The 271,903-nt window shown below is 38.7% G+C and overlaps 9 protein-coding genes across 9 annotated transcripts; 6 read left to right on the top strand and 3 right to left on the bottom strand.

Moving 5' to 3' along the window:
* The first annotated feature begins 45,879 nt into the window (after positions 1–45,879).
* LOC145774078 (nucleolar protein 58-like) lies at positions 45,880–69,038 on the top strand. The gene is made up of 20 exons (XM_082585227.1): positions 45,880–46,016; positions 56,689–56,765; positions 57,327–57,379; positions 61,737–61,861; positions 62,232–62,319; positions 62,397–62,510; positions 62,943–63,142; positions 63,591–63,671; positions 64,154–64,280; positions 64,850–65,007; positions 65,398–65,604; positions 65,879–65,969; positions 66,335–66,441; positions 66,773–66,820; positions 67,270–67,308; positions 67,647–67,706; positions 67,829–67,861; positions 68,004–68,063; positions 68,432–68,497; positions 68,861–69,038. Exons 1-20 carry the CDS (start codon positions 45,972–45,974, stop codon positions 68,897–68,899), a joined length of 1,818 nt encoding a protein of 605 aa, XP_082441353.1. The 5' UTR covers positions 45,880–45,971; the 3' UTR covers positions 68,900–69,038.
* Positions 69,039–72,185: 3,147 nt separating this feature from the next.
* On the top strand, positions 72,186–77,753 carry LOC145774731 (transcription regulator protein BACH1-like). Its single transcript, XM_082586029.1, has one exon. The coding sequence runs from the start codon at positions 73,588–73,590 to the stop codon at positions 75,511–75,513; it is 1,926 nt and encodes a 641-aa protein (XP_082442155.1). The 5' UTR covers positions 72,186–73,587; the 3' UTR covers positions 75,514–77,753.
* A 5,293-nt stretch (positions 77,754–83,046) lies between these two features.
* LOC145774096 (exportin-6-like) lies at positions 83,047–116,134 on the bottom strand. Its single transcript, XM_082585245.1, has 27 exons — positions 116,028–116,134; positions 111,757–111,847; positions 111,178–111,290; positions 109,918–110,010; positions 108,214–108,496; positions 103,882–104,101; positions 103,007–103,102; positions 102,464–102,565; positions 102,011–102,094; positions 101,533–101,659; positions 100,752–100,861; positions 99,695–99,803; positions 98,980–99,072; positions 98,196–98,324; positions 97,697–97,776; positions 89,961–90,053; positions 89,466–89,616; positions 89,042–89,188; positions 88,559–88,751; positions 87,795–87,950; positions 87,163–87,337; positions 86,776–86,887; positions 86,408–86,581; positions 86,014–86,112; positions 85,366–85,458; positions 84,015–84,161; positions 83,047–83,586 (listed from the first exon to the last, which is right to left on the bottom strand). The coding sequence occupies exons 1-27, from the start codon at positions 116,028–116,030 to the stop codon at positions 83,485–83,487; spliced, it is 3,375 nt and encodes a 1,124-aa protein (XP_082441371.1). The 5' UTR covers positions 116,031–116,134; the 3' UTR covers positions 83,047–83,484.
* A 4,680-nt stretch (positions 116,135–120,814) lies between these two features.
* LOC145774305 (rRNA N(6)-adenosine-methyltransferase ZCCHC4-like) lies at positions 120,815–129,115 on the top strand. Its single transcript, XM_082585516.1, has 10 exons — positions 120,815–121,023; positions 124,451–124,572; positions 125,250–125,360; positions 126,477–126,602; positions 126,870–127,043; positions 127,508–127,685; positions 127,906–128,182; positions 128,400–128,475; positions 128,820–128,871; positions 128,958–129,115. Exons 1-10 carry the CDS (start codon positions 120,915–120,917, stop codon positions 129,095–129,097), a joined length of 1,365 nt encoding a protein of 454 aa, XP_082441642.1. The 5' UTR covers positions 120,815–120,914; the 3' UTR covers positions 129,098–129,115.
* A 17,836-nt stretch (positions 129,116–146,951) lies between these two features.
* On the top strand, positions 146,952–154,521 carry LOC145774706 (rab11 family-interacting protein 4A-like). The gene is made up of 4 exons (XM_082585997.1): positions 146,952–147,523; positions 149,022–149,222; positions 149,835–150,004; positions 150,352–154,521. The coding sequence occupies exons 1-4, from the start codon at positions 146,972–146,974 to the stop codon at positions 150,797–150,799; spliced, it is 1,371 nt and encodes a 456-aa protein (XP_082442123.1). The 5' UTR covers positions 146,952–146,971; the 3' UTR covers positions 150,800–154,521.
* Positions 154,522–155,767: 1,246 nt separating this feature from the next.
* LOC145774303 (spermatogenesis-associated protein 24-like) lies at positions 155,768–160,112 on the bottom strand. Its single transcript, XM_082585512.1, has one exon. The coding sequence runs from the start codon at positions 158,674–158,676 to the stop codon at positions 158,056–158,058; it is 621 nt and encodes a 206-aa protein (XP_082441638.1). The 5' UTR covers positions 158,677–160,112; the 3' UTR covers positions 155,768–158,055.
* Positions 160,113–179,205: 19,093 nt separating this feature from the next.
* On the top strand, positions 179,206–189,956 carry LOC145774228 (cyclin-Y-like protein 1). The gene is made up of 10 exons (XM_082585409.1): positions 179,206–179,386; positions 179,790–179,864; positions 180,355–180,386; positions 180,730–180,833; positions 181,088–181,184; positions 181,521–181,640; positions 182,104–182,176; positions 184,369–184,462; positions 186,417–186,579; positions 187,485–189,956. Exons 1-10 carry the CDS (start codon positions 179,206–179,208, stop codon positions 187,593–187,595), a joined length of 1,050 nt encoding a protein of 349 aa, XP_082441535.1. The 3' UTR covers positions 187,596–189,956.
* Positions 189,957–192,025: 2,069 nt separating this feature from the next.
* LOC145774464 (growth hormone secretagogue receptor type 1-like) lies at positions 192,026–205,354 on the bottom strand. Its single transcript, XM_082585719.1, has 7 exons — positions 205,236–205,354; positions 197,949–198,077; positions 197,408–197,537; positions 196,877–197,011; positions 195,737–195,876; positions 195,277–195,515; positions 192,026–192,195 (listed from the first exon to the last, which is right to left on the bottom strand). Exons 1-7 carry the CDS (start codon positions 205,352–205,354, stop codon positions 192,026–192,028), a joined length of 1,062 nt encoding a protein of 353 aa, XP_082441845.1.
* A 32,549-nt stretch (positions 205,355–237,903) lies between these two features.
* Positions 237,904–245,527, top strand: LOC145774628 (carbonic anhydrase 6-like). Its single transcript, XM_082585915.1, has 10 exons — positions 237,904–238,035; positions 239,217–239,545; positions 240,367–240,526; positions 240,678–240,725; positions 240,833–241,018; positions 241,150–241,301; positions 242,120–242,185; positions 243,830–243,942; positions 244,143–244,299; positions 244,441–245,527. The coding sequence occupies exons 1-10, from the start codon at positions 237,975–237,977 to the stop codon at positions 244,579–244,581; spliced, it is 1,413 nt and encodes a 470-aa protein (XP_082442041.1). The 5' UTR covers positions 237,904–237,974; the 3' UTR covers positions 244,582–245,527.
* Positions 245,528–271,903: the final 26,376 nt, after the last annotated feature.

The following is a 271,903-nucleotide window of genomic DNA, read 5'->3' as shown; positions in this document are numbered from 1 at the left end:
CTGCGATCAGCGAGGGTTAGGGTTAGAGCATAGATTACTCTATGGTTAGGGTAAGCGGAAACTGCGGAAAAATGTTTGCGGAAACTGCGATCAGCGAGGGTTAGAGCATAGATTAGCCTACTCTATGGTTAGGGTAAAGGTTAGCGAAAATTGCGGAAAAATGTTTGCCAAAATTGCAATCAGCGAGGGTTAGGGTTAGAGCATAGATTACTCTATGGTTAGAATTAGGGTAAGGGTTAACGAAAACTGAGGAAAAATGTTTGCGGAAACTGCGATCAGCGAGGGTTAAAGTTAGAGCATAGATTTACTCTAGGGTTAGAGTTAGCGGAAACTGCGATCAGCGGACTTCGGTTTTGAGCTATTTTTTTCTCTCGATCTTTTCAGGGGAAAAATTTAAAAATGATTGCGGAAATTGCGATCAGCGACTTTGGCTTTTTTTAATTTTTTTTCTCGATCTTTTCAAGGTACGAACGGACGATCCGAACTGTTCATGGTACAAACTAGGTTGCATCCAATGAAACCATACATATAAATGCTATTTTACATTAATAAAATACATGTTAACAGAGAGACAGTAAAGATTGTTAATTGCTTTTCAATAGGCTATTGCAAGTCGAACACATAATAATACCTATTAGATTCTATTTGAATAAGACCTTCTGATGATCCGTAAGGTGAAACAATTTGTAAAGGCTTCAGATAGTAATAACTATAATTGATTTAATTCGCTCTGCTTTGCCTTTTTGCTTGGCATTGAGCACTTTTTGTAGTATTAATAGTTTTCATTGTTTTAATAATACCTATATATGGTAAAACATACATAGAGAGGAAGCATTAACAAATATTGGCTTTTGTAGACAAAGTACGGCTTGTATAAAAACACACAATTTTTTTAAATTGCGCATGAATGCTATAGCTACTGATGCGCCAAAGCACTTCGGTTGTGCATGAATGAGGACATGTGCATACCATATATATGCATTATTATGTGTTCGACTTACAATAATGAAAAGCAAATAACAATCTCTCTGTCCATGACGACTTCACAACAAACAAAATTCTTAATAACTATGCAAGGCTAATTTAAAACAAACACAAAACAAATGCACTGCGCCATAGATAGTGCAATGGTCATTTTAGGGCAAGGACGGGTCAAGCACCCAAACCGTAGGTTGCCCACACTTGTTCTAGGGTTAAAATGCAAACTATCAACTTATACTGGTGATGTTGACTACTATCAGATCGAGCACCGGTCAAATTTGAAGTTACACGATAACATGGCTAGTGTATAAAGGTCAGAGTTTAGCTGTAAGATTGACCACCGTCATTCTGGCAGAATAATTCTGCGCGATCCGCCTAAAAAAATGATCCGTAAAAATTTGCGCGATAAACAATGCGATGAAAGTAGCAACACTCGGAAGCTGATAAAATCACTTCTCGTTACCACATCAAAGCAAATCTTATATTTTTTCCATAGCCAAATGAACAGTGAACACAGAAATTTAAATAAAAAACTCGACTTGTCAAAGATAAAGCAACTGCAATTGCGAAAAGTTAGACAAAAATCGTATCTATTAAGACTGCTATATGTGATATGGCAAGAAAAGTAAGCATCACAAAAACAACTATCAAAATACTTTCCCGATATATTTTTCGGAATTTTATTTTTGAATCGTGTTCAGAATTAAATTTCCTTTCTAGGGGTGTCAATTTTGAGGTGGGGCAGACGAAGGAAACGCGAGCAGAATGGTTTAAAAATGGAAGAAATTTCTTACGTATTTAAAAATAAATAGAGATTTTAACGTTTATAGACGCCTTCAATTAGGCGTCTATAAAAATATTTTCCCGAAATATTTTTCGGAATTTTATTTTTGAATCGTGTTCAGAATTAAATTTCCTTTCCAGGGATGGCAAGCTCGTGGTGGGGCCAGTGCCGGTCTTAGGGTATTTCGGGCTCTGTGCGGAATATGATTTGTGGGCCCCAATGACAATGATTCAACTCAGTAGCGTAGCTGGGGAGGCCTATTTTGAAAGGGGAGGGGGTGGTTTGACGGTCTGACACCCAGCAGCGGGGGGTCTGGGGGGCCTCCCCCAGAAAATTTTGAAATATTACTTTGAATTTGGGGCATTTTGAGAGCATGTTCAAAATTTGGGTATGAATATTATCCTACTGTAAAATGGTGCTGTCCAGTGGCATAGCAAAAGAATAAGATCATGCATTCTTGGGCGTTTTTTGGAAATAAAGCTATGTTGAGTCTAGATGCAACCTATTTCGTTCCCTGAAAAATTCGTACCCCGATTTCGTACCCTGAAATCGGAGTTAACAAAATCAAATTTCGTCCCCTGAAAAGATCGAGAGAAATTTGAAATGTTTGCGGCAACTCCGATCAGCAACTTCGGCAATGTTGTTTTTTTTCTCGATCTTTTCAGGGGACGAAATAGGTTGCACCCATTCAGTCTTTCTTGTTGCTAATTCCTTTGTTGAATTCACTTGTTGAATTTTTCCATTGGAAATGACAAAATTACTGCATTTTCTGAGTAAATTGCGGGCCCCCAAATTTGCGGGCCCTGTGCGATCGCACGGTTTGCACACCCCAAAGACCGGCACTGGTGGGGCAGACAAAGGAAACGCGAGCAGAATGGTTTAAAAATGAGGGAAATGTCTTACGTATTTAAGAATAAATAGAGATTTTAACGTTTATAGACGCCTTCAATTAGGCGTCTATAAAAATATTTTCCCGAAATATTTTTCGAAATTTTATTTTTGAATCGTGTTCAGAATTAAATTTCCTTTCCAAGGGTGTCAATTTCGTGGTGGGGCAGACGAAGGAAACGCAAGCAGAATAGTTTAAAAATGGGGTAAATGTCTTACGTATTTAAAAATAAATAGAGATTTTAACGTTAATAAACGGCTTCAATTAGGCGTCTATAAAAATATTTTCCCGAAATATTTTTCGGAATTTTATTTTTGACTCGTGTTTTGAATTAAATTTCCTTTCCAGGGGTGGCAAGCTCGTGGTGGGGCAGACGAAGGAAACGCGAGCAGAATGGTTTAAAAATGGGGTAAATGTCTTACGTATTTAAAAACAAATAGAGATTTCAACGTTAAAAGACGCCTTCAATTAGGGGTCTATAAAAATATTTTCCCGAAATATTTTTCGGAATTTTATTTTTGAATCGTGTTCAGAATTAAATTTCCTTTCCAGGGATGGCAAGCTCGTGGTGGGGCAGACGAAGGAAACGCGAGCAGAATGGTTTAAAAATGGGGTAAATGTCTTACGTATTTAAAAACAAATAGAGATTTCAACGTTAAAAGACGCCTTCAATTAGGGGTCTATAAAAATATTTTCCCGAAATATTTTTCGGAATTTTATTTTTGAATCGTGTTCAGAATTAAATTTCCTTTCTAGGGGTGGCAAGCTCGTGGTGGGGTAGACGAAGGAAACGCGAGCAGAATGGTTTAAAAATAGGAGAAATGTCTTACGTATTTAAAAATAAATGGAGATTGTAACGCTTATAGACGCCTTCAATTAGGCGTCTATAAAAATATTTTCCCGAAATATTTTTCGGAATTTTATTTTTGAATAGTGTTCAGAATTAAATTTCCTTTCCAAGGGTGGCAAGCTCGTGGTGGGGCAGACAAAGGAAACGCGAGCAGAATGGTTTAAAAATGGGGGAAATGTCTTACGTATTTAAAAAGAAATAGAGATTTTAACGTTGATAGACGCCTTCAATTAGGAGTCTATAAAAATATTTTCCCGAAATATTTTTCGGAATTTTATTTTTGAACCGTGTTCAGAATTAAATTTCTTTTCTAGGGGTGGCAAGCTCGTGGTGGGGCAGACGAAGGAAACGCGAGCAGAATGGTTTAAAAATGGAGTAAATGTCTTACGTATTTAAAAACAAATAGAGATTTTAACGTTTATAGACGCCTTCAATTAGGAGTCTATAAAAATATTTTCCCGAAATATTTTTCGGAATTTTATTTTTGAATCGTGTTCAGAATTAAATTTCCTTTCCAAGGGTGGCAAGCTCGTGGTGGAGCAGACGAATGAAACGCGAGCAGAATGGTTTAAAAATGGGGGAAATGTCTTACGTATTTAAAAATAAATAGAGATTTTAACGTTTATAGACGCCTACAATTAGGCGTCTATAAAGCCGTGGCCGAGTGGTTAGCGCGTTGGGCTCGCAGTCGAGAGCCTGCATGTTCGACTCCAGCCACCCGCACTTGCTGTTGTTTCTCTGGGCAAGAAACTTAACGATAATTGCCTCTACCTAGTGATCGATTTCGAGTAATGGGTAGTACCAAATTTAAGTCATAAGTAAAGTAGACAACCGGAAAACAGACATTGCCGTCGGCTGCAGCGTGGGTCAGGTGTATGTCGGAAGGCGTACACCGATGAATAGCGCTCAAGTCCGCTTTCCCGCAATGCAGGATAAAGATAAACAAACAAACAAACAAAAGGCGTCTATAAAAATGTTTTTCCGATATATTTTTCGGAATTTTATTTTTGAATCGTGTTCAGAATTCAATTTCCTTTCCAGGGATGGCAAGCTCGTGGTAGGGCAGACGAAGGAAACGCGAGCAGAATGGTTTAAAAATGGGGGAAATGTCTTACGTATTTAAAAATAAATAGAGATTTTAACGTTTATAGACGCTTTCAATTAGGAGTCTATAAAAATATTTTCCCGAAATATTTTTCGGAATTTTATTTTTGAATCGTGTTCAGAATTAAATTTCTTTTCTAGCGGTGGCAAGCTCGTGGTGGGGCAGACAAAGGAAACGCGAGCAGAATGGTTTAAAAATGGGGGAAATGTCTTACGTATTTAAAAACAAATAGAGATTTTAACGTTTATAGACGCCTTCATTTAGGCGTCTATAAAAGTGTTTTCCCGAAATATTTTTCGGAATTTTATTTTTGAATCGTGTTCAGAATTAAATTTCCTTTCCAAGGGTGGGAAGCTCGTGGTGGGGCAGACGAAGGAAACGCGAGCAGAATGGTTTAAAAATGGGGTAAATGTCTTACGTATTTAAAAACAAATAGAGATTTTAACGTTGATAGACGCCTTCAATTAGGAGTCTATAAAAATATTTTCCCGAAATATTTTTCGGAATTTTATTTTTGACTCGTGTTTTGAATTAAATTTCCTTTCCAGGGATGGCAAGCTCGTGGTGGGGCAGACGAAGGAAACGCAAGCAGAATGGTTTAAAAATGGGGGAAATGTCTTACGTATTTAAAAATAAATAGAGATTTTAACGTTTATAGACGCCTTCAATTAGGGGTCTATAAAAATATTTTCCCGAAATATTTTTCGGAATTTTATTTTTGAATCGTGTTCAGAATTAAATTTCCTTTCCAGGGATGGCAAGCTCGTGGTGGGGCAGACGAAGGAAACTGGGGCAGAATGATTTAAAATTTGAGGAAATAAATCTTACGTATTTAATATTAAATAGGGATTTTGATATTTTGACAAGTTTTCAATTAAGCGTTTATAAAAAATAATTGAAAAATTGGAAATTACAGAAAATAATGGAAAAGACCTGTACAAAAATAAATTCCTTGTATTACATTTGTTTATTAAGTTCTGTATTGTTGTAAGGTTTTCCCACCGCACCTTTGAGGCAACCTTATACGGTCGTTAGGTTTTTTGTTAACGCAGGACCTGTCGCCAGTAGCCATATTACACCTGCTTATACAGCACATCTTGAGTAGTGCAAAAAAATTGTACAGAATAGTTAATGCTTTATCAATATTGAACTTTTCAGAATTTGACAAAATGATGTGTAAATTGAAGAGATCCTAATTTGAAAACTTAAGTTTCTCTAGAAAGCGATTATAGGCTATACATTTCGAATGGGTATTTTTTTAAGTTTTAATAGATTACTGCATCTACAATGATTTGATTTAGAAATCACTAGGTTTGTTTATCGTATCCAGACTTACACCTGGTGGTTGAAGATTTGGATTAAGTGGACACGAAAGCAATGAAGCCAATCTTCGTGTCCACTTTCAGGCATGCCTTTAAGTGTCCTGCCAAAGACACACCCGCATGCTCTTGAACGGTGTCGAACCCGGTGCTCTTTCGATTGCCTTTCCAAGTTCTCACCACTCGGCTATGCAGCCGACCTCACCACTCGGCTATGTAGTAGGTATCAGTTAATGAAGAATAATTTGTATTCTCTGAGCACAACATAAACTTCTAAACATTTTTTCAGCAAATCGAGTAGGATGCTGCGGATTCTTTTGCTATATTCAGTCTTTAGCTTTTACGTAGAAAAACAAGTATCCGCGATCCTGTATTACCTTTGTCATTTCGCAGAACGAAATACATCGAACTTTTTTGTCATTAAATTCCCAAACTACATTGGCTCCTTCTAGACAATAACAAATGTAATGGCCGTTTTCCTTCCCTTCACCAAAATGTGCAATGGCACTTACGAATTTGTAATTACATTCAACGCCATTTGCATCCTCAAGAGTAAAAGTTTCATCTGCTGTGACACATCTTTTGGATTTGATTACACCAGTATTTCTACCTAAAGACAGAACCAAAACTTTGGGGAAACTAAATATTTGTTTACTCGTAGTGCAGTTCACACTTGTACATTTACAACATGGTGACATTTCGTTGTCAACGAGCAAGTTCTTTAGATATAAGGATAAAAGATTATTTTCTGAAATCCAGTGGTACATTGGTAGAAATAATACTTTTTCGTTATTTCTATGAAGCTCACTTTTTGAACCGCATTCAATGCACTGATGATACGTGACGTATTCCAGTGCCAATGTTGTATCAGACCGCTCTAATAACAATGGCTATGACGATTCGCTAAAAAACTCGGCAGGGTCATGTTGCAAATCCAGTGGAAATTTACTTCTTATATCATTCAACGTGTTTTTAAGTAGTTTTTCTTCTACGTTTCTGTTAACAATAAGATTATGCATTATAAGTTACCTACATTTACTAAGCCAGGAGGAAGATTGCTATTAGGAGTTCCAGATAGCGTTTGCGTTTGTATAGCATTTGATAGCGTTTGTAACGATGTAATATATCATCCAATGTCGATAGGTTGTGAAAAAATCAACATCCAAATTTCTTTGGTTAAGCTTTTCATCGCTGTTGTTGCAAAGAATATCCGCTGTCATGTAAACGGCCACTCCACAAGTATTGTTGTCTGGTTGCATCAAGATGTGTTTAGTGTCTACGGCACAATCGTCCTTACATAGCCTTACATCAACCAAGATATTTAATAAACAATCTACGCCGTCACGAAAGAACTTTGAAACATCACTGGACATGCCATTGTTTAAAGGCATACTAAAGGAAAATTTCAAACCGGAATTAAGCATTAAAATGAGTAAACTGAACATTCAAGAATACATTTCAAAAACAATTACCCAAAAAAATTTGTTTTCAATGGCGCTGGCAAGGCCCAAAGTCCAGTGTTTCATTTATTTTCATTTTTTTCAAAATGACCAAAACGTGCAAACACAGCTCAAGAATACGTCATAAAGTCCAGCAATAACAAAAGCCACGTTACCAATCTGATGTTTTGAGCAAACTGTCTGCTGTTTTGATGTTAAAATGTGCTGTTTTGATGTAAATACATACATAGCCTACAGTCAAATCGCCCGCAGTAACAATTATTGCGTGATCGGTTGATTGCTAGACTTTATGACGTAGACTTTATGACGTTTTTTACAGTCGCACGCTTCGTTGCTCAAGCCAATCTCGTTTTGAAAGCTCTGACAAAAGCACGCGCACAATGGTGGTCAGACCGCAATGGGGCAAAATTTTATTGAAAATCGTTTTATGGTAGCATGTTAAACACAAAGAACGTGGAAAATCGCCAAGTCAGGTTTTTCCTTTAATACCCCTTTAATGAATCATAGCAATGTAACAACTCCTTTTGGATGGAAAAATGTAACAAGCAAAAATGACCATTGCACAAGAAAGGAAGAAGAACGACGGGTCGCAGTTTGTCCTCGTTTTCTATCATGGCCGTTTTGAAAAATTTTATTGACTTTACGGGTGTTCCTTGAAGAAGCTTGCTTGTGGAATCGCAGTCTAAAGCCCCTATGGCGTTAATGTTGCTCGGTTCATTGACTTTTAGCAAAATGTAAGCGTCTACCAGACGTTTGCTTAGCCAACCAACGGCCGATGGATTTGTATAGTGCTTTTCCAATTCGCTCTTGATTTTCCTACAGGGGTTATTACACGCCGTAAGTAAATCTAGCCAAGACACTTCGTGGTTTTTGTCTATTACGAGAGCGGTATCAGATAAACAGTTACGATTTATCATTTTCATATTGTGCCACAAAATTATCGATACTTACAACTCGCTTTCCTTTTAAATAAATTTGTTTCAAATCCCAAAAATGCTGCTCAATGATTCCTTGAGTTAAGTTATCCCGAGAAATATGTCTTAATTCGGAAGAAATAACATTTTTAAACCAAAAGGAATACCGAAATTAGACTTGATCATTTGGGCATTGATGATGAGACGAATGCCGGGATAAGTCTCCCAGAATTAGCTGCAAAGTTGTACTAATTCGACTTAAAACAATTCGAATGAGTTGGGAACAAAAGGTTTTGTCCATGTAAACATTTTTGTGCTTTAGCTTTGAATTGCAATGGTTAAGGTGATACGAAAAGTTATTAGAATCTAAAAAAGCGACAAGTCGGTTATGGTAGCGTAAGTAAAATGGAGATTTCAATTCTTGTTTTTGATCCTCACGCATGCTGGTATGAAAATGGTCAGTCAGGTCGTTTACATCGGTTTCTTCAATTTCATTTGTCACTTTTGATTTAGTTTCGTAAGGTTTAACGCCTTGATGCAGTCTGTTAAAATGATAGTCCACTTGAAAAGACGTTCGTTCGCAATTGGTTACCCATTGGCAGCAATGGCGAGTGGTTAGCGCGTTGGGCTCACAGTCAAAAGCCTGCATGTTCGACTCCAGCCACACGCACTTGCTGTTGTTTCTCTAGGCAAGAAACTTTACGATGATTGCCTCTACCCAGTGATCGATTTCGAGTAATGGGTAGTAGCCTACCAAATTTAAGTCATAAGTAAAGTAGACAACCGGAAACAGCTATTGCCGTCGGCTGCAGCGTGGGTCAGGTGTACGTCGGAAGGCGTAGGCTACACCGATGCATAGCGCTCAAGTCCACTTTCCCACAATGCAGGATAAAGATAAACAAACAAACAAACAAATAATGCTTTCCATTATTTTGTCCAGTTCACGCAGTACATGCAAATAACAACGAAATCCAATGCATTGCAGTCAATCTGTGTTGTTTATGTTTGTAATGTTTTTTTGCCATAACTTTAGCTGCACGCATGGCATGACTTAAACAATTGTGAACGAACGTTTTTTCTAAGTCGTACGTTATTGCCTCGCCTGTAACTACTCTCCAGCATCTGTTGTAATAATCTAACCTTGTTTCATTGCACATAGCACTTAATACAGCATTCCACATAGCCATGGAACCGTCAATCATCATCAATGCCGGCTTTTTTACTTTCCCGCTAATTTTTACAATGTCCATTAAAAATTTTCCCAGAAAACTCCGTATACTCTCAGAATTATGAGTTGTTGCGATGTTTGTTGCCACCGGGAGCGCTGGACCCCGGTGTATGGGCTTCTCACCATAGCATCTTTTCACATATAAACTAGGTGGGCAATTGCCCACCTAGTCCCTTTGCTTGCCCCCCTAGCCCTTTCTTTGCCCACCTAGTTTAAAACTAGGTGGGCAATTTTTAAGACTTAATTTTTGTTTAAGTTAGATCCAAATTTTATTCAAGTTAAAGAATGAACAGCTAAATGGAAAGCTTCAGCATACATGTAGAACTTATGAGCCTACCTTTGACCTTATACTTATAATATCCTTAATTTTCCATTCAAGCAAATTAATTAGCAATTTGTGTTGTGAGTAGGCCTCAGGGCCTCCGAGAGAAATCAGGACTGGTCAGGAAACAATACGAAAAATGGGCCTCGGAAAAATAATTTTCAGCAAAAATAAAAGCAACCACTTTGTAGGCCTATCGTGCGTTGCGTCATATGCTTTAAGCTGAACTTGGCTTTCCTCAGCGTACAATTGAATTCCTCTGAAATTCAAATTTAACTAGGCTACGTATCGTCAAGAAAAAAAAGTTTCAATGTGATTTAAGCTGAACTTGGCTTTCCTCAGCGTACAATTGAATTCCTCTGAAATTCAAATTTAACTAGGCTACGTATCGTCAAGAAAAACAACTTTCAATGTGAAAATCAACAAAATTCACTCGACTACACTTGCAGCAAAATTACTATTGTTGCTCACTATTTTGTCTAGAAAAACTTGTAGCCTGGTAGGCCTAAGATCGTATGGTGTGCACATCTCATGTGCGTTGCAACTAGTGTTTAAAAATATCGGATGTGCCACTGATTTGGTGGTTGAGTACTCCTTTCTTGACCAAGTGATCGATGTCCAGAATGTTGGATTCGCAGTGTGAACATCCAGGGTTGCTGAGAGTAGCCTACCCCACCTACCAGTATCTAATGTTTGGGCAGTGCGAGCTTGTTTGCTGATGATCTTGTTAGCTGTGACACATTCTTGTTTGTTTGTTTGCTGCGTGGAACAGAGCCGTTGTTGAGTCGGTGATAACGGCTTCCTCCCCTTGACAAATCTACGTGACAGGCCAGTAGCCTAGGCTATTGGTTTCGATCGTGATGCTAATCGAATTTGTTCTAACTGGTGATTTTAGTATAGAAATTGTATAAAAAATTGTAAACACACAATACAGGCATTGAAAATAGCTCAACAAATCATTCAATCCGTTTACGGATCACAGCAGTGGCGTACGCAGGGGGGGGGCATTGGGCCATGGCCCCCCCCCCCCCCCCCCCCCCCCCTTAAAATGTTTTAGTAGTTAACGACGTAGATTAAGGCATTTAATATGTTTTGCATTGCTCTGTCAAAGCAAGTACTGTAACAATGTTGTTTTATAGACTAAGCCAATACGAAATACATGGCCCAATCCACCTACACCACCCCAGGTATGCCGATGTGGCATAGTGTTCTGTAAGCCTATTATAGTGATTAGTGAGAGAGGATTGGATAAAGTCTAAACTAAAACTATACTGGGATATCATGAAGTAGTCTGAGATATCAATGACCAGTGACGTAGCCAAGGGGGGGGTTACAACCTCACTTTGGCACGCGTGTGGCGTCCCGATATTGAGAATGATGCTTTCAGTCTCTTTATGCTTGGGAATGATGCTTTCAGTCTAAACAAAACTTGCCTAATTTTAAACGAAACTGCATTACAAGAGCGAGTTTTGCCAATACCAAACATTTAAACATCTCAGTCAGGAATTAACAAGAAAACATAGAGACTTAGCTTTATTTCCGAAATATGCCCAAGAAAACATGATCTTATCCTTTTGCTATGCCACCTGACAGCACCATTTTACGGGAATATTCATACCCACATTTTTCTTGAAAATGCTCTCAGAATGCACCAAATTCAAAGTAATTTTTCAAAATTTTCTGGGGGAGGCCCCCCAGATCCCCCGCCGCTGGGTGTCGTCTTAAGTGAAAACGCCGTCGGGCTTCGCCCGCCGGTTGTCAAAACCCCCCCTTTAAAAATTTCTGGCTACGCTACTCTCAATGGCCCCCCCCCCTTGACAAAATCCTGCGTACGCCACTGGATCACAGCATCTTTGAGTAGAGATGATGTGGTGGTGCGTTCCGGTTTACAGCTAAGTTAAGTTTACTGTGTAACTTTCTTTCAAAAGTACCAACTTATCCAAAATTTGATTATTGTAGGGGATAACCTTTTAAAATTTGTTCCACATGCCCGCAACTACACATCAGACATACGATGATATTTCCATAAAACTTCAACCTTATCGGCAATATGTTTGAGTTTGTTGATACATTTGTTAATAAACTACCAACAGCTAGCGAATCCTTTGCAACAATGCAATATAGCACACGGTAGAATAAATATCATTTGTATGATTGAGCTGGTGAAGTGGAGTTGTTGGATAGTTCTGTCCCCAATAAAAGAAAATTCTTTTCATTTCATAGTTCCTACAACAACTTAAGCCTGCGAGTAGCCAAGTCCAGCCTACTCTTTCCAGCTTTCTCTAACGTTGAAATCTCTATTTGTTTTTAAATACGTAAGACATTTACCCCATTTTTAAACCATTCTGCTCGCGTTTCCTTTGTCTGCCCCACCACGAGCTTGCCACCCCTGGAAAGGAAATTTAATTCTGAACACTATTCAAAAATAAAGTTCCGAAAAATATATCGGGAAAATACTTTTATAGACGCCTAATTGAAGGCGTCTATAAACGTTAAAATCTCTATTTATTTTTAAATACGTAAGACATTTACCCCATTTTTAAACCATTCTGCTCGCGTTTCCTTCGTCTGCCCCACCACGAGCTTGCCACCCCTGGAAAGGAAATTTAATTTTGAACACTATTCAAAAATAAAGTTCCGAAAAATATTTCGGGAAAACACTTTTATAGACGCCTAATTGAAGGCGTCTATAAACGTTAAAATCTCCATTTATTTTTAAATACGTAAGACATTTCCCCCATTTTTAAACCATTCTGCTCGCGTTTCCTTCGTCTGCCCCACCACGAGCTTGCCATCTCTAAAAAGGAAATTTAATTCTGAACACGATTCAAAAATAAAATTCCGAAAAATATTTCGGGAAAATATTTTTATAGACCCCTAATTGAAGGCGTCTTTTAACGTTGAAATCTCTATTTGTTTTTAAATACGTAAGACATTTACCCCATTTTTAAACCATTCTGCTCGCGTTTCCTTCGTCTGCCCCACCACGAGCTTGCCACCCCTGGAAAGGAAATTGAATTCTGAACACGATTCAAAAATAAAATTCCGAAAAATATTTCGGGAAAATATTTTTATAGACTCCTAATTGAAGGCGTTTATCAACGTTAAAATCTCTATTTATTTTTAAATACGTAAGACATTTCTTCCATTTTTAAACTATTCTGCTTGCGTTTCCTTCGTCTGCCCCACCACGAAATTGACACCCTTGGAAAGGAAATTTAATTCTGAACACGATTCAAAAATAAAATTTCGAAAAATATTTCGGGAAAATATTTTTATAGACGCCTAATTGAAGACGTCTATAAACGTTAAAATCTCTATTTATTTTTAAATACGTAAGACATTTCCCTCATTTTTAAACCATTCTGCTCGCGTTTCCTTTGTCTGCCCCACCACGAGCTTGCCATCCCTGGAAAGGAAATTTAATTCTGAACACGATTCAAAAATAAAATTCCGAAAAATATTTCGGGAAAATATTTTTATGGACGCCTAATTGAAGGCGTTTTTTAACGTTGAAATCTCTATTTTGTAGGGACCCGAATGAAATTCCATTGTTTTTAGCTCTCTACAAAACGTAATTCTCACATAACATTTACGTTTCTTAAAAACTCACTGAACCCAACAGTGAGAATAAATAGGCTAGTTGCGTTTCTTAAGAAAACTCACTTGTTGTGCACTGGGATAATTTTGATGGATCATTTTTTACTCAAATAACCTACCACCCGCAGCTTTCTCAAGTGAGTCTGTTAAAATGGCCATTTATTGCTTATTCAGTATATCCGCGATTCACCTCTGCAATGGAATCTCACTAGCAGGAGTTCAACCTAGTCCGTAAACATTGCTGGAATTTGCCAATTTTAAATTACGAAACTGTTTCTTTTTCCTTTTTCTGAAAGTGCTTTATATACCTCTGCACAAAACAATTTTGACTTATAATATAAGATTTACTCATAAAATTCAATTTTTAACAGAGACTCATAATATTATTGAAAGTAGACTCAGACTCATAAGATAACTTTTCAAATTCAAAATTTAAATTCAATTCGAACTCACGAATAAAAGAACTTGAGACTTATCGTGCTACCTTTGTGCCATCAAAGCTTTGTTACGCCAGCAGCGGTTCTGCTGTTATCAGGGGTAAATAAACTATATAAATCAACAATAAAACCTAGAACCCCTGCATTGGTGCCTTCCGAGTGTTTCCTTGGCAAGAAAGAAGTAAGAAGAAAACAAGAAACTCATCCAAAGAGAAGAATTCAACCAAAAAGGAGTATTAGTTTATAGTCAACTTCAAGCCGAAAAAGATCGAAAATCAAAGACTTTCTGCTACCGAACTGACGAAATCAACTAACGGCGAGTGCTTGTTTTCATTTTGTTTTTTAATCTAGCTATCGCCTTTTATCAACCGCCCACTTTTAAAATGGAAGCGTTAATGTTTTATCTTATATTGGTAAATATTTTCTCATTTACAACACTATTAAACGTTGTAGAAAGTATGTTGATAATTAACTTGTACGCTTGTTTCTCATACATTCCTGCATATTGCATTTTAACGTTAAAGCAAAAAGCGCCTTTGCCTATTTCGCAAAAACAACGTCATTCCACATTCGATAGAGACAAATGCTTGTAATTCAAAAGCTACAGCGCCTAATTTTTGACGACGACTTTTGCCTTCTAATCACAATGGACTAACAAAATGGCTTGTTGGAATCAATGAATGACCACGTAGTATTTTTTGTCGCCAGCCTTTTCGAAAGTATTATTAATTGCAAATTGGTAGCCTACGTGTTAAACTTAAACTCTCTAGTATTTTCTCTCATTTATCTTTATTCTCTGTTCTACAAAATTTCGGCATAGTTCTTACTATAAATAAATCTCTATTTTTTCTAAATATATACAAACTTGCGCTGGCGCATTTTGTTGACGTGAGACAAAATTTCTGACGTAATAACGCCTTTTTTGATAGCACTGATTTTTACAAGCTACTATGCTTGAACATTTTTTGTTTATTGTCTGAGCAGCGTGGCTAATGGAGCAATCAAGCCCCCACGCAATCTTGTCTGAGCAACGTAGCTAATGGAGTCCAAACTTGGCCCCCACGTACCCTTTCAAAGCATGTGGCTAATGGTACCTAAATGTGGTCCCCACATAGCTAATTTTTACTTTTTATCGAGGTCAACCTGGCATGTTGAAGGGCATGTTTTGACATAGCCTGAGAAATAGCACAGTCTATTCTCATTTTTAAAACAACATTGCTTAGGCCCTCAATCGCATCGCGATACACTGCAACTATAGCAGTTTTTTTGCAGCTCAAGCTAAATCGCTGGCTGTATTTTTTGCCGAAGCTTTTTGCAACTTCATAAACGAAGTTCAACTTCAGCACAGTGCCATCGTTCAGTTGTGGTCAGATATTTTGGTTCTCGTCAATCAGTCGCGTTAGCCAAATGCGTGTGTGTTTTTTTTTCTCTCTTCGTTTCAATACTCTACCTCTACATTCTTTCAACGTTATCTTGCGACCTTTTCTATGTTTCTTTACCTTTTTCTACATCCCAGACGGTATTTCTAAATTATCTCTAATTCGCCACCAATTCGACTATTTGCTTTTTTTCGGGATAAGAAGTCCTGTAGTAAGTGCTGCTTTTATTGTTAATTGCTCTTGCGTGAATTCATTCGCTTTGCATTGTTTTGATGTCGTTTTTTATATACTGTTTTAGCTACAACACATTATTTCTGCACCTTGTATTTGTATTACTTTCAGGAGAAATCACCAGAGCAGATTTACTGGCAGTGACGCACAAAGCCTGGTTCGATTCGGAAAGCTCGAAACGCAACAGAACACTCTGATGAAGCGAGAAACGAGAAGCCTAATCATATCGAACTCTGAAGTATAAAGACATTATCCGAATCAAGCCAGAGACTTAAAGACGAACACACGCCATGCTCGCATGATTTCTCTTTAAAACAAAAAATATATACATAAAAAAACATAGCAGGTCAAGGCTTGCTTGCGCCAGACTTTCATCCCATGAAACTTGCGATTATTTTTAACACGCTTCTATAATTTTGTGCCTTTGTTTGCTCATCATTTAACGCCATTTCTTCATGCTTTTTAAAAGGACTTTTCAATCCGATTTTTATGACCTGCAAAACCACATTATTGCATCAATTATCGTGTTTATTTTTTAGTTTTACTTTCACCTTTTTGTTAATTTTAAGACGTGTGATCTTCGATCCCACGGTCTTAAAATTTGCAGGGAGTGATTGTAGGGACCCGAATGAAATTCCATTGTTTTTAGCTCTCTACAAAACGTAATTCTCACATAACATTTACGTTTCTTAAAAACTCACTGAACCCAACAGTGAGAATAAATAGGCTAGTTGCGTTTCTTAAGAAAACTCACTTGTTGTGCACTGGGATAATTTTGATGGATCATTTTTTACTCAAATAACCTACCACCCGCAGCTTTCTCAAGTGAGTCTGTTAAAATGGCCATTTATTGCTTATTCAGTATATCCGCGATTCACCTCTGCAATGGAATCTCACTAGCAGGAGTTCAACCTAGTCCGTAAACATTGCTGGAATTTGCCAATTTTAAATTACGAAACTGTTTCTTTTTCCTTTTTCTGAAAGTGCTTTATATACCTCTGCACAAAACAATTTTGACTTATAATATAAGATTTACTCATAAAATTCAATTTTTAACAGAGACTCATAATATTATTGAAAGTAGACTCAGACTCATAAGATAACTTTTCAAATTCAAAATTTAAATTCAATTCGAACTCACGAATAAAAGAACTTGAGACTTATCGTGCTACCTTTGTGCCATCAAAGCTTTGTTACGCCAGCAGCGGTTCTGCTGTTATCAGGGGTTATAAGCATTTAATATAAATAAAACCTCGAACCCCTGCATTTCATATAAATCAACAATAAACCTAGAACCCCTGCAATTTGTTTTTAAATACGTATGAAATTTCTTCCATTTTTAAACCATTCTGCTCGCGTTTCCTTCGTCTGCCCCACCACAAAATTGCCACCCCTGGAAAGGAAATTTAATTCTGAACACGATTCAAAAATAAAATTCCGAAAAATATTTCGGGAAAGTATTTTGATAGTTGTATTTGTGATGCTTACTTTTCTTGCCATATCACATATAGCAGTCTTAATAGATACGATTTTTTGTCTAACTTTTCGCAATTGCAGTTGTTTTATCTTTGACAAGTCGAGTTTTTTATTTAAATTTCTGTGTTCACTGTTCATTTGGCTATGGAAAAAATATAAGATTTGCTTTGATGTGGTAACGAGAAGTGATTTTATCAGCTTCCGAGTGTTGCTACTTTCATCGCATTGTTTATCGCGCAAATTTTTACGGATCATTTTTTTAGGCGGATCGCGCAGAATTATTCTGCCAGAATGACGGTGGTGTAAGATTGAAAATACAGGATAGCCTTAACAATTGATGTGTCAAAAATTAAGTTGTTACGGTACGGTACTAAATGACTAGGCTATTGACATCTCTCCCTCCTGAAATAGACAATAAAATTGCTTATTCAAAAAAAACTGCTTGAAATCTAACAAATTTGATTTTTTTCAGAAAGTTCAAAAATGACGTTTTAACGTCGCAGATTAGAATCGACTATTATAAAACAGTGAATGCGGGGTTAAAATGTCATGTCGCAAGTGGGCTATTCATTATTCAATGCTGTATAGCAGTGCTTCTCAAATCTCAACACCTGGGTCGTGACCCAAAACTGGGTCGCAGTTTCATTTTTCTGGGTCACTGTAAGATGTGGTAATAAAAAATAATGTCTCTTGAGCAAAGTTAAAACTGTCTACCACTAATTTAGTTTTCATAATTTCCACTACTCTCACTACGCCGCAGGTTTCACCCGACGATTTTGCCACACGTATTTTGCGGTGAAGTGTACACAACAGTCAAGTAGTTACACACTAGACTAGAGAATTGTAACAATTAATTGTAACAGTTAATTGCTTCAAAAACCACACCAAACAAATATAATTAATTGCTAAAATTGGACAGTTAATTGTTTTAAACCTTATCAAATAAAAAATTAATGTACCTTTTTTTTTCTTTTTTTTTTTTTTTGGTCGATGTATCTGAAAAACTGATTGCTTTTGCGAGAGAAGCTGAAGTTGTGAAAGAGGAAGATCGCGTCCCAGAAAACAGCATCATTTACTGTTTTGAATCAGTTACTGGAAGATACGGAGTTCGGCTTTGACGATGTCCAGCTTGTCATAGAAAGGCATTTGGGTTCATTGATACGAGAATTTGATTTGACTATCCCTAAAAATGCAAAGGATTTAGCATAGGTGCGCAATCCATTTGCTATTGATGTTGATACCCTGCCTGAAAACTACCAAAGCATTTTTGGGTTTCAAGAAGAGTTTTTTGACATTCAGTGTGACAGTGTAGGCTTTTGATGAACTGTTTTAAGCAGGGAGTCGAACCGTTTGATTTTTCCGGTTCGGGTCCGGTTCTGGTTCAAAAATTGTTTCAAAATTTGGTTCAGTTCCGGTTCGAAGAAACTTAAGAGTTTCGGTTTAGCTCCGGTTCAACAACAATGATTTGTGGTTCGGGTACGGTTCGGTTTCGACAAAAATAGTCTCAATAACACCGGTTTTATAAGTTCCGGTTCGGGTCCGATAAAATTAGGCCTAGGCCTACTATTGAAATCCAACACTGGTCAAAAAATGCCTCTCCAAAGCATCGATGATAGATAGATCGTGTGTTACGGAATAGGCTATAATTTATCCGTAGCCTACAATGTGGCCTCCAAGATAACAACATGCTACGTACAACTTCACTTACCACAATGCGAACAATGACGTAATGCTTGAGTGAACCGCTTTTTTCAACCGGTTCGGGTTCGGTTAGGGTTTAAGCTAACTGATTGATTGATTGATTGAATCTTTATCCTCGGACTGGGAAAGCTTCTTGAAGAGCTTAATCCTGGCAGTTTCGCATACTTGTAGAGGCTTTAAATCACTGACGCAGGCCCGGTCACCGAGATTGACAGAGTGAAGTTTCCGATTGTTGAAGTCTTGTTGTCTTGTTGCTCAAATTTTCGGTTCAGTTCCGGTTAAGGTTCAGACAAAATCGCACCAAAACCGGTTTACAAAAATCCGGTTCGGGTTCGGTTCGACTCCCTGATTTTAAGAAAGCAACCCTTGGTTAATTTTGGACAAAAGTCAAGAAGGAAAAGACTGTTGTTGGCACGCACGCAGTAAAAGCTCTCCTGCCATTTGTTACTACCTGCCTGTGCGAGAGCGGGTTTTCTGCGCTTACTCACATCAAAACAAAGGAGAGAAATTGTCTTCAGCCTGAAAATGACATGAGATTGACATTGAGCAACATAGCTCCAAACTTTGGAAAAGTTTTTGAAACAATACGATGTCAAAACTCACATTAATTAAATTCGACATTTCGTTGTTATGTTTAATCGTGTTATGTAATGAGTGTGACTCAACTTTTCGTGCTTACAAAACGTTGCGTGAAACGGAGTTTTGGAAATACGGTCGCCAAATCTTCGCTATTAATATAGGCCTAACCTTAATATTTGGGTCGCCACAAATAAAGGTAGAGAAGCACTGCCGTATAGCTCAGGGCTACTCAACTAATGTTAGCAAAGGTCCATTTTGACAAGTTGAATATTTTTGCGGTCCGGTGAATATTTCATATGCAACCACGAAAATTAAACAACCAGTACGAGCATCGAAACACTTTTCAGGCTGTATGTAGCACGACTTGGATTTTTGTCTGACACAAACAAAAAAAAATAAAAAAGGAAAAATGTAAGCTATTGTGTTTCTTTGTAGTGTAGCTGTGTGGATCGCACATCAGAGAAGACGGCAAAGCGTTGGGGGGTCTTGGGACGAAGCCCCCAGCTCCTTGAATAGTCACAAAAAACTGCTTTTCCCTAATGGAAATCTGTTTAAAGATGCCCTAAGGCTAAAATGTGACAATGAGGTTATTCTTCCAGAAGCCCGAGATCCACCTTCAACACCCAGAAGGTCCGGATTCGCACCGCGGTCCGCCAGTTGAGTAGCCCTGGTATAGTTGAACGGCAAGTCATTCAAAATTTTAACAATTTGATCATCGCATGGAAAACCTAAGTTTCAGTTAGCTCAGATTTCCAAAAGTTTACCACTTCTTTTGCTTTTTTTTACATAGGCTACAGCTTCGGTAGAGAGTTTGTCTTGTTGAACCATAGGCCTACGCATTAGGGTGGAGTGAAACATAGGTTAAAAATGAAAGTTGATAGAATCAATCTGTAATAGTTACTAAAAGTTGTGATGTGGTAAATGTATTCACATGCTGAAATATTTTTGATTTTGATCAACGTTTACGTCTGCCGCAAGTCCATTGAAGTTTTCACTGGTATTTTGGAGCTATGACGTCATCACAATTAGCAGATCGTCACTTTTATCTAACTTCTACCTTCGGTACTTCTATCTAACAATATCAGAGTTGTAAATTACACATAAATCGTTGCAATGCAGTGGAAAATACGTCTTTTAGAACGCTTGTTGCATGTATATGATCAACTGATAAGAAAAAACACGGATTTTAAGCTATTTTCTTCAAATTTCTGTTCCTTTCACAAGTTCATCACCACAGTTTAAGCAAGTATGTGCAATGAAGGTAAAGCAAACTACAGTAGAAAAGTGTTTTTCTTAATATGACAATATTGAGATTTCGGTTGCCTGTTTACTTTTGATCCCATATAAATATTGTAAACGCTTTTTAAATCATCAGCTTATACAGTACATGGGCGTTGGCAGAAATATTGCAGGGGGAGGGGGCAAACATCTTTTAAGCCAAATTTCATCTTGTGAGCTACAACGAGTGCAACGTAGCTAAGTGTATTGATGAAATGTAACGTAAATTTGGACGGCACGAGCGAAAACGTTACAATTAAAGATATTTCCAAGGCATACTTAGCGATAGTTTCCGAAAGCGCGAAAAAATAGTCCTGGAAAAATGTTGGTTTACTTCGAAGAAAATTGGATGAAAAAGATATTATCGCCCAAAGGTAAGAAACATTTTTGAAAGTATCGTTTTCATAAGGAAAGAAACGTTCATAAAACCCAAATCCAGGGGGACAAGTGCCCCTCTCTGCCGACTCCCATGAGTTTAAATCTCATTAAGCACTCCATTTGCCAAAAACTCTCGTTTTGTATTGAATACAGGCATTTCTAATTTTGACTGCAGTCTACTTCGAATAAATCCCTCCCGTTGTTTTTGCCCACACACCGCAGATGCTGCTTCAGTAACGAGGCGCACGGCCCCTTCCATGGCTTGCGTGTGACACGGATAGCTAGGAAATTCAAGCTCTGGAGCTGCAGCATCTTGAATGAAGGACATTAACTGACTGTCCGGTATGTCTCGAGTTAGCGGTAGTTCATATCTCTCTGTATGCTGCCAATCAATCAGTTCAAAGTATTCGTTTGCTTCAAAGATCAAGAGTGGAACTTTAAAGAGACGAATGGAATCTCCATGACCTTGTTTTCTGGAAAGTATCCTTCTCAGTGCTAATTTTCTGTTGTACAGACGTTCATCTACCAACATCCACAGCAATAGGTTCTCTTGGTGAGCAAAAAAGGCATTTCGGTTGATACCAGGGACAACTATTGCTTTTAGTTCAGCGCTAAGACAGCGCGACTTTTTAACTACGTGAAACAAAGTGTTTAGCTCCTTTACAGTAAGTAGTACAGGAAGGTTGCGTTTTCACTGCAAACCACGTTGGAGCGTATAACTTGGCAATGTAGGCTACTCCACCAAAAGTTTCCTTGCTTCAGTTGTCCCATTAGGTCATGACGATGTCGCCGCCAATGTGCGGGTTCAACTATGGCAGGAGAGACTGGCAGCCGGACCGACATTGGCCAATATGGAGCTCACACCCATGGAGAGCCTTCCTCCCAGAAAACGTGAACCGTGGAAGTATTGGCGATGCCTCAACCGCTTAAGAACTGGTATTGGCAGGTGTAAAACCTTGATGAGACACTGGGGGTATTCCATGGGGAGCACAAGTTGCAAATGCGGACAGGAGCAAACGATGCAACATCTACTCGAATGCCCTGACCTAAAAGCAAGGTGCTCTGCACAGGATTTGGCCGAGTTCAACGATAGAGCAAGAGCCTGCGTGATGCTCTGGGCTACGGCCGTGTGATACACGATGAAGAAGACCAACGCTCTCAGATTTTACAGGGATTGTTTCGTGAAACATAAAGCTTCAAAATGCGATTGGTTGTTGTCAGCCATCTGGAGTGATTCATCTTTCTTGGATTACAATAGGCAAGCTTGGCATCACAACGCCCTGAGCTAATTGCTTTACAGATGCCATACAAGTACAGTAGGCTACTGCTGGTCTGTGCTTAAGCTCACGTCAATTGAAGGCAGTTGAATATCAACAGCCTCAAACTCTGTGACTGGTAAACTGTCACAGTCTTCAAGTTTTTTACCAATGGAGCCAGAAAAACTTAGTGGACCAGATGTAACTCCATCAAGATAATGCATCAAGTGTCTCAGTGGTAATTCATTAAAATGCAACAGACCAAGGATGCCAGCGACAAATTTCCAATAAACTTAGATTGTGCGCTAAAAAAAACCCAGATGAGGCAAAAAAAACCCAGGTCCAGAAAATATGTAGTAAAGCGGTTAAAAAAACCTGCGTGCGCTTTCAGCACCATTTTTAAATCATTACACAGAAGCCTCAGAAAGCTACAAATAGTAACACGTAGCCTACGGTATATATATATAATTATACAATATATATACATGCTTATGTTGGTATGGTAGTTAATATATATGTAATATAACTATATACAAAAACAAGAGCTTGGTAGGCCTATATGGGCTCACAGCAAAGATTTTGGTTCAAAATTACCTTTATGGTAAAGCGTCTAGCTAGCAAGGTTCAGTGCGTGTTTAACCAAAATTTCTAAAATTGACTAGACAAAACCAATAAGGTTAGTTTTGACTTTTGAACTAAACTTTTTGCTGTGTGAGTTGTAGACTGCGGCTGAGGAGAATCATCATGCCTGCTTACTGCTTGGTGTACAACTACGATAACTTGGTTCTTAGCAATAAACCCTGCTTAGCCTTTTTCATTTGAACATAATGTTGAAAAGAATAACTCAAATTCACAATAAGTAAATGTTCAGTCACACAAATAGTTGTACTACTCCAATTTTTAGTCATCCACATTTTCATAAAGTTGGACCATTTCTTTAGCATCCTGTACCTCACTGACTGCAGTAGCTGATGCAAAAAAACATTACCAGTAGGCTACCTTATCATTTTTGTGTTGCAGTGGGGACCATTTATCGAAGATCCCAGTGCCTTAATACCGTGCAAGCTCTGTACAAAGTTAAAAACCAAAAAAACCTAGATTTACCTAAATTTGAAATAAAAAAACTTAAAACCCAGATTTGGTCAAAAAAACCCAGATCTAGGTGGAAAAACCAAGGTCTGGCATCCTTGCAACAGACATACAAACCGCTGCAATGGCTTTTTCAGGCCCTTTTTAAGAATTGCATATTTCCGATTATGTTGCTTAAATGGACTAATTGAATCGTAAGAAATATCCTCTATGACGTCACATGCGATGGTTTTGTTGCGGAAAAAAATCTGAAGCAAATTGTGATATTTAATCAGCACATCCCTTGTAATCTTGAACTTGCTTGCGGCAGACGAAAACTTTATTTTAAAACGCTGAAATTTTCAAAGCTTAATAGTCAAGCCACACTACAACTTTTAATCACTATTACAGAGCAAAAATCAAAATTTTCTTTTTTCACTCCACCCTACTACGCATACGAAGCCGAGTAACGTGATCAAGTTTACATCTTCAAATTTATTAGGCCTACATATAGAAACACAAAACTACGCAACAAATTAAGTACCGTATCGAACGTTTTCGACATCACAAGATGTCCTCTTCAGGAATAGGCTAATATAGGCTACGTATAACTTTTTTTACATCCAACCGGAAATTTTAAAATTTTACTGTTGGGCCTGTATGATTGATTAAATATTTATCCTCGGATTGAGAGCTTGAACCTGCTAGTTTCGCATACTTGTAGATGCTTGAACCGCTGACGTATAAGCCCAGCCATCGAGGCTGACAGAGAAAATTTTCCAATTGTTGAAGTGTTATTGTAGGCTATGCTGTGAGTTACGAGTGGTGCGGCTGTGTAGCCAGGGCCGTTGACAGGATTTCTCGGGCCCGGTACCAATTTATTTTCAGGCCCCTGCATCGACAATGTTATGAATATAAAGGTTGTGTACAAACTTTTATTGATGTCGTTAAAGCATGGTCATTTAACATATCTTGGGCAATCTTCAAATTTCTTGAACCGCAAAACTTACTAGCTTATCTATAGGCTACCTAGCGGTTGCTTTTTTTAACTTTTATTTCTCACACAGCGCTAGAGTATTATTTCTCGATTCCATTGATGCTTCACTGGTCATTCTAGGCTCACCAGAAGAGAATTTACAGCACTGCAGACAGTCAGAAAGTTTTGAATTTGATTTGGGAAAGGTGTTTGGGCCTAGGTCAAACATTTGCTGATTGCTGCAATCTGCAAAGCGGTTTTGGTCTAATTTTTAGTGCAAAAATAGGGATAGCAATCTTTTCACCTGTGCCATTTCAATTTTTGAGTTTGAACAAATATTAGCCTGTTTAGTGTTTATTTTGAAATTCGTGTTTCGGGTAATATTCGTGGTTAGGGAAATCACTATACTAGACTAAATTCTTATTTTACTGTTTGGTAGCTGAAGTGGCTATTTTACCACCAGAAAGCTGAAGGGGGCCCGGTACTTTACCATCTGACGGCTGAAATGGCTGTTTTAACCTCTGATGGTAATTCCTTTAGATCTGATTATGTTAAGATCTTGATAATGTTTGCAGTCGCGGGGAATTTTTTAAATCCGGGCCCCTTAAGTAATTCGGGCCCGGGTTCAAAAGTACCACCAAGACCCCCCTGTCAACGCCGCTGTGTGTAGCCGAGTAGTACAAACGTCTGCGCGACATTTGAAAGTAGGCTACGTGGGTACGACACTGCTCTAGAACAAGCGGCCGCGCCTCCACAAAAACGCTGTGTTCTTAGCTTGATCTTAAAGTTTCTCCGATCATAAAGGCAGGCGCTTAACCAAACTGAGAGCAGCCAATCTGCTCAAAAATTCCTTTCCCTTTTTTCACTTTCAAGTTTCGTTTTTTATCTTATTCAACATGGTTGTTCAAACCAGCCATTATATGAAGTTTTTGTCCATTAATCTACACTTTGATTGCAAACGGATAAAGTAATAGTCTACGATTGGCTCGGTGTGACCACGATAAATATAATAGCCTAACCTTATAGTCTTCGGTAATCTACCTATGCAGCACATTTTTTTGCCCTTGTTCATTTTTTGTTCAACATTTTTTTTTATCGCTTGAAAACAAAGCATAGGCTAGATTTGGCCAATCAAGTTTATTTCGAGTCTCAAAAGATTGCTATCTCCCTCTGGTGGTTATTAGTACCGTATCTGACTAAAAATCACTACAAAAACCACAAAGCTTGTCTTTGTTTTGCTGGCTGAGGGGCAAGCATATTCTGAACCGTTGTAGAGAGTAGCCTACACAATCGTTATAATGACTTTCGGCTTTGAAAAGCTTCTCTCAGCAAATATGCAAATTTCAATATAGTTCAAATATTTTCTAAAACTATTTGGCCTATAGCAGGGTTTCACAAACTTTTTTGGGCCACGGACCACTATTTGTGAATCTGTTTATTCGCGGATTAGTCATTAGTCATCAATCCTCGGAGTTGAAAGTCTGGACCTGTATTTTGTCTTCATGTTGATAAGAGCTGAAAATGCTGTTTCACACATGTAGGTCGTGGCAAAAAACAATAAAATTTTAGTTGCCTTTTGCGATAGAAATGGGTATTCCTCCACAGTTCACAACACTCAACCAGAAACAAGCAATAGCTGTTTGATTGAAACTAAGCATTAAGGTTCGATCAGATGATAATTTGGCTAATTCTTCTTCTTCGCGTCCTGACAGATCAGTCTTTGTAACAACAAAAGGGTTTAAAATCAAAATTCTAAAGTTTAAAGTCAAAATTCGCATATGTTTCTTTTAAAAAGTAGCCTACTTCTTGGAATGTGCAGAAAGCAATTCCAAATGTTGTGTAACGTCAGAGAAAACCAATTCTGTATTAATTAAGGGTTTGTTGGTAATGTAGTCACACAGAACAGGAAACATATCCACAACATTTTTTAACTTTTTTTTTTACTTTTTAACTGCAACGAAGGTGCAACAAGTAAGATTTACAATAGGCCTACTGGATAGCAAAAGCTTTCGAAATCATTTAAGTTGTAAAGAACTGCGGCAATTATCCTTGACAGGGTATGTACTGTACAACGTAGGCTATATGTGTGACTTTTTCATTTCTTGTCATATCGCCACGGACCAGATGTGCAGTTGTCGCGGACCATCAATGGTCCATGGACCACAGTTTGGGAAGCCCTGGCCTATAGGTCTCAAACAGGCTTCCCGAGAGGACGCTTCAGTGCGGCCTGCGATGCATTTTTGAACTTTCAATTAACAATTATATCAATTAAAATCCGATGTTAGGCTATTCACTTTTTAACTATAAGCTTATAGCCTAACGTAAAATAATATTCACTCTAAAATTGTTGAAAAGATTTGAAAATGCTCATCACACTTCATACCACTTTAATCTCTAGCCTACTATCAGAATGAACCAGGCCAGAGTGAACCGGCTTACCACGCCCACGGCGGTGATGATCCCTGAGGAAGGTCTATCAGCTTAGGTTAGGCTACAGGGGTCAGGCTTCTGGGAAGTCGAGATAGCCTACTTGTAGAAGGAGAGTAGCCTATGGATCGAAAACTCTGTAGGCTAGTAGTGTTGAGCGGAGTGTGATTTTTTTAGATTCCGACTCCACTTTTAGCCTACTCCATGAAACAAGATTCCAATCCTATCAGACTCCGAAGAGTTTCATCATTTTAGACTACGAATCCACTCCAAAATCTAATTTTTAGTTAACGTGATACGCTAATAGCCAATACGTACAACATGAAAAACCTCAGGAGTGGAAAAATCTTTGTTAACTTTAGTAGGGCGTAGGCTAAATGTTTTTGTGGAGCACACTTATAAGTATTTCACCACTGCGTCGAAAACGGGGGTAACAGTTTTTATTTTTTTCTTCTGCAAACAAAATCATACTGAGTTAAACCATTTGCTCTGAAACACAAGTTGCTGAACCAATTCCGAATCCACTCCACTCCGAAACTTTTCTGAAAAGTAAAACTCCGAATCTTCCATTTTCTGAAAATCGAGCAATTCCGGTTCCACTCCGACTCCACTCCATGATCAACTCTAGCCTACTCTGTAGAATCGTTACAACCGAGATGTTGTTTGACTGTTTTTTTTTTATTAATATTTGAAATGTATTACCGTTACGCTGAATGACAATAAGACTTTTGGCCGGTACGCTGTATTGAAAAGTTAGAGTAGCACTGGCCTTATCCACAAGAGCCAGAAACAATTTTGACTTACGTAAATACAGCCAACCATAATTTCACAACATGCCATCTCAAAAAACATACATTCTTCACACTGCAAACACATATCTACAAGTTGCACACGATTTAAAGCTTGACGTTGATGAACACATGTGCCGATCCAGTTCAGCTTCTTCATAAATTGACACATTAAAAAAAAAAAACTTGAAAAGAGGTTGTAAAGCATCCAAGTGTGGACAAAGTCTTTTCTTATAGAGTTGAGACATTTTAATAATTTTTATTAATAAGTATTATTTTAATCGTTTAAGTTATTTTGGCAGCCGATTGTAGCATCGAATAGACGGTGCGATACTGATGAGCCCAGCCTCATGGGCGAAACACGTGTCTATCGCTGTCTATTCGATGCTACAATCGGCTGCCAAAATAACTTAAACGTTTAATTGGAGGTCTCAATGGCTGGCGTGGAAGCTACACCGTTCTGGTTAGCGAAGCGTCACTGCAGCTCGCTGTGCTAGTGAGTAATCAGCCTTGTGCTGATAGCCGGGAAGAACGCCTTTCTTCACATTGACCTACCCCTGGCACCTGCTGGTTTTGTTGGCTCTTTCTTTCCACAAAGATAAGAGTTAAACTGACTGGTAAAGCGGCGGTCGATTACTCAAGTGGCAAGAATACGGTGCGATACTGATGAGCCCAGCCTCATGGGCGAAACACGTGTTTATCGCTGTCTATTCGATGCTACAATCGGCTGCCAAAATAACTTAAACGTTTAATTGGAGGTCTCAATGGCTGGCGTGGAAGCTACACCGTTCTGGTTAGCGAAGCGTCACTGCAGCTCGCTGTGCTAGTGAGTAATCAGCCTTGTGCTGATAGCCGGGAAGAACGCCTTTCTTCATATTATTTTAATAGTAATAATTTACTAATAACTTTAGTTATTGAATATGTAGCAGCCATAGGGAACTCAAAACTGGGTTCATGTAGTAAAAACCTGTTAACGGATCACTTAGTAAAGTTTTCAAAATGTAGTAACAAATTTTGAAGTTGGAAAAATTGTAACTTATTTAATCTTTAGGCTGCACGAAAAAAAATATATCAATTTTTTCCTTGCAAAATTTATCCCCGAAGTAGACTTAGCTAAATATATTTACCTTCAAGAGGTTTAATACACCGGGTAAGAATCTTCGCTTTACTTTGGTACAATGTAGGCAAAGCAACTCCATGAACCTTGTTGTTAAAAATTTTATGATAAATAATCATTAAATCCTGGTGCATTGAATCCCTAAATCATCATCATCATCATTATTCCTTCCTCTCGTCGAGGTTTCGAGGCAATGAAGTGCCAAGTTTCTTTGTTGTGAGCTTTTTCTTTTGCAGTTTTGTAATGAAGTCCTGATCAGTATTAATATCCTTAGTTCAAATTCTTGGTGGTCCTTGAATAAATCAAGGTAATCTCCTATCAAACTATTGTGATTCTCGTGATTTATTTGGGTTACCTACTTTTATTCTTGGAAAAACTTTTCATTTCAGAAAATTTTTACAATCTTTGCAAAGTTTCAAGTGATAGTAAATTAAACATTGAACAGGCCGCTCAAGTGATTACAAAAATTCAGGCAACAATTTTCTACTTTAAAACCAATGGTCTAATTAAATTTCCACAAAATATAAAAAAGGTATAATTATTTCGTTATTCTCTTTAATGAAACCCTGCGGCTGTAGGTTAGGCCCGGTCTGTTATTGAAAATTTGTAACATCGCTTAAAAACATTTGATAAACAAGAAGGGAAAGCAAATTGTAACAGAAAAACATTTTGTAAATGAGAGGATGAATTTGTAAAAATATTACAAGTTTAGTAAAAGATTTGAAATTTTTTTTAATATCACTGGTATTCACAAAGTTTATAGGCCTATTGGCTATAGTTTGGGGAGAGAACGCAGATCTTCAACAATTTAAAATGCCTTAATTTTTTTCACGCTTTTTTTTCATTATCTCAAATTAACTCGTCTTTATAAATTATTTTTCAGTAAGAAAATAACTAGATTTTATTTCTGATGTCAAATAAATTTTAAAAAGTACATTCACAGAACCTGCTGGTTTGAAAAAAAAAAATAAGCTATTAAGCTGTAAGGTCACCAGCATACCTTGAAAAAAAAAGTTAAGAGGCACCACAGTGAAGTTTTCATGTGATCTAGAGAAGACACGAACAAAGAATTAAAAAATAATAAGGTTGTTGGAGGTTTTTTAGACATTGACAAGTTTGTCTTATTTTGTTCAAACTATTTGGATTGTTGTCTGTTTTAATAGGAATAGTAGCCTACTTCGCCAAGTAGCCTACTATCTATCTTTTAAGCATTATTTGTAGAAGGAATTTGTAGGCTAATTTGAAATACAAACAAAAATAGATTTGTATTCAAATAAATACAACTCATAAGTTTATAACAAATATTGTTAATTTAAAAATAACTTAAAAAATGATTTCATTTCAAAACTAGTAAGTTACATTTAATTTAATCAGAAAACTATAGGAAATAAAGTAGAGGAACCAACTCAAGAATCAGTAAATACAGCGAAACCATATCAGCATTATGTTGTTTCTATTGAAGCTAAAATTTAATGATAGAAATTTCTGGAAAAGCTTCACCTTTTGCGTTTTGAAAGATATGCAGCTCACTTTAAAGGCAAAACAATTACACTTGAAAATAAATTTGGTAATTTTTTTTCTGATGAAGTAAAAGTTTCTATAACTCTCCCTCTAAGATGTGTTACAAAATAAGTTGTTTTTTCTCACTTTTAAAACAAAACAAGGTTTTAGAAAATGCCAGAAGTGAGAAATCACAAAATTTACGACAATTACAAAATAAGGTTTAAAAAAAAACGATTTGGACGGTCATTACACCACGAAATTGAAAAGACTTATAATGTAAGTCTACAACAGCAATAAAGCGAGAGAGAGAAGCCATTTGATTTGCCAATCAGATTTTATGATAGTACGATATACCATAAGCTTACATCACAATACATACAATTCACGAACATAGATAAACGCATATGTACGCTCAGTGTTGAATAATTCAATCTGATTAGTCAGGAGTAGCGAAAGACCATTTGCTCACCTATAGTCAGCTGCTCCCAATTGCTTACATTAATAAAACAAAACACAAAACAAAAATAAATTGAAGAAGCACTCCAAATGACTAGTGGCAATAAAACAATTACGATGTATCAGTGACACTTTTAGCAACGTAAATCTTTGTAGAGGTCGGCTAAGTTGTTTTTTATGGAGGGGATTTATACGTCATCGCTTTTAAGTACAGTAGTGTTTTTTTATTTTATCACTGAAGGTTTTGATGATGGAAAGTTTGCGTATTGCGTGTGGAATTTTATTTCCTACTGTTGGACCTTGAACTTGTTAGTTTGAGCTTGATTTCTTTGTTTCAACTCTTGGAAAAAGATAATTGTTCTGTTGAGAGGATCTTGTGTTGTGTATTTCACTTTGTGTTGAGAAGTATCCAGTAAAAATTGATGGCAGATGTTCACTTTTGTATGTAAACAAGATTTCATGTTTATAGATGAGGTGTACGGTAGTACATTTCTGATAGAGCAGAGCTGCTGTAGTTCTTCGTTCGCTAAATGTTATAGCTCGTGTAATTCTGTTTTGCAAAAGCAAAATTCGATTCAATTGTTGTTTTGAAGCTGAACCCCAACTGATGATTCCATAGCTAAAAATAGAACGGGCCATTGCTGCAGAGAGGCTGAGCAACGGTTTTCTGTTTAGATATTTTCTTATTTTGAAAGCAGTTCCAAAATATTTTGAAAGTCTTTGGAAAATGTCATCAATGTGCATTTTCCAATCTAAATTCTCATCAATGTTGATTCCGAGATAATTTGTCAAAGTTGTCCTACGAATATCGTTTGTGTTAGCTTGCATTTTAAGTTGTTGAAAATCAACGCTTTTTGTCTGATGTTCCTCTGGTAGTACGAATGATGACTTAGAATAATTTAAGTTAGCCTGTTTGCCAGTCATTGATATGTAACTTTGTTCTCGTCCTCTGGTACAACTTTTGAAATTTTATCTGAATAAAAAGAAGTAAAAAGTTCGCCCCGTTTGCTCAGTGGTTAAGCTCCTGGCTCAAGATATCGCTGCGCAAGTTCGACTCTCGGGGTGTGCGCTTGAACAACGCACTTTCAGGACTGCTCTCCATTCAGCGGCACCTAGTGAATGGAATAATTCCCCGGCAACAACACTTCAACAATCGGAAAACTTCACTCTGCCAATCTCGGTAACTGGCCCTGCATCAAAAGCCTCTATATACAAGTATGCGAAACTACCAGGAATAACCCATCAAGGCTTTGCCAGTCCGAGAATAAACATTCAAAACAAGCCAAACCAAACCAACTGTATTGTATCAATAAACAATCTTTTAGGTCACAAACGATTAATTGCCACAACTAACCAATTAAACAGTGCCACAACTAACAATGCCACAACTAGTCCAGCTTAACCTAACAACATTGTCTTACATATTGTCTTACATAAGCCTTACGTGAGTACGAATTCCATAAAGAAATTATTGCAGCGTAGTTTGTGGTCTTTGCAGTACACTTGGTATAAGCCGGGCGTCAGTAGCGTTGACAAAGAAATCCGGGAGTTATATTTGCTTCCGATCTCGGGACGATGTTAAGGACCGGAATCTTGATCAGAAAAGTTAACTTTACTAGCATTTTCCCTCCTTAGTTATTTCTTTACTGAAGAAGTGCCTTGTTTTTTGGATATTTCTTGTTTTGGGGCCTTCATTGGATCTCATTGGTTGTAAATTATTTATAAAAAAAGAAAAATACCGCACTCCAACAGCAATTTGCAGCCACTGTTGTCAGCAAAATTAAAAGCCTACTTTTAATAGTTGTAAATACAAGTTTATGTGCAATTATCACAGTTATTGGCCGCCTACGTGAGAAAAGATGTTGTGTAATAAGCTTAGCACATTCTTGTAAACCAAACGAAATTGGTGTGTCACAATTATTTTATTTTTTTCAGTCTTTGAATTATTCAAGCTGCTTATCAATGCAATTACGAATGGAATCTGTTTCAATGATTGATGTGAATACTTCTGACGTAATCGTCGCCAACATAACTGGCAATTATTCAATAGCTCCGCCTCCTGCATCACGATTGGTCGAAGAAATAATGATTGACGTCTTAATTGCTTTTAGTCTCTATCTCACAATCGCAGCCATAGTTTATCAACAAAAAGCGGACCATAAGAACATGAGGCTGACGAATTCATTGTGCACCGCGTCTGCCGCGTGCCTCCTCATCGGTTTTGTTTGGTTTGAATTAGAACTTCACTTGACAAAAGTATCAACCGAATTCTGCTACGTTATAAAACTGTCAATTCTGATTATCGCAACGGCTGAAAAAGTTTTTATTTATCTTGTGTTCTGGCTGAGGCAAAGGATCTTTACATTCAAATCTACTGAACCCGAAGAAAACGTAAGAAAACTACGCATCCTGAATAATGTGGTCTTAGTAGCAATGATTGTTCTGCCTATGGTACAGATTGTTGTTCTAATGCTGCAACCTATTTGCTCCACCAAAGCAGGGTGTGTAACCCAGGAGGCCAACCAGACCCTGAAAGTGGTGACCCCAACAATATATTTGCTTTATGCTTTTTTCCAACTGTGCCTGCTCGGTCTTGTATTGCGGCCCATTATCCTCCACTCAAAGGCGGTGAAGAGAGGTGAAAGAGCAACATTAGAGGTTGTTGTAATCCGACTGAGCGTTTGTGCGACTGTGTGTGTACTAACTGACATACTATTTGTATCCATTGCAGCTACAAAGTCAGAAGAAAAGTCATTTACGTACATTCCGCTTGTGTACAGCTTCAATTCACTTGCAAACATTATAGCATTGCAGTTTTCCTTTGCTGACTACGGTAAACGCCTGGTACCGTTTTGTTTTAATACACGAAGCAACTAAACTTATCGGAAATATACTGCATGGCAGCCTACCACCTCCTAATATTTTGAAAGCAAATGGACATTGAAGTTCAAAACACCACGATCTGATATCTTTAAGGGAAAACTACATTCTCAGATTGATATTCAAGGATTTTCAAAGAAGCAGCAAAAAAACAATCTAAGATCAAACTCGATAAGTGGTGAAGTAGATGTGAAAGCTTTTCAACTAATCAACTTGCTCCGACTCCTCTATGTTATTGAGGATGCAAGGATTCTTCGTTCACGATGCAATCGAAATATAACGGATTTAAGGTTAAAATATTGAAAGTTGTTGCTGTGTAGGCTATTAGCCTAAACTCCCCTGACGTCAGCCGTAATAAACCTAAAATTTGGCGGTAGCACAACATATGAGTCCAAATTTTTCAGAATACGAATTATGGTGACAGTTTGGTTTTCAAAACGAATACTTGGAGCAGTGGCGTTGAGGTCCAGGGGGTACTTTTGAATCCGAGCCCGTAACCTTTTCAATGGGTCTGGGATCATAAGGAAACTACCGCGCATTCTATGGATAATAAGCGTTTCTTTTTATAATGTGTCTGATATTTTTTTCGGTTTTCTGATATCTTCCGTAATGGACCCTGTGCAGCTTTGCAAACTGTTTTAAATTTTGTTGTTTTTAAATAATTTTTACAGTGCACATTTTCAAACTTGTTTTTACCGGTTACTTAATTTTTATGTTTTCATTTGCTTGTGTTTTTCCACATACTGAAAAAGCCGCTTTTACCGCGGCGAAAAACTTTATCAACAAATTATTATACAAGATGCTCAATTTACTGTATTTAGCCTTGGCCTACTTATTAAACATGTTTTCAAAGTTTTTTTTTTATCTAAACTAGAAAAACGTTGTTTCTTTATGTTAACGATTTATTGTTTATGTTTTCGTGTTATAAATCAATTGTTTTGTTGTAGGCTATGCAGCTTTAATTGTTTGTTTCTTTTAGGACTCATGGCTCCTCAGTCTAGTATGCACTGCTTATGTAATAGCCTACATAAAGATTTTGCTACAGGAACAATGAATGATTCAACAAGGAACTTTTCTGATGCAACAAAGAGCAATATGACGTCATATAAGTTCTGTTGCCATCTCTCTGATGAGATCATGATCGGAGTACTGGCTGCTTTTAGCTTCTACCTGACCGCAGCAGCCGTAATATATCAACTGCGATTAGGAAAACGCAACATGAGATTAACAAATTCCTTGTGTGCTATTTCTGGTGTCACCCTAGTTATTTCTAGCGCATGTTTAGAAATTAAATTGCACAAACTCAACATGTCAGCAAGGACCTGCTTTCTAATAAAAGCTGTTAGCGTTGTTTTTGGCACCTTGGAGAAAGTGATAATCTATGTTGTGATATGGGTGAGACAAAAAAAGCTTTCCCCTGGAAGATTTTCTTCAGAAAGCGCAAAACGAAAATTTGAAGTCATCAGCGGCATTGTTCTTGCAGGGATGATAATTCTTCCAGTCGTTCAGATTGTCTTCACTTTGCTTCCCGAAGTTTCTTCAACGCCGTCGGGTTGTTTGACCAATTACGGAATCCGCTTTTTAAAAATTTCCACTCCAATTGTTTACATCATATACACTTTGTTTCAATTTTCTTTGTTGGCTCTTGTTCTACGGCCCATAGTTGAACACTTGAAGTCGTTAAAGAGCGGCAAGCGGTCGAAACTAGAAGCTCTTGTGATACGATTAAGCATCTGCACTGCTGTCTGTGTCGTCACAGACATAGCGTTCGTTGCCATTGCTGCCTCCGATCGGGAAGTGATCCCAGCTTCTTACATTCCAGTAGCTGAAGGATTTAACTCGCTTATTGATGTCTTCGTCTTGTTTTGTTCCTTTTCCGATGGCTCTTACAGATTGTTTCCAAGAGCAGGGAGTTTTGGAGAATTTGTAGTGCATAACAGCGACATCGTGCGACATGAAAAAAGAAACTCTCTTCCTCCAGGGACTTAGAATCTTTCGACTTGACTGAAAGAATGATGCATCTCTGCGAAGCTACATGGGATAAAAAATCATGTCAGAAGATTTTAGGCAGTAGCCTATATGTTACATCAAATCTGATGTAGAAAATCTGACCTAACCAGCAATTATAAAAGTACTATGCATTATGCAATGTCAAACATTCAAGCTGCTGTCTTGACAAAGTGCTGACTGTATGAAACAACTCAAATATTATGATAATATTTGTTAGTGCTTGATAGGTAGAATTTTGTAACCAGGATTTTTTGATGCCGGCCATCAATATGACGATCATGTGGATTGCATGAATGAATAACTTGCTATGTGTATGGTGTGGTGTAGTCTGTATTGTACGCAGTGTAGTGTAGCCTACTGAACGCTGATAATTTCAATGGGGAAACGGTTGATTCCATCTTGTTACATTAGAATGCTTTAAATTGTCATTTGTGAAAACATTGATTTAAACCTTATTGTCACTGGCTTAAAATTTACCTCTGATATTTCTTCCAAAGGACACAATTGATGCTGAATTTTCGTAAATTATGAGTGTTCGAAACAAATTTTATTTGTACGAAACACGAAACACTTTTGGTATTCAAAGCCTATGGCCTGTGTTTTAAAGTGAATTCCACCTAAGTAGAATATTTGTTTGAAAATTATGAGGAAATGAAGTAATTGTTTTATATACAGCAGACAAGCCAGATACAATAGCACAACAGGGATGAGCATTTTAAAGGATGTACTTTACATATTTACAAATAATTTTAACAGTCGAACGTTTCCAGCTTAACTTTTCATCTCATCAGGAATCTGAAAACATTTGTAAGAAATGCAAATAGTTTTAACTTCTGGCTAAACGACTAAGCAATGATAATATGTAAAAATATATTTTTATAATGCTCAAACCCTGTTGTGTTGTTGTGCCTTGCCTGTCCGTGAGACAAAAAAGCGAACTCTCTCACGAAACCATAATTTGGGTTTCGAAATAAAATAGGCTTAGACGAAAATTGCTTAAAATTGAAACGAACAGAGCGCAACAGAAGGTTTTCCATTTTATTGCATTATGTGTTGTGACGTCATTCCTGCGTTAGATACTACGTCATTCATGAAGGATTGCAGATAAAGAAAGGTACAACCCAATCTCAATAAACAGTTATGTGGCTGGGGGAATTTTTTCGGTTTAGTTTATTTTGTTTGCATCTGCCTGTCGGTCTGTAACGTTGCTTCTATCAAATGCTTCCAGGCCGTGGAGAAATTGACACGTGTTTCGTCTATGAGGTTAGGTTCATCAGTATCGCACCTCTATTTCACGCACCATTTTTAGCCGGAATTAGTGGTGCGATACTGATGAGCCCAGAATCATAGGCGAGCCACGTGTCTACCAAGATAGCCATATCTATATTGATTCGATGTCTGCGGACGTTGAATCAATGTACAAATAAAGGATTTTTTGTCTAGGTATCACTATTAATTCTTGCCACACTACATTGCCGAGAAATATTTGGTTATGAAAAAGTCTTGATGTTTAAAAAACTCAATTATTCGATGTTGAAAAATGGGTGCTCAGCCTTGTACTGACGCTGGAAAGATCGCTCTTTCAATGCTGTCGTTTCCATCAATTGGTTGTTATTATCGTTCCGATAGCTCAGCTGGTAGAGCGTGACTTCTGGAACAAAGAAGCTTCTAGATCAAGCGGCACTGGTTCGACTCTCGGGGTGTGCGCTTGAACAACGCACGTTAAGGACTGCTCTCCATTCAGCGGCATCTAATGAATGGAATAATTCCCCGGCAACAACACTTCAACAATCGGAAACTTTATTCTGCAAATCTCGGTGACTGGGCCTGCGTCAGTGATTCAAAGCCTCTACAAGTATGGGAAACTGCCAGGATTAAGCTCTGCTAGAAGCTTTCCCAGTCCGAGTCCCCAGTCCATAAAGATTCAATCAATCAATCGCTCTTCATATAATTATGTGACATTGTTACTATGGCTATGCATTATATTTTGCAATATTTAGTGAATGAACCATTTTTGAAAGGTTTATTTGTCATAGCACATGACTAGGGAACATTGTGCAAATGATAGCTCGTGCAAACCGCTACCACTGCAGTGAACCAACAGCATGTCGCTCGTAGCCTATCTACATTTGCGTAGTAAAAATAAAATAAAAAGTGAATAAAGAAATATCAGTAACCTTTCAAGTACAAAAGTGAAATTACATTAGGTACGGTACATGACTTTTTGACTCTTTTTTTTTTATTTCTTTAAAGAAAATGTCTAAAAAGACATTGTTAACTGCGCACAGTGGCCAATGTTCCGACGTGACGGATCTCTTCAGAGCAGTGAAATGAAAGTAGAGAATTGTCTTGAATTGTCGGATGAGATGATGGTTTTTAAGAGTGATTAATAAACCAATGAGAATTGATTTAATTTTTAATTTCGAACTTCAAGAAAACGTAATTTTTCCGTCACTTAAAAGGTGTGATTTTTATTGAAAAAGTTGTGCTAAAAAATAATTTGAATTTGTTAAAAACAAAAACTTGAGAGTAAGACATGATTCTCTTAGCCTGCTAAGCTAGGACATCATATCAGTTTGTATCCTATGTGGAACCTTCTCTGGTATCATGGATCAATCCTATAGATGTTTGTTGGGAGCCTACATTTGCCCCGCCCCTGTCATTTTCTTCAAAAATGAAATGTTTGACAATATGAAGCGAATCATAGAATGAAAAACTTACCGGACTTCATCAACATCGGCCCTGCCTGAGTATTGAGTAAGATGTCGGCTACCGCCAGTGGCGTATTTAGAAAGTTTGTTAGGGGGGCGCCAAGACATTGCGTCAGTCAGCCGCGTAGCGGCTGACTCTGCGGCTGGAGGCCAATGTGGGTCTGGGGGTAGTACTAATAGGCCAACACACGGGGTAGTCTCAACGGTAGTACACAGGAAGCTCAAATTTGGTGAAAGGCTGTTAATTGGTTCAAATTTTTCTACTTAGGTTAAAATTAGACTTATTTGACCCTTTATAGTATAATCATTAAACTGTAAGTTAAATTGTTATTGCGAATCGCTGAGAATGTTCAAAAGGTATTCGAGGTTGGAAGAACTAACTTATTGTTTATGTTCTGAACTTTAATACGATGACTGCGCTTGGCAAATATATCAATGACTGCATCATATTCGAGTAGGCTACAATATCCTTGTTTAAATACATCTGAGCTAGACCATCCAAACGTGGCTTGGTCATGGACGTGCGGTAATAATTTTTCAGGTTCATTGGAGGCAATTGTAACTGGAAGCGTAGCAAAGATTCGAAGTAATTTATGGATAATCGCGATAAGTGCCGAGTTGTTCAGCAGCTTGACACGCATCCACAAGAGTCGCAGGTCGTTTATCCACAGAAACTGCAAGCCAATTCGCTCTCCATCTTCGCAATTCAATAGCTGCAAAGGAATTGCTTGGTTCAACATCCAGCATTTAATGGTGGAAGTCCAAAATCTCGTCGATCGGGCAGTCCTCTTCATGAATCAATGAAGGCAGAAATGTGCTGACTTTAAAAGCTAGCGATCAGTGCTCTTTGAATCTCTCGTGAATTTGTGCCATTCAATTGTCAAGAAAAGGAAGAAAAACTGTTCGTTTGAAATAGATTTCCGCAGTTTCAGTTGGAATGCTAGGTCGTTGTTGGTGTCTAGGTGCTCTCCGGGACATGATTTGTATTTTTTTTTATCTGATTATTAGGGGGAGGCCATCGCCCTTTATCTTCCCCCCTAAATACGCTACTGGCTACCGCGATTTTCCACAACGATCGATCGTCCGCTGTAATTATTAATTGCTCTTATTTCTTAGTTCTTGTTGTCGAAATTAGGCTATCAATAAAAACAAATGGCAGACAAACATGGAGGAAGATCATAAGGAAGGGCACAGCAGCTGATCAAACAATCAGTTTAAGTGAAAAAGTGTCAGCGTAGCCGCATAGCCTAGGCTATACAGAGTATAGGCTATAGCGTATAAGCGTAAGGCGTATAGCGTATAGGCTTATTTCAAGGTACTGTATAGTTGCACAGCACAACTATCCACCTGAATTATTTTTTGTAGCCTACTGAAATTCGTATCATCAAAACAACTTTACTTCTGTAGCTTTAATTTTTTGTACAAATTGTTACAGTGATAATCTTTTCTCCTTAATTTGCTTTTAAAATACCGTAGATATGTATATTTTGTAATAAAGAATGATTACCGTAGATATGTTTTCGCATTTTACCACTTTACCGACCTTTGTGGTGAAATAATAATTCCATTAGCATTAGTAGGCTACTATCAAAAATTTATTTCACTTGCAACCTTCGTAAAATCACTAGAAATTGAAACTGGAATTGATTGATCAAAATTTTATTTAAACAGAAGTAGGTTAGGCTAGCAATGTCTGTATTTGATTATATTTGAATATATCTGTATTTTTGTTTACTTTTTTTCTGAATCCGCATGGTCACACTGAGCTGGTTACCTGTAGTTTTTACTTTGCTGAGTCTTTTATGACATGTCAAATAAGTTTTTAAATGCGAGACGCTCTAAGTAAAAAATTCGGGAATCCTGTCACTTTTTGAATTTCTTTTGTGTGTTGTACAATTTAAATCGCCTTGTTGCGCTTACAAGTGTTAATTGCAGGCATATTGTTACAACCCACACAATAACACTTTCCTTTTTTCTTTCTCTTAATGTTTTCCAAACGCTGTTTTGTCGATGCATATTTTAAATCTTTTGGTTTTGTTCCCTTTGCTTTTTGTTGGAGCCCAATTTGTGAGTTTACTTTATCGCTTTCTACATGTTTGTGATAGCAATGAAAAATAAAATTAAATTGAATTAAATCTATCCCATTGTTAAGCAGCTTACCACTTTTTAATACATTTTTGATATGATCCGACAAGGTATCGAACCCATGACTGCCGGCTCACAGGCACATGCACTCACCACCATTCAGCTATACAAAGCAACCGGGTGAAGACGCATTTCCTGAAGCACAACTTGTCCTAAAAACTATTTGTGTAGTGGGAAATTGGTTGATTGTTTGTTGATTTTAAACGTTTTTCCTTAAACTGTCGACAAAACCTTCGATAAGCTATTCCTGGAAGTTTCGCATAGCCTACTTGTGGAGGCTTTGAACCACTGACGTCGGTCGGGTCAACGAGATTGACAGAGTGAAGTTGCAAATTACAACACAAAAGTGAACAATATAATATAATAATAATAATCATATAACCATGCTTTTATTTGCGCCCATTGCGATAACGTACTGTACAGTGTAGGCTACACTAGGGAGGGCCGTTGGAAACGGATCGCTTAGCAACTCGAGTTTCTAAGGAGGTTCGTCAAGTAAATGACGAAATCGAAAACCATTTTTTAATTAAACGCCAGGAAGACGGTGCACAACCAGGGGCGAGTTTAACTGATGGAGGCCTGGGGCACTCTTAGATCGGGGAGCCCGTGAAAAAAAGTTTTTTGCTCCGAGGGCGCGTAAAACTTGCAAGGTAACTTGAACGTCTAATGCCACCGTTGCTAATGCCTTTACGTCAAGCTCAGTCGCCACCTTGTGACTAAAAATTAATCTTGAAAGAAAAAGGAGGCATCTTGCAGAGATTTCAAAGGCTGAGAGAAAATAATTATAATAACACAAAATCACATTCTTTCTCGTCGGAGGGCCCTTCAAAAATGGGGTCAGGGGCAACTGCACCCTCTTCCCCCCCTAAATCCGGACCTGTGCACAACACGGTCCAACTAATCAATAAATCACCCCATTTCTTGGATATTACCCCCACCACTGGTGACGTTCTCCGAAATTGCGGCCTAGTGAAAGAAGAAAATCATGAAAAAGGAGAACACCGGAGACTACAAGAAGGAAATGGAGCTATCTACGAACTAGTATCTACGATTTCGCCACAGCGGCGATCATTACGAGTGAGGGAGTGATCAAGAAGATTCTAAAGGAATGGGCCATGGTTAAGATGAAGAATAAAATCATCACGGCGAGAAAGACAGTTGAATGGAAAACTTCATTGAAGGTCAGTCTTTGCCTCCACACTCTTTTCGACGTCGTTGACGACAAATTGCTGCACTCACGCGAGGTTGATTTCGTTAAGGAGTTAAGGACCAGTGCGGAGCACGCACTGGTTTCATTAGATTGGGAGGCGGTGAAATCTGAGTAGAAGAGAGACGAGTGGAAGGAGCAACTGATTTCAAGAGAGAAGCGAGAAAACGAGCGGAAGAACGCGAAGAATGTACTTACGACTCGGATCTTCTTCTTCTTTCGTTTGAGACTAGATCAAATTTCAGGGCAGGTGGTGGAGAGCCAGGTGAGTGTAGCTTCGTCCAGCGTTGCTATACCATGCGTTCCACTTGGTGCCTTGTAGATGGGACATTCGAGAACGACATGGTCAGCAGTTTGTTCCTCCGCGCCGCATTCGCAGGCCGATGAGGGAGCCAGACCCCACTTGTGCATGTTGGAATGGAAGCGACCGACTCCGGTTCGGATTCTGTTGAGCTTGACCTAAGTCGGCCGAGGAAGGTCCATACCAGGGGGGCGCGCCACCGGGTGGGGCATAAAACCATGTAGTTTGGTGTCGGTGGCGCACCATGCTGCATTCCAAGTGTCTTCCATGAAGTGTGCTGCGCTGATGGCACGATCGCTGAATGGTTGTAGTAATTCAACAGCAGCTGGCACAAAGGGGTGTCTTGACTTTAGTTGCCGGGGAGATTCCTGAGGTGGGATGTTGAGTTTTGCATGGAGCAAGTGGTCAGGATCCCCCGCCCGGCGAGCCAGGTGTATAATGGCTCCCTTTCGGCGAAGCTCAGCAGGTTGGATGCCTGCAAGGATTGGTAAATACTCTGTTGGAGTTGGGCGCAGGCATCCAGTCACAATTCGCAATGCGTCGTTGATTGGGCTGTCGATGAGGCGGGTGTGGGCACTGCGGCACCAGGCAGGGGCGCAGTATTCAGCAGTGGAGTGAACCAAAGCCAGGGTTGCAGTGCGCAAGGTGTCAGCACCTCCGCCCCAAGTTGTGCCTGCCAAACGTCTCAGCAGGGCGACGCGAGATGTCAGCTTTTTGCGTAGTGACTGTAAATGGTGACGGTATGTGAGTGACCTGTCAAGTGTAACCCCAAGGTATGTTGGTTCTGGGCAGGGCGGCAGAATTTTGCCGTTAACGGTCACTTTCAGATCACGTTTTGCCTCCCTGTTGTTGAGATGGAAGGCTGCCGTCACAGTTTTACTTTCGCTGAGCTTCAGTTTCCATTGATGGAGGTATCCAGATATGGTCGTCATGTCTTGGCTCAACGTCGTTTGTAATGATTGCCAGTCTTTCGCAGCGTGCAAGATGGCCAAGTCATCAGCATATGCATATTTGTGAGATGTTGTTGATGGTAGGTCATGCGTATAGACGTTGAAAAGGAGGGGAGCCAAGACTGATCCCTGTGGGACACCGTTTTTGAGTCGCCGCAGTCTACTTGGTTTTCCGTTTCCGGTGGTAAGGGTAAAACTCCTGTTGTGGATGAGTTCCGTGATCATTTTGATCATGTGCCTGTCAGGGAGTAGGCGGAGTAGCTTGTAGACTAGGCCACGGTGCCAAACAGTGTCATAGGCTGCTGTTAGGTCGATAAAAACAGCCCCCGCTTTCTTTTTTGCCGAGAAACTCTCCTCAATATCCTGAGTTAGTAGTGTGACTTGGTCTACAGTTGACCTCCCGTGTCGGAATCCAGCTTGTTCGTTGGGAAGCAGTGGGTCAATTATTGGTTCGACACGGGCGTATATCAGTCTCTCAAGGATCTTGAAAGGGATGCAGAGCAAGGAGATGGGGCGATAGCTCTTTGCATCGTCTAGTGGTTTGTTTACGACTCGGATGACGACAATACAGAAGAAACTCCCAGAAGGCGCTTCCTTTCAGAGTGCTCGATCGGAAGAGAAGAACTCGAAGAAGAGCAGGAGCGATGTAGCCTACTTTCGATCTGCATTAGGTTGCGCGTGAGACGGAAAGGTATGGAATTCCGAGTCTAGCAGCAGCTGCCCTCGCAACCGCAACATTACTGGACACAGAAGATGATTTCAATCCGACGATGATAGTCAACAAAAACAAGCTCGTTCGTGCACGAAAACGGCTCCGTTTAGACACGAGTCACTTTGCTTCCACAATAGTTGAAGGGCTTTACTTTGACGACAGAAAGGATAAAACCCTTACATTGAATGGCATAACTGGCTATCGTCAAAAATCAATCGAAAACCGCTACGTGATGCTGAAATACCTAGGATCTAAATATATCTACCACGTTTCAATTCAAGGGCGTTCAACTGGGAAAAATATTGCCAAAACGATCTTGGCTGCTCTTGAAGTCAAGGGAACTGACGTGAAAGGCATTCGGGTCGTTGGCTGCGACCGAACTGCTGTCAATGCAGGTAAGCATACAGGGCCTTCACTACCATTGAGAAATTCTGACGCGAACTGCTGCGCGCTCACAACGTTCACGTTTTGACTCAAAGAAAGATTACGTTCTGTGATTGTTTTTGACTGTTTTTGTCGTTTTGTGTATTTTCTATTTTTTAATTATTTAACAATTTATTTTTTAAAGTAAAAATGATTTTCATTTTATTTGGGTAATATTTACTTTTTTGTGCGGCGTTTTCCCGCGGCTCGATCGAGAAAAAAAAAGTTCAGATTATTTGTTTGTGACCTAAGCCTCCTATCTGAGCCGAGTTGCTAAGTGATTTGACAAAAAAAGTGCATTGACGGCCCTCCCTAGTGTACACTGCGATCACAGATGCGATACAAGAGACGACAGGAAGTAGCGAAGTGACATATAGTCTTCGAGTCAGCAGTTTGGCTTGCCGTTAAGTGTCTTTGCCGAGACACAGCCGCATGCTCTGGAGCGGTGTCGAACCTACGTCCTTTCGAACGTCGAGCACACCTTCTCACCACTCGGCTACGCAGCCGACTAACAAAGCTGTTGAGAAGAGCCATTGGTTCTGGTAGGCCTAACGGTGAGCTGCCAACGTTATCCTCTGGACCCCAACTGAAAACAACGCTACAAAAATTCGAATAAAACCTTCGACAAAAGGAATAGGCACGGTACCCTAAAGAAGTAGAAATTATCTCTAAAATAAAAAATTAAACACAGCGCGCCTAAAAATGTGATGTCGTTTCTTTAAGTTGCTGGGCCCGCTTATGGTAGGCCTATAAGGTTCTGGATTTAAAAATCAACCCAGCAGGCCTGAGTTCAAAGCTCTTTATGGACCACTCACGTCTTCACTACTGATGGTCACCAGCAAAAAATGTAAAACTATAGGAATCTCTTTATTTTCAAATTTATGGTGACGTTTATTTTTTATGACTGCCTAGCCTATTAGAGGCAGTTGAGCTGATAACCATTTCCAAGGGATTGATTTTGATGTTGTAAAGACATTATTCATTCTTAAAATAATGATGAAAATCTTTCACTCAAAGCCTGGCATAAATTGTGCAGCTTCGCCTGCGTAGCCGACGAGAACGTTGGTTCGACGCCGCTCAAAACCAATCGTTGTGACACAGTAAGCTAGGATAGCATGTCAAAATAATCGGAGCAGGTGACTCGCTGCAACTACACTAACTCATTTGTTATCATTGCTGCTTGCGTGGCCGAAGAGAACAATTGCCCGATCCTCGAAAGAACGTCTATTCGACACTATTCAAAAATTAAAAATTGTTCTTTTTTATTTTATTCTTCGAGTCAATGTAGCCTAGCTAGCCTATAATCTAAAGATTCAAAATCGATATTATATTAAATATTTTTATGACCTTTTTTACATTGGTGTGTTCAATAATTTATCAAAATGACGGGATGGAAAAAAATGCAAAAAAACGGAAAAGAAATGCAAAAACTGCACTGTCCTTACAAAACGATGTGCCTGGTAAAAAGGCTTAAGAAAATGACAGGGAATATCGATTTTTCAGGATTCCTATGTTTTGATAGATTTTTGAAACATAATCAGTTTGTATTTTGGGTTTTTTATGTTACTTTTCTATGCATTTGTTTTGTCTAATTATGCTTGGTCTCTCGGTTTAGTAACAAGCCTTCTCCCGGCCTTTTCCAGTTTCAGAATTAGATTCTATGGTAAATTCTTGTCTGGCAACTCTGTTGTATAAAGATTCCATTACTAATGCAATTTGCGAAGCACGTGTGTATTTTATCATGTATTGCACTGAGTGCAATCCCTGTCCAGAAATGTGTAACTGCATTCGCTATATTTTTATTTGTGTTTTGAATTTGTTGAAATCGGTGATACTTTTGAGCTTCAGTGTCAATTTAAAGTTTTATGAATTTTAAAAAACATGGTAGCCTATAAGGGCTAAAGGCATGCAGAACTCTATACAACATGGAAGCTACATTGAGTGGCGAAAACCAAGTTTTTATACAACCTGATAATTTTTCGTTATTTGTAAGATTATTGTAATTTAAAAAGTTTTTTAGTTTTTGACTTTTTGTTTCAGGAAATCACAAATTTCTTCTGGTGTTGACAGACAATAAAAAAGTGTCAAACTAATTTTAATTCTGGGGTAATTCACTGAAAGTTCAGCAAAATGTTGGTGTTATTTGAATCTCCGTCAGGATATGCAATATTCAAGGTGAATATTCAAGTTTTAAAAAGTATAATTTTATTGAACAATTCTATGCTTATGCGATGTTGTGTCCTTTTTGTCAATTCTTAATAAAACAGCTGCATACCAGCCTCAATTGTATTAATGACCTCATATCGATAACTATTGTGTCAGGGCTTTCAACTCAGCTACGCAGATAACAAAACTACATAAAATGTGCTGTTTCTTGCATCATGTGTGGTAGGCATAGTACTTAGTAGTCTGTGAAGACATTGACCCCTTGCCAATCGAGCATGAAGCTTGCCTTTTTCCTTATGTTTTTTTTGCCTTTTTCCTTATGGTTAGTTTTTAAAAGGCAGTGGCTATTTGACCGGCTCCGGTCTTTTGATCTGAAACACTATTTGACCGGTCATGACATCACTATATATAGGCACTTTTTTCCTTTTCTCTTTGAAAGCAAAAGACGAGAAGAAAAGAAAAAAGTGCCTATATAAATTCTAAATACAATTTAGCTTTATTCAACTGAATCAGCGGAGCGTACGATATTTCTCGACCGTGTATCCCCAATTCCCCAAGGGCAAGTCTTAAAGGGATGCAATCTAATTCATACCATGAACAATTTGTACGTTAGTTTGTACCTTGAAAAGATCGAAAGAAAAAATTAAAAAAAGCTGAAGTCGCTGATCGCAGTTTCCTCAAACAAAAACTTTTAGGATCATTACTGGGTAACACTAAAAGGCGAAAATGCGGAAACGCGGAATAAGCCGAAATAACTTTAGAATTAAAACAGTCATAGTATTTAATAATCTCACAATTGCTTCTAAATAATATCTTTCAATGATATTTCAACATAAGAAAATGTTCGGTATTGAGTTGTGTCTAAAAATCGCATTTCCGCCTTTTTCCTATTTCAATAAATTCCATTAAATTTCGAAATTTACTCCAATAACTGTGGAATTAAAACAGTCAAAGTATTTAATGACCTCACAATTGCTTCTAAACAATATCTTTCAATGATATTTCAACATAAAAGTAGGTTCGGTGATGAGTTGTTGTTAAAAATCGCTCTTCCGCCTTTTTCCATGTTGCAACATTTCATTCTTTCATGATGAAGTTATCGCTATGTTAAACAATATGGACGCCAAGATCGTACTTCCGCGTTTTCTACATCGGCATTAAATCGCTACTTCTGCGGACAATACGCCATTTCATGCCCGGCTTATTTCCGCCTTCCGCATTTCCGCCTTTTAGTGTTGCCCATCATTACTAGAAATTTTAAAAAGTTTGCGGAAACTCCGATCTACCCTAACCCTTTCAAAATGTTTGCGGAAACTCCGATCAACCCTAACCATTTTAAAATGTCATTTTTATGTTTTGTCATTTTTATGTCGATTTAATGTTGTTGGACTTTGAATCATTGTTCAAAAGGAGAACTACCCAGACAACAAAATTCGTCATTTTTACCTCGATTTAACGACTGCAAACATAGAATCAATATAAAAATGACGGATTTTGTTGTCTGGGTAGGTTAGTTGACATTCGAGGGGAAAACACGTGTCTTCATAGTTGAGAAATGTTACCGCTGTGGGTTAGTGACACCTTCAATGGTAACATCATAACGGTTTAAATGGTCAGGTTTTATGAAAGGCGGTACTATGCAGTTGAAACAATTTAGTGTCGTTAGATGGTCCCTGGGTTTTTTTTTCATTGAGACTTTTCGATCATTTGTCCGAAATGACTTGAAAAAATTCGGTCATTTTTTCTGATGAAAATATTTCCTTTTAACAGTTCTGCTGCTGGAAACGAGTTAGCTCAGTGCAATTGTGATGTAATTTAACATCACATGACGTCACAATGCCCCAAAAATCCTAATGTGTTGCCAGTCTGGGGGCCTGACCGGGGGTGTTCAATTTCGATTATTTGAATATTCGAAATTCAATTTATTTTCGATTTCCGAATTTCGATTTTGAATATCACAACTATTCACCACACTGCAAAATGTGATTTTATTGAAAGAAACGACATGAAAATTCGCTAGAAAAAGCGATAAAAAATTGCGAAAAAAGAACACAAAATAACGTCTACAGCTCCAGGCCCATGTTGGTGTTTATGAACACAAGCTGATCGACATGGTCACCCGCCAGTCGGGATCTCAGCTTCGTGACGGTCAGGCCAGCTTTTGAAAACGATTGCTCCGCTGGAGCCGAGGTCGCTGGGTTCCCAAACACTTCAAGTTCATTTTCACAGCTAGTGATTCTCTGCCGCGACATTTCACTGCAGAGTGCAGAGGTTTCGACTCGAAAGCGACATCGAGTATGTTTGCAAGCGCATAAAGCTAAACGCACGCTCCGTCTACGTAGCAAATTATGTTGTTTTTGGGTGCATTCAACATCTGATGACATTGAATCGACACAAAATGGTAGATTTTTGCTATGTCCCAGGCAGCAAAATCAGTCATTTTTATATTGATTCAACGTCTGCAGACATTAATTCAATGTAAATATGACAGATTTTGTTGTCTGGTGTTCGATTGTAGCATCGCAACTCGTTCTAGTGATTATCGTGAAGCTGAACTGCGGTTTACATTCAAAAAGTGTTTTCCTGCTGCCGATCGCTAGTTCATCTAATGTTTTATGTATCAATACAGCATAAAAAGTTGCCCCCACACAGAAATATGTGTGGGGGCCTGGCCCTCACGCAGGCCCGTAGCCAGGGGGGCCTCGCCCCCCTGAAAAAAAATTCGCCCCCCCCCCCCTTGGCAAAATCTCAGCATTCTCGAGCAACAGCTACAATTATAATGATTTTGCCCATTTAAATTTTTTCGGCCCCCCCTAAAAAAGTTGCCCCCCTTGTTCTGCGGTCTGGCTACGCCCTGCCCCCATGGCTTAGGCGCCTATGGATTCGGTAAAAAATGGATAAAACTGCGACAAAGCTCAGCCTACACTTTCTGCCATTGCACAACCTAGCTATCTTCATTCTTGAGAGAAATTTGGCATTAAAAATGCCAACCTGGCATCCCTGGTGCAGGACTGGCCGTTGGACCCGCGAGAGCGTGTGATAGTCACGTGATCGACGATGCGCATGCGTCAAAGTCTTTTTTCGCTTGCAAAATGCGACAAGACAGATTTCGCGCCACTCGCGTTACTTTCAGCACGTTCAGCCGAAAGGGCGGCTATAATTTCAAATATGTCCCATACGAAAAACGAATTTCGAATATCACCTTAATCGAAATTGAACACTCCTAGGCCTGACAGGTTGCTTCAATTTTAAACAAAAAAAAAAAAACGATTTTTGACCCATTTCCCCGCCAAATTCTTAAAATTAAATAAAAGTCAAAACACCAATCAGTGTGAACAAAGCTTGAAATTCAGCAATGACTTCGAGGTCTAGAGATTCTTAGACTGGGATCATGATGCCAGGCTACTACAGTAGAATTCGCCTATAACGGCTTCGTTTATAACGTCAATTCGCCTATTACGTCACTTTTCGTTCGGTCCCGACAGAATTCCTATCTTTTACGTACATTGTAGTTCGGCTACAACAGCATCGCCTATAACGTCAATTCGCATGTAACAGCACCCTTTATTGGTCCCCAGACGTCTTTTGTTCGTTTATAACGTCACTTTAAGCCATCACCTTCACCACGAACGGTCAGTCTTTTAATCCAGTTAGCGCTGCTGCTTGCAAAATGTCTTCCCTTTATTTTACTACGTCGTTTGCAGCAGGGACTTTAATTAACTGAATTAACTTTTTTCTTGCTTGAAAAACTATCGCATGTAAAAAGCAGCTCTACAGCTAACCTTTAAACAACTCAAAGCAATGAGCTGTGTTGCACAAATTTCCTATAGCCTACCTTTCGCTGTAGGTTATTTTTTTTTTAAACAATTTTTTTGTTTACTGTATTTTCTGCGTGACTTTTGTCAGTTTGGTGGTACACAGTAAACCTGACTGGATTATAGCCTACACCTCTTTCTTTAATCAAAAGACAGTTTTGGAATAGTTTGCGGTAGTTCGTCTAACGTCAATTCGGCTATAATGTCAGTTTTTGCAATCCCCTAGAGGTGCCGTTATAGGCGTAGTATATTGATCAATGCACATAGGTCATGTAAAAGAGCTTACTTTTTATGCAGCAAGGTAATTGAAATATTCTATTATTTTTTAAGGTTTAGACTAATTTGCCTATTCATTTAGAGTCACTAGACTGCTTACTGGTACTAGCTAGAAGTCCTGTAGCTGTAGGCTACCTAAACCTAGTCGCTAAAAAAATCCAAGCAAGCATTTTCTTATGAAGATAGGCCATGACTATGCTATGATGTCAACAAAACTTTTGAATGTAATGTAAAGGCAAACCAAACGTGGTAGCCTATAGGTTTCATCGAAAGGAAATATGTTTGCAATCGCCTAGTTGGTTAAGTTAAACTTCGGTACCGTACAGTAGCCTAGCTACCGGCCAGCAAAAATTGTCATTTTCACATCGTTTCAACGTCGCCAGACGTTGAAATCGTGTAAAAAAGGAACTTTTGCTGACCAGGTATAGGTTGCAACTGAGAAATATTTACAAAAGCCATTCGATTTGTTCAAAGAACCGAATTAGCCTAACAGTTTGTATTTACATTGATTCAATGTTTGAATACGTTGAATCACTCGGCCTATCGTTTTTCTTTACATTGATTTCACGTCTGAACAGGTTGATTCAATGCAAAAAAAACTGTTTTGCTGACTGGCGCGCTTGTAAATGCAACGGTCATTTCGACGATCAATTGCAATACCGATTTGCTCCAAAATTTCAAAGTGCGTTTCAATAGTTTGGCAACCTATTTTTTCATTACCATGGCAACAAGAGAAAGAGGAGAACTCCTCTCACTTTTTCAAAACGCTGGCAGCTAAAGTGTTGTAGCTGATACAAACCAAAATTTGCACTTCCTGACTAGCTACAACATTAAGTTTCGCTGAGAAACGTTTTTTTCAGACATTTTGACCGAATTGACTATATTTTTTTGGACATTTTGCTAAAAAATCGGTCAATGACCAATAAATGACCGAAAAAAAACAAAAACAGGGATGGTCACGCAATACCAGATTACAATCCCGACAAAGCAGTTATTGCGTGGTACAACGATTCTATTGCAGGACGTCAACCAGACTTCAACAACAAATTGGCATTGTTGCAAGTTTAATTCTATTTACTTGTGCTATCGGTATTTGTATTTTGGCCTCCAAGCACGCAGATTTGGCCCCCGAGAAGGAGCTCTCGGTAGACCATGATGGCTGCCGGAATAAAACATGGGTTTTAAGCAGGGTTGGTTGGGTAAAACCTCTGGGAGGTTTTTCCCAGTTTCCCCCGGGTAAAACTGGGGGAAACAGGGTAAAACTGGGGAAGCCCTTAAAACTTCTAAATGTGTTGTTTATGGAGTTTCTTATGCAATATAATGACTAGCCAGCTGTTTAGCTGTTATCTCATGATCTGAATTGCACCAATACTTAGATAAAATAGATGAAGCTCCGGATCATCACACAGTGATACTTCAGGTGTTTCTTTTGACACTTTCTCAATGCGTACTGACTCACTGTCTTCTGGCAGTACCAATAGTAATTTCTTATTGAATTCAGATGGTCTACCTCCAGCTCAAAGACCACGCCAGTCAGTGTTGTGCTGTTGTGACTTCAGGGCTTGAATCTTGAAATAACTTATTTTTGCGGCGGATGTGTATGTCCACCCAAGCGGAGTGTCCGGCAGACAAATTGATTTTCCAGTCGGGCATGTACGGTATCTAAAATGCCATCCCGCTGGCACAACGTCGACGCAATCATAATACAGTAGCGGCTAATATGCTTGCACTTTTACTAGGCATTTGTATCTCTGTAATATCCTCTGTTTACTCTTCTGCTGGTCTCTTTTTCTTAGACATTATTTCAAAGCCAAATAATTTTCGCTGCATACTATTTTGTTGGTTAACTAACTTCAACTGATCGTCGTGAAAACTGTAGTCTAGCTAGATCTGACTAAAGACTTCTGACTAGCTAGATCTGTTCAGTAGCATGGCTTTAATCCACACAAAGCAAATAAATAGACTGAGTAATGAGAGGGTTATCAAATGAGTGCATGTTTATATAGACACTTTGGATGGAAAGAATCTGAAACCCCAGATGCAGAGCTGTTCAATGTGGACAATCAAGACTGTTGTTATTAATGACTGAGATTATACCGGCTCTTAATCTTTTCTTTTTTTGGTTTTTGTTGTTCAATGTTTATGTACAATTTTATTCGCTGACTGCATGTTAGGCACAGGGGAGCATCTGACTTGACAACATAGCCTACTGGTATGTTTGTCTGTGAACTAATGATTAGACCTATCTATTAGATATTAGTAAATCGCAGTATTTTTTATTTTTTCGTAGGATGAGCACAGGAAAGCTTATAGGTTTATTCAAAATATGATGGTAATAAACATTAACTATGAGGAGTAATCATTATTTCATTCACATTTGCAAATTATAACAACTCAAGTTTTTCCTAGTTTCCCCCAAAAGGTTTTTCCCAGTTTCCCCCAGGGTTTTACCCGGGTAAAACTAAAGTGGGGGAAACCTCCTTGGCCAACCCTGGTTTTAAGGCCTGCCCAAGGGTATCGGTATGAGTTTGATACGAGTGCAACCTAACTCGTACCCTCATTTCATACCCTGAAAAGATCGAGAGAAAAAATAGCACAAAGCCAAAGTCGCTAATCAGAGTTTCCGCAAAAATTTAAAGCTAAGGTTGAGGTTAGAGTTAAGCGGAAACTCCGATCCGTGTGCTATTTTACTTGGATATCTACACAGGCCTCAAAATTCGGGTCTGCTACTATTCGGCGAGTCCGATTCGGCGAGTCCGATTCGACTAGTCCGATTCGGCGAGTTCCCTATTCGGCGAGAGCCCTTTTCGGCGAGTGCCCTATTCGGCGAGTTTTTGAAAGGAAATTATCGGGTACCTAGCCTAATTATAATTGCCGTTTTTACATCGTTTTAACGTTGCTAAACGTTGAAATCGTGCAGAAAGGAATAAAAAGAAAATGTTTGAACTGTTAAATTAAAATTCGTCATGTCAGTTCAGTTGTTTTTATTTCTGACCATCATACGAAAAACAATACACGTCGACATAGCAAAGGTAGAAGCGACAAAACGCGAACGTTAAAACGTGCATGGATGTTTCTCAGTTTCAACGTATCCTAGTCAGCAAAAGCACCCTTTTCTACACGATTTCATGTATGCGGCATTGATACATAAAATAATAGATGAACTAGCGATCGGCAGCAGGAAAACATTTTTAAATGCAAACCGCAACAGCTTTGCAGTAAATAATCACTAGAACGAGTAGCGATGCTACAATCCCACCCCAGACAAAAAGATCTGTCATATTTACGTTGATTTAACGTCTGCAGACGCTTGCAAACAGTCTTGCTGTCGCTTTCGAAAGTCGAAACCTCTGCAGAGAATTGTCGCGGCAGTGAATCGGTTGCTGTGAAAATGAAGTTGAAGTCTCGGCCCGAGGTTACCACTAACCAACGTAACAAGAGCTGGTACAAACCGCACTGCCCACAGTCGCACAAGCGGCATAATCAACACAACAACGGACTCGCGCAAACTGCATGGCGCACACACGTCCGTTGCCATAGAAACCCGATCAAAGACGGGAAATATGCGCATCTGTTGTTTCATCTGCAACACGAAAACGGGCGTATTACAGCGAATTGGAACTTGAAAGCTGGTCAGCGGCTCAGCCATAAGTTGCGATATTGTAGTGAAAAGGGAGCAATGTCAAGTCGAAAACTTAATCAAACGTCTCTCTGTAAATATTTTTCAAGGGCTGTTTACGGATGTCAGCAACTTTTAAATTTATTAAAGGTGACGTGCTGTTGAATTGATGTAAACATGAATGATTTTGCTTTCAACAGGTATATTTTCAAGCATATGATCAAGTTAGTATTTTCATTCCATTTACAGTATACCTTTTAGTAAACCTTTTCGTCTCTTGTTTCATGCTAATAAATCCAGTTCGTTGCTAAACTTTATGTGTGCTTAGCTTAAAGAGTCGCAGTCCATCAACCGCTAGCCAACGCAGACGCATAGCATGTGTTTTGGTCGAGCTTTGTTTATAATAATTAATTAACGGCAGGTCGAACGTAGCGATAACTCCGAGTGTGGCAATAAAAGCAATCCTAGTGTGACGACATAATTACGTCATCCATCTGCGTGACATTTCGCTGAATTTACATTGCTGCTGATGAAACACGCTTTCGCCCCCACGGCCAAAAAATAGTTAGGCGCCTATGATTTTAAACTATTCAAAAGTACTAACTTATAGACATAAACATTATATATTTTTTTTGTAACATTTTCTTTGTTTTATTTTTCCTTCATATCTTAAATTTTTCTGAAGTTGATGCAACCTTGCCAAATTTCTTTCAACTCAATAACTTACTTCGGTCACAAGCACGTTTTAACGTTCGCGTTTTGTCGCTTCTACCTTTTTTCTACATCTTTGCTATGTTGACGTGAATTGTTTTTGATATCATGATCAGAAATAAAAACAACTGAACTGACATGACGAATTCAAGCACGTTTTAACGTTCGCGTTTTGTCGCTTCTACCTCTGCTATGTTGACGGGTATTGTTTTTGATATGATGGTCAAAAATAAAAGTAACTGAACTGACATGACGAATTCAAGCACGTTTTAACGTTCGCGTTTTGTCGCTTCTACCTTTGCTATGTTGACGTGTATTGTTTTTGATATGATGGTCAAAAATAACTGAACTGACATGACGAATTTTAATTTAATAGTTCAAACATTTTCTTTTTATTCCTTTCTGCACGATTTCAACGTTTAGCGACGTTAAAACGATGTAAAAACGGCAATTGTAATTAGGCTACGGTACCCGATAATTTCCTTTTAAAAATTTCAAAAACTCGCCGAATAGGGCACTCGCCGAAAAATGCTCTCGCCGAATAGGGAACTCGCCGAATCGGACTCGCCGAAACGGGCCATTCCGTCAAAATTCATGGCGGTCACGTCTGCCGTCACAGCATGTGATGTCCGCGGGAAGTACCATCTAGATCGGTCATATTTGTCCGCCGAGAAATAACACAGGAACTAGTGATACAAATCGTCATTGCATAGTACTAACAATTGTCGCTAGAATATAATTTCCCACGCATTCTAGCGCGCATCTAGAAAATGTGAGTACTAATTCAATGTAGACGCAGACGTAGAATCAATGTAATTTGCCTGGGTAGCTTCCATTCAAGCAGGAAAACGTTCGATTTTTACGTTGCTTCAACAATTGATGACATTGAATCAGGGTAACAAAGGTGAATTCTTCGCTAAGAATCGATGGAAGTATGGGTATTTCCTACACTAATCAGCGCAACTTTGTTCAAGTTTTACGTCACAATGTCTGGCTTTAATCTAGAGTAATATTGATAAGGCAAGGTTGGTTACAAAATTAGATTATATACGAGTAGCCTATTACAGCAAGATGCAGCAAAATTTGTTAAGCTTTGGTATTACTGTAAGAAAAGGCCTAGGGAAAATTCACTTTCGCTCACATGACACGCAAAAATAAACTTAAAGAAAAAAGCCTAGTGAAACTTTGCACAACAGAAAATAAAATTGTACATTTCTAGTGGTCTTCAGTGCTTCGAATTTGTGTTTATTGTTGGAAGTTTTTACGTAATTTAACGTCGAAAGTAACCGCACATCATTAGCCAATCTTTAAAACATTGTGATCTATTTCTCTTGCCTTCAATCGCACTTTTTCTGTTGGTCGTCACCGCTTCGAATTTTTATGTCTATTGTTGGAAGTTTTTACGTAATTTAACGTGGAAAGTAACCGCTCACACATCATTGGCCAATTTTTTAAAATATTGCGTGTTTTATTTTTTCTTGCCTTCAATCGCACTGCAAAACCTGATGAAATTTTATTTTGTATGTTATTCGCTCTGAGGATGCGCATTGTCATGGTGCGCGAAACGTCAGTGAAGCAATAAACCATCTTGTATGTTGTTAATTTTACTTTCAATTTCATCAGATGAACGTAGCAACTAGTGCTAGAAACGATAATTGTCCTGATGAACACCCAAACTTTTCAGTATTCAGAAAATAATAGCGTTAGTGTAGAACTAGCGTTAGTTTTTCCAACTCGTGCCCAGAGCATTGTGACGCAAGAAGCCACACGACCTCGTTCGGTGGAAAATAATTAGTTATGCGGCGTTTTGAGCAGCTACACGGCGCGTTGACTCTTCAAGCGCACGTCTTTCAGAGTGACTTTGCTGAAAATTTAAAATGCATTCTAAACCGTAGCTATAGTTCTCAAATGGCAAAGAATTTTCAAGATAAAGTGATTAAGCATGACGTTCGACGCAAAAACCGGTGTGTTCGCCGAGACAGCTGCTCAGACCGGACTCGTGTCGTTTATCCGCCGTCAACAAAAACGAATTTCGAGGCCTGCTACATGGGGTCTGCTACTATTCGGTGAGTCCGATTCGGTGAGTTTCTAACCCTAAAACGGTAATGATAATTAGGCTACGGTACCCAATAATTTAAAAAAAAAATTGAAAAAATCACCGAATACCTCATAGGGATCGGACTCACCGAAACGGGCCATTCCGGCTACATGAGACTATTGAAGTTTAACTTATTTATCATTAATCCCTTTTCATTTGCAGGTGTTGGATGAATCAAAACTGGAAGCTGCTGATGACCTGTACAAACATTTTCAAACTGCGGAAAATGCATCAAACATGTACGTTTGTTGCTGCAAAATATTAGCATCAATTCTTGTGTAAATTATAAAAATCTATAAATTTGCTGTGTTAATATTAAAAAAATCAATCAAGTAGCAAATAGCATTTAATATACGTTCAGGACCAATGTTCTACACGGTCAGTTGACGGTTATGGGCATTTCTATTCTATCTCACTGGGACCCTCAAGTTACTTCTTCTGCTGTCTTGTGATGGTGTGACATCGCACGTCTAGTGTGATGGTCAATGCAAATTGGGCATGTTGTTAAAGTGGACGATATTGGTTAGGAGAAGAAATGTTGTAAAAACGTTAGATAAATGTCACTCTTAAGGCCACAATGTGGCTAGCACGAAGTTCTTCCAGGATTTTGTCCATTGCAGAGTTACTGGTCCAATTGGGTTTTTGTGTCACTCATTTCATGCATGTCAGAGATTGTAAAGTTAGTGGCCAATTTTGTCGTAAACTAAAAGTATTTTTAAACTAAAGTTAAATCTGTTCATGGGGATTATGTTCTGAATTTTACACACTTGCAATGTATGAAAACATGGTTTTTGTTTCAGGTTAAAACTAACACATTTTAAACGATTCGAAGACACAACCGAAGCTTTGGCTGGTAAGTTCAGTTTCAATCTCGCTTACAGAAATCGGAATTGTTCAAACGTGAAACTGTTGTAAAAACAAACTACTCCGACTCTGTCATGGCATCATGCGCTTGTCAAAGAATCGTAGTTGGTTAGGTAGTTAAAAGTGGATGCTGAAATAAATTATCAGAGAATCAAATGTGTGTTTGCACGTTGAGCTTGTCAGATTATTTTCAATCCTATTTTTGTACTTGCATGTGTGTATTGTTGAGCTTTGGGCTATGTAGCTATGCTTTGGGCACGATATAAAAATATTTATTTTTATAACACAGAAAGTTGTGTACATTGACAATGAAGTCAGCCCATCATCGATGAACAAATGTTGTTGGTTGTCGTTGATAAATAGTTATTAATTATGGTATATATACTTTTGGTACGGTATATGTTAGGGTGCACCATTTGCCCCAAAAATTTTAAAACTTCTGTCATTTCATCCTAACTTTTTTTTACTTGTGAGGTTAGCTTAGTAAAAGACAACTTCAAAATTTTGTGTCATTTAGATAAAGTTTGACCCCCCCAGCCGGCCATTATTTAAGGCCACTTACAACACTTTTTGATGATTTTTGCCACTAGAGCGCGCTGTGGATAATAATCAACTAACAGTTTAGTTTCGGCAGATGCCTTTCTTCTTACTCATTCATTAAAAAAAAAATTGGTCAAAATAGGATGAGAGGGTGCAGAAATATAGGGAATTTTATATAATTTTATGCTTAAGAGCGCCCCTAGTGGTGATAATACATTATCAAATAACTAGCTTGTTTGTTATCCAAATCAAATGAAACTGGTGTCTAACCCCCCATTTTCGAGGGTGGAGATTTCATTTGTGATGCTTGGTTTTAACAGATTTGGTACTGAATGACAAAAACATCATATTTTTTATTTTACACTACTGTATGCAAAAGATGAAATTGTGTTATTACGGAGAGTTGCGGTTTTTTATATTAGCTTACACAAAATGAGATGTTTAATGGAGAAGTAAAGCAATGGCTTATTGCAGGGGTTCTTAAACTGGGGTCCGTGTACCTCCAAGAGGTACGCGGACTAGTTTTAGGGGGTCCATGAAGGCAAATGGAAATCTTAGTGTATAATTTCAAAAATGAATTGTTGTTTTGTTGTCTTTGCCACATTGTTGTTTTTACCGCTATTTGAACATTGCAAAATTTTATCAGTTGCAGCTAAGCTAGACGTCAGCTAGGCTCGGTTAAGATTGTGAAAGGTTTTTGGTAAAGAGAGCCATGGCTGCTATAATCCCTTTTGCAACTACATATTTATGTGAGTCTGGATTTTCATCCTTGGTAACTATCAAAACAAAGAGTCGAAACCGATTGGATGCAAAGGATGACATGCTTGTTGCCCTATCAAAGACGAAGGCACAATTTCATGTTTTTGTTGAAGACGAACAGCAGCATCCTTCAAATTAAAGAAATTAAATCAAAGATATTGAAAAACAGTCTGCATTCGCTATTTTTTAAATTTAATGAAACATAAATTTTGTTACCTCAAATCAAAGATAGTTACTACTCTCTTCACCCTAAAAGGAGGATCATCAGAAGGTCCTAATTCAAATAGAAATAAATTTTGTTACCAATTCATTTCAATTTTATTTGGTTATGTCCAATTCATGCTGATCTAAAAAGTTTCTCGGACTAGGCCATAAAGGGGGTCCACGCAAACCAATTTTGTTTTAAGGCAAAGGGGTCCGCGTTAAAAAAAGTTTAAGAACCCCTGGTTATTGCAATAAACTATCAAATAATAAATATACAAATAATAAATATACAAAAGAATTTGCCTATATTATATCATTGTCACTTCAATTGAGGCAAATTACACTGGGAAACAACTTTGAAACAAATTTTTGTTGACTTTGATTTCACACTTGATTTAGGCTAATTCCGGTGTGCTGATTTCAAAATTGTGGCCAGTTTTTTTCTATCACGCCAAGTGTTTGCTCTACAGCATACATCCAAAGTATGCAACTTTTCACCACTTTAGCCATATAGCTTTTTTATACGTAATTAGGAATGCACAAGCAAAACATATAGTAAGTTATATACAAGAAGGGTCAACTCAATTATTAAGCAACAAAGGCATAGGCATCGATTTAGGTCGATGCTTTTTCCCACATTTTTGGTTGGAGGATGCAATCATCCAACGAAACTAGATTAGAATGGTAAAATTAAAGTTAGTTGCTTTCCACTTTCAACCATGTATGTAGGCCGTTTGTTTGTTAGAATACTATCATGTCTGCTACTGCGTCTGCTGTTTCTCGTCGTCAGTGTCTAAATAACCTGGTTTCCTTTTGCTATATATATTTGCGGCAGTTTTACTTTCCTAGCCAAAGAAAAGACGTCAGTGCATCTGTCAAATAAGCCTACTTTGCATATTTTAAAATAAAACTTGGTGATAAAGATAAGTCTTGAGCACCCCACAAGGTATGTAAGCAGTGTATCGAGAGTTTGCGGATGTGGACCAAGGGAACACGTGACAAATTGGTATTCGAAACACCTACGCTCGAAGATTTGGATCATGATGAGTGTCTTATTGATGGCAGGCCTAATGATGAAGATTTTGAAATTGAAGATGATTCAGAACTTGGAGTATTCCATCAGCATGAGTTGAATGATTTGAGATTAAGAAAAAAGCTTCGGAACTTAGCATCCAGACTAAATGAGAAAAACTTACTTGGAAAAGGAGCGAAGGTACCATATCGTACTTTCGATCGAGAGAAAGTGTGTTTTTACCGTACTTTCGAAGTGACAGTTGCATTGTGTATTTGTGGCTTTGTGTATTGCCATAATGTAAAAGGTTTACTAGAGGAGTTGGGAATTCCGATCTACAACTTAACTGAATGGCGAATGTTCATTGACAGCTCAAAGAGGAGCTTAGTACAACCTTCTCCATAATGTCAATTTATACGGTGTAGTACCAATTGCACATTCAGTTAGTCTTCGTTAAGAATACGGAAACATAAAAAGAGTTATGGAATCGTTGCAATATCACAAGCACAATTGGATCATATGTGTTGACTTTAAGATTGTATGTTTTCTTCTTGGTCAGCAACACAGATACACAAAGTACCCCCTCTATTTGTGTATGTGGAACAGCAGAGCCCAGATCAGCACTGGATGGAGAGGAATTGGCCTCCGAGATCTGACCTTAAACCTGGTGATCCCAATATTCTACATGAGCCCCTTGTTGACAAAGAGAAAATTATTTTCCCCACCTCTGTATATAAAGCTCGGCCTAATGAAGCAATTCGTTAAAGCATTGTCAACTGAAAGCAACTTTTTCAATCACCTCATTTTGGCTTTTCCTGGCCTGTCAATACAAAAAATTAAGGCTGGTGTATTTGATGGTCCACAAATTCGGCAACTCATCAAAGATGAACGATTCTGTGGTTCAATGTCAGAATTGAAAGAAAATGCGTGGTTATCATTTAAAAACCTTGTCAAGGGATTTCTTGGGAGTACACGGGCAGAGAATTATATTGAAATTGTTCAGAGGCTATTGGAAAGCTACAAAGAACTCGGCTGCAACATGAGCATCAAGATGCATTTTTTGCATTGCCATCTTGCTAATTTCCCGGAAAACATTGGTGTGGTCAGCGATGAGGAGAAAGATTCCACCAAGATCTGAAGGTGATGGAGGATATAGTGATATATGAGTGAATGAGGATATAGTGCCCTATAGTGTACAATTTGTAAAATAAGCATCAAAAATGAATTCTCCACCCTCGAAAATGGGGGGTTAGACACCAGTTTCATTTGATTTGGATAAGAAAGAAGCAAGATATCTGATAATGTATTATCACCACTAGAGGTGCTCTTAAGCATAAGAATGTATAAAGTTGCCTATATTTCTGCATCCTCTCATCCAATTTTGACCAACTTTTTTTTAAATGATTTAGTAAGAAGAGAGGCATCTATTGAAACTAAATTGTTAGTTGAGTATTTTACACATCGCCCTCTAGTGGTAAAAATCGCCAAAAAGTGTTGTAGGTGGCCTTAAATAATGGCCGGCTGGGGGGGTCAAACCTTGTCCGAGCAACTCAAAATTTTGGAATAGTTATTTTCTAAGCTAACCTCACAAGTAAAAAAAAGTTAGGCTTTCTTGTAAAAAGTTGGGGCAAATGGTGCACCCTAGTATATGTATTTTTTAATATGCATCTCGCACTCATCAGGTAAAAATGCACTTGAAAATATTAAATTTAAAGTGTCATATTTTTGCAATCCTCTCAACATCATCTTCTAGCTACCCAATGGTCTCAAATCATCCAAATTATATTTAACTTGTATAATAATATAAAAAACGCTTTTTGATTTTCTTCAGCTACAACTGCAGCTGTGGAAGGAAAGGTTAGCAAACCTTTGAAGAAGGTTTTAAAGAAACTGGTGGCAAAGCAGGCCCATGAGAAATTGGCTGTTGCTGATGCAAAGTTGGGGCAGGCCATAAAGGTGAATCTTTAACTGGATAAGAGTCAATCTATCTAGTTTCACTCCTACCACTGATTGTATTGTTCCGTTGTGTTGGCAGTTTCTATTTGGTTTGATACATCTACATTTTATTCGCTGAAAACAAAAACTTTTTTACAGAAGTGTATGTCCAAAACTTCGTTTCAAATTTAATTATTTCTAGCAGACAAGTTATAAGCTGTTGGAAGTTGGGAACCTAATTAATTTGATTCACTTTTGTAATTAGCGTGGAAATGTGGTTGATTTCCTGCAACATCGGTCGTTTTTTTTTCAATATATGTTAGATGTTTTAAATTGGACTTTTTATTTTCCTTAATTCTGTTTTGATTTAAACTGTTGAAATGACTTTCAGGAGAAGACAAACTTGTCGTGCATATACAGCCCAGCAGTGCAGGAGCTGATGCGAGGTATTCGGGCACACATTGACAGCTTAGTGACCGGTAAGCTTGCTATGAATTTGTAAATAGCATTTTGATTAATCTGAATTTCTCCATCTAACTCCATCCACGTTGTGAAGGTATTGAAGAAAAGGACATGACGGCGATGGCACTTGGGTTGGCCCACAGTTTGTCTCGTTACAAGTTGAAGTTTTCTCCGGACAAAGTCGACACAATGATCGTTCAAGCGATTTGTGAGTTGAGCATGGCGTATTTTGTGATATCCCACCATTTAGACTTTTCGCCTTACAGTATTTCTGGGTCCTGTTTTCCGCTTTGTTCTCTACAGTGCACAAAAACATAGGAAAAGTTATAACATTTATAGCTGATTTATGTTTATCACTTAAAGTGCTTAACTGCTTATTGCTTCCAATTTTCACACTGCGTTGTGTGAATTATATAATTTTGGTTGGGGTCACATAGTAATCGTCATAAAGCCAGTACCAGTATGCTAAGGTTCAGCTTGGTGGACGACTTTTTGAAAACCTTCAGTTGTACATAAATCTTCTTTGTACTTCCCAATTTTGTTTGTTTGGTATTGTTAAACAGTTTAAGGGATGAAAAAATGTAACCACAGTACCAATCCTTTCCTGTCACGGAGTCCAACAATTGTTAATCTTCTTCAGCCTTACTGGACGACCTGGACAAGGAACTGAACAATTATATAATGCGATGCCGAGAGTGGTTCGGTTGGCACTTCCCCGAGATGGGAAAGGTCGTCACAGATCACGTGGCTTTTGCTAAGACAATAAAAAAGATGGGCTTCCGAACCGAAGCTCTGACGACAGACTTTTCAGATATTTTGCCCGAAGAAGTAGAACAGCAGGTATATAGGGAGTTGTCATATAAGACGGCATCCAGTTAGAGGATTTTTTTTTTGTTTTAAACATGAAAACAATGCGGTCGTTTGTTGCGGTGAGGATATTTTGTGGTGTCGACAACTCGACATGCTGTTAGGAATGTCGAAGTTTGAGCTTAACCACTAGCAATTATTCACTATAGTGTGCTTGAAACCCTCGAGTCGTCACGAATTCCGTCTTACGTCTGTACATTCAAACCATGGCGGTTTGGGAGACTGTTAGATAAAAAAAATAGGCTAGTTTATGGAAATCCAGTGAGGTTTGCGCTCACGTCGTCTATTTCCACCCACCCCACATTTTGTGGCATCAAATCCGAACAAGTAGTTTTCACATGTTGTTGAGTTCTTGACACTGCCTTATGCATGCGATGACACAGATGTGATCCCACAACTTGATCTTATTTTCTGTTCTCAGGTCAAAGACCAGGCTCAGATTTCAATGGGAACAGAAATATCAATGGAAGATTTGCTAAACATTCAATTCCTTTGCGACCAGGTTAGTTGAAAGCTTCGTGTGGTTTCAAATGCTACGTTCCCGTGGCAATGTCTGGCTATGATTAATGAAGTAGTTGGGACTTTGGGGAACATATGCGAAACTACCTGGCAAAGGAATCTTCCAGCGGTGCGGCCAACACTGGCCACCGTGTTGGGACTGCAAACTACCTGATGTTCTTAATGGTTTAGTTAGACGCTGAACTTGCATAATATTTATCACAAGTTCAGACAGTTTTTATTCAACCAATCCTAAACGCCTTTGGTTGAGTGTATGATATCGTCTTTGAAGCTGGTTTACTGAGCATTTAAATATAAGATGGTGGTCTATGGTATGAGTGTTACGTTTTGCAAACTTGTAATCTGTCGCAACCATCATCTTATGTACGTCGACAAGATGATATTGCCTGACTAGTCACCACTGTCCTCAAGTGGGATGTTGTGAACTTTGCGTTAAACCACACGATTGACTCTTTGTTTCTTTAGATCATCGACCTGACCGATTACAGAGAGCAACTTTACGATTATTTGAAGAACCGCATGATGGCAATTGCCCCCAATCTTACCATACTGGCCGGGGAGATGGTGGGAGCGAGATTGATAGCACACGCAGGTGAGGCACGTGGGGCAACCCTGCAGTCGAAATGATGTTTATTTGGGTAGGATTAATTTCCACCAAGTGTTGTTGAGTTTTAAGAAACTTTTTTAGTTTTATTAAGTTTCATAATTTTCTTAAGAGGTACCGAGGACATTATTGATTCATTGCACATGGTTTGTTGAGCTACTGTTCCGTTGCTACAGATAATCTCAGGAGTGGCGTCAAGAGTTAGCTACTTAGTTTTGCTGAAGAGCTGTCAGTGAGTGACAGCATGAAGTTGTGATTTGTGTTCTGTTTTACGCCAGCAAAAAGTGTACACGCAAAGCGTAAACAATACCCCGTGTTGTTCATTTGTTGCGTTGCTGGTAAAGACAAAAGTAGGCTACTACAATAAATATTACGATTATTTCTGGCTTTATTTAACGAAATACTCATAGAGACGGGCAATCATGTTCAGCCTCAGCTAATGGGCTTCGGGCCCCCGAATAACTTGACGTCTTTTTGTTTGCACTTTCCCGGAATTTTAAGGATAAAAGATTTTCCCGAAGCTTGGCTCGGGGTTCATCACGTTTACTTGCTTCCAGGTTCATTGCTCAATCTTGCGAAACATCCAGCATCTACTGTTCAAATCCTTGGAGCGGAAAAGGCTTTGTTTCGCGCGCTGAAGACGCGCAAGGAGACACCCAAATACGGACTCATTTACCACGCCACAATGGTCGGACAGTCTAATGCCAAAAACAAGGTGAATAAATTGTTGTTTGTACCGTACAGGTTTCATTGTCCTAGTCAGGGGGGCTTGTATAGTATAGCCTTCCCGTTGATGACCAGCGTGTAGATATCAACAATATCAACAACAAATCTTATACGGCATCGTCAAAGTAAACGAAAGTCGGCTGCATAGCAGAGTGATGAGAGCACTGGAACGACACTCGAAGAGTCGCTGGTTCGACACCGCTCAAGAGCATGCGGCCTTGTCTTTGGCAGGACATTTTAAGGCATGCCTGAAGGTGGACACGAAGATTGGCTTCCTTGCCTTCCCGTCCACTTAATCTAAATCTTCATCTACTGGCCTTTGCGTCATTTAGTCGAGTGATATCATATGAACATATTAACCCACAATCCTTCCGTCTAGGGCAAAATCTCACGAATGCTTGCCGCAAAATGCGCGCTGGCAATCCGGTACGATGCTCTAGCTGAGGAGACCTCCACTAACATGGGAGTGGACAACAGGGCCAAGCTAGAACGCCGGCTGATGGCTCTAGAAAATGGCGGCTCTAAGCCCATCAGCAAAGCTGGAAAATCGTTTTCAAAATCTGACAATTGGAGTAACAAGGCGAATGTGAGTATGCGTGGAATTCTGAGGATTTGCCACTTGTTCAAAACGTCTTTGTTCAGTGCATCCATAATTAAGTTGTTGTGCCGATAACATGATACATATTATTATGACGTCATCTCGGTTCAAATAGAAGGCGTCTGTGGAAGATCTTTGATAGGCCAGACGTGTGTCCAAGTGGGCGTTGTTCACGGCTCTTAGATGAATGTGTCATCGTTCTTCGTGGACGTGTCCTTGACTGAATGATCCGCAAACGATTAAGATTTATCTTCGTTCCCAGATCCTAACTTACAACACCGCCCAAGACAACACCATCCCCGCTCCCAAGAAGCGCAAAGCGGAGGAGCTTGATACAAGCGTCAAGCAAGAAGGTGATTATTGCGCAATAATTGTGGATTGTTGGGTCAGCTTCCTCTGTACACCAAAAATTAATTTTGCTTTAATCCTCAGAAACAATCTTCAGTAAATGCTTTGTTATTGCCGTTTATTACACAAATATCCATTAAATATCTTTATGGGTAAATGCCACAGCAGCAGAAATAACAATAGTGCGATGTTTTATTAAAATAAACTAAACATTAAAAAAACTTGACAGTTTTGGAATCATTTCAATGCAAAATATGATTTTCCAAACCAAGTTGATTTATACTGTACTTGTAAAATCCCCTGAAAGGGTTGTCGTGTCGGAATTCTTGTCGGAATAACATTGTTACTCTCGGAAATAAACTTCTCGCAGATTCCGCGTCGGGCGATTCCGAGCAACCTGTTGTAAAGAAGCGGAAGAAGATCAAGTCAGAACCGGCTTCCAACGGAGACGACAGCCTTGTGACTCCATCCAAACCTGTGAGTGGGTATTTGTGGGCTGGTGCTGTATTCTCTTTGACCGCAATAAACGTTTTACATTCTACCATGGGAACTACGTTGGCGTTGGTCACTATCGTATGAGAGCGGGTTTAATCTGACAACACGAACATATGTGTCGACGAGTTGTTGAAGCCTTACGAGCCTACCGCGTTGGCTTCTCACAGTCATGCGCAGACCTTGGTTATAATTTTCATACCAGGCAACCCTGATACAGCATAGTAATGGTCAATAGTGTGCTTTAGTTTTTTAATTCGCTTTTCTGTTTACTTGTCCTGAAACGCTTTAAAATTTAAACCGCCATTTTGTTTAGAAAAAAAAGAAAAAGAAATCAATAGGTGAAGAAGTCGCCACCCCCGTTGTAAGTAGCGCCATCTTGTTTTCGATGTTATTGTTCAGTTGAAATGCTTAGCGCCGACTAGTCAACTTCAACCATTCCATGACGATTCTACAGACATCTAACACAACAACTCTGGCATTGTTGGTTTCGGCGCTAAGCATGTTATATCAATTACAGTTGCTACTTGCTTACGATTCTTAGCTTTTATACCATCGAACAAATCTTTGTTGTATATTGCGTTTCGATTACTACATACTCTGTGAATCGTCTAGTTAGTTGGAAGCAGCTATATGTGGGACGTGGGTACCTCCCATCAAACCAGGGTTTCCATCACGATCGTAAACATCTTTATTATGTTTGAACCGCTGTGTCGTTTATTGTTATCTCCAAGCAAATTCTGAGTTTACAGACACCCGGATGTCACGGGCATGTCAGGATGAGATTGTTCAAAGTTTGTTGGTTTCTTCCAGGTGAAAACGGAAACATCAGAGGTGGAAACTCCGAAATCGGTGAGTGGATGATTTGCTTGATGTAATTGCTCGTTCGGCTTGTGTTGATAAAGTCATTCATCTATTGAATAAGTTTCGTTTCGTAATATATTACTCCCGTAGATTTCTTATCTTGTTTTCAAGTTGCTGGTTTGCCCGTTCTTTATGCAAATTGAATGGTAACGACTTGATAAAACAGAGTTTCTTTTACCAACCTTTGCTTAGTAGCGGCAGTGAACCAAGTCCTATCACAATTTGCTGTACGTTGATCACTGTCTGCGACAAAAACCCTGAGGGGAACCTGCTCCAATTGTGGTGCACTCATGCAGTCAGTTCAATTCGTAATGATTTTGTTTTAGAAAAAAAAGAAAAAGAAATCCACGGAGGATGCCAGCCTGGTCGAGACCCCATCAGTAGCGGTGAGTTGGTTAATTTCGCAACTGTCTACGACTTTAGAATCTTGTTTAACAATAAATTCAATTCACCACATCAAAGGCAATTTTCTCAAAAGGTTGACCGTAATTTAATTTTTGGTTTTCAGATCAAACAAGAAGTCACTGAGGAAACCCCAAAGGTAGTGAGCAGATTCAAACTCTTTGCGTTCAAATCAAACTGAAAGGTTTGATGGTTTATGCAGATTTGTCGCCACAAACGTGTTTTTTTAGTTGTCGAGATAACGTCAAACAGTACTGCCACTAATGTTAGGATTTTTTTAGAAAAAAAAGAAAAAGAAGTCGACAGCTGACGAAAGCATAGTCGAGACCCCATCCTTGCCGGTAGGTGGTGTATTGCGTGTTTGATAAGGCACGATTGCTTGGGCGGGTTTGAGGACGCATCCATCTACTCGCCGCCCCCAGTTTTAGGCTCAGTTCTCATAACTAACCAGTTAAACGTGTGATTTAACTTTTTTATCGCTTTTAGTGTTTTACGGATGAATTTTGATCAAATCGATATGTTTTTCGCTCCCTCACTGGAGGCTTGCCATAATGAAAAATGGTTGTTTGAGTAAAGTTGATCTTGCCGCACTTGAATATGTCCTGGATGTTGAATTGGAGAACTTCCTCTGGTTTGTTGGTTTCATGTAATTGTAAATTGTTTGGTTATTTGAAATGATGATAATGTGAACAATGTTTTGTCATTTTAGAAGAAAAAGAAGAAATCTTTAGCTGCCGAAACAGAAATCTCCCAGGAGGAAGTGACAGCATCTCCGGTATATAGCATTGGACAACTGTAGCAATAATGTCACCCTAAATTTTGCTGTTGTGTTTTTGGTTTGAAGCGAACGACAGTAACTGTCTGGCTGTCTTGTCTCTGCTTAATATCTTCCCTAATGCTTGAATCGGTAACCACATAATCCAACTCTTGGTGTGTTGTGCACCCTGGTTGTGCACTTTCAATTTTTTTGTTCAAGGAAAGCTTTCAATTCACGACTCTAGCATTGACATCTACTGGTGTGCGTTCAATAAGTTTTAACTCTATGAGTGAATTCTGTTCGAGACCGTTTGACATCTTAACTAGCCCGGTCCTCAAGCAACTTATCTCATAAGACCATACTTGTTTTCGTGTGTTTCAGGTGAAAAAGAAGAAAAAGAAATCAAAATCTGCTAAATGAACTCGTAAATGACGTCATCCTGAACTGTTCGGTTACGTCATCGTGCAAACGTGGTTTGACGTAACAGCCACCAATCATGTGATTTGTGTGGTGTTTGGTTTGGTCGCTTTTAATATTAATAAACCATCGCTGCCTTGTATGGGTTCTGTTATCTGGGCTAAAGTGAAAACATGTTTATTAAGGGTGGAAGGTGGCTTGCAAGTGGAATCAGTCTCTAACTTGCAATTGAATTGTACAAATTGGCTGCATTGTTGTTGCTGTGTAGGCTAGGACTACCGTGTCTACCGCTAGGACTACAGGCTAGTACTACTGCTGTCCCAGTGTCCCAGCCTCAAACATCCTTGTTTCTTCCGTTAACTCGGAAAGGTTTTTACAACGAGAGCTGGCTCGTTTTTGTGCAGGTTGTCCTTGATTTTACCACCTGTAGAACCCCTAGACTGGCAATCTCCAGTACACAGTGACAGGTTTCTGACTTAAAAAGCGACCAGTCTGAGCTCAATTGTCCGAGGCAGAGACGCCAAATGATGATAGGCTACATTGTTATTGGTAGCCTATGTTCTATGTACGGCTGGCCTTGTTCAGTCATTGTGTGACATATGTTGCCAGCAGCACGATAACAATTTCTCATTTGTGATGGCATGGTCATTTGTTTTCCTGCCAAATGCGAGGAATCTGGCATCTTTTTCATCGCAATAACTGGTGAAAAGCGATTTTCAATCATTGTTTTTGAAGTTTGGCAACATATTTTGAGAGTGTTGATTTGAGGAAACAGTAATTAAAAAAGGTTGCAAAACGTCTCTGTACAGCAGTGGTTCTTAAACTGGGAGGCGCGCCTCCCAAGTGAGGCTCACAAGGGGGGTGCAACTCTGCATGAATTGTGACTAAACATGTCTTTACAACTACGCTGGACAGTCGATTGTTGAAGATAAAGCTTTGTGTTACAGTGTTCGTAGAGCGTGTTGTCACATCTCGCATTCTTTGCGCTGTTTTAGACGTTGCTAAATGTTTGCGCGACACCTTAATCCTTAACTCTCGTGACACAACGGCTTTGTGACACAGCAGCATCGAGCTTTGGTTGTAATAACAATGGCAACGATTGACCGACAAGTGACAGAGGCTAGAAGTAGGCTACAACAGTATCTCCAACTCTTCAATAGTACGCTACCATGTGCAAGCTATTTTTTTAATTTTAACATTGATTTAATTAGGTTTATTTTTAATTAATCAGTTTTATTGACATAAAATGAGTGGTGGGGAAAAAGAGAAAGTATGACAGACATTATCTGAAGTTTGGCTTTATAGATGAGATAGTAAATGACCAAGTTGTACCACAGTCCACAATGCGTCATGTGTTTTTAAAATCTGAGCAACAACAACAGAAGTTTTCTTAGAAAGGCACTAGATCTAAAGGTGGATGGGAAGAGGAAACGCGGTCGTCCAAGAAGAACGTGGAAACAACAAGTGAAGGATGAGTTTAAAAAAGTCGGACTGAAGGAGGAAGATGCAGGGGACAGGGTGAAATGGAGAAAAGGGATTAAGACAATTGCTGCGCGGAAACAATCGGCCACCCCCACTAGTGGGGAACAAACCGACGATGGATTATGATGATGATGATGACGGTTTAAGACCAACTCGTTCGCAGCGTCATCTTGAAAAAAATACACCTTGACCACCAAAGTAAACCTTTAGCTTTTTTCCAATGCAAGAGAGACGCTTTTAAAAAAAAATGAAGATTGCAAGTAGCGAGTGCTTTCGCCAATTGTCGTCGGCGGAAGTTATAGAAGCATCTTTCGGAATTTGGCATCGTCGAGTTGGCCTACCTCGTGGACATTTTCGAAGCCCTTGATAATTTAAATCTGCTTCTACAGGACAAGAATAGGCCTACTAATCGCATCAAAGACTATGATGCCATCCATGCTTTCATAGCAAAACTGGGGCTGTGGCATCGTCAAGTTCAAAAACGAAAAGCAGCTTCATTTTCCAACCTTGATACTGTCCTTGAGAAAGACCAAATTGAACTGAAGGGCGAGCTTAAGTTCGAAGTGGAGTGCCACCTTCAACTTAGGAAACAAGAATTTGAACGTTATTTTCCAGACTTGGGTGGCACCGAACTTCCAGAATGGCAGATGACAAGAAATCCCTTTCGTCTAAATGAGAAAATTCTTTCCGACAATTTTCAAGAGGAATTCTTGAATCTAAAACGAAATTCTACTGCAAGGGACAATCTTGAAGCAATGCCACTAACAAATTTCTGGGAGAAATATGTGTAGCCTACATTTACAAGAGTGTGGGTGCTGTGGCTATACGTAGCCTACACTTCTTCCACTTTCATCCACTTACTGGTGCGAAAATGGTTTTTCTACTCTCGTGAACATGAAGACAAATTCTAGAAACAAACTTGTGTGTGAAGCTGATCTGAGATATGCATTATCTGCTACAAATCCCCAAATTAAACATTTGGTATCCACAAAAAGTTACATCCTTCGCATTAATGCAACTTACTTGGAAATGAATTGCTGTTCTGCTTAATGTTTTTTGATTTTGAAACAAGGTGGGGCGCAAATTTTTTTTAAATTGTAAAAGGGAGGCATGTCTCAAAAAGCTTAAGAACCACTGCTGTACAGTGTTTTTTCAAAAACACATTTTGAAGTAAATTTATAACCGGAACCAAACTAAAAAGTGGAATAACTTTGCCTGGCAATTTATTTTTCAGAACGTTACGATTAGGCTACCCACAGGTAGCCTACCTCAGTTTTCCGGCTAACAAAATCAGAATAATGCACTCTCGATTGAATATCATACAAAAAATTATGGATGCCATGAGTATAAACGCAATAATCCATCTTTAATTCGGCAATTGTTGACTGTGCCTCACTTTTTTGCACGTTTTCGAATCATTTGGTTCACGTGCTTGTATCTTACACGCACACCTCATGTTGAGCTTACGGAAAATCTGATTCTTGCCGTTTTATTTGTTCTTGTTTGTTATTATTTTTGGGCTAGTTTTGGAGTTGATGCCATTCGTTTCAGAACTAGCGTTTGCAGTGATTAGACTCACACCACAGTCTCTATATTGTAATACAGAGACTGTGCTCACGCAGCCAAAATAGACAAAAAATAAAATCTCATTTTTTTTTCTTCTGGCAACTCTGATTTTTTTTGTCCCCCTGTGCTGTGGTTCCTGGTTCCTGCATAAATTCCAGAATCCAATTTGTGGTTGTGAAAAATTTCCAGTTTTTAGGGGAAGCGACGAAAAGGAGGAAGTTATAGAGATGCAGGAAAAAAAGGAGGAAGAAAATATAGATGCACCAAAGATGATGAAAATATTTTTAATTTTTATGTTGTGTTTTGTGTGAAGCTTACCACAGTAAGTTTTGTTTCCAAAATTTTTAATGTTACTTTCTATTCAACTGTTGTTGCCATTATTTAATACTGTAGTGTACTATTTATTGTTGTGATTGTGTAGCTTACTGTTATTACTGTACCAACGCTAGTGTTCAATTACACTGTTAGCATTCCAGTAGTCACTGCTTAATTGATGCATACCAATATTGCTTTAGTACAATAACAAAAATTTTGGTATTGTTTTTGTGTGTCTTTTTACTTAGTCACATTGATATTACATAGCTGTTTACTTTTGTATCACTGTTGATACCTCTGTTAATCTTAATATTGTTATTATCTTTATTAGTTGTTTACTGTACGGTGTACGTGATTGAAAGATGAATAAGCACTCTGCTTACAACATCTCATATATTATTACTGTAAAGAGGAATACAGGAAGTCTAAAATCAAACACTTTTCATTAAAAATTTCAACAGGAAAGAAAATATTTTATCAAATTTTTAGTAACTCAAGATTGTTATGTCACAGCAACTGCATGGCAAAGGAGCGTTTGGACTTGGAGTGATTGCTTTGATAGTTTAGGATTATCGATTTGTATTAATCTGCCCTGTTAGCTCAGTGGTTACGCGCCCGGCTCAAGATCATATCAAAGTCAGCTATAGACTAGGTGCATATCTCTATGGCTGTGGCTATATTTACACTATATAGTGTAAGAATAGCCTGAATAGTGTTGCCAGATAAGGAAATCTGCCCTAATTTGAGCAAAGTTTAAAGCTGTTGAAAACAAAAACTTGTATTTGGAAAATTTTTTAGTCTTGGGCAAAGATCAAAACCGTAAACTTATTCCTAACTCTAGCCCTTACCTTAACCCTTCCTAACTTTAATCCTAACTCTGGCAAAACCTCATTGTGTAAAAATAGCCACTTCCTATCTCTATACACAGAATTGGGAATTAACCAAACTCTCCGTTCTTTTGGTGTGTTATAACATGATTGAATATCCAAGCGGTATGAGTTAGAAAAAAAGTTGATAACCCTCGTCTAAATTTGATTTTAACTTATTAGGTATAATAGTTAGAACAAACTGTAACTTGCCTACCCTGTTTAAAGAAGTCTATCATGGTATGTAGGCTAGTGATATACAGTGTTAACAAAATTGGCTAAAACATGTTCAATTGTTCATGTTTATTATTTGTACATATAAACTTTGCATTATGAATTATTTTACACAATCCTTATTATGTTTTTAGTTATACCTTCTGTTATTGTATTATATTCCATAGAAAAAATAAATTTAATGTATTTATGATGCATTGGTTAGTTTGAAATATATTGTGCTTGTGAATGAAGAATACAATGCAGAAGTGTGACACCTCTTTGTTGTTGAAAGACTGTGATGTTCAGCCACAATATGTTTATGAATCGACGATCTATCCTCAAAACTTGCTGAACACCCTCAATGAACAACGCAGGTTTGGTTTATTATGTGACATGACTGTTATTGTGGAAGGGGTGCAATTGTTGGCACACAAAGCAGTGCTGGCCGCATGCAGTTCATATTTCAATGGAATTATTATGGACCCTGCAAATGTAAGTCACAATATTGTACTGGAATTAAGCAGTGTGACTAAAGTCGGAATGGAAAATTTGTTGGAGTTTGCTTATACTTCAAAATTGACAGTGTCCAAAGACAACATTGATCACGTTCTTTGTGCTGCTCGTTTGCTTGAAGTTAAAACTCTTGAATATTCTTGTTTAAATTTACTGAAGCAAAAACTGCTTTTAGACACAATTGGGTCAAGTTCTGCAACCACTTGCTTTGATAGTAAAAAAGTTTGTCGAAACAGCACAATATCTCGTAGACTTGTCCCTTCCCATCTTGAATCCTCTTCTATTGCACCTGAACAGTCGTCTGTCGGGATGCAACCAACAACTGCATTATTTGAAAATTCTTTACAAAACCAACAATCGATAGCGAGAAACAATTGTCCTCTTATGTCTCAACTTAGCTTGGAGCCCAAACCACAGGTCCCATTACAATGTGTTCCTAATTCTAGTGGTGACAAACTGCAACCCATTTCAGAAAACAGTGGTCAAAGTGCCCTGAAAGCATTAAAAAACCTTTGCTCATTAGAAAAAGCAGAACGAAAAGCTTCTGTTGCAAAGGTTTTGCCTCAAGTACAGGTTAACAATGACCCAGGATCTGTCCCTGATATCAATATGATGAATATTTGTTCATCAGAAAATAAACCGACAGCTGCAATTTCTTGCTCAATTGTTCAATCTGCATTCTCTAGACCTGCTTCTGACACATCAAGCAAAAGCAAGTATGCATTCTCTCCATCTATGAATTCTGATACTGATGAAGCGCTTTCAACTGATGATGATATTGAACGAAACTACAAATGTTTATTGTCTCTTGCTGACAGTGTGTGCAAAGGTAGAAAGCATTCTGACATTGAGCTGCCTTTATCTGTTGAGGAAATTACAAAGTTACCTCGCACTGAATTACAGGAACTGCTGAACAAGCATCCAAACCTCAGTGTACAACAAATCAGTGCCTTGCATGAGATTCGGCGAAGAGGAAAAAATAGAATAGCTGCACAGCGTTGCCGCAAGAGAAAAATGGACTGCATACGGGGTTTGCAGAATGAACTAGAAACCTTGCATCAAGAGCACAATGAACTGATGAACGAACGACGATCAGTTTGTGAAAATGCCGGAAAAATGTGTGAATTATTTCAGAAGCGTTATGCACAAGTATTCAGTGACATCTTAACGCCTTGTGAGAAAGCCTTAAGAGATAACAGTGGGTCTGAGTCAAAAAGGACTGAGAATGCTGTTGTTACAATGGCAAAATATTTTCAAAAAGAATCACATCAGGCCAAGGAAATGGTTGATCGTCTTCAAAAATTGCCATGTAACGATCTACCACCTTTAAACTGGGCTTGTCCAATGATGAATCAAGAGGTAGTCATAGTTTGTGATGAGGAAGAGCGTTGTTATAAACCTTGCAGTCCAAGTATGTGCTCAACAGCCTCATTTTCGTCCGACATTACTGAAGGATTCAATGCTGAATGTTCTGCAAGCCAAGATGCCACTTCCTTTCTAGTTCAACGTCATTCAACGTGTGAAGAGGATAATTCTATCACAAGCTCGAACTGTCCAAGAACTATGAGTGACAATACTGTGACTGTGTCTATTCCTGATGTCAATATTGAGGAAAAGCCCAACCACGATTTTACGAGTTCATCCGCAAATATTACTTAATGCCATGGTCACTTAGTTAATGCCCCAGTGCTAAGATTATTTGATTGATATTTGACAATGTCACTGCCACGCCCACCATGAGCACTTGGCTAATGATGGTATTTTGCCGACACGCTTAACAGAATGCATGTAGATAAACTGTGTCGACATTTGAACCTCTGTGGCCGAATATCTTACAACTCCATGTTGACAATGTGTCCTCGGACCATGTCGAGAAGCTACATAGAAGGCGGACACGATCCTTACCTTCTACTCTTTGTATATATACCAGTCGTAATCCTGGATAGGGCAGCCAATTTAAGATATATATAAGAGTCAATTTAAGAGCACTATGGTGTCCTTTTTTGACGTAGGTTGCATTGGCAATTGGCGTAGCCCAGAGCACCATTGTTAAATAGATTTTCTTGACCATAGATTCCTTTGCGTTTCTGCATTGTTCATCAATTTTTTCCTAATCCATCTTTTATGGCTATCAATATCAAAGGCTAGCACCCTAATCCAGAAAAGAACTTTAAAAGTAGTAAATGCCGTTTCGGTTCTTATAAAACCAATTTTATCGCATTCAATTATCAGCTAACTACAGCTAGCTGAAGGCTTTCTATTCTCTGTTTTTTATTTTCCATATCTACTGTTTGGAATTTGAAATGTTTGTACAGTTGTACGCTTGAAATGTAAACTGTATTTTCACGTACTGTGTATAGCGAGTAGTTTTACTTGGTTTTTATTTTTTATAATACTGTGTTTAAAGAAATGGAGTTTGTCAAAATATTTTAACTGAATATTGTAAAGTGGATTAAGCTCACACAGAGAAGAGTTGTCCGCATTTCGTTTGAACTATTTTTTGGAGAAGGTAAACTCCATAGCAGCTTGTGCCTTTTCCTTAACGTTAATTTTTTACATCAAAATTATGTAAACAGATGTGTAGTGAAGCCTTGTCATGAAATACGTTCTCAGAATACGATTTGCTTGTACTTTTCGATTTTTGATAAACCTTGGCTTCAATGACTGTTGGATACAAGCCATGCGCATTTTCTTTCTGTTTGTTGCAGGACCAAATGTTCACGATGTGGGTTTTAGACCACAAACTCTGCATCTTTGTCAAAATGATCAAGGTTATTGAATTGACGTTCTATGAAAACATGTTCTTTATATATTTTTGCTCGGTTTGAGATGTTGTCCACCTTGCCAGCCATTCCAGGCAAGAGCACTTATCGTTGTGTATCATTCTCGTGCTGGAGGTCTCCTGTGGCGTACGGTGATCATTTTTTGGATGTGTATCTAGGCTTTTTGATATTTGAGCTGTCTTTTGCTTATTGAGAAACTCTGAGTGTCTACCTACAAAAGGATAATTTAGGGTTCCTGTCTAGTGTCTAGGGGTATGATTGCCTACATTGAAGTGCGTTTGCAAATTGCAATTCTCAAAGGTTTCGGCCAGATGATCTCATAATTTAAATTTGTTAGTTAAAAACATGGTACATGTTACATTAACGTTTTTTTTTAAGTTTCAATCGCATGCTTGATTTACACAGTGGTTCTTTGTATCATATTACATGATCACTTTATTTTGATATGATCTGAACAGCCCTTGAGCAAACTGCAAACCTAGTGTGTGTTTAAGGCCTGGTGGAAAAGTGAACGCCCAATGGTCACCTATCTCCCCGTCCTCATGGATGGATCTATGGTACAGCTGTAGAGCTGAAGGTGCAATAACTTCATGGCTTGCATCTGTTCTCTTTGTAATGCGTTGTCTCACCTGAGTTGTGTCGTGTTTACTTTCCGTCACAATGTTTTGTTGTGTTTGTTTATTGAAGATAGGTGTGACAAAGCACAGATGAACTGCTCGTAGTCGAACTAATCTACTTCACATGTTAAAAAAACGCTAGTGTGAGACATTGCTTGAAAAATCACGTTGCGAAATGTTCAATTTTGCTTCTAACTCAATAAAAAAAACATTTTTGTCTTCATTTAGTACAAAAGTAGAAATTTACTTTGGCCAAGTAAGCTATCGATTATATTGTCTCTTTGAAATTTGATTTAAAATGTCATAAATTTGTTTTTATTTTTTTATTCATCCAATGGTTTGTTCATAAACGATTTGCTGATTGATTGCATTGGTTTGTAGCGACTGCGTCCATGCGGTAAATGTATTTCACCTGAACCGATTGTCTCTTATTGTGAAGTTCACTTCCTGCCATGTTTGTGTCGAGTGTGCCACAGTGGTTGCGATGTCTGTGGCAATGAACGAATGAAATATAGAGTTTGCAAACAAGATTGGCTGCATTGGTTTGTCATTGTTTCGGTCTACTCTATTGTGACGTGATTCCACCGCAATAACGCTGACAGGGGGCTACTTTTGGACCAAGGATCATTTTTGAAGCCCAGAAACTTTTCAGTAACGGAAAGAAACAAAGAAAAGTTGAAACGTTTTTCATGTCAGCGTGGATACTGTTTCGGAAAAGTTTGATAGCAAGGGCGAATTATAATTGAAACAACAGCAGAGCTTATTAGTAAAATTGAGAAAGAATGTCTCATATTTGCATACTCACCCTGTGTTAGCATAATGTACATTTTGTTAAAAATATCTTTTTTATGTAATTTCATTTCTATGTTCTTGCTTGGTAGGTGCAGGAGCTCACATTGTAGTTGTTACAAGCGACGTTTTCCTCAATTTGGTGAGGGAGTTGTTGGTCGGCTCTAACGTCGTTAAAGTATGATCAGAGTTTCTTCATGAGCCCGTGACGTAGCTAGAAAGAAAATTTTAGAGGGGCAACTGTTGTGGAGGGGGGTCAAACGTCATTGAACATGAATTACTATAAAACGTTGTGATTGTATTAGATAACGTTTATTGGGAGGTCGATTGCCCCCCGTGGCTACGTGCCTGTACCTACTAGTTGTGATCACCTGGCTAGATGATTATTATCAATAGAACATTTCTATTTACTTCAAGTCAACACAACAGTGCGTGATGCTGACTTGACGTTTTACTGACACTAACCACAGTTCTCCGTGATATTGAACCATCTGTGTATTTGAACAACACTTACGCGGCGTCACTGCTGCGTCTATTTTTGCCCAGGGCGTTGAATAGTTGCTCACACAGCAAGGTCATACTGGTCTACCTTTCCTCGTTAGTAGCATCACGGAAGTCATGATTCAACTTGTCATCGCGTGTGAATTGCTGCTATCAAGGCATTCTGCAGCGACAGACTAAATGACGGCGGACTTGTTAATTGTTACAGCTGCGGTCTGCTTTGCAACGTTTATGTCATTTGCCGGTAGCACCAATAAAGTTTCAGCCTGAAAAGGGTGAAAACTTCAAAAGTATTTCTGTCGGTGATCCAGGAGTATTTTGTTGATACAGTCATTTTTTAATACAGTAGCCAACATGAAAAACATCAAATAGACTTTATGTTCCAATTTATAGCCTCCTAAACGTAAAATTTGATATGCACTCAGGGTTCATACTTTGCTCGCCAATGCAAGTCAAGTTTGTCAGTTTCTGCGTAATTTCAACCCACCCAGAGTTATTTTGATTATTTGCTTTGAGTGCGGCTTTATCTGAATGTGATGACTACTGTTGTCATTGCACAAGCAGCCATGATTGACTCGCCTCTTCAACAATGCTGAGTGCTGACTCATTATGTGTCAGCAAGTAATTGTATTCACAGCACGGAATGCGTTCCTAGAATCCACTCATTGTTTGGTTAGTTTCGTTAATTTGCAGCTGTTGTAGAACAAGCAGTGTTCGCTTTGGTGATTTCTTACAAACTATGATTCACCTAAATCTTTCAAAAATAATTAAAATAGCTTGAAATCGTTGCAGAAGCATCCATTGTAAATTAGCAATAGTCTACACCTCTGGATGCCCTGACAACTTTATTAGGCTACCCTGATCCGTGCTCTCCATGATGGCATGCTTGGCCGAGTCTGTTACCAAAACACCCTCTCCGATCCATTCCCCGTCATAGGTGGTCTCAAACAAGGATGCGTTCTTGCACCTACATGTTTTTCACTGTATGTGGCTGCAATTCTTAACGAGGTCCCACAAACTACCCCTGGTATCAACAAGCGCTGTCGCATGGACGGAGGGTTCTTCAATCTTGCTCGCTTCCGTGCAAAGTCGAAAACCTCTGATAAAATTCATGAGTTAGTTTGCCGATGACAATGCCACATCTGCTTGGACTCCTGATGATCTCCAAACGATAGCCATCACTTACAACAACTCATGTGAGCATTTTGGTGTCGAAGTTAACATTGATAAAACTAGGATTCTCAACCAAACGCCACCTGATCACACCTCCCCAGAGATCAATATCAACGAAAGACCTCTAGGTGAAGTTAATTACTTTTCCTACCTTGGTAGCATACTTTCAACAGCACCAACATGTGCAAAGGATATTGAACGTCGTATAAAAGCAGCACATTATGCCTTTGGAAGACTTAACCATCGTGTTTTCAACAACCATGCTATATCTATCATAAAAATTATGGTCTTCCGGGCAGTCGCTCTCTCCACCCTTCTCTATGCTTGTTAAATCTGGACATTATACCGCTGTGACATCAAACGTCTTGAAAATTTCCAGCAGAGGAAACTGAGGCAAATGCTAGGCACTCGTTGGGAAGATTGTCTCACCAACGATGCAATCCTTGATCGCGCTAGGTTGCCCAGCTTAGAAGCCACCCTATTGCAATATATCGCTGGACATGTCGTACGAATGGTCCCCGGGATGGACCCAACGAGGCTAGACCAAAAATGAGATAGCCTACAGATGAAAGTCTGTACCGACTGCTGTCTCATATTCGTGCACCAGCGGCATATTCTGCAGTGCAGTCCATTAGCCTCACATTCAACTGTTTACTTTCAACTTTAATTTATCTTCATTGCGTCTGGCAGCGTTGGCGCAATGATACACATTCTGACGTCACATCGCATTTGATTCGCGTAGCATGAATTTCCCTTTTTAAATTAAAACAACTCAACAGACGTGTGCTTTGTCTTGGTAATCTGGGTACATCGCCACGTGTGCACTGTGCAGGGTAATCAGTAAAGAAATCCTTTTGAATAGCAACCATAGTGTCTGATCAATGTATTCATATAGCTAGGACGACCTCCAACTTTGTCATCCCCCTCTGCTCAAGTTATTTGCCCAACTTTGTTAGCCAGCAGAAGATAGCATCCTGTCAATTTCCTTCTTCTGCCTCGTGTTGACAGTTTGTTGGGAACCACCTCAACCACGTCTATTCCCTCATCTGTCACATGTCTCCCTCAACAATGCAAACATTTATCTGGATTCATGGGAACAACTTGCTATAGTGACAGATCACTCTGGAGAAAAAGAACTAGGGAAGGCAAGGAACTTTTCGAGAAAAAAAACAGGATATGCCCAAGAAAAATGTTACACTAAAGAAATAAAAGCTAAAACTACCACGTCTCCACGTGAATTTTGCCCACGTCTTTTCCATCATAGACTTGGCCTCCAAAGCCACATAGGCCTACGACACCACCATCCAAAGCTAAATTCAATTTGAAGACGAAAACAATGCTCGGACACGAGCAGCTGCTGGAGACGACATTTCTGCGCGGGTTAGTGTTGGGACCACACATCGTAGGCTAACACTAACAGATGAGAACAAAGTCAGATAGAACCGTTTCTTTTAACCCCCGTTCCAGACCTGTCTTTGCCAAGACAGGCACTGGTGCGCTTAAACTGTTTTCTCATCGGTGCCCGGATTTTCCACTTAATCGTGCATCAATGGGAAAAGGGAATTCTTGTTCTATGGGAATTCTTGTGTAAGTTATGTGGTAGGCTACTGGAGGAACAGATCACATTATCAACAACAGCATCGTCTTGGTTTGGCAATACTAAATGTGGCAAACTCTGCAACTGCTGGATGACAAGATCAAAGAGTGGATCCTCTCGGTAGGCTACAGGCCGAGACACCAGATCCAATGTGTGATTGTGGCTTAGACAATCAGACGGTGAAGCACATCCTCACCAACTGTCCCCTTAACCCTACTACCTGTGGCGACAACGACCTAAAAAACATTATACACAATGCTCTCACATGGTTCCGACACTGGTGAGCTATGCTATGGATGAAACGTCGTCATCCTGGCTTGGTAAAAGGACAAATCTTCGGAGTCCGAATTGAAATGCTAACCGACACTGAGTTCCGCGTCAATGGTTACGCGCTGGTAGCCGTAAATCTAAAGAAGAATGATCGCTTCGACAGATTCTAATTTTCGACTAAACTTCAACTTGGATAATAATTATTCTTTTGGATTTCTGGAGACAGAGCCTAAGTTGTGAACCTGAAGTTGTTTCATACTCCAACGGCCAAAGCAGTCATGCTAATCAACTTACAGCCTGTAATAACGAAATTATGCGAGTTTTGAAAATCCCTTAAGAGTTTGTCATGTAAACATTTCCTAAAGCATGGTGCCTGAATTTGTTACATGGGTGTGTCTCATTTTGCGTAATATTTCCCTGGCAACATACTGCCAGTGAGTGTTCTACACACATGGGATACTCAACTGGTGGTTTCTCCGCACTGAGTCATGATTGCCATGGTTCAACTTAAATCGTTACTGTTGTCTTCATTTAATCGGGTTGCAAACTTTGTCTTAGGCCTTCAAGTGAATGCTTTTCGGAAAGTGGGTGCGACATATTGCGGGTTTTTGTCTAGTCACAAAAGTGTTTGTTTAACTTGTTTGCAATTCACGATTCATTGAATGCAGTCCGCGCCAATAATGACGTCATGTTTAAATATAGATATGCTGATTCATGCCAACCAAAATTATCTGTGTTCCTGTGTCGAGGCGCCTTCAGCAGATTATCTGTGGGCTACACTGGAGGTGCACAAGTAGCCTACAATGCGTACGGATCCGGATCTTACTATTTTTCAATGGATTTGAATTTTCTTTTTTATAATCTTAAAGCGGGATCTGGATCAAATCTTAAATTTACGTAACTTTTTTAAATCATTATGCTTACAATTCCAAACCAGAAGAACGTTTCAATTTGTAGCGTTAGTGTGCGTTGCTGCGCAACCGTAAAGCAAATACAGCATGACTTGCATGCATCTTTTAACAAAAGTATAACACCGTATGCGACCTTGTCAAGTAGGCTATTGAAATAATTTATAATAAATTTTCAAAAGTAAACTTAATTCAACTTTGATATATCTAAAAATTGTCGGATCGGGATCTGAAAAAGCAAAAGCCGGGTCTGATCAGGATGCCCTTCGATATTCCGGTTGTCTGATTTAATGGATCGGAAATCGTCAGATGCATGGCCAAGTGGTGAGAGTCTGGTTCGACACCGCTCAAGAGCATGCGGCTGCATCTTTAGTGGGACACTTAATGACGTGTTCGAAGGCTTCCAGTTCACTTCAGCTAAGTTTTTAATACCGGTATACGCCTGAATATCACCAATAAACTGTAAACGCCAATCGTTGATACCTTGTTAGTTGTTACAAACACCGAAAGGTCGTGTTAAGTGATAACAATTCCAGCTGTAGCCCCACACCACGCAAGTTGCAACATTTATTTCATATGCGAACAAGCATACGTCATCAGCACAATAATATCTACGTCATCAAACGGGGAATGCCCGTAAAATATCTGATAGAAAAATACAAAAGCTGATTGTGCGCTCACTGCCGGCAGCAGCCAGGGCGGATTTATCGGAGCCGACTGCATGAAAGAGGTTTGCAACACGATTACGATAATTTGAATAAGTGAACATTGAACAAGTCTGTTGCGGGTTTGTGCCAAGCGTCAAAAGGTCCAACTCGGCCTCCGCGTGGGGTCAAGTGACATGCTTCCCTGTGGAGATGCTTCGAGGGGTTCCACAGTGCCCAAATCTCCCGACCGATGTCCACCTCCGAATATTGACATATATCCCCGATCTTCCTCTCGGCCTCTCTTGAAGCCTTCAACCAGGAGGCGCCACTTAGTGACGTCAGAGGCTAGAAATGTACAGTCCCCTCAGGAAGGCTGGAGTTACAAAGCCGATAGTACCGGAGGTCGTTTACTAGGCGGAGAAGGTTGGAGGAAAACGATGGAAGATCCTGCGGAACAAAATCCATTTTCAACCAAACAGCGAAGTTTGTATTTGTTTCAAGAAAACTGTTCTATCCACTAAATGACGTTGAGTGGAGAGCTGGATTTTAACTAAAACATTGTTAGGGAAGCAAGGGGAAAGTGAGCAAGCTGAGAACTTCTGCAGTGGAAAGCCCGATTTGATTTGAGCGCGCGCGTAAATTGTTGATTCTTCACAACCCGAGTCCATTCAACGACCAATGTCGATGCTTACAAGGTGAAAATAATTAGTTTAGTTAAGTTGTTTTTGTTTTTGACCACCACACCGAAAACAATATACAGTTGGCTAATGGCTACGTCAACATACCAAGGGTCTAGAAAAAGGTAGAAGCGACAAAACGCGAACGTTATATCGTGCTTGAGACCGAAATAAGTTATCTAAAACACGACAACTTACAGTAACAGTTCTGAAGGAATGCAAGAGCGACTTCTTTTGGTCTTGCGTCACTCCGACGCTGTTGTGCAGGAACTGTTGGATAAAGGTGCTGTGGAAGAACTCCATGTCTGCACTCGCCATGTGGTACACAGTGGTGCAGATCTCCTCCTGTGCGGAGGAATACAGTGCAGCTACGTCATGAATGGAAGCGGCGAGTGACGACAACATATAAACGACACAGTTGTGCAGGGGTGAGCGAGATATACCGAAACCGCTCGGCCAGCTTCAAGCTCGGCATGTACACGTGACCAAGTCATTTGACAACAAGGTTAAAGGTCAACCACACGTCAAAGTAAAAGTCTTCCATGAGAATTTACTTTCACCACGAATTCGTAAAATTGGCGACTATGCCACTAAATGGCCAGGATTGAAATAATGCAGACAGCTGTTATTTCATCAGTTAACCACGAAATGACATCACCGGCCTCCACTTTGCCTTCAATCGTGATGATTAAGTTTTAACACTCTCACGGACACCTTCAAACTCTCTACAGGCCCTCGATAGAAGCAGGGGACCTCATGTTTGATACCACAGGTCCTGACTGCTAAACTATTGACACAGTGATCTCGCGATGCATGTCGCACCTAAGATAAGATAATCAGCTGCCAGTTCAAACGAGGTCGTCACTTTGCAACTTCGCAATGATTTCAAGACACCTCCAGTCGCATCTCATTCTTGGCTTGCTGCTGTCATTACCAGGTTTAAAACAAATCAACAGCAACGCTTCAACAAACGGGTTATAATGGGGATGGGATAGAAATCTGTCCCAAGAGGCCAAGATGTGATATCAAATTATTTGCATTAAATTTATTCTCGTTTACTTAAAAAAGTGATGACATTTCGTGAAAATTGATTTATTTGGTGACTTCTGGACCGATGCACAGCTGAGGAAGTGCAGACGGATCAAAGACTCCCGGTGTCAGTGATGCTATTTTATACCAACGCTCTACAACCCTGTTGGTGCGCGGAAGTTTATGATTGAGGGGTTTCCACATAAACACTGATCCCAAATCAGACCCTTGACACCACAATCCCCCTACACCAGTGATTTTTAACCCTTTTCCTTGTTGGTACCACCTTAAAATTCCCGCACCCTGCCTCGTAAGCACCCGGTTCTCGCACCTCCTCTTAGAGTGGTAGAGAAGTAATAGTCGCCTACAGTTCAAAATTATTGTTGAAACCTGGTAAACAAACATAACTTCTTACCTAGTTCATTTTATAACTAATCCTAATGATTCATAATTCCCGCACCCCCCTAAGAACAGGTCTTGCACGCCTCAGTGGAGTGTGCATCCCTGCCCTGCATCGTACCTGCAGCAAGTCATGCGACTTATTGAGGAGAGCTTGGATGAGGACATTCACAAATTGGAAGAGAACGGTTTCTTCGGAGAGCATGCACTGGAGCTGGAAAGTTAAATATATTGCGTTGGTAAGCAGATGATGGACAACAGAGGAACTGGGATGTTTAAAATTATTCGAAATAGAAACAATTTTGAAATGACTTCACGGAAGCGACAACAGCTGCCTTGTTACCATAGAAATGTACAAACATCTTGCACAACATCGAGTTGAACATTCACTTCAAGATAGATTGCTAGTTGCTTCTTTCGGGTAACGTCGAACCGACGTGCCTTGGTGTGTTGGCCAGACACCCAGCCACGTGGACAGCAGGTGAGTGTGGCAAGCAGGTGCAGGTTGTTTCACACACACGCAGCCCATATACAATGTACCAGCTCACAGCCACTACATTTGTAGGTTGTTATCGACAACGCACTGTGAATGTTGGTGTGAGTATCCTATCCATAGATCAATATTACTACCGCTCTTGCATGTTTGCTGTAGCATATGGCAACACCAACACCGCTACTATGCTGTGAGATGAAACAAAGTGGCGAGGAAGCAAATCCCATAGTGACTATGTTGATACTGCATGTACCGGGTGCGAATGGAGCGTGGTACCTTGTCGTACATCTTTAACTTGGTGTTAAGATCCTCCAGCGCTGCCATGGTCTGTTTGAAGATAGCGATGTCCGGCTGGAGGAAGGAATTGCCGAAAGTCTGGGGAGAACATTTGGTTAGTTAGTACTTGGTTGTAACATCAAGCACTTAGAATGCAACAAAAATAACGCTCTTGCGCTATCCTACAGCAATGAACAAACTGGTGCGAGATCCCACCTGGGTCGTAGGTTCAACAGCTAACCTGACCGCGCTAAAAACGGTTGGCCCGAATAATGACGTCACAAAGCAATGAATACTTAACATCGACCACGTGATGACGCTGTGTCAGCTCGAATGTACTTGTGGAAACCTGACGTCATAAAATGACCGAGGCTTCTCATATGACGTCACTCACCGACATGATAGCGAGGAACTGGGTCTTGTGGGCAAGTGTGCCCCCTTTGTTGTTGTGGGGGGCATCGACGAGGAGAGAGGCGATCACAGGACTCGGGAAAAAGTAGCGATGCTTCCGGAGTAAGAGGTGGTGGAAGAGATCCAGAAGGGCTCCTTTGACATCCGGAGATGGCCGCTGAAAAGATGCAGGATGTGTTAAGTTGGTAGATGTTAATGAACTTGAAGATAACGAGTCAAACCATCTCCATGAAGATAGGATCCAACTCTGTGGAGGAGTTTCGATGCGGCGTTGTGTGGCCAGATCCAACAGAATGTGTTGATGCCTGCTACATAATGGCTTCGGCACTCTTAACAAACGATAGTACCAACCTGATTCACAATTGGACATATCTGCTTCACTGCAAAGTCGATGATGGACGGAGTGAATGATTTGAAGGAATGGCCTGGCTCATCGACGACCATTTCAAAGATCTTCAGCAACCTGTCAACCGTCAGTTGTAACTTAGTCGTTGGAATCCCGCTCACATTGCAAGAAATATTACCAGCAACATTAGCTGGACAGAGATGTGCTACCTACCGTGAGAGGAGAGCTCCCTCATCTGCATCTATGTAGTCACATCAGCTCTACGTCATCAGTTGCTAACAACCATTCAAAAGTCACGCCACAATTACATTTAAAAGATAAATTATAAAAATAAGTTCAACCACTTCTGCGTGTCAGTTTGGACATGCATGAAGGTAAAACATGCCGCTCACTTCTCCACGGCTCTCACGCCTGCCAGGTTCTCCTGGAGGATGCTGTGCTGCAGTTGCTCCGTGGAGAATTTCCCGATGAAGTTCTGAATGGTTTGCGCCACCATCTCTGCTCCCATCTGGCGCCGCAAGGATCGGAAGATCGTCAAAAAGAAGGAGAAGAATATTTCGGTGGTATCTAGAAATCAAACATCACGTGACGCAAGATCAATCACGTGAAGTCAAACTTCACCTCCATTGTGACGAATATTGTTGTCCTTCGATAGGAAGCATGGTCTTCCAGAGACAGATATCGTTCCGCAGCGGTTCTTCGTGTTCAATTTCAGGCATTGTGTTATGCTAATACAAAAAGCGGAAAGCTCTTGAGCGGTGTAGAACCACGGTCCTCATCACCATGTAGCAGGCCAAGTAAACGAAAGTTGATTATGAAACAAAGACACTTGGAGGAAGCTTGTGATGCTGCATACTTTGCTCAAATAATTGCTGGTGAAACCCATATGCATCGAAAACACACCAAAAGCGTCTTGTAGCTGCAGTGAGCGTCAAATAGGCGTCACATCCCAGACAGTACATCAGTCGTTTTTTACATTGATTTTAATGTAAAAAACGATTGATTTGCTGTCTGGGAACGTTACCTGTGTGGTCGAGATATACGGGAAAGAGCTGCAGCGACAATTCGATGGACCCCTGCAGAGATTGATGACATATCTGTTTCGTCTTCACGATCTCGTCCGATATTGCTTCGACAATCTCAGAACAAACCATCCAGGCTTGGTGGATGACAGGTTTTGCTGAATTGTAACGTTACAATAATGTCATTGTCATCGAAATTGACAATCAAGCTGAAGAGATTATTTCCGGTTCAAAACCATTGAAAACTCGACTGCACCGCTCAAACCCATCAACCTGGCCACTGCCGTGGTCCAACAATATCAATATGCGAAGCAAACACGTGTCTTTGCTTTTTTGTGTCCACCTTCAAGTGTGCCGTTGTGTCCAGTCGAAGCCGCATACACTTGAGCGGTGTCGAACCAGGAACCTTTCGAGTGTGATATCATGGCCCTGCGTGCGGCTTCGTCAGCCATGCTTGGCAGAGGTGTGCAGTAGCGCCGCTGTATTGTTGTAGCGGCAGCGTCATACGTGTTTACTAAAGGTAGCGGTAGTGAGTATGGCGATACATTTCCCTCAACCGCAATTTCGCTAACCACTACTTTCACGTTTAAAATAGAAAAAATGCGTCACAATAACGAGCCTAGCGGAAAGTGGCACTACACTGATCAAACGATTTAATATCACAAGTTGATAGTAAAGAAAATCTTGACCAGTCGGTCACAATATCTGGGTAATTAGAGCGGCATGGAAAACATAAATGATTGCGCTGAAGAAAACTTTGTTTTACCTCTTTCCTTCATGTCCTTGTTGCTTTGTAAGTGAGCTATGTTGGGTGAGAGGGATAGGAACTGCCCTAGAAGGGATTTGATAAAGTCTGCATGGCTCCTCTGTCTCGCATCCCACTTCTGCTCCTGCTCCGGTGTGTTTGGCCATGGAAGGAGGAGGATGTTGGAGAGAGCCTTGTAGATCAAATGCTGGGTCTGCACAAGACAATAGAGTGAGACATCTCATCGAAGGTGGAATTGTAGGGAGATGAGGAACTTTCAACAAGAACTCATTAACCAAGCACCGTAAATATTTTATATTTTCATTTATATAACTTAATTAAAGCGATATATTTGTAGCAAAAGAAGAGGCCATCACTGCTGTGATACTGCAACTAAGATTTCAAAAGGTGAGTAGATAATCAATGATGTCATAGAGTTGAGCGCTTTAAAAACGGAGTGACTTCATGTGATGACATCATACCGTTGATGACGTATGTGCTTACTTGAAGGCCCAACTTGTTGCATGAGCCGTTTGCTACGTCATGGAACAACTTCTCAATCACTGAGGATTGCGACAGGAACGTTGCACGAACCGTGTTGATCACGGAGAGCAAAGTGTGGGCTGCGGATCGGACAATCTTTTCCGGGGCCTGAAACCAGATCACAAAAAATGACGAGTTCCTAATAAGACCAGTTCTCCTAACGACTAGGCTTCATCTTGAAAATAAGCTGTTGTTATGGCCAATCTGGCAACCCTGATTTTTCACATGAAATGAAACAACATAAAACAGGCATTATGAAAAACACCACCATGCTATCAACATCAAGTAGAAACGGCATTGGAGATCGTGGGACTCCCATGTTCAAGTCAATTATTAAAATTAAAAAGAAAAAACAAATTGTTTGGAATCCTGAATAACCACCCACCTGCTTGCTGAGCATAGGAACAATGACAGCGGTGTAGTTGTCGAGTAGCTCGGCCAGCTGGGCCTGGGAGTGGCCCACTTGCTGGGCCTCGCTGTATAGCTGAGAGAGCCAGTGCGTGTAAGGTTGCAGAGCTGCTAGAACCTCAGAGTGGCTGGATAGAAAAGTGAAAAAGACATGAAAATGCAACAAAAACGTCACAAGCCACTGTGTGTCAGAGCAGAATCGAAAGTGGTCGCTTGTTATAGCGTATGCAATGAAGCAACAGAATATTGGAACACGGTTGGTTGGTGTCATCTCTGTGAACTGTCATCTTTAGAGTTTATATTTTCCTTTACTATGCCCAGTCGTTGGTTGAAAGTCTCAGCAAGTATGCGAAACTCTCAGGATGAAGCTTCTAAAAAGACATTCTCAAACCGAGATTGATGATTCTCACAATCAAAGTTGTTACTTTATGCTTTTCCACGACTAAATGTCAAGCAAGCCACCGGTACTTACACTTCAATGACGTCAGTTAGGACGATGGGAGGGAGTTGGTTGTGCTGCTGAAACAGCAGGGCCCTATTCCCAAATTGTGATATGCTCAGAAACCTGGGGAGTAACAACAGGATTTATGGGTAGAAAGAATCAGATTACGGCTCTTCAAGCAACGATATCTGATTACAATGAAAGCTAGAGAGCATTTCTGGTTGGGCTGCCTGGGCAATATGATTCTGCATCAACAACACAAATGTCAGTTCTAATGTCAACTTATTAATTAACTTGAACAGTGATCCCTAAAATGTCGATCGATCGTTGGGCAGCTACGTCTACCACAAGTACACGCAATCATAGGCGTCATTTCAGGGGTGCGAAGGGTGCTTGAGCACCCCAAAATGAAAATCTGAGGTAACAACATAAATGCGAGAGCACCCCTGGGCCCTGGTTTGCATACAAAATACACCGATTCAAATAGAAATTTGCATTCCTAAATATCGTTTTTTTTTCTTTCTTGAAAGTCCTTTCACCAAAGCGCAATATTTTCAGTGTTTTACATTTGCGTGTGGCACGTGCGCCACACATATCAAAGGCAGACATGATTGTACTATTGCGTAACAATTAAGCACAAACACGCGCACTGCGTCAAGAAGTGCCGTTCGAGAGAAAACAATTTGTCTGGCTCGAATAAAATTGCTGTTTTCTACTCAAACGTCTACAAAAACATTCGGCAAACGGCTTCAGATGCAATCGTTAGCCGTTTCCCTTCTTCATCATACCGAATGGCAGACTTGCTACGAGAGCTGCTAGAGCAGTGGTTCCCAACCTGGGGATTGCGGACCCCTTAGGGGTCCGTGAGAAAGCATTTGGGAGTCCGTTAGAGCTCGACCGATATATCGGTCAGCCGATATGTATCGGCCGATATCAGGTGTAGCCGATATATCGTATCGGCTATTTTTCGCCGATAAACATCGGCTAGCAAAAGCACACTTAAAACCAGCCATGCATGCCTTTAGAAGAAACACAAGTTTCTCAAACGTGCTTGCATAGCACAAACAATTGCTGTGAGAATATAATTTCCCGCCCATTCTAGTGCGAGCATCTAGAAAATGTTAATACTGTATCCCTTAGCTTCAATTCAAGCAGGAAAAATTTCGAGTTTTACGTTGCTTCAACGATTGATGACATTGAATCAGTGTAACAAAGGTGAATTTTTCGCTAAGAATCGATGGGAGTGGGGGTGTACTTCTACACTAACCACGCACAGCTTATTTCAAGTCTTACATCACAATGCCTGGCTTTGATCTCCGAGTGATATTGATAAGGCAAGATTCGTTACAAAATGAGATCATACGAGTAGGCTATCGCAGCAAGATGCAGCAAAATTTGTCAAGTTTTGGTATTACAGTAAGAAAGAAAAGGTCCAGGGAAAATTAACTTTTGTTCACATGACACGCAAAAATAACCCAAAGAAAAAATCCTAGTGAAACTTTGCACAGAAGAAAATAGTAGCGTCATTGCAGAAGTTGCAAAAATAAAGAAAAAATCCTGGTGAAACTTTGCACAGAAGAAAATAGTAGCGTCATTGTAGAAGTTGCAAAAATGAACCCAAAGAAAAAAGCCTAGTGAAACTTTGCACAGAAGAAAATAGTAGCGTCATTATAGAAGTTTTCCGATTCGTGCCCAGAGCATTGTGACGCAAGAAGCCACACGACCTCTTTCGGTGGAAGTTATGTGGCGTAATTAAGCAAGCAACCACCTGCGCCGAGTCCCGGGCGGGTGGGCCGCGCCGCCGGACATTTCAGGAATTAAAAAAAAAATTAATTCAATTTTAAGTCCAAAAATTTCTGTAACCATCTGCCACCTTCTAATACTAGCCTACTTACCTTATTCGCAAGGGTTTGTCGCCATATGATAGGCCCTAATAGACCTACTAATTAAGCGATTAGTTTTCGTCAATTATTGCCATGTTACATTCATGCAACGTTAAACAACGTTGATTCGCCGTTAAACGAGCAAAAGTGTCCAGCCGCGCCGTTTGTCTCCACTCTGCCACTCGTAAGCCCAGTGCTATAAATCAAGTAAATTGCGCAAACCTGTGAGGAACTTCATTCGCAGCAAAAGTCTGACCGCAATTTCCACTGCTGTTACATCGTTTTAACATCGCCAGATGTTAAATCGGTGTAAAAACTGTAGCATTGTTCTTCAAAGGAGTAATTTTCTCTCAAATGACGTCATCAATTAACTCTGCTGCTAAAATGCTCTATGTTGTCGTCTCAACCATCACAGTTGCGTCTGTTACGTCACTGATATTAAACTGTGCATTACTGAACAGTGCACACGTGTTGGTTTGGCCGGATGAAACCGTTGGTTGTCACTCATTAGTTGCAATTCAGCTCCTTCGTTAACTGTTCTATTGTAGATTCAATGTAAGCTCGGTTCAATAGCACAGTTTATCGCTAGATATTTGCAATTTATAGTAGTAGGAACTAGGAAGCCTAGATCTTGGACCTTGGTAGCAGGAAAACAACAGTGGAGTTATACATTATTATTATTGATCACGACGTGACGTGACAGTATGTGTTCGCCCGCCCAGCTATTTTGAAAACTCGGCGCCTATGACAGCAACCAATGCATAAACTTTCTTGGACTGGTTTGTTGCTTAATAACCTTGTTGGTAACAAATTTTTCGTAATTGATATATATCGGCCGATATATATATCGGTATCGGCCTGAAAAAGTGATATCGGTCGAGCTCTAGGGTCCGTGATTACCTTGATGAATTTTGGGAAAAAAAAACTTTGTTCTATATGCACGGATGGAGCACCAGCTATGCTCAGGAACAAATTCGGATTTGTTGTTTAGTAAAAAACGAAGCTCCTCGCGTGGTTGTTACCCATTGCTTCTTGCACAGGTACGCCTTAGCAAAGCATCAAAAACTTTACTAGCAAGTCTCAAAGAAATTCTGACGAATTGCGTGAAAATCGTTAATTTCATCAAAAGCAGAGCTGTAGACCACCGTACTTTTAAAGCGCTCTGTCAAGAAGTAGGGTCAGATTACGGAGTACTTTTGTATCATTCTGAGGTACGTTGGTTATCTAGAGAAGTTTTAAAACGACTGCAGCTAAAAAATGAGGCATCAACTCTTTTAAAAGCAAAAGGAAGTCCCCTCTCAAAATTGTTCGAGAGTAAAAGTTTTCTATACGGCATGGCCTACTTAGCCGATATTTTCGGTCATATTAACAATGTTAATCGTGGCATTCAAGGACCAGGTGTGACAATAATTGATGCAACTGAAAAAGCGTTTTTAGCCAAGTTGCCGATTTGGAAACGCAGATTGGAAGCAGGTAATTAGCCTACACTAACTTTCCAATGTTAGAAGATCTTATCTTGATGGATGAAACTCAAAGAGAATGCACTCTTTTGATCTCTATGAGAGAAACATTTTGCGCACACTTGAAACCCTGCAAATCTCATATCAACGTTATTTTAATTTAGAACACCTGCCGAACGAAGTTGAAACATGGATTCGAAATCCTTTTCTTTTTGACTTGAACAACATTAGCGATGACGATCTCAGTAAAGATGACCTAATGGATTTGAGATCAAAAGAGTTATTACGCATTGAGTTTCATTCAAAAACTGTGGAAGAATTTTGGTGCTCACAACTGCAAACCTACCCATTCTTGGCAAAGCAAGCGATTATTGTTTTGTTACCATTCAAAACCACTTAACATTTGCGAGGTAGGATTCTCAGCTCTTGTTACAATAAAAACAACATCAAAATCGCCTGGACAGTGGACGTTCAAGATGACATCATCATCATCATAATCCATCGTCGGTTTGTTCCCCACTAGTGGGGGTGGCCGATTGTTTCCGCGCAGCAATTGTTTTTATCCCTCTTCTCCATTTCACCCTCTCCCTTGCATCTTCCTCCTTCAGTCCGACTTTTTTAAATTCATCCTTCACTTGTTGTTTCCACGTTCTTCTTGGACGACCGCGTTTCCTCTTCCCATCCACCTTTAGATCTAGTGCCTTTCTAAGAAAACTTCCTTCCTTCCTCCTTATCACATGTCCATACCATCTTGCTCCATTTGCCCTTGCCATTTGGTTTATGGTCTCTCTCATCTCTAGCATATCCAACAATTCTTCAGTCCTTTTTTCCCTTCTTGTTTTCACCCCACACATTGCTCTCACCATTGACCTTTCCGTTCTCAGGATTGCCAGTTCACTCTCTCTCAATACCCATGTCTCGCTACCATATAGCATTGCAGGCCGCACACAGCTCCGATATACTTTTCCTTTCATCCTTAGTGAGAATTTTCTGCCATACAACATATCCCCACATTCCCTGAACTTTGCCCAGCCCAATCGTGCCCTTGTTGTCACCGCTGCTTCACATCCACCACTTCCATCTATCCGATCACCCAGATAACAGAAATCTGTCACTGTTTCGATGCCATGGCAGAACTCATCATCATGGCCTTCCACTTCATTCCTTCCTTTACTGCATTTCCCACACACAAAACACTTCGCCAATCTTGTTCCGGCTCTCTTGACATTAGCACATCTTGCATGTACCCACTTTTCACATTCCTTGCATTGCATTGAATTTCTCATCACTCTCTTGCCACATATTCCACAGGGATCTACTTTGCTCTCAACAACTGTTCCTTCTGCTCCACTCACCATCACTTTTGTTTTTTCAAGATTCACCTTCATACCCTTGGTTTCAAATGCTTCTTTCCATTTCTCAAACTTTCTCTCCAGTCCCTCCATACTATTACTTGTCAAGACCAGGTCGTCTGCATACAAAATTTCACTCAATAAGCCCTCCCTCACTCCTTCAGTTACAACGTCAACCACAATAGCAAATATCAGAGGTGACAAAACTGATCCTTGGTGTACACCAACCTTCACAAGACATGCGTGTTGCATTGTCAAAAACTCAACCGCAGTTCAGGAAAGGCAACAACAGCCCTCTCATTAAATTTGCTTACGTTGAAAGTTTCGGCATGGCACTTGATGATGATGATGGCGTATGAGCGATGTTTCCAGGCTAGATTGGAGGGCAGGAAATCTTCAGCCACTCAGCAGTCTCGTCGTCCAGGATTCTCAGACCATGCGCACCGTGTGGAGGCCGGTGGATTAGGCAGTGGTGGATGACATGGTCTGCGGTCTGTTCCGTAGCACCACACTCGCATTCTGATGAAGGAGCCAGGCCCCACTTGTGCATGTTCGAACGAAAGCGGCCGACGCCAGTTCGCAGGCGGTTAAGCCTGACCCACGCAAGCCTTGCGAGGGACATCCCTGGTGGACGGGGATCGGCGTCGGGTATGAAGTCACGGAGCGTGGAGGTGTGATTTTGCCACTCCGTGTTCCACATGTGGTTCGTCCAGTGTGCCGCACTTAAACCAAGTTCTTCTGCGTTCTTAAGGAGTTGTTGTGCGGCAGGCACAAAGGGGCGTCTTGATTTCAACCGCTGCTTTATAGGTGGTGGTCTCTTGAGTGTTGCATGGAGGAGATGGTCGGGGTCCAAAGCGCGGCGAGCGAGAGAAATCGTGGCTCCTTTACGGCGTAGCTCAGCGGGTTGGATGCCTGCTAGGATGGGTAGACAGTCCGTTGGAGTGGGACGCAGGCATCCAGTCACAGTACGCAGTGCATCGTTGATGGCGGTATCAATCTGGTGGGTGTGAGAACTACGACACCAGACCGGCGCGCAGTACTCAGCGGTGGAATGAACAAGGGCTAGGGTAGCTGTACGAAGAGTTTTAGCACCAGCTCCCCAGCCGGAACCCGCCAGTCGCCTCAAAAGTGCGACGCGTGTAGATAGTTTTTTGCGCAGTGACTTCAAGTGCCGGCGGTACGTGAGTGACCTGTCCAGGGTTATGCCGAGGTATGTAGGTTCGGCACAGTAGGGCAGGCGTTCCCCATCAATCTTGATGTTTATCTCACGCTGTGCCTCCCGGTTGTTAAGGTGGAAGGCCGCCGACACTGTCTTTGACTCGCTGAGCTGTAGCTTCCATTTCTGGAGGTACGCTGATAGTGTTTGCATGTCTTGGCTGAGGTTCCTCTCCACTGACTGCCAGTTTCCTGCTGAGTGCAAGAGTGCCAGGTCGTCTGCGTAAGCATATTTCCTGGAGATGGTGGGGGGCAAGTCGTAGGTGTATATGTTGAACAGGAGAGGAGCCAAGACTGAGCCCTGTGGGACGCCGTTTTTAAGTCGGCGTAGTCTGCTTCGACGACCGCTACCGGTTGTGAGGGTAAAACTGCGGTTTTGCACAAGTTCCATCATCATATGGACCATGTGTCTGTCAGGGAGCAGACGGAGTAACTTGCAGGTAAGGCCGCTATGCCATACGGTGTCATAGGCAGCCGTGAGATCAACAAACACGGCGCCAGCCTTCTTCTTAGCCGAGAAGCTGTCCTCAATGTCTTGGGTCATAAGTGTGACCTGATCTACGATTGATCGTCCGTGTCGGAAACCAGCTTGTTCACGGGGGAGCTGCGGATCTATTATTGGTTCGACACGGGCGTAGATGAGTCTCTCGAGGATCTTGAAGGGGATGCAGAGCAGTGAGATTGGACGGTAACTCTGGCACTTTAGGTCACCTTAATATTCAAATAGCCTACTGCTGACATTTTATGAACAATCCATTCATTTTCTTATTTAAGCAACTGTTTAACCTGATATTTGCCGCAGGAGTCACAGCGGCAATGCAATATGACACCGTCGCCTACAGTAGTTGAGTAGCATATTACAACAGTCAATAGTACTGTGATTGAACTGAGTCGCGTGAAAATAAATTTCTTTGCATTAGTCAATAGTATGTTAATTGAGTTTCAGGCAAAATTTAGGTAGGGGTCCGCAGAATTAATAATTTGTCTAAAGGGGTCCGTGACAACAAAAAGGTTGGGAACCACTGTGCTAGAGAATCCCACAATGAAAGAAGTCGATGTTACGAAAGTAAGCAAATTTTATGATGGTGACTGGGAACGCAAGGATTTGCTGCGTGAACGCAAACAATGGTTTGCTTGTTGCAAACGTGACGGTGATATTGTGACAGTGAATACGCTACGTCAGAAATTCATTGCACAGCCGTCAATGGTCGATATAATGCCAAATGTATATGCAGCTTTGGTAACTTACATTGTTATGCCGACTTCTTCCTGTGAAGCCGAACGTTCCTTTTCGTTATTACGACGCTTGAAGACCTACCTTCGCAGCACTTAAACGCAACAACAACTGAACAATTTGGCCGTTATAGGTAGTCATCACGAATTGGCGGAGAAATTAAACATGGAAGAACTTGTCACGGAGTTTGTTTCCAAGACAACAACCCGCAGAAACAAATTTGGATGTGATTAATTTATCGCAAGCCGCATTATAAAGCAGACGTGAACAAATTAAAGTCGAATATATTTCAATATTCAATGTAAGATCACTTTCGCCTCGCATGTAATACTTGTTTTCATTTCTATCTGATCGTTTGACATACCGCTGCAGTCTATTCCATTACACATACGACAAAATTATCTTTTATGTTGATTCGACGTTTCATGACGTAGATTAAACATGGTTGAATTTACTATTAGATTGAGTCATTTGTTTTAACATTTTCCATCGGTCAGGTTTTCAATTGATTAGCTTATATTGACAATTTTCATAAGATAACTTAGAGCACCCCTAATTTCGTCAAATTTTTTAAAAAAATTACGCCAATGCACGCAATGGATGACAAAATAAAATATCTTACTTCTTGACCAAAGCCAGCGTGTTGTCGAACCTCTCATGGAAGTGCTCCGTGATGAACAAGTCGGACACCCGCCCGAAGGTCTGGTGGGAAACATGAACAGGACTGTGACAAACAATTCCACACATGGCTAGTGGAAAGTGAGACACTCTACTTGTGTGGAAAAATACTCTGTGCAGGACTGCAGTAGTCTACGCTTATTGGGACGTTTCAACAGTGAGACACAATTGACTTCTTCAAGAACCGAGCATACAAACCAACGGTGGGTGGTTGCAGCAATAAACAACCAACTGCGCGTGGTTTGAGCATGTCTACACTTTCATTGGTTGAGCGTTGCGTGTTTGCGTCAACGCCGCACAACAACTAACATTTCAACGCTTGAGAGCGATGCAAATCATTGCTCTACGTTTTTGGTAATTTACAACAATTGTATAACGCGCACGTTGAATATGCCGTTGTGCTTCAACAACGTTTGAATGGAACAATATTTCAATTCCCCAACCTGAAGAATGATGGTGAGATCTTTGAGGGTGCAATGAAGTCTATTACAATCCTGTCCCCCCTCAGATGATGATATCCTCCCCCAGTCGGTGGCCATGTACACACCCGCACTCTCCTCCAGAACAGGATACTACGAAATAATAGGAGATTTGAAGGATAATAATAATTATTACTGTTTTATTTTGTGCTCATTGTGACAGCAGTGCACTGCGATTACATTGCAACACAACAGAAAGCAGCGAAGGAAAATAAGCTAGTCATCGATTCAAGTGTTTCCAATTATTTAATCATGACATTAAGCATCTTGCAACACAACCGCCTGCTCTGGAGCGGTGTCGAACTGATGTCCTTTCGCATCGCTACCATTAAACTACCATAAACAGTAAACACCCATCGCTACCATTTCCACTGCTTGGTTGGCCCCGAAAGTTCATGAGGACAACCGCGCAGAACTGTTCCACATCGAAGGGTAACGGATCGAAAGCCACCCAACCAGCATCCCAGCAAGGACCACTTGGAATATCACTCGGATTACTACCAGACAATTCCCCAGCAAAGCTTTCGGGAACCACTCAGCGTATAAGACGATCCCAAGCAATCCATCCGGGAGCTCATTGCTGCTCGTTATGCTGATGCCGTGTTTAGTTTCAGAGAGCTCTTAATGCGCTTTTGAAAGTTTGCCGTGAAATGACGTCACGTCTGGTGTTTGTCACAAATAAACGTCATACACGAATTATGACGCAACAACCTAAAGCCCCCAAGTGGGACAGCATCAACCAACTCACCAGAATCGACATCATGTCCACGGGGAACAGGCTGCACACTTTCGCCAGTATTTCCAAGTTTTCTATCAAATAGTTTTCCCACTCTGTGTGCCCCTGAAACGCATTTAATGTATTGACTGGTAACTTCACACCGATTGGAACATCTAAATGCAGTAAGCAATGGAGATTTTCCATCATTGTATTGCGTCGTTGTGTGGCGTGTAGTCATAGCCAATACGAGTGACGACATAATTGGACCACACAGGAAGTGACCGACCACCACTGCAACGCTTCAGAGTGAATGATCCACAAACTTATATAACACGTTTCGGTGAGCTGAAGCAGCAACTTCCTCAGAATAACACGACAGGATTAGGCTATGTATGTGTACAGGACTTTGCATACGACATTTATTCTTCACAATATTTTACTTCCAACAAATGCAATGAGCTTTAAAAGCTTAATGTTCGTTTGTCAGCCAAACTTCCCATAGCAACACGCTTGACGGCGCCATTCGATGGTGTCTACATGAAAGCAACAACGTCCATTCTCAATCCAACCATTTTCGGAGCAACATCTTGATGATCTTATTACGAATCTGCTACTCCAAGTAGGAAGTGGTTATGTAATTCAAACGTTTCACACTAAGTTGTAACTTAAACTAAACGTGCAAGATATTAAAGGTCATAATAAATTATTTTGCTGGTCTCAATAACAAACAATGAAACTTTCTTACATTTTCATCGCACGCAGTGGAGTCTATCTCGTCCAGCTGGGGCTGGTTGTAGCGGAATTGGACGTGCTGCAGTACCGCAGTGGCGAAGACTATAATTCCATCCTTGTACCTACCAAGACAAGTAGGTATTGCTTCGTGACATAACGACACAGGTTCGAATCCTTACGAGTGACATTTTCAACAAGTAAAGCGTTTCTCAGGAGCCGATTGCAGATGAAAACGAGCTAATGAGCTAATCGAAAACGATGGACACGTGCTTTGCCCATGCGGCTGAACTCATCAGTATCGCACCACCCATTTATGCGGCAGAGCCCTCGACCTCTGCTTTTACCAGTCAATTGAATTCTCACCGTTATGGAAAGAAAACAACCAAACCAGCAAATACAAAACCCCAAAGATGTAGAAGGAATCTACCGGACAGTCAGCACAAGGCTGTGCGGCGTGAGACTAGGGGCTACACCGTTATGGTTAGTGAATCACAATTACTCACTGGTCTATTGTGAGTACTCAGCCTTGTACGGACTACCAGGTAGATCGCTCTTTATCAAACCAAGCAAGATGGAACACTCGGGTATTACCCCAATTCTCCACCTCACTCGTGCAAACGCATACTGGTACATTGCACTACCTTCCAGAAACGTTGGTGAGGATAAACAGAGAAATAACAGATAAATGCAACCAATGAGATAAATACAAATCATCAAAACAGCATGTATATGATGACGTCATATAATTGACGTAACCTTTTGAAGAGTGTCATTAAGGAAAAAGAACCAAACACGTTATAACTACAAAACATGCATGACACATATACTTGCATTTTTTCATAAGATGTACATTGTAATTATAAAAGTACTTAACTACTGATTGGAATCGGATGTACTTGCATAAGCGCAATTCTATCCACCAATTCATAAATTTAACACATAACAGGAAAATGACGTCACGATGATTAATAATCTTTTGAATCGTGACAATAAAGTATGTCCGGTAGGTGGCAGCAAGTGCTTGGACGAAGCATCTTGAAGCAAAGGAAACAAAAGAAGCAGATTCCCACCTGTGGAGAGTGGCTTCAGAACCGCCTTTTGACTGCTCTGTCTTTGTGATGACGTAATCGATGAAGATCTCCCATATGTCCAAGCAATTGATGTAGTGCTCATGCGAGGTCTAACGGAGAAGCATTGATGTGGTCACAAAGCGTCATAGTCACAATATATCGACATTGTTTATTATCTCCACCAACATGTGGGGTGTGGGGTCCAAGTATTGAGGTTTTAATATAATCACCATGCGCCTTCACTCAGCGCTTTCAACTAGGCGAGATAAAGAGCTGTACAATAAGGCTCTCATACGCTTCTAGGGCTCAGGTATCGAATAGCTAGAAGCTCCGTATCTGCTTCCTCAGTGTTCTATTCCAGGTCGGGTCACACCAGGTTTAACAATAATGTTGGCAGGAACACTGCATTTCTAATGAAAAATCTGTTGATGAGTCGGTGTAGTAACTAACATCGCACAAATCACTATGGCAACGATGTAGATTCGATGATCAAAAAGTGACCCGCTGCTGTAAAAGCAACAAAAACATGTCACATTTTTGTGGGGGCAATTGCTTTAGGCTCCTCCAGAAGTGGGGAATTATATTATAGTGGAAGGTAATGTTATGATTGAAACAGCTTGACCCTCAGGGAACTAACAGAAAGCACCAGGGCTGGGGAGCCGGAGCTGGAGCGTTGGAGCCAAGCATTTTCTCCGGAGCCGGAGCCTTTTTAAACATTTCGTGTGTTATTTGACTAACGGTATCAACTAACGATGACCTGGCAACTCTGTTTGCAACGTACCTGGTTGAATGTGAACTTGAAGAGGAGCGTGAGAAATGGAAGGAGAGGGAAGCTAGCGTTGGCATCCACCCTGCTGAAATGCATGGCTACGAAGAGACGGAGGAACTCGATGAACTTCTCAAGATAACTGCAACGATGATGAAACTCCATCATTAGAAACACAGAAAGAAAGTAACTTTGCTATTCAACCCACTTGGGTTGTGAAACATAGGATGAATTTCGTTTCTGCTCTTCGAAACAAAATAAATATAGATTAAACATTACATTTTTGTGGCTACCACACACCAGAAAGCCTGATTAAGCGTGTTCTTGTGAAGAACTGCAGCCGCCATTTAACGATTTAGAAGCAGAAGACTGATTTAATACAATTCACAACCATCAGCATGACAAGTACGAAACAACACAGGGGCGAGTTCTAAATAAAACATTCCAATCAAATTTGTATCTTTCATTCCCAGAAAGCAGTGAAGGAACTTACTTTTCGTCGAGCCGTTCCAACAAGATACGGGGATTATCGTCTTTTGTCAGTTGCTGAAGAATATGAAACGTCTGACGAAAAATTCTGAAACGAAACAAGTTGTGGTGTAAATCCTAGATCCCAACACTTCCAACAAGTCCTTACACATCCACACTTCGAAAGTCCCCACAAAGTATACAATGTGCATGCAGCGGCCTGGAGAACAATCTTCCACCAACAAGGCAGAAAGCTCATCTCTTCGAGTGATAAACGTTAAAGGTAAACGTTATTGTAACGCTACAGTAAACTGTAGATCCAAAATATGAATTCAGAAACTTAAATTTGAAAGATGATGATGATGATGAAAGGTGATTGCGTAAACAATACCACCTGAGGGACGCAATACAATTTGAAATACAATTGGTTAATCGTGGACTCATCTTCCCACGCATACAATCACGATACCTCCCTTACCTTACTAAGTAGTCTTCAAAGTTTTGGGGAACACAATTCTTGGTGAGTAGTTCATTGATACACGTCATCGCATGGCTACCCAGCGACGACAGAGTGGAAGCGCTGTAGAAACATCAATGGTGAGCTCAGCAGTGGGCAAGCGAACACCACTGTGAGAAAACAAGGGGCGTTGCGGTGTTTCAGACATTTCGTTCAGCCCATTCATGTCACTTGTATTGTACTGAAGGAACACTGCTTGATTTCTACCAAACTCAAAGCTTTCAACGAGTGATACGTGGCACAGATGCTGAGGCCTAAGGGTGTAAAGACTTCACTTGCAGTCGGCAATGGAATGATGTTGCTTATGGTAATTTTGTGTCGTTCAACCGCACAAGTGGTGGCAGCATTCGCGTGGTGACGATAAAATTAAAATGAGAAAGAGTTTCTTCAGCAAAATCTACAATGAACATGATTTGCCAATAATAACGCAAAATAGCTGGAATCCGCGTTACTTGACCTATCTATGATGAGCAAGATTTATATAAAAGTTGAATCGCGACCAACCTTCCTTGGTGGGCGTTGAAGCAGCAGCCAAGGCGAGCGTACTGGAAGACAATGCTGAGGAGGTCCGATGACACGCAACTTGTTAGAGGAATCCAACTGGAAGAACAAAGCAAAGCAACTTCAATGGAAACACTGGACCAAGTGATCAATGCGACAAGTCTAGTTCATATCCGGCTAATCAGATATCCAATGACGCATTTAAACTCAGAATAGCTGAGTAAATATGACAGAACAAAGTAGGGCGGACATGATGAGGTGGAAAACGGGACTTTTGCAACAACCTTGCCGCCCACACAAGAGCTCTCTAATTGAAACTGGCCGACAGACAATCTGAAGGCGTTTTATTTGTATCACTGTGGGAGCGCTAGAATGGTACAACCCAAAGCCAATATCCGAGTTAGATGCAGCTGGCAACAAAATGTTAAAATGCAACAAATGTGGGTGCGGTAATGTTTAAACTTGAAAAGCCGCCTCGCAGTGCTCAGCAAAGTGCAAGAAGAATATTATCAGCGATAGATGCCAGTTTTTTGCCAACGGCTCATCAAAATAGCGCAAAAAAAAAAGCATGGCTCGCAGCTCTGGACACTGGACAGCCACAATTTACAAGTCAATTGAATTAATTATTATTTGAAGAGTTGGTTACAAAATATAGCCACAAGCGTCTTGGTACCATGAAAATGTGCAAAACTTAGCATGGACTTATCTATAAATATCTTGTGGGGCCTGTAGGCGTTCTCTTGCAAAATTCAAAACAGTTTGTTCTTACTATAATTCTCAGCTTCCACAACAAACTTAAAAATGCAAACCACCGTGTTGTTTAATTTAAAACACTACAAGTAAAACTACAATTCATAAATTGTGTTTCTGAACAATACCTGAACAAGTGACACAGGCACTCGAGGGCCTGTGTCATAATAGACAATGAGTTGTTGGATATCTGGACGTCAGATGTTGCCTTGGGAAGCATGTTCTCGTGAGTTGGGGAAAAGAAATCGAACAGAGTGGACTCCCCCGAGCTTGGAGAGGGAGGAGGTGTCGCCATGGACATCTGAGCAAACTGTTTGAAGCAATTTGACCATTCCTGCTCCAAGCTCTCTGTGGCGGAAATACCATCGGATTAGGTTATTGAAAACAGAAAATATTTTCTTCCTACTAAACACAAGGATGAGCACGCAAAGATTATAAATCTTTTGCACACACGAAAATAAATTCAACTTATCTTCTTCTTTCATATGCGAGACAAATTTTGACGCACGTTTAGGGCAGAAAGCCAATTCAGGGCAGTTTCGTCCATTGTTGCTACACCTTACATTCAGTTTAGTTGCTGATAGAAGAGCCACTTAAGCATAGCAAGGCCAGATGGTTGTTCCTCTGTGTTGCAATTCACAGACCACTGAGCAAGTTCGTTTGAATGAAAACTATTGCTCATACTCGATTGGACTTGGACTAAAGTAGCAACATCGAAGCAGCAACACCACAGCATTGGGTAGTAGCCTACACCTTTCTCAGTTCTAGGTATATTGTAACTACTGTGTTGCAATAGTAGTAGGCATCCTTCCATCTTTTCAGATGATGGTAGCACTCTGGGTACGGCAGCTTCTCATGTGGCTCTGAAGTCCAATCCTGGCGTGGCAGTCTCGTCCACAGTTTGGACATATGAAATCAGAGGAGTTCTGAGGCTGCTGTCTTTTTTCTTTGTCTTCTTTGCTCTAGTTGCTTCCTCCGCCTCGACTGACCCTTTACTAGACCCGCACTGACTTCGTAGCGCCATCTGTTGCGGTTTGCTGCGATCAGTTCCCAGCTGGCAGGGTCTATGTCAGTTCGGAATGGCCCGTTTCGGTGAGTCCGATTCGGTGAGATCCCTATTCGGTGAGAGCCTTTTTCGGTGAGAGCCCTATTCGGTGAATTTTTTTTTAAATTATGGAGTACCGTAGCCTAATTATCATTGCCGTTAAAGGGTTCGGAATGGCCCGTTTCGGTGAGTCCGATTCGGTGAGTCCGATCCCTTAACGGGGGATTTTTTTTTTTTAAATTATCGGGTACCGTAGCCTAATTATCATTGCCGTTTTAGGGTTAGGGGTTAGAAGTTAGGAACTCACCAAATCGGACTCACCGAATAGTAGCAGACCCAAAGGGTTAGGGGTTAAGGTTAGAGGTTAAGGGTTTAAGGGTTAGGGGTTTAGGGATGATGGATTATGGGTTAAGGGTAGGGGTACTGATTAGGGGTTAGGGTCTTATTTCAACGTTTAGCGACGTTAAAACGATGTAAAAGCGGCAATGATAATTAGGCTATGGTACCCGATAATTTTCAAAAAAAATTTCAAAAAAATCACCGAATAGGGCTCTCACCGAATCGGACTCACCGAATCGTAGCAGACCCATGTCAGTTAGCTTCAGGTCTCGTTTGCAAACGTCTCTGTAACGTCTCTGTAACGCAGTGCAGGTCGTCCTACTGGGCGTTTCCCTGTGGCAAGTTCACTGTACAGAATGTCCTTTGGAATGCGCCCATCCTTCATTCTGGATACATGCCCCAACCAGCGTAGACGTCGCTGGCAGAGGAGAAGGTGCATGCTCAGGGAGCAAGAACGTTCCAGAACAGTGGTGTTGGGTATTCTGTCCTTCCAGGAAATACCAAGAATGAGCCTCAAGCAACGAAGGTGAAAGCTTTCAAGGCGGTTTTCTTGTCTGACATAAGTGGTCCAGGACTCACTACCGTATAGCAGAGTACTAAGAACACATGCACGGTAGGGCGGTCCTTATTTGGGGCTAAAAAATTTTTTTATAATTTTTCAAGTCTCACCCCCCAAAAAGGTTCCATTTACCACAAAAAACCCTGTGTGAAAAATTTTTTGAAAAATATTAACGTTTAGAGGTTCCTCGAGGCCTCTGAAAATTTCACGTTTTTATGCATGTATGTCATACTTCTGTAAGCTTGGTTTTGCCATGCGGATTTGAAATGCACAAGTGTTATGGCTTGTTTTCACATCAGCATGGCATAAATAATAACCCAGTTTGGTATACCTAAGACAAAAGTTCTTTTTTGTGATCTTGATGATAAATATTATTAATAAAAAAAAATGATAATGTTCACATGTTTGAAAGTGATGAAGCAAATTTAATTGCTTCGAAATATTGCGCAACAAACAGTATAAAGCAAAGCAATAGCTATAAGTGAGCCTTTAGTTGCAATAAAAATAACAATACACGCTGAATAGATGTATATTGGATGTGTAACTTAGAAAAATTGGGATTCATGCGATATTGCGGTCCTGTTAAAACAAACTTGCTAAATGCAAATTAATAGTCATTGGTTAATGGTTATAATGGTCAACGCCTCAAAAATGGTAAAATGTCACATCAAAGCCTTTATAAGTGGTTCAGAAATGCATTTTTGATGTTGTGAAACTACTTGAAGAAAGTACTGCAACTGTTTCTCATCTTTAGTGAGTCGCCCAGAAAAGTTTTGGATAAGTGCTATAGCTCTTTCTGCATGATCATTGGTCACAGCTAGAGATTTACATGGTTCTCGAGCAGTCTGATAAGCACTGTTTTCTTCCCACTCTGACGCAGGAAGATGGAGAAAAGAATCTGGAAGGCTTAATTTTTTGAACAATAACTTTGTGTTTGTACTGGCAAATGAAGATATTGTCTTAGTTTTTAAGCTGTTTAGTGTCATGGTGACTCTTTTATTGGGTGCTTCCAAATTTTCTTCTCCGATTCTCATTACTTCCACTATTTCTTCTTTGATGTTTGCTGCAACATCATCATCAAACAGAGAAAGGGTAACAAGCTCTTCCGAAAGATACCACAGATCACCACCCATCTTTTCAGTTGTTGCTTCTGAGATACCTTTGTTAACAGTTTTATAAGCTTCCAATTCTTTATATAAGGACAAATCATTGTTGGGAGCTTTTATAGCCAAAGGAGCTGTTATCCACGCCTTGATATAGATACGTGTAAAAAACACACATAGGTCATGGAGATCGTTTGCTCACGGCCTGTCAGGTGAAACTGACTTCGAAATAACCACACCTTAAAGGTGTATATCACTTTCATCATCCACCGTGCATGATGGCTTGCACCAGGTGCTTTAAAATTAGCTTGCCCCAGTGTAGTATCTCCAAGAAAAAGCAACAAGATTTCCATTAGTTTACGATAATCATCTCGAGGTTGCTTTTCCTTGGCCAATACTACATGAATGAACTGAATAAGGTCATCCTTAATATCTTTAACACCCGCTGCAGCTTCTTCATCAGTGGAAGAATCTTCATAATTCTCTTGAGCTATGTACTCCTACTGCTCGTTGAATATGACCGATTTAGATGGTACTTCCTGCGGACATCACATGCTGTGACGGCGGACATGTCCGCCATGCATTTCGAGGCCTGCTATTGTGTTTTCTAATAATACAACTGTGTTTTGTGAGAATTGTGCAATACACAATTACACATTTATGTCGTAGAGTGGAACCATTATGTCTTTTGAGAATTAAGCAATACAAATTTGTGTCTTAGAGTGGAACAATTGTGTCTTGTGATTGCTGTTAAAATACTGTGATTAAGAGTGCTTTCAGGTGTTTTCATGTCTGCACAAAGTTGTTTAGAGGGGTATCAAAAAGTTTATTTCATACCGCATCACACCCCCTATACATAGTGTATGGGGAAATTTCTAGGGCCTTGAGGAACCTCTAAACATTAATATTTTTCAAAAATATTTCACACAGGGTGTTTTTATCCTAAATGGAACCTTTTGGGAGGGTGAGACCTAAAAATTTCAAAAGTCAAAAAATAAGGACCACCCTAATGCACGGTACACTTTGAGTTTTGTGTTAAGTGTCAAAAGATTATTGTCCCACACTCTCGCCCCGAGTTGAGTCATCACTCCTGCAGCCCTGGCTATCCGTCTGTCGATTTCCTTATCTAAGGACAGGTTGCTGGTGACCGTTGAACCAAGGTAGATGAAGTGGTCTGTCACTTCGAGCACTTCTGGTCCTATGGTGATGACAGGTGCCTTGGGGATATCTTGGCCCATGACTACTGTTTTCTTGATACTGATGGTCAGTGCGAATTCCCTACAGGCGTGTTGCAATAATTACTACGCTATCTGCGCCTGAGGGGTGGATCAAAATCGACCAATGGCAAGTGATATAACCGATAACAACCCCAACTTTCGTTACGTCATCACAAATATAATATAAAACTAATGACCTGTAATAACCCTCAAGATGTTAGGAACTTGCGCCGACAAGAGCTTTTTCAACTCTTCTTTTCGTTGACCGGATATATCTTCCCTGGGGGAAGCAAGCTCTTCTGAGGCAATTCTCAACGCTGCTAGGCCCAAAGATCTTGTGTCTCCAAACTGCCCTCCAGTTGAAGAACTGGCCAATTGTAGAAGACTTTGAAAAAAGTTTGGGTAGAACATCGGCCAGTCGACTCTCCCAATGTCCACGATCACTTTTATGAGTTTGTGAGAAATAAACAGGGGCATATCCTGAAAGAAAAACCGGATGTAAGTTGCCGCTTTCGTATTCATGACAATCCTTTTTTGTTGGGGAGCGAACACAATTGTTAGAATTACAATATTTAGAGGAATCTTAAGATTTCATAACAAAAACGATAAGTTTAAAAAATGCAAACATATTGTAAAATATCATAAATCATAGAGCATTATCATATTATCATAAATTATAAGCTGTTTTAGGACAATTTTGTGTCACTTTTGTTCGAGGATGGCTTGTCTCTCCAGTCTCCACAATCCCTTCCTGGCGTTCGTCACTGCGTTTTACTTAAACCTATGACTTAATTTCTTGGGTCTGCTACTATTCGGTGAGTCCGATTCGGTGAGTCCGATCCCTTAACGGGGAATTTTTTCAATTTTTTTTTTTAATTATTGGGTACCGTAGCCTAATTATCATTGCCGTTTTAGGGTTAGGGGTTTGGGGTTAGGGTTAGAGGTTAGAAACTCAACGAATCAGACTCACAGAATCAGACTGGGTCTGCTACTATTCGGTGAGTCCGATTCGGTGAGTCCGATTCGGTGAGAGCCCTATTCGGTGATTTTTTTGAATTTTTTTTTGAAAATTATCGGGTACCATAGCCTAATTAAAACCCCTAACCCCAAACCCCCTAACCCCAAAACCCAAACCCCCAAAAAAACCCAAAACTCCCAAAAAAAACTAAAACCCCCAAAAAAAAACAAAACCCCCAAAAAAACCCAAAACCCCCAAAAAAAACAAAACCCAAAACCCCAAAAACCCCCAAAAACTCCAAAAAAAACCCAAACCCCAAAAAAACCCCAAACCCCTAACCCTATAACGGCAATGATAATTAGGCTACGGCGCGCAATAATTTAAAAAAAAAACTCACCGAATAGGGCTCTCACTGAAAAAGGCTCTCACCGAATAGGGAACTCACCGAATCGGACTCACCGAATCGGACTCACCGAATCGGGCCATTCCGCCGAAACGGGCCATTCCGTAATTTCTTTCATGATTTACATAATACTGTTACTACTGCTCATAGACTAAACACATTTGTTTCTTAGCAACCGAAAAACACTATTGTTAATTTCTTTCTAAACTTAACTGCTGCATTCTTAAACTGACCTACTGAAGATTTTACTGTGCCTGTTATATTGCTATAAAGTTGTGCTGAAGAGAATTTAATATTCGAAATCGCGATACACAACATGATAACTGGATAGAACATTCTATTCGAATAAGCTGAACAATGAACATGCTACCATTATGACGAAATCAATTTGTTGATAAATTATAAGTGATTAGATTGTTGTGCTAATGCATGTGTTCAATGGATGCAAATTAGTAGTGCCGCTTTTCAATCTCACAGAAAAGTTGTCTTGTAATCGGACCTCACAGAAATCAGTTGCATTTCTGAAACCAAGTTCCTTACCTTATGCTGGGCCAGCAGAATTCGACTAAGACTTGTCCGGATTTCAGTTTTCGAATTGGAGTCGAACCCGATCCATAGTTTGTTGACAAGATTCTGGATGTATGAGCAAGATCAATTACTTGATTGCATCAAACAAATTCGTAAAACAAGATATATCCCTGCTCTCATGAAATGGTTTGAGGCTGTATTCACTATTCAGTGCCAACAATATTTTACTGCCTATCTGAACAACTGTTTGTTCACATTTGAACCCTTCAACAATTTACAAACTGTCTTTGTTTATTGATATGCCGATGCATCACTCATCGTAGTAAATAATTTTTTTTTACAGAGTCCAAGCAACGACATCAATGAGGCTAGCCTACTGCACAATCGATAAATGAAAACATTTAAAAATTGATTGGCTGTGTTTTATTTGTGTACGGTATTACAATGATTTTCAAATTGTGCGTCGCGACGATACATTTTTGTAATTTCAGGAGGTGTCGCGCCAGCCGCCAAGGTTCGGCTTGCCAACTCACCAAATTGGTATTTATAATTTATAAAGCTAAATCTTTTTATAAGGCTAGGTATGTTAACTTAATTCTTTAGGTAACAACAGAATTATTGATCAATGCTTAATTCAGAAATACAAAGGTTAGTCAACATCCTACCAGCCAAGGTTATGAGATTTTTTTTCAATTTCCAGCCCAATTGCTGCTTAAAAGGAGCCTCAAATTTCTCATGTATAATAAAGTTGTACTAGTACTCTTAGAAAAAGTCAATTGTGTACAATATTACAAAATTGGGATGAACTCTACCGGGTCCACATTGAGCATGTAAAAACGAAAAATAAGGTCTTTCTTACAACTCTCCTAGAGCTAGCACTGAATAAAATACTTTAGTCTTGTACTACTCAGCAACAGGCTGTAGGACGACCATAAAATGTTCACATGATCATTTAGATTAGAGCTCTAAACATAGGGGTCTTCTTCCTCTGTCGAGTCTTCTAAGTTTGGTTGATATACCACAGAGCGACACATTCTTGTGCGACGAACTGTACTTTTTGACCGCAAGTTGTGCAAATTCTTTCAAGCACGTCTCTACAGAATTTATGAAACATTTGTTTCCATTGTTGGAAAACACAAACTTCTGAAATTTTAGATAATTTTTAGGACGATTTAAAAGCACCAAAAGGGTTCCGCCAAGACAAAAGGTTGAGAACCACTGGTATAACACATCTTTTAACACTAATGCTAATAAAATAATAGTAGTGCTCACCTCTAACACAGAAAGACAATACATAAGTACATATTCATTCCTTGTGTGTGTGAAGATGTGAAGGCAGTGTTTCCAAGCCCCATTTTGATTTCCGAATCTATTCAATTGTTCTTCTGCAATAACAGTCCCAAAGTCATAAAATTAGCCAATTGAAATCCAAAGAGATTACTGAAACAAAACCACAACTAAACAAATACAGAACAATTATACTCTTCGTGTGAAGACTCTGTTGAATGCCTGCCATCAGGTTCCACTAGTTTTACTATGAGGTTGAGCAGCAACATGACATTCATGCGGTCTTTCAGTGTGATGTTCTTTGAGCTTCTAATATATTGAGTTGCGTTGAATTTCAAATGGATCAAGCAAAGTGTGGCCGCAATGACTTACACCGAAAGAAGTTTAGCATCATTGGAAAGTGAGGCTGGAAGTTGACAGCATTGATTCTGCTGTCTTTTGTTTCAACAAACATTAGCAATAGAAGCATTATTGCTGCAACCTGCAATACTATATACGGAGCATAAACGGCACACCTATCAATATTAACAATGACATCAAATTTATTGGTGAAACAATACTCACCTATGTCGCGCTTCCGTTGATTACTTGTAGAAGGATGAAAAAATTCTGTCAGGAATCTTTCAAGCCCTGCAAGGATTTCTTCATCGCTGGCCTAAACGTAAAACAATTAACATTGTAATCGCTTCTTTAAGCTATTAATCAGGAAACAATTTCACGGAGCATGTCTTTTAGGTGCAGACAGTTAGGTGCTTGCCAAATACGTGCTCACACTGTAAGCAATGTAGCATCAGGATATCTAGGTACGGCGCCTGGTCATTTAGGTGCTATTCCCAGTAAAGTCTATTTTGTTAGATGCTGGTAATACTGCAGATTATATCAGCTTGGCTGATAGGGCAATGCGTTTCACACAAAATGTTATGTTGAACAGAAAAATACATAGTTTTATTAATATGCAGGACTGCAGGTTCGGTATTTATTTGTTGTTAGTCCAGGTTTGCGTCGGCGTAGGCTTTATCAATAAATAATTCAAGGTTCCAAACATGACTGAGTTCACTTCTAGTTAAGTCAATTAATAACTACAATAAACGGGTCTGCTACTATTCGGTGAGTCCGATTCGGTGAGTTCCTAACCTCTAACCTTTAACGGCAATAATAATTAGGCTACGGTACCCGATAATTTAAAAAAAAAAATTGAAAAAATCCCCCGTTAAGGGATCGGACTCACCGAATCGGACTCACCGAAACAGGCCATTCCGACAATAAACATCAGTAAAAACATATATACCTAATAGTCAAGCAGGTGTCACATAATCAAGCATTTCTGGTAAAAGATTATGTGTGTAAATTGACACACCGAATAGCACCTAAAGTAAATGACTGGCATCCCAGTGTGTCGCACTTATTTGGCAGGCACTTAACTGTCTGCGCCTAAAAGACGTGGACTCCAATTCCAGTCAAACCTCACACAGCCACATCAGGCAAATGACACATGACAAAAGTTGACCTTAGTGATCAATAAAAACAAAAATTCATATCAATAATAGCAGTGGGCTATACTGGGGTGATTTTGACTTTTTTCAAGTAACACAACAGAACTAGAGTTTAAAAGGTGCCTATGGACATACCTATTACCTAAAAACGTGCAAAAAATTTTTTTTGATTTCGTTCAAATTCCGGATGAAGTCCGGACTATATGTGAAAAATACAAAATGGCCGCCATACAAATTGACAAATCTGCAATAAATCTGCTTCCAGTCAAGCTTTTGAGCTGATTTTGGTGTCAAAAGAAGCAGCAAATTGAGCCTGTTACTTTAAAAGAGCAACAAAACGCCCAGCATGCTTGACTGTTCTCTAAAACTTTGAAACTATTATATTTTGGTCAATATTTTTCATAATTTTTTCACGTTTGTTGGTGCAACTTGAGATTACTGGTTGCATCCAAGAATGATAATGACAATTTCAACACTATATACACATAACTTGTTACCGGTATATGAAATTCACATAAAAATGTCATGAAATACACTAGATGAAAAACTTTATTTGAGAAACATTTATACACTTTAGTAACGACACAATGGTCGTCACACCTTGGAACACCCATTCCGTCTCTACTGTGACAGGGATGATTTGAACAGGATTTACATCCTGAATGTCATCTCTTTTTGGTCTCTTCCACATGGTATTGTTCTTATCATTAACCCGCTGGTAGTGGTCACATTCTACAGTGCCATCATCGTTTAAATGGCAGACCCTTGCCAAAAACCACTGACGTTGATTGTTTTCTCCGTCCTACACCACAGCCACATTTGTTCCTATAGGGTGTTCTTTATGGAGTTCAGGAATTGATGCTGCAATACACATTTTCACTGGTTGACCTGTGTCACCAGAGGAAGTTGCAGCAGTAGAGGTTAAGATGGCATATACCTCATCTTCTGTCGGAAAGATGGTCCCAACATCCTCATCCTCAGTTCCAAGAATGACAGCTAGGTTCAGCAGCATGGTATCTACATTCAAGCTGTTTACTTTGTAGAGGCTGGGATTTGCCTGGCTGTCGTGTGGATGAATCATCCGTTGGTACTGGATCTCCATCCGGAGGATTTTTTTCAGCGTGGATGGTGATGCTGTTGGAAGAGCTCGGAGCTCTTCTACTTTTGTAATTGGCCCTCCATGTACCTTACATTGATCCACCAGGTGGTTGAGGAAATCTCCCTCCCTCCTGCTCTTTTTCATGCGTTCCTTCAGTTTAGTTTTCATCTATTCTTTCTGTGTCTCTGTCCATGCAATCTCCATTTCATCTAACTTTTTCATCACTTTGCGGGATGCAAGCTCACTGTTAATTGGTGCATCTTTAGCAAACATAAGATCATCTCTTATTCGTTTTGCTTTGAAGTATCAATTTGAATGTGCTGCTGACAGTCCTGCAAGGTTTCCGAATCGGGCTAAGTATCTTTCTGCAAGCAAGTTCTCTGTGGGGAGGTTTACCCTCATTTCTTCAGTTAGTGCATGGATTCTTGTACTCCTCTCACTATTCTCTGTCTCGTCTTCCCAATACTCTCTTCCGCATTGCATCTTGAGGCCAAGCGCACTCTGCTTGGCCATAGCAGTAATTAAGTAGTAGTCGAGGTCTGTTGTGGGGCTGTGTGATTCAGCATTCACATGCTTCCAGAGAACGTGGAACTCAGACAGGGTTTCAAGATTAGCCCTTTAAAGATCATTATGTAGTTTAGGAAGGATCCTGACGAGGTCGGATTGTTGGCAATGCTCTACCATGTTAAGGTAAGGCATTGTCACCTTGTGACAGAAGTGAGACAATGCTTTTAGTGATGCCACAATGAACTCATTCTCCAGGTAAAGGGAACAGGCTCTGACAAGGAGGTTATTCTTGCTAGTTCTGGATAGCATCTTCTTGAAATGGAGAACACAATCAACCAACGCACCAGCAGTGTGACCCAATCTTGTGAATCTACGGTCTTTATAGAGCGAGAAGGATTTGTGAGTACCACTCTCCTCCAACACCAGGCTAAACTCGTCTGCCATGGAAGTAGTCTTGCCATCACTACCCCTAGCCACAAGCTTCACTAGAGCCGGGACTACAACTGAGGCGACAATTGACTTGCCTACTCGAAGGTATGACTTCAGTCTCGACTCTCGTTTCTCTAACATCTGGCATAAACCGATCTGGTCTTCTGCTGATTTTAGGACATGCAGGCATGACTCATCCAATTTCTCACACACATGTGACTTGCACAGTATGTGTTTAGGAACATGTGTTGCTTGAAGCCTCTTCGAAACCTCACCTTCTACCATCAAATTCTTTGACGCGGCGTCCGTCATTACAGCATCGATCTTTGCCCAGAGCTCACCTGCAGTAGCCCTTTCACCAGTTGCTACTGCTAGACGCCGAAATGTCTCAACAAACAAGCTGATGATCTGCTGACGATCTTCGTAGGCAAAATGAACGGGTCGAAGAGGAATCATCTTGTTGTGGGAGGTACCATCAGAGAGGAAGTTTAAGATTAGACAGGGCCACTCACCCTCGACCTCGTTGTTGAGTCATAGTGGAGAGTCGCCTTTGTTATATCATCTTTAGCCAGAAGACTGGTGGCAGCATCCACTTCTTGTGACATTGCCATGGCATGCTTGTGTGTCGATACTACTTTTGGTGATGGGAGTACATATTTGTACCGTTCGTAGTCCACCTTAGTTCTAGGCTTTTTGCTGACTGGGGATGAGGCTTGCTCTGGAACTGATGGGGGTTCAATTTATTATTCATGTTATTATTCAAGCTAATAACATGCAATTTCTAATAACTCAAATCTAAAAGTCTGAAATGAAGTAAAATGTGAAAATTTTTGAAAAATTTGACAGAAAACAAGCTGAAAAAAGCTTCAAAAGGCACTTTTTTCCCCTTGTTTTGTAGTTCCCATACACACTAAGTGTTTATTGTTCTTTTACACTAACAGGCTCAACTTTCTGCTTCTTTTGACACCAAAATCAGCCCAAAAGCTTGACAGGAAGCAGATTTATTGCAGATTTGTCAATTTGTATGGCGGCCATTTTGTATTTTTCACATAAAGTCCGGACTCCAACCGGAATTTACACGAAATCAAAAAATTTTTTTTTAACATTCCTAGGTATGTCCATAGGCACCTTTTAAACTCTAGTTCTGTTGTTTTTGAAAAATCACCCCAGTATAGCCCACTGCTATCAATAAACAACAGAAAACATCAAATGCAATCACATCTTTCAACAGCTACAAATATTTACAAAACAACAGCTACAACAGCATAAATATGAAAGATGCCAAAATGGAGAAGTTGAGCACTTACCATGTCGTTAAAAGTAGATGCCAAACCTCAAACACACAGGGTAGTGTATTCTCTTTACATGGAGAAGGTCACCTTGCAACAACTAAGATTTAAAGATAAAAAACTTCTCTGGAAAAAATCACATTAACGTTAAACCACTTGAATAAACACAAGCTGCTTGTAGTCAAAAATCACTACAAAAATAGTTTCATTTTGATCTTTTAACTTTAATAAATAAATAAGGACCAACAGGTTCGTCTTAAACAACTTTGGGTGTCTTGATAATGCAATCCTAACCCAGTAAAAGTTAATCACATCAGTACCATACTGTTGGCCTAGAAGTTTATTGTAAGTTGAAAATGTATCACATATATACAAGAACTGCTGTTGAAAATGTACCATAAGTAGCTGTTAACTGGGCAAGCACAGAAATTGGAAGGCGAATAACTATTGCAAAAACATTTGTGACCTCTGTTACAGTGAAATGGAAAACAGAAGTCTATTGGTAAAAACACAAAATTAAGATTGTTGAGAACTCTCATATTCCCAATTAGCCACATATGGATGTGAATTGTGAAATTTGAAAATATGCAAAAATCATGATAATAAAAAGTTTTGAAATGTGGTGGCACAGAAAACTATTAGGCAAAAGATGAATGGAAAAAAAAAGAAGTGAATTTGTCACTCAACAAATACGGTAGACGATAACTAGAGTCAGATTAACTTCATCAACCTCAGAAAATTAAGATATTTTGGACACATTAGCAGAAAGCCACTTATTGGAGAATTTATGTGGACTAAGATGGTACAAAGCAAACAAACTTGAACGACAAAAAAAGAAATATTTTAATTTAATATTAATATCATATTGATTTTATTTAATATTGCTACATAAGTTTATGAAGGTGAAAAGGCACTTCTGTGCTTGCAACACCATTATTATTATTAACAACATTAAAGGCCTACTAAATGAAAGTTTCAAATCGGAATTAAGCATTAAAATGAGTAAACTGAACATTCAAGAATACATTTCAAAAACAATTACCCAAAAAAAATCGTTTTCAATGGCGCTGGCAAGGCCCAAAGTCCAGTGTTTCATTTATTTTCATTTTTTTCAAAATGACCAAAACGTGCAAACACTGCTCGAGAATACGTAATAAAAGACAGCAATAACAAAAGCCACGTTACCACATCTGATGTTTTGAGCAAACTGTCTGCTGTTTTGATGTTGAAATGTGCTGTTTTGATGTACATACATAGTTACATACATAGCCTTAGGGATGGGCAAAATAGAATAATTAGCTATTCTAGAATACTGAAACCGAATATAGAATACAGATATCTATTCTAGAATAATTGACAGTTTTTACCATTGACACATTTTAATGATTTTTATGACTTTACAAAAACAATGAACATCACAAAAATTGCTTATCGCAGTGTAACAAATTTAGGCTTTCTAAATTTTCACCAGTCAAACGAGATCTTAACTTGGTGGCAGTTAAACCTGCACTTGAAAAACATCTCTCTGAAGAAGCAGATGTAGTAGGTACACAAAAATATTTTGAAACTAACTGATAGAAACAAGAAAATTGGTTTTTGTTTTGCTTTCCATCAAACAAGGGCGTTTTGAAGAGATGTAGTGGATGCTTCAACAACGCGAGATATAGGCTATAGGTATCAATTTCTGAAGCAGGGGAAGCCAAATTTGCTGATTCATTTTCACTACTGCAAGCAGCATCTTCAAGAAGAATCAACAAGTCGTCCATGCCACTGTACTGGCATAACGGTAGTACAGGCCCGAAGCCAGCCGGGGGCCTCGCCCCCCCCCCCTAAAAAATGTTGCCCCCCTGGCAAAATCCCAACATTCTCGAGCAACAGCTACAATTATAATGATTTTGCCCAATGAAATGCTTTCGGCCCACCCTAAAAAAAGTTGCCCCTCCCTTGCTCTGCGGTAGTACAGTAAAAGCTAAGAAAACAAAGCCAACTACCCGTACGTACTTCTACGGGGAGGGTCGCTTATTCACACACCCTGTGGTCGACGTTGCCCTGCATATGAGAGTGGGAGCTCACGATGCTGGGTGGCCCAGCGAAGGCAAGTCGACCGTTCTATTCTACCAGAAACAACTTAGGTTTGTGGTATCGAAATAGAGAAAAATCTTGAAAGCGGATTAAGCTGTTTCGTGCCACACTTCCGCAAGACTGTGAGGACTACAAAGCGCTTGACAAGAAAGATCTCTTTAATGCGAACAATAAAACTTGTGCGTTTCCGCATCGCACTGAATCGATAAACAATTCTACTTTCGCTGCAGCGAATTCGTTGCGATCAAACAAACTAGTACGAAGTAGATCGTTAAAGCGGTTTCAATTATCCGATTTCATATGCATTTTGAAACCGGTTAGACTCTACAATCGGTTATTCTATATTCGGTATTCTATTTTGCCCATCCCTACATAGCCTACAGTCTAACGCGCCCGCAGTAACAATTATTGCGTGATCAGCAGATTGCGAGTCTTTTGTTACGTAGACTGTACAGTCGCACGCTTCAATGCTCAAGCTCAATCTCGTTTTGAAAGCTCTGACAAAAGCACGCGCACAATGGTGGTCAGACCGCAATGGGGCAAAATTTTATTGAAAATCGTTTTATGGTAGCATGTTAAATACAAAGAACGTGGAAAATCGCCAAGTCAGGTTTTTCCTTTAGTACCCCTTTAGGCCTTAGGAAATTACAGGAATGAAAAGCATGCTAGAAGTACTAAGCTACTAAAAACAAAGAATAAAAGAGAATGGAGGGAGTTTGACTGGGAGACCACACCTGATTAAACATGATCAATCTGCACTAGAACTGCAGTAAAGGAAGTAAAAGATCTTCTTCAATTGCCTTGCCTGAAACAGGCATCGATGGCCTCAAATGAATAATTAGACTAAATGTTCCTATGTATGTTGCATGGATGATTGTTTCTGCCTTGTCGTTAAATTGCTTCAGATGTCTTTGTCTGCCAGGTGTCCGCTTTCCAAAAATTTTACCAGATAAAGAGAGATGCTCCACTTTTTGCTTTCTTATTACATGGCCAAGAAGTAAAAGATCAACTTGACTGTTAATCATGTAATCTGTCTAACATCAACCGAATTAAAAGTTTAAACTTCCGATCCAGCTCGGCCATCCCAGGGTGTGGCATGATTAGATACCGTAGCATAGCCTGCTGTCTACAAGGAAATCACCAACCTCTTGCCATAAATTCATAACACAAGTTGTTCTATGTCCTTCAATAGAAATCAAATTTTCGTACCAAGTGTTCTCTGAGTCAGACTTAAAATGTGTTTACTACGGTACTGTACATACCGTATATAGACTAGGTTCTCATTAACCAGACCTCCTTTTGAATACAATACATTGCAAGTTTTCATCAACTTTTTCTGTTGTTACTTTATAACGTTCAAGGACTTTTTTATGTTTTTAAATCCCGTTTGCTCCAACTCAACTGAGAAAGGCCACACTGCTTTAAAAATAAAATAAAATTGTTGCCTTACTGAAACTGAACTTTAACTTGGTTATCAGTTTTCCGAAATTCCGATGCAACTTTTTCTCTGGACAATACAGATAGACGGAAAAGCGGATAGACATCCTCCAAAATCTGGAGTCCTGCTCCATTCCGACTCCAACTCCAGTCTGTGATTCAAAACTCCACTTCTGGCTCCTGCTCCAAACATTTTTGAAAAATTAACTCCAAACTTTGTTCTGACTCCCAGCGCAAACCATACACCACAATTCAGATATTTTTATTCCATATCTTAAACCTTTTTTGTTCTTTGTTATGAAACAAAAAGCATATTTTTAATGAAGAAAAAATTGCTGAGAAAATAAAACCATAAAAGTACACAAAAAAAAAACTTTGTCCTAATAACTTAACCAATTTGTACGCAATAAGCATCATCAGGCAAGAAAGCAGACTCCGGTTCCAAACCGGCTGCAATTCAGAGGCTCTTGACGCAGGGTGTTACCGAAATTGACATAGTGAAGTTTTTCCGATAGTTGAAATGTTGTTGCCTGGGAATTATTTCATTCACTAGGTTCGCTGAATGGAGAGCAGCTTGAAATGCTTTGCTCAAACGCACACCCCGAGAGCCGAACCAGAGCCACTTCATCTTGTGTCGGGCCCGAAAAAAATGAGCTAAAGGAACCGATAATAAGAAATAAACTGTACAAAGAAATGTCAGTTCTGTTTTTCGGTAACCTTGCCTGAATTTTTAATTCGAGTTGTTTTGTATTTTCAAAATACAGTGCAGAAACACGTTAAGTTTGCAGATCAATGAAATCATGCGTGACGTTTCCAAAACACGCTAAAAAATGTTCTTCTCGGCGAAAGCTTTCGACAAAACGCATTGCTTGATCCATTAGTCTAGTTTGCTCAGAAGTCTGACATATTAAATGATTGGAATATTTCATTGTGTGTGTAGAAATATTTTCTTGTACAATATTCTTTTTACAATTGTAATTCAGTTTACAGTATTTTGGGCACATAAATTCATTTATTTGTATCAGACAAGAATGCCCACATTCGAAACACAAAAGCAACAGCACAAAGAAAGTATAAAAATAAGAGGCATACAAACAGCAGCAACGCAAAAGCATTCAAATTGAAATTACGAGCTCATTTTGATCTCAAATATAGAAACACAATAACAAGAGTTCAAAGGGACATCACTGGTCAGAAACAATGAATTCTTATGTACAGCAGCCTAACTCAGGACACCAATTGATGTGTATTTTTGCAGTACCGTACCGTATTATCTTTCGCGATATTTCACCACAACACATTGATAATTTTTTTATTTTAACTTTTCTCCTCTAAAGTCTATATATATCCATTTGCACAATACAAACATTTTCAAATAGTACGGTAATGAAGCTAAAAGGACAAAAGCGCAAGTTACAGCCAATTCCTTCAAGATCTGGTCTAGAAGTTGTATTTGAAAACAATTGGTTTGAAAACTCCCCAAAATGTGAACATGGTAAGTACAGTATGTTTGCTCATCCGGATTTTTTTGAATTACCGTACTGTGGTTACAGTATTTTGTAAAACATTAAGTTTGTAAAAATCATCTTTGCAAAAGTAGGACTTCAACGTTTTATAGTTAAATGTGTGTTCTTGCCATCAGGTAAAATGAAAGACTTGCTACCGATCTAGGCTTCATTTATTGTTCGCAGTTGTACTTGTGATTTTTATATGAAAGCTTGGTACTTTTATTCTTATCTGTTAATTCCACCTTTATACTTTAGTGGTAATATAATAATAAATATTTGATGTTGTAAGCACGGAGGTGCTTTTTCATCATTCTAATATACATAACGCATTTGCTGTTAATTAGGTTAACAGCTAGTTTAATAACTAATAACTCTAACCGTCAATGACATCTGATAACATATATAAATTTTTAGAAGACATATTAGTGGGACCAGAAAATAATACGGTGATATATACATGAAAAATACATACACAATAGTACTGTCACTTAATACATAACATCATAAGGTAAATTTCAATGGATCGCTGCTCCAGTACTTGTCAAGCCTTGCCTTGAATGCATTCAAGCTAAGTGCACTTGTGACTGTTGGTGGTAAATTATTCCAGGCATTTACTACACGCACTGTGGAAAAGTTGCTTCTCAGCCTTGACATAGTTTGTGGCTTATACAATTTTAAGTTATGGCCTCTTGTATCATAGGTATTTGGATTCATTTGAAATAATACAGTATAATTTACATCAGGGTTGTCCAAACTTTATGGGACGCGGGACGCATTCGGCAAGGAAATTAGATCGCGGGCCGCAGTTGACATTTTTCCTCTTATACACTGTCTCACCGTACCAGATGTAAAGTAAAACACGTACATGTGTAAATGAATCTTTATATTTATCATAAAAACATATTGGGGAATAGATTAAAGAAGCTAAGATGTGAATACTACGAATAAGAGAGTTTTGGAAATTTTAAGCAACGTCAGTAGACCAGGAAACCTTAAAAATAACTGACAAGTATGAATAAGAATAAACCATAAATTTATTCGTAAAAAATATTTAAGGAAGTACGTAAAACGGTGCAGTTTACTTAAAATTCAGTGAGATGGGTGTGCGCCTGCATTTTGGAAGCCAGCTCCTTTGTGTCAATGTCAACTGAGGTTAAGGCTAAACGAAGGCAGGCTTCGAGAGATGTTTGTTTAAGTAGATTCCTCTCTTTGGATTTAATCGACTTCATTGCGGAAAATGCTGCTTCACAAAGGTAGGTACTGCCAAACATTGACAGCAAGTGCAATCCAAAACGGCGTAAATTAGGATAATGCTCTTCAGAAAGAAGAGGCCAAAATTGAGTGATTGGCAGTGTAGCTTTGCTTAATAAAAACTGGTCACTTTGCAAGTCACACAATTCAAGCTGCAAATCGTCATCGGCTTCTGATATAGTTATAGTCAGCGGAGCATTGAATACATTGAAGTTTTTTGGATTTAGCCATCAAAAGTGATACATCATAAGAAGCAATGGTTGTAGAAGACGAAGGCTTCACTAATTGAAACATGTTTTCTTGACGCTTACGCAGGTTTGATTTGAGATCATTGAGTAGGGCTCGCCGCGCCTCACCAGTGTATTTATCATAGCCAGTGACATGAAGAGTGCTGTAGTGTCGTTGTACATTGTACTCTTTCATAACAGATATCATTTCATTACAAATTAAACATAAAACTTATATGCGGATTTTTATAAATTTACCATTTTAAGGTTGTTTTTCTAGGGTCGGCTTATATGCGAGGATATACGGTAATTTTTAAAAGTTTTCTAGAAGAGGCGGCGGGCCGCATTGAAGGAGGTCGCGGGCCACATGCGGCCCGCGGGCCAGGCTTTGGACAACCCTGATTTACATCATAATAACCATTTAAATATTTATACACTTGAATAATATCATGGCGAAGACGTCGGAATGCTAGAGTAGGCAAATTTATTTTTTCTAATCTTTCAGAATATGACAAATGCCTTAATCCAGGAACCAATTTGGTTGCACGCCTTTGAACATTTTCTACTACAGCTACAGAGTACTTATATGTTGGGAACCAAATCAAATTATTGTATTCCAAAATTGGACGAATTAATGCATTAAAAAGAGTGACAAATACTGTGGTATCAAAATTAGATATAGAACGTCGAATCAGTCCTACCATACTGTTAGCTCTAGAAACCATTTTTTCTATGTGTTTTCTGAATGATAAGTCCTGATCAATAACTACACCAAGGTCCTTGTAGTCACTCACAAATGTCAATTCCTTTCTTGAGTTGTCAGTATAGTCTTGAATCATGGTATACTTGAATGTTGGTGGGTTTTTTCCCATTCTTAAAATACAGGACTTTTCTGGGTGGAATTTCCATTTTCTGGACCACTCATTCAGTGCATCAAGATCATTCTGCAGTTTTAAACAGTCACTTCTGTCCGTTATTTTTTGATATATTTTTGTGTCGTCTGCAAATAACTTAATATTACATTTTACACTTTCGGTCATGTCATTAATATAACATGCAAATAATGTTGGTCCCAATACACTTCCCTGCGGCGCACCACTTTTAACACTTCTCCAATCTGAGTAGTGTCCATTCACAACAACTCTTTGCTTTCTTGATGTGAGAAAAGATTTTATCCACTGCAGTACAAACTTTTCTATGCCATATGCCTCAAGCTTTGTCAACAACCTTTTATGAGGCACAGTGTCAAATGCTTTCTTTATGTCCATAAAAGCAACATCTACATTACCACCTTGGCCCAAAATTTCAGTCCAGTTGTCTAGTGCTTCAACTTGTTGAGTCATACATGACCTACCAAGCATGAAACTATGTTGGTGTTGAGAGAAAAATCCATTTTTTGTCATGTGCAGTGTAATTTGATTTCTCACAAGTGATTCCAGAATTTTACCAACTACTGAAGTGAGACTAATTGGTCTGTAATTTAATGGACAATGCCTGTCACCCCCCTTGAAGATGGCTGTTACGTTAGCTTGTTTCCATTCATCTGGAAGTTGTCCTGTTTTCAATGATTTATTAAATATTTTTTGTAAGGGATAGATGATTTGACACCAAGCTTCCTTTACCAGTCTGGGATGCACTGCATCAGGTCCCATCGCTTTGTTAACATTAAGTGCTTTGAGTTCAGCTCTTACTTGCTCAATAGTTATATGGATTGTTTCCATCTCATGAGTGAGTGATTTAGTGCTGAATGAGGGAAAATCTCTTTCATTCCTATTGTCCTCTTCATTTACAAATACACCACAAAAGGCACTATTCAGTTCAGCAGCTTTGAGATCATCAGAATCTGTTCTTCCATAAGCAGTGTCGATGTCTGCAACACCTTCTTGATACCTTGTTTTGAAATGCAGCAATAAATAAAGCTGAAGCTGTTTTTCAGGACCGATGTTGTTGTTTGAACGTTACACTGATGGAAAAAAAAGTAAATCGTTTTATGCTTGTGCTGCCAACAGAGATAGGAAAAAGTGTAGAGCATATGTGTTGAAAGGAGATAAAGCAAAGGTAAATAATTTATACTTTTAATATCAAGACTGTTAACGTTATTGCTAACATTTTTCTATAGTGAGAAATTGAGCATTCACGTCCAAATGTATTGGCATTATGTGTGATTAAGCCAGGGATATCTAAAGAAGGGGATACGAAGGCTTTTATTACGTCTGACAATAGAAGGGCTTTTGGTTATCGTAAATAATCTCTGTTTATCATAAAATGACAATTGGCACCGATAGTTGTTTAATAAATCTTGTTATGATAACTTGCATTGCGCTATTACAATCAGGCCTGGATATTCACAGCATGCTCATTGCTCATGGTTGCTTGTTAATTCAACTACCCATATACTTGCTTTACATCTAGCCTACTGCAAAGGCTTTGTTAAAAAACACAGCTTACTGGTAACTTTTCAACTGTCTTTGTAAACAAGTATTCTTTAAATATGCTCTACGTAACATTTGCTAACTGTCTTCTGTAGCTCATTGTACCAGCTGCACTACAAAACTTTCTGCAATTCCAAAAAGAACCGCATTTTTAACGTGCTACAAACTACCGCCCTGGTAGTGTCATGAGAATAAGGCAATCGCTGCGAGCCTTCATATCTCCTTCTCTAGATATCCCTGGATTAAGCTTCATTGATTATGTCTAACTACACCTTCTTTAGGAAACCCAATTCCTTTTTTTAGGATTATGTACACAGAAGTGACGTTGTCAGTGAAAAGGTCGATCCCATGAAACTTGACGTCATATCATCCATCCCACTCTCGGAACGAATTTATTGTTTCCACTGCCGACGGGTAAGTAGAAATTATAAATTTGTGAATTATGATAATTTACACTTTATCTGAATTTTTTTCTGATGTTTTTTCCATCATGCACAAATGATTTCTTCAGGGGAAAGATCAGGTAGTGACTACTTGTCTAGCATGGCAGTACACAGGGCCATGTTGCTGCAAATCAAATACATATTATACGCCAAATGAGATTTTAAAACAAAAGCAAATTTTATAACTAGAGAAATGAATGTAATTGTTATTAACCACCAACCATGCCACCAACAAGAAACTTAACATTACAATTAAGGGGATGAGCGACATTTGCGACAACTGCACTCTTCACAATCAACATGAAACCAATTTAAGTTTGTCACATTTGGATTTAGAACAGCTTTTTTTTATTAATAGCAGAAATGCCATCATTTGACTTGAATAATCCACTCAACTTTTTGAAAACATTCAATTTCTGCAAACCCTTTCAACTTTAGGAATTGTAACATTGCCCCATGTTAATTTGTAGTCAGGTTATGGTATGCTTGCAAAGAGCAGATTTTTTTGCGTGCTGATATTTGAAAGCCTCTTTATGTTCATCAATGCTAGATTTAATATCTCGTTTTGTTTGACCAACATAAATTAAATTGCAATCATCATAAGATACTTGTAAATCTAAATCTGAAATTTCACTTTCTTTTGAAGACCGCAAAAATTAAGTTATCCTTTGGTCAAGAAAGGTTAGAAAGCGACATTCACTCCAATTTTATTTGAGATACGTCGAACCTGAAACATCTCATGATGGTTTAGCATATTTCACACCAGAAGAACACCTCATGTTATTGAACTACATCCTTGGTAAACTTCTCATTTAGTATCTACATAAGTACCAAACACCAGAAGACAAAAATAGACAGTTTAAAAAATATGAGAAACTTAGTATATTTGACGAATATGGATTACTTTTTTTTTCAAGTTGTAATTAGGCATTTTGTGTCATTTTAACAGGTTGGAGTTAAGAACCTGAATTGTGGTCCAATAATTAAAGAGTATCATGAAATATGACTCAGTGTGATTTTGTTAATTATGTTGATCATGCTTAAGCAATCTTCGATCGCCAGATGGATGTGTTTTAATGTTTCCCAGTTTGTTCTTCCTGATGACAAAACCAACCACATCAATCATCGTCTCAAGAAGAACATAACTGAAAAGCAGATGCTTCAACCCTCCTCCATTTTCTTGTCGCCACTAGAAGACACCAAAACTGCATCTGTAAGCAAATGGCGCCATCTTGCCATGAGTTGGATGGTTAAACGGTTTTTAATCAACTAGTTTGGAAGATATCATTGTAAACAATTGCAAGGTCTGTAGTGTTTGGCCTACAGTCTTCAATCTCCTTATGATCCAAAGTAACTGAATTGAAAGATTGTTCGTTTTAAATCGTAAGATTAATCGAGAGTTCATTTAAACAGACTTTTATTGCTTTGTGAATATTTTATTTCTTGGACTTGCATTAACATCTGCAATGAATTCTTTCAGCAATTTTTCATCACTAAGGAAGCCAGTTCGTTCCTGTACACATCCCTCTGTTCACTGAAGGTCACCGACGTTGTGTGCCTGGGTATGCCGAGGCTGCACGAGCATATACAATGCTCTAACCTGACGGGAGATGAGACCATGAACAGTATCCTTCTGGACATTGATGAACGTTATGTAAGTTTAAATGCCAGCATTTGATAAATGCAAAATAGCAGTGCAGTACCATGTAAGTTTAAAGTGACAGATCATTGGAAAGTAAGTCGCTTAGTCACTCATCGCCATCCATTCTTTCCTTGCAGCAATTGTCAGCGATTGTCCTTGTCCTATTTCCATCTCGTTCTGTCCATCGCATCTTCTTCCTTTAGTCCGACTTTGTCTGCTTCATTATCCACATATTCTTCCTGTGAAAAGTCTACGTTTCTGGTCTTCAACCATTTTCACTTTCAGTATGCCAATTCAAACACTCTTCACAGGAAGTTAATATAAACTAAAATTTTTATTTTAACAAGTATTCATTATTTAGTTTTTGAAATGTCTAAAACAAAACAATACTTCATGGTTGCTTAGTTCACCGCTTTGCTTAGTTCACGATCAACCAGCGCAAATGTTATTCAAACCATTGGATTTTGTTGTTGAAGGTGACGTTTTGGCCAAAGGACAAGTTTGTTCGGTACAATCTGTTCAACCACTTTTTCTTTGATGAGGAAGGGAAAGCTTCATGGAGCAACTTCCTCCATAGATCTGTTGCTAGGGGTGGGAAGTTGGCTGTCGTCCTAGATCCCCCATTCGGAGGTTTGGTGGACGCAATTTCCGAAGGTCTGTGTATCGCATTGTGTGTTGACGAAGAGACAACTTTGCATATCTCAACAGATTGAGAAATAAAATTGTTAAAGAATTTATTCGCAATGTCAAATTTGTGTTACTTTTCACAAGTTGTCCATACGCAAATCTGGGATATTTGAAAACTAAACACAACTGTGTGTAAGCTCTCTTGTTTAGAACTGAATTCATATTTAAAAGAAATTGTGTGATATAGGTTTAAGGTGGATTTCCGATCAAGTTAAAGTGGCCGCAGAAGAGCAGGATGTTGCTGTGGAATCCTCATCATCTCCACTCTTCTTTTGGCTCTTTCCATATTTTGTTGAGCCCAGAATCAAGGAGAGTTTTCCATCCCTGAACATGCTCGACTACCAAGTGGGTTACGAAAACCACCCCAAGTTCAGAGGGGCGACGTCTGGAAGATACATGTCTCCTGTTAGAATATATGCAAATGTTAAGAACAAGAACGTGAAGTTGCCATCAGAATCCTACAGGTTAGTAAGGAGGCAATTTGATCTCCTTCATGAGACTAAGAGCACAATTGATTACTATTTATGACTTAATTTGCAGAGCTGATAAAAGCACAAAGATTTTAAAACTTATTTACATAATAGCATATACATCAACGCCTAGTTATTTTGTGTAAAACTAAACTTACTTGTCCCTCGCTAGGTTCTCAGACTTGAAATTGTAAGCCACTCATTCTTTTAGATTTTGTCACCTCTGCAAGAGGCATGTTCATAACAACAACCAGCATTGCAAGCTATGCAGGACTTGTCCATCAAAGGTGAGCGTCATATGTTCCTTACCTGCTACTTGTTGTTTAAACTTTACAGTATACACCCACGTTGTAATATCTTTTCTCATAATACGGATATGTAGCCGCAGCTGCTAAGAGCATCGTTTTCCTTCCAAGATCATATGGGCTACACTAGTTGCCTATCCTATTATTATTCGTTTTTTCCCGAGACTTCTTTTGATACGAGGTGCAAGCTTGTACCAAAACTAAAATACCTTACGCGAGTTTGTCAATTTCTCATTTCAAACTTAAAGAATAATTTTTGTTATTTGTCATATTTTAATTTGTTTCAATTAAAAATAATTTGGTAAAATAATTTAATTTGTTTTCAGGATGGCCGAACATACGTCCATTGCAGAGCTTGCAAGAAATGCTACAAACCTGGTAAGTGGTTCAGTATCATTGTGGAACTGTGTTCGCATTTGACTACATGGCACATTTCGCAGAAACTTTCCCATGTTGTTTTTTAGGCCGGCAACACTGCGACAGTTGCAATCGATGCGAGCTTCCTGACCACGATTGCCGCCCCAAGGAGGAAGTGACGTGTCATGTTTGTGGGGAAGACGGCCACAAACGAAGAAACTGTCCTAAGCGAGGTTCCGTTCAATAAACATCACCAAAAGTGCAGTACCGTAATCGTTTGTTTAAAACTCGAAGGTAGAAATTGTCAGCCGTGTGCTTTGCGCAGGATAGCGAAACGCAGTTCAGTTTATTTTTTGTTTTGTTGGCGAAAAAGAAAGACACAAAAAGCAAAAACACAATAAACACAAATAATTCGCACAACAAGGATGGCAGCACAAGTCAGTAAAATGAAGGGAAAGAAAAGAGCGAGAGAGAGAGAAAGCAGAAAATGCGCCTTGTGTGGCAGCCCTGTTTGAACAATTCAATTTATTTTGTTTCAATGCTACAATAAAAACTGAGTAGCGTGAGAAATTCAAGTAAAATTTGACTGAGTGAAGCTTGTACGATACTTGAAGATCACTTCTCCAATACTTGAAGATCACTTCTCATTGTCCACAATCCCAATCCGAAGTTCGTTAAAAACGACCTCTCTTTGAAAAGAATCCTATAGCTATGATAGATGTTAAGTTTGGTTTTTCAATATTTATCCTCGGACTGACAAAGCCTTGATAGGTTATATTCCTGATAGTTTCGCATGCTTAGAGAGGCTCTTGACGCAGGGCCGGTGACCGAGATTGACAGAGTGAAGTTTCCGATTGTTGAAGTGTTACCGGGGAATTATTCCATTAACTAGGTGCCGCTAAATGGAGAGCAGTCCTGAAGTGCGTTGCTCAAGCGCACACCAGGCGAGTCGAACCAGCACCGCGTGATCTTGAGCCAGGCGCGCAACCACTGAGCTCACGGGGTTATGTACGTGATTTTCCTACGGAGTCTAGCTGGGGTAATGCCTGATAATACCGGCAACCACTGGCGCAGGTCCAGTCGCCGAGATTGACAGAGTGAAGTTTCCGATTGTTGAAGTCTTGTTGCCGGGGAATTATTCCATCCTTTTCATGCCGCTAAATGGAAAGCAGTCCTAACGTGCGTTGCTCAAGCGCACAACCCGAGGGTCGAACCAGCGCCGTTTGATCTGAAGGTTCTTCGTTCATAAAGTCACGCGCTAACCAACTGAGCTATCGAGGCAGAATATTATTGTAAGAATATATGCTAAATACTAAATAATGCAGATACATTAACAAAGATAAAACTTTGGTAGAGAGTTTGCTTTGTTGAACCATAGAGAAATAAAACAAAGTAACTTCAGCGGGATTAACATGATGTATTACATACACAAATATAACATAGGCTAATTAAAATAAACTCAAACGTTTTCGACACGTACATGTGTCCTCATCAGGAATTACATATCTGCAATATAAATAAAATGAAAATTGTAAGACAAATTTGACTTTGCATTATAACTGTATAAGCTTACTAACGACATTCCAGACTGAAAAACACAAACTGAACGAGTGACACAGGAATGATTAGGCTACAAGTAAATTATACGGTGGAAACAGATCACATGAGGTGTAAACTACAGGCATTTGACAAACAATTAGAACACACACAAGAGGAACGATGAGCCACAGGCGAATAACTGCCGGTTGAGAGACGGATTATTACGTTTGATTCTTAAGGCTTCCATGATCTTAGTCTGAAATTCAGACATACATTGGTATGTCAACCAGACATTTGTTGACAAGGGCCGGGGAGCACTTAAACCCAAACTTAACAACCAAAAGTGCAATTAAAGACCACATCGCCTCTTGTGAAACGTGCACTGACAATGTCTCGATCGACCAATTTAAAATCATCTCTCGAGGCAGATCTGGATTTCCGACTAAGATCATGGATGCCTTAAGAATCAAATGTAATAATCCGTCTCTCACATATGCAGTTTGTAACGCATAAAGTTTAATATACAATACAATGGAATGAATAAAATAATACAGATAGGCTACATTAAAAAGCCAATTATACATAGTGTAGCGGACGCGGTAGTTAGCACGCGCGCTCATATGCAGCCGTCCGTGCTGACGGCGACATTCCTGAGCAGAACCGAGATCAGAACTGGCGACGAGGGATGACCAGGACACGATGGTCTTCTTCACTGTCTTATCTTTTGACTGGCTTGACGGAATAATACTTGACACAAGATAGAATTCATTAAGACTGCGTTGTTTATTAACTTGACCACTAGTTCCAGAAGAACAGAAATCCAGACATAGCAAAAAGAAAACACCGAACTATTGACAATCCCACTACCGAAATACTAGCATGCTGGCGTACTACATTAGGAACTTCATCACAACAAAAAGAACTTCAACTTTGGGGAAAAGAAACTTCGTTTACGACTGCACCTTGATTACAAATAGAATAATAGCGAGTCTGAGTTGAATAATCCTCGAATCGTCTCGAACAGCATAGTAAAGTTTAATATAGCAGTCTCGTCTAGTATAGCAGTATAGTCTAGTCAGTGCCGGATTAAAGGGGAGCGGACTGGGCTGAAGCCCAGGGCCCCCACTTTTGGGGGCCCCATCTCAAGAAAAAAATGTACTAATTTTTTTAGTTGCACAGCTGGAGATTACTGCTTTAATTCGTATCTCAAACAAGCAAGGGTGGCTCACCCAAATGTGCTGCGGTGCTGCAGCACCCCTGCCCAACCCCAGTTATTCAATTTTTCTTCTTTTTTTTTTAACAAAAAACATATTTATTTGATACTTTCATATCCGAAAATGGTACGGATTACGGGTCAAAGTTATGATAATGCTGCCAATATGAGTGGCAAGTATAACGATCTTCAAGCTCTTCTGCGCGAGAAATGTAGTGTAGCTCATTATGTCCCTTGCACAGCACATTCACTTAATTTAATCGCCAGCCTAAACGTCCTGTAGAAACATGCCGTTCTGCCGCTGAGCTTTTTGAATTGTTGCAAAGCCTTTATTCATGGCTCGTCTCGTCTACTCATCGTTGGCAAGTCCATCGAAAATTCCTAGATGGTTTGCCTGTTTTGAAGACATTATCTGATACAAGATGGTCAGTTAGATATGATGCAGTTCTTCTTCTATCGAGTCTTCTAAAGTTCGTTGATACACCACAGATTGACACATTCTTCCGCAACGGAGTTATACACTGACAGGTCCCACCTACTACACCGTGTTGCAAGCCGAGGGCAAACAAGAAGGTGATCCGCTGCATAGGCGTAGCCAGGGAGGGCAAAAGGGGCCATGCCCCCCCCCCCCAAATTTTCCAAGTTTGGATTCCAAAGTTGAGCCCTTTGTTGAAAATTTAATAAAGTTTGTAGAAATGTATATCGTTTTCCAAGACATCTGGCTATTAATACACCCAAGGACTTGTTTTAGACACACAGAAAGACACCAATAAATTTTGCAAATCGTAAATCGCGCAAAATTTACGCGATTTACGTTTCTTTGAACTAATTTATGGAAGCAATTTCAGAATGGCTTACTCTGTTGGGTTTTTGTGTAGTTATTAAGTTTTTGTGTAGCTGAGTTTTTAGTGTTCTCTAATTTTAGCCGCAGTTTTTGCCCGTTTGTGTGTAAGAGTTATCTTTAATAAGTTAATAGCTGTTTATCTGCTAACAAATTTCATACAAATATTACTCTAAAAGTGTTTTCAGAAAGCGCTATAATCCATTATTTGAATGTAATTTTTCAAAAATTTTCCGGGGGAGCATCCCCCGGACCCCCTAGAATACGCGTGCCTTCGGCACGCTCTAACCCCCCTACCACTTTTATTGCTTCAACCCACCAGGATACGCCACTGCACATCAAATGGCGATGGCTTTAAATCAAACACTTTGTTGTTCTCTTCAATTCATCAAATATTTGGCTCCCCCCAAAATTTTTTCTGGCTACGCCACTGGTCTGCTGTTTGGGGCTCGGTGCCACAGATACATACAACTGGGCCCGTGTCGTAGCCCCACTCCACCATTCATTTTTAGCGAAAAATATCACTTGATATTTTTCAGCTCAGCCCAGGGCCCCATACACCCTTAATCCGGCCCTGAGTCTAGTGTAACAGTATCGTCCAGTGAAGAATCATAATTGCAGTTGCTTAAAAAAAAACTCTAGTTTAAATTGGAGAGGCGCATCCATAGGCATTGCCAATTCTACATGCGATCATCTAACGTACGGTAATACAACGGTGGATCCACTGGTCGCTGAAATACAGTGGTACTGCAATTCAGGCACAATGCAAAGATTAATTACAAGACTGCATTCCGAAAGTACGCGGTATTTGTTGATTGGGAAGGAAGATTCTGGAATACGACATGACGTCACAGTGACGCGCGTTGCGTCAGAGAAAATTAGCTCTCGGGCGCCACACATAGTATTCACTTTACACGTATGGTATTTGTTGTTACTTTAATTGGCTTTTGTGTGGAGTCCAAAACTACTGCACATTGTATTCAGATAATTGAGAGCAGTGAAAGCTAAACAAGTTTGCTCTTCGTTTTGTTTGTCCACAAACTGGAGTTGGAAGCTTGAAGACAACATCCTCAAGTGGTGAAGGTAAGTATCAAGATTTTCAGGAAAATAAAACTGCACGTTTCTAAATTTATCAAGGCATTTTTTCTGCATGAAGTTTGATCTAATCTGATCTTCGATGACTTCTAAAACTCTCCCAACGTAATATTGTGTGGCTCGATCACTTTCGAATTTTACAAGAATGTGGTCGTCAGTATCTATGTTATCAAGACTATGTGGTGTCTGGACACAACTTTCATCTTCTGAATCTTCATTGGTGGTATCATCGCACAAGGCTGTTTAATCTAAGCTTTTATTTTCCTCACTTGATGATTCTGGTGCTGAAGTCTTGGTCTTCTTTTGAAACTATACCACTCTTTTAGCGGCTGTTTTCTTCCCTTTTCTTTCGCTGTTCTTTTCTTTTGCATCCTTTTAATAACAAGTGAGTCTCCTATATCTAGGATTTCCCTTCTTCCTTTTCCTGGACTCTGCTAAACTATCCTTCATATAGCCTAGTTGTGGTCAGCACTTGGCGGTGAGAAGTAGGCTATAACCAAGCTGGACGTCCTTTAGGCTGTTGTTGTTAGCCTTATAGATTGGGATATAACGACTTAAGGTTTTATAGTTAACATCATTGTTGCTAGCAGATTTTCTGATGCTCAGGCCATCGTTCACAACCGCTTCTGCAGCAGCCTCCGTCGCGTCTTTTGAATACCGTCCACGTTCAATTTTCCTTTGGTGGTTACGCATCTGCAAAGATATAAGCTACTGGTTTTATATGTTAAAGAAAAAAATAAGAATTATTGGTAATACAGTAGGTTTTCCCTAATTGTAACAGATTTTACAGAAATACACTCTGATTGAAACAAGATGATTAATGAAGTATTAGTATTGATCCTCGGGGTAAGTTGTCACAGCATGTGACAACTTACCCCAAAGCACCTTTAGTTTCAAAATTCCAAATTCTGGTCAACATGCTTCAGCATTTTAAACGATAAGTTCATCCATATATTAATGACATTTGTCACTACCAACAAAAACAAAAAGATTCCGTAGGCTACTATATTCAGAAACATTTAAGTTATATCAAAATACCTACCTTGGGCAATTCGTCTTCGCAAGAGGCAGAAAATCACTCCAGGTTATTGTCTAGATTCTCAACGTGTAACCAAGGAAGTAGTATTCGCTTTTTATGCCGCCAGAAAGTAGTTTCCTACATTGGGTGCGCTAAAATCAGGCTTGTGACAACTTACCTTTGTGACTTTTAGCCCCTCTCTCCCCTACGTGTCGAAAACGTTTGAGTTTATTTCAATTATGTTATATTTGTGTATGTAATACATCATGTTAAACCCGCTGAAGTTACTTTGTTTTATTTCTCCATTAACAAAGAATTTACAGCAAAGTCATCATGAAATTCCAAAGCTTTCGTAAAGTTAACCAGGTGAGTCGGCAGCAGCAAGAAGGAACAAGACGATGTAGTGAGGGACGTAAGAACCTTACCTTTCATTCAAATATTGGAATAAAAAGATATGATGGCGTTTTGAAAATAGAGCCGTTGAAGATATATATAAAAGTGTTAGCCTACTCAATATTAAAGCAAGCCGATAGTAGGCCTACAGTAACTGGTTAGCCCAACAAACAGCATTTCACCGGTGGCGATTATCATGAAAACATATCGAGCAACCTTAATAAATAGGCTTAATGAAAATACAAAAGTGTAGGCTAATTAAAAACATTGTCCAGGACGAGATGCAGTATTACGTCGAAATTGTTTGAAGATGCTTGAAGTAATTTTGTTTTGACATTTGTTCAATGTGAGTGAATTTATTTCTATCTTTTTCTGTAAAAAAATATTTTTTCATGACAATTTTTTTTGTAGCAAAGTTTGAGTAATTTATTTTGATGTGATTGAAATCAGAATTCCTTTTGTGATCCATAGCTTGTTGAACAATCCAGACGTTTTCCTACTGATTTTTTTAATGGAAATTGATTAGGTTAGTGTTTGCAAAATAAGTATCAATTTATTACTGCTTTTGCTAATATTTTTATAGCTTATAGTTAATTTGAGGTTTTAAAATTTTAGGTCAAAAAACACCAATTTTATTTTCTTCGATTTATGGCACTCAATACGCGTGTTTTCGCAAATTAATGTGGTAAACCCTTTTATTGCAATGTGAAGTAAGATGGCTTTAAAAAGTTGAAGCTAAAAAGATGATTAGTGTTGAAAATTGAAGTCAAATGCAGACTTTGCCCACCAATTTGGCAATGACATCTGGTTCTTGAAATTATGCTATTTATCAGATTTGCTTAAAAAACTGAACGAACTTAAGTTGTCCCTCTATAGAGAAAACATGTATGTTTTTGTAAAATTAAAGCGTTCCTCAACACATTAAACGTCTGGAAACAAAAAGTTGCAAATGATTCATTTTAAATGTTCCCATTTACTGAAAAAATCTAATGATGTAAAATCAAATGCTAAAGCCTTTGGTTATTAGGCGTTTGTCAAATCTGTTAACAGTTTCAGAAGTATTTTCTTCCAGAATTGGACAATACAAAATTATATTGAATCCAAAACCTATTTGTATCGCAAAAACAAAGTAGCCTAGCTCAGGCCCGTAATTATAGATTTTAGCTTGGGGGGGCTCAAAAGCTGTTGCGAAGTAAAAGACTATGCACATAACATTTGTAGTTGCAATGAGTCTAATTTGCGGTTTTTCGGGCAAAGGCACGGCATATGTCATAAAGTCACAAGGTGCTAGATAGCAATAATTTTGAATGATTGGGATAATTCCAGCCAAAATGATTGCAGAATAGAATAGATGCAATATTTTTAAAACACAACTTTGTCAGGAATGACCCTCGTGACTTTGTCTGGTACAGGTCTCCACCAAACCAATTTATCCCCTTTGGGGTGTAATATTCGGCAGTAAACGTCAAAAAACACTAACAGCTATCCAAGCTGATACCAATACCAATGTTGATGGATTTGTTTTTAAGAGATATTCATGGACAATATTTCCAAAACCAGCATCTTACGTCTCCATTGTAATTGCTTTTACCTGAGATGCCTTGCCAAAAAAACTCACCCAAATTTGAAAATCATTATCGTGCAATCTGTCTGGACTAACCCTATAGGCTAACTATTATCCTACCAGTACATAACAACTACAAAATTACAAGCAAGATAATTGTACAAAGTGACATATGAAAATCAAAACAAATTAAATAAGTTTATAGAAAGTCTTGGGTCTGGGATTACTGTGCTCATTGGGAAAACCAAATGTAGCTTGCCTGGCAGAGTTTGCATTGATGAAGTCCCTTGTTGTTTTCATTCAAGTTTACTCAAAATAATTGTTGTTGAGTGATTTTATAAAGGGAAGAATTGAAGTAAACGTTTTAGCTCAGTCTACAATATGTATCTTTTACTTTGAGCTTGGGGGGGCATTGCCCCCCCCAAGCCCCCCGGCAATTACGTGCCTGGCCTAGCTAGTCTACCGAGCACTTCTCTCAGAAAAAATTTGCTGATCTACAGTATCTTCTGACTTGAAATTTAAATTTTGTAGAAATTTATAAATTTCATGCAAAACACTGTGGCGCTCGAGAGTTCTTTTTCTCTGACTTAACGCGCTTCACTTCACTGACGTCAAGTCGGATTTTGGAATATTCTGCTCCAATTAACAAATACCGCGTGCTCTCGGAATGCAGTCTTGTAATCAATTTTTGCACTATGCCTGAATCGCATTCCTACTGTACTTCATCGACACGTAGATCTACCGTTGTGTGCGTTATATGGTCGCGTGTAGAGTTTGTAATGCTTGTGGCTGCTCCTTTCCAATCAAAACCAGAGTTCTAAGAAACTGAAACTATGATTCCTGATGTAACTTGTAAAATGTAATATGTACAATTCTATTTGTAATCAAGATGCAAATGTAAATGAAAGTGGAAACGAAGTTCTTCAATTCCGAAGTTAAAGTTCTATCCTTTGTAATCAAGTTAATAATGTAGCCTAGTAGGCTACGCCAGTATGTTAAACTAAGCTTTGGTGGTGGAGTTATTAGTCGTTCGGTGTTTTCATTTCTGGTGTAGCCTACCGGTATTTGGATTCTGTTCTTCGGAAGTTCGAAGTCGAGTTAATAAATAACGCAGTCTTGAAGAACTCTACTTGTGATCAAGCATTATTCTGTTAAGTTCAGTCGATAAACAAGGCAGTAGAGAAGACGACTTTGTGTCCCGGTCATTCCTCGCCAGTTATACCCAGGAATGTCGCCGTCCTCATTGACGGCTGTAGGCCTATATGAGCGCGCGTGTTTACTACAGCGTCCGCTACAACACCTTTACACATTTTGGTTTAGGCCTAACGTTAAAACGGAATATCTACCATTACATGAATCAGCAGTAGGCCTAACCGCACTCCTGAAGTTTGTTTTGACGCATTTGTGTTGAAAATTTCTAGCAGAGAAAACTGAGGCAAATGCTGGGTAGCCTACTTGTTGAGAGGATCGTCTCACCAACGACGCAATTACAAAAATCAGATAAAGTTTCCCTCAACCCAGCAAACATTCATTTGAAAACCTTTTCATCAATATCACAAATGTAGGCTATATTTCGCACTATTTATCATTTTAACGGTAGACTAAAGGGTCGCAAAATTTTTTAGAAGATTAAAAGGGGTCTCGAGCAAAAAAGTTTGGGAAGCCCTGGTTTAAAGTATCACTGAATTTTTCAAAGAAAACTTTAAAAATACTGTAAGATGGATGTCTGTAGGCTATACAACGCCTATAATATTTTTTTTAGAATTGGCATGAGACAGCTCTATCCACATGTTTTTACAGTCTTCGATTACAAATTGTAGATCTTGCCTTTCATAGTAAATGATTGAATTATGAAGGTACATTCCAACGCCACCAGCATTGGTTAGAGTCTAACCGTTAGACTCTAACCAAAACTAACCGTTAGAGAATCAGCTTGTGTAAAGTTATATTCAGCAATATTAACTAATGGGTTTTCCATTTTTTATTTTGTTTCTATTACAGTATGCACATTATATTAGGTTTAAATTCCAACTGAATCATTAATTTTTCTAACTTAATTTTTTTTTTATTAAGCCAACCGTATTGAAGTGAAATACTGTTTGAGAAATGATAGAGCTTCGGTAGAGAGTTTGTCTTGTTGAACCATAGGCATACGAAGCCGAGCAACGTGATCAAGTTTAGCATCTTCAAGTTTATTACATTTACATAAACATAAAACTACGCAACAAATTAAGTATCGAACGTTTTCGACATCACAAGATGTCCTCTTCAGGAATAACATACATACAGATTAACTACATCTGAAAAAAATACAATGGTTAACTAAATCTATAAACAGAAAAAGACAAAAAACTGCACAGTACTTCTGACTAGCTCAAACTAAACGATATAGACTCCACGAGAATCAAAGGTAACTGCATCAAAAAGTGTTAAACAGGTCACATGATATGGTAAAAAGACAAGGTGCGAAAAAACTAATTTTAAAATACAGAGAGCAAGAAAGACGAGCCGCAAGCATACAATTGTCTGTTTAAAAGTGGATTGTGACGTTTTATGTACAGGGCTTCCAAGATCTTAGTTTGATACTCAGACCTGCCTCTAGACATGATCTCAAACTGCTTGATAGAAACGTTATTTTGGCATTCTGTACATGAAAAAATGTGATCTTTAATTGCGCTTTTCTGTATAGAATTCAAATTCAGGTGTTCCCCAGCTCTAGTCGATGAATGTCTTGTTGACATACCGATGTATGTCAGGCTTGCATCACGCAAACAACTGAATTTATAAACGACATTAGAACATAAAGCAAAGGGCGTAGGCGACTTCAGCTGAAAATATCTGCCTACTTTGAACGTTCTATAAACAGGGTAAATGTCACAATCAAATTTCTTTTTGACAATTTTAGCTAGATTTTTTGAAAATCTTACCGAATCTTTTCCCAAGAATGGTATATCAAAAAAGTTGCTAAAATCGTCTTCTTCGGGTTTATCTTTCGGTTTCGTATCCAAAAAAGTTTTTAATATTTTATCAAAAAAGTATGACGGGTATCCATTTAAATGTAGCATATTTTTCAACATTTTAGTTTCATTGTGGAACAACAAGTCCGTCGAGCAAACCAAACGGGCACGAGATAAAAGACACAAGATTAATCCAGATCAGTAGCGGCGCCACGGGGTGGACTGGGGTGGACATCTCCACCCCACTCCTATTTAGGGGCAATTTTGTACTTCGTCGAGATCCGATAAGAAAGCTTGGGGGTTGTATGCAAGGGGTTAGGGGGCCTAGTGATTGCGTCATAAATTAATTTCAACTTCTTACGTATGAATTACTTTTGCAACATTGACATTACGAAGAAATGAAGAATCTTCTTTGCTATCGCTCTGTTGTATTGATTGATTGTAGTCTAATTTTACCATTTTGAGGTGATGGCTTTCATCACAGCTGAGACACAAGCTTTGTAAGACCTAATAGGCAAAGGTTTTGATGGGACTAGCACCAACATGTCAGCCAAGGATGAAGATGCACAGCAACACCTAGGTGCAGGTGCTAAACTGTCGGTATATTTTCATTGTTTTGCACACCGATTAAATCTTGTGCTTGAGCACAGTGTTGAAAACGTAGCGACAGTCAAAACAATTTTTGAAACAATTGATAACATCTAGCCAACCACTTTATGGACTGTTCTCCCAAGAGACATTTTTTGTATAAAGAGCATTTGAAAAAGGGGGAAATCACGTCTGGAAAAATTGCATTGCACTCGTTATCTGATAGGCCACTAGATGGTCTGCACGTTTAAAAGATGTGGATGTTGTTATTAATGTATGTGGCCTATATCCAGCACTACTGTCAATGTTCCAACAAACGTCAAACAAAGGTAATGGTGTAGCTACTGGTTTGTTGTTCCGCATCAAGAAAACTGAATTTGTTACTGCTAGTCTTATTCCTCATAAATGCTTTTCGTTAAGTGAACAGGCTTCAGATTATTTAAAAAGTGAAGAAATAGATCTCACCACTGAGGTTGCTGCTATCAACGACTTGACAAGAGCATTTGACTTACTGCGTTCAGAGGAAAATTTTAACAAATTGGTTTTCAACTCATCGCTGTTTGCAGATAGAAATCAAATTACCACTGAAACCACCACGCCGACTAAGTGATGCCGCTACCCACCAAGCTATTTCCAAGATGGTCAGATATAATGATAGGTTGCAACAGTCTTCCGTGAAGTGCATGGGCTATATCCAAAGGGGGGTGAGGGAGGTGATCACCTCCCACTCAATGAAGTAAAGTTGAAATGACTATGAGGAATTTAGCCTACTGTAAAAAAATCACCCCCTCTCGAATTCTAAAAGTGGATAGAGCCCCTGGTGGAGTGAATCTGAATCCATTAGAGACAAGCTAAGAAGAGATTTTTCTTTAAGCTTTACAAAATGCTAAATGAACTTAAAAAGCGTTACTCGGATCAAGCATGTGAATTAATGTCAAATGCAGCTGGATTTTATTTCACGTACACGTCTCCATCAAATTTTCCTAAAGTTGAATATTTAGTGAAATTCTATAATTTCGATGAAAATCGGGTTGAGCAGCAATAGGATCTTCTTTTTTTGAGTTCAGCTAATTGTCACAAGTGGAAACTAGAATTTGAAAAGAAAAGCACCAAAGTGAATTGACCAAGACCGCGTGGTTGTGTTTGCCTTCATTTTTGAAATTGTGTGGAGAAAACGATCTTAAATCACTTGTACAGCGATTTGTTTCAAATTATTGCTACTTTGCCCATGACTGTGGCACCTTGTGAACGTATCAACAGCAAAGTTAAGACAATAAACTATTATGTGCGACCTGCCATGTCATCACAAAGACTTGAACATCTGGTGCAGATCAGCAGTGAGCGAGACATTGCCGATAACACTGGTCCTCAAAAATTGGCGAAAGCTTTTAAACTGACCTGCTAGCGCAAAATAAAACTTTAGTGCAGTGATTCTTAACCTATGGCTATGGGTATTATTGGGTAATAGCCAGGTTTTTTGAAATTCTGTTTTTGGGGCCACCCAATAAATTTTTATGAGGCCGCCTATCATTGCAGCAGCTCCATGACATAAAATAACGACAAGCTTGCTAACATCAAGATCGTAGTCGGCAGTTCTATGGACCGCAGAGGAAATTTATGGGAGCGTTTGGCCCCATTCTATTCTTTTGTTCATAATTTAGAGTACGCTCAATGGAAAACGAGCTTTTGCCCCCTTTCAATTTCCTTTGTTTATTTTTCAATAAATTTCACAACCGACTAACCGAGCTGCAGTGAGTCACATCGCAATCGGCAATCTTAGTGACCATACTTCACGGTAGTATATTACCTCGAAATATTTTTGTCCACCCCACTCATTTTTGGCTGGCGCCGCCCCTGATCCAGATTTCCACTTATTTGGGCAAAAAGCATTGTAATTTAAAAGTAGGCCAGTGTTGGTGGGTTTTCTCCAGATTTGTGTGTCAAACGAGTCATGATTTATTTTTACTTCAACGTCTAAAAAGGCAATAGTGTCATCAGATTTTTCAACAGTAAATTTGATGTTTTGATGTTGAGCATTTAAAAGGTTTAAAAACTGCGAACAAGACTGATCGTTGTCAAAAATTGCAAAAATATCGTCAACATAACGTACATACATTTTAGGGTAAAAATCACGGAACACTTCAAACATTTTCGTTTCTAAGTGCGCTAAAAAGAAGTTGGCCAAAGTCGGACCAAGTGGAGAACCCATGGTGACGCCATCAATCTGCTTAAACAAGCGATTATTAAACATAAACATACCTTCAGTGGCCAGATTTAACAATTTTATGAAATCCTTTTTCTCAATGAGTGGTCGATGCGGTTGGTTGTCATTAAAAATGTGATCAGCAATAATATTGATGGTTTCTCGAAGCGGCACGTTAGTAAATAGCGATGTCACATCGAAACTCACCATAACACTATTCGGAGGACATTTAAAATCCTTCAGTTTTTCCATAAATTGTTTCGTCGAATTTAGCATGTAAGTGTTGGGAATGTACGGCTTTATGATATTGTCCAGAAATTTTGCCAGTTGATATTCCGGAGTGCCAATCATGGAAACGACCGGTCTCGCGGGATTGCCTGGCTTATGCACTTTGATCAAACCGTATAATTTTCCAGGGCAACTTCCAGTCGGGATCAGAGATTTTATGATGTCTTTATCGAATTTTTTCAAACATTTTCTAACATAATATTGAATAGATCTTTCTTTAGAAATTAGTGGATGTACTTTAACATTCTCGTCGATTTCAATAAATTTGGTTTTATCTTTAACAATTTGGTTCAGTTTTTCAAAATAGTCTTCGCTGTCCAAAATGGCTACACCTTTGCCTTTATCAAATTTGCACACCTTGATATCGGGTCGTTTTGAAAGAGTGTGTAAGGTGCGGTGGAGCGCTTGGTTCCGTCGAGATGAACAAACACGGTTTGCGTCAGACATAAACCGTCTTACGAAAAACTTGATCTGGTCTTTGGTATCGTCATCGACAGGAATGTCTGTTTTTCGTTTTATTGACGTCAACAGTTGTTCTACACTGCATTTTATATTGTCCAGTTTAACTTTTTTAGGCAAAATATGATGGTCTAATCCATAGCGTAAAGCATCTTCTTCCAGTAGGCTTAATTTGTTTTTGCTTAAATTTTTTTTTTACTGTGCAGTTTTTTGTCTTTTTCTGTTTATAGATTTAGTTAACCATTGTATTTTTTTCAGATGTAGTTAATCTGTATGTATGTTATTCCTGAAGAGGACATCTTGTGATGTCGAAAACGTTCGATACTTAATTTGTTGCGTAGTTTTATGTTTATGTAAATGCAATAAACTTGAAGATGCTAAACTTGATCACGTTGCTCGGCTTCGTATGCCTATGTTTGAGAAATGCTTTTTTTGATCCATGCTTTAGTTTTGTACGTATTTCAGCAACGTCTGCATGTTCAGAGGTGGTGAATAAAACGAGATCCGTAAAAAAAAGATCCTGATCCGGAAGCAATTCTTACTGTTTTTAACCCGATTCAGATTGGATCTTGTTTTTTTTTTTAAAAGAAACAGGATCCAGATCTTAAATTTTCATAATTTTTTTTTAAAGGTGCACTGCAACGAAAATATATAGCTTTTGTATTCATAGATCTTTATGAGAAAAAGCAATTTGTAACAATAAAATTGTTTTGGGGTTTGTCATTAGCTCAAAAATCTAATAAAAGAGATATTGATTTAAAGGATTCTGATTGGTCAAAATCTTTGATGACGTAGTTGGTTGTTCAGGCAGAATTCAGAACCACTAATTTGCATACAAATAAACTATAAACAAGTGGGCTACATATAAGTTACAAAGAACAATTTTTGAGTTTTACGCGTTGAGATGGTTTTTTGTATGGCTCCCGGTTGTAGTAACGAAAGAAACGTGAAAGGGGTGCACTTTCATCGCTACCTCTGAATAATCAAGACAAGCTTAACAAATGGATCTCTGCGATGAAACTCAAAAACCCACCAGTCAACAAGTACTGCCGTATGTGCAGCGACTATCTTCTGGCCGGAAATGGCTATGCTTACGGTGCCGTAGATATAGCCGTTCCATGCCTTTTTAATCTTTACGTCACTTTCACTGCGCATGCGGGTTGTTGCAGCACATTTTTCTTCCATCTTCTCTTCAAGGTAAAAGACGAACAATTGAAAAAAAGTACATATATAACTTCTAAATTTGGTTAAGTGAATCAGTGGCGCGTGCGATCTTTGTCTGGCTCATATTACCAAGGATATGAGTTCGATACCACCAGGAGGTGTTTTTCTTTTAAAGTAAATTCTAACCCGAAGTGACTCAATCGTTAGACTGCGCATTTTTGTGGCCGTATTTAGTTTGCTTTTATTTCTGACCATGACAACGAAAAACCAGTATATGACAAACATAGCAGAGGTCTAAAAAAAGGTAGAAGCGACAAAACGCGGACGTTATAGCGTGCATGATAGCAAAGCAGGACAATCAGTTTAAAATATGACACGGTCGCAACACCTTAATAAATTTTTATAAATTTAGAATTTATTTAAAAAAAAAAACTCACTAGCCTTTTTTTCTCTTTTTCTAAATTTATAAAATTAAAATTTTTATCTGGCTTCTGGCAACATTCATTTTCCATCATTGCTGGCATGATGGCACAATTTCCACACCCACACCATTTCAAATTCTCCATCCGACTGCTGTCGGAGCTGGCACTGTAGTAGCTCGAATCCGAATCACAGTCATCTCTGTCAAGGCGCTGTCTTTTTGGTTCAAACAAAAATCCTTTTTTGAATTCAGACATCTTTAAAGATTACGACTTGTGCAGCGCTTTCAGTGTTATTGTATGAAGCTACCAACTGAGTGAACAACCAACTACGTCATAAGGCACATAGCGCCATCCGGTGACTGATTTTCTTTTTGCTATATTTGCCAAACAAAAAAGTTTATCAAAAAATGTTTTCAAAAAAGATAATACTTGAACACCAAAGAATCAACAAAAAAATTTTCATTTTTCATTTCAGGTCCCCTTTAATTTTTTACAAAAAAAAACAAATTCTTCATGAGCCTGGCAACATTTCCAAAACTGGAAAAAGTTTTGAACTACTGCGTTTGTGGCAACACTCAAATTTTGGTCAGGTCAAACTCAGGCAGGCTTGCCAAATTGGCCTTTTTACGGCCAAATTTGGTCTTTTTTGAAGTGGTTTGGCCTTTTGGCTTTTTTTTGGCCATTTTTAAATTTCCTGATAGCCACAATCGTTTTGTTTAGATTTTCTATGAAAACTGCAAGAAAAAATACTCAGGTAATAGGTGTGTTAGAGAGAGGCACGTTGGCAGCCCACTGTGGTGCCATGACATAAAAAATGATAGCAAATAGGACCGTAACTATTTGATAAAAAATTATATATCTATATATAACGTAACTATATATCTATTTGATATGAATAATAACAAAAAAGAAAACTATATTGTTGCAGTTTAAAATATACCTAGCACTTTTGTCTTATACCGTACCTTGGTAGATCTGTAGCCTACTTCAGCTAAACTTTTATATATATGAGATGCTGCCTAAAAAGTGGAAGACCAGTTATGACAGTGGCTGTAGGCAGGGGCGCCGGATGGATTTTTGACTGGGCGGCCAGAATTATGAAAAAAGGGTAGCCTACTTTTGTAGCTGAAAGGCCAATTTTTTTTTAAGTTTTAAAATAAAGCGTTTTGATAATGTTCATCTATTAGCTCATTATCGAGTAATGTTACAAATATCAGTATACAAAGAACAATGGCACGGAAGGGCATCATGCTATGTTATAATGATGTCACCGACTGCTCTGTGATACTGAATTTTGTGTCGTGAATATTATTTTGATGCAAAAATGAAAAATTATAATTAGGCTAAAAGCGAATTGCAGAAATTGTTATATTGCAAAATGTGCAGTAGTTTACATGACCTCAAAAGGGCACCATTGCTCCCCTGCCCTCCATCCTCAAGCTCCCGGTATAATTCCAATTGGGATAAAACATATTTTTGGGTGAAGAAAGCTGCAGGTAGACCGGAAAATGCTTAAATTGCAGGCTTTGTCACATTACTATAGCACCAAAAGCGAGTAATCAAACATAAAGAAGCACAAAAAAGAACCCCAGATAATTTGCAGATGCTGGGTGTAAGTGGCTTATAATGTAGGTTTCTTCGTTCTGCAAATGATCTAATAACTTTTGTATAATTTTACCAAAAATTCTTTGCTGAGGATGTTACTGAATCTTTTCTTGTGCATGTTTGCAAATCTTTGATGATATATATGTGATAATTACGCTACTGTTTTCAAACTGGGTTAGTTGCCTTACAAATACTGTTACAATGCTTATTTTGTCTTGTTTGAGTTTGGCTTTTTTTTGGCCTTTTTTTCTAACTATAAATTATATTTGGCCTGAAGTTGGCCTATTTTTTGTTGAGTTGGCCGTTTTTGCAAATTTCAATTTGACAACCCTGGGTCAAAGTTGTTGTTGCAAGATTTTTTTCCAAATTCTAATCATTGGTCAGTTGTTTTTTTCTACAAAAGTTTTATTTAAACATCGCAAAGCCAGATATTTGTTTCTGACACTTTGGGCTGAATTGACTTCACTTTTTTTTTAAATTAGATCAAACACTGACAAATGACTGAAAAAAACAACAACACAAACTTGGTAGAGGCTGTCCATAAAAGACGTCCTAATAAAACCCTCAATGCAATTTGCAACTTCTCTTGACTGCAGACATCTTTTATGGACAGTCCCTAATAACAAACCAAAAGTAACCTTTCTCATCTTTCTGTTGAAATGATTTCCAAGCATAAATTCTATCATTTAAGTTTCAAAATTATGAAGTACGGTACAGTAATATACTGCCGATTGGAATTACAGGTTATTGTTTTTAGGAGTTTTCTTTTGTTATGGATTCTGGTGATAATAATTTGAGAAATGTTTTTGACCTTTGCAGTCCTGATCAAGAAGGATTTATTTTGACGGACTATTTAGCGAGCAAACTTGCTGAACAGTTCAGTGATCAAGCCCTTGTCACGGTCCAGGAAGCTTTAGATCCTGGACACGTGGGAAAAATTTCATTTTCTCAGTTTAGCTCTGCAGTTACAAAATTACAAAGCAAAAAATCAGTAGACGAAAATAGATCAACAGACAATTGTATTGATGATGATGATAGTTCAGATCCAGAGAACACTTACAATGAATACGATATTCCAGAAGATGAAATTGGTGAAATGGAAAACTTAGACATAATAAGTGAATCTCACCATGGCTTGAGTCCAATAAAAACTCCCGATACACTCGATTTTCTGCATCGACGTGGTAGCTACCGAAGGTCTCATCGTCGTGCTAAAAGTTGGACTTTAAGACAGAATCAAGAAGAGTTTGACACAAGTTTGACAGACACATCAACTAGTGCTGCTGAATTTGACAATTTATCAGAAAAAGTGGATGAATTGCAGGTACTACTTAAAAAGCTGCTGAAAACAGATGTTTTCGCTCCACAGTTTTACTTGATGATTATTGAGCATGTGGTTTTAGCATTACATTTCGATGTAATGTGACAACAAAGCATTCAATTATTTTTTTTGTGTATTAATCTTAACTCCTCTAACATGAAGGAAATGTTATGCTATGTAAAAGTGCGTTTTCAGTGAATTTTTGAGTAACAATATGCTAGCAGTGGCTTTATTATTAACAATTAGATTATTTTACAAAGGATTCAGCTATGCTGTCATAATAATAATAATTGTTTTTTAAATTGTGTGATATGTCTGTGTAATACAAAGATGATGTTAAACCGCTAAGGTTACCGTACTTAGTTTTGTTTGTCTATGGTTCAAAAATGTCTAAAATGCCCAATTATATATTCAACATGCACTTTTTTTTGCGACATACTTATCTGAATATGAACCTAACTGGGTAACGGAATATCACTTAACGATAGGCTGTAACCAGCTTTTACTAGTTTTGCACAAAAACACCAAACTCAGTATCGTATTGGCTTGAAAAGAATGTTGTTTTAAAGCATTGAGTTTGATTGTTATGTTTTACCTTGCTGTGATTTGAACACTAGTTCACTGTAAGAAACATACAACTTTGTACAAAATACTTGTAAATTTATGGTATTGTAGTGGGTGGTATTCATGCTGAACTTTATGGTGTGGGCGTTTTTAGACAAACCAGTTAAACACCACATTGTCTGTTCAATAATTTTCATATCAGCGAAACATTTTAACATCATGTCAATGTCTTTATTTGAAATAGTTTCTCTCTGGTGCAAGATTAGATCAATGCTAAAGTGTCATACCTCTATCTCCTTGTGACCGATTGCAAGCCCAACTATCCAGACCACAAAATCAGTCATTTTTACTGATTTGCTGTCTGGGTAATTATCCTGTAACTCCTGCGATTGCTATGAATATGGCAACTGGCAAACAGTATCTCAATATCTCAAGCATATCATGACTGCTGACGTCACTGTAGCTTATCTGTAGCCTTGGATAAGTTCATTATTGTTGCTAATTAACTAGAAGTGTTGACTCAACGGTGAATAGAAGATTCGTCATTTTGTAACGATGTCGACCTTGTGAGAATGTGAGATGACCTGTGATCTTAGCAGGCGCGGCTGAGGTGCAGGGCGTTTGAACGCTCATACGCTATTATTGTATATAACTAGAACTACTTTTGCAGAACTTGATTGACAAATTGTATGTTTGATGCACGTTATGTGTATTCATCATTAAGAAACAACTTTAAATCAGGAACTAGTTTCACCATGAATAGTTTTTGCAAAATCCAAGGATATTATTATAGAGAAATTTATTCTTTAATTAATTATATTATGGAGATTAGATTGTTATGCAAATGCCAGCATTTGATGAACGCAAATTAGCAGATCTAGAAAAAGAAAATTAAATTGCTTTGTGTTGATTTAAAAGATTGTCATTAATGTTTCAGGGCCATGTATCCAGGCTTGAAGAAGAAAAAACTCTTCAGACACAGTATGAGATTGTGAAGCAGGAAAACCACGAACTAACAAACCGCGTCAATGAACTGGAAGAGAAGCTGCAAGATCTCTCTGATCGCAATGAAGAGCTGAAGAAGGCGAGCCAGCACAGACTGGAAGACCTTCAGAGAGAACACAATTTGGAGCTGCAAGTAAGTAGATTTGGTTTTGATAATTCTTGACGAGTGCAAGTTGCAACCAACCAACGCCATCATTGTAACACCAGAAATACTTTGTGCCAATACCTTCCGAATTACGCTTTCCAGTTTTGCAACCATGTTGGGAAACTTGTGACCTTTTAGCCACAGTTGGCTACTCTTCACAGCAGAGTATTTCAAAAGCTTTCCTTTCTCTAATGACTTGTAGCGGTTAATATCTCGTTGTACAAATTGCGAAACATTTCTGGTCTATTCAAGTTTTTTCTTTAACTTTGTCACCATGATTGGTGCTTCCAGTACTATCCACACATGCGATCATTTGTATTTCATCTTGATGCCATGATGCATGCCAAGCTCGATTACTTTAGTTTACCATGTAGTTACATCAGTGTTTTTAGACCATGGATTGCCGCCCAAATTTAGGCTACAGAAGGATTAAATTTGGGCAGCAAAGCCTTTGATTGCAAGGAAATTGCAGGAGACTAAACATAAGGAATGCATCGCAGATTAAGCAGGATATCATGACAAATAGACAAGCCGGCATTCGGCATTGAGCCGCGTGAATTAAGGGTTTGTAGCGGCACTCATCACTCCGTGTGTTGCCAGGTGATGCGGGGGCGTGTTGAAGTTCTCACTGTGGACAAGGAGAGACTGACATCAGAACTTTCCTTCACGAAGACTGGTGCTAAAGAAACAAGGCAATCGTTGACGAATATTCAAAGCAAGTCGGAAGTGTTGACAAAGCAGATTATGGAGACCAATGAGGAATACAGAAGGTAATCTTAACTTTTGGTGTTTTGATGTGTTAGCCTCCTACTAACCTTGCAATGGTGATTCATCACTAAAAGCGACCTTGTGGAAACCTTGGTTTTGCTAAATGTGAATATTCCGAGTATTGAGAGTAGATTAGTTTGCAAGACATGCAAATAGTTTTTTTTTATATCGAACATTGTTGTAAGTTTGCCGTTTGTCGGTAGACCCTTATACTCTTTGTGGAAAGGTGATAATTAATAATGAAACTACAGTTTTTAAATTGCTCCGTGCGATTTGCGGCGTCGGTAGTGGCGTTGTGGCTGAGCACAAAATTACCGCAAATCACTTAGTGAGCAAACACTGTTTGTAGATTGAACAAGTGCTTCACCGCGCAGCAGGACAAGCACGAAATTGAAAGCTCCCAGCTTAGAGCGGATATCAAACAACTTAAACATCACCTCACAGTTAGCAAGGAAGAAAACGTCAAACTTAAGTTTGACCTTGCCGAGGTCAAGGTCGACCCATCGTCGGCCCGGATGCGGGCCCATGTTGACAACCTGAGGGCCGAGAATGATGAACTGAAGAGGAACAACGAAGACTTGAGCGACCAGTTGGCTCACAATCTAACTGAGGCGAGGCTGCTGGCGGGATGCAATGAACACCAATCGATCGCACAGGAACTCTCTGGTGCATCCAGGGATGAGGTGATGGAAGCCTTAAAGAAACAAGAGGAGATTAACGACCAGCTGAGGGAGTACCTGGGGAGGATAACTTTGAATATCTTGGAGAGAGATCCTGGAATTCTCGAAATCAAATAATTCTCCCCCACCACCCAAGCACTGTTGCCGAATCAAGTTTGTTTATTATTGTTGTGTTCACTGTTCAGTTTTATACATATTATAGCTACCTTTGTCGTAATCACATCATTGTGTCTTTTTACTTTGTTATTGTTTCAACATAATGATACCGCCGTCGAGACAGGTGCGTACTTCATCTCCAAAGCATTATCTTTCTCTCTGGTTTTCTTTGTCGAATGGCGATGACCAACGACACTAGCAATACATTCTGTCACCTTTGTCCAACCACGGCCCTAGCCAGTAAAAAGGACCAGTTTTGCTATCTAGGGCAACATTAGGTTGGAACTACACCAACCAAGGTTTTGGGAATTCGTTACCATCCATGGTTCTTCAAAGTAATCGATTTTTCTCGCATTCATACGTTGATTGGTTTGGTGTCATCACAGTCACTTACTGAGCTTATCAATCCAGCAGATTGGCGTTGTGGCTCCGAAAGAGTTTGCTTACTCTGATGTACTTTAAAGTCTTTGTCTGTAGTGCTTAGTTTCTTTTTGTTACATTGACGTTGATTCACGGTGATTACTGATTAGTTTGTTTCTTATTGCCCTCGAAATGTGATTTTGATTGAAATTACGTCATATATTCAGCCCTGTATTTATTTAAGATGTCGACAGTTCATATGCAAACCCGCTTCATATGTTTTGTAAACTTAGGTTCGTATTATGCTTCAATTCAACAAGTTAATTGTTCAGCAGTTCCTCTTCATTTGTTTTGCAATTTTAATACTTTATCCGTTGACTATCTCAGCCAGTAAGTCACCTGTTGTACATTCCCGGCGTATAAAAGCGTAGACTTTGAATGAATGTAAGAAGTGCTGACTTGCTTGCTGGGATATGTTTGATCTGTTATCGCCAATGTGCAGGCCAACGAAGTGAAATTGCTAAAAATCGAAAAAAGTGAAACAAAAATAATCAGGAATTTCTAATGACGGAACTTTCCTGTAATGCAGTAAATCTCACAATAAACGAATACGACGTTTCGTCAGGTCAAGTGTTTAAACTCGTGGCACCACTGAACATGGCCGCCATTCCATGTAAGCTGGGGGGCTCTCCACCGGGGTTGGAGTTCATTTATCAACGGTGTAGAATGGTTAAGGTAGGAGGTACAGGGCCACAGCCTTCAGAGTTAGCCTAAATTTTGATTGAGAAATCTGATGGGGGTAAATTCAGCACTAAACGGCATGGGCTCTATCCAAGGGGGGTGATCACCCCCTCACTCATTGGAGTGGTTGGAATGACTAAGACGAGTTGAAAGTTGTTTTTGAAATGACTATGACGATTTTAGCCCACTGTCCAAAAATCACCCCCCCCCGAATTCTAAAAGTGGATAGAACCCCTGCTAAACGGGTTGAGAACCTCTGCGGTATAAGATAACAAGGGAATTCTTCACCCAGAAGTGGCTAATCCTTTCCCACCCCGCTGCTGTAAATTTTCATCGGAAATTGTTGACTTGTCAATGGTGTTGTTGTTTCTACGTCGTCCAACAGCTCACTAACGTTTGTTCTCTCTCAGTTGACGCTTGTATCAACGCCATTGTTCACAGTTGCCATGGGAAACCTTTGTGACGCTGGGTTCGAGAACTCGTCTATTGTTGTTTGTACAAGACGACGACGCTTTGTCGTGAAATCTTCAGACAATCTTCAGCTTTGTATTCATGCGACTTGCTGTGACGTAAAGTAACATCACAATCACGTGTTCGCTCATGCTTTGTTTCATTCTTGCCCTACTCCATCGATTGTGTTTATTTAAACCATTTATACAGCAAAGCCAGAAAATTATCGCTTTTTACATTGGTTCAACGTCTGCGAACGATTTGTTTGCTGGCTGAGTAATTTTTGGACTGTCACCTTGCAGGGCACTGTGATAAACCCTATCTGTTATGGCCATATTCCTTATCTCTGCTGTGAAGTTTATACTGCAAGGCCTGCTTTTTATCGTGAGTTCGTTTGATTGTGACGTTAGGTTTGCGTAATGTTACAAACTTGGTGATCTGTGGTGGACTTTCGTTTCGCCCGTGATGTGGGTTTTGCCAACATTCTTGAAGCTCACCCAGCATGCAAGTTCATGGTCATCCATTTTGCTTCAAAGAAGCCTGGTCTTCATCCTGAAACATCACGGTCGACCAGCAACTCCTCCATCTCTCTCTATTGTTGGCAGAATTTTCAGATTCCTTTTTGTCCTTGTCCAGCTTGCAAATTCCTTCTGTATTACTATTAGTTAATTCAACGTGTACAGACGTTGAATAAATGTAAAATAAAAACAATTTGCTAGCTGAGACTGCAAGAGTATAGCTCTTCACCACCAATTGAGTGAAATTACTTCTTTTATCGCTTATTTTACTTCAATGTAATATTTATGTCACCATCACTGTAGTGTACATATTCTATGCCATGTTGTTGTCAACACTGTTGTGACGTCACTGGTGCTTTTATGACGCACTGCTTCATGTTTGTGGCGGGAACACCGTCGATGCCAGTTTCGTGTTTCTAATGTTCCAATGGTGCTAGACGACTGCTGTACTGTTCGTTGTGTCACTTGTGTGGTATTTTTATGACGTGTAAAGTTAGTGCTAACTGTTCCAGAAACTTCGTTCAAACATTATATCGCTCCTCCAGTGGCTGTGCGCCTGACTGCCACCAAGTGCTGAAAGTCATGGTCAACTTTATTCTGACGTAGTGTTCGGAAGGTGACGTCATAGCTTAATGACGATCTTGGTGACGCAGCCCGCAGTCACTGGGAGCAAAGGAGGTGACGTACTAGTTGTTGTGTTTGCATCTTATATCAGCAGGCTGTGACTATTCAATTTCCAAACTGAAGTATTTGCAGAGTAATAGTTTCAAAAGTTGAAACGGTTCGACTCATCTCAAGGTCGCATTTCTCCGAGTTTACCTGCTGCAAATGTTTCAATGAACACTTGCAATTCACGTGGTGGTCGACAGAGAAAATAGTTTAGCGGCAGAAAACTATTTTGGTTTTGCAGCCATCTTCACTCTGATTGATGTTATCGATACGAAATGTGATTGTGAAACTGACCTTGTTTTCTTTAAGGTTGAGAATTACCTTTTACAGTAGCTGTTGGCACGCGGTAGTGATGTTGACCCAGACAGAAAAATCCGTTGAATTAATATAAAAATGATGAATTTTTCTGTTTGGGAATTTGATCGGTTTCAAGTCACTGAGTCAGTCACTGGATGTTTCCGTGCTATGGTTTTGCAATCACGTCCAACTTTGGATACGTTGCTTGTTGGCGTTGTTTGGTGCTTTCGTTGAATAAATAGTTTATTTTAAATCTATGAAATGAAGTTCATACTAAAGCCACTAAATCACTCCTTTATTACATTGAATCAACGTTCACCATCGTTGATTTTAATGGAAAAAAGAACTGGGTATTTACTGCTCTGGCGCTTGACATCGTCAGTAGGCCTCTGTCTACTGTACTCTGGAAAGCAACCAGTGGGAATGGTACAATTCTTGATGGTAAGAAGTAGTTCAACAGCGCCACCTACCGCCGTATCACTTCTTCAATGAGTCGGGTGGTGAGTCACTGGTGAACTTGTTCTAATCCTTCAATATCCGAATAGGTTTGACTGCCATGAAAAACTTATAGCTTCACTGTCCCCCGCTGTCTGATGATGAGGTAATTTGTTACAGTTGTGGGAGAATTTACTAATGTCTGGAGTACAATAAAAACTACCATCTTGTAAATTACTGATAAAGCGGTTAGTTGCTGATGGAGGACACTTTTTTCGGCCTGCAGTAAGTTCATCAATGTTCAGTGATGTACACGCATACAAAAAATATTGACGCCGTCAGCGTAAACGTTCGAAAAACCATACGCCGTATGCGTCAACATAACTTGTAAAAAAAGTTGGCGGCGTCAGCGCATACACTGGCGCAAATTAATTTTGTTTGCTAGGTGCCAAACATTCACACGGTATAAACCACTCGAAACAAACAAGTTTTATTTTGATTTCCACGAAGAAACACAAGCATCTGAAAGTGTTCATCTGACATTTTGCTGTGTTTTGGTTCCAATATGTCTTTGCCCATTAAAAACATTCTTTCAACTGCAGCGCTGGAAGGTATTGGCGTGTTGTAGCGAAAAAAAGACATTAAAAAGTATGCGTTGACGCTATGCGCTAAAAAACCGCGAAAACTTTACGGCGTAGCCTCAAGCGCAAACTATCCAAAGAAATGTGGCCGCAAGCGTTAGCGTAAACAAAAAGTCTACGCCGCAAGTCTGCGGCGTAGAATTTGCGGCGTATACGTACATCTCTGTCAAAGTTGAACCGTGAAGTTGATCGCATGGCGTCCTATAAAGTTCGAAGAGGTTAGTGTGTGACAAAAGAAGTCAAGCACAGTCACGTTTCATTCATTCCCTTCCGCGTTGGCTGCTTTACTTACATTGTAGCTACAGATAGGCCAGTGGTAAGGTATTTAAGTATTTTAATTTCCGGTGGACAAACCACTCCGATTCAAACGAGGGTACAGAGTTAGCTTCATCAGCAGAGGTGGGCACTGGCGAGTTACTTTTGTAGCTTCACTACTATCTTAGTAGCGGTGCTACATTTGCTTCGATTGAGAAAAGGATGAAGACAATCCTTGCTAGAAAATAATCGGCCACAACTGCTAGTGGAGACTAAACCGAGTTTAGATGATGATGAATGCACTAAATATCCATGGAGACCTAGTGACATATTGACAGAGAGTTGTAGCGGGGCTTTATTTTTGCTGGAGTGGCGGTGCTACTTTTTTCTAATGTAGCGGAGAGGCGCTACATTTCCTTCAGTCGCACTTTCCAAATTAAAGGAGTAAACCAGTAGTCTAACGTGACGTCTGTGTGTTGCAGATCAAAACATTGCTGGTAGACCACTTTCCGCAAATAAAACAAGACACCGCATGGTTCTTTACTGCCAATGTAAAATGAAGAATGTAAATAATTTGATTTTTTATATACGTAATAACAATGTACATAAAAGAAACTTTGATCAAAAAATGTAACAGAAATGCAATGAATTTGAATTTCGCTTGTAGCAGTTTAGTTGTAATTTGTATCATAAGTGTAGGAACTGTAGATAGAATGATTTGTTTCAGCCGAATGCTGGTAACAGCGTTTTTTTCATGAGCTTTCTGAACACAGTTTCCAAGTTATGACCAGGGGACTGTGTTCGGAAAGCTTGTGATAAACGCTGTTAGCGAACCCGCGGTACGAGACTGTAAAAAAGGGTCGTTTGTATCTACACTTGTGGTACATATAGTAGGAATGCTTAGAATAATTACGGTACACTGTTCTATACGATTTTTGCTGTGTGAACTTTGAAAACTGATTTAGAGTAATTCTGGGGTGCTGAATCCCAATCTGACCTCAGACCATTTATCCTATCCTATGTTGCGTTTGCTATACGGTGTGTAGGCCATGTGATCCATAAATAGCTGAAATACACCCACAAACTACAATTATGATACCAATTTGTTTTCAAAGCAACATTTCTAGCAATGCAGTAAGAACAAGCTAAAGATAAAGAGGAAGCTAAAAGAATAAATTCCCTCTCCTGTCAATGTTTTGTATGAAATCACAAGGATTTAAGCAGGCCTATGGCAATGTTTGTCCAGTTACCAAACATCTGATGTGATAGTAAAAATCCTAGTTCAGATTCGGATTCAGCACGCCTAAATGACCTGAAATCAGTTTACACAGTCCAAACAACAGAATTTTTTTTTTGTAGACTAGGTTATATTCACCAATATACAATAAGGTAGACTAGTGTTATACTCACCCAAGGCCGTCGATGCCTGGCTCAGGCAATTGAAGAAAATCACAAAACCGTTCACACAACAAAACATATGTTAAGTATATAAGTAGTTGGCTATCTTCCACAGCCCATCAATGCAACAAAAATTAGAGATCAAATGATGATGACGCAACATAATTGATTTTGACGACAGGGGATTTCCCTTTCATTGTGGTGTACCAAGCATAAGCCATTGCATCAATTTTGAGAATAAAAAAATGTGAAAATTTATGCTACTCCTATAAAAAAAAAATGGAAACAAAGACTCAATTGTGGAGAAGTGTAGTTGGCCAATTTGGGCGAAACATGCATGGTCCAAAATTGCAAATACAAAAAACAGATTCTCAGAAATGTAAACTAGATGGTTTTTATCATTAGAGCTTAGTTAGAATCAAATATAAAAAATGAAATAAATCATTCAACTTGTAACACAGATAATGAAAACATTGTCATTTCAACATATGGCCACATTACAGCTTCACTGTCCAGCACAAATTTTGCTGGTTCATTGATCACGTGGCATCCACAGCAGGTTGTGGTTCGAAATTATTTAACGTTTTAATTGCACCAGGTCATCAAAGCACAGCGGAAATCACATTTCAGATTGAACCTAAGTAGAAGGCACAGAAACCGTGCACGTCACTATAATAGCACCTGGGCTGACCAGGCCTCACCGTGCACGGCAAACATGGTGGTTTTAATGCCAAATTTTAGAAACTTGACGTTTTTTAATGCATTTTTAAAATATCGCCGCTACCGCAACATCTTAGGCTTTGGTAGTAATCGTACATACTGTTGACAAAATCTGTCCAAAAAGCAACATTATGAAAAGCATCATGAAGATACAAGAAAAGTTTTCAAACCTAATGGTTTGTAAATAGGCAACTGCGCATTGATAAAACAGAGTTTTTTAAACTATTCTGTTCACAATGCTGAGAAAAATTAAACAAACGCCAAAAATATATCAAAATTTCTAAAATTTGGCATTAAAACCACCAATATATGGCAATCCTGTTAGCTGTGCAATATGAAGCCTAGCGTTTGGCACCCAGTCCAGACGCTACTATAGCGAGGTCCATGCAAAAACATAACATGGAACCATTGCAATCTGGTCAAGACAATCATGGAACCATTGCAATTAGATCAATGCCTGTTTTCAATTGTTTGCCCCCAATTGTAGTCTTTTCAAGTAGAATTGAGCCTTTGTGATGGCAAAAACATAGAAAATTGGAATTTAACTCTATAGACAGCATGCTTCAACTGGCTATGTTTATGTGGCTCTTGTAGTTTAACAATATAGACTCCTTGATCCTCCTGTTCACTGTCCAGCAGGCACCCCAGCAGTTGACTCCTGACATACTAACACGAGTGGCTGTAGTTTTTCTTGCTACTGGCCCAGTGCACAATTTGTAGTTTAAAAAAACAATTATTTTGAAATTGTTGGCTCTCGTTTTCTGCGCTGTGAGTCAGTTAATGATTTCGTCATATAATCCTCTTGCATTTTGTTGATGTCTATTTCTTCTAATACTCGTTTATGTTTGACTTTTTGCGATTGTAAACGTTGCTTTAGATCTGCTATTTCATTATCTTTGATAATTAACATGTCATGTTGGGTATCTAGTTTTTGTTCTGCTTCTGTGCATTTTTCCAACAAAAAGTCGCACCTTTTAGTCTCACGACTAGCTTTACTTTGCAAGGATCTCATTTGAAGCTCGTGTTGCTCTTTTTCTTTCTGCATTTGCGTTTTCAGTATTTTGTTTTCACTCAAAGCAAATTCCAGTTCTTCTTTCTCCTTATCAAGGAGAAGTTTAGTTTTCATGTGGTCAAGCTTTTCATGTTCCATTGCATTTTTTACTTCTTCAAATGCACTTTTTAAAATGTAGTTACCCTGTTGTTTTTCCACAGTCAATCGAACATGATCAAGTGTATTTCTTTGCACTTCAAACAAATCTTGTATTGTGCTTTGCACAATATTATGTGAACTCAGGCTCCGTTCTGACTCAGCCTTTTTTCCATTAGGACCAACATTAAGCACAAGATCTTCCATTTTCAAGCTAACCAACTGCAAATGCAATAAAAATAAAATTATATTTCTAATTTTAGAGAAAGTTCAAAAGGCACTTTATTCTGCAAATGATCATTACGAAAACCTCTACATATATACGATCTGAAAGAATTAAATTTATAGAATGAACACTAAAGTTAAAAATACATCACATCTAGAAACTATGATGTACATACTGTGGTATATGTTACTTAAATTTTAAATGCGTACAAAACCAAAATATGATTAGCCTATACAACAACTTTATTTTTACTTCCTGCTGTAGCCTATTTACTGCATGAAAACATCATCGAATGCTTGTTTGTATTAAAATAATTTTATCAAATCCACTTAATAAATTACATATTTTGGGCAGAAACATCTTCATCTGTGAAAGCATTTTTACAAAATTTTACTTTTATCTGCCATTTTGACAGAGGGTTTAGTTTGCTGACCATAAGCAAATGACACAGTATTTATCATAAAATGAATTATTTTTAATATTTTCAGCTTTACAATTACATCTAGATTTGCAGCTATTGTCAACTGCATGTGGAAGTTATTTAAATATCACTATAATATAGAAAGTTAGCGTACAGATTTGGCATACAGATACTGGGCCCTGGATTGAACACACGCTTTCATGAAGATAAAAAAACACACATAATGTTGAGTAGCATCAATAGGCTTAACATACTTTATTATCGTATAAAATATATGGGCATACAATAAACTTTCAAACAATTTTGACACCTTGTGTCATTATCAGGCATAACCTAATGACATCTGCAATATACATAATTACATATAAGAAGAATATGACAATTACAATTTAACTGTGCAGTAACTACAACTGAACAGCAGAAACTCAAGATCTGGCACATGAATGATACTGTATAACAAGTAAACAACATGGCAAGAAACAGATTACAGGAGGTGTAAGATACAAGTACCGATATAAATGAGAAAATGTGCAACCAAAACGACAAGCAAGAGGCAAACAATTGCCTGTTTAAAGACGGAATATTGCATTAGATATTTAGGACTTCCAAAATGTTTGTGTGGTAGTCAAATCAATCTCTAGTGATGATCTAAAATCTTTAGTTTCTGCTGTTTGGTTTAGAACTATTGTTTGTAGTTAGCACCTGTCAAAATGAACTTTTAATTGGGACATACTTTTTATATGTAGGATATATACAAATTAGATTATTTACCTTCTGTTGTTGTGATGCTAATATTGTACATCTAAATATAACGGAGAAAAAATATCCGAATACATTAACATGGTAAGCTATATGTTTCTCGGCAGCCGATTTGTAGCAAGAATTGACAGCGATAGACATCGTGTTTCGCTCATGAGCTCGTCAGTAACACACCGTATTCTCGGTGCTGCTCACTGTACTAGTGAGTGCTCAGCCTTGTACTGATAACCAGGAAGAATGCTCCTTTCTTCACAATGGTAAGCTATCTCATTCATCACAAACTGATTTCTTTCAGATCAATTTGTTTTTCATCATTAAAGTTGGAAGAAAAAAAAGGATAGTAGCAGCTAAAATAAGTTATATACTAACAATATAATAAACGAGCAAGGTGTTAAAGAATTGAATGGTTTAAAACGTACTTAAATAGATATTTGTATAGGCTAGGGAAGTAGGCTACAGGTATGCAGCCAGCATGGCTATGAAACCCAATTTAATAGACAATGAATATTTCATTTTTCACGCAGCTTTACTATACTCCTGTAATGCAAAATTCAAACTAATAACAAATTTATTCGGGAGAAATTATCACATGATGACCTTGAAGTGTAAAACCGTGTAAAAACCCTAAACTTGCTGACTCCTGCTAACCGACTCAAAAAGTTTGTTTTGTTGAATGGTAACCGTTTTAAAAGATACGCTTCAGTTGTCAAGACATAGAGTACGATTTTAAAAGGATCTAAAATTTTGTTCATTTGATTCTTCTCTCGTATTGTCGCTATATGTCAGGGCATCCGTTGGTTAGCCACTGCCTGGTGTCGTCATCGATGGAAATTAGGTCTTCCATACCATGGGGTGGTCTATATAGCTGGCAATCCTTGCTAATGTGGGCTGCCGTCTGCATTTCGCCCAGTGATTTCGCCACACTCACAAGCAGCACTCTCTGCCAAGCCCCAACGCAACATGTCTGCACCATAGCGTCCAACACCAGTGAGCAAACGGTTACGCTTTGATGAGGCAAGTCTAGAGAGGCCATGTCCCAGCTGGTTTTCGGACGGGGATCTGAATACTTGGCGAAGTGGGGACGTGCTGCTTGACCATTGTTCACACCACGCCGCGTGGCACCACTGTTTGCTAGGGCTTCCACCAGAGGCTGCCAGAAGGTCTTGTGCAGCGCGTACAAATGGCTTTCTTGATTTTAGCCGCTGCTTTGGTGGATATCTCAGCGTGGTTGTGTGTAGCGGATGGCCAGGGTTTAGGGCTTTACAGCTCAGGGAAAGAACAGCACGTTGGCGCCGTAGTGCAGCTGGCTCAATGTTTGCAAGGACAGGCAAACAGTCAGTTGGAGTTGGGCGGAGGCAACCTGTGACAGTTCGCAGGCAGTTGTTGATTGGTACATCGACAAGGTCAGTATGGGCACTTCTGCACCAAGTAGCAGCACAGTATTCAGCAGGGGCGTAGACTAAGGCTAAACCACTTGTTCTCAGCACTGAGGGGCTAGCACCCCACCTTGTACCAGCAAGACGTTTCATGAGAGCAGTGCGAGCTGTCACTTTTCCGCGTAAGTGTTCTAGGTGTTTGCGGTATGTCAGGGACCGATCAAGTCGAACTCCAAGGTATGTGGGTGTGGCTTCGAAAGGAAGTGTTCGGCCGTTATTTTTGATGTTAATTTTCCTGTTTGACTCTCTATTACATAGGTGGAAGACAGAAGTCACGGTCTTCGCTTCACTCAGCTTGAGGCGCCATTGGTGCAGATAGGAAGATAAAATGTCCATATCCTTAGTCAAGGTGTTCTGCACTGTTTCCCATTTGCGGTGAGAATAAAGAATAGCCAGGTCATCTGCGTATGCGTATTTATTGGAGGAAGTATTTGGAAGGTCATAAATGTAGATGTTGAACAACATTGGGGAGAGAACAGATCCCTGCGGAACTCCATTTCTTAAACGTCTCTGTCGGCTTAATTTCTTTCCGTCGCTGGTTTTAAGGATGAAGCTGCGGTTGGAGATGAGTTCTACAATAAACTTAACCATGCGTCTATCTGGGATTATCTGCAGCAGTTTGTAAGTGAGACCCCTGTGCCAAACAGTATCATATGCCGCAGTAAGGTCGAGGAAGACCGCTCCCGACTTCAAGTTGGCCTCAAACTCATCTTCGATGTTTTGTGTCAGCAAGGTTACTTGGTCGACTGTTGATCTTCCTCTCCTAAACCCAGCTTGTTCTTGTGGGAGTTTGGGGTCAATAACGGGTTCCATTCATCGGTGTAAGACGCGCTCCAGTAGTTTGAATGGCACGCACAATAGAGAGCTGGGGCGATAACTCTTTGGGTCAGTTACCGGTTTGTTTGGTTTTGGGACTGCAACAATCAATGCTTTCCGCCAGAGTTTAGGGATCTTTAGGGTTCGCATGCAATGAGAATAAAAATTTCGTAGCCAATTAATCGTTTCCTTTCCTAAGTTTTGTATGAATTCGGGGTGAATCAGGTCTGGTCCTGGGGCCTTCCCTGCTTTCAGTAACTTTATGGCTTCATTCATTTCTTCGGTCGAAAAGTCTTCAGTTAGTTCGTTGTTACGCGTGTCATCCTTCCACATTTCTGATGTGAGGCTTGAGAGTCTGCGTTGAAATTTGCGGTCTATTTGTTGGTGTCGTCCATTTTCCACAACCTGCGATGCAATGGCATTAGGTGTTACAGGACATTTCGAACAAGTTCTGGAACTTCTTCCAGTCAGGCGATTGACCGTGTTCCATGCTTTACGACTGGAGTGGGTAAAGTCTATAGCAGGGATGGCGAACTTTTTTAGTGCATGGGTAACAAAAGAGACCTTAATTCTTGAAAAAGCAAAAGTGGGTCATAGCCTACATTTAATTAGGCTACATGTTAATGCAAAACTACATGGTAATGCGAAACTATACAGCATGTTTAGTTCAGTTCAGTTGTTTTTATTTCTGACCATCATATCAAAACAATACACGTCAACATAGCAAAGGTCGAGAAAATGGTAGAAGCGACAAAACGCGAACGTTAAAACGTGCTTGAGACCGAAGTAAGTTATTGATTTGAAAGAAATTTGGCACGGTCGCAACACCTTCAGAAAAATTTAAGATATAAAGGGAAAATAAAAAAAGAAAATGTTACAAAAAAACAACATATATTTAGGCTATAGCTTTATTAGCTTAAACTAATGCGAAACTTGCTTCTGCATCTTCTCTGCAAGTCTTATTATCCTTGGTTGGTAATCCGTAGTTTTTAGCTTCACACATGCAGCACTCATATTTGAGCTGAGACGATTCCGTGTGCTTGATTGTATAAAATTCATGTGCGAAAATAAAGATTCAAACGAATATGAAGAACCAAACAACGTTAACAAAGCTACTGCAAATCTTTTCATAGTTTCAAACGAAGTTGGCAGGGAGTTCCACTCTGTAAGAATTATATTTTCAGCATGGTTTTCAACAGCAGGAAAGTCACAACCATCCATATCCGTTTTCATTTAAATTTTTGTAGGAGATGATTTAAGTCTACAAACTTTGTTTTCTAAACTGCACTTTCTTGAAAGTCTATCATTTCCATTTCCAAGTTGTAAAGACGAAACCTCTCGAAGTTTGATAATTCAAGATTTTCAAATTGAATTGCATGCGGGAAAAGAATGAACTGCAATGTAGTATCTAGCTTTCGGAACTGGGTAAACCTTTCTGACGTTACATTTTTGGCCTCTTTCGTCAGTAAAACATACTTGTTGAGTGCAGTTTGCTTTTGTTCATAAGTTAAATTGGTGCTGGTAAAGTGCTTCAACAACTGAGGAAAATATTTCAGCTGACCTTGTTCAAGGTCTACAGAAAAAATAGCGAGTTTCTTCTCAAATGTTTTAATGTGCGCAAACATGGATAATACAATATCTCCACAGCCTTGCAATTTAGTATTTAACTTATTGTAATGCATTGTTGAATCAGCGAAAAAATATAAATCATTCAACCACGTAGGCTACTTTCGCTTAACTCTGAATATTTTTGATTTTTTTCAGTTAAAAAAAGTTGTAAGTTACTTCTTTCAACAAATCGCTGTAAAACATTACCACAACTTAACCACCTTACACTGTTGTAGGCCTACATGAGTAAGCCATTAAATTTACTGTCAAACGCGTTCAATAAATTTGCAAACTGGCGCTTATTAAGAGCATGAGATGCAATACAGTTGACTATTTTTGTTACCACACTTACAACTTTTTGAAGAGATTTGATTGATTTGGCGCAAAGGGCTTCCTGATGTAGCCTATTATGCAGTGAAATTCAACAAAGCTGCGCTTTAACTCCTGTTTTAGTAATTGAATAAAATAAATCCAACAAGTTTCCCAATCATGCTGGGCGCTTCATCAGTCTTTACAGATACAATCTTCTCCATATCTATATCTAGCTAGGTATAGCCTAATCTAGGTATAGCTAGGTAGGCTATAGCTAGGTAGCCTATATGTATACCTAGCATATCTATACCAGTACGAGATTAAAATAGGGTGGGGCCTTATCACAAATATTTAGTGAAACATTTATTCTTTGCTGAAATATTTGTTTAAATTTCATTATTTTAAAAAAGACAAGTGGGTCACTGAAAATCTGTGATGGGTCATTTCGTGACCCGCGGGTCAGTGGTTCGCCATCCCTGGTCTATAGCTTTGACTGTCTCAATCCATCGCTCCTGACGTTTGGTGTTGAGGTGCTGCATCAGGCTTTCAGACCTTTCTTGGAAGTCTTCAGATGTTTCGGAGTCATTCAGGTCTTCGTACATAGCCTACTTTGACACATTTCGTCCCAGCATGGTAGGCCTATGTATTCCTTGCGTTGGCCACGGGGAATTGCCTGTTTTGCTGCATGGCGAAGCAGATCTGTGAAGGCTGTGTAGGAGGTATTGACATCTGCATTATTGGGTGGGGGTAGGGTATGAACTAGTTTACTCGTGATTTCAGAGAATTGCTTTCATCTAGCCTTCCTAACGTTTCAGCGTCTGACTGGGTTGGTTGGTGGCAGTTGCACAATAGATGCAGGAAAGATTATAGAGGGTCTGTGCTGAGATTTGGAAAATTTTTCTATGATTTTACGATCTGGGATGGATTCGCCTTGGAGTACTCCTGCAAAAGCAAGGTCAGGATTGGTTCCTATGTTCCAGCGTCCTGATAGAAAACTATCTGGTTCTCGAGGATTGTATAAAAGGGAAAGATCGTTTTTGGAAGCCCATTCATTTAAAGTTTCACCATCAGTGTTGTTGTTGCAATAACCCCAAACAGTGTGACGGCAATTAAAATCCCCTGCATATAAGCAGGGTGCAGGAAATGGTGGTAATGATGTCGAAAGAAGTCTACTTGGAGGAGGTTTGTAGACAGTTACAACAATCGTATCTTGTATTCGTACTGCGATCCATTCAAGATCACTGTCTGCTGTGGAAGTTGCCTCTAGTATCCAGTGAAGGTCTTTTTTAACGAACGTTGCTATTCCATGCTTATTGCTGAGGGTGCAGGCAGCAAGATCAAAGTGTGGAATCTTAAGCTTCTCCGGGTCAAGCAATGGGTTTCCTGGATGAGGATCACCGCTGCATCGTTGTTGTGGGCAAGCTGTGTGATGATGTCTAGTTTAGCGGTGGTGATGCCTTCAACATTTAGTTGCAGAATGGTCACTCCTTGACCTACAACAGCTGGTGCTGTTCGCCCTGACAAGGGCGCTGTGCTTGGTCTGGGAGTACCATTCTGATGATTGTTCTTCCGCATGATGACTTTTATAGCGACAGTTGTAGCAAGTTTAGTTTCCCAAAGTAGGTACTTGCGGGGACGACCACGTGGAGGTACTTGCTTTCGTCCCCATCATTTGATGAACAGGTGCGCAGGAAAATTTACATTTAAAAATATAAAACGAGCACTAAGAAAAGTAGAAATTAAATTTCTGAAAAAAACTGTTCAATATTTATTAATCAACATTTGACAAAGGGATCATATAAACCTGATCCACAATAGTCTTTCACATATGACCTCTCTTTTTTGTCAGTGCAAGAGAGGCGCTGTGCCTTTTATTTTCATTGAAGCAGGGTCGGTGACTGGAACAAAATGATAATTGGCAGGACAGATGTTTTTATTTGAACATTTGGTCTGGGTAGATCATGCACTTGTGTAAGTCACTCTAAGCTAGTTGGCTATGGGCTAGCCGGTCGGGTCGAATATAGAAATGGCGTCTCTACGACGCTCGTCCAATTGGTATGAGGTAGTTTGGCGAGAAACTAAATGACGTGCTTGAGGAAAAGTTTAGCGCCTGCGTTTTTTTTGTGTTTCTTTGCGTCTTATTGCCGTTGCGAAACTTGGAGGCCTTTTTTGGTCCTTGCGCTTTAGCTATAAAAATTTGTGCATCCCTTTAAGAATCTGTAACGTTTATTAGAAATTTGAAACGCTAGCTAGAATTTGTGCGTTTCTTTAAGAATTTGTGCCGTTTATTAGAGATTTAAAACGCTAACAGTAATTGTGCGTTCTTTTTAAATCGGAAGTTTGACACACACATTGCCTACGTAGTTTTACGTCTTTTAGCGTTGTGCATCTGTCATATGCCACATTACTGCATTGCTTGGAGCATTCTAATCACACTGAGTTTACTTCTCATAAAATCAACCCATCTATCATTAAACAAAAAATTAGTAGTCCTACAGTTTTTCTCAGTCATTGGGTGGTGCTTTATTTACAGTCAGTTCACCATGGATGCATTTTTTGAAGGTCGCGATGTCAGTTCAGTTGTGGTGGTAGTTAATTAATTTTATGTTCCGAATCATGATTTTGATTCGGTTCACCTCGTCCTATTAGCTATAGGCATTGTTGTGTGCGACGCGAACACAACAGGTGCGGTAGTTAATTGCGCCGGTGACGTCACGATTTTCCTAATCCACCCGGCAGGACTGAGCACTGTTAAAGCACGCCAACTTGAAGAAATCACTCGGTTTCCAATGACTGCTTCGCAGCAATGAAGTTTATACGGTTTTTCTGTCAAGAAATAACACAACATAAGACACTAGTCACAATTCAGCAAGCATAACAGTCGAACTGATAAACGTACCAAATTTGTTGACAAACAGTTCTCAATCCACTGTACGGTACACAAGTTCCACAGGTTGGCCAATGACGCACTGAATAAATAAATTCGCGATGTTACCTTACACAATTGTTACGTAGGCTACCGTACCGTACAACCATAACGCTAGGCCAATAATCATTAAAAAACAAAGAAACGTGGCAATTCACTTGGCCTAGTTAAGATCGGTTTACGAGAATTAATTTCCATTAGGCTGACAAATTATTGGTCAATAATTCAGTAGTGAACATGAATCCACAATTCACGACACAAATCAATTGATCATACAATTCAGAATAACAAACATACCGGTAGTATGACCGGATCAGTAATGCCAAATGATGCACTTGTACGCGAAGGATTCTATAGTGATTGACTCTGCAATATTTAAGTTTGAAGTATTAGCCTAACAACAATTTACGCACATCAGAGATACGTTACGTTTGTTTACGGTAGACAGTCAACATTCAGTTATACAAAACATTATTACATCACAAATAAGCTCACCAGTAAGTTGAACTCTGAGAGATATTGAGCTGCAAATATGGAATCAGACAGCTTACACGAAAAATAGGGATCACCCTAACAATTGTCAAACTTAAGTCCTGTAGAAATACATAACAGAGAAGCAGCTAACAAAGCATAAACATCACTCAATCAATTTTCATTCACAAACTACAGTAGCTAACAAGTTCGGCTAGCTGGCAAACTAGCAGCAAAAACGAAAACGTCTCGAAAGTTCCATAGACAATCTCGTGGTGAGTGTTGCCATTTGCAAATCAGCGATAACAATGAAGGGGAAACGACGCTAGGTGGCGAATACACAAATCAACGGGAGTAATGCAGTAAAACGAAAGGCAGGCTTTTCAAAGACCTGATGAAAATCTAACAGGCATTATTTGGGTGTGATGTTCTTGAGTTAATACGCTCTGATGAATTGAAAGTTTGTTTGTGTTTGCAATAAACTCATGCTTGTAGAAGTCAAGATATCATTTTCAGATTATCCCCACCACCGATGTGCTCGGAATGTTGCTGTTATAACTACAGCTATGTATGGGCGGATGCTTCACACTTTTCGACGTCTGCTACAGGATTCAATAAGATTCCTGCCTTTTTAACTCAATATAAATCAGCAACTTAGAGCATAACTTTCTGTCTGTTTAAAAGAGGTAGGGGAGATGTGGGACCAATGAACACCCATTTTTCTGATCCTTGTTAAACACTGAAAAAAATCCAAGAGCACTTTGCTTATTTCACAAACGAAGCGTTATATGATAAGTTTATTTTTAATCAGGAAAGAAATTTTTGTTTTCCATTTTTTAGTCCTTAAAATAATATATTTGAAAAACAAACAAATGTTCATTGGTCCCCACCCTGGTGGGATCAATGAACAAGGAGGTGGGGACCTATGAACAAATACAAGCCAACGTCAAACTTACCCAAGTTAACATCAAACATTGAGATTTTACAATTAACAAATTAAAACATAATAAGGTACCGTACAAGCAACTGTTCTTATTTGGACAAACAAACTGTTCATTTCATGTTGAATTCTAACAGGTCCACGGGGAACCTCATAGCGTTGGCCAGTCTCTTGGTGTTGGAACACGAAGAGGGATTGGGCAAACACAGTAAGAACGTCTTCATTCGAAACGGATGCCAGGTCTTCTGTTTCTGGCAACATGAATCCATTTTTTACTTTCTTGTAGAAAGATACTTCAAAATCGTTATCTTCAATGGTCCCACCCCAAAGCCTGTTCATTGGTCCCCTTGTCAGCCATGTTACATAAAATGAAGTCTATAGCTTTACCTGATAAAGTTTATTCCTCTTCAATTTCTATAAGAAACTATCATTCTAATGTTATCCACCCAACACACTGAGAAGGTTTTTTAACTTACAGTCAGAAAGTAAGAAAACTTTTCCTGGCACCTCCAAATTTTACTTTTGCAACACAAAACTAGAATAAGAGGATTTTTTTTCTTCTACTAATAGACCGATCCATCGCCTAGCAACGCTCAGCCAATCAGAGCGCATGAGAGCAAGCTATCTTCGCTGGCCAATTATGTAGCATTGATTTTGTGCAGTTTCTATCACATTTTTGCTGTGATTTTTTAGAAGGAGAATTTTCTTCTGCGGTACTTGCAGGTTTGACAGCAAATACCTATTTGAGATGTCTTAAAAAACTTAAAATGGGGAAACTTGCTGCAAATAGTGCTTTCTAAGACACGATTTAACTGGGTTGTTAGAGCCATAGCCATGCAGTGTTATCAATGTTTTGAATAGTTGATCATATTTTTATAGAAGAAGTTACATAGCCTGGATGGTGTGCTGTGCTGCAACTGCTACCTTGTTTGTTTGATTTGTTACAATTCACTGGAGTGGAAAATTAAATCTATAATAAGCCAAATCTTTTAAATGAAACCCATTTCTTAGCCTGCAAAGAGTCAAAAGTGGCTGATTTTACAAAGACAATTTCAAACATTTTTCTTTGCATTCTTTGTATTTAATGGCACTTGTGGCATTTTGCGTCAAAAAATCCAACAGGGTTTTAAATTGCACGTGACTTAGACCAGTACAATATGCAAACAATTCATTACCAGGAGAATTTAAAATGGAACTTAGGCCTACACTAAAAAATGACCCTTCTTGCAATTGTAGCAAAAGAAGAGATTGCGATTCATATTGCATTTTTAGAGCACAAAGTTCTTCTTTCAAAGCTTGATTTTCAGTTACCAGCTTTCATGATTCTGCAATGAATAGCATAGCCTGTAAACTATGGTTGTTAAAATTTAATGGTTGCATAAGATAAAAAAAAAATGAACCGAAACATAATAATACCAATAGCCTAGTAGCCTACCGGTACCGTAAGCTACCAGTAATTAATTCATACAAATCAAGAAATAAACCATTTAGCCTAACCCATTGCAAAATGACTAATTGAGATGTCATGGATAATCATAACCTATCATTGTTTTGTGCTTCTGAAATACTTTTTTGCTTCTTTTGTACATGGTCATCTTGTTCACTGTTCATTGCATCATTGTCATGAGACATATCTGGCAGAACTCTTTTTCGGCTCTTTCGAATTGTTCGTATTTTCATTCATCAGCTGGAATTGGGTCTGGATGTAGGCTATGTCAGAAGGTTTTCCATCCACAAAATGCTCAAAAATGGTAACACTTCATGTATTTATTGTATTTTAATACATTGCAAAACCACCACCACAAAGAAACATTAAAATCAGTCTATCAGTAGCCTACCCCCCAGCAGAGCTAATAAATTGTTTAGGCAATTGATGCAGCACTCTAAGACGGTTTCTGTTTTGATAAGATCGCAAACAATTTCAGATTCTAGATAGTATAGTTACCACCTACCTTTGAACAAACGTATGAATGAAGGTTAATTCTTGACACGTTTAGCAGCCATGAAGCCGACCACATATGCTTCTTTGATTCAACGTAAACAGTCTTCCAATCTCGTTTTTGGTTTAGGAAAGCAAATGAAAGTGATATCTTTGCATTTCTCTCGATATTTGTCGTTAAAATTGCAAGTGCCATAACTAAATCTCTTATTTACTACCGCGAAAACAGCATAAACGTGACAGAAACTGCACAAAATCAATGCTACATAATTAGCCAGCAAAGATAGCTTGCTCTCATGCGCTCTGATTGGCTGAACGTTGCTAGGCGATGGATCGGTCTATTGTCGACCAACTTACAAAGTAACTCATATCTACACATAGAGCAGACCGCAAAACCACGTGACAGTAATCAAGCGTATCCCTCACACACAAAAAGAAAACGTCATTGTTCATTGATCCCAACCTGTTCATTGGTCCCACACCTCCCCCTACTGTTTCACTCCGGGATTTTAGTCCCGAGTTTGACTGAAAACTTACAACGTAACTCGGGATCTTCATTGAATGGAATGAACAAACGCAAAAATCATTTCTAATCTGCAGCTGCGGATCTTTATCTACAAACTTGCATAGAAATTATAATTTATAAATGACACACGACTAATTTAGATTTGATGGACGGGATAATTGTAGCCTACATGATAAACACAGAATTAAAAGCTTTTGAAAATAAATTTAAATAGTCAAGTAAATTTATTTTGTTTCAATAACGTTTTCAGTATTTTGTTTCAATAATTTCAAAATAAATAGATTTTTCAAAATCCAAGTCTTGTTATTTTATTCTGAAATTCGACTGATAAAAACTTTAGAAATTGAAGAGAATGAGAAGTGCTGAAAAAGTGTTCAGAGAGTTGTTTTTAAAGTGCTTCGAGCAAAGGTGTTTTTCGTTGGCCGTGCTTAACTATATTTATCGATGCAAGATTGCATAAGCTACTGCAATATTAGATCTTTTCAAGCACGTCTTAAACCATTAAAGTTTCGTCACCTTTTTCTTTTGTTGGTTCTGTTACTGTATTTCTTTTTCACAATATCAATTCTTTTGCATTCTGATAAAGTAAAGGATTTTTTCTCCGTTTTATTTCTTGTTTCCAACATCCAGTTATCCGTATTCCGCAAATGTTGAGAAAAAAAATCGGTCAGCAATCAGCATTCCAAGGTCGAAAAATCGTGCCTAGTAGCCTACCGTATGGCTTGAAGTAATTGCTATTGTCTGATTGGGTTAAAGTTTATCAATTTTATATCTATGGTAATATATATACTGGTACTACGTTATGGCGGCCTTCTGATTTTTACTGCAACATTTGATTGATCATAATTTGATGAAACTTTCTAAAACTTCTATCAGTTCTTATTTTATTTTATTTATTTGCAATCAGACTCAAAGTCCATAGAATTCAAATTTTTAACAGTCATCACACAAAATATCAGACTAACACAACAACAAGCAGGCTACATCAAACAACGTACAAAACACTGTTGTAGTGAATATAAAATGTAGAATTAAAATAGTAATCAGAAGACATACGGTAACATTGCGCAAAAGTGGATTAATTGATCTTTTGCAAAGTTCTACAAATGCAAAGCAATTTTTTCTTAATAGAACATCAAATGTTAGCACGTCGTTCTGTACCTGATACACTCTAGCACTGTCGCATCTCGACAACTTGTGGATAATTCTGTATGAGTCGTTGTAAGCAACTCGTACGGTATGCGATTTAAAGTTAAAGTTTTATAGTTACACCATAGCTGCGAACCATACATTGGCATGCAATATGATTGGTACATTACATTTTTAACTTCGGTAGAGCAATTTCCAAACTTGGACCTAAGCTGATTGGCAGCGACATAAAGAGATTGCACTTGCTTACGAGTTGCTTACATTATGATATAGTAGAGATGTACAACCAAAAATTGGGCTTGAAATTTTTAGGGCAGCACCACCTAACAGTGAACCTGAACAGAATAGTTGGAAAAACAAGGCAATCTTAAACTCTTCATTAAATAATTGTAAACTCTCAGTTTAAAATCTTATTAACGATGCATGATTGCGTAGCCTAATTGATTGATGGAAACCTTTATCCTTGGACTGAGAAAGCTTAATCTTTAGTTTGACCGTACTTGTAGAGACTTTCAAACACTGATGTAAGACTAATTAGTGAAATTGATTACTTGTGAAGTTGTAATTCTGCTTGTTGTCTGTGAATTATTTCATCCACTAGATGATGCTGGATAGAGAGATGCCTTTGAAATGCGTTGCTCAAGTGTAGCCTACACATCAACAATTGATTGAATCTTTATCCTCTGACTGGCAAAGATTTTTTTGAGAGCTTGATCCATACAGTTTCACATGCTTGTAGAGGCTTTGAACCACTGACACAGGTCTGGTCACTGAGTTTGACAAAGTAGTGTTTCTGACTGTTGAAGCGTTGCTGCTAGGGAATTATTCCATTCACTAGGAGTAGGTGCAGTTGAACGGAGAGTAGTCTGTATAAAAGAGAGAAAGAAACCTTTTGTTTTGTCTGTTGCAAAAAATAGTACGGTAGGCTATACGGTACAAATATAAACCGGTATAAATATGTTCAACAACAGACCGGAAGCAGCAAAAGACATTATTCATCGAGTCATTAGTCAGTCATTATAATGCGTGGAGCTGGTATGTATAGTATACAAGTCCCCGCCCTGGTTAAAAAGGCGATGATGTCACGGAGAGGTATCAACCAAAAAAATTAGTGAAAAAGTAGGGTGAAATGGGCAAAAAGCAGTCAACCATGACGATAACAAGCATAGGAATGACCGCCTTTAGTAAATGAGTTGTGATTTGCTTGTTTCTGCTTCGATTTTAACAATGAGTCATCGGGCGTTATTTGCTTGTGTTTGAAGTCCGGTTGCTCGCTTTGTGAAAAAGCTATCAACCTCAACTTTTGCTTGTAAATTGACAGAGATATGTTCTTTAAATTACTGACTGAGTTGCATAAAATTGTTGAATTTAGAAGTTATATAGGCACTTTTTTCTTCTCCTCTGGTCTTTTGCTTTGAAAGAAAAAAGAATACGTCATGACCGCTCAAATAGTGTTTCAGATTAAAAGACCGGAGCCGGCCAAATAGCCACTGCCTTTTTTTTAACTAAAAAATTGTTTCAGGCAGCCTTAATCCCCCCAAAGGAATATTCTAGGCCTAGTATGTAAGTCAGGTCAAAAAGGTAGACTGCTAAGCAAACACAATGTATTCTCATCACTTAAAATGCAGCCTATTCATAAATATTATATATATGATATACTTTTTATATTTCATATTATTTTATGGGTTAGAATATTTATCTAACATGTTGATTGCTCGTTGAAGTTGTTGACTGCTCGTTCATATAATTAATTCAACAGCAATAAAGAAAATTGATCAGATGACATTTTTATATCAAATTGACTGGCTATTGAATCAAATTGAGTTTTTCCCGCGCTTTTATAAAGTAAACAGCAAAGATTTTGCTCTCCAGGTCTAAATATATAAATTGGACTCAAGAAAAACTAAGACCTGGAGAATAACTAAATTCGGACAAAATAAGAAAGGTATTTAATTGTGATCATTTCAGTAGCAAAACTTTCGAAATTGAAAAAGAACTCGTAGAAAGAGGTCACTATAAAGAAACCTTGATTTAGGCAAGCTAGAAGCTATCAGTGAATTTGGCAGCCATTCTGTTAGTTGCATTTTCTGAGTTGGATTGCTCAGAGTTAATTGAACTTTGAAGAAAAGTAACAAGAAATCTTTTCGGACGTCTTTATATTTTACCTAACTGTTGTCAACCTTCATTCTCACCCAGAACAAGAGAAAACCCTGTCCAGGTTTGGTGCTGTAACCATTGACTCAGAAAAAGGTTGTTTATGACCTACCAAATCAATTTTTTAAAGGATTAAATCTGGACTTTTTCATTGTCGGCCTACTGTATGTTACAACTCTGCCTTTTCTTTAAATTTCTTTTGTTGGCCAATAGTTTGTAGTTCACCACTAACTTTTTATTGTAAATTTCTACTTAAATAACACTAACTTGGTACGTACGGTAGAAGGCTGATGTTCTAACTTCCTTGTTAAACTTGTTTATTATGACGTATTAATAGTGATTTTGTTTCTAAGTTTTTTCTCACACTACTTCGACTTGATTTGCTGTACGTTCTATTTAGTCTTAATTAATTGCAAGTTCTTGCATTAAATTGTCTCTTTTGTCACCCATAGCCTAAGTAATTTCTCAGTTCTGTTATATTGATTATAAGATATAAATGCAGGTGTTGGTGGTTTATTCACTTATTTGTTTTGTTGTACAATCATTCCGTTATCTTTTGTATCCTATATCATTGGTTGTTTGTTTGTCTATTGGAAACATTTTCTTTCTTGCAATGTCTGCTGACTACGTAAATTCTTACTCAAAAAACTCCCTCTCTAGTAACAAAACATATTCTCATGACCAGAACACATTTACTACGCCTGCAAATTTTGCCACTGAAAACACGTCAAAGAAAACCATCGTCACCACCTCTGAGTATGCAGACGTTGCTGAAATACGTACAAAACTAAAGCATGGATCAAAAAAAAATTCTCAATATTTCACTTCAACATGGTTAGCTTAATAAAAAACAAATTTAAATTAGAAGAATTAATGACTCAGTTGGATTTTAAACCTAATATAATGTGCATAACGGAAACAAAATTAAAAATGGAAAATCCATTAGTTAATATTGCTGAATACAAATTCATACAAGCTGATTCTCCAACCACTGCTGGTGGCGTTGGAATGTACCTTCATAACTCAATCATTTACTCTGAAAGACAAGATCTACAATTTATAATCGAAGACTGTGAAAACATGTGGATAGAGCTGTCTCATACCAATTCTAAAAAAATTATTATAGGCGTTGTATACAGACATCCATCTTACAGAAATTATGAAGTTTTCTTGGATAAATTCAGTGATACTTTACACATGATTCAAAAAGAACGTTGTGACTTCTTCGTTTTGGGTGATTTCAACATTGATTTAGCCAAATCTAATAAAGAATCCAAAATTTCTTCTTATTTGCAAGCTGTAACTGCTTTGGGATGCTCAAACTTGATTAATGTGCCTACCAGAATTACCGAAAGTTCGTCAACATTACTTGATCACATTTATACTAATAACAGTGAAAGTGCACAAACTAATGTATTGACTTATGATATATCTGATCACTTACCAACATTTTTATTAATCAAAACTGTACCACGAAAAATGAAAAAACGTCCGTATTTGACAAGAAAAATTGAAGAAAATAAAATTGATGCTTTTTTGAGTGAACTTTCAGATCAACTTGAAAACCTAAAATTAACCACAAGCTATCAAAATATTAACGACAGCACTAATAAATTGATACTTATTTTGCAAACACTAATCAACTCTCATTTCCCATTAAAAAAACTCAGTAGGAAAAAGTCTGGATTGTACAACAAGCCATGGATCACAAAAGGAATTCTGGTTTCAATCAAACACCAAAATAAATTATTCAAACTTTGCTACAAAAAAAATTGTCCTGAAAAAGTATCTTTTTACAAGAAATATAGAAACAAATTAACTCACATTAAACAAATCTCAAAACAAAACTACTTCAAACAACGCTTCAATGAATCGAGACACAACTCATCAAAAACATGGAAATCTATCAATGAACTTCTTCAAAAAAAGAAAGCTAAAACGAATACTCTTCCCAATGAACTTATTGCAGAAAACATTTCATACAAAAAACAAGAACAAATATGCAACCAACTTAACTACCACTTTACACATATTGGCGAAAAATTAACTTCACACTTAAAGCAAAAGTCAAACTTTGATTCATTCATGGGGCCTGCTTTAAAACAAACATGTGCGGTATATGAAACTGATGAAAATGAAGTCGAATGCCTAATAAACAAACTAGATGTTAAAAAATCGGATGGACCAGATGACATCTCTTCTCGAATGTTAAAGTTATCAAAAAGTATTATTGCACCTCATTTAACTAAACTTTTTAATGCATGCTTGAAACAAGGAATATTTCCTGACGCTCTAAAAATTGCAAAAGTTATTCCTATTTTCAAGAAAAAGGCAAAAGCAGATCCAACTAATTACCGTCCTATTTCCTTGCTTTCAAAGATCAGCAAACTTTTAGAAAAAATTATTTACAAACGCTTGATGAGCTTTCTTGACAAATTCAACGTGATTAATGATCAACAATTTGGATTTAGGGAAGGTCATTCTACAACGTTAGCATTAAGTAATCTTCATGAAAGACTAATTGAACTCAAAGAAAAAAATCATTACGTTTACCTGTTATTTCTTGATTTAGCAAAAGCGTTTGACACCGTTAACCACCAAATACTTCTAAAAAAGCTGGAGTTTTATGGCCTGAGAGGTTTAATGGGAGGCCTTATAAAATCTTACTTACACAACCGCCAACAATATGTTTCTGCTGATGGCTTCAAATCAAAGCATGAAAATATCACATGTGGTGTTCCTCAAGGATCTATACTTGGACCATTGCTTTTTCTGCTTTACATAAATGATTTGCCTCTTATAACAACTTTCGATTCTCAGCTATTTGCTGATGACACTGTTTTTTTTACTTCAGCAACATCTATTTTGCAATTGCAGCAAAACACTGAAATTGAGATGCAGCGTATCACTGATTGGTTCAATGCAAACAAGTTATGTATCAACTACTCCAAGACATTTTACATGTTACTTGAACGAAAAGGAGGGTCAACTTCAAAACTAAATGTAGTCTTAAACAACACAAAAATTCAAAAAACAAACAACATCAAATATCTTGGCATATTTCTTGATGACAAACTGAGTTGGAATTATCACATTGAAGATCTATCTGGGAGATTGGCAAAAATATCTGGAATATTTTATAAAATTAGAAACTACACAAACAAACAAAGCATGTTAACACTGTACTATGCTCTTGCACGATCAATAATACAATATGGCATTTTATGTTGGGGTTCAAGCACACAAAAACTGCTCAAGAAAATTTCGACAATGCAAAATCGAATTATTCGCACAATAACCTTTAGCAACAGAAGAGCAAAACTTTCACTACTGTACCAAGATCTCGACATACTTCCCATCACTAACTTGCATCAATTAGAAATTTCTAAATTTGTCTTTAAATTTAAAAATATGCTATTGCCAAGCTATTTTGAACCTTACTTTAAGGAAATTACTGAAGTACATTGCCATGGCACTAGAGCTTTTCAAAAAAATAACTTTCACTTACGTAGTGTCAGCTCAAGAAAAGGCCAAGGCAGTTTGAAATTCTTAGGCCCAAAAATATGGAATGATTTACCTTCTGAAGTAGTAGGGGCTACGAGTGTAAAAACTTTCACAAAAAAATGTAAAATTTATTATATGAAAAAACTTTGTCTGTGACTGTTTTTATTGCCACAACATTGACGAGTGTTATCGCAAATTTTTCGGATTGAACATTGTTGATACTACGTAGACCTAGGTCTACTACTCACGAACTAGTGCTAAGTACTATTTATTAACGGCTGTCATCTTATTAACTGTATTCAAGTCGGCCTATAAACTGACTGATTTTGTTAAGGTTTAAAGTTATATACTATGATTAGGCCTACTTTTAGTGTTTCTGTTTCGTCTTTTATGCTAGCAGTTAGAAGTTGTTGTTTATGCATAGTTTTTTGTTTGTTTTTTTTCTCATAACTTACGTACTACTTTTGTAGGGCATGATATTTTTTGATATTTGAATAAAATCACAGCAATTCACTTGACTGTCGCAGCAGTTAACAACTTTTTGTTTTCATTTTTTACGGAACTTAAGCTTATCCTATTTTAACGCATATCTTGGTTTCAACGTAATGCCGATGTTTGACATTTGTCACATTAAAAACACGGGAAGCAGCTGACTCGATGACTAATATAGTCTTTCGCTGCTTCCTGTCTGTTGTAGATTCTAGTTATGGTGCTATTTTATTTGCATTGTCTATATTTTGTACCGTATACTTTTCTCGCAACAGACAAAATAAAAGGTTTCTCTCTCTCTCTCTCTATTGTTTGAGTGCTTCATAGATATCACCCATATCTACTCTATACCGATATATCTTATAAAAAATATTGAAAAACGGTTGACTGAAAACAACGACATATGTTAAGTAGCATTTATTTGAAGTTAAGATTCTACCCACCTGATAGATAATCTGAAGAACTCTGCTTTGCTAATTTTTTTGTCAGAATTAGTTAGAGTGCTCTTTATAAATTAGCACTGTTTCTGTAACAAAGACGACATCAAACAAAAAATTTTGTTTTAAACAGTCCTACACTCGACAACTAAAGACGAGTCAATTTAATCAGTAATTAGGCTAGGTTCTTAGGTTCTTAGTAATTAGGCTTAGGCTAACTTATTTACAATTAAAAATATTTTTGTTTCAACTGAAAGTTATTTTGACACTATTTTTTATACACAATATATACGCTGTTACGCTCTATACTGGCATACCAGCCTTTCGAGAATGTGGAAAAAATAATGAAACGTGTTCATGTAGTTTATTCTATTATATAGTAGCCTTCTTTGAGAACCAACAAATATTGTCTTTATGGGGTCAACTTTGGTGATTCTCTTTTTTAAAGAAAATATATTTTCTCTCATGCATCGCACTCTTGAGGAGGTTGTTTTGTTTTGTTGCTAGTTTATAAAGTGAAGTGAGAAAATGAAAATGTCATTAGGTTTTTGCTGAGTTTGCATAAAAAGAATCATTTCAGTTCATGCTGTTTCTGTTTGATTTCCTTATATAATCTTTAGACGATGGGTAATAAGCAATGCAGTTGTCTTTCATCAAATTCACCAAATGAAGTAAAACGAAACAAACACAATCGTGACTCGTTGGCAAACTCTCATGGAGGGGGATATAATTCTCTTCATGTGGATGGCAGCAGCGGGGATGCTTCTAAGTTGCAACATATCAGAGACAGAGAACAGATTGATGGTGAATTTGTATTTAGTGAATTTTCAAACATGTAATTTTTCTTAATTGTTGCTTGTTTCATATAAAAATAATAATGGTGTTACAAGCACAGTAGGCTGGTGCTTTTGCACCTTTCACTGTTCACACCTTAATATTGTTCATTTATTTTTATGTTGTGTTCATTGTGTACCGTGGTTGACCATAAATAGAATATTACTGCATTTCATAATATATCTTTCTATGCCATTGAAGTCCACTTGTTGGACTGACTGAGTCTGGTCTGAAACTGTGGTATCGTCTACTATTATTGAAGGTATTAAAGGTGTTGACTCCGGCTGAGGGACTTGAGTTACTTTAGCCGAAGAAATATATTAAAAATGTGGCAATTTTTTTTTCTATCTATAATCTTGTTTTATGTTTTTAGAACTTGACGTTGCATGCACTCCTTCCGACCACCCCCAGGCAAATACTATTTTTATCACAAAGTCCAATGCAAACTGTAAGTATATATATACATGATAGAATAGGCTATCATGCATTCATCCCACAGAAGGTGTAGTTGAGATTGGTGTAACTTCTGTTAATATGTTGACGTTTTGTTATTGTTCTAGTAGTAGTGGCAACCACTGGATGTTGAAAGTGATTGCCAGCTTTATATCTAACATTGAACGCAATTTAGAAACATGTTGAAAAGGTGAATAATCAAGTGGACTGGGATACCATAAGCAAAGCATGATATCATTTATGTAGGAATAGGGTTGTGTCTTGTGTGCTATTTTTTCAAGTGTTTTCTTGATAGACCACAAGCGTTATGTCTTTTAGCGAACCATGATGCGATGTGATATTACTTGTAAGTTACCAATGATTTAAGCACAACATTTCGTGTAAGAGCTACCTTGTCCTTTGTATAAGCATGAACAATCCATCATAGTGTCATCGTAATGTGGCTTTGATTGTGTTAAAATATATGACGACTGTTTGTTTTTTAGTTCAAGACCATCGGTTGAGCGTTCACAATTCTGTAAGTTCTATATTTTATTTATATTTTTTGGTAATCTGTAACACACTAATTCATTTATATACGCTTATTCCTTAACTCATTCATAGTTTGTCTTAAAATGAATTTTACTTAAAATAATGTGTGTATTTTTGTTGTTTTTACCGGTACTTTAATCTAGCCGGTACTTTAATCTAGCCTACTTGTTGTGTTCATGTATTTTGAAGTGCCACATTTCAAGGTGCTGTATAATGTGTAGTTGTCATAATTTGATTTAACGCAGCAAGTAATTAGTTGATATTTAAAAATGCAGGGTAGCCAATTTGTTGTGTTGTTTATCACTGAAACTATTGCCATGTACTCACAGACTTCCCCTGGGTCTGCAACTCACAAACGAAGGAGTTCTTGTTCCACAATATACCTTGATGACAGCACAGTTAGCCAGCCAAACATAAAAGCATCAATTAAATGGTGGGTAGCATCCTGCTCTACATGAGCCCACTGTATGTGATCATAATATCTACACATACAGTACTATAATTGTTTGTGATTGTTATTGCAAAGTGATATTTTGCATTTGTCATAAAATTGACCAGTTTTTAAACCAGAAAATACTTGCTGAGATTTCATCCTTTTCAAAGTTTTAATTAATAATTTTGGCATACTTGATCTATGGAAAGCATAAGGCCGTGTGTTTACTGCTCATAACAATAGCTTGTTGTTAGTGTGGCGCTCGCTGTGTTCTACCACATCAAGCATCGAGAGCCAGATGAAGACAAACACCTTCCTGACATATTTGATGAAAGATTACATCCTCTCTCGGTTAGTAGCTTTTTTGATAAATAGTTGTGTTTGAAGGATGTTTTAGTCATTCCTGGTGAGAATGTTCCGATGTGGGACGCTTAGGGCAAGACTGGTAGGCTATTATGTTTAAAGGTAATTTCTTAACAAAAGCACTCAAAGCCTTTTTGCTTCAAAATGACTATATAGCGATCTGTTGTGAACCACAATTTATATTGTTCATAGTGAAACAAAGTCTCTATTATTCTACGCAGTATCATATGTCTTGCACGTTTGTCTGTTCTTAACCTGCTTAATGAAGCGTATCGTGAGGTAACGAACACGTCACAATACGTCATCTATGCTATTCTAAAACAGAAAGAGCGCGTTCCATCAGACTACCACAAGAGGGAGCCAGACCACAGACAAATCTATCGCTTCATCCGAACCTTGTTCAGCGCCGCTCAGCTCACTGCTGAGTGCGCCATAGTGACCTTGGTGAGTAGAAAGCCGCCACTTCGTCATATCCGATCAACCGTCATGACTATTTCAGGTTTAGAGATTAAGAGGAATGAAGAAGTAGGCCTATAGATTGCATGGTTAGCTCTCCGACGACAAGAATCCTGAGTGTTTGGTTAATCTTAACATAATTGGAAACAATGTTGGTTGTTGTTCAATTTGTTGTTGCGTTTTAACAATTGGGCTTGTTTCGTATCTTCTATCCACCATTGTGTTCGTTGGCCCAGTGACGTCATTCTGCCAGTACACGGACAGCAAAATCTGTCAACGTCTGCAAACCTTGAATCAATAAAAATATGACGGATTTTGCTTTCTGGGTGTTAGAGCATTGAAGCCTGGAGGGTAGTATGCATTTTATTATCAAACCTCGTCCCATCCACGAGTATCCAGCCCCAGTTACATCTCACACAGTTAAGTTAAACAACGCACCAATATGTTTCAGATTTACCTAGAACGTCTGCTCACCTACGCCGAGATCTGCATCTGTCCCGCTAACTGGAAGCGCATCTTGTTGGGTGAGGTCGTCTGCTGTGGTTTCTTGTGGCCTAATTGACTGTGTTGCCCTCCTGTTTTAAGCATATTATCGTGGCGTCGTGTTTGTGAACTTTTCTTCTGCTACCTAGACCAGTTGGTTAATTTGATTTCATAATTTATTCAAGTCATGTCGTTCTCTAAGCTCATGTTGGTTTTGTAAAGATTTACTCATTGATCAAAGTTTCAAATTCTTACAATGGCAACGGCTTGTAGTTGTTACGATGTCCCTTGCCGTTGAATTCATGTTTGCTCATCAAGTAGGGATGGTTTGGTAGCTAGGCTTGTGAGCATAATGCCGTAGTTCGGAAGGGCTTGAGTGCCCGAGTCCTAATTAATGATTTCTTAATCCAAGCGATGCCTTGGTCATTTGTAGTTGTTGTCGTCAGTTTGAAGGAAGAATGTTAACCCGTACTGGTTGAAAGAAGAATGTTTGCCACTTATCTGTGAACTATTTTGTGGAGGGCCAACCGCATACTGGCAGAGAGTGAACGCTGGTGCCACCGATCTTGGCGGTCCGTCACGCCAGGGTTGTAAAAACTCGGGTTTAATTATGTAAAATTAGCCAAAAAAAATGTGGGAATTTTTTCATTGGTTGATAGGTACCGGTAGTTGATTATGTCATTCATAAAATATGCAAATTATGCATTCATGTGAAACGTAGTGCTGCAGAGCAGTGAGTTTCTGGTGGCTAAGCTTACTAAACGTAGTAAGAATTTGATTAATTTATTCTTTTCTAGGAACTATTATAAAAAAAGATAATAATCTGGATAAACGTCCAAACCTTTCAGTATTCATTTTATTAGTTGTTGAAAATAGAACGTGGGTGAGATGTTGACTTTGTTACTTTTGATTACACACTTTAGTACACTACTACGTAAGAAAACTGCCGACAGCAGCGCAAAACATGGAAACCAAAAATGTCTAACAAAATATCAACAAGATGAATTAATTGGCCAGCTAAGAACACTGAGACACTGCACGAAATTGCGAAATGCTGGGAAAAGTTATGAGCTCAGCATCTAGTTGTCAAAGACCGCATTCGTTGTCATGCAGTGCATAGGCAATCATATTATGTAAGCTGCCACACAAACTACGGTCTACACTGCATCTGTGCAAGTAAATACAGTCGAAAAAGGATTCGTTAAAGTCTAAGACCTATTTTTTTGTTTTGGACAGTTTTTAACGTACAGTAATCAAATCGAAACTAACGTAAAACCTTTGCAACTGTATGATTGTCCGAAAAAAAAGCGTAGACCTGCCAAAACAAAATTGTTCTTGTTCATTACTTTCATATTCAATGCTGATTGCTGATATAAATATATTTTCACATGGCACCAGAGAAAAATAGTTTATTAAGGATTATTATTTCCTTTACAAGTTAATAGCCATCATCTTTTCATGGCACTGTATGGTATCTCAGTGGTCCTCCAGTTTTTGCGACCCTTTCGTCATGCTTCCCGATTGTTGGGGTTGATTCTATCCACGTTCCTTTAGAGATGACATCTGTCAGTGTAACGAATCTGGATAGAATCAACCTCAAACAACCGTGAAACATGGCGACAGAGCTGCAAAAACTGTCGATCCCCGGCTAGCGGGGGCAAACACCAGGTCTCATCTACTGAAGAAGGCACAAACGGATGAGTCGGTAGTGGGTTATGCATGGACAATCACTTTTGTGGGTTTTTTATTAGCTAGAAGCAAACTGAATTGATGGAGTATTGACAGCACAATTTACAAGAACAAAATTTTAAAGTTTATTCGCTTTAAAAATACGTTTTTTTTTATAAAAAGCCTAACCCAAGCTGGGCAGCTACGCAGACGACAAATCAGTCGCTTTTACATTTTACAGTCATATTTTTACATTGAACGTCTGTAGATGTTGAATCAATGTAAACATCGACTGATTTGTCGTCTGGGATATCTACTACAGCCCTGATCTCCGTATAACCGTGTGTTGATGTTGCGAGTATTTACCTTTGTTTCCTTGTGCTCTACAAAGTGGCTGAAACGTCGATATATCATTCTCGCATTGTGATGTCACGGAGGTCAGGAGGCTGAATCGATCGAGATTTTCTATAATGTTTTTTTCCTCACTGAGCTGACTTACAGGTTTTTGACCAACTTATTGCGCGGAATATCAAACGTTTAACCAAGTTCCATTCCTCTTTTCTAGGCGCCATCTTATTAGCTTCCAAAGTATGGGACGACCAGGCCGTGTGGAATGTCGATTATTGTCAGATCTTGAAAGATATTTCTGTTGAAGACATGTAAGTAACCTGTCTGTAACTGTGTATGCCATAGCTATCTACTCTTCGTCACTATTATGTCCTTTATTGGCACATTGCTGTTTGTTTTTATAAAAAGATTAAAATATTGCCACCATTTCTGTTGGTTAGGAATAGATAGATTGCTATTGAACAACAAAGCAGTGCGAAGGAAACTACGCCGTGACGAGCACACAACAATGCGGCCATGTTCGATGCACTTGGTGTGGTTTGCTTGTTTAATTGTTCTCTGGTGTTTCGAATGAATACTTGTAAAGCAGTCTTTGTTTTTTTCTTTGTCCGACATTGATATTGTTCTGATGTAACCGAAACTTTAAATGTCCACTAATTAAGTGTGTACTTGGCTTATCAGCAATGAGATAGCTGTGCGTTGTGAAATGCGATGCCACTGTTGTCACTGACTACCATGGTCCATGGACGTCACAATAATGACGCGGCAGTTGTACTTGGCGGCCAGATAGTTTGGCAAGTGAACGGGAGTATTTACTCTCCAAACAATACTCGTCTGGCGGTGTAGCAACAATGATTAGACAATTTACTGCTTGGCGCACATCGGTCGCAGCTAGTTGCATTTTGTGAATGAAAACTTTTCACCGTATGTAAGTGCTCTGTGAAATGTTGCTCAAGTGGGAGTTTTAGATTCGCGCTTGTCGCCTTGACGCATCCCAACCTTGCAATGTCGAACTGACGTGGTGCTGTAGCAAGTATTGTAATTAAATTTCATTTGCCCATCAACTTATTGATCCTACAAGTTCAAGCCTCAAGTTCCAAGCATTCCACTGAATGTTCGGTATTTCAACTTTTCTCTCCGAGACATGAAACTTTTATGAGATTCACCTCCCGGTCTCGCTAATCCTCGCTCTGCGATACCGGCATGCAAGTCGCTGAGGGAAGCGTTAGTTGCTGCTCGCTGACATGCAATCGATCGAATGTTAGATTGTGATCGAATAAAATTAAGTCCATCGTATCACGTGGTACAGATTCAACGATAGCGTCATCGAGTATGCGTCATCACCAGCGAGGTGGATGACCTTCCTCTGTGGTGTGACTACCGCGTTTCGAACAATTTTCAGTACCGTATGTGCCGAAGCTTCAATTGCGCTCCTCAGATGGGGGCTCCACTGCTCTTGAACCTATCAGCTACTTGTTAAAGCACGTGCGTACTTCCTCCAGTCACAGGCGATGGCCGTTTTCATCTGAGCTGTAGTTTATGTTTCTCGGCAGTCGGCAGCCTTGGGCTGATGCCAGGTAGATCGCTCCTTCTGAACAGTTGTAGTTTATGTTGCAAACATTTGTACCAATATCTTTGGCATGTGGATAGGTCCGGTTTGTATTCTATTTGAATAAGAATGATATGTAATGACGAAGCCACGCTTGTGTGACGAAAGCTCTACCGTACACATTTATCTATTTGGTGTGTTACTCTGCTTTTTTATTAATATTTTTCGCTCTACACATCTATTTGCAAAATTGGTAATTTCTACGGATGTTTTACTTTGGAACTTATCGAAGTTTAGTTGGTGACAGGAAAAATTAAGCTCGAAGACTTTTAACATTATTTTCAATTTTGAATACAAAACCTGTGCAAAGTTTTTTTTTAACTCAAAAATCAATGTTTTATGGCTAAAATCAATCACTTCTGTGGGAACACCACTGGTCTGACAATCACTATCATGGGGTTTGAACTACTGACGCATGCTCAGTGACCGAGACTGGCGATTGATAGTTCTGACAACACAAAAACCTGTTGATTGAAACAGCCTACGTTGATACTTGGCCTATTGATACAGTCTTCGAAATTAGCGTCGGCAATAGGCAATTGCTGACGGAGAGTTGGCAATTGCTGGCCCATTGATGACGCCTCTGCAGTGCATCACATCGAAGCGAGTTGATTCGATATAAACTTGATGCGGGACTAACGGCAACTTCGTCTTAGGAACGAAATGGAGCGACAATTCCTTGAACTTCTCAACTTCAATATCAACGTACCCAGCAGTGTCTACGCCAAGTACTACTTCGACCTTAGAGAGCTCGCCAATAACAACAGCTTGGTCTTCACATGCGAGCAATTGAGCAAGGAACGTGCCCGGAAGTTGGAGGTACGCGCCACTTCAACAATTTGTTTCCTCTTATACAGGTTTTGGTCGGCTACATTGGCGAGTGGTGATAGCTCTACTCGATAGGGCACTGGTTCGATTCGCTCAAGACCGTACAGATATATGTCTTTGGCAAGACATATAATAACACGCCTGATGGTGGACGCGAAGAGTGGCTTCCTTGCCTTTCTGTGCACTTCATCTATGTCGTCAACCACTGGATTCGACTAAAAGGGACTTTTTTACCAATCACTAACAGGACCAACTTGGTCCAACCGATTTTGAGCCATTCCAAAGTGAATTGATTCAACCCCTGATGAGAAAAGTGATAACTGGACAGAAGAGCAAATGATAATTTGTGGTTTACTCCACCATTAGTTTGTTTTCGTTATGTTTGCATGGCATTGTGTTCATTGTGTGGTAATTGCTACATTAATATTTGATCGCTTCCTAACAATGCACCGTCAGCATTATGACATCATAGGTGAGCACCATGCCCGCATGGACTTCACTCTCATTACCTTGTTATCGACATCAGCACTTATGGCTTTCCTTAACGTTTGTTAGTAAACTTGTCTTTAAGGGAAGTTAGAATTGTCTTGGTGAGGTGGCACCTTATACTGCTTGTGACAGTTGTCGTCGATACAAGGCCAACTCAAAGCCTGTTTAAGCATGGAAGGATTATTATGATTCAATGTGGTTTGTTGCTTTACGATGAAGCGATGTGTTGTAATGCTTTTGTTGCATTTTTGTATTAATTAACTTGTCAACAAAGGAAAGTATCTAACAGTGGACACGCAATCATCACTCTAACGAATATAGCGCGGCCTCCTCCATTGTGGTTAGGATCAATAGGTGACTTGCCATCAGTGTCTTCATCATAAAGTCATAAGTTGTGTCTCTTTTAGGCGACTTCTCGTTCTTGTGAGAACAAATACAGGAACCACACCTCCCTGCGTCGCACAGTGAGCCAGGATCATCTCGCTGGTACTCTCAACACGAGCGTCATCCTTTCATGAGGAGGGCATCTTGGTGATCATGTGGCACTACAAGTGGGGGCAGGTAGATGGGGCCTTCAAGGGACCCCCTTGGCACTCAAGACGCGTTGCTCAGTGTAAGGAGATGGTGGCAATCATTGTACTGAGGCGGCATGCCAAGACACGGTTCACTTCCTGCACTGCTTTTTTCATCAGACAATCTGTAACTTTATTCTTTTATTTTGTGATGCCGCGGTTACCATGACAACCGTGACGAAGTGTTGCAACACTCCAACGTACTATCCCGTAACAATGGCCGGTTGTTATTTATTCAAGCAAATTGTCGGAACTTTTAATGTTTTCTCTGACTTCGAATAGCGAGTGAATGCTGTCGCGGCCATCCGCCAGCATGACGCAGCCTCAAGCCGTTCTCCCGGGCGCACTGCAACAATAGCTCCATTGTGACGTCACATAATTGACGACTGACCATCGCAGTCACGTGACCCGTTTTGTGTGAGCAATGCCACTGTTGTCATAGACACAACGTGCCGAGCGCCACCGATGCTGGTTCGACAAGTCATTGTTAAGGTTTTCTTGTTACGTTGAGTGATCATCTATCGACGTTGTGTGTCCGAAAACAAGAAGCACTCATTAGAGGCAAGTTATCTTGGCCGTCTGTTAGGAATGATGCGAGGGGGTGCAAATTGTCCCCTTTGGAATCGTCGTCCCCATTGCATGCTCTCTCATGCTACACACGATTGAACTTGTCTCGACCGGATTGTGGCTTGTTTCGTTATCCCTGGTTGAACGCGCGCGTTCCGAGTGAAGTTTGTTCTGTGAGAGTTCGACAATTGTTCTTTGTTTACATTGGATGGACCTTTTAACGAATTTACGATCGCCAATGCTAACAGCTCCAAGATAAAGTTCAGGCGTGGTTTGTTTAACTTATGTATTGATGACGCGTCCAACGTCATAACGCGCGGCCTTGCATCGGGATGTGTGCGGCTTCGTTCTCACATCGTCCATCTAGCGACGTTGTTCTGATGTCACTCGCCTCCGCAGACAAAGCGTTTCATCTCCCGCCTGTTTGTTTGTGACGTCACAACCTGTGTGCTCGAATTTTTAATAAGATTAATGTGTTGAATTTTGAACTAAGTCGATAAGAAACTTCGAGCTCGCCCGCCTGCTCAACTCTCAACCAGGGCTGTGGAGTCGGTCAAAAAAATATACGAATCCGGCTTTAGTGTTGCCAGATATTTGATGATTGCGGATTTTTTATTATTTAAAAGTAATCAGTAGTTGTACAAAACGTAGTGCATTAAAGTTGTGATGTTGTAAGTTTTGGTTGTATCATGTTACAAGCAATTTGAAATAGCAAACAAAAACGTAATGTTCATCGTTTTATATCAAGTCTGCCTTTTCGTATCGACGCTGACTCCGGACAAGCTAATCCCTCCGACTCCACAGCCCTGTCGGAACTTTTAACAAATAAAGAAAGGTTCTGGTAACACAATCTGGCAACACTAATAAAGAAATAATTTGTCCCATCTAGAAAATCAATGTAGAAAAGATTGATTTCCTGGCTGGGGTGCTGTCCCTTGCGGTTTTGCTCATCACATACGCGGTCTACAAGCCTCGTGATTGTCAACTTAACCAAGGTCCTTGAGACCGCACTTTAGCGTAACTCGCCGTGTGTGATGTCATAGTTGCGTCGTATCCTCGCGCTTATAATTGTTCATTGCGCGTTTGAAGCGAACTGGCAACACTGTAATGATGAGATGCAATTGAATGTGCAAAGACCTCGATGGAGTGATGAGTTTACCTTGATGGCTTCATCTGTGCTCGCTTATTATTCTGAACTGTCACGAGTGTTTGTTTTGTTTTTCCTACTACTGCGGAATTTTGTGCTGCACATGAAGTACTAAAGTAGCCTACAGCCTGTCATGTGTTTTTACTGCAATAAGCCAGAATGGTTTTAAGAAAATGAAGGACATGGCATGTTCGCTTTTTTAATGTTTATAAATTGGGCGCGCTATTTTGGGACCTGAAATAGCTCCCCCTGTTGCCAATTTGTGTCCGCATCTTCTGGACTTATCTGGACTATAATTTTAGTAAAGAAGTGATTTTCTTGACCCATGGCAAGGATTTGTCCATCTGGAATATAGTTTTGATCCACTGCGCATTTGTTTATGGGATCTGTTGTAGAAAGTTGGTCAATATTCATTCATGGCGGTTCTAGGGAATCGAACAACCGTCTCCGGGCATTGCAAGGAAATTTTAACATTTGAACGATTCATACAGTGCCATGGCACAAACATTGAATTTCTTCGAGGGAATTTGTTTAGCATCTTGTGAACCTTGGGAGCTTTTACTTATTTGCAAATAAACGACATATATGACGCATGTGAGGTATGATAGGAGGAATATGATAACGCTGTATAAGCTGAACTAGTATGTCATCGCTTTGGACAAGAGTTCCGTTATTTTTACATTTATTCAACGTTTGCAGACATAGAATCAATGTAAAAATGACAGATTTTGCTAGCTGGGTTTGTATTTATTTTTCAAAAAGCTACGAAGCCTGTTTCTGTAAAAGGTAGAATGTTGAAAGATTGCTCGTATGATTTAAGCATGAGTGTGGTACAGTCCATGCATTTGCGGACTCGATGAAATTTACCGCAGCGCAATCTTCGAGACCACTGGTTCAAATAATCATCGAAGATCCTTGTTTAGAATCCCTGCCATGCAGAACAAACATGTTCCCTGGGCAAAGTTTATTGAAGACATTTGATTAACAACAAACAATTAACCTTAAGCCAGGTTTATGGCTGGTGGGAAAGATTTAAGTTGACGAGAAATTGAAGATGTTCGTCGTGCCCAGTGGCCAGTGCTGTATCCGTTAAAAAAGCACAGGGTATAGGCCTACTGTCAGATTTTCCAAACTGATTGTACAAAATTTATTATCAACATCAAAATTGGACAAGAGGTACAAAATTGTGCATAAGGGGCAGTTCAAAGGAAAACATTCAAGTATAAAACTCGCAGAACGGAATTAAGTTCATGGTACACCCGTGTACCATTGGTCCTCAAAGGGTTAAGTATTTGTCAAGAATCAGTAGCTTAAGGATAGCATAGGCACTCTCTTTGGAAAACCAGAGGGTATTCTATAGTTGCTCGAAAAAGCAGAGATATACTGCGTATACCCTCGAATACAGCACTGGTCGTGTCCATCTTTCAGGACATTAAGCGCCAAAGCCGCACGACTTTCTTGGTTCCCGCCACATCTGAAACCACCGAAAATAAGACCAGACAACCAACAACAAACTTTACCCAGTGCCGGTCTTAGGGTATTTCGGGCCCTGTGCGGAATATGTTTTGCGGGCCCCAATAACAATGATCCAATTCAGTAGCGTAGCTAAGTATTTTGAAAGGGGAGAGGGGGTGGTTTGACGGTCAGCGGGCGAAGCGTGACGGCATAATCGTTGAAGGCGACACCCAGGGGTGTGGGGGGCCTCACCCAGAAATTTTTGAAAAATTACTTTGAATTTGGGGCATTCTGAGAGCATTTTCAACAAAAATTTGGGTGTGAATATTACTGTAAAATGGTGCTGTCCGGTGGCATAGCAAAAGGATTAGATCATGCTTTCTTTGCCATTTTTCGGAAATGAAGCTATGTTTCTATGTTGAGTCTGGATGCAACCTATTTTGTACCCTGAAAAATTCGTACCCTGAAATTGTGTAACAAAATCAAATTTCGACCTATTTCGTCCCCTGAAAAGATCGAGAGAAATTTTGAAATGTTTGCGGCAACTCCGATCAGCGACTTTTGCTCTGTTGTTTTTTTCTCGATTATTTCAGGGTACGAAATGTTCAGGGGACGAAATATGTTGCACCCATTGAGTCTCTATGTTTTCTTGCTGCTAATTCCTTTGTTGAATGCACTTGTTAAATTTTTCCATTGGAAATGACAAAATTACTGCATTTTGTGAGTAAATTGCGGGCCCCCTAATTTGCGGGCCCTGTGCGATCGCACGGTTTGCACACCCCAAAGACCAACACTGCTTTACCACAATATAATTTCGATCGAAAACTACAACAAATTACTGGTTTGCCCCAGTCAATGTTTGGTGTCTTGTAGGATCCGATGATGCGTGATCTAGATTTCTCCCACGGGCGTCCCTTTTGTTGCCGCTGAACTTTTGTCTTGCTCCGCGTACTTTTTAAGATATCCAGTTTTTGTAAGAAACTTTTTTGTTTCCTTCCACATTTTTCTGAAACAAATATAAAAAAGAATGATCTTTTTGTCGCATAACCCACACAATTATGTGTTCATAGTCTACAACACAGCTAATATTAATAGGGTTATGACGTAATAAAAGCTTCTTGCAAGGAGGACCAGGACAAAATATTTTGCTTCACAGTTTGTAGAAACCAGTTGTAAACAATCGCGGACTTTGAGGTGGTGGAAACTCTCACAGGCATAAGGAACCTAATCGTACAAACCTTGATCCTAGGTTGTATAGGACGGGGTTGAGGCATTCGGATAACCTCAAGCACATGTATTGAGCCGTGCCAAAGTGCCAGTCGCTCCACCAATTGTCGTAGTTCTTCTCTTGTGATTGGAAAGTGCTGAACTCAAACGCTGAAAGTAAAATCGTAACGTTTCAAATACAAAGTTAGCTTGGAGAGAAAGTCAGCTAGAGTTTACTAGAAAAAGAAGCTAAAGAAGTAATTTAACTTTTCTTTTATAGCCTATTAGGATTAGCCCACAGCTTACTTAAATAATTAATTAATAAAGAAATCCAGTCGACTTCGTCTATATCAAGTCGGCAATATCGGCAGTTAATAAGTAGGCTACAATACCGGCAGCCTTCATCGACACCTTTTTTGATCCTCATGAGCATTTCATTTGTTAAGCCTATAATGACAGTTGTAGCTATTTTTTCAATTTTGAACGTAATCCCATTAAGCCTACAAATCACTGACGTCATCGTACTTATGAGAGGGTCGTTCTTGAAATATTCTCATTTTGTTCAATCAAAGGTTCCAAATATTTCTCATACAGACTGCTCTGTGCTTCCTGCATGTTGCTTAAAATCTGGCCGGAAAGTTATTTCAGCAATCCGAACCACGATCTATTGAGTGGCCGCCAGTTAAGCTTTCACGATATTTAAATTCTACATCGGGCTAACCCATTATAAAAATACAAACCACACCTATAAAATGCTAACCCAGTGTTTCTCAACCTTTTTTGGCCCAACGCCCCCTTCATGAACTGGCAAAATCTTACCGACCTCCAACAAAAACGATTAATTACAAAAAGCGAAATAAAACAATATACAGTATACTATCTATTTATACTACAAAAAGTGCTCAATACCAAGCACAAAGCCAAGCAGAGTGATATAATTACATTAAATATAAGCTAGTTACCAATCTCTGAAACCCTTACAGCTTGTTTTACCCTAAAAGGGGTTATTCAAGTATAATTCTATTTCTATTACAACAAGGACCCTTTTGATGATTCCCCTTTTAGGGTGACACAGGCTGTAAGGGTTTTAGAGACTATAGTAGGCTGACTAACTATATTTGATGAAAAGCAAATACATATTTCCGAGCATGAAAACATTATAGGCTAGGCCTACTGGTAGTCAGTGTGAACCTTGGGCTTGGTGAGAACATGCCAGTTTCTTCACATCCGGTGTAAAGGCAATGAGAAACAATCGAAAATCACCTCTTATGAATATGTCAAGTGGGTTTCGCTGTTTGGTATGTAGCAGAACAACACAGCTGAATCCCTTTTCCACCAGGTATGAGGTAGGAAATGCTACCACGAAGATACAAGCTCTTTGACGAAATCGTTACGCTCAGCGGTAGATGGGTTAAACCAGAATGCTCCCTTTAAGCCGAGGTAGGCCTAATCATACCGCCCCCCCCTGCAAAATCAAAACGCCCCCCCCCCCCCGGGGGCGGTACCGCCCCCGTTGAGAACCACTGTGCTAACCCATTATAAAATACAAAGATTTACAACTGTGAAGTAGCCAATTAAACATCTAAAAAAGTTATTTTTCAAACTCAATAATGGAACCGCTTTTATGGAACATTTCCATTATCAAATCTTCTTTCAATTTTAATTGTTCAATTTTGTTTAAAAAGTTTGGAGATTAGAAATCTGTTATGTTACTGATTACGTTATTAACTTGTTATAGAAGGGATTTGCAAAATAGGCAAACATGGTTTCAAATCTAAAAGAGTCGCATGCAGCCATCAAGCCACAGTTTGGCCAATGGCCATAGATGTAATGCAAGCGTACATTAGCTGTATAGCCAAATTGTTTCACAATTTTTGCTTTCTTTGTGCCATGATAATTCCGTAGTGTGCTTGTTAATGTTTTGTTAGAGTTCAATGAAGTATATTAACCGCTCAAATTGCAATGGGTTGATGTGCCTTAAATCATTAAATGTATTGTGGGCTATTTGACGATTGTTTTAGAAGAATGTCATAGCGAAAGCCCTTTGTTGGAAAAGGCAAAATCATACGACAAGGGTTAAAGTTTGAAACAAAGTTTGAACTTTTTTAAACTCTTCATGAATAAAACCAGCTTTGTAAACAAAGAAATAGGATGATCAGGGAACTGTGGTTCTACTCTCCTGGTAAGCGCTGCAACAGTCGGCAGCCGTGGCCGAGTGGTTAGCGCGTTGGGCTCGCAGTCGAGAGTCTGCATGTTCGACTCCAGCCACCCGCACTTGCTGTTGTTTCTCTGGGCAAGAAACTTTACGATAATTGCCTCTACCTAGTGATCGATTTCGAGTAATGGGTAGTACCAAATTTAAGTCATAAATAGAGTAGACAACCGGAAACAGACATTGCCGTCGGCTGCAGCGTGGGTCAGGTGTACGTCGAAAGGCGTACACCGATGCATAGCGCTCAAGTCCGCTTTCCCGCAATGCAGGATAAAGATAAACAAACAAACAAACACAATTCAAGAACAGTTTTATGTTGAGCTACGTCTAGTGGATGAAATTATAATTTTTATCACTCACCAACGGAAGCTTCACTGCGTCAAAGATACATAAAAAATAGGGATAATTACTTGAACCTAGTTTTGGAAAAGGTCAATGAGGTGATGAGGTAATATAAATCTGTAAGAGTGATCTTGAGTAATCTTTAGAGAACTATAGGCTACTAACATTTTGTAGATTTAGAGCGAGTGTGTGATGAAGTATTCGGTTCAGTCCCTACAAACGAATAAAAACACCTGGACCTTAGAAAACAGCAGGAAATGCTAATCATGTAGTGACGATGAGATAAATCTTCAAAGCTTTGAGGGAAAGATATGACACGTGATATTAGAAAGAAGACACAAAACACTACAAAATGTGCGTCATCTGATGATCAATGACGTATAAGTTTACGACATATATCACGAATCAATTGCCAATGATCAGGAAGTCTGTTTTGTTGTGGCCAAGAGCTAATGCAAAATGTCATATTTTGTTTTTCGACATTCCTCAAGAGCGTGCGGCTGTGTCCTTGGCAGAACATTTGATGATATGCTAGAAAGTGGACACGAAAATTGGCTTCCTCGTCATTCTTTTCACTTAATATCAATCGTCCTCAACCACCAGGCGTAAGCTCGAATGCGACGACCAAGCACGAACTTGCCTGATAACTTTACTGAAATCGTGGGTGATGCTTCAACACCCATTTTATCACTTCTCACCTGTAAAGGGAAGATATCCCAACAAGAAGGAGCCGACAATGAGAGCAAGCTGCGCGATGGCTTGTTTTTCTTTGTTCCTTCGCGCTTTTGCAGCTTTGGAAGACACGTGACCTGCCACTACGCTTCCTCTGTTTATCATCGTCACAGAGATGTAGATCGACATGACTACGGTGCTGACAATGGGAATATAGAAGAAGATGGAATATGCGTAGAAAGTGTATGTTCCGTAGATGTTTAGCCTGCAACAGAATGGGGTGTGATTTTAAAATAAACAAAGTGAAAATTTGATACTTTGTGCAGGCTTAAAACTTTACAGATAGATTTTACTGATTTCTTGTTTTGGACTAAAGAGTTGATGATAATTTTCAAAAGTTTTAGAAAAAATATAAATGAAGTATTCTCATTTCAATACAAACCATTTCTAGTTAAATAGGTGACTGTGCATATGTGCTACACCTACCAAGCATTTAATTGTGTACATTCTGGCCATCTGGCGTCAGGGGTGCTTGCTGTTCGGTCTTTATGTTCTGCTCCACTGAACAAACCCATTGGAATGGCACCACAAAGGAATGCTGCGATCCATAAGGAAATGATCCAGGGCTAAACAAACAAAATATCCTCAGTTGTTCCTCAACGATGTTTCTTTTGGGGTTTAGATTGAAGATTTTTCAATCTCTGAACAGTAGGCCTAGTTGCTGCTCCGAGTTTACAAACAAGTTAACACATTGTAAAATTTAAAGTTAATGCTGAAGTTGATGGTCAAAGTATTATCCTTTGTAAAGGTTCACTTTGTGCACAGATTGGTTTAACTATTCGGCTTTGAGCAAAATAGTTCAACATTTGATTTACTATGAATGCAAAATCTCAACTAGTCTCAACATGCAAATTTAAGATACAATTTTCTCGAAACATCAACTTTAAGAAGAACTGGAATGATGCAATGAAATCAAACAGAAAACTCCCCAGAGAGGACATTTGCTCCTATTTTGAGACCCTCTAGTCTAGGTCTATATATTGGTTTATTCTTAAAATTTATATGAGAAAAAGCCTACTACACTAAGTGTACACTATGAGGAACACTGCACTAAGTGTGCACTAAGTGTACATTATGAGGAACACTACATTAAGTGTACACTATGAGGAACACTGCACTAACTGTACACTATGAGGAACACTACACTACGTGTACGCTATGAGAAACACTGCACTAAGTGTACATTATGAAGAACACTACACTAAGTGTACACTATGAGGAACACTACACTAAGTGTGCACTATGAGGAACACTACACTATGCGTACAATATGAGAAACACTGCACTAAGTGTACACTATGAGGAACACTGCACTATGTGTACAATATGAGAAACACTGCACTTAGTGTACACTATGAGGAACACTATACTAAGTGTACACTATGAAGAACACTGCACTAAGTGTACACTATGAGGAACACTACACTAATTGTACACTACTTTCAAACCTTTGCACCTTGGTTGCGGTTATTGTGTTGAGAAAAGGTTGAGAGCTTTGGTTGCTATTGGAACAGAACAAGATATAGTTGCTCGATCAACAATATTTTAACTAAGTCTTTCGCTTACCAGGCCACGCTTATGATCTTTGTTGATGATGCCGAAGCTTTGTGGCCACCTGAGGCAAATTAACCGCAAGATTGCAAAGCTGAGAATGTGCAGGGCAGTCGAGTATGAGGTCAGAATATCTACCGCCCAGTAAAGCTGAACAAACACATCCTTTATAAGCTTTCTATGACGTAGCACGTCGTCTATTGTGACATAACAGAACAATATCGCGTGTATAGCAATATGTAACAAAACCATGTCTGTTTATACAGTTTCTGGATAAGTTATGTTAATGCTTTAGCCTACCGTACATTGAAAACTAATTCCAATTATCTTATTTTCAAACTGAGAAAATCACAACCCACTTTGTCTGAAAATTGGCGACAAGCGCTATTTTCAGTAGATAATACAACAACCCATTAATTGAAGCGTTGAGCTATTACCGCATGTTCTTCAGTGGATCTTTTGATGAACACCACAATCAAAATTGCAACCATGTTTTTATGTTGTCAATTTTCTTTTTGAAAAAACGAAACAAAATTTGTCGTCCACCTGACACAGGAAGTTTGGCAGCAAGAAACCGTTAAATCCCCAAGTTCTTCGGTACCAGTTGATCCAGCTAATGAGCGCAGACATTGTGTCTGAGACGCACAGACTGAAGATGAACAGATGAAACACAGACCTAAAAATAAATTTGAGAGTGAATGTTACCGTTACTGATGAGATGTCATTGTTAGCTCATTGTTATGCGTTTTTGCGCTTTATCTAGAATCTTATATGGTTAGTGGTGTGAGTTCTGCCCATCAGATTGACACTCACAACCGCTATGCAACCAATCGCTTCAAAGATGCAATGAAAAACTCTTTCAAAACTTGAATCTGGTGGCTTCGGAGATTTGTAGCATTAAACCTTTGGTGAAGACTCGTTTGGCTACACGCCCCAAGAATTAAACCACCGTTTCATGATCTTGTCATTCCTGAATTACGTTCCTGAATGTTTGTTTATTGACACATGACGTATGGATCCTATGTGGAAAGACACGAGCTATTTTCTTCCCACGATTAATCATAGAACACGTCACAATACAACTCACCGAAGCTTCTTAGAATGGAAAATGACAACCATTGTAAGAACATTAGCACAGACTCCAAACACGAGGAACACAAAGGTGAAGACCGCGAATACTATGACGTCAGTATCGTTGAAGGGAAGCAAAGTAGTGCTGAAGAAAGATTTTATCATATGAAAAGGTCCTTGTAAAAAATTAAAAAACTAACCAATTTTTAAAACTTTTTTACTAGAGTTATCTACTAAACATGGTCTTACACTTTTGAGGAGTAAAATAAATTCAATTTCCTTATTCATCACAAAGGGAGCACAATACGCGATACAAGGCTATACCATGCATTCCGGAAATCTTTGCAAATTTGCACAAATAGTTGTCTGGGTGAACAGGTTTATGCCTACAGAATAATCGCAGATCTAAATGAAGATGTGCGATCATTTACTTACCATTCCTGCAAGTGCAGCGTGAGCAATTCTTTTCTACGTTTGTTTAGCGATTGCTCAGCATAAGCGAATATCTTTTGTAAAGTGGAACATAGGCTCCGTTAGAGGGGGGGCCGCGGGGGTGATTACCCCCCACCAATTGGAGTGGGGGGTAACTAATGCAAAATTACTCCCCCCCCCCCACTAATGTAGAGAAAAAAAATTAATTTTTAATATTTTTTCTACTTTTGTATTTTATTTTCATTTTTTATTTTGTTGCACAACTATTTAGTTTTTTGCTTGAAAACTCCGACTGCAAGACAACGCAAATATGCAATAGAGACCTGCATAATGCTATGGGAATTGTTCAGGAGCTAAGTCCTGTTTGCAAAATCAGTCTGGAAAGTTCAAAATCCCCCTGCACGAAGAATCCCACCATAGCCGGCACACGGCACACTTTGTGCCAAACAAGATGGCTGACACGTGTACCGGCCATTTCTTCAGTGTTGTTAAACTACAAAGCCTTGCTAAACACACTTCAAAATTTCAAAAATGCGAAATCATTAGGCCTTTATTCCGAATTATTGTAAGACAACACATACTTTGCATTGCAGTTTATTCAAACCACTTGAAAAGATAACTGGCCTGTTGCAGATCAAGTCTTATACCATCAGCGACATGATGGAGCTGGTTGAAAACTTAATAGGTAATTACCAGAGTCTTAGACATGAAGAACAATTTATGCAGTTATACAAAGAATTTCAGCAGCAGGTAGATAGCTTAGGCTTAGCTAAAGTCCAAATTTCAAAAAAGCGCTGTGAGCAAAGTGCTTCCCATGACCTTGCTTCTCATTACAGAAGGTTTGTTTGTTTGTTTGTTTGTTTATCTTTATCCTGCATTGCGGGAAAGCGGACTTGAGCGCTATGCATCGGTGTACGCCTTCCGACATACACCTGACCCACGCTGCAGCCGACGGCAATGTCTGTTTTCCGGTTGTCTACTTTACTTATGACTTAAATTTGGTACTACCCATTACTCGAAATCGATCACTGGGTAGAGGCAATTATCGTAAAGTTTCTTGCCCAGAGAAACAACAGCAAGTGCGGGTGGCTGGAGTCGAACACGCAGGCTCTCGACTGCGAGCCCAACGCGCTAACCACTCGGCCACGGCTGTAGTTCTATGCATCTATTGACAGCATAGTGCAAGGCCTCACCCACCGCTTCAATGGCGAAAAAATTAAAACTCACCAAAAGCCTAGAGAATTTAGTATCTGGCACAGTCAACGACAGTGCTGTTACAGCGTTGGAACGATATGGCTTCAACGTGAAAATTTTGGGCTAAGATTTAAGCCGCTTTCATCAGAAATTTGGGCCGATCAAGTATGTGTGCGATGTTCGAAACAAGTTAATGGGACTTATTGTTGTCAAACAGTTTTATGCCAGGGTAGAAAAACTTGTAAAATTGCTATTGGTCAATGGCCCTTTTTCTGCAGAAGCTTAAAGATCGTTTAGCTCGCTATACGCCGCCAGGAAATGGGATGGGATGGAATGGAAGACAGATTTTGGGATGGAAGATGGAAAATCTCAAAGATTGAAAGGAATGGAAGATCTTGATGATGGGATGGAAGACAATCTTCCATCATTCCATCCCAATTCCATCATTAACTTTCTAACGCTTTATCAAGACATAAAAAATATTACTTGTTGTTTCTTTCTGTATTTATAGAATCAATCTACGCTTCTAGTTCTAACACCAAACGGTACGTAATCCTTAGGAAAATACTGCTGTTAAATTTTTAGCTTAAATTTAGCCTATGGTTTTTAGGTTTATTTGTGGCATATTCAATGCAGAGATAACAAAATGTGAAGATGGAAGATGGAATGGAAGAGATTTCTGAGATGGAATGGAAGATTTCTAAGATGGAATGGAGATGAAATTGAAGAAAATCTCAGAATGGAAGATGGAAAAAACGTCTTCCATTCCATCCTATACCCTGTACGCTGTTTAAAAACATGGCTCCGAAGCACAATGACTGCTTCAAGACTCAATTTCATTGCCATGTGCCATGCCCATCAAGTGTGTTTGGATGAAATAGTGTTGATGAAATCTGCAAAGAATTTGTTTTACAATACACAAAGATTTAAAGTCTTTGGCGACTTCTGAAGTTCTGACTGTTCTGCTTAGAACAGTAGAGTGCACACAGTGTTTTGTTTGAGTTGAGGTGTTCCTTTATAATGTTATCTCTGTGTAGTTTTTGTGTCATTTTGGTATTCATCATCATCAACAGTATCATAGCCGATGCGGCCTTTGATGAACTAGATGCTCAGTTCGTAAATTTCTCCAGTGTTCCCTTTGTCGCGCAGTGTCCCAAAGTGTTCTTGGTTGGCTGATTGATGTATTGAAATTGGATATAAATGTTGTTCTTTGTCTGCCACGAGCACGTTTCCCGAGAAGGCGGCCGCTAAGACAGAGATTTTCGAAATCTTCCTTTCTGATAATGTGACCGAGAAATTTGAGTTGCCTTTGAGTTATGTTGTTCAATAGTTCCTTATCTTGATGTACTTGGTTCAAAACTTCTGCATTTGTGATGTGATCCGTATATGAAATCCTGAGCATTCTTCTGTAAAACCACATTTCAGCTGCTTCAATGTTACGCCTAGTTTCTGTGTTGAAGGTCCATGTTTCACAACCATACTGGAGAACAGACCACACTAACACTTTGAGAAGTCGCACCTTCAGAAGAATAGAAAGCTTGCGATCCAATAGAATAGGTCGTAGTCTATTAAAATTTGGTATTACCTGGGTGTTACAAGGTATTACCTGGGTGTTATGGCATTTTTTGTTTAGTGTTATTTCTTACACGGCGCAGATCCTGTAACTTAGTATCGATCAAGATGTCTCCTTATTTTCAGTTTTTGTAAAAGTGAATGCATTTTTAATTTTATTTTTTTTCTGAGTTGAATGTAGGCCTAGACCGTAGATGCTGAAACGTTTCATTTCACTGTGGATGTTATTGCACAGGTTGTCGTGCTGTATTCATGTAATTGTAAATTAAGTTATAGATTATAGCTTTGACCTTAACGCTTTGGCCTTTTAAATCTAACCTTTTAGGATCTGAAGAGCAAAATTTGGAGGACTTGAGCCAAGGAAGAATACAGAGAGGTATTTTGTGTACATCCCCTCTTCCAGTCAAAATTGTCTCAAAACTTCAAAAAAATGTGGCAAATGTTAAAAAGCTTTTGCTCGTGATTTCAGATTCGTTGAAAGAATTTTTCGATTTTATATCGTGCTGAAAGGCAAAAATTTTGCGCCTTCGGCGCGAAACATGCAGCCTAAGACGCTGTATAAGAAACAAAAGCTTTCATTAGTGCAAACGGGTCTGGGGAGCGACCTTCCAGAAGTATATGTGATGCGATAATCCAATAAGCCCCTGTCGATGTGAAAACATCGTTCCCACCCCTGCTTAAATTACCCCCCCCACTCTCAGGAAGTGTCCGGAGCCCCTGAGTGGAACCATATGTCACTTCGGTGAACGACTAAAATTGGTCAGCTCAAATATTTTGCAACTTGTTTTTAGTTTCTATGAGCTTATACAAATAATTTAATTGTTGCATGTCAGCAATGACTTGTCTTGAAAGGACGTCGGTTCAACGTCTCTCAAGAGCACGAGACCGCATTTTTGAAAGACCATTGCTGCAAAATTAGAGCAAATAACTCGATGACTACGTCTCTTTGCTGCTTCCAACCGCCAGTTGTGGTGCAAATGCAGTTAAATGCTGCTGCGTGTTGTCACAATGGACACAAAAGAAAACCATTGTAACAAAAATTAAGTTGTTTTACGAAGAAATAGGATTAACTGTTATGAAATGTTATTTTAATGAATTATTCAATTTTCTTTCTTTTTTTAAACCAGATGACAAAATGGGAGCAAAGCCGATGAAAGCTGGGTAAAGTTAAAAAAGACAAAACACGTTCTTTGGCTTGTTGACGTCGAAAACTACGTTTAAACCGAAAACTACAACATTCACATTTCTTTGTCAAACTTGACAAACCATACTGCGAAGGTTCAGACAAGACAATGGTTTTAATAGAAAAAATTGAAAATACGCTTCCGCTAAGATGTCTTGGCGATTAAGAATGTGACAGGTTTTATAGTGACATCACAATTCACTTTTAAATTCTGCTTACACGAGCAACCTTGATACGTGGAGTCGTGGACGTTCAAGCCTGTAGCCTTGTTGTCTGATCAACAACCAGCCAAAAATGCCAAGAGATGCCAAGAGATGCCAGACGCATATCAGCAAAGCTAATTGTACATGATTACAGGCAACACTCTTCTGCATTACAGGGTCGGCTAAATTAATTTTCATCTACTACATGTTGTTTGATAACAATCAACTTGGAATTTTTACCCTAAACGCTCTCAGGCTTACAGCATAATCATATTTTACCTACTATCATTACCTGCACAAGATGTTTCTCTTTTTCCTTCTGGAATATTCCACAAACAACCTCAATTTAATGAAATATTGCATGTGTACTAACCCAGTGACGTTGACATGGGTTTTTGGATCAAAATAATTTTAGGGCACGGAGTCTTTCCAGTGGGTCCGAAAAAACACAACAGTGGCTTTCCATTGTTATCTTTAAAAGTGGTATCGGACCAAAATATCTTTGCAACGGTCCTGCCCTGACCACTGATTGCATGCGTAGTTATACTTTGACGGCAAGGCCAAGTTCGAAATGGACGCATGACATGCTTACTTGTGCTAAATAATCATACAAAAACCAGTCTATTTTTAATGATGGTAAGTTCGTTAATATTAAGTCTATCTGTGGGCAACCTTAGAATTGAAGTTTGTTGTTGAAAGAAAGGAAACTTATCAATTATATTACTTCCCTGTAGATAGATTGTGATAAAGTTTGTTTAGCTTGCAAGATATGTAAGCTACTGCTTTGTATTTGGTAAGTACCACCGTCCACCATTCTTGCCTGTAGATCAGATTATGATTGTGTAATGACAGACCATGCCAACTTGCAAGCTTTACATTTGACAGAAGACTGATCTGCTACACTTGATATAAGTTAGTTGATAATAAGTTAATAATTATAATGTTATAGTTTTATTTATTGTCGCTCTACAGCAGCTAAGGTATTTAGCGACAGCCGACAAGGCTCATTTTTAACTTTGTATCAGATTTGCGATGTCTTCACATTATTACCCGACTTGTCCTCACTGCGTTATGCAAAAAAAAACACAATCAGTACAGTCTTTGAAATCTTCAGTTTGACCAGTCCTGGAATCGAATTCAGATCTATCGGCACCAAACCACTCGGCCATTGAGCTGGTGTTTAAATTGATAGTTTATTAGTAGATGAATAATGTCTTTAATATTTGAGTTCATTTTGTACGATTTTGCGCTACTTTTGCCGTACGAAGAATGAATTAATTAGATTTCGCACTCTTATTAAATAGTCCTTGTTTTGATAGTCCGTTACGTAATTTCAATATGTGTGTATATATTAGTTTGTTTTTGTGATGTTGTTGGGTTCAGTCGTGTTCCCATTGCTTTAAGAATTGGCGCTCCAGTTGTTTCAGGAACGAGGAGGCGACTGATTCTTCTAATTCATCTACTTGTTTTAAAGTATCAGGTTTGGAGGCCGTGCTTAACTATATTTATTGATGCATACCGCAATATCAGATCTTTTCATGCACGTCTTAAACCATTAAGGTTTTGCCACCTTTTCTTTTTGTTGGTTTTGTTACTGTATTTCTTTTTCACAATATCATTTCTTTTGTATTCTAACAAAAAAAAAAAATTGAATTGAACTGAATTATTAAAAATGCCAACAGCATCTGGCAACATTGATAACAAAGCAAGAATTTCCATTTTTTCAAAAAGTAAAATCCTAAGTGTTGAAGTGATTCGAAATTCAGATCACACTTTGGAAAATTGGTTTCTCATAACTATTATTTCAAAAATTATAAAGTAAGTTCAGCTTGCAATTCAAAATCGAAATTACGTTGTCTTCCAGTCGTTGATGTGAGTTTGCACGTTGGCAAGGCTGGTAGGTCGCTATGCTATGATTATATAATTATAATTCAAAATTATGTAACATTTTTATTGCAACTTGCGTTAAATAATTATTATCCTTCTACTGCATTTGAAAAGGTCAGGTCTTTGTAATTGAAGGTGTTGAGTTTATTTTTTTCCCAGTGATTTTGTAGCCGGCAATTGTTGTTTAATAATCTCATACATAAAATGTCCGTCAACCGTTATTATTTTTTATGAACATACCTCACAGGGAAAAGACTTAATTGTTAGACTTGCTGACTGTGTTAACTTTTGGTATTTCATTAAACGCATGTTTATCTTTCTACCTGTTTTACTGCATATTACAAAATAAAAGCAAAACTCGGACGCACGGATTTGAAAATAGCACAAACAAATGTTTTAGCTTTTTCATCTTTGTAAAACTGTAGATGATACATTATAATATTAGCAGCATGTAGCCTATATCGCGCTGTATCCACTGTCAATATAAATGCGCATTACAAAGCAGACAGTGCCAGTGCAGATATATAAATGTGCAATACAAAGCAGACAGTGTCAGTGCAGATATATGAAGGCGCAGCGAGTACATTATTAATTTGAATCCATTCCTTTGTTCGGCCCCAACCAGGAATAAGATTCAGAGCAACTTAGAGATCATTAGTAGCCTATGACCCGTCAAGGTATCGAACCCATGCCTAGCAATTCAGATGCGGACACTCTTATCACTAAGCCACCAAGCTGATGAGTGACAAACAACATTAACACTTTAGTTGCAAATTTCTTGGAACTGCACTGATATATGTTTGTTTCATCAAAATCACAACAATCAACTTACTAGGGAGCTGTTGTGGTAGCATTGGGGGTCCAAGTAGAACTGGAGTCCCCTTCCATGGCGAAGGTTGCTGACGATGTGGACCGATCCATGCTTTCCGTTGTTGCATTGTAGTCAAACATAATAACTACGTAAAAATTAGTTGCAAACTCAATTGTTATAATGTTCTTTTGTAATCAGCCTTTTTATCTTCCTAAGTCTATGTAAAAGAAAGTTCAGTTTAAACCATCTTCTAACTAAGTCTTATTAATTACACATAAGTTATAATAACAAACAAGCACGATCCGCAAAGGGTGAAATAGGTTGTAAAGGTAACTTTGATAATAGAGATTCAATTTACTTGGATTCTCTAATATGTAAACTAGAAAGTAAAACAAACAACAAGTTTAATCAAAATACAAAATGTAATCAAATTTGACATGAAAATAAACTAATTTTAAATCATTTCTAACCACATCTTAGTAACTACACATGGTTGCAGTAATTCTCTAACGTATAAATTAAATATTGAATTAAATTATTATTTTTTTCTAACTGCGCTAATGTGAAACGACTCAGGCACACGACCAGCCGAAGATATACAACATTTTTATGCAATTTGTACATATAGTGTCTATGCAAATGTAGAGCGAAATCTGACGATGCTTCATATTCAATCTATCAAGTAACTCTGACGAAATAATATTCTCAGAAACACACTTTTAGAAAATTCCTCCTTAGTACAAAAGATCACTTTCCTACGTCGATGGTTTTAGCAATTAGATCGGATTGTGGGGCTAAACGCCGAATTGCCTTCATCTGCTCAATCAATTGTCACAAATGATTCTACAGAACAATTCCAAATGAATCTGCAATTAAGAAACAATAAAATAATTCCTCTCAGCGAATTGAACGTGAGCCTCAAATAACCTGATTAGCTGAATATTCAAATTATGTGAAAATTAAATCCTCAAGTTATATATCTCTCAGATGAATCGTTTCTACATAAAGCTGCCTCAGTATTTCGTTCAGTTCAGTCCATTTATTCAAGACAGTAATTATTAGATTATTTTCAATTATTAATTAATGCCACAGCAATGGTAGTTATGTCATCTTACAAGGCACTACCGGGGCTGGTCGCTTGTTAGTTCATAATGTTTTGCCAACAATTAGTCACTGACGCTCCAGACCTCACCAATTTATACATCCCGTTTCTAATTGAGAAAGCGACATTCAAATTTCCCATAAGGTAGTCATCGCCTTCCTTTCGAGTATTCGGGTGCAAAACAGAAGGCAGTACATCGACAAAATGCTTTTTTTAAATACCCGAAACTTAAAATGAAACTTTGAGCCTTACTATCTGCCACCTAATGAAGTGACTTTGTACACGATCATACACTGCTGTGCAAACGTGTTGCCTGAAATAAAAATCAATGAAAATCCAACAATTGAAGCGGTTTATTTTTAAATAAAACAAACAACGCTATGGAAGTGCAACGGCACCGTCATCTTTACCAAACCACTATTCATAATGGTTAGTTTTCTCTGTAACTTTTTTCAATTTTATTATAACAAACACAAAGCAAAATTGGTTTGAAAATGCATCTTTTCAATGTGAAAATTGTACAAAACAAACTCAACTTATAATTTATTATTATTTGAAAATATTATTTAAAACTTATCTAATGTGATGAAATTTAAAAACTAGAATAATAAAATATAACAAAAATTATGTCATGGAAAAGTAACCAATTAAAACTTCACCCTTATATAAAATAAAATAAGAAGGCGCCCGGAGATGCGTCAGACCTGTTTTGATAATAATTGAACGTAGCGTGCGTGCGGCAAAGTGAAGATGTTTGCTTGAAATTCTCTGTGTTTTTGCAGGTGCTTGAGAATTGAAATTAAATCCAACTACGCTCCGTCGAGCAATTTGTAATTATTTTTGTTTAAAAAGCAAAAACTTGTCCAAATATTTACGATAAGTTGCTGTCTCTCTAGGTCAGGGTTACTCAACTGATCTTAACAAAGGTCCAGTTTGACAAGTTGAATATTTTTAGCGGTCCGGTGAATATGTTATTTCACACGCAACCACGAAAGTTAAACTATCTGTACCAAACCACTTTTTTAGGTAAAATGTAACTCGAATTGGATTTCTGAGAAAGTGTTGGGGAGTCTGGGAGTCGAAGCCCCCCAGCAACTAGGATAATCACAGTAAAAATTACTTCCTCCCAGTAGAAATCTGTTTAAAGAAGCCCTGAAACGTGGCCATGAGGTTTTTCTTCCAAAAGCTCAAGGTCCACCATCAACACCCAGAAGGTCCGACTTCGGACCGCGGTCCGCCAGTTGAATATCCCTGCTGTGGGTTAAGCGAAGTGAAATATTTTAGTTTATTTTTTAACTTAAAAGACCCACTTTTGGTTTGAGAGGGTAAAGTTTTTTCTCATGTGCAAGCTGTACAACTATACTGTATTTTGTCTTTGAGGCAAATTTGAAATTTGGATTTATCGGCAAAAAGAAAACTTATACTGTATAATATATATAGCTTGGTGTTGTAATTGCGCTATTCCCATCGGACCTGAGCAAGCAAAATGGTGGCAAGTAAAACAAATACGCCACAGAACCTCTTGCTTTTTTTAAGTTTTTTCACGGTAAAACATTGATGAGCAGTTAAGTTGATCTCAAATAAGGCGGATGAATACATTTCTGGAATGATCAGCGCAATCAGTGGATAATGGATTCCATCTAAGATATGACGTAATGGAGGGGCAGTATTGTCAGTGCTCCAAGAAACGAAACTTTGAACAGGAAGTTGACCGGCGTGATGGCAAGTGCTAAAAACAGAATAAATCTTCAAGACATTTTTGGTCTTTGTTTATTTGAAAGTGGAAAGTCCTTGTTTGGCGAACCGTAGTTTCACTCATCACACAAAATGTACGTGACGTCACAATGGTACTTGGCTTATAAACTTGGGGTACAACAATGGAAACTCTCGATCTGTTGTGTTCTTTCGATTACATGTAGCGTAGTGTCAGAACTTAATGTCGGCTCTTGGCCTGAGAGTTGTGAAAGCGTTTTGCGTCTTTGCATCTTTGAGTTCGGTTTCGCTTTCAGCTCTGGTGCTGGTAGATCTGAGATCGATTCCAGGTCGGGTCAAACCGAACACTTTGAAAACGGTACCGATTGTGTTCTTTCTTGCATAACGCCGTGAGGACAAGTCGGTAATAATGTGATGACATCGTAAACCTGATACAGAACTAAACGTGAGCCCTGTCGCTAAATACCTTAGCTGCTGTAGAGCGACAATAAATGAAACCATAACATTATATTACTATTTATTTTCATCAAACAAAGCTGTCCATATCCAAAACAACGACATTTTTCACAAATTGCAAATGCGCAAAGTTTTGTTCAGTGTAAAATGCTGTCGTGACAGCCTTTTCGTTAAATCTGTTGAATTTAAGATTTATGCAAAACCCTACTTTCAATCACAGTCCGGTGGGCTTGTTTTAAAATACAGTAAAATTCGGCTGTGGCAACTTCGCCTATAACAACTTCAATAAAAAGTGAAAATGAAGAGAGTAAAGATTGATTGTGGGCGCTGTGAAGCGGTAGGAAAGTAAAAACCAGTATCCGCGCGATAGCACTTTGGCGTTACTTTATTTCATCCAGCCGTATTGTGTTCATCATGCGCACTTCTCTATTTGACATGTCATTTATGTCTGTTTATGGTTTAAAAGAGTTACCTCTCTACCCAAATTGTACTTCTCTATTTGTACAACTTTAATCTAAGCTGCTCTTTTGACCTCTGACCTTTGTATTTGACCTTTACTTGTGTATTGCAACCAAAAATTGTTTCTTAGCTTCGAAACGTGTTCCCACCAACTTTCTTGTTTACCACGATATTGCTGACTTGTGGAGTTTAAAGAAAGTCGATGATTTTTCAGATCTTGGACGCACATGACGCACATGACGCACATGCCGTTCTCATTTCATCCCAGGCTTGAGAAGACAACTTTGCGCTCCCTGCGATGCAGACAGACAATGCTTACAGCTCGTCTGGATGATAAAAAAGGAATCATACCATATGGATTATGTGGCAGCCCTGGAGGAAAAAGTGAAAGCACCTCTTGCTTTGGATTGATGGACGGTGGTTCAAAACCTGGTTGTGGTGCGTTTGAAATCTTACATTACAGACATACAACCATCAAAACGTGAACTCTCCACCAAAGCTCTATCTTCCTGTAAATATGTGATAAAGTCATTAAAATAAGATAAATAAAAAAAGCTTACAAGGTGTGAGGCAAGTCAATTGTTGATATTCTTCGGTATGACGTATCCCAGCATGGGATCGCAATTTAAGATCTCAGTGGTAAAACTTATTATGATGTCATCAATGGCCATCGAGTAGCACCGGTCAATGTTTGCGTCCGTATACTAAGGCATTGCCTGATGTAAAATAATGTTTTTGTACGAGATTCATTTTCTCACAGTTCAAAGTTATATCACAGCCAGGCGCGAATCTAAGAGTTTTTTTCGGGGGGGGCCAGAAAATTTGAAAATCAATTAAAAAGAAAGAAAAAGCTAAACAGATATGAACAATGATACTACGACATATACGATATGCTAGAAAATAGACATTAAAACAACCATTTTCATCAATTGTGATGCCGAGGGACTAATATCAGCTGTTTAGAAGCATATCAAACCATTTGATCCGAAAACATACAATTTTTCACAAAATTTCGGGGGGGGCCCAGGCCCCCTGGGCCCCCCCCATAAATCCGCGCCTGATCACAGCACACCACATTCTATCAATGTAAATAAATTGTTTTATTTTGAACGTTTTTTCCTTGAAGACAATTAAGTTACAGATAGCAACAAGCCATCCATTGGAGGGTAGAACAGCAGGATCAATTATGCGTAATACTAATAGCAAACTCAAACTGTATCGCGAGGCATTGTTCGACAACATATCATTTACTTTCATTGCAACATAGAGGCACAACAGGGAGCATATTGTTCATTCGTTGCACAGTTCGAATCATTCTCTAATTGTCAACCAGGAGTGTAGTAGGCTACCATGTTTTTATGGTGAACTCAACGTTTGAAAAGGCGCCAGTTCGACACCGCTCAAGAGCATGCGGCTGTGTCTCTGGCAGGGCACTTAAAGGCATGCCTGAAGGTGGACACGAAGATTGGCTTCCTTGCCTTCCAGTATACTTAATCTAAATCTTCCACTGCCAAGCGTAAGCCTGGATACGACAAAAGTTATCTGATTACAGTATTGCCAGTGAGATGATATTTTCATTCATCTCTTGCATGACCAGACAAGATATCATTGATTTTTTCTGACGCGAAATCAACCAAACGTGAAATTAGCAATGACGTCAACAAAATAGAAACAACGTCACCTTCTATTTTAGCAGGACAAGCCCGTTGTTACTTTCATGCTGCAATGTTTTACTGTTTAGACTTTAGAGAAAACTAACAAAAAATAAGAGTTAATTTCGTCATAACATCTATAAATCAGGCGTTAACGTACGTAACCTACGCTAACGTTACTACAAATACGTAAGCGTGATGACGCATCGACGTAGCAGTCCAACAACCCACGCAACAAAAGCAATTACGTAAGAGAAAAAAAATCTATCAATGCTAAAGAGTAATAAAAATATGTCACTATGTAGAAAGGCCAGTGATTGTAACGCCAAGAAAAATATCTCAAGTACTTGAAGAATGTTTAGTTGTTGTTATAAGGGGCATTCTGGATACGTAATAGCGTGATATGTCATCCAAAAATATAAAGACTAAACAGTCATTGATATCAATAATGTCAACCATGTTTGAGGACACTTGGGCCGCTTTTAGGCTGAGATTAAAGTTCGAAAAATGTTAATTTAATGCAAAAGAAGCCAACTCATCAGTGAGGGACCAAAAGAAATCCCCTTGTGCTGATTACAACATGCTTTCAGGAATTATGAAATCCAAGATAATTGTTACAAAAACTGGAAATTCAAGCCGAGACTTGTAACCATTTAAGTAGAACGCTCATGCAGGAGCTAATATTTTGCAGATTACGCGTCATCATATGAATATGGCTGCACATTTAGACAAAAATATACGACTCCAACTGCTCAATTACTAAAGAAGCTACACCGACTCCGGATCCAGAGTTTCCAGCCTATTTTTTATTTATTTGATTGTGGTCCACATAAAAAATTTTGCTAAGCAAATAACCATAAAATGAAAAGATCTGTAATTATGATATTAAGACAAATTGTATATTTTATGTCTAATGTGCAGTGTGCATTCACTCGATCTCAAAATGTCTTCCAAAGATATCTCTCTCTGTTGGTATCATGGCTGATACAGCCCTCGATGTACAATGATGTTCCAGTTTGATCGATCTCGTGCGTCTTGCCAAATTTTAGTAGGGTTTTTGATATGTGGACGTGGTTGAACATTGTGCAAAAATGTGAATCTTTGAGCTCCTTTTGACCGTTTTCCTAGTACTTTTTCCACCTGAAAATAAATCTTCAAGTTCGCCTTTCTTTATAATGTGACCCAAGAACTTCAGTTGCCGCATTTCTATAGATCCAAAGATATAAAAAAATGATAAAGCATGTTTTTTACTGGTATCTACTAAAGAGTAAACGCACCTATGTGCTTTGTAGTGTCAGTATCCACTTTATTTTAAATCATGCGAAAAAATAAATAATCATTTTAAAATATATCTCTTCCCTCAGCTGCATAAAAAACATTGAAAACAAAAATGAATCTTCGATTATGAGCAGAACCATCAAGTACCCTTAAAGGGAGGGGGGTTTCAAAAAGGCATTGCATAGGTTTGCTGTTGACAGCAGTGGCCGAGTGGTTAGCGCGTTTGGCTCGCAGTCGAGAGCCTGCATGTTCGACTCCAGCCACCCGCACTTGCTCTTGTTTCTCTGGGCAAGAAACTTTACGATAATTGCCTCTACCCAGTGATCGATTTCGAGTAATGGGTAGTACCAAATTTAAGTCATAAGTAGAGTAGACAACCGGAAACAGACATTGCCGTCGGCTGCAGCGTGGGTCAGGTGTACGTCGGAAGGCGTACACCGATGCATAGCGCTCAAGTCCGCTTTCCCACAATGCAGGATAAAGATAAACAGATAAACAAACAAAAAAGACGTACTGGTACTTTTTTCTGATCTGCCTAAACTAGAAAGTCCATAAACTTGACAATGGTAAATTAATTTTTTATTATTGAAGGTATTGACATTGCAACAACCGATTATTCAACCATGCACTGTTTGATGCATTTACATTAATCTGAACATTCAACTACTCCGTGAAATACTCCGTGGCGATCGGCCTCCGTATAGAGGGGCGACCGCCCCAATCCCCCATTCCTGGATCCGCTGTAACATGTACCATACCCTACACCGCCACTGTCTTCAGATATGTCCACGGCATGTAGCCAACTGTAAGTAGTTTCAGCGAGATTTAATGACGTATCAGATGACGTATTTTGTTAGGGTATGGCTGTACGTTTGTTGAGTTATGAGTGACACTAACATGTCTACATCCAGCATATCAACTCAGAAAATGTCCCAATCATAACTCCTATACTTTTAAAAATATTTCTATGATGTGATAATGGACGTCAGTATTGACGGATTTGTTGCACACTAAAGTATGTTTGAAAATTTCAACGGCATTCTACAAAATACCAAATCATTTCTTTTTAAACCTTTTATTTTTTGGACTCTTTAAAAGGGTCATGCATAGATTATGCATATGCAACCCTGTGTGATGTGGCTTTAGTTGTCGCTTACGTTTCAAAAACGCAGTCGTTAGAAATCTTTGCTGTTTTTGTCATTCTCATGAAGATTTCATGGATTGTTATTTGGTCGAAGATAATTGTATTGTCTCATCAGTAGCGAATTTAAAATTATTTCTTAGGAAAGTCATAGCTTTGTCTGATAATATACAATGCACAAAAGAATGAATGAGACAAAGAAGCAGTTTCTCTAAAACTAGCTCTTGAGTCTGAAAAGAAATTCCCCAGGAAAATGTTGGCGATTTTGCCTGGTTTCACTTCAAAAAGTTAATTTTTTTTACTTTTATAAGGACACCAGAACTTCACTGAAAAAACAAATGCAATAAAGTGAAGGTCATAAGCAAAACAATTATTGTTCCTCATTTAATACGTTGTCGTCGTATTGTCTCCTCTTCGGATCTTCACAAGTTCAAGAAGCTCGGTCTTCAACAAGACAGAGTTTGTTCTTTCCTATGGCACTCCCAGATCGTGGATGCTGTCATCCTGTTGTTTATGGATATTTGAGATGAAAGCCTCCGACATGCGGTTGGATGCTTTTATGTCGTCATAGCAATAGTCCAGTTCCATATGTTATTCCATTTTATTTCACACTACGGTGTTGTAGGCCTATCATGCATATTGTATATACTTTACAATACCGATCATCCTCATCATCATCATTATCACCATGAGCAGCAGCACTGCTAAAATATCAACACAAATTAACATTATTGTAGTTAAGCAACTTGTGAATATGAAATCATAGATAAGAGTCGCGCGCTGGAATGGTGAACACTCCTCCTGTTGGTGACAATTAGAAGCGTTGCATGGCCAACAATGCTGAGCAGCATGTTGCATCGCAAAATACCAAGTTTCGTAGTGAAATATAAATCTAAGTCATCATTAAACTTTATCACATCATCCCAAAACTCCATATTCATGCTTGTCGCTCTCCAAATTGTAATTAAAATGACCTAATTGCTTTTATTTTGACCTATATTGGATGAGCAGAATTTACAAAGCTCTTTTGTGAAAACAATTAAATATTATAATAAGTTAATCACTATAATTTAGTTTATTTATGGTTGAAATTTGAGAAGTGGTTTGGATTTCATCCGAATGTTATTTATTTATATTGATGTAAAAGGTCACCCTCTGTGCCGTGTAAGATGATCACGTTTTATGAGAAATATTCAAATATCCCTTTTCGCATTTCACCACAAGATAGAGCTATAGCAGCACACTTCAGCGAGACAAAGCAAAACCGCTGCAGGGAGTACGCTCGCTGCAATGTTGATTGTTATGTGACGTAGACAACAATTCGAATAGAATGTTTTGGGTGGGAGAGAGGTCGTAGCTTCACGAAAGGTGAAGATGATGAACAATTGTTTTGCGTTCTAGTATTAGATCACAATGCATAAATGACGAATGATGACATTAAAGATTGGATGCTCTCTAGCATCCTCTCAGTGTAATCCTGGAAACATCTTTGGCAAAAGGGAGGTTAAACCCTCTGCCCTGAAGATTCAGACTATGTTAACCCAACATTACAACTAACAATTAAGACACTAATCAAACAGTAACTGGTGAAATCACCCTGTTCCCCTCTAAATCCCCTGGTGGGTCCTTATGTTTCGAGCCGGCGCTTAAAATAATTTGCGATTGTATTTTTCAAACTGTGTGACTATTAAAAAATGAAGCAAGAAAGCATTAACCCTTCTAGGTATAACTGAATATATTTTGTACACAAGGAATTGCACCGATTTAGAATTGCGAGAATTGCGTGATTTTCATCATGCATGGTTTGGTTTGAAAAGCTCCCACCATGTGGTTGCATTGTCGGTCGTCATTTGGTGTGACTACAGCATGTGGTGTGACTTTACCATGTGATGTAAGCTAATATAAAGTTTTTGTAAGAATATTTTTAACTTTTTTTTATTTGAAATAGCCGAAAAACCTCACTCAAACTAAGAATGGGCTGGCAGTGGGTACCCCAGCTGACGTGGCTTGAAATAAGTTCAACATTCTCACCACTGACCCACGCAGGCGCTTTGGAAACAGCATATGCGTCATCACCATGGGATAAAGCCTTTAAATAAATTGTTAAGTAAAATTGTTTTTTATAAAACATCGTCAAATTTTGCGAGGAATAAGGACCGTTGTGCTTTGCATGCTACAATGCATTTGGTTTTGTGGCGCGTGACGCACGTGTTATGATTAATTGTGACTCAAAATAGCGGCAGGGATTTTTAGGCTCGTCAAGTGTGACAGAACAAAGTTTTCAAGATCTACATTATTATTGAGTTGGTATTTTTGATAAAATACGATTGATTTCTGCATGACACTATGTAACACAAAATTTGTCCTTGGGTTAAAACTATTATTTTCTGATTTAATATGGCCTAAATCAACAAAAATGAGCATTCATAAAGTTCAAACTTCGGTTTTGACTTTATGAGATTCATTTATTTGAATTTCTGACTAATTGTGCCTTTTAATGCAATGGCTCCCACTATATAAATGGAGTTTATCAGTCGCTTCACTTCAGATCACGTAAATACTCCAGCTTTGGTTTTTGCATCTTGCAGTTTTTAAAACAGCTCTTTAATTGCTTGAATGCTCCACCCTCTGTAGAGTTGTTTAAGACCTAGTTTTATGTGCAGAGAAAACATCAGTATTTTTGTTGCATCTACAAGAGGTTGTTGTTTTACATTATAAGGTCCAATCTCATAGCTGGTTCTTGGAGGCCAAATTCCTCTTAGTGAAAAGCTGTGTTTCAGCTATCCCAGAGACAAAGACAGCATTGAAACTTGATAGAACCACCCTGCAGCGCCATTATGAAGGCCACCATCTTGAAATCACCAACAACCTCCCAATTGTAGAGGTCCTACTTCAATGCACTCATCACGATTTTGATGTTTTAATATTCTTCCATATAAACTAAGTAAGCCGGAAGAATGGACGGACACTTCTCTGCGTTACTCAACAATACAGCCGTAAGACTTCTAGATGAGCTGTCGACAAAGAGCTTTCACTCAAGAATTGCAGAAAATGCCTATTTAGCCTGAAAAAGTTGTTCTATATCATGGCAGTAGCATAAATCATGGACTTCTAAATAGTAGCATCTGGACTGGACACTCAGTGGTCAACATGAGGCCAAACAGTTGGTACAACAGTTGGCCAACAGTGGGCCAACAGGGTTAGTTACTTGGCTGTTGGCTCACTGTTGGCCAACTGTTGTACCAACTGTTTGGCTTCATGTTGCCCACTGAGTGTCCAGTCCAGATGCTACTATTTAGAAGTCCATGCATAAACTGTCTTTAAATGTGTAGAACACTGAAAAACTTCTTTGTGAAATAATTTGAACACTGTCATCCAATAAGTCCCATTGCTCTATTGTAGAAATGAGTAGCTCAGCATTGGACTTCCGACACTATTGTTTATATCTTTTTTATTTGCGGTAGTAAGGGCACTTTTCACCAGTAACTCGGAGTTGAAGAGAAGACAAACACAGTGTGTAGGGCTGCATCTTGCAAAGCAGTAAATGTGAATAAATTGCTCAAGGAAGGTATGCGACTGCAAAAATGCTCAGCCATTTTGTTTCATCACAAAAGCAAAACCTTGCAGGCTTTGTGTGCAAACAGAATCCAATTGTTACTTAATTATACCCATTATTGCTGGAAGCAGCTGACAGTAAATTTTCAACGTTATGTGCATGCCTATTTTCATAAGAAATGAGAAAAAATTCAAACTAATGTGTGGTACACAAACCTGAAGTTATTGTGGTACAATAAAGATTTTTTGTATTTTTTTGGCAAAAACAAACAGAAAATAGCAATTATTTCCCAAGGACAAAATTTTTTTCTTTTTTTGTTACACTGTGTTATTAAACATGACAAAGCGATTCAAGTTCATATTTGTTCGGGCTAAAAGTGACATTGCAAGTTGGAAAAAAGCAACAAGTTTACTACAAATTGTTGTTAGATGCCAGAAGCTAATCTTCGTTGCAAGGTTTGGACCAAGGTCGGATCGTTATACCAGCACCAGTGTCGGTTTGCTGAGGGACCACCATTAGTTTTTGTTGTTACAATCTCGTCTTTTACCTCTGTGGACAAAAAGGTGCACGACACTCCATCGGAGGTTGGTTCAACGCTCAACTGAAGCACATAACCGAAACACACGTGGTGCTCTGGTACACATGTGTCCTCTGGTGCACATGTGGTGCTCCGGCACACATGTGGTACTCTGGTGCACATGTGTGCTCTGATACACATGTGTGCTCTAGTACACATATGGTGCTCCGGTACACATGTGGTGCTCTGGTACACATGTGTGGTCTAATACACATGTGTGCTCTAATACACATGTGGTGCTCTGGTACACATGTGTGCTCTAGTATAGATGTGTGCTCTAGTATAGATGTGTTGCTTTGGTACATATGTGTGCTCTGGTATAGACGTGGTGCTCTGGTGCACACGTGGTGCTCTGGTGCACACGTGGTGCTCTGGTGCACATGTGGTGCTCTAATGCGTTTGTTGTTGTGGTTATTAAGCAAACTGCTCGACCACATTACTTGTCTACAATGGAGCCGTCACTCTTTGACAAGAACAATTTCGATGCTCTGAGTCGGGGATCGATTTTGGGCAGTTTTTCGTTTCGTGCTATTTACAGGAGGGACCTCGGAATGGTGACGGTCTCCCCTCTCCGTGTCGTTGCTGTGGAACACATGTATTGTTTGGAACATTTGTTGTGCTCTTAGATTGATGGTACATCTGTCAGAAGATGGGTGCTAACTGCTAACACACTCATGTTGTAGAGCGTGGCTTTTCAAACTTTTTAGTGTGCGACTACATTCAGAAAATACTTTTCTATGCGAACCCTTGGTGGACAGTGTACAATGTAAACTGTTGGCCGAATTTCAATTTGCTTGGCAACCCTAAAACTACAATTTGTGACCGGAAACCCTGCTGTAGAGTGTAGATAGCGCACACATTGATTTTTTGATGTACGTGTAGATATGAATGTATATGCAGAATCAGTCACGAAAAACATTGTTTCTGGAGATACTCGAGTAAACGGACGATTAGCTTCGTAACAAAACGAGTACTACGATAGTTGATGATATGATGAGGTAGTTGACCTTTGTTGATGATGATTACGACCATTAGAAACTAATTAACCTCTTGTGTATGTAACCACTAACGAGACTATGTCATTGCAAGCCTTTCAAAAGTTCAGTTTAATTTATCTTTGATCGTTTGCCCGGAAACTGTGCTTTCACAACCCCTTTTAGTTCTAAGTTGATTGCCATCGGAACTAAAGTCATAGAATAGAGCTGTGGGTCATTTGGGTGTGTTTGGAAATCTGAATCTTAACTTATGTGAAAATAATGCAAATAAGCGTATATACAATGTAACCATTAACGATCACCGTGATATAACATATTTTGATGATTAAACTTTATTTTAAAGCACACAAACTTTGTAGGCTACTTGAGGACAGTACATAAAGATGCAATGTATGATGATAATTTATGATACAACCTATTGACCCAATCTATAAAATGCGTAAAAGCACAAACCCATGAGAACACAACGACGTGGTGATCCAACACGTCTGGACATGAAGCATCACGGGTTCTGTTCTGCTATCACGCTATTTTGCTTTGCTATAAAACAAAACTTATTGTTATTAATGTTATTTGTTTATATGATTTCGTTTTATTTTTTTTAATTTAAAAAAAATACTCACATGTTAAGCTTGAAAGAGAAAAGTATTCTTGTGTTTATCATCAAGCCACCTTGGCTTAAATTGCGTTAAAAAGTTAAAGAGGTTCCAGAATATCTTTCATATCAAAATTGGAAAGCCTATACAAAGGAAAGGAAGATTAACTTCGAGTGGTTTTTATTCAAAAAAGATAAAAAGAACTAAAAGGTTTTTGAGTCAAGTATCCTCCAGCATTTGTCAAGTCTGTCTTCTCTACTCTACAAATGAATAAAAACTAATTACAATCCCTTGCGCCTTTTACCTCCCGAGAATCGTACTTTATTAGCCTACCCCAGATTCTCCAGTTAACTTGGTATGGTGATAACTACAAGTAAATGAGTGATTTGATGAGACAAACTCCACATATTCCAAGCCAATCGAAACCGAAGATTAATGAAACCAATCACTTCTCTGATTAAACAAAAATACCTAAAAACAGAAGGACTTGGTTTTAACAAACAACCGTCAGAGGGCAAGAGGGATGCCGAGTTCACTGGTGGGAGCTCATTTGTCGCTTCTAGTTTCATACTTTATGTTTTTATTATATTCAATTAGAGGGGGAACTTTGACCAAACGTTTTGCTTTAACCCTCTCAAAATATGGAAATACATGCAAAAGCACCAAATGGGCAGTATTTTGCAACTAAAAAGTTTATAGGCTTAAGACATAAACTTGAATGCAGGTCTATCAAGATCTAGAAACTTTGCAAGATTGTTCAACACACCATGCATTAGGCTACCGGTGCCTGGAATGCAAGTATCAGTTTAAAGTCAGCCCAGGTGGTATCATCATCATCCATTTGTCTCTTCTTCAATCGATGAAACCTAACGTTTGTTCACGCTAGCAGGGGTCCACCAGTTTTTGCAGCCCTCTGTCCATGCTTTCTAGTCGTTGGAGTTTATCCTATCCAGTTTCCTTGCAATGATGTTTTCTATCACCAACGCTAGCCATCTCTTGTTTGGTCTCCCAAAATTTCTTTTCGTGGAGAGAGAAAAAGAAATAACTTTATTTGCTAATCAGATTCTATGTTAGTACGATACACAATAAGCTTACATCACAATAACAAACAGTTCATGAACATACAGTAGACTCATAGAGGAACGCATAAGTACGCTCAGTGTTAACAAATTTAATCTGATTAACCAGGAGCAGCGAAAGACCAATTGGTCGTCTAGTCAGCTGCTTTTTGCTTTTTTTTTGCCATTACTAAGCCTTGTCATCAGATATAAACTTAACTTGCGTTCCACATGCCCATCCAATCGCAAACGGTGGGTTCTAAAAAACTCACTGATGTTTTTTACTTACGTCATCTTGGGAATACTTTCTTTCTAATTTTATCTTTCAAGCTTTTTGTACATCATTAGGACCATTCTCACTTCTGTTGCTTCCATCTTGTTCATATCTTCCATTCTCATAGCCCATCTATCAGCTCCATAGCACATTGCACTTCTTATGCATGTCTTATAAACAATGTCTCTCATTTTTCGGGAAAGTACTTTCCACACAGAATCTCGGACACTTCCTTGAATTTTTCCATCTAGCTAATATTCTTAACATTGAATCTTGCACTGTTCTATTCATACTCAAAACATCTCCTAGGGAGCAGAACTTTTCAACCACTTCCAATTTGTCTCCATCCAGAGTGACTGACCTCAATAAAAAATGTCATTAAACAACTCAAACATAATTTCATGTTTTGGTTAAAGAAAACTTTTCATATTTATGAATTAATTAATTTTGCAAGACAAAAAAGGTTTAAAAGTGATAATGTTGTTTTATATAGCAACACTGCATGAAAATATTTGTAATCACCAAGTGGTCATCTTCAAGGGGTAAACGACGGACCAGAGATATAAATTTGAACTTGCTGGATTTGGCATATCATGGTCCATGTTTTCAGCCTATTAGAGCTTTTGCCAAAAATCCTTTTAAGTCCCTCTCCCTTTTAATTCAATCTTTTAATTCAATCTTGCAGCAGATTACGCATCAACATGAGTTATCTGTTTCCATAAGTCACGGTTTTTAGCTAGCTCGCCCAGTGAGTGCGGTCCATGTTGTCATAAAAGCGTCCATAAAAGCGATGGCATGACCATGTTGTCATGCCATCGCTTTTATCTTTCCGTTAATTTTACCTTCCATCCAAATTTTGCTGGTTCTGTGTTTTGATCTTTTTTATTATGATATTGTATATTTTAGTTTCTTTTTTTTAAATTAACAAAATCTAGCAAAAATGTAAATGATAATGAGTAAGGACACGACTTCAGTCAATTCATAAAAATTTACAATTAAAACTCGACGTAAAACGTTAAACTTCATAGAGGAACAAAAATGTTCTTGAAAGTCACAGATAAGCGAATAAAAATAAAAATAAAAAAAGAATAAAAATAAAAATAATCTATTTATGTTTTTGTAAAAATAGAAAAATTGATTGCAAAACTATAACGCTTTACTTATTTTGCAATTAAAGATTGTTTGCAATGATTTATTTTTGATTCAATATTATGCAAACGTATCTTCTGGTATATGACTGGTGCAAATTATTTTTAACACAAGATAATTTTTGGAGAGAGTCCTTTTTCTTATAACAAAGGCTAGCAAGACAAAGCAGCACAACAAATAATTTGTTGTTACAGCTTTGTTATGATCTGACCTTAAACCTGGTGATCCTAATACTATACATGAGCCACTTGTTGACAGAGAAAAAATTATTTTCCCACCTCTGCATATAAAGCTCGGCCTGATGAAGCAATTCGTTAAAGTATTGTCAAAAGTAGCTGTACTACAACTTTATGCTGAGTAACAAGCAAAGCGATTTCAATGCAAGCCCTTTGTCATTGATGTTTTGCTATTTTAACTCTGGTTTTAATTAACTTGACGACTGCATTGTTCGTATGATGTTGTCATGTTGTGACTGTTACATAACAATTGCTTTATACATTTAGTTATCTCAAAAGTCAACTAAAGAATTGGATCACTTACAGTTGTGACTAAATGGGGGAGGAGGAATCGGAACAGAAACAATTTAAGAAAATTTATGTTTTATTTTTGGTGTTTTTTTATAGCTTGTCACTCAAAGGGTGTAATGCGTCAAAAACATTAACGCTCCATTAACATTTTGCTCGAAACACAAACACAAAATTTAATTCAAAAACTTTTGAAGTGATTTTGAAGATATACTTCAAAGCTGCCACCAAGTTGGTGGTTGACATATCGAACATAGGCGTAGCCAGGAGGGGGCGAAAGGGGCCATGCCCCCCAAATTTTTAAATTTTGGATTCCGAAGTTGAGCCCTTTGCTGAAAATATAATAAAATTTGTAGAAACTTATAACGTTTTCCAAGACATCTGGCTATTAACACCCCAAGGACTTGTTTTAGACACACAGAAAGACACCAATAAATTTTGCAAATCGTAAATCGCGCAAAATTTACGCAATTTATCTAATTTGTGAAGCAATTTCAGAATGGCTTACTCTGTTGGGTTTTTGTGTAGTTATTGAGTTTTTGGTGTTCTCTAATTTTAGACGCAGTTTTTGCCCGTTTGTGCGTAAGAGCTACCTTTAATAAGTTAGTAGCCGTTTATCTGCTAATAAATTTCATACAAATATTACCCTAAAAGTGTTTCCAGAAAGGACTATAATCCATTATTTGAGTGTAAATTTGCAAAAATTTTCCGGGGAAGCATGCCCCTGGACGCGAATTTTTTTTTCCCACGACATTTTTGGTAAAAGTTTGTATTAAAACCATGTGAATGCAACGGTTTCTCGTTGGCACGGTTGGTTCAGTGGTTTGATTCTCTGCCTGGTGATTGTGAGAACGAGGGTTCGACGCCCGTCGAAGTCAAACTTTTTTTTTTCTTTAAATTAATTTTTGCGGTGCACAAGAGCTTTTCAAAAAGAGTAGGGTTAGGGAAAGCTTATATTTTATCATCATTGCAGAATTTCATTGGCAAATAGTTATTTCGCAATCTGAATCAACCAATCTCTCAAAATACTTTCGGAAAATCTTACTTTTATAGTGACTAGAATCAATGAGACAGAAATGTCGTGGAAAAAAATTTCGCCCCCGGACCCCCCTAGAATACGCGTGCCTTCGGCACGCTATAACCTCCCACCACTGCACATCAGTTGGCGATGGCTTAATCAAACACTTTGTCGTTCTCATCATTTCACCAAACATTTGGCCCCCCCAAAATTTTTTTCTGGTTACGCCACTGATATCGAAACGTTTATATGACAACTTCTTCAAGAGCGGATGATCCATCTACTGCTTCTATTTGGTCTGGGTTCAATTCTAGGTTCAATTCAATTCTAGGAGAATAATGCCGATACCAACTGTGTCCTTTCTTGAATGCAGTTGTACAACTGTAAAGTAATGAACAACAGTTGAGTTACAACTGTACGTGTGTACAACTGTAAAGTAATCTTCACATTTGAAATACTGCACTGTATGACACAAAAAATTGATTAACTGTAAGAAGTTTGTAAACATGGAACTGACAAGTTTGTTATTACGCTGGATCGAACCTCAGTGTGCAATTTTTTCAAATCCCCTATCTCTGCCTTTTTCGAACATAGACAATTTTTTGCGCAAAACAATAATATAGTGAGTTGGTAAGCTATGACGAGTCCTCACGAGCTTCATCTTTGCCTTAGAGATGCAGTAAACCTTTAAATTAGACCAGTGCTTCCCTATCCGTTGCTTCATCGCACCTTCGCAAAATTGATAAAGACGATCTCACATCTTCTGTTTGCAAACGGAGTGGTTATAAAAAGTGCATAATACAGTACTAAATAAAACAACACAGCAAAATAGATCACCAACTGTCCTATTGGTAATGAATGAGAATGGAGTGTCCTTCAACAAGCGCAAGAAATCTTTTCAATCAATTCATGGTTACAAAAATGCATCTTGTTTGTTTGTTTGTTTGTTTATCTTTATCCTGCATTGCGGGAAAGCGGACTTGAGCGCTATGCATCGGTGTACGCCTTCCGACATACACCTGACCCACGCTGCAGCCGACGGCAATGTCTGTTTCCGGTTGTCTACTCTACTTATGACTTAAATTTGGTATTACCCATTACTCGAAATCGATCACTGGGTAGAGGCAATTATCGTAAAGTTTCTTGCCCAGAGAAACAACAGCAAGTGCGGGTGGCTGGAGTCGAACATGCAGGCTTTCGACTGCGAGCCCAACGCGCTAACCACTCGGCCACTGCTGCCACGGCTGCCGAATGCTCAATTTTCAACAATTTTTGTGATTTAATCACAAACACAAAGATGAATAAACTATGATCATGTGCCTGATCTAATACAGACGTTGGCAATCATGGTCTTCCAAACATCTCGGTCATTTGACATTCGCACAAAATGGTTGGTTTTAACAGACGTGTTTGTGGCCCATTAATTTAAGGTCTTCAAATAAGTAAATCGTTCTCAATTTCTGCTCCTTTTTCCTTGTAACGTGCCTAACAATGCCACTTCATGTGTTTCTCGGCAGTCGAGTGTAGCAAGAATTGATAGCGATAGACAAGTGTTTCACCCATGAGGCTGGGCTCATCAGTATCGCACTACTAATAAGTTACATGCCACATAGTTCTCAATTGTCAGCCAATTGAATCCTCACCTTTGTGGAAAGAAAACAACTAAACTAAGGTTTGGATTCAATTAACCGACAAAAGCAGCGGTTGAGAACTATGTGGCATAAATTAGTAGTGCGATACTGATGAGCCCTTCTCAACAATGTTACTTCATCCAGATCCCAATGTCTGTAGAAGTGTAACAGAAGTGGCTAAACTAACATTCTGTATACGTGGACAAAGCACTACTGTTGCTTCTCAAAAGGGTTTCTTTATTGATTACCCAGCATACAAGTCGATGTCATCAGATAGCCGAGACAAGAACAGGTCACGCCAAGTTGTGTCAATTTAAAAAGAGCGAATATTGCCAAGCTAGATCTTTTATGCAAGAATCGAGTGCTGCCAGGCGCATTGGAAATGAATTAATAAAACTTGAAACAGTTGAATTATGCTAATAATATTAAAACTTGAAAGTAGACTAAACAGTAGAATTATGATAACTGCACTGCAGATATGGCTGATGACGGAATACGAGACAGCAGTCGGTACAGAAGCATGTGTGAAAGTTTTTACTCAATGCCTGTTAAAGATTAAACTGTTTTATTTTGATCATGTTTCTTGATTGCCACCTTTGTTTGTGAATACAATGGAAACAATGCCTATTATTTTATCAACAACTAAACGTCCAATTGTCTAAACTAGAAAACATTTTAGAAAATATATCTTTGCGGACATTGTGCCTGTCAAGATAGACTTAAAACGGAAAAAATAAGAGACTAGATTGTGGCACTTGTAAGCCAATGTTCTATAAAATCTATCTGGACTACTTTATAGTTGGGGGTCCTCAATGCAATCTCGTACCTGCAGCTACACCACTTTGTACTCCCAGGGGTGCCGGTACAACAAGTCGGTATGCTCTGAGTTGGGGTAAGAGACTAATTGTATTTCATATCCATAGCATCGTGATATCTTTGTTGACAATTTCTAAATTACAAACTTCTTGAAGAAAAGGTAGAATCTTACAAACGTTTCACTAGATAAGAGGTTTCAGTGCTGGATTTCGGAGTATGCTGATGAAGAAGCTCAAAGAGTAATCCCTCGCGGTGCTTTTCGCCAGAGGCAAAAATTGGTTGTCACGAACTTAGTAATAGTCTGGAAGTCACTTTCCAAATCGGGATCCCAGAGATCGGCATCTGGAAGCTTACGTGCTGCGAGGAGGTGACGAAGTGGCTAAAATTAAAGTTTTCCTAACATGGTTTGTTAAGAACCAAAACCCATACTTGTAACAACGCATCAGATTTCTATTTTTTGAAGAATTCCTTGGAACGATTTGTTGAAAAATATGGATTGGAAACAATCTTACTTTAGACAACTTGTATAGACCCAACACTGAAATAGCTGTTACCATTTCCTTTCTATTGTGGATAACAGTTTATTTTGCGAGACAAAAACATTCGAAAATCATGAAAAACAAAGGAAGTGTGTCGGACAGCGCAGCTTTTTGTTTCATGACGTCACAATGCAGTACCGCTGCATTTGCCTCTGCTAGTTACATCACGAAAAGCTTGTAAATTACAAAAACAAGAGTGTGAAGCGTTCGAAAGGGAAAACCTTTCCATTGCAACAATTCATTAGCAACACTATTATCACGTGACCATCGTTTGTATTCTAGGCCTACATGATTGTTTGTATGATTTGACTTTGCTTAATGAATGTTTAAACTCGCAACACAATAAACGCCAATCAATCAATCATCTCATGGAATAATCTCCAGCCAGTCGCTCTCGATTCATCTGAAAGGTCTGCTTTACTGTGGGAAGGCTTTTGTTGTCGGGTGTATTGTAGTTGCTGCTCAAAATAATTGGAGATCTTATCATTCTTTTTCTTCGTCGTGTGAACCTTCGCCACTCCAGAGGTCGAGGGAATTTGCCTTTTACCACCCTTGGGCAGTGGCGGCTACTCGGTCTAGACCAGTGGTTCCCAACCTGGGGTTCGCGGACCCCTTGGGGGTCCGTGAGAAAGCATTTGGGGGGCCGTGATTACCTTGATGAATTTTGGAAAAAAAAACTTTGTTCTATATGCACGGATGGAGCTCTAGCTATGCTCGGGAACAAATCCGGATTTGCTGCTTTAGTAAAAAACGAAGCTCCTCGCGTGGTTGTTACCCATTGCTTCTTGCACAGCTACGCCTTAACAGCAAAAACTTTAGGCTACTAGCAAGTCTCAATGAAGTTCTGACAAATTGCGTGAAAGTCGTTAATTTCATCAAAAGCAGAATTGTAAACCACCGTTACCGTACTTTTAAAGCGCTCTGTCAAGAAGTAGAGTCAGATTACGGAGTACTTTTGTATCATTCTGAGGTACGTTGGTTATCTAGGGAAGTTTTAAAACGACTGCAGCAGCTAAAAAATGAGGTATCAACTCTTTTGAAAGCAAAAGGAAGTCCCCTCTCAAAATTGTTCGAGAGTAAAAGTTTTCTATACGGCATGGCCTACTCAGCCTATATTTTTGGTCATATTAACAATGTTAATCGTGGCATTCAAGGACCAGGTATGACAATAATTGATGCAGCTGAAAAACTGAAAGCATTTTTAGCTAAGTTGCCGGTTGGAAACGCAGATTGGAAGCAGGTAATTACGCTAACTTTCCAATGTTAGAAGATCTTATCTTGATGGATGAAACTCAAAGAGAATGTACTCTTTTGATCTCTATGAGAGAAAAATTTTGCGCACACTTGAAACCCTGCAAATCTCATTTCAACGTTATTTTCATTTAGAACACCAGCCGCACGAAGTCGAAACATGGATTCGAAATCCTTTTCTTTTTGACTTGAACAACATTAGCGATGACGATCTCAGTAAAGATGACCTAATTGATTTGAGATCAAAAGAGTTATTACGCATTCAGTTTCATTCAAAAACTGTGGAAGAATTTTGGTGCTCACAACTGCAAACCTAGTCCTACCCATTCTTGGCAAAGCAAGCGATTATTGTTTTGTTACCATTCATAACCACTTAACCTTTGCGATGCAGGATTCTCAGCTCTTGTTACAATAAAAACAACATCGAAATCGCCTGGACAGTGGACGTTGAAGATGACATGCATGTTGCATTGTGAAAAACTCAACCGCAGTTCAGTCGTTTAGTTCAGGAAAAGCAACAACAACCATCTCATTAAATTTGCTTACGTTGAAAAAGTTTCGGCATGGCACTTTGGGCCACCTTAATATTCAAACACGGCTGACGTTTCTTGAACAATCCATTCATTTTCTTATTTAAGCAACTGTTTAACCTGATATTTGCCGCAGGAGTCACAGCGGCAATGCAATATGACACCGTAGGCCTACTGTAGTTGAGTAGCATAATTATTACAACAGTCAATAGTACTGTGATTGAACTGACTCGTGTGAAAATAAATTTCTTTGCAATAGTCAATAGTATGTTAATTGAGTTTCAGGCAAAATTGAGGTAGGGGTCCGCAGAATTAATAATTTGTCTAAAGGGGTCCGTGACAACAAAAAGGTTGGAAACCACTGATCTAGATGTTTGAGCAGGTGTCGAGCAGTCATCGAATTGGTTCGTCATTCAGTTCACGCAGACCACGCACACCATTTGGCGCATGGTAGATGGCGCAGTTACAGATGATGTGGTTTGCGGTTTGTTCCTCCTTGCCGCACTCACAGATCGCGCATGGGGCTTGGCATTGACGAGTTCTTGATACTTCACCAAGAATGTTCTGTGGACAAGGAAGCAAAAACCTTCGCAAGGCAAGAAAGGGTTAACAAGAAACATTAATGTGTTAGTATTGCGTTTCGTAGATAGATAAACCCCTCCTCCGCAAGAAATATAATATCGCTGCGATTGCGTTCGAATCTTTTCGCGTCTGAATCTACTTATTACAAGAGAATTGTCACTTTTGTAGCAATAAACGTTTGAGTAATGATGACAAGTTGTGTGGTAATCTTGTGGCTTGCTTTTAAACATGTGGTTCAAATCTGATAACAGATACCAATCAAGCTTAAGTTGGAAGAAAATAACTTTTATACCTTCTAGCAGTGCATGCGATTTGACGGAAATTGCCCCGTGTAAGCACGTAATTATGGCAAATTATTTTACCATTTATTTGTAAACACATACGCTTTAAATCACTGCATTCACATTTTCAAAAATATTTTGTGCAAACTCATGTTGCACAATCTATAGCTCCACTGACGATCGAGGAAATATCAGCCAATCCACTAAGCAGGCTTGTCATATTACCATAGTCTAAACTCTAAAGGCTGGAGTCTACTTTATTTAGATTTTCGAGCATTATGCTTTGAAACTGTTGACAATTTTTCTTGTACATCTGTCTTCTTTCGTTACAGACAATTCTCGTGTTTGCGTAGATGAGTCTTCGCTTGGTGGTTGCAATTGCAGCCTGGATTGCTTTTGTAAGCCACAAAGTATTTTGACAATGATTTCTTCCAAGCTTTTACTTCAGTCATTAGATTTACCATGTCATAATGGAAGTTTTAAAGCGAGATAGGTTAATGCGCATCAATGAGCTTAATTACCTGTGGTAACCATGAAAGCAGAATTGCCAAAAATTCATTGTTGCGATCATGAAATGAGAATAAAAGAACAAGGCGCAATGTTTAAGACAAACGATCATGCTGCCAATGCACTTGGTTGTCAATTTCCCAACTTGTTGATTAAGACACTGCATCTGCCGTGACATCATCACTAATGACGTAGATGATTGAGTATCCACCTCCACTGAAACGATTGTCGTCGACCAGGCAGTGCCTTTTTAAATGAGGATTTCTTCGGAAGAAGGTATTGGAGTTAGAAAGATCAGAAACGAGATAAAACGAGTCATCAAAGTATTGTTGGAAACATTTCAAATCAAAAATAATACCACGTCTTGTGGTTTGTACTTAGAGCGCGGCAACGACAACTGTTACGGACCACCATTTTAACGCTCGTCAGCTTGACCATGAAAAGTTAGCGCATGCAATGGCGTCTGTACCAATGTCACCATAGCTGCAATAGTAGCAGCGCTACTATGAGGGTGAGCTGCCCTCCTTACTTGGAAGAGAAAGGACACATGCTTTGTGACATCACAAAATCATATTAAGAATGTTCTGCTGATGTCGGACATATGGCAACACGCCCTCGCTGACGTAACTACCGACTCTGTGAAAGCTTAGAAAGATTAAAGCACAAGTTAATCACTGTGACGTCACATTGTGCCTCTGAAAACAGGTTCAATTTTAAGAAATTTAATTGTGACGTTGTTGTAACCTTTCGATGTAGGAAATCTTTGTGTCTATTATTTTATGATTTTTAACTATTCGGTAATTAGCCAGTTTGGATTCAGAAAGATTAGACCTCATAAGGTATGATCAGGCTAACACAAGATGCCGTACTACACGAAGTTCGACAATCTCGATAAAACGAAAATCTTGGGAAGATGATTTAATTGCAGAGTCACAAAGAACAATTTTACTCACAAAATTTATTTTGTAAAAAGATAAAGATATTGGAATTTTTTTCTTTAACTGTTTGTTGCAAAATGCTGCTATTTTGACGTTATGATAAATTTCACGAAAACTTAACGGAAATGTTCAATTTTAGTTTTCAAAACAAACATAACAATGCTACGCGAGCAGTTGTTTCGAGGTGACGAAAATGTAAAAAATTTTATAATTTTATCAGAAAATCAGCATTTCCAATCAGGAAAGCCAAAGCATTCCAATGTTTTAATAGTAAATACGTGATGTTTATGGAATGCTTCCTTCAAGGCTTCAACGGAAGTGGTGAAATGATGTTGCAAGCAAAGAGCAGTTGTTAAACTTGCTACAAAATTTGTTGATTTCCTTGTATTCATATGGACAATGCAAAACATTGCAGTTTATGTAGATTTTTAATATACGGTACTTGGTATATATTATTGGTACATTATCATGGCGCACTACAAGCATCTAAACGGTTTATCAAGTTGTACACGCACTAGCCTACACTGTTGAAATGCGAAAGTAAAATCAGTCCAACTGTGTCATTATGGAAGCTTTCCATAATGTACTTTTCCGAGTCGCGCATTCTCGACAATCCCAAACAGCAAATCAACCTTTACTGTTACATTGATACAATTGACGACGTTGAATCAATGTAAAACACGGTTGATTTGTTGTCTTTGTATGAGAAGGATTAAAGGTATCATGGATCCCTGGAAGTTATAAATAACCGAACCAAAAGAAAAAGCAACTGAGAGAAAAGAATAGAAGAAATTATTCATGAAGTCATCAAGAACCAACCTCGACTGAAGGGAGTCTTAAAAATTGACAATGCTTCATTTATTCATGGGCCTACCAGCACGTCAATGAACGGGAAAAAGTGGCAAACTATCTTCAGTCGAAAACATTCTCTCAATTGTCAAAGCAACGAAAAATTCAGCCATTGAGGTAAGCTGTTAATTTTTGAACCAATAATTAGCCAGTTTGCAAAACTGACAACTTTTACGTCCTTCCATTCTTCTTGCAAGTTGGACCGAGTTGAAACAGGCGAGGAAGTTGCAAAACACCTCGCATCAATCAATCTACTGGGAACCTACTGACGTCAATTTCTTTCCATGACATCACAGATCCATTTGTGACAGACAATGGAACAATATACATTTGAAACAAAACAAAACATTGTTTTTCTTGATTGTACGTAAATCCCGTGATTTTCTCAGACTTTAGTGTCAAGTCAGAGTTAATGTACGTATACGCTGTGACTTCCTATTATGATGTAATAAGCCACTGATGCTGTGTAGCGATGTTATACAAGATTCATAAGCGGAAGTGCAGGGTGCTTTGCAAGACAGAACGGGAAACTGGAGTCATGGAACGACGCATTTCAATGATTTCTACTAAAAATAGAAATGAGTTGTATAAGTACAATGCTTTTACTTTAATCTATCAACTAGTTGACACGAAAAGCATCGGGATTTCATTAGTCAGCGAAAATAATCCTATTTCAAACCATTGTGCACATACTGTGCAGTGTATTCAAATATACGTGAACGATGGCCGCCTCTTAGCATCGGTATCCATGCAGTATTTCATTGATAAAATAAATGTATAAAAATAATTTATATATTGACTGTTTTCAATTGTTTTTTCATCAATGGTTTTCATTTATAAAACAAAAATTTGAACATGAATCTAAAAACTAGTGCTCCACAAAAAGTGTGTTTCAGAAAACAAAGGTTTGTGAAATTATAACAAGCCACGTTTTGTACGAGTCGGCTCGGCAAAAATCGGTTTAAGAAATATACTTTTACATTAAAAAATAATTTGTTCATTTAACTACTCAATTTTATTATTTACTCTAAACTTTAAAAATGTGGCAATATTTTTTAATCAAGTTTTTAATGGTTACTGCATTCAACACACAAACAACGCGTTCGAATGCCTCGATGTAATTTGCTCGTTACTGATAATAATATTTTATGCTTATTGTGATGTTTCCATGAATTAAAGTATGTTAATAAAATCGCGTTATTTTAGGGGTGCAGTAAATAAAAACTCTTAAAATCCAAAAAACAATGTTTATTGTCTCAATGTAAGCTATGCGTACGTGATTACAAAGTGTTGCTACTCTAAAAATGTAAAGTAACGGTTGCTATATTATTATTACGTCATTTCACGAATTTCCAACAAAATCCAAAATAAGATGGATGGCTGTAGAACAATTTGGACTTCGGTAATGCGATTTTTCAAGTTATCAAGTCAATGTTAGTCAAGAGCTGTTGCTTTTATCTCAAGGGCATACAACTCTTGAAACTTGTTAAAGTGTTCTTTTACAAACTTGTCCTTTGCCTTGCTTGGCTCTTTTACGTCTTTCACAGTCAGCATAGGCCTCGGCCATTTAACCAAGGAGAAATGGTGGTTAGATTACTTCCATTGTCGTTGAGTATGAACATCATTTAACCTGATGTAACAACACCAACGGAATAAACGAAACGTTGGTCGCTTCATGCAAGATGCCCCTGAGGGCAGTGTAGTTGGAAGCACGCACGTACGAACATACACTTGTTGCATTTATTTATTATTTCCGTAGCAATCGCTTCTGCAGTTTCATTTAATTAGCCACTTTATTACATTGATTCTACGTTTTGTATTCATTTGCTGGTGGGAATTTTTAAAGTAACCAAAATACAGACCTGCTCAGTGGCCGAGTAGTTTCACCTTCGTCTCTGGTACTGATAGATCTGAGATCGATTCCAGGTTGGGTTAAATCGAAGACATTAAAAAGAGAGTAACGATTGTGTTCTTTCTTGCCTAACACAGTGAGAATAAGTCGGGTAATAATGTGATGACATCGTGAACCTGATATAAAATTAAAAATGAGCCCTGTCGCTAAATACCTTAGCTGCTGTAGACCGACAATAAACAAACCATAACATTATTATTATTAATCAAAATTCAGTAACAATACAAACAAGCCATGACAGGTACAGTCCTTGCTTCTTCTCCTGGTAGATCTTGGTTCGATTCCAGGTCGAGTTTAAATATGCCGCGCCTTTTCACACATAAAACACTGATGACAGTTGTGTAATGTGTAATAATGTAAAATTATGTAATGCGGAGTTGCTATCTTACATAGCTGTTGTACAGTGACAGTAGCCAATACTGTAGTGTAGAACTACAATATAAAATGACATCGAAGATCATACTACACTCACAACGCAGCTTTTCTCCTTTTTTTTATTTATTTATTTTTTTTTTTTATTTTGCGCAACGCTCAGAGTCTAAGATGGATACCACTACATCTTGCAGGTTTACAATTTTCCATATGAAATGGATTTCTCCTTTTGAGCTAGGGTGTTCAACCATGACATCATAATACAAGCCATCTGATTATATCTTTCAAAGGTTCCTGCTTTTGTTTGTGGTGACAAAAAACTTGCCCCACGTTTGTCACGTGCTACAACACACACAAAATCACGTTCCATTTCAGTTTCCTGTCTCACTCTTTGAGGTGACAAGAAGGTAAAAGGTGAATAGATGGTTTCATATTATGTAAGTTGTAAATACACTTTATTTGTTTTTAAGTTTGTGTTTTGCTCTTGTGTTGTGGCTATCGGCATTCGGCACGTATGTGGAACCATGGCCAGTTGGCCACCTAGGTTGCCATGGTGCAACGTATTATCAATAAATCCAACCTCGATGAATTGAAAAGTTTATCTTTGATATAACCATTTCCAGTTCCAGCATAACTTTGAATATTAACACCAGTACATGCATTTACACGATTCGTTTGAGAATATATCAACATTTCAAGCAGGAAGAAGAATTGGAGTGATTCAAGAACAATCGCTTCCTTTACAAACTGTGAGAAGTTTTAGCTCATTTCAGCACAATTTTACACAATTTCACACTATAAGAAAATATAAACTACAGGTGAACATTGCTTTTTTTACACGTTTTCACTAGAAGTACAGTGGTGCCGGGTAGAAATATTTGTAAATAGATATTTCTGCATAAGTCATCAATTGTGTTATGAAACTTTCCACAACAAGAAATTCAAAGGTAATGAGGAGACCCTTTCTCATTTTGTGGTCACAATGAACGCCTAGCAACAATGCAGAACAATGAAACCGAAAACATTTTCACGTATACGTGCGTCCAACGTAACACAAAAGATTTTCGAAATAAATTTGCGCCAAACCAAAAATTCAAAACAACGTTTTCAACGCAGCAAAATTAATTCTCCCAAGAAAATTGAAAAATTTACTGGAACTGGGAAGTTTTGAAAAGTAGGACATTGTAAGATAAACAAAGCATCTCAGCTAATATTTTTTAACTTTGGAGGAAAATGATTTTAAAGATTTCCAATCATTGGTTCAAATGTAAAGTCATCAATATTTCTCCTTGGTTCGCAGAAATATATTTTTACGTTAGTTGTCTCACGTGGCGATTGCCCAAAAAATGTTGTCAATGATCTTCTAAAGGCCCTGTAGTTTTTTCTACTATTAAAATGTTGTTGTATTGTATGTTGTAACTAGAATTGTATTTTTGGTTTTGTATACGTCAATATCGACAACCGAAAGCAGCGAATCAGGTTTGGAGTTGTTTCACTTTCAAGCATGATTCCAGTCGCCCATTGATACTTGTACTGTGCTGCGAGCTAGCTCATCATAAGTTGTAACTTCTGTCTTTGTCAAGTGGCCCACTGTGTCATATTCTGCCTGGTCATTGAAAAGTCTAGGTCATTGAAAAGTCTAGGTCATTGAAAAGTCTAGGTCATTGAAAGGTCTATTGGTAGGCCGTGGCTACCATGGCACAGTTACTGACATGCAATCCAAGCCTTAACTAAATCTATGTAAGACTGGAATTTGGAGTTGGAAAAATAATTTCAGAACTGCCATATTTCCAGTTCTGTTAATGATAGCATAATTGATGGAGAGGAAGTTACAGCGATATTTTCTATTTTGCGCGGTCGAATAGTTACGCGCGTCGAACGTTTGCTGCGCTTCCTTTTCACATATTACATATCAGTGTTGCCATTAAAGGAGATGGTTCACATTGAAACTGGTGCGATGCATCCAACTGGCTAAGTAAAAACTTTTCAAAGTGAAAAACAGCCTCGCATTGAGTCATATAATTGGAAATGTTACGTAATGCGTACAGTGACATCACAATTACGTCTCAAACGTAATGTTGTCACAGGATTTCAAAATTACTCGAATAAAAATTTCTTGTAGAAATATATCACAAATACATTTCAAATAAAATTTTGGAAAATCTTTATGAATGAGTGCAACTTAAACTAATCGGCTGCATAGCCGAGTGGTGGAAGTGCTGGTGCAACGTTCGAAAGGGCTCCGGTTCGACACCGTTCATAAGCATGTGGTTGTGTCTTTAGCAAAACACTTAAAGGCATGCTTGAAAGTGGTCACAAAGAATGGCTTCCTTGCCTTCCGTTCACTTAATTTACAAACCACCGGGAGTAAGCATGGATGCAGTAAAAAGTTAAAACATGAAGTTGCCGTGTATTGTTGAATACGTTGGTTCAAGCACTTGTTCTTCACATTGCTAAGTCGACCTACATTTTCATAAGTTGACTTTTATTTGTAGTTTTTTGATGTTTGATGAAGTCTATCATCGGTTGGATGAGTTTCATTGATTGATGTCTCCAGTCTGGTGACGTGACCGAAAGCGAAAGTTTCAAAAATTTTAAAAACTTTGTTCAACCTCTTGTTCCTCTTGTTCCGGTTGAACTTTTTTTTATTTTTTTCGCCGGGGATCGAGCTTGATGGATGGCGGACTTTTTCGGCCCGGATCCGTGTGCTTTTCATAAAGTGCCGTCAGTCTTAAAATTTTTCGAGACCAAAAGTCTAAAAGTCTAAAACTAGTTTCATGCATTGTCATGAGGATGACGTTATGGTGACCTCACCATCGATGATGATTCTTTGACGTATCCAGTACACCCAGTGGTTGAGAATTTAGATTAAGCCAATCTTCGTGTCCACTTTCAGGCATGCTTTTAAGTGTCTTGCAAATGAACGGCCATATGCTCTTGAGAGGTGTCGAACCGGTGCCCTTTCGAGTGCTATGCCAGGACTCTTACCATTCGTCAATGCAGCTGACGATAGTGATGATGATGATGACGATGATGATGATGAGGCAATTAAACAGGTTTTGCGAAAGTCACTACTGTATCTTCAAACAAAACTAAGTAAAGTGAATACAGCGAGTGCGGATTTCAGTATTTTAACAATGACAAAATCTTTACTTCGTATATAGTCTGTTTGTTTTCAATTAAGTTTAGCTAACCTAGCTAACTTTAAGTTAATAACTATCTTCTAGTTGTTGTTTCTTCGTCTTCAACTGATGAAATAACAGGTCTATTGTCATTGTGAACAATCGCTTCATTTCAGAATTTTTTGAAATGGTAAATACATCACTAACTAATAGATAATGGAAGCGTTGTGCTTCTAGAACCAATTGCATCAGAACCAAACTAGTTAATCGCATACTTCTGGTGACGTGACAATGTGAAATCTCTTATCAATTCTATTTCCGATTCTTGCGTCACAGAACGGAACAAAAAGGAGTTTTACGCCTTCCGGAATCTATGGACCGGAAATCAACGGAAATCATTTTGACATTGTGCAACAAAACACAATTTTTGGGAAAGCTAAGTAGATTACGCAATTCCAAGATTTTCCCAACAATTTTCACATCACTTGTCATTCCATAAGCAACAATTTGACAGAAAATAATCATTCGGCTTTTAAGGGATTTCCGCTTCTAAATACTTGGATTGATATATCGTCTTGTTTACAGTTGTTAACATACTTCCATGAAAACGACATTCAGACTAGAGATTACATTCAAATTTTGTTTATCCCTCGGTATAAAGTTCCCGCACAGCCAAGTAAATTGGCTTGAGAGCTTTCACTGGGTCAAAGGTATCATGTCACAAACTTAAACGTCATTCCATCAATCCTGCTACCCAATGACGCATCTGACAAGATTGCTTGGGTTTTGCATGGGTTTCATACTTATTGCGTCACAATGTGGAATCGAATATACAATAGTGGTGTCGCTGTGGAGCTTCAGCAATGGAATGGTTTACATAATAATATGAATTGCTGTGTCAGTAACTGATACGAAAAGATTTAATGTATGAACACTTCTACATATGATTTTATAGCTTGTTATAATTATACAGTAGTTTATTTCAACTTATCAACCAACTACTTATCTCACTTGTGAGTTGTTGAAATACGTAAATACGTTTTAATTTAAACATTCAAGGAATTGCTTGTTCTTGGACAACTAAATAAGAAGTTGTAATCAGTAAAACAAACTGATGAAAATATTTGTTCAAACAAGTTCTTCTTAATACATTTGCTTTAAACAAGGTAGGGACCAGTTTGAAAGGACAAGGAAATAGTTGTTATTTTTAAACATCTTATTTTCTCAACAATTGCGATGTTTACAACAGTTTTACGCTATTTCAACAATCGACGCTGTCAATCGTTGCCTTCTTTATCCTTTATTATCTTGACATTCCAAATGCAACAAAAAAGTCTACAGAGACGATTGAAATTTTGTATCCACAAACTCACACTATACCGACAGTAAATTAGTTACTTTTTACATTGATTCAACATCTGCAGACGTTGAATCAATGTAAAAAATGACTAATTTACTGTCTGGGTATAGGCCTATTTGACTAGTCATAAAAAGTGGTTTTCACTATCATTTATATCGTCAAAGAATTAATACTTGAAGAAAACAATCGGCCAGCTTGAGAAAGGTTCAAGCAGTTGTTCGAGCATGGAATTGAGTAGGCTACGTCACAATACGAATCCCGCCCTAAAAATTAATTATTTGTTGCCATGGATATTTTTCATCTTATAGATTAGTTACGCCTTCTGTCTATAATCTGTACATTGCCATCAATCATATTATTTCAAAAAAAAGAAAAAGGCAATCGTCATTATATATAGCAGTAGCATCACCACAAAGTCTCATTATCAAGCTGCCAGCAACCAACACTACGGCTAAAAAAAAAGATTGCAGTATTTGCAATTGTTTAGAATTATTTCAAGGCCATAGAATTTTTTTGAATAAGATGAATCAATCTGTACTATCTTTGCTTCAACTTTTGCAATTAATCTCTGCAAATGCAACAGGTAAGAAATGTAAAAGTTACGTTTTCTTGACCTAAAAAACTGCTTGGTTTAAGTTTCAGGCAATGTGTTTGTTCATCGAAGCAAATGTGAAGACTTGGAGGCTCAACAGACTTATAAGAATTTTACGTTTGCAAGCAACTTACCAATTATTAGATATTACATCAAAAGTATGGATTGAAATTTAAGAGAAAATCTTTTCTCAAAAGTTTCATGTTGGAATGATACAGGAGGGGATATGTCGCCTGGTAGTTCAATGGCAGATTTCATGGAAAGTCGGGAATTTGGACATTTACTAGAATAATCAGCAAAAAATAGTCAGTCAACGAATCAAGTACTTCACTGGGTACCTGGCAAGCTTTTATGATTACATTTGGAGAGACTGTCACAATCATTCAAGACCTACCCAGACAGCAGATCAGTCGTTTTTACATTGATTCAACGTCTGCATACGTCTGCAGACTGGGTGTTTTTGGTTTAACACATTCCATTAATACTGCACTTTGATAGACAATTTAATTGCACCTTGCAAAACACCGAGAATGATTTGCAAAAGTATTCCGGAAAAGCTCAAAATAATTAGCTATTAGAAACATCGCATTAAGTGACGGCCACTTATAAACAGGATACTTGCAAAATATAGCAATCATCGTTTCGCGCAGGTTTGAAATAAGGCGTTACTTTAATTAAGGCATTTTTACGAGACATTTTTAAAATTTGTGAACTTTCATTTTCTTTCCTTCATGCATCAAACTTTAAACCGGTTCATTATAACATGGGGCAAGTTGATGTATTTTTTTCATTTTGGATGAGTGACGTAATTTCAAAGTGATGTCATTTTGTCAAAATGAATGTTTTAGTGTTTTATCTCAGCAACTTGTTTCAGTCGAAACTCATGATCTGGACATCCCATTGTCTTGCTACAGAGGTAGATAGCTTCAATAGTTTATGAAATTTGACAACTTCCGTTGTTTTTCGCGCGGTAGAATCTTTTGATTATGTTCATATCTCCCGCGTACACTTAAAGACGTAGCTTGATGACGCAGCATTCTATTATGTAATCACCATATTGACATCACAATGTAGTAGAAATTAAACCTCAAAAAGACAAGCAGGAAATCAATTCAACAATTGAAGACAACGGTTCAATATTTCAATGTCAATTTTATTGTTTTTTGTTTCAGAATCTTCAGAATGTTTTGGACGGTCAGAAGCGTTAATAAATGGAGAGGGCTACAATAAAGAATATCGATTGTTTAACACGAAAATGACTTATAATAAAGCTATGATGAGCTGTCGGGCCTGGGGAAGGACTTGGAAGAGCGTGGGCCGGCTAGCGACTATCCCAGACGAGTCGGTGCAAAACTGTTTGACCAACATGATCAGCACAGAAGAAAACTTTATGACACGAGATTGGAAAGGGTCAACGAATGCTGGGTATTTTATTGGGGGAACCACGCGCAATGTAGAGTGGTCGTGGTCAAACGGAAAACCAATCTACCTCCCTGGCCAGGTTAGTTACTCAGTTGAAGCTAATTATTTTACGGTTCACTTATTAGCTGCTTAATTTCATGTTGTTGGTTACAAGATTTATTTTTCCCTAACTCCCACTACAGAACCACAAAGGGAAAGCAATCGAGTGGCATAAAACGATTGTTTATCCGTTAGAGACATGAACAGTAGAACACCTGAATGGAATTTTCGTGAACAAGATTCCATCAGATTACTGCAAATTTACAAAAGTTTTTTTTCTAAGTCCAGCTTAATAGTTTATTTGTTGGCAAACGTTCTTCCATAACTTTGCTCAAACAACAATAGAGAAAGGCTCCGTTAAAACATTTCTTCAAACCTTTCCTATTAAACTGTGAAGAGCGCAAACAATTTTTAATTAAATTTTACAGAAACATAAATTGTTCATGTGTTTGAATAAAAGAGGAACACGCAAAGAAATTCTACCTTGTATTTTAAAATAGCTAATTTTTCTGACACGAAAGTTTGTTCTTTGAAACTTGTGCAAAGCAACCCTCATAATATTCTCAACAATCCTTTGTTCATCGCGAACGGTTATGACACGATCTTAGCTGTCGCCCGATTAATAGCGACATTATTCTGCTGGAAATTCCCGACATCTGCAAGATTTTATCGGGATAAACACAAGCTCTGTTTAAATTTGATCTCGATATCTGAGTAATATCAGAAATTCTAAGAAATCAAACATTAAAGTAAATACTGTAAAAGAAGAGAAACACTTAAGATTTTTGCTTGTTTCTGCAGTGGAATAGATGTCTTTTCATTTCAAGTCTCATAAAATTCAATTTCTTTTATGAATTTCAGAACAAGCACTTTCAGAGTTGGGGCAAGAATGAGCCTCAAAGAAGCCAACCAGGAAAGAAATGCCTGTCCATGGTGATGCGTGACTGGAACATGGAACAAGATGTTGGATCTTGGGTGGAACAACCATGCGAGGAGGAGTTGTTCTACGTTTGTGAGAGAGGTGAGCGTCTTTAAAGTTGATAATATTTCCTTGTAGTCTCTTGTGGCGACAAATCATATGTAGCTGATATTAAACGGTGGTTTGTTAAATTTAATGGAGGATGATTTGGTAAGTTGCGTATTAAATGTCTAAAAATAACTTGTTTTTACAGACATCTCAAAACATCGGGTATGGGGATTCAGGAATTACTCTCATTCAAGTAAGTTCCATCAAATCAAACAAGCAACCGATGACGATTATAATGGTGGACGTCTAATGTTTAACATTATTGATTGCAATAATATAATTTGCCTCTTTAATCCACAGCTCCCCCCCATAAGTGGTCCTCGATCAAGAAGGACTTTGCCAGTTGCGATGGAGATCGTCAATCTCCTGTGGACATCCAAGCAGACAGATTTGTTCAGGAATGCTCAGGCCAAGATGGAAACAACTTTGTGGCATGGGAAAATAGCACGGACGTCCATTGGACGATCGAGAATACAGGAAGAATGAGTAAGTTAGCCTTGACCCTGCTAGAATACAAAAACTACCGTCAACTTATTGTCAGATTTGTTACAAAATTTGTTACTACCCTTTGTGACGCAACAGAAAGTTTGTTTACGCAACAATTTTGTCTTTTTCAGTCAAAATCACAACCGAGCACTCACATTCTGTCTACGCCGTCTTCAGCGGGAGTAACCGACGACATTACGTCGACTACATGTTGCTCAAGTGGGGGGCCACTAGGTCATCCGGGTCAGAACATACTGTCCAGGGACTCCGCCACGCAGGAGAGGTAAGAGAAAATATGCCTTAACGATAAAGCTTATGATGTCATAGTAATATTATAATGATGAAGTGTGAGACAACAGAACGTTTCCATTGTTTTTCTGCATAAGTTAAACAGTGCCCTTTGTCTTGTGTTGGAATTAAAATTCTATCAGGAGAAACAAACGATTGAAACGTTTTTTTACAAAATTTAAACCATATTTATCAGAAAGATCGTCTCTTCCTTTTGTTTCAACATAATAAACGGTTATATTTTCTCATTAGAGAGTTGTACAACGCCGTTAACCTGCAGTTAAATGGCTTTTGTTTCAAAACATTTTAAGTCTCCTTTTACGCCTCATCTCACTATTTGTTCACAATAATTCAACTTTAAGTTTATTTGTTTCGACAAACATCAAATTGTTACGTGGACAATTTGTTGCTAATTGTCTCCAGCCAAGATATTGTACTGAGTTTGTTTGATAAAATATCAATAAACGTTGGAATTTTTTTGGTAATTTTATCTCCTACGATTTCAAAAAACTAGTAATGGTTCGGCAAAAACAAAAACTGAGATTTTAGATTTGAAACCAGAAGATATTTCGACTTTAGATTATTCTGTGTAGTAACTTGCAATTGTCGTAATACGTGTTTTTATCAAGATCAATAAAAGTCAATTTTTGTAATTGAAAGCTTGTGGCTACAATTGAGACTTAAATAAATTTTTAAAAAGTGTTGACAGATAAATGTTGGGGTAGCAATGTGTTATTTAGAGATGTTCAAATAATAAAATGAAATATTTTATCTAAATTACATAGTTTTGAAAGTGTATTATTTTCTTTGCAGCTTCAAATATTTCACTATCCCACAGAAGTAGGGGGCGAAAGATACGCGGTCTCCTTTATGATCCAAGTAAGTTTCAAGCGATTGCATTCCTACGTCATCTGCTTCAGAATCGTACATAAAATGCTTGCAATTATTATGACGTCACAAAAATAACAGTTTCATATTGCAAACAAGTTTGATAAATTGAAAAAAGCTTGAACAGAAAATTGACAAGTCATCCAACACAGCAAAGCCACGAGATGCAAAAACCAGGGATGCAAATCTTATTAAGCTTTTGCATCACCCAGTGCGCTAACGACCTTGCAGTTTTTCTAACGGTGTTTAAGATCTCACAGTTTTCTCCAATAATGAAATATTGCCTTATAGACCATTTAAATTTTTTGACATATTTTACGAGATTAGTATGAAGTTTTCGTTACCCAGCGTTGCTAGTTGACCGGAATTCAATTGTGAGTCATAATGACAGCTTTTTCTATATATATCCAGTATTTAAGCCATTTATATTTAGTTTTGCGATAAGATATCGAAGTAAATTGAACATTCAAGCCTTTCCTAATATGATGGGATTCGAGAACCAGAGATGTTTATCTTGGTTTCGAGTTGCATGAAGTTTTGCTCAGTTGGACATTGACATTAAAGCTAGAAAAAGAATTAACAAGCCTTAATATGCCAAAACAGCCTTAATATGCCAAAACAGAATGAATCACAGTCGAACATAATATTATAACCACTTTGGTATTTCAACCAAGAACTTAAATATCTTCGCAAATGCTTCAATAAACAAATCTACGTACTCAATTGCGTGAAATTTACTTCGAATTTTTCGCTGCACCTTAATTAGTAATCCTATGCATATCTGCCACCTGAAACACTGTTATGGTCTCAGCCTTATTTAAGCCAATCAAATTAATCATCACTATAAACGTTTTAACATGTAATGTAGTAGATGATATCGCTATTCGTGATAAGATTTTGTAGCTACACAACAATACGTGACGCTGTGTTTGTTTGGACAACAATGTTATAACAATGCAACTGCTTAGCTCATGTTAGAACCGCTGCGGTATTAAAAATGGAAGAACATCTCACTTTCAACCCTCATTATGGCGCCCTGCTCATTTTTATTGGCACTTGCAGTTCTATCGGTCTTGGGCTATGACGTAAACAATTGAATCTCATGCACGTTGCAAACTTATTTATAAACCTTTCCATCCTGTGCGTGTGACGTCATAGATGCACAAGCAATCGTTGTTCGATTATTCAGGATTTGTTTTGAAACTAAACAGCGGAACATTGTCGTCAGATGCGTGACAATGTTCATTTATGTCGTCAGCCATTGAAGGGGTTCGTTATCAAAATATTTCGAAACATGAACGCGGTCGTTGGACGTAAATTATTCTAAATTGTTCTGAAATGTATTCCAAGGTCCAACCCAGGTAGATTGATTGCCCGCTGTCAAGATAAGATGACTACATAGGCGAGGCCAAGATGTCATGGCACGCTTGCCTTGTAGTTGTCTTTTCACAAAGAACACGCACCAATGTGTTTCTTTTTCACATCAGTTCAACAAACACTTTTGTATTGTAAAAGACAAAAATGCTTGTGCTGTGCTTGTAATTTTGTGACGTCATAATTTCCATCAGTGTAATAGAAACACAATGCTGTTGTTGGTGGTCGCAATTGTGATTAAACTTTTAATTTCTCTTCTAGGAAAGAGCTTTCCAGGCGAACGAGAATTGGTCTGATCTATTAAACCACATTGCATTGGTCCAGGAGCCAGATACCTTCGTCACAATGGAGGCACCAGTTGATAACATTATGACGTAAGCATAAGATCTATTTGTTTGACAACATCATGTAGTCTGGTGATGCTTTAACGCTAACTAATTGCAAACTTAAATTAATCTCAAAAACTATTAAAACCACACAACGTTTCAAAATTTGTGCAGGTAAAAATAAATTTATAAGGCATTAATCGAAAAGGTATAGAAAATAATTATTAAAAGTATATTTTCTTCTGTAGGTTACTCACCGACTCGGTGCCCTCGAGTAGGTTCCCAACGGCGGCTTCTATCTTACAAAAAGGGGTGAGATACCTAGGCTCGTTACCTCATCCTCCATGCACGGAAGACGTCGTTTGGACCATCTACACCAGGCCTATCACCCTTTCATTCGGCCAGGTGATTATTACAACAAAGTAAACAGTTTCAATATTTTATTTGTTTTTTTTTCATACGTTGGCATTGGCTCTTGCTGCTTACCCATAATTTGATTTTGCACAGAAATGATTCATGTTTCTAAACAAGTTACATTGTTCACAGTTCCTCTATCTTCGCCACACGCACATGGAAGGAAGGCAACGAAACAACCGCCCCCGAATGATGAATGGGAACCACAGACCCATCCAAACCCAATCTCCCAGGCGCACCCAAGGCAAGCCCCATTGTGTGGTGGAGATGTAAATGCAAGACTGCCACAACGTCGGTGCTAATGTCAATGACCCTCGTTCGATACCCAGCAGAAACTCTTGCTAAATTATATATTTTTCTATCCACGGTTTATAGGCATCGCGCTAATGGCGTCATGATTTATGACGTCATAGCTTCTATAAAGTGAGCACTTTTAATTTTCACTGACATTTATTTTATTTGCACATAACTAGTCCAAGTTATTATGTTCTGTGAGGGATTATTACTTCGCAGCAAGTCGCGTTCCTCAGTGTATGGAATCTAGGAACGCATGAAGTGGACACTGTGAAGTTTACAATTTGCCTCATTGTTTTATTTGCTTAACATCTTCCTCTCATGGCAACATGAAGAACAAGGCAGCACCTTGTCTGAACGTGTCGATTACTTTCTCATCTCGATATTTCTATAATATTTTATTCTGAAGAATAAATTATCGCAAAAGCCATGGATTTTGTTAATAGATTTGGATTTTATTATAGACATAAAGAAAAAATTATTTTACGTGGTTGTCTTATACATATGTCAATTATTGCAAAGACTGTCATCGATTTCTAATTTTTTACGTTTTTTGTTGAAAATTCGTGCTCCTTGGCACATGTGAACGACACCAAGCCATGATTTGGCACCTATTGAAGGCACACCACAATACAGATAATGGACATGCTTGGTAGCGGACACACAGATTAACTCCCTTTGCTTTTATTTTATTTCAATCTTCAACTACCTGGCATAAACATGAATACAAAAACATCATCGACTTGTGAAAGTTTACTCAACTGAGATTTTCTTGAAGTTTGATTTTACGCTTTTATTTTGTCTAATCATTTATTTTGTGATATTTTCATCTATTTATTTATTTCTATTTATACAATCTTGTTATGAATTATTTTCTCAGATCGTTTCGTGCTATTGTTATATTTATAATACAAGTTCTTTATGAGCAATAAATATGATTTGTGACAGCATAAAGCGAGGCAAAGTGAAAACGTGCAAGTTTTTCTAGATTCTAGAAAATACATGAAAAAACTTTAAATCACAGTTTGACAGAACTTACATGAGCAATTAGTTCAAACGTCGATGTAGCACAGCCATGTTAGCCCCCACGATGTTGCACGGCTATGTTAGCCCCCACGATGTAGCACAGCCATGTTAGCCCCCACAATGTAGCACGGCCATGTTAGCCCCCACAATGTTGCACGGCTATGTTAGCCCCCACGATGTAGCACAGCCATGTTAGCCCCCACAATGTAGCACGGCCATGTTAGCCCCCACGATGTAGCACGGCCATGTTAGCCCCCACGATGTAGCACGGCCATGTTAGCCCCCACAATGTTGCACAGCCATGTTAGCCCCCACAATGTAGCACGGCTATGTTAGCCCCCACAATGTAGCACGGCTATGTTAGCCCCCACGATGTAGCACGGCCATGTTAGCCCCCACGATGTAGCACAGCCATGTTAGCCCCCACAATGTAGCACGGCCATGTTAGCCCCCACAATGTAGCACGGCCATGTTAGCCCCCACGATGTAGCACAGCCATGTTAGCCCCCACAATGTAGCACGGCTATGTTAGCCCCCACGATGTAGCACGGCCATGTTAGCCCCCACGATGTAGCACGGCCATGTTAGCCCCCACAATGTTGCACAGCCATGTTAGCCCCCACAATGTAGCACGGCTATGTTAGCCCCCACAATGTAGCACGGCTATGTTAGCCCCCACGATGTAGCACGGCCATGTTAGCCCCCACGATGTAGCACAGCCATGTTAGCCCCCACAATGTAGCACGGCCATGTTAGCCCCCACAATGTAGCACGGCCATGTTAGCCCCCACGATGTAGCACAGCCATGTTAGCCCCCACAATGTAGCACGGCTATGTTAGCCCCCACGATGTAGCACGGCCATGTTAGCCCCCACGATGTAGCACGGCCATGTTAGCCTCCACAATGTTGCACAGCCATGTTAGCCCCCACAATGTAGCACGGCTATGTTAGCCCCCACGATGTAGCACGGCCATGTTAGCCCCCACGATGTAGCACAGCCATGTTAGCCCCCACAATGTAGCACGGCCATGTTAGCCCCCACGATGTAGCACGGCCATGTTAGCCTCCACAATGTTGCACAGCCATGTTAGCCCCCACAATGTAGCACGGCTATGTTAGCCCCCACAATGTAGCACGGCCATGTTAGCCTCCACGATGTAGCACGGCCATGTTAGCCCCCACGATGTAGCACAGCCATGTTAGCCCCCACAATGTAGCACGGCTATGTTAGACCCCACGATGTAGCACAGCCATGTTAGCCCCCACAATGTAGCACGGCTATGTTAGCCCCCACGATGTAGCACGGCCATGTTAGCCCCCACAATGTAGCACGGCTATGTTAGCCCCCACAATGTAGCACAGCCATGTTAGCCCCCACAATGTAGCACGGCTATGTTAGCCCCCACGATGTAGCACGGCCATGTTAGCCCCCACAATGTAGCACGGCTATGTTAGCCCCCACGATGTAGCACAGCCATGTTAGCCCCCACAATGTAGCACAGCCATGTTAGCCCCCACAATGTAGCACGGCCATGTTAGCCCCCACAATGTAGCACGGCTATGTTAGCCCCCACGATGTAGCACAGCCATGTTAGCCCCCACAATGTAGCACGGCTATGTTAGCCCCCACGATGTAGCACGGCCATGTTAGCCTCCACGATGTAGCACAGCCATGTTAGCCCCCACGATGTAGCACAGCCATGTTAGCCCCCACGATGTAGCACGGCCATGTTAGCCCCCACAATGTAGCACGGCCATGTTAGCCCCCACAATGTTGCACAGCCATGTTAGCCCCACGATGTAGCACGGCCATGTTAGCCCCCACGATGTAGCACAGCCATGTTAGCCCCCACAATGTAGCACGGCCATGTTAGCCCCCACAATGTAGCACAGCCATGTTAGCCCCCACGATGTAGCACGGCCATGTTAGCCCCCACGATGTAGCACGGCCATGTTAGCCCCCACAATGTTGCACAGCCATGTTAGCTCCCACGATGTAGCACGGCCATGTTAGCCCCCACGATGTAGCACGGCCATGTTAGCCCCCACGATGTAGCACGGCCATGTTAGCCCCCACAATGTTGCACGGCCATGTTAGCTCCCACGATGTAGCACAGCCATGTTAGCCCCCACGATGTAGCACGGCCATGTTAGCCCCCACGATGTAGCACGGCCATGTTAGCCCCCACGATGTAGCACGGCCATGTTAGCCCCCACGATGTAGCACAGCCATGTTAGCCCCCACAATGTAGCACGGCCATGTTAGCCCCCACAATGTAGCACAGCCATGTTAGCCCCCACGATGTAGCACGGCCATGTTAGCCCCCACGATGTAGCACGGCCATGTTAGCCCCCACGATGTAGCACGGCCATGTTAGCCCCCACGATGTAGCACGGCCATGTTAGCCCTCACGATGTAGCAGTTGTAGCACGGCCATGTTAGCCTCAACGAGTGTTTAGGGCCTGCTCGTTTGTAGCTGGTCTCGCACTTTTTGGGTATTTGATATAAAAAAGGTTAGAAACACTGCTACATAAGCTCGATATTAAACAGCTTACGCCACGCAAGGCTATGTTAACCGTTTTTCGGCTATTTGAGTTATAAAAGGCCAAGCCACTGTTATAAAAGCTCGACATTTAATGGCTTACAATTACATCAATGAGGTTTTGTATTGTCGATCATCAATGATTTTATGGCTATTTCAAATCAAAGGAACCACTAAAGCTGAGCTATCTTGTTAGAGTCTATAGAACATGAAATATTACCATACACTTCTTTTTTTCTTGTCTGTATTCTCTGTTGTTCAAATATGTTGCAATTATTGCAAGTTTAAGGGACGGCGTTTTTCATTACTAGGCCCAGATTATTCTCTAAAACTGGCCCTGTTGGCAGCCCCTTTTTGAAAGCGTCATCGAAGGAAAAATGTTTGTTGACAAATTAAAGCACGAGCAGTAAGACAAGACAGGTAATGGTTGGCAGACTCAAATGCAAACTACCCCATCGTCTGTATATTAATTACTCTTATTTGGGGAATGCAAAAGTGTTTATTCTTTATCAAAAATTTGAAAGTGCAATTTGTATTTGAAAGACGTTGAGGCCATTAACTCATTTCTTTCTTCTCCAATTTTGAACACTTTCATTGCGCAAAAAGCGCCATCTCAAAACAATTTAGGTATCGTCACTATAAAGGAGGGGCCCCCACTGAGTTTTGATGGGGAGCTGTACGGAATTTCGCGTACATGGCGCTTGGTGGTGTTAGAAACAATCTAAATTAAAGTCTTGGTTTCTTGTAGCTTTAGTCCGGTACATTGAGTAGGCTACAGAGCATTGTCTTCATGGCCACGTTCTGTGACGTCAAAATTTAACCTTAGCCTACACACAGTAGTTCACATCACAAGATGATATCGAAAGACATAATCATCTCCTTGGTTCTGTGAAGACTAGAAAAGCATTGCAGTATCAAAGATCGCCATATAAAGAAACACATTCTACAAGTGTGATACTGACGTACATGCAAATAATGAGGCGTTCCAATAAATATATTTTATTCGGTTTTTGTTGTACAATAATAAGATTACAGGTTTAACTTACGAAATGTTACACGCATTAGCATTTAAGCATTGCAAAACAAAGTTTACCATATAGTGGATTAAGTAGCATAGAATTATAATAGTGTTACAGGATATATAAGTATAAAATACGTGCTGATGTATTTTAAGTAAAGGTTGGCTTATAAGTTTGTATATTACTCTACCTATGTTTTGCTTGTAAGTGCACCAGTGTGGGCTTTTAACTTGTTGTCCGGTCTAAGCTAAGAGTGTCATCGTTTCGGCAATCTTTGCCCAAAACTAATCAAACAACCACTGAAGTAAACTGATAGGATAGAACTACAAAACTTGATGAGGCACCAAAAACACCAAATAACATCCTTGTTTGAGGATATTTAAAAAAAGATGGAGAAACGCTTGCCGCACTTCTTTAATCTAAATTACTGACGACACTTTCAATAAATGGCAGTTGAGATGCAATCCTACCTGAAGCAAATAACAATATCATCTTTACTGGGGCGTAACCATACCAGATCTAGAATGTGATAGTGAATATTGGAATCCGTTTGTATTTAAAATTTGTGATAATCAGTGCAATCAACACTGTTTGTCCACATCTTCCACAATTATGATACGACTGCGAATCTATATTTAGACCAAAATGACCAGGTTCTTGGTGCATTGGTGTTTGGTGAAACGTCACAATTATTCTTTGAATCAAGTCGCAGCCTTTCCGCTAAGCGTCAACCTTCTTCACAGTCCCACATTTCTCATTAGATCTCCAGCAGCAAGCTTGTGTTAGTGAATTCGTGGAAGAATTCTTTAGCCAAGGCTAGTTTTCAAAACCATTGACCATTAGAGGCGATGGGATAGGGACATCTGTATGCGGTGGATTTCCATTGCAAATAACTTTCACAACTGTTCGTACAATTCACTTGCAAGCAGCTGCACAATGCACATCGTTTGATGGATTACGTAATATCTCGTTTGAGTGAAAGCTATAGCTCAGTGGTTCTCAACCTGTGGTCCGCAGACCAGTAGTGGTCCACGGACATTTGCCTGGTGGTACGCGAGCCAAGTCTGAAATCGTTGTTTTTTAACCCGTTTAACAAATTGAATTACCCTCAGTGATAAAGTGTCTGCATTTACGAAAAAACTTGATCTTTGGAAGACAAGATTATTGCAGGGCAACTTTGACATATTTGATCAATTGTACGAATTCACTGAGAAACCAGAAAATGTTGAAATCAATAAACAACCGTTGACGAATTTTATTTCTGACCATACTCAGAGTGATTTGAACGCTCATAGTTTTGCGTGAGTTTCCAGTCCGTTTCTTGCACATATTGATTCATTAAAGTTACCAACATTGGAATTGAACCAATTCATTGAACTGACCAGTGACACTACTTTGAATATGTTGCATCCAAGAGTGAGCTTGATGAAATTATGGATACAAGCTTCACATGAGTATCCACAACTGTCTCAGAAAGCTTTGAAAATAATTTTACCTTTTGCGACATCTTATCTTTGTGAATGTGGATTTTCTGCACAGGTTACAATAAAAACAAAGTATTGTCTCGACTTGAAGTCGAAGATGAACTCCGATTGAGTCTTTCAAGTATTACACCTCGTTTGGATATGCTGTGCTCAAATGTGAAAGCTCAAGATTCGCACTAAATGTAGCAGTCTTTCTAAAACCAACTACTGTTGTTTATGACTTAGCAAGCAATAAGTGACATTTGTTCGTTACAAGGGTAGGAGGAAGGGGAGGGGAGTAGTGGTCCGTGGCTGAGACACAATTTTTTTAAGTGGTCCTTAAATCTCAAAAGATTGAGAACCTCTGCGCCATCTGGGTAGAGTTGTTTTCCTGCTCTTTCTTGAGCTTCTAATAATTTTGCTTTGATTAATTTGTCTGAAAACAAAAGAACTGTCAGACTGTCAGCAAAGCCAATTGTTATTAATAATTTTCTGTAGATATTTATAAGTGATTGTGGATATGTTTAGAACACAATGCGTTTGTTTCTAAATTTCCAATCGCCATTTGACGGTGGGCTTGTCTGCCTTCACGTCCGTGCGTAACTTTGAAAGGTTAAATAGTTTTTTATGATAGTTTATTGTTGATTTGAAGAGTTTCCTTTAATATCGCATTCAGTTTGTTTATATTAAGAACCAATTCTCATGATCTGACGCATGACGTCTCGGAAGATGTGGAAGCGACATTCTGGACCGCGACATGATTATGTGGTAACAATCTCATCTTCACCAGCGACTCGGTCGTGAAAGGCGGTCGGCATCTCAAATGGAACTCGTCGATATAATTAGAAATCCCGCGCTATATCAGCTATTCTTGCTGCAACCTTTGCCTGCACAGACCCTGCTGCGCTAAAACGCGGTCGAATAAACTTTTTAGAAGGTCTAGATGAGTTCCCATTATCGAGACAACTCGTTGGAATAACTATCAGTTTTCAATATAGATTCCTTTCCGAGAAACAAATCTAAAACATTTCTGTGTAGCAGCTTAGCCTAGTTATCATCTGGTTTGCATACGCAGAGATAGATTTAAATGTTTAATTGGTTTTGAACTTTTTCTGGACTTAACCACAAATAAGGAAGCCAGGCAAACTGAATAACTTACAATCAATGGCTACTTTCTAGTGGAAATAGCTTTTTACATTCAAAGCTTTTATTTAAAAAGTAATAAATTCTATCTAACAATAGAGCGGAGGCACTAATTTGCCACCATCCAATGCCAATTCTAAGACATACTGTATTTGAAGTTGATGCTTTTTTTTCAACTAATTATGACGAAGTCAATTATAGAGAAGAAACACGAACTGCTTGTTGTCTGCTACTTCTGTTTCAAAAATTAAATTTGATAAAGCGTTCTTTCTTTATAATGAATGGAACGGTTGCAATTGATTTGCATGCATGACACCTATGCAAAGTGAGACGTGCTCCGGTTTTAAAAAACTAAACAAATTAAAAAAATGAACACTTGATTTATTTTGAGACAATGAAACAATATGCGTTTCCGATGCTGCATTCCATGGTATGTGTTACGTCGTGTTCAAAGGTCTTTATATTTATGGTTAATCCAGGGCGTGTTAAAAATAATTTTGACTGACCAGGCTAGATAAACTGAATGAAAAATACGACGGTTTCTTTGAAATATAGCAGGAACTTTTCAATGGACAAAGTGTGTTTCTATCTTTTAAAACATGTCATACCTTATGTGGTAAGTCACTATGCATTCCAGCCAATGCTTTCCACCTCCAAAGCCTGTTTCATAGAACAGAAAATTAATCCAACAAACAAGGCCAAAAGAAAATAATTTTCTTGACTCTAACTTTATGAAGTGGAACTTTGAAACAGTATTATCAATGAATATCTTTTATTATCAATGAATCTCTTTATCAATAAATAGAACGGTTGCAATCGATTTGCATGATTGTATGACACCTATGCAAAAGTTAAAAAAATGAACACTTGATTTATTTTGAGACAATGAAAGCGTTCCCGATGCTGCGTTCCATGGCTTGTGTTGCGTCATGTTGGAAGGGCTTTATATTTACAGTTAATCTAGGGCGAGTTAAAAATAATTTTGACTGACCAGGCTAGATATACTGAATCGAAAATACGACGGTTTCTTTGAAATATAGCAGGAACTTTTCAAACGGATAAAGTGTGTTTCTATCTTTTAAAACATGTCATACCTTATGTGGTAAGTCACTATGCATTCCAGCCAATGCTTTCCACCTCCTAAGCCTGTTTCATAGAACAGAAAACCAACCCAACAAACAAGGCCAAAAGGAAATAATTTTTTCGACTCTAATTTTATGAAGTGGAACTTTGGAACAGTATTTTTGTACATTATTTCAGATCCTTTTTACTGAAAGAACTTCAATTGCTGTAGAATAATTTTGGTGGAAATGTTACTTTGTTGAACCCTAGCCACATAAACCCAAACATCAACTCGGTATTTATCAAGTTTAAGTGGAAACAAAATGCAGACCTATTCAGCTATAAATCAAGCCTTGTTCGGGATTTCACTTCAACAAGTAAAAGTATTCAAAAAAGTAAGTCACTAATCAACCAAAGGTACAGCACATGACGATGCAAGTAAAAGAATGAAACAAATAAAAGATTCAAAGCAAATAGAGGCAGTTTCAGTTCTGGAGAGTCACGAAACAAAACAGGAATCAATATTTAAATAAATAACTAAGTAATTCCAAAGTTGGGTTTCTTGATAGTAAAAAGCTTGAAATTAAATTGTTTCTAAATCCATCTCACATTTGAAATTCTTTACAAATTAAACTAAAACAAAGAACCATATAGTGCTAGCTTTTAAATATTTAAATTGACTCAACTAAAACGACAATGATCATTTCAACCTATTGTAGTTTTGTGAAACTAATTTCGAGTCCGCAAAGCTTTCTAGCTACAAGCCTTTGCCAGAAGCCGAGCTCTATACCATCAAAACGTGATGTGCCAGCTGAAGCTTGTTAGAATACAATAGCCTACAAATATAGTTTTTTTCTGAATTAACATCAATTGAAAATCGCGAGCACCAACCACTTGTTGCGTCACGCGTAATTACTACGAACAGACATCGATGTTTCAAAATGCAGCTGCCAAGAGATGCTCAGAGAATTTCTATCAAAATATTGGTTTGGATATTGAAATCAATACAAGCAACAATACCTCAAGTTTACCTGGCACAACAGATGCTTTGACATTTGTTTGTTTATATAAAATTGAATGAGTGCAGAGACAAAGCTTGTTTTCCACAGGAAACAGTAAAATTTAACAAAATATACGTGTTTGAAGACATTTGTTTTGTTTTGTATTTTTCTCAACCCGTTGCTGATTGGGGTAGACCTGCTATGTAGCGCCTCTTCTGGTTGCAAACACGAGACCGAGTGGGGCGTTGATGCTGTGACAGTTATACCACAGCACAACCATTATAAACACACAAAGCTGAAGCATTTCAGCAATCAAGATAAGCATTAAGTAGCCTATATGTTAAATGGCTTGTTTACTAGACATGATTTTGTTTGTGCAATCTACTGTGCAGCAAAATGCACGAGGAAGCAGGCAGCAAATTACTGTTGAGCAAAATGAACCGTTTGCTCAACTTTTCTTTGCAAAGGCAGCTATAGATACGCATCTCATATCTGCAATTGAAGTAGGCAATCGATTTCTTTTCATATTAGGAAAACTTTCATTCAGTTTTTCAGAAAAAGATATGAAAAGAGAAATTATGTTCATGATAGACACCAGTGAAATCTAATTCTGTGCAGTGCACACGATTGAACCACATCAGAAGTCATGTCCTGGAACGAAAATTGGCCGACTGTTTTATAAAAAGAAGATGCATTTACAAAACGTAATTTTAGAGAAATTGGACTTAAGTCCAAAGTTGGGTGACATATTGAAATAGACATTTTTTTGCCAATAAAAGTAATACTTCAAACTTTTAACACCAAATACTTTCTTCATTCGGAAAAGATTTATTTTGATGCATCCCTTTGAATCCGTCATGGCACGTGTCATTGGTCATACTGTGACATCACAAACTTCATACGTGACATGCCACTGCCTACCTATGAATGTACTGGCCGGTTCAATGATCAACGGAAGCGGTTACACTCCATTAATAGACGCGGTCGTTCAATCGATCAAGTTGACAAATAAAACGTTTTTACAGACGTCGATCGTGACATCTTCTCGAGATGTTAACAACCGCGAGCACTCTCTGTCCCTTTAGTCATAATACTTCTTCCTGATTGTAAAATGATTTATTTGTATGCTGCTGATTTAGTGACTCGCTGTGCAAATAAGTGTTTTATATGTAGATGAATCACTTCACAACTATTTCCACCTGGCTCCAATCAACTTGCACTTACCGGCCTTCTGATGGCTAATATCGCATTCTGGACCCGATTCAAATATGTGCAAAATCTAGAAAGTAGCATATTAGTCTCCAAACTGTTGCAAGTGTTCATAGAAAACATGTTCAGAAACCAACATGCAGCCTCCCCATGGGTCCGCACGTGTACGTCGGCAGTGACGTAGCTACAAAGAAAATTTTATAGCAACAGAAGCAACTGTTGGGGGGCAAATGTTTGAAATAAAGAGTTTCGATGTAACCAAACATTTATGAAGCGTCATTAAACATGTAATAAGCCCCAGTAGCCCACATCAGTAAGGCCTGAAATTTTGAGTTTTAAGCTTTTTTGATCTTTACTTACCAATCGACGAAGGAGAAATGACAAGTGGCGATTTGTTCACGCAAGATCGTTTGGGAAACAGAGACCATACACCCAATACAGAAATTCCTCTTAAAGTAGCCGCTTATACAAAAGTACCAGCGTTAATCAAAAATTTATTCCAGATCAACATTAAATTCCAATGCTGCAAAGCATTTCTGTCTTAATATCGTTTTGAGTCAAATTTTGCTATGGCACACAGCTCAAAGCCAACCGGGATTGGCAACTTTATGTTTAACCATTGGACAGTGCCATAAATGTGAGCAAATTTTTTTGTAATATCATCAGATGTAACTTTGCTGACCGATTTTTGCCAAAGTTTTACTTTTCTGGATTATTTCTATTTTAAAGTTCAGCTACTTTTTAAGAAAGCAGCCAAAGCGCAATAATCCAGTTGCCGAATTGCAGGCTACCAGTGACGTGGCGTGGCCATTTTTGGGTATTCTTGTTTCTCGCAAATCTTAGTCTACATGTATTTAAAAATTCTGGGTACGAATCAACCAAGTCAGCCAACTCTATTGTTCGTTTTTATTGATTTTAATTACAAGTGGACAATATGCCTCAAGTTCACTGAAAAAGTGGACACCCAAAGAATGATCACGCCATGCAACTGGTATGCTGCTGAAAGTAGAGGGTGACCGTTTGACCGCCTTGCCCTTTCCCACCCGGCAACTTGTAGTCATTCTGTGTTATTCTTATTTTGGTATTGTCATGAAAATATTTATTGTCTTATGTGACCTATAAAGATGCGAGGTGTGCAAATTGTACACCACCAATAATAGCAAAGCATTCGTGAATGATCGAGTGCACGATCGAAGGGGAATGTCAACTTAAAAGTTCACAAGATCATTGTAGGTGGCAACATTTCAACTTTAGAATCATTTAGATGCAATATACATGCATCAAATCAACCTTTTGTGACCTATCAATGCAACAACAATACGCAAAAGATTAAGTCAAAGAAAAAATTGCCACCAATCGTCTTGGTAATTATATAACCAAACAAAGTGAGACTGCAATATTGTTTTATCCAAAAACAAATTTTGACCACTCTACTTTGTAAAAGAAAGTTTGAAGGAAGAAAATTTGTTCAAAAGAAAAAAAGTCAGCAACCAACTTATGCCAAAGCAACTTTTCGTTCACCGGTTATTTTGTTTTTAAGCAAATGCGTTTTGAACACTCCAATAGCCTGTTGGAAGTTCTTCAAAGATCATTATGCAAGGTCAACCACTTTAATTGGAATGTGCTTTCCAAGATTCTCGTATATGACGCTTTCGTTTCGAATCGAGAAGGAACGAAATAACGAAACCCACTTTTATTTTGACTGTATTTCAACCCAGTAAATTTTCTTTGTTATTTGAAGATGATTTGAAGGATATTTATTATTTAAACCAACAGCTTCTGGTTTGAAATGTTACAATTCGCTGAAATAAAAACGAGACAACTAATTTTATCCTCAAAAGAAGATCGTCAGCAACTCAGCAAAAGCCTCATTTCAATTCAGTGACAAATCTCGCAGTTAAAGTCTGGAAACAACTTCGCATTTCAATTACTTTAATTTTGACTTCATTTAAAATTTTACCGAAAACCTGTTCAAAAAAGTCATCAGCAACCGAAACGACGTTGGGTATGCGTTTAATGATGTAACAAAGCCCCGGAAAAATTAGAGGATTCTATTTGTGACAGAACAATGGAATCTGCGTAAGCTTACTGAAAGTAAAAACCGGAACAACCTCACATACACATTCGCAAAACTATGTAACGACCAAGGAAGCCAGGAAAGGTTTTTCACATAAAGTCCGTGGTATGACAGTACCGATACTCAACTACTGATTTTAATCAAAATTTGAAAATCTGCTACACAAAAGGAAGTTGGTATGTTGCTGGTATTCCTACCAAGCAAGCGTTTTCTAATAGTGACTATGACGTCAACAATTCATGGAGTCCATATGCGGTTAAAGTTTTGCAAAGCCACTTGAAACCACGGATTGGACATTATTGGAGGCTATGCGTTGTTGGGGCAACATCAACCCCCTGATGAACCATGTTACCTAAGTAGGCTACTGTAGATGCTGTAGTCAATAAAAATAAAGTGAACAAGTTTAATATAAACTTAAATATCAAAATTGTGACGTCAGTAATTTTTAAGCTCAAGTATTCAATTTATAATCTGACATTGTGATTGGTCGATGACTCTCATATCAAGAGTCGAAAAAGAAAGACATCAAGTGCAGATGTTCACTTTCTGCGCCGGAATTAGTCGGTTAAATTTGGTTTGGAGTGGCTTGAAAATCAATTAAAAATATAACTTTGCAAAAGGCACGCTTACGAGGTTAGTTTTGCAACGTCTTCTGAAGTACTTCAATGCTTGCACTCTGGACAACACGAGAGTGTTTATCCACAAATAAAGACAACTCGTGTAAGCGATTTAACCTGGAAAGAGATTCTCCATCTACCATTGTTCTCAAGCAGATTTAAAAAGAAATCTATATTTGTAATACAAATTTCCCCAATCACTTGACAATGAACGTGTTTGTGTAACTTTTGTTTACAAAATTCTTTTAAATATTATTTTACTATAGAAATTCGAAAGCATTTGTTTGGTACGAAAATGTTTTGATCTTTATTGAGAATTGCTCATCTACGAATGAGAAAAATGTTAAGCCTTAATTAGCAGATGAATTCATCGACACAACTGAATTTCAGATTTAGACAAGAGAAAAGTTTCATGTGTCCTACGAGGCAATGTATGCCACCTAGGGACACAATATTAAGATTGCCATTATTAGAAGGAGATGCTGGCCACCCTTTGTTTGTGTTAACTACGCCTTCAATGGCCATCTTACTAGATAGGATATAATATAGCATGGAAGTTTTTTTCAAATTATTATCGAAAGTTTCTTTTCCATGTTTTTGGTTACAATCCTAAATTATTTCATTTCAAGAGGAAGTAATCTCGAATACCAGCAACAGCCAAGAACAATCGATCATTATTTTGCCACAAACAATCACGTATTGTGCAGTAAAAGGTTCTGTCTGAAAACTTCTCGAAAGAAAGCAGTCAACTCATTTTGGAGTGTAGTTTCTCTTGCCCAAGCAGAGCACTGCTATCGATTTGCGTCATATCTGGAAGGTAGCCATTTGTTGTGGGCAATAGTGTAACAAGGATGTTGTAAAAAATTGAAAGAAAAATGAATAAGAATCAAGCTTTGCTTGTCCGAGTTTCTTATTCACCTGCTGCTGTTACTTGCTCATTGACAAGAAACAATATATTGACAGATTTGATTGTATCCAGGATTCGATCCTGTTGTTAAAGATTTAAATTTAGACGTGAGCAAGTGAGCAAGAGCCAAACCACAATGTATTTTATCGAGTGTCTTGCCAAAGATACAGATGCGTGCTCATGGGCGGTGTCGAACCGGCGCTCATTCGAGCATCGTAAAGGCACACTGGACACTCAACCAAACAGCCTGGAGGTCACTGTTGGTAACAAACGCTTTATGACGCAATCTCTTGCAAAATGCTCTTGAAATAATTGTTTGTTTGAAGCAATGTGACTCAGCATGACACAGCAGTTACACATGATTGAGAAAGATTGCATTCAGCAGAAGTCAAGACTAAAAATAAACAGATGAGATATAAACACAAATATTTAGTGATCTGAAATTAAAATGCAGAACAAGTTTTATTTAGAACGTTTCATTTTGCAGTCTCATTGTTTTGTTTAAAACATTCAAAACTTGTGAAAGTTCTTCGCATCCTTCCCGTGATCAGTTGATTTTGAGCAAGATCGCTGAGACTCACAAGCGTTTTTGCAGCAATTTGAAGAATCACTTTTTCACTTTCAATAAATTGTTTCACTTGGAAAGTCACATTGGAACCATATTTTGGCAATACAACACTTCTATCAAGAAATAGCAAGGAATCATTGGAAAGCAGCTCATAGACAACCACATGACATCAGTGCGAGAAAATCAATTGATGTTATTGTTACAACAAACGCAGAAACAGTTTCCAACTTGATTTATTAACAAGAAGATTGTTGCAAGTGTTGCCATTCTGCTGATTGAAACCTTTCGTTGAACACAAACGACGACTTAGAGTCCTACAACAACATTACTGGATTAATTCATTCAAACTTTTTAGCCAAAACGATGTTTTTTCCGAGCCATAAAAATAAATCAATAAAAAACCAAAAATTATACAAAATGCCGCCTCTCTAGCGCTACCATTAGAGCTACACTTTTGCAATAACTTTTGATCTCGTGAAGCCGTTGCAACAATAAACACTTGGAAACTTTTTCGATAATAATGATAATATTGTATGTATCTGTGTATCCATCGCAAATGCCCGTCACTCTTAGCGCTTTATAGGGCAGACAGTGTCAGTGCAGTCTCTCACATTATTGGACTTTCTTCTGAATTTCTCAACCTTTCAATGCTGGGTGCCAAGTAGAGATGAGGTTTTGTGTCCTTTTCAAAATGTCTTTTGTATGGCCCGTCGAGGTATCGAACACACGTTTACCGATTCAGAAGCAGGGATTGACAAAGCCACCGAATTAATGTTAGTAGGCCGGCCATAAAACTTTTTCTACTTTTGTGTTTTTCAGTTTTAAATCTAAAACTAAACTATAAAGGCATTTTAAACAAATGACTAGCAAATACTTTATCACAAATTTATTTCAAGGACGTTTTGCAAAATTGTTCCAAACTTGACCGATGGTCATGGGCCAAACAAGCATCAGTTACGTCACAAATGTTGAGCAACAAACAGATAACAATGGCTTCTGGCGATCGAAGCACGGGTGAGAACGAGATCTCTGGACTTCCAAGCAATGATTTTCAGAGGCGACGATGTGTTGACAAAGCGATCTCGGTTTGTACTTCAGCACGTGCCGCTTTTTATGACAATTCTATTTTTACACTTCTTTTGTGCTTCTTATGACGTCACAGCTGTGATAATTGACACGCTTATCATTCAATACAAATTTTAGGTGGAAATTTTGCAGAATAACCTGCAACACTCGTTTGGTATTGTGCCCAAATGTCTACAAATATAACAAAAAAATGATTCCGCTTCCTGTGGCATTGATGGAAAGTTGTCAAATTATTCGGCAATTAATCTGATTGTCATGTAATACATAACCTTCTCATGTGTAACAGTCGTTGGAAGATGTTGGCCATGTTGCATCATTATAGTGGAATTGTATATGTTATAATTTGAGGAACTCCGTCAGTGTTTTAAAACAGGGTATTTTTGTCGCTCACAATTAAAACTATATTTACTTTGTAAACATATGTTCAGCTAAACAAGCATGCAAATGTCACATCGATGCATAATACACGTAATGTTGGTGGAAACAGTTTTCATCACTGACAATTACTTCTCTTGTTTCTGATTGATTACCAACATATTCTTTTACCGCAACCAGCTATAACCTTAGAAAACCAAGTAACAATATGCGCAAGATCGAATATTGTTTTTCCCTGAACTTCGCCATGTGTTTGTTTGGGGCAGGCTACAATGAAATAAACTTTCTACCAAAGCTCTGCTATGAGTAAATGCAGCAAGCAGGTCTATGACTTTTTCCCCAACTTTATCTGTTTCTGCCACATATTTTTTGCTAGTTTTGTAATCCTATGCGAATGTGCAGTTTTTTACTTATCACAAGCAGCAGTTGCATCGACCGAGACGATAACTGGTAAATGATTCCACTATTGTGGTTATGGCGCGTTACATAACAATTCAGTAAATACAAAATTGTATCAAGGACTGAAATTCGATCACATTTCTTGTTATGTTGTAAACGGCCGACCGTCCACCAAGACAACATTACATTAATGATTACGATATGAATCAACAAGCTGAAATGCACTAACAGCAGTATCACAGTAACGAGGGGCTGCAAAGTGACTATCAAAGTCTTGAAGTCAAGCAGTCACCCTCAAACAGTGTTAGTAGTTATAAACAGTCTAATGTGAGGTGTGGAAGTTTATAGGAAATCTAACAAATCGGAAATTTCTATGATTTTAAAAGTTGCATTGGTTGGTTGCCAGTAGCGTAGCCAGGAATTTTGAAGGGGGGGGGGGGGGGTTTCGCCTAAGACGACAGCTCACGGCGGGGGGTCTGGGGGGCCTCCCCCAGAAAATTTTGAAAAATTGCATTGAATTTGGTGCATTCTGAGAGCATTTTCAACAAAAATGTGGGTATGAATATTCCTGAAAAATGGTACTGTCCGGTGGCATAGCAAAAGGATAAATCATGTTTTCTTCGGCATTTTTCGGAAATAAAGATAAGTCTTTATGTTTTCTTGTTTCTAAATCCTGGCTGAGATGTTTGGTATTGGCAAAACTCGTTCTTTTAATGCAGATTTGTTTAAAATTAGGCAAATCTTTTGTAGACTGAAAGCATCATTTTCAATATCGTGACGTCACTCACGTGCCAAAGGGGGGGGGGTTGTAACCCCCAAAACCCCGCCCTTGGCTACGCCACTGGTTGGTTCAACTGGTATATTATTTTAATTTCAAACCCAGGAGAGTTCTGGATCGACAACAGTAGTAGTCAAGGTTTATTAAGCTTTTGATTGTTAGAAGATAAATTGGTGGCAATTTCAACAACTTCAGTTAATTGGTGAATAAAAAAATAACAGTTAACCTCTCAAGTACATGTAGCTCCACACAGAGTGAAATTTACATGCCTTTTGACTCTTTTTTATTTCTTTAAAAGTATTATTGACTCAAAAAGAGTATTTCTTTTTGAGCCTTTGTCCTTTGTCCGTAGTTACTTTTCGTAATGTCTTTTTAGACATTCTTTTTGAGTCAATAATACTTTTAAAGAAATAAAAAAGAGTCAAAAGGCATGTAAATTTCACTCTGCGTGGAGCTACATGTACTTGAGAGGTTAACTGTTATTTTTTTATTCACTTGTTGATTCATTCATATCAGTTTGTATCCTCTGGGGATCCTTCTCTTGTATCATGGGCCAAACCTATAGATGTTTGCTGGTACACCCCTTCATTTTCTTTGAATTTCAGTTAATTGGTTTGATTCCAGTTTAAAGTTTTGTTTATTTTTTTAACATGTAAACATCAAGTTTCATTTCACCGACAAGTGGCGCTAAAGATCAAACGCAAATGTCCATTTCTATTTATACAGGGAGCTTTAGCACCAAAGAGTGCTACTGATCACACAAAGAAAAATGTTAGTTTTCATATCTTGCCTGAAGCTTTCTCATATTTAACACAATCTTCCAGGATGTGGGATAAACAGCTCCAGGTACGTGTCGAGTAACATGAAGCCATCGCTTTGTAAAGTAAGAGAAAAATATTTTGTGAAAATTAACATTTCATTTGGTCCTTTTCTGTTATCATTGGTAGACATTCAAGATAATCTGGTGATTTGACGTTGTAATATTTGTTGATAACAAAGCAAATCAACGTTTGCAGACGTTGAATCAACATAAAAAAAAATTCTAGAGAGGTGGCAAAAAAACAACAATGATCGTTGTGAGTCACAACGATGGCGTCACAGCATGGAATGTGGGATCGAGAGGGGGAGTGAAGAACATCCTGCAATGTTCGAGGTCGAAGTTGGAAACTTCTTATTTCCACTTTCCAGTCTTTAAAGACTTCAGCTCAGCTGAGTGAGACTTGGAACTTGTCCAGGGAATTAACTGATTGGTTTCCTACGCAAATGAGGCGGTCTTCTTCTTCGGACCTGAGTCGGATTTTGACCGCTTCCTCACCAGCGTACTTTCCGAAACTAATTGTCATTTAACAATTAAAATTCAAAACTATTTAAAAATATTTGTGTTATCAGATTTGTGTGGCCTTCTTCAAAGAAGAAAACAAACTAATAAATATTGCGTACGTGCAATCGACTGGTGCAGCATAGACGGATGACCGTACGGATACTGACCACTCAGTCCTAGAGATAAGTGGTGGTCAGAACTCAGTAGCGTATTTAGGGGGGAGGATAAAGGGCGATGCCCCCCCCCCCAATGATCAGGTAAAAAATTAATAAAAATTTTGCAAAAAAAAAAAAGTTGTCAAGACATAATTGCTTGGATGATTCATCCTAGCGCGGGGAGGGGGCGGGGGTGTACTTTTTGCAATGTAATTTGTCAACAGTTTTTCTTTCTTTTCTTGGCACTTGCATGGCTCAAATTCACGAGAGATTTAATGAGCACTGCTCGCTAGCTTTTAAAGTCAGCACATATTTGCCTTCATTGATTCATGAAGATGAGGACTGCCCAATCGACGAGATTTTCTATTTTTACCATGAAATGCTGGATGTTGAACCAAGCAATTACAGCTACTATTAAATTGCGAAGATGGAGAGCGAATTGGCTTGCAGTTTCTGTGGATAAACGACCTGGGACTCTTGTGGATGCGTGTCAAGCTGCTGAACAACTCGGCACTTATCCGATTATCCATAAATTACTTCGAATCTTTGCTACGCTTCCAGTTACAACTGCCTCCAATGAGCGATGTTTCAGTTCACTAAAGTACCTGAAAAATTATTACCGCACGACCATGACCGAGCCACGTTTGGATGGTCTAGCTCAGATGTATTTAAACAAGGATATTGTACTTGAGTATGATGCAGTCATTGATATATTTGCCAAGCGCAACCATCGCATTAAACTGTAAATTGTCATTGCGAATCGCCAAGAATGTTCTAAAGGTATTCGATGTCGGAAGAACTAACTTATTGTTTATGTTCTGAAGTGTTTGATATCTTTTTTTGGTTCATTGATTGGAACAGTAACTTAATTCTGCGGATTCTCTCTTGATTTTGGACCCCCTCCACCCCTATCTGACGGTTTCAACTAACCCTCTCCTCCACGTTCTGACGCATCATATGACATTTTGGAATACCCCCCTATTTAAAGGGTCAAACAAGTTTAATTTAAACCCAGGTAGAAGAATTTGAACCAATTAACAGCCATTTTCACAAAATTTGAGCTTTTTGTGTACTACCGTTGAGACTACCCCGTGTGTACTACCCCCAGACCCCCCATTGGCCTCGAGCCGCCGAAACAGCCGCTACGCGGCTGACTGACACAATGTCTTGGCCTCTCCCTAACAAACTTTCTAAATACGCCACTGTCAGAACTAGATCTTGGCCTGGGACTTGGATCTTGGCCAGATCTTGATCTATGGCATACATAAAGCTTTGGTAGAAGGTTCACTTTATTAAACCATAGACAAACAAAACAATTAACTTTAGCAGTTTAAACATGTTTTATTACAAAGAGATATAATATACCGTAATTAAAAGAGCAACACGAACGTTTTCGACACGAACGTGTGCTCTCATCAGGAATTACTTAAAGGAGCAGTTAAACCAAAACTTAACCACTAAAAGTGCAATTAAAGAGCACATCGCCTTTTGTGTAACGTGCACTGACAATGTCTCGATCGACTAATTTAAAATCATCTCTCGAGGCAGATCATAATTTTAAACTAAGATCATGGAAGACTTCAGAATCAAACGTAATAATCCGTCTCTCAACCGGCAGTCATTCGCCTGTGGCTCATCGTTCCTTTTGTGGGTGTTCTAATTGCTTGTCACATGCCTGTAGTTTACACCTCATGTGATCTGTTTCCCGCCGTATAATTTACTCGTAATCATTCTTGTGTCACTTGTTAAGTTTGTGCTTTTGAGTCCGGAGTGTCGTTACAGATATAGTGCAAAGTCAGATTTAATTTATCATTTCAATTTTATGTGTATTGCAGATTTAAGTAATTTCTGATGAGGACACGCATACGTGTCGAAAACGTTTGGTTTGATTTCTTAATAATGTTATATCTCTGTGTAATAAAACATGTTAAATTCTCTAAAGTTACTTTGTTTTGTTTGTTTACATGGCATACGCGTCAACACATGGCACACGTGCCAACACACATGATACGTGTGTCAACACATTTTACGCTTACCAACACATGATACATAATGCCAATACATTTTACGCGTACAAACACATGACACACGTGCCAACACACACACATGTGCCAAAACATGGCACGGGTGCCAACATATGGTATGCATGCCAACAGATAGCACACGTGCCAATACATGGCACACGTGCCAACACATAACACACGTGTTATCATAGGACACACGCGCCAACACATAACACACGTGCTATCATAGGACACACGTGCCAACACATAACACACGTGCTATCATAGGATACACGTGCCAACACATAACACACGTGCTATCATAGGACACACGTTCCAACACTTAACACACGTGCTATCATGGGACACACGTGCCAACACATAACACACGTGTTATCATAGGACACACGCGCCAACACATAACACACGTGCTATCATAGGACACACGTGCTAACACATAACACACGTGCTATCATAGGACACACGTGTTATCATAGGACACACGTGCCAACACATAACACACGTGCTATCATAGGACACACGTGCAAACACATAACACACGTGCTATCATAGGATACACGTGTCAACACATAACACACGTGCTATCATAGGACACACGTGCCAACACATAACACACGTGCTAGCATAGGACACACGTTCCAATATATAGCGCAAGTACCAACATACTGTATGACGCACGTGCTAAAACATGACATACGTCCCATCACATGGCACGCTTGCCAACATATGACACGCGTGCCAACACATGACACAAGTGACGACACATGGTACGTATGTCAACACATGCCACGAGTGCTGAAGACAACAATTCCTGCAAGTTAAATTTTAATACAAACTCTCTCGTTATCTTATTGTGTATTCACAATGGTATGCTGGTAACTGCTAACTATCTACTGTGCAATTGAAAATCGCTTTGTTCGAGTTTGATTCAAAACGAGCTGTTGGAAACAACCATTTTTGATCAATTGCAAATAATAACGATCTGTGCTTTTTTATTGCACAACAATAACAACACAAATAACAAACACAAAGATATACAGATATTGTACTCATCAGCACATCAGCAAGATGCATGCTAGTTCGAGTTCATTATCTATCTTTGTCATGTGGTTCCATTTCAATTGGTGTTTTTGCAAATTCCCAGACTTTACGGCGATCACTCGCTCTGATTGCTGAGTTTCTTTCATCGTTTGAATGAACTGGGAAATTGTCGGGTTAGCTTCGGCATATTTGCATCGATAAACAACATATCTTGCGCATAAAAGTAAACAATTTAACAAATCAAAATTCGCAGTTCCAAACAGAATCAACTGGTCATTTGCTATCACAGGGTATCTCAGTTTTGCTGATATCCAAGAAAAAACATCTTCCCAATAATGTGTGACAACATGACATTCGCAAAACAAATGAAAGGCATTTTCCGTAGCAACGTTGCAAAATGTACAGAGGTTGCTCTCCTTCAGACTAAACGCGAACAACGCGTCATTGGTCACAATTGCTCTGAGGTTCAACTTTATTGGGAATGCTCGTAGTTTGCACTCTCTAGCGTGCTGTAGTGTAAAGATTTGTAAATGGTTTTCCAGAGCATCGGGTTCCAATTCATCCCTGCAATGTGCTGCCATGTGCTTTGTTGCTTTATAGGAATTAACCATATACAAGGCACGTGTGTCATGTGTTGACATTGCCTATGGTTAAAAGAATCACCTCTACCAAAATTGTATTATAGGAATTAATTTGACTTTGTCAAGGTAAAAGTGATATGCTGTTTTTGTTGATTCGCATATTGTGTTTAGGTGGGATGTGAGTGTGGTAATGTTGTTGGTGTGGTTTGGGCGATTTAAATTGCCGTTGTCTCTATCCCAGGAAGGATGAGATGATGATGAGATGAGTTCGATAAATTTAATAAATGTTTCATTGCGTGGTGTCCAGTTGTATGCTGAGCATATGTCATCATTCGACTGGTACTGTCCGTTATGGTCTAACAATTGGCCAAAAAAGAGAATTTGTGTCTCAGCTAATTCTTTATTATACAGGGATTTCCCATTGTGGCGTTGCATCTATAGCTGATATATGTTGCTCTAAGCGCATTATGAGCAGTGTTCAGTCTAGCCGTGTTGTGGCGCAACCGAGCACGTTGCTTCACTGGGCGCCAAACAAAAATACGATTCAACATTAACCCCGCAGAACTCAGACCAACATATACAAGTTGAAAAAAAATTATTTTCAGTTATTTAGCTGATTACATCTTGTATATCAAACAATTAGTACAAAAAAACACATTTGATCATTTTTAGGGGGATTTTTACCTTGTGACATACATGTCACAACGGGTATTTACAGTACATTTTGACTTTGTGACCCCAGCTAACAAATCAGCCATTTTTACGTTGATTCAACGTCTGCAGACATGGAACCAATGTAAAAATGACAGATTTTGTTGTTTGGAAGATTTACGTAATATTGGGCAATAAAATACAATTTAGCAAAAAAAAAAAAAAAACGAATATACAGTTGTACACACATCTCAATTTTGAACAGTGAAACTGATCAAACAATCTTGTAAATTTATCAATGCCTGCATACATTTCAGACATGAAAATCAACAAAACGATTTCTTCTACAAAACACAACCTTACATTACATTTAGAGCATAAAGTGTTTGTACTGTTTTTTTTCACATAATCCACATTGTCCTCTCTTATCAACTTTTGTGGGCCAGTGCCAAATGTTCTTTTTTCTGACATTTAGGCATGGAAGGTTAGAAGTTATAAATTGCTGAAAATTTACAAATGGAGATAAACAGTTCATCATCAGGAGTTTGGATTGTAGGGCCAGTAAAAGTAGTATTGGGTGGAACAAAATCTTTCTTTCTCCACTGATAGGATGCACTTGATCTGTAACATGAGCTGCTGGCTGTTTGTGGAATCAAATGGGACAGAGGTTGATCATCAATCATCATCACTAGTGTCACTTTGATCTTTACCAACAGTCTGCAATAGTTTCAAAAAAAACTTGTTTTTCAATAAGATACCTGTAAAATCTATCATTTTTACATTGATTGAACTTCTGCAAACATTGAATCTATGTAAAAATGATGGATTTTACTGTCTGAGCATGTACACAAAGCAATGAAACACAGGCCCGCATACACAAGCGACAACACCTTGCATGGATTCTATCAATAATGCTACTATTTGATTATGTGAGGTGTTTTGAGTATTTTTCACAGCAAAAGTTTACTAATTTTTAAAAATAAAATTTGTATTTTAGCACTAGCCCGGTTGATCAAAAAAGTTTGCAAGTTTTGTAGTAAGTTGGCATTAGTGATGCATGGCTTGATGGTTGCCGACCCCTAATCTAAGTAGGTGTCCAATAATCTTGAAGTTAAAAAATAAGTACATTAAATTTTAAAGTGACTAAGTTACTCAATACCTGAGAACTTTGACAATCGTCGTCATCGGAGTCACTATCTTCTGCAAATTCTTCTGTCATCTCCATTTTTCATATCCAATATACGGTATAGCCTACTCCATGCTCACATGATTCCAAGAAGACACAATGTTGGCTATTGGAAATTGCAAATGCTTTTAGGATGTTCCTGTAAGAAAAAGTGTTTCTTTTCAACTCATTTGGCCAATTATTTTCCAATGTATAGCCTAAATACAACCCAAAACTAGCCCTACAATCCACTTTTTTAACAAGAACCTGTTTTGACTAGGTAGGCTATGTTCTAATTTACAGCATGTAGGCCAATGTGATTGAACAAAAAACGCTTTCTTATAGTCCACATGTTAGCAATGCCATCATGCATAAATACCATATCTCACTTTCAGTACAAAATATAGTATAAATACTAACTAAAATACTGTGTTTAAATTATCACATGCTTGATAAGCCTACTAACATTGTAATGCAAGAAAGCCGGAGTGACACCGGTGTAACAGTAAAACGTTTGTTGATGAAAAAATGCTAAGAGAACACATATTTCAACAAAAATTATATCAAACAAAACACAAATAGTTGTAGAACAGTTATATCAAACTAAAAACTGATAAACTTACTTTTAGAGCACTAGATGGATGGCAAACTTTCACTACCTCAGAGCTGCAACTGAAAGCCTGGAAGTTGCTATCTTTGAAAAAGCACTGAAGTCACATGACTGCAACCAACCAATCAAAACTGGCTAGGAAATGTTACACTGATGTCACATTGGACATTAATGGAAGAATTGAACAAAAAAATAGCGAAACTCAGAAATAATAGCTTATCAAAGGTTATAATATTATTGCTATTAATGTAGGCATTGGGCGAATGAATTTGTTTGCGCTTTGTGGAAATGATCTTTCAATGAGAATAATAAAGTAACATAATCATTTTGTGAACATATTTCTCTTCTCCCTGTATTTATTAAAGTTCTAACAGATGTAGTTACTAATCTCTAAAAACCCTAACAGGCTGTTTCACCATCGGGATAATCAGAAGTTTCTTATCTAAATAGAATATATTTGATTGTATTTGATTGAAAATCTTTTGCAATTATGACATAATAATCGTGTTTTAAAATAAGAGTTGTTACAAATTAGTGATAAAGAACACAATCAGGTGTTTGTCAACGCGTAGTCAGAACTAAAGCGCTCTGGACTGGTGCTCGTATGTGAAGATTGTTGTCAGGCTAAGTAGCCAGGGGTGGTCAGGGGTGTTTGTGAGGATTTGAGCTTGAACATGACAATACACTCTGCCAATCTCGGTAACCGGCTCTGCGTCAAAAGCCTCTACAAGTATGCGAAACTAACAGGAATAACTTATCAAGGCTTTGTCAGTCCGAGGATAAAGATTCAAAAACCAAACCAACCAAATCCAACCATTTGAAAGTGGTTTGAGCATTGGAATGTGCAGATGGCAATGACAGACAGTTTATGTAAATATAACTTTTTCAAGAAAAATATTTTCAATATCCGTAAAAATTACCAAGATACTGTTATAAAGGAAGCAATTTCTCATAACTACAGGAAGTCCCTGTGAAAGTTGAGACTCCCCACAAAGTAACGTATTATGGTAAATAATCCGATGTCGCGCAATTGCTTAAAATAAGATTTCATAACTTCGTTATTAGATATTTAAAAATCAATGAACCGTGACGATCAAATCCGATCTATGATGCAACAATCCACGTCGGATGGCCACATCCGCGGACGGCCACGTGCAAAAGTTTCCATCAGCTGCATCCTATCTTCATAAGAAGGAAGTAGTGTGCTAAGTAAGTCTTCGCGTTTCCTTCGCTGTGACATTTTATCAACCAACTACTTTTTGAAAGCAAAAGAAAATTATGACATCATCTTCCGCAAGTTTTCCTGCCTAACCTTCCAAATGTTATGTCTACATTTTCGTCATAAAACAGCGATAAACAAGGCGAAACCGTCTGAGGTGTTCCAGAGTTTAAAACAATGATGACATGATGTTTTGACATAGTCTGATGGAAGTCTGTTCAGACTCTGTTTCATCCTTGTGGAATGAATTGGGGGAACTCAAGAGAGTCAAAACTCCACATATACATTTTCCACTTGAAACCAGCCAACACGTCGCACACTGCGCAAGTGGGTACCACGCTTGAGAGCAGCTAGTATGGAGAAGCACAGTGTTGAAGCCAAAAACTAACTTTAAAGTGTTTTTGCTGATTTTTTTTATTTCAGGTCAATAACTAGAAAGTATAGAATTGATCAAAACGACATTCTTTTTGTTAACCTGATGTTGACATACTATTATGTTTTATAAGCACTTAGTTTTCCAGTAAACAACCGAAGAGTAGTTATGTAGTTCGATGTAATTAGCAGGACTATCAGCTTTAACCTGCTCGAGTTTTCCAGTTATTTTCTAAACTTAATTAATGTTTGTGATCACGTTTACTCCAAATGCTATCAACAATCAAAATGAACTATTAACTTCACTTATGACGACACAGCAAAGTTATTGTTATCTATTATTAAACAATAAATACATTAATACTACAAAAAGTGCTCAATGCCAAGCAAAAAGCCAAGCAGAGCAAACTACATTAAATATAGTTATTATAAGAGAATAATAAATATTCTATGTGAAATAAAAATCTGCTGATGATCACCCTTTGAGGGTGAAACAGGCTGTTTGTAGAGGCTTTAGAGAATAGTAACTATATTATTATTATGTTTCAACAACACAAATTTGATCTGGTAGTAGGAATAAAAAGAAAAACATTTTGTCATACTCCCCAACAAAAATTATAAAAATACAAATATTGTAGTTTAAATGGAAAAAGAATCTCACATCAGCAAACCTAGACCTTTCAACACAATCTGACAGCACCACTGTGATTGTACATTATATCTGATCATATTTGACGAACCAGATTTTAATTGAGAATTTTCCATATTTAAATAAAATTTGAATTTCAAAATCTTCTGTCTCAAAATTGATTGTAACAATAAACTGCGGCATTATTGCACAAGGTGGACCTCAAGCGGATTGTTTTGTAATAATCGTGCCTTGTTATA

This window comes from Aplidium turbinatum, chromosome 7 (assembly GCF_918807975.1).
Source record: "Aplidium turbinatum chromosome 7, kaAplTurb1.1, whole genome shotgun sequence".
Classification (NCBI taxonomy): Eukaryota; Metazoa; Chordata; class Ascidiacea; order Aplousobranchia; family Polyclinidae; genus Aplidium; species Aplidium turbinatum.
Note: the sequence above shows the minus strand (reverse complement) of the source record. Positions and strands in the feature narration are given on the sequence as shown.

What these genes read in the sequence shown, in the direction of transcription:
- LOC145774731 (XM_082586029.1), top strand. Translation starts at nt 73,588, where the DNA reads ATGAAGAATACAATGCAGAAGTGTGACACCTCTTTGTTGTTGAAAGAC.
- LOC145774228 (XM_082585409.1), top strand. Translation starts at nt 179,206, where the DNA reads ATGGGTAATAAGCAATGCAGTTGTCTTTCATCAAATTCACCAAATGAA. An exon ending in GATATTTCTGTTGAAGACAT is followed by an intron (nt 184,463 to 186,416) that starts GTAAGTAACCTG and finishes ACTTCGTCTTAG; the next exon opens with GAACGAAATGGAGCGACAAT. An exon ending in AACGTGCCCGGAAGTTGGAG is followed by an intron (nt 186,580 to 187,484) that starts GTACGCGCCACT and finishes TGTCTCTTTTAG; the next exon opens with GCGACTTCTCGTTCTTGTGA.
- LOC145774303 (XM_082585512.1), bottom strand. Translation starts at nt 158,676, where the DNA reads ATGGAAGATCTTGTGCTTAATGTTGGTCCTAATGGAAAAAAGGCTGAG.
- LOC145774305 (XM_082585516.1), top strand. Translation starts at nt 120,915, where the DNA reads ATGAAGCTAAAAGGACAAAAGCGCAAGTTACAGCCAATTCCTTCAAGA. An exon ending in CTCCCCAAAATGTGAACATG is followed by an intron (nt 121,024 to 124,450) that starts GTAAGTACAGTA and finishes GCTGTTTTTCAG; the next exon opens with GACCGATGTTGTTGTTTGAA. An exon ending in CAAGAAATGCTACAAACCTG is followed by an intron (nt 128,872 to 128,957) that starts GTAAGTGGTTCA and finishes GTTGTTTTTTAG; the next exon opens with GCCGGCAACACTGCGACAGT.
- LOC145774628 (XM_082585915.1), top strand. Translation starts at nt 237,975, where the DNA reads ATGAATCAATCTGTACTATCTTTGCTTCAACTTTTGCAATTAATCTCT. An exon ending in GACTCCGCCACGCAGGAGAG is followed by an intron (nt 241,302 to 242,119) that starts GTAAGAGAAAAT and finishes TTTTCTTTGCAG; the next exon opens with CTTCAAATATTTCACTATCC. An exon ending in TCACCCTTTCATTCGGCCAG is followed by an intron (nt 244,300 to 244,440) that starts GTGATTATTACA and finishes CATTGTTCACAG; the next exon opens with TTCCTCTATCTTCGCCACAC.
- LOC145774078 (XM_082585227.1), top strand. Translation starts at nt 45,972, where the DNA reads ATGTTGGTGTTATTTGAATCTCCGTCAGGATATGCAATATTCAAG. An exon ending in TACAAGCGTCAAGCAAGAAG is followed by an intron (nt 65,970 to 66,334) that starts GTGATTATTGCG and finishes AACTTCTCGCAG; the next exon opens with ATTCCGCGTCGGGCGATTCC. An exon ending in TCGAGACCCCATCAGTAGCG is followed by an intron (nt 67,707 to 67,828) that starts GTGAGTTGGTTA and finishes TTTGGTTTTCAG; the next exon opens with ATCAAACAAGAAGTCACTGA.
- LOC145774706 (XM_082585997.1), top strand. Translation starts at nt 146,972, where the DNA reads ATGGATTCTGGTGATAATAATTTGAGAAATGTTTTTGACCTTTGCAGT. An exon ending in AAAAAGTGGATGAATTGCAG is followed by an intron (nt 147,524 to 149,021) that starts GTACTACTTAAA and finishes TTAATGTTTCAG; the next exon opens with GGCCATGTATCCAGGCTTGA. An exon ending in AACACAATTTGGAGCTGCAA is followed by an intron (nt 149,223 to 149,834) that starts GTAAGTAGATTT and finishes GTGTGTTGCCAG; the next exon opens with GTGATGCGGGGGCGTGTTGA.
- LOC145774096 (XM_082585245.1), bottom strand. An exon ending in TCTGAAGCCACTCTCCACAG is followed by an intron (nt 99,804 to 100,751) that starts GTGGGAATCTGC and finishes TTGTCTTGGTAG; the next exon opens with GTACAAGGATGGAATTATAG. An exon ending in ACGCTGGCTTTGGTCAAGAA is followed by an intron (nt 90,054 to 97,696) that starts GTAAGATATTTT and finishes GTTACTCCCCAG; the next exon opens with GTTTCTGAGCATATCACAAT.
- LOC145774464 (XM_082585719.1), bottom strand. Translation starts at nt 205,354, where the DNA reads ATGTTTGACTACAATGCAACAACGGAAAGCATGGATCGGTCCACATCG. An exon ending in GCTACCACAACAGCTCCCTA is followed by an intron (nt 198,078 to 205,235) that starts GTAAGTTGATTG and finishes ATCTTTCTTCAG; the next exon opens with CACTACTTTGCTTCCCTTCA. An exon ending in TGTACACAATTAAATGCTTG is followed by an intron (nt 195,516 to 195,736) that starts GTAGGTGTAGCA and finishes ATTCTGTTGCAG; the next exon opens with GCTAAACATCTACGGAACAT.